General features: G+C 38.1%; 1 protein-coding gene across 1 annotated transcript; it reads left to right on the top strand.

Annotated features, from left to right (window-relative positions):
- Positions 1–79577: 79577 nt before the first annotated feature.
- Positions 79578–277259, top strand: pcdh9 (protocadherin 9; the record flags this gene model as incomplete). Its single annotated transcript, XM_083940113.1, has 4 exons — positions 79578–82613; positions 132926–133027; positions 214626–214827; positions 276889–277259. 4 exons carry the CDS (start codon positions 79578–79580, stop codon positions 277257–277259), a joined length of 3711 nt encoding a protein of 1236 aa, XP_083796239.1.
- Between the last annotated feature and the right edge of the window lie 11099 nt (positions 277260–288358).

The raw sequence follows: 288358 nt of genomic DNA, 5'->3' as shown, positions 1-288358 counted from the left end.
AGCTACTGGTGCACTCCTCTGCTAAGGAGACTTCCTTCTGTGTTTATACTATATTCCTTCAGGTCAGGAAAGATTTCAGGTGTATATAAAACAACATACACATACATATTTTGTCAGTTCAATGTTGATATTGATTTATGGTGTTGAACATGAGTGGTAGAAAGATTACGGGATAGATCTGCTGTAAGTAAAATCATGCAACGTTTTTCCTCACGCTGAGAACCTCTAGGTTGCATGTACCTCATCAGGAATCAAAAGTTAACACATACACAATTGCTCACTGATTACAATGAGATGTTTTTCCCATTCGCCTGCACAGGTACCAAATAGAATTTAGGATCGCCTATTCTCTTGCTCCCTCAATACCGTCTTTGCCATCTTTCTTTGGGTAGAAAGTGTTCAAAGTGCTCATTGATTGGTTGTATCAAAGGGAATTCCTCACATCAGGGAACATAAATAATGGAACGGTGTGCAACAAATGGCTGAAAGGAATGTGAACTTTCCTTGTGTCCAATTAATGTTTGAGCTGACTTCAGCTGAGCAGGTTCACACTATCAAGATAACAAGGGGCTCAACTGAAAACGAGGAAGGCTGCGTCACCCAGAGGGAAGCCATCACATAAACAATAAGCAAAATTGACATTTGGATTTGGGATGTAAAATTATTAGATTTTGATATCACAATTATTGTCAGAGGCAGAGGTTATTGTCAAGTTTTCACGATTATTATTGAGGGAATTTATTATTCAACGCTTTGGAAAGAAAAATTCGCACAAGCATTCTTACGGTCCAGATAACTAAATACTCATCCCCGTAAGATTTAGAGAGTTGTTATGACTACAGTCCTTTTTTAGCCAATGTGCTGTGTGTGACCTGTGTTTTTTTTTTTCTGCTTCCAATCATATATGCAAATAGGTGTGTGGCATAGCCGTGCCTTGAATGGTGGATTTAAACAGTAACATTTGAACTACTCCTGGCAGAGTTAACTGTTTTGTTCCAACTTATTAACGTTATATTCGCTAGATAAGGTTATTTACCTTGACTTGGGCATAAACCAGTGATGATAAGCTTGAAGATGTGAGAACATATTGAAAGTGTTGGGCCCCTTTGCAGTCACTTTTTGACAGAATGCTTTGCAAATTGAATATCAATCTTCTATATATAACAACTCCCTGATTATTTTGCAGATATCCACAAGGCTGTCAATTTAAGGTGTTTTTTTGGGCCGATAAAGGGTTGGAATGTCAGTTCACTGGGACATTTTTACAGCTCTTCTTCTCAAGGCTTCAGGTGAGAGGCGAGACGACTCTCTCACGCACAAAACAATCAGGCGTATACACACTTGTTACTTGATCCGCGAGAGTTGATTTCACCACACAAACTAGTTACATCACTTGCAGGAATCAGGACACCATAGATATCGTAGCTTCTACATTTCTTACAGATACCGTGACATTATGCACCAGCGTTTATGGCAAAATCAGTTAATCCCGACATTCGTCATTTAGATCTGCTTCAGTGTATGGCCATGGAGCTGAACAATCAATAAAATGATAGATTTCTATGAAAGAGCATGTATTCAACTCTATACAGTAAATTCTAAACAAGCTTTGAAAGCAATAATGTACAGATATTCTCTATATATATTAAGTCTATCAATCAAATATATAAAAAGGGTCATCAGATTATCAACTCAAATGAATAGAAATGTAACTAAGATTAGTTTCACCATTGTAGAAGACAGAATAGCCTACTATTACAACCATAGCTGCAGCATAACATGAACAATAAGGACAATTTGCATAAAGTACATCATTAACATAAGCCACTGCAGTAGCTGTTTACTTGAAGTCACAAATTGTGCAATCTGAACCTAACATACTTTTGCACCCTTACCAATAAGTATGGTGTGTTTTGTTTATTCCAAATTGCAGGCACATTAGAAAGGCTATGGCAACATAATACACCAGTGTCATTAAACAAACTCTAATTGGGCAGTGTACAACTTTCAGCAGTTAAGCTACTTTAGAGATTCATCATAAAAAAGAATAACGTACAAAATAGGGAAAGTAATAAACAAAACAGTCAAATCTGCATCTCTGAGTATATACTTTAAACACTGGTGTCTAGTGGCATACTTAAAAGAGTCTTGAAACTAAAGGGCCAAATTTCACTTCCTTCATACCACCTACCAGCCTTCTCTGTATTTCGTAATACAATTGCCTAACAGGAGTTTGATAATAACATAATGAAGATTAAATACTTCAAGAAAATGTTTTTTTTTTTTTTTCATATGCTATTTTCATACCTCTGGCCATTGTATCAATTGTAACACTGCAACCCTGTCTCCTAGACAGACAGACCCCATACAACTAAACTGCTATCTCAATTACCTTTCAAGGGAAATGTATTTTCCAGCGGTCAACGCACATTGTCACTGTTTTAAACAGGTGGTTAACATTGTGAATTAAAACAAATCTACACGGTTAGATTTAGGCAACAAAAATGATGATGATGGTTTCATTTTATAATAAGTATAAGTGTTACGTAATTTAAGTAACATACTAGAGCTATTTCAAAGTAAAACATTTTTTAACTGTTCTAAATGTATCGTAAAATATTTTTGGGGGATTTTTAATACTCTAAACAACATGAGAGGAGAATTATGCTTGCTTTATGCGAATGTATGTTTATTATTATTATTGAAACAATCCAAAACAATGACAAATACTGTCCGGAATATTCTTTGCATCGGCTGTATGCCTGGCCAGCAAGTGGTATTGAGACTCGAGGTACTCAGATGGGAACTCAACTCTTATGGACAGTAATTGCAGATAACTTCGGTCTTGTCGAGAGAACCATCTGGCAGGGCTTTGAAGCTGAAGTTGAAGCTGAAAAGAGTCTTTTATTCATTTCTGTTCAAGGAGGGTTTTTTTGATTGCCATCCACAATGTTATTGATGCTTCACTTCCTGATTTTCTACACAACTACATGGTGGGCTGAGGGTCATAATCACAGAACGTGCATGCATTATGTCCATGGTGTCAGGCTCTGAGCTGTGGTGGATGTTTACATCTGTACATGTATACAGGTTGGGTTGTAATGTAACATATTGTAGTATCCAGTGGTTGTGCCAAAACAATGTTATGGCACAACAATCTCCCTTTCTTGTCTTATATATATATATATATATATATATATATATATATATATACAAACAAATTTCGATGTATCGAAATTCAAATCCCATAAAAAATTTGTGGCTAGAAATTTGTGGGTTCGTTTAGTACAGATGTTGACTTTTTGTTTCATACAGATGTGTGTGTGTATGTGTGTGTGTGTGTGTGTGGAATCAAGAGGGAATTAATAGGAGATGGACCAGAAAATAGACAGGAGAATATGTTTCAATAAAGTTTACAAAAAAACCCTCAACAAACATAGTGACGGTGAACGTGACAAGATGGAGGCTCTGAAAGGACAGGCTCGCCGGCAGTTACAACTCACTGCCAAGGAGGTCGCTAGAAACAAGAGTATATATAAATATATATACATAGATATAGATAGATAGATATTAACATTCAAATCCCATAAAAAATGCATGTGACCATCCAGCGATTAAGGCGAGAGAGATGGACTCAATTAATTTCATGTTCAATTAAGTTTATTGCACTTTCTAATGGTTTTGGGCACTGCACTGCCTTTTTATCTCATCTCCTTACTAGACCACAAACCTACAATAACACTGACTTGATACAAGCACATGCACTCGTACACATGAAATGTTCTCATGTTCACTGGCCTGTATACTGTAGGTATATTACAACATCAAATCATAACTTTTGCATGGAAATAGCCATCTGGATTCTTATTTTTTATTTCTTTTTCACACACAAGCTTTATAAATTAGGTCTCATGAGACACCAACATTGATGTAGATGGGGAAAGACATACATGCACATGCAAATATACACATGCAAATGATTAATCATTCATGATACAATTTCAGTTTGTTTTTCCTCGCACATTTGTAAGGATCTGTGTTTTGACAAACTCATAACCTTCCTGAATCAATATGTAATTGCATGCTGCTGCTTACAGGAAAACCGCACTCAGGGCTCAGATGAATAGATGGAAGTTAATGTTGACACGTTCTGCTTGATTGTCATGATGTGTCTGTCACATATTCTCATGTGCCACACATGCACTTGCCCCCTTGGTTTGAGGATTAAACATTTGCAGAAAAAAACAAGTAAATGAGCTGAATTAATCAGTGCTCTGGAACACAACATCAAATTCCACATACTTTAAACAAAAGCAAAACGAAAGAAAAGGCAAAAGTAAAATTCCTTTGGTTTCAGCAGAAGAGATTCTGGTTCCAGCAGTCCCCACATTTGCTAAACTTTTACACTGTTGTCAAGGAAACCAAATTACTTTAGTTTATAATCCTCAAGCTAGTGTGCCTCAGTGGTTCAAACCATGTTACTCTGTAGCAGTATCCTGTATACGAGACAGAAGTGAGGTTAGCCTGCAGGAACAAGTAGTATGATCGCATAACTGTTGATGTTGGCCTGATTTATCGCAAGTATTCATCTTTAACAAGCAGGAATTGATTTATGGGGTGTCACAGAAACAAAAAAGATGACATTCACCTTTATTTCTTCCCTGCTGCCACCATGTCATACTACTGCCATGAAACACCAACAATAAAAAGAGGCAGGCAGTTATCATTTCTTGAAGCACGTCTATGTAACGAGACACAGATCAGCGTTCTCATCAAATGGGTGCTGCAATCTTATAAAAAGTTTTACTGCTTCTCCCTCCTTAGTCCCCCTGTGAGACACACACATGGGCATGCTGTCAACTCAACACTACTTGAGTGGTTGTATTTTTTACTGCTGGAAATGTCAGTCTGAGAATACCTCTAGATGCAGCGGTGGTTATCCTTCTGAGTGACAGAAATTATAGTTGTGGCTGTGATGACAAAGTAATTCCTTCCCTAAAAAATATCTCTTAGCTATCATCCTAGGTTTGAAGAGGTTTTTAATATTGTTGAAATGGTGCAACATCTGTGAAAATTGATTCTCTGTGAGTCGTGCTTCTCCATCTACAGTATCCAATTTCAGTGAAACACGTAAGAGGTGCTTAGCTTGGAAGTCAATGTGCGACACATTTATCACATGACAAAGTGAAAAGTGTGATAGACACAATCAGATTGTATGTCACTCACTAGTGCACCTTCATCATATTATATTCTTCAGGTGTTCTTCTGCATTTTATGGATATTGCCAGTGGATGGCCGACCAAATGTGCACTGCATCTAAAGCTGTGGTGCTTTACAATGCGACAATGAGAATTTATATTTGAATGTTCTGTAGGAGTGTAACAATTCTTTGCTTTTCCATGTGTGACAGCTTAAGGGGCACAATCATTATCCAAGACATTGCTTTTAACTGACAAAGAATCTGTAGCTGCCCTGCGTATAATAGAAATCGGTTCTAGGAAGGGGTATGGTGGTGGGGTGCTGCTTGATGGAAAATAAATAAATAAATCCCAAGTTCATCATGCAAATTCATCCTCCCAACCGTGGCACATTCTTCAAACAGACACCTCCTCTGGAGAGAGGGAGACACAGACTGATAAAGAGACAAATGAGCTAGTGATCTCCATACCAGCCTCTTTCCTTGTGTGCTGTGTTCTCCTATGTGTGTGTGTGTGTGTGTGTGTGTGTGTGTGTATGTGTGAGCGAGCAAGTGACAGAGGGATGGTGCTGGGATGGTAGGGTGGGGGCATCAATGACCTTTGCAATGATGACAAGCATGTCCAAGAACAAGACTGTGCACATGGGCTTTATTTATCCTAAGTGATTACTGATCTCTGCCGTATACCAAAGCAGGCTCATAAATAGTTCCTCAAGAAATGCAAGATCTTTGCCATGTTATTGCAGCAGGAACCATAATTATATCATTACACAATAATTATACATGATTATATGTTGGCATACTGCACATATACAGATTCTGTTACTGTGACACAAACTGTTCCTCTGCTGTTTGGAATCTGACAACAACAAGAGGTAATTTATCTATTAGGGCTGCAATATTGTTTTCATTGCTGTTTATTTTTCAGATTAATTGATGAGTCGGTAAATGTCATAGTACAGTGAAAAATTATAATCACAATTACCTTATCCTTCTTTTGTCCATCCAACTGTCTAAGACTCCCAAAACATTAACTGACATATAACAGTGAAAAGCCCTCACTTCAAAAGCTAGAATTAGCAAATGAATATCACAGAGGCTCTTCTAAGTCGTGGAGCTACAGTGCAGCAGTAGTGCCACAACCAATTGTGCAATAGCTCACCAAACTCCAACAATCCTATGTCTAACATGTTTTCCCCTCTCCTCTCTTCTCAGCAGATAATGTATTCAGATATTCCAACAAGGTGATAACAAAATTGCCTGACATTTCCAGATTTATTGCTGTATTTTCTTATTATCGGCAAAGAAACATACAGAGATTCTGTCCCATAAATCATAGTGAGAGAGCGATGCAGACACTATTGTGTTTAGCCCATTGCTACCATTTTTGGATTAGAAATAAATTGCTGGCTCATTTTCACAAATGGAAAGCGAAGAACCACTGCTGGGGCCACAGCGTGACTTTCTCAAGAAAGTGTTTATCAATGGATGGATTTCATGAGTGTTGGTGCTACATGGGGATCAATTCTGATTAGGTCTTACTGGTTTTGACAATGTACTTGGATGCTTCCGCATTTTGTAATATTTGTTTCCTCTCTTCTCGCTCCCTACATTTGCGTGAGTGCCTCACGCTAGGGTCAGATTAGAATACACACATTTCTTTTCAGAAAAATACACTTTAATGTAATATAAAAGAGGAGGATTTATGTATACATAGCATGACAACGGATGACATACATTTGTGATTTATGAGCCAGCCTTGCAATAAACATTTCCATTGCCATACAATCAATGCTCTGCAGGGACTCCCCTCTTTCTTTCCCTCCATTTTCCTACTATATATAATAATACATTATGCAAAATGCCCAACATGAATAGAATTTTGTATAAAACATTTTAAATAAATATTACTCCATATTTATGTCATCTTATTTTCAAATAATACTTTTGTTGTTTTCATGATGCAGTTGGTCGGCCTGGGAGTTATTTTGCACAGAAGCATGATAATAACATTGCTCAAGCAGAGACCTTACACACTATACACAAAGTGTCATTTTTGGTGTTAGATTAGGACTCAATTGGGCTGTGACCTTTCCCAGCACTGTTGAGGGCAAAGGATCCGACACAGATTTTTTTTCTTTTTTTTTTAATATTTATGGGCTTTTTGATGCCACACAAGGTCAAAAAAGATGTTCTTCCTACACTTCCTAGATAGTTATACCCTTTGAATCTGAGAAGATGTTTTTCTGTTTAGAAATCACTTTTTCATGCTCAAAGTCAGCACATCACTAGGAAGGGTACTGAATAGGATTTTAGGCAGTTTACTTTCATCTCAGGGACACGATAGTTGGAGAAAGTTTAAAATCTGCCTGCCTGGTGTCTCTTCTATCTACAGCTTACATTTTATATCACCATTTCTGCAAGGTTAAAAGCTTTCGTGCCCTTTAGACCAGACAGAGGGTTGGCGATAGACTGATGAACAGATCAGTTCAACATTTAAAATTCTCTGACTCTTTTGATTGACTATAAAACCTTTATCCTGTAGCTGTAGCTGCACATCAGATTAAAGAAATCCCATGTTTTTGTCACAGTTAATGCATATATTTTAAAGGGCACATTTTCATACTCTCATACTTATATTTTTGGTTTCTATTAGAACATGTTTACGTGCTTAAATGTTCAATGTTAAGTGTCAAAAAACATATTATTTGTTCTCATACTGTATTCACTCTGTCTGAAACGCTCCGCAACTGTGTTGATCTTCATTCAATCACCTGAAAATGAAACCAGTCTGCTACTCAGCACACAGATCTCTACACAAATACATACCCGGCTCAGTTATAGCGCAAATCTGACAGTCGGATGTTGCCATGTCTCCTCCGGGGCTGAGATGGACAGCACAGCGCTGCAGTGTTTCACTTGAGCTAATTGTCGGTAATTGCTCTGATCAGCGTGATGAATTTCAGTCTGCATGCACAACTTTTAAGCTTAACACTGTTGAAACAGATCAGCTAATGCTGGAGTAACAAGTTAGGGACTGACATGAAAATATAGAGCCTTAAAACAGTTAATCGATTGGAAAGTATATACTAAACCTATAATACACTCTCGTATCTTGTTATATTTACAACAGGCATTGCAGTTGTTGGAAGAGAGCTTTACAATCATTGTGACTGTCCAAGGGAGATGAGCCTAAAACGATGTATGAGAAACAGACGATGGCACACCCGTTCACACTGCCAGCATTCAGTATCCAAGGGTTTAACATTTAAAACCACCTCACACATTTTATGTGAAAAATAAAAATGTTGTTGCACACAGACTCACAGATGTATCCATTAAACCACTGCTCACAAAGCAACAGAGGTATATAGAGGCAACTATAAAGATGAATTCGGTCTCATCATCTGGAAAGCTGCAGCTGGACCAGGACCTCAGAGATTAGTATGTAGACACAACATTATTACATATAAATGAATACAATAAACATATATAGTAATGTAGCGTATAAAATAAACATTCCAGGCTGTCAAAAACAGGGCTTACTTATACAGCCACAGTACCTATTGAGCCAGATATTACCTGCAGAAGCACTTGAATGAGTCCCTCAGTACACATAAACCGGTAAATTTCATTTTCCTTCATTTCCTTAGCTTTACTTTTAAATATATTCTGTCAAATAATGCCATGGCTCAGGGAATGTAGTATGTCCTGCCTTTACTAAGTAGCATCATGGCAATATAGCCAAACATGAAGTGTTTTATTATTAAAAACATATTCAATATCATATCATTTATTTCTGATCCTTGTCCATTCCCCTATAGGGTAAAATTAGAGCATAGAAATGTGTCCTTCTTACTTAATTTCAAACGTTGTTGGCCAATTACACTTTTTTTCCATTCAGGCACATCCTCTGATTCCAGACTCGCAAATGCTTTTCTTTGTCATATATCATTGTTAAGGAAATAGTTTTGGGTATTTGGACTTTTGGTCCAACAAAACAAGACATTTTAAGAAGACGTAGGAAGTTCCGTTAGCCCTATTTTGCGGTGACATTTCATAGACTAAATGATTATGTCGTTAAAAATATTTAAAAAAAAATAGATAATGAAAATATGTAATTGGCAGCTGCAGCCCTGCTAAATTTAGCATGTCAAAGTATTAGGTATTGGTATAGAATAGAGGAATAAATGGCTACAAAACCACAGGCTGCAGAAACTTAAGTCCAATGTCAGATAACTGCTGCAAGTGCCTCATATAAACTTTACTTGGGAGGTGGAGCAGTAACTTTTCCCCCTGCAAATACCTCCCTCATTAAATTGAGTTCTCTTTTATCAAGCAAGCAGCTGAGTTATACCGGATCTGGCAAATAAACACAACCATTAAATACCCATCAATTCAATTAAGTGTACAGCAGGCAATTCACCTGTCCTCCTTTCTCTCACTTCACTCTGGTTTGGGCCTGATAAACCTCTATTTACCATATGGCTACAATGTTGAACCCTGCAGTGCACACACTATGGCCTAAACTAGAACGATCCTGTATAACTGGGTTTTTTTTAGTGAGCAAAATTGATCTTCTTAACTCTTTCCGTGAATTGTTTTCTACTCTGAAAACAAAACAAATCACCTTTGGTCTAATTTTTCAGTAGAAGATAAAATGGAGAAATTGTCCAAGTCTACCTTCCATCTGCAACAACTAAGGGGATTTAGTGTGGTAGGGCTCGTATCAGATTTTGAGAAAGTATAGTGGTTAAGGGTCGCTGCATAAAGGTGCCATGGCAAAAGTTTAAGATAAGATATGAATTCAAACCAGTAACAGTGGTTGTTGCAGTTTTAAAAGGTGGACTCTGTGACAGTATGCAAGTTACTCCAAATTTCCCCCTCATTTACCTTGAATATATCATAGTTTATCTACTAAACTGATAGATACAGTGGATATGGGATTGTTCTATGAAACGAGAAGTACAATACAATGAGCAAAACTATTTTAACCGTGTGCAAAAACTTAGTGGCAAGGATTTTATCTTTTAATATGATCATGTGGTACGATAACCTTAATTGTTAAAGGATGAACAAGCTGCAGAAAATCGTAAACATGGCCTCTAGGATCATTGGGAAGGCCCCAATGAACTGCCTTCAGGGAGACGTTATTGTGTGGCAAATAGAAATACCCAAACCAAAATGCTGTTAAGGCTATAAAATCTAGTAGTCTAGGATGTAAGGAGGTAGGCCTTCTCCTGGCTTTGCTGCAGTGTTGAATTTTACATTGTATTTTGTGTACTGTATGTTGAGTTGATGTATATTGTCTTTTATAGTATGTTTTATGTGGTGTTTTATATTTTTATAACATGGTGAAACGAAAGACAATTTACTTTCTCTCTGGGAGTTAGACGAGAAGATTGATGACACTCATGTCTGTACGTCAAATTATGAAGCTACTACGAGCAGCTGCTAGCTTAGCTTAGCATAAAGACTTGAGATGGGGAAAACAACTAGCTTGGCTGTGTCCAAATGTCCAAAAAATCTACCTACCAAGAGCTCTAAAGCTCAATAATGAACAAGTTATATCTCATTTGTCCATAGATAAATCTATCAAAACTATCTGAGTATGTCTGAGTATTACTTGTCTGGGAGCATAAAGATCTGTGTGAATTCAGTGAACTTAAGGTTCTCTAGAAGCAAAAACTTTAGTAATAACACTTCAGGTGATAGACAGGTGAAAATGGTATGCCCACATCATGCTGTTGTCTCATTATCCAATCCAGACGGAAGGGAATTATTCTATAATTGGTATTCCAACAACGTGGGCTGCATTACAGACTTCATGGTTCTTTCCTCTGCTCTTCTAAATCTATACTTTTATAGACTTGAAAATAAAGAACTGACTTGTGACTAAATAAACCTTTGTACAATATTTACATTTGGGTAACACAGGGATACAAGCAAAGAAGTATAACAAAAATGGAGAAAAAACTCAGGATGACAATTTCTTGGTTTTTTTTTAAGTAGGAAGCAAAATAATGAGTCGTGCATGGGACTGTATACCGTTTAATGTATACTGTTCCCCGTGAGGGTCGAGCATTCCTCTGAGAAAGCAGCCCTGTCTAGAGAGATAAAGTCTAATTATTTTTGATAAATACTGCTTTGCTTAGCACCAAACATACAAACTCTGTAGAAAAGAAACAATGACTCTGTTTAAATCATTGGGATGCTAAAATGTCTTTACATAGAGTAGAATATACTAGAGTGTTTACACCACAAAGAGAAAGAGAAAACTCCCAGACTGAATACAATGACTATCACAAATTGGTGCAATGAAATGGTGTTAAAGCATTCATGGTTGGATTCTTTTCTTTAAAAGACAAATTGCTCAACCGTTATTCAGATGATGGCTGACGTAACACAAGTTGAGAGGTATTTGTTTATATGTGGGAGAATTTTACCACACTGCTTGTTTATAAGACGTGACAGGCATTCGCAGGTCTTCTTTTCTGGATTTATGTGTTATTGAAACAAAACTTGTATCATCTGTCTCTCCATGCTATCCACTCTTTTGACTTTGTTTGTCTGACCCTGTGGTTCAAAACAATGGCATACTAGACTACATCCTCAGTTCAGAGAGAGGCACTTATCGTAAATTTACCTTTACCTTTACCCCCCCCCCCCTCTCTCTGTCTCTCTCTCTCTTCTCTGACAATTTCTCTTTCTCTGCTTCCAAAGTTTCTCTGACAATTTCTCTTCCTCGCTCTTTCTGTCTTTTAGACCAAATCTCAGCTTGTGTCTCTGCTGAAACCTCACCAGTAAGTGACACAATAACTGCAGGCATGATTTCTGTCTTCATTTAAACAATAACTGGGGGAAATAAATTATGTAGGCCATTAACAACAGTTAGTACTAGATTGCAGTGCAGATTACAACATTATTTTGCATGTAGAAAATGCATTAACCCCAGCTGCTTCTATATTCCTGTCCGTTTCACATTTCCCTGAGTGAATGTAGTGTTTAAAGTGAAGTGATTATGATTAGTGAATTTAGAATTTATAGGGAAGTTTATAATTATAGATATATATATTTTTTTCCATCATCTGGCACTCTGAGCGCTCAAGCATGCCAGGCAGGAATGTGAAAATTCAGCCATAAAGCTATTTGTTTACTCAGAAAATCAGATTGCCTCGTGATTATTCAATCAAGTCACTGTATAATTGAAAAAAAAAATCTGTCCACTCAAAAAACTTGGCCACACTACTGAAAGCCTGCTTCCTCGTTACTGGGCTAGTTGAAATGCAGTTGAATCAAGTTTTTGAGTGAAGTAATGATGTACATAATGTCTGGAGAACGATTGATTTTAGATCCTAGACATCCCAGAAGGAAAGCTCATGAGAAGCAGAAGTTCTCTATTCATACTTCAGTGGCTGAAATTGCCAGAGCTTTAATCATAGATGACAATTTATGTATGTTTCAAACACTGCAGTTCAGGAGTCAGCTCTGTTATTTCCTATTTATTTCCTATGGTTTGAGATGAATTAACTCCTTCCACTGCACTGAAAACGAAAAAAAATGATTGGTCATCAAATGTACCTGCATTGTGGAATGCCCAAGCTACGAGATTAGCAAAAACTGACATTACAGTAAACAATAATATGTGTTAGATATGAGGCAAACTGAAATAATGTAATCTGGCACTAACTGGGACTGTAGATAAATTCAACCAAATAATCACATTTGATTTCATTCATCACAGGGTCACACAGTGAGCGTTTAAAGCACACTTGGGGAATTCATACAGCGGCAGTGAATAAGAAATTGCTCATAAAGGCTACTTTTATTTTTGATACTGCTGTTTTAAATGTGTGCGTCCACTCTCAGTGTGCTCTCACTTTCACTGTTCCAATGAAAGCCAAATGCTATTCTTCAAATGCACTGGCTTGAACTGTATTTACAAAACTCTACTACCTTGGGTACTTTTTTGTTGTTATTTTCATCTCTTGAAAACTATTTAATACTCTTGTGCATGTCACAGTGTAAGATTTATCTGAAGCATTATGACTAATAGCTGGTTTGATCTAATAAGGAAGAAAAATGGAACCAAAAAAAACTAGTAATATTCATTAGTCCTTGGAGTACACTGTAAGTGCTTTAGAGATACATTAGGGGCAGCATTTTAGGGTCCTACTGATGAAGTCCGGAGCTGCATGAGACATAATTGAAAGGCTGAAATAGTGTTATTGTGTCTGTGTCTCTAAAATAACTTCATTTTCAACAACACATCCATTTCCATGATGTCAGACCACATTTAAATCAGTGCAAATGTAAACGTGAGCTAATCCATAATTCTTGAAGGCCACTGATAATTTTGTATATACTCATGTGGGAGAGCAACATGGTGACATGCATATGAGACATACAAGGCAATGTTTGAATCTTGAATGAGGTCTGAATTTGTCTTATTTTATATATATATATTCACTCTTTTTTGTGTGTGATTTAGATGGAGACATATATTTTAATATACTGTCCAAAAAAGAGGGTATCATTGAACATAGTCTATTGTAAATCTTTATAAGTTGTACAATAAAATACTTACAACAAGCTGAATTGCAACTGTCTTTCTGTGTGTGCAGAAAAAATAAAATCTATTAAGCACTGGCAACATCTCAACCAAGCAGACCAAGAGTCTATTAAATGCAAAGCTCTATTAAGTAGTGCCATGAACCTTGATATAGACCCACTTGAAGAACTTGCTGTGCAGTCCTCAACAATAATGGAAAGCGTGAATCATCCCACATTGATACAGTAAAGACCTCAAACACTGCAGTATAAATGAGAGGATGCATGCTTTGCACAGCAAAAAGACATACTCACATAAAGCCAAATAATCCAAATCCAAGCAAAATTAACTATCACGACTCAATAATGACAACCTAAAATTTGTGAGGAGAAATATTGTAAAACATCTTGGATACTTAGACAGATAAGAAGATGTGTGAAAGCTGTGAACTGCCTGGATCAGAAACTGAATTATTATAGTTACTTGTTTATTTGTTCGTGTTTGAATAGTAATATACTGTATGTGGCAAAAAGGGGACAGATGTTACTTATTTTAAAATATGTTTAATTAGTCCTCTCAGTGTCATGCAATCTCCAGTATTCTTTGATGAACGAAATATAGTGCTGCTTCACAACATGCTTCCCAAGCTTCAAGGTATAAATGTTTGTTTTTTTACCATATCATTTTTATTGTCAATTAAGAACAGCTACCAGCCACTGATTTTTTCAATCTGTACTTTTACAGACATTTTGTGTCTTTAATGCATTTCTTGTTCCTTGCATTATTACACAAGGTAATGGATGGACTGTGTGCTTTGAAAATATTAGTTCTCTAAATCATTAATGCCAATAAAGGTAAATTTTGTACGTGCATAACATCCTCCTCTCTTGCAACTGACACCATGTATTATAACTTTCAGATGTTTTTAATATGCATTTTGAACCTTTGAAGTGCTGACTATACTGTTATTTATCAATCCTCTATTTTAAACTTTTTTAATAATAGATTCATTGGTCTCAGTGATTTTTTGAAGGTCCTGTGTGTAACGTTTTACATGTAATAATTGTTTTTGGCTGGGTTGTAACATAACTTAAAAATTGAGACCTTCACTGACTTTCTCGGTTGCCTATAACAGCCTGTGGAATGACTTCTATGCAAAGGTCTGGTAAAGTTCGCATTCTGAGTTATACATTCTGAAGCGGCTGTCTGAAGAGGCACCTAAAATAGGTGGCTCTCCTGCGTAATGGCTACAACTAGTTTGACATGCGAGAAATACTGTTCTTTTAGCTGACTATTGTTAGCTAATGCTAGCTTGCTTGCTAATGTGGCTGAATTGCTGGTTAGCGTAAGTCCACAAACATGTTTACGTGATTACAAGAGCAGATTGCTGGCAGTAGCCATATTAGGATTTTTTTTTTGATTTGCTCTTAGTGAATCAGGAGTCCTCTTGTCTACTTCTAACTTTTCACAGATGTAGGATGAGCTTGTTTTAGCGCTAATGCTTTGTGAAATACTCTTGTACCAGAAGCATAACCCATTAAAACTGACATGCCCATTTTTTTTAAAGAGTTATGCTACTTTTAAATCAGCAAGTAAGGAGCTCCTTTTATGCATACGATTTTTTTCAGAATACGGCCCCTGGTACTCTTAAAATTATAATTTTACTACAGCTATGAACCCAGACTTTGTCATACTGTAGCGCTAACAATTTCTAAAATGTCCACTCAGCTCATTGTCAGCTTTAGGATTAAGAAATGACCTTTTCCATCCGTAAAAAATAAACAGAGGTAGCCAAAGACAGCTCACATTCACGTCAAGTGTGTAGTAAGTAAGGGGCCCTGATCAACAGCTTGTCACTTCTGTCTTGAGGTGTCTACAATCCTAATTTAACGTACAGATCTGTCACAAGGTGAAAATCGTTGCCATGGAGATTTTAATGTATATCCCCTGTGCTGATGATGAGCGCAATATCTACATGCAATGTGCACGGCATGGAGCTCTCCTCGGTGATGGCTACATGTGGAGCTAGAAAAGGAGGAAAGAGAGGAGAGTAAACGAAAAGGAAGTAAAGATCTAGCATGCTGGGCTATCGTGCATTGCATTATTAGATCCCTAATTCCTCCTTCTTTCCGTGTGGTAGGGCACTAAACTGCATTTCCAAGCAAGTCATGGTTGCTAGTCTTCGGGCAAATGGATGCATTAATAGAACCCCTGACCTGCATGGATTTCTATTTCTTAATGAAATATATTGTACACACAGTAGGGGATGCACTCAGAATAAAGTGCACCCTTTGGCCATAGTTTAACTACAGTGTTTTCAATTTTGAGAATAGTCATTCAACAGTGGCAATTCTGCAACAGTAAACATTTAATATTTTTTATTTTTTTCAGATGTTCAAGAAGCTTTTCATAGTGACTGTTACTGCCTCTGAATATTAGAAAGGATTAGAAAGTATATACAGTATGTTATGTAGCTAGAACGAAGATTCAAATTTTACATTTTTCAAATGTACTTGTTATGTAAAATTAACTTAATAAACAGCAACATGACAAGACAATACTGTTGCTATTCCTCACATTGACCTAGAATGCCTAGTGGGTAAGGTTTTGCTCTGCAAAATCCCATCACCACCTCAGTTACGTCTACTTCAAGTGTTTCAGTGTTTTGGGACTCACTGGCTTTTTTGTATTTCTTTTAACCATTCACAATCGTCCTGGGGTGTTACAAATCTCTGGATGCAGTGACAGTGCACTTGTGAAAGAGATAGCGGAGATAGCGAAGGGGAGGAGATGGCTTGCTAAAATAGGCAGCCAATTATCCCTACAGTCTACATCTGATGAGTCAGACAACTTTCATATAGGTCTGTTCTATATTTGCACATTGTAAAATAACTTGCTTCAATATGGAGTACAAAATTCAATTTAATAATTATGTAATAAATAAATGAAAAATAATAAACAATCAATACATAGATGTATTCTTGTTTATAAAGTTGACTGACACTAAACTCTGTATGGGCGCAGTAACTGACGTCCCAGACTCCCCCTTTATTGTCTGTCATCATGCCACACTAAATGGGATAAAAACACCCGATTATTATCCCAGATTCTCATTTTTGTTCCTTACACCCAAAGTCCATTACATTACTGCAATCATATCATGTATGCTGGAGGCCACACCAGTAAAATAGGAAGGTCACCTTGACTGACGTTTGGAGACAAAAATAAATAAATAAAAATGTGTGTTCCATGCTGTGTAAGATAATGGACTGCTACTGGGCTAATTTCATCCTTAAAAAATTCCAGTGGTACGTAAAACATGCTACACTATCCGGTCATTCAGTTTGAAATCGTGGTACATGAATATTACATTTTACTTTTCATTTCACATAGCCAGTGTGGTATGCAAATATATCCATGCCACTCTTCATGCCTTTAGGTGGTAACTACACAGGACAGAGAACGGATGTCATATCTAACATTTCTTTCTCATCAAGACAGATACCTAGCTATATAGAAAGCCTATAGATGAATAGATGTATATATATATACTGTATATATATATATATATATATATATATATATTTATCTATCTATCTATACATATATATATATCTATATATATATATATAGATAGATAGATAGATAGATAGATAGATAGACATGATAAAATGAGTGTCCCAGAGATTTGATGCTTGAAACTTGCAAGAATAAAGTGCACATTTCTCACAATGCTCCACAGAACCATAGCAATTATATGGCTTGGAAGTTGACTAGGTATGCCCCTGTGAAATGGTGCTTTAAGGTGATGCAATAAATGTCTTTTATTTCTTTCACATGTCTACAGCCCCCGAGGTAGTTGCAGAAACACAAAAGGACAGCTGCTCTCTCAATAAGCCGATCAATCATAATGAAATATTGCAACAGTCCTTTTTACCATGCAAAATACCAGCCAATGCAAGAGGGTCACAGGCGGGGTCGGTTAAATCTACCAACATTCCAAAAAAAATCATTATTAGACAGATAGACCTGAAACTAGAGAGCAGAAATGTCCTGAGCTGTGTCAAAAGATTGGTGAAGAAAAACCTACACATTCTTCGCTGTATCCTACTTTGTTTTGTCGTATGACAGCAAGGCTCTACATTGAGTTCAGACTAGGCTTGGGCAGTATCTATTTTTTTCACACCTTCATGCCATCCTAATTTGCAATTAGCCTATTAAACAAGTCTTGCTGGGTTTAAATACTTATAGCTCATAGAATAATGAAAAGATAAGAAATAAGAACCCTTCACCCATTGATTCTTGCTCGGTGTGTAGGTGTGGTAGCGCCACGGTGTCCATAGTAACTAAAACTGGAGCAAAGGAGGTTGATAGACCGCCTGGCAATATGCATGGATTAACCAAGCTCCTACGCTAATTAATATTAAGAAAGAGCAGGTACCATATTTTTCACATCAATAATTAAAGCTTATACTATAAATATTTTTTTGTATTTTAACCAAGTAGCTTGTGACAAATACGGTGTTAGATTTAGCCTATATACAGTTAATGTATTAGAAACATACTATGTAATTAGAGTATTGGATCAGACTGTAAACCCTAAATTACATCAGTCTTCATGATTCAAACTTTTTGCATGATACCACCTGGTGCAGGCCCTAAGGAAACATATTTGTGATTGAGTGATGATGCTTTGCTGAGCTTCTTATGGTTACAGGTTGATCACATTTGATTGTGTCCTTCATCCTGGTTATATATGGTGAGTTCAGTAATGTAAATGCAAAAGTCAGTTGCTGATTTTATGTCACAGATTTGAGAGCTACTTTAATTAACTACTTGCTTGACTACAAACTGACAGTTTTGTAAAATAATGGTAACCATTATATCTTTATATAGCCCCTCGTCTCTTGTGAATGACAACTGCAATTTTTATCAAATGTGGAGGAGGCTGTGAAACACAAATTCGTTACAGAAACAACAGCAGCATTTTTCTCTGGCTCTAACTAATTGCTCTGATACGTGTTATTCTATATAAAATAAAGGACAATGCTTGGCATGGTGATACGCTCCGCTCTGAAACTTACTCAGTAATGTTGTACAGAACTGAGTCAATATAGTCTCCATGACATCTTTGTAAAAATAGACCAAATGTTGCAGTAGCCAGTTTAGGTAAACCTAGCTAACACTAATGCACAACAGCTCTGTAATAAATCCATCTGCATGAAGGTGTTTCAACTATTTTGTAATGTCACTGACATGTTTGAGCTTCTAACCTAAAGTCGATACAGGATACAACAAACATATTACAGGATACAACAAACATATTACAGGCAGCACATTGAACAACACTGACTGACAGATTACATTAAAAACAATGCATGTCATACACAATTCTTCTATCCGTACAAATGCACTGCATGTTGTATGGCTTATCAAGTTGATAATTCAAATATCACTTTTTTAATTATGCACATTTCACAAATGCGAAAATTGGGGAAATTGAACTCAAAAAAGTCAAAGTCAAAAGCATGACAGGCGCTTGGTAAGCCTCACCAAAGGTACTGAGGGCCACACAATTACAAACTTCAGTAGCCAATACACAAACATCACACATCAACACCAGCAAAGTAACCGAACGTATATATAAACAGTCACAGCTGACCATTTACCTGTAAGGAAAGACACAGAGAAGAAGACAAAGAAGAGACGAGTGTGTTTGATTCACCTACCTGTGTTTGAAGAAGACAAAGTGTTAAACTGCCACGATAGACCTAACGTTTAAAGCCTAATTTCCCACTGGACTTGAGGTCTTGATATTTCAGCCTCTCTCCGGTCCACTCCTCCATCCTCTTTTTCTACTGGGTGCAGGTCCAGTAGTTTTCTTCCTGTTCTTTAAAGAAAGATAAATTGTTATTCATCTTTTTATTTTGCATTCTTCTTCATTTATCACAGTCTTCAAACCTAAAAATCAATGAGCTTACTGAAAACCGAAAGTAGACTACATAACTAATTAAAAATAGTTTAAAATAACTGACCATGTATCTTCTATATTTTTTTTTTTTTTTTAGAGTGATCGCGTCCGATAGGCAATAATAAATAGCTTCTTTGAGTACCAAGAAATGAGTTGTATAAATCTATTATTATCAATATTTGGAAAGAAAAACTTTAGATCATGCATAATGCTACTAAATATACTTCAGATAATAGGCAATTATCACTTTGAAAACCTTAAATTAAATGTAAACCTTTTATTGACGGGGCTCAGAGCTGCATGCTGGTGTCACAGGTGGGGTTTACAGTTTTTTGCTTGTGCTCAATTCTTGAAAGCAATGTTTTTGATGTCTGCTCAATGGACAAATTACCAAGTGACAGTAATGAACTCGGAATCAACCCCAAAGAAAATGAACCTTGAAGTGTTACATACTGTAAGAAGTTACATTTATTTGTTTTTTACCAAACTACTGCAGAATTTTCATTGACGCAGGGTTTTCTCTTTTTGGCATTGATGTCATAATGTTGCAAATTTCCTGTCCACTGCATATGATTTAATATTAAAGAACAAAGTTGAATTTTATGTTTACAGTACAGTAGAGAAGCAAAACTGTTAATGATTTCCCTCATTCCCTCAACAAAGGAGCTCGTAGTGGATCTGAGGAGGGTAAAAACACCTGTGACCGCTGTCTCCATCCAGGGGGTCCCTGTGTAAATGAGAATAAGTACCTGGGGGTGTACTTCAATAATAAGTTGAACTGGACTAGAAATGCAGAGGCTGTCTACAAAAAGGGCCAAAGTCAACTCTTCTTCCTGAGGAGGCTGAGGTCCATCATCAGACCAACATCAGTCTGACGATGCTGAGGCTATTTTATGAGTCTGTTGTGGCCAGTGCGATCTTCTTCACTGTCACATGCTGGGGCAGTGGGCTGAAGGTTGCAGACACCAACAGACTAAACAAAATGATCAGGAGGGCCATTGATGTCGTGGAGGAGGAGCTGGACATGCTGACGACCGTGACAGAGAGGAGGATGCTGTCCAGGCTCCGGTCTGTCCTGGACAATGTCTCCGACCCTCTCTATGACACACTGGCCCAACAGAGGAGCACCTTCAGCAGAAGAACCCTCGCACCCAGATGCACCACGGAGAGCCACAGGAAATCTTTCCTGCCTGTGGTCATTAAACTATACAATGCATCCCTAGGAGAGTCTGTCACCCCCTCTCTGTAATGTGGTATATATTACTATTCTATATTTGATATTTTATATATATATATATATATGTATATATATATATATATATATATATATATATATATGTATATATATATATATATATATATATATATATATATATATATATATATATATATTCTGTTTTTCCAAATATATAGTATATTGTATGTATATATTGATGTTAATATGTTGTTTGTATAGCTGGAGTTTGCAACAAAAATAATTTCCAGGTGTAACAAGCTTTGCATCATGCATCCAAAGTTGTTAATTAGGTGTACATTATTTTTTAGGGATTAAAATGTGATGGTAATATCTTAAAACTGACATTTATATTTAATTGAGTAATTTAATTCATTATGGGTCTTGTTTAACATGCAGCTTTTAATGAGGTGAGTGAATGTACCATTGCACAATGTTTTGTTATTAATCTTTTATATGAATGATTGTGTACTGTGCCAGTGATTTTTTTTATGTCTACTGTTATAATTAAACACTATAATTTGCTTGCTGTGTCTAAATGTGTTGTTATGGGAAAATAACAAAGATATTACCAATGAAAAATAATCATTAAAATTTTGTACGGTTAACTTTCCCCTTTGTTAACACACAGGTGACAAAACCCTGGTTTTCCCTTTCTTTCCGCAGGGCTGCGGCCAACACCTCATTGCTGAGTGTCCAGAGAAATGTCAGAATGCCGACAGGTTGTTATCATCAGTTCTCTTATCTTCCCTTTGCAGGTGCACCAGCACAGAAAAAAACAGACTGCACATCCCGCCAGTCAAGGTTTTACAGCCTACTGCAGCAGACATGTATCAGGTGATCAGCTTCCCACTTATAGAAGAGCAACATTTAGCATATTCCCCGCTAAATTAAAAATACTGAAAACATTCATTTTAAACCAGGGGGACATAGTGGTATGAATGTGGTTTAGAATTGGACAAAATTATATTGTGACTTTTTATGCAGTGACTGTTATTTTCTTGTGGGAGGGGGGCACAAATGTCTCCAAATTTGATGGCAATCCATTCAAAGGTTGTCACAACATTTAACTCAAAACTACAACCTCATGTTGCCATCAGAAGGAGTTAGAAGTTAGGGGGTCACTCAAGTCATGAGGATACAACATCAGGAATACATGGATGTCGGCACAACATCTTCAGTAGATGTTGGAATATTTTGCTAAATCAATACAAATAATAAATGAATAAACTAATAAATAAAACATTGACCTGTTGGTAGCACAAGAGTTACATTTAGGGGATCATCAAAGTAATTAGCATTCATGATTGGAGGACCATGAATGTTTCTTTAAAAGATATCGTGGCAATCCATCTAGTAGTTGCTGAGATATTTCAGTCTGCATCTTTGGATAATCCACAGATCTCACTGTGGACAGTTTTCACAGGAACTATTTCTTAATACGAAGTAATCACTGTAAAAACATTGTTTCAGGAGAGACATATTGCTGCCGTAGGCAGATGAATGTCTCAATCCTGGGAGAATAAAAGCAAAACTGTCTGCATAGTTACCCCCAGAGGTAAGTCAGAAAATGTTCTTTTGTAACTTTGGTGAACCAGTGCCACATTTTCACCTTTACTATTTGTAGTATTTCAAGATATTAGTATAAAGCAAGGACAGGCAAGTTAAAAAAAAAGAAAAAAGTAAAATTAAATGTAAAGAATTTCTAGTCAGCCAGCACTGGGCTGAGGGACTCGACTTACGTTTAAAGCATCCAAATCAAAGCATCATCATTTGTAAAAGAGATCAAGCAATGTTTCTGCATTAAAATTTAATTCAAACTTAATACAGGAAATGATGGGACCCTTTTTTCTTCTAAAGGTTTGTTTAATCTTCACACACATGCCAAAAAATCTCTTTGATCCTCTTCTCCCCTTTAATCAGGGTACATGCTCTCATGCCCCCCTCCCTTTTCTGTCTCTCATTCAGACTTGTTTCTCCTCAACCCGTCTGTCTCCTTGTACTGGTTTCATTTCTGTTGACAAAGCATTACAGAGCCCCCATGTCTTGTCTTGCCTAATTGGTCCATGTGGACTAATTTAGCATCTAATTACCAAGCTAGTTTTCATGCTTCTGTATTTTCAGGGTCGTGTTTTGCCTTTAGATAACTATCTTCCCTCTCAAGGCTATGTAGTTGCTCACATTTCAATGAGCCATATAAATAATTGTGTATGTATGTATAAAAAAAGTTAAAATTGAATAATGGCCATGACTTGGAAGCAAGACCTATAATACAAGTAACATGGGGGATTACAGGAAAACTGGGGCTTTCTTTCTTTTTTTTAAACACGTCAAAAGTGATGGATGGTCATTGAGTTGTGGCCACTAATGCAACCACATGTCCATTGAGAATTTAAATGGTCCAGAGATTAGATAGTTTTATAGCTGAATTAGTTACAGTATTGTCAGAAAATAAACTCAGACAATGTTACAGTAAGCCTACCCATTAATGCATATCGACAAATACATTTTGGTTTACACAGACAATTTGGATTAAGGATAAAACGTTTTATTTTCAAAGGAAATCAGGTGCAGTGGAAGGTGTTTTTATCTTAAGTCTTGAAAAAAAGAAAATCCCGCACACTGCTCTTGCCAGCATCACCATTTAATCGTCACACTAATGTTTTGGTCCCTCTGGATTTTTGTCAAGAGTGTTTACACTTTGTCAAGAGTGTTAACACTCCAGAGGCACCAAAACGTTAGTCTGATTATTCAATTGTGAAGCTGTCCGTGTGCGGAATATTCTTTTTTCAAGACTAGGAATGAGATAAACAAAATTAACAATTACTCCCATCATGGTTGATGAAGACTTTGTACAGACTTCAAAGATGTAGGCTGAGGTTTATAAGTCTAATCTCATTTTGCCTATGTTTAGTGGTTTGGTTGTTAAATAGCTTGAAATCTTTTTTAGTTACCATACATAAATCAAAAATAAAACACAAAAATGAAAAAAAAAAAAGTTTCTCTATACCTTAAGATTACTTCCAGGCTACGTTGCCCTATTTCCTCTCCCTCGCTTACCTTGCACAGCGGCAGAATTCTCAGGTAGCACGAGAGAATCAGGTTAATCCCTCCCTACCAGTGTTGTATATACTCATAACCCAAATAGTCTTCTGTAGGCCTATTTGTTATCTTAAGTAGCCTACTTTAGGCAGATGAAACTAGATTGCAAGGCCCTAAAAACCGAATAGGTATACGCAATATAAAAATAGGTCACATGCTAGGCCTTTAGTTTATTGCACCATCCCTCCAGCTAAGTGATCCAAATAAAACACACCCAACAGTTGCATGCTGTGTGCGGCTAACATGCTTCATGTTAAAATGCCCCTTCAGTGTAACTTCTGTGTTTGCTGAGGAACTATTTTACCTTCAGTGTGGTGTGTGTGAGGACTTCCTGCTGTTTGAATCATAACCTCTGTCACAGTGACAGCTCCACTTTGAGGTGCACAGTGTAACAGAGACACTGCGACTGCTGGTGGGACAGAGTGGGCTGGATATATTATGCTTTGAAAATGGAGGAGCAAAAGACACAACCTGTCACGTTCAGACAGGTGAGTACCTGTACATCAACAACGTAAGTTAGCGTTGTTTTCATGCGGGGTGTGTGTAAAAATGCTGCAAAACCTTGCAATGTGTGTTTGTGTTCGTGGCTGCAGCTGCAGTGGAGTTTTTAAGCTAGGCTACATGTCCATGTTGTCTGCCTTGTTGCTTTATTCTACTGTGAAAGCAGGTTAAGTGTCCTACATTTCTCAAGTACTCTACAATTTCGATGTAGGCTAGACTACTGATAGCCTACTTTACTTGTAGCCCATTGCATGTTATAGAATATTGTATTTTTACTCCACTACATCTATTTGACAACATTAGTTACTACAGTACGTTTGAAACTAAGTTGCTACTACATTAAAACTATCAATTAATAGAAAATCTCAATCAACTAATACATATCTATTATTATAGATAAAGCTTCCCTAGTAGGTTTACGAAATGAGCTCAACTCCAAGTGACATTAATGCCATCAATAATTAAGGGCTGGGTGATAATTCAATATGACAATTTATTGTTTTTTAATCAATATTATCGAGATAAAATCATACATTGAGGTATCTTGATATACAATTGATTACAAGCGCATACTAACCAAAAATCTCATATCATTGGAAGATTGTGGTTGTCCATAGTCAGTGTATTACCGCTCTATTATTTTACCTGAAACTGTTCATCAAGTTTTTGATAAAATGAGTACTTTTCAGGTATTTGACATAGGACTATACACAAATAGGGTTTACCATGTGGTTATCTCATATAGACTAATTAATTAACAGAAAACATAGGTTATATCGTGATATAGCCTATCATTATTCAATATATGAAATTACCTATATCAGGATAGAAGATACTTTGAAGTAACAGTGGGGAAATATTCTTTTACTCCTTCTATCCCTGATAGATGAGATATGTTTTACTCTTGACCCCTTTGTTTATCTTACATGCACAAAGTCACACGACTTTCTTTCTTTTTTTTTGACATGCTTTCAGATAATATTTTGTTTTTGACCTTTTTATACATTATTTGATTTTTATTATCTACAAAATATCTGAATGCCTTTTATTAAAACATACAAGGCAATAAAGAAAATGAAAAATTGCACAAAGAATTATATTATGTGACATTTTTTGAAAACCATTTATTGATATTTACCAACTTTGGTAAATAGACACAGCTTGTTAATTAGGAGTTATTTCTCTAGCTAAATCCCATTAATACACAACTTTTAATTAGAACAACTGCATATACAATAGTTGAAAATTGATGGGGAACTCTATAGAATGAACTTATTAACAACATATTTGGTGTTAAAATGTATAGATGAAGTCTTTACATGTCTGTGAATAGAACACACACTCTTTAGATTCATATCCTGCCTGTCCACTAGTGTGGCACAAATATAACACCATATCCATACGTACGCAGGTATTTTTTAAAACAGTGTGTTTCTCTGCACGGTTTGCCCTTTCATCCACATGTAACCACAGTTGTGGGCTCCTGAAACCGTAGTTTTTGTAATCGGAGTTCAGGGTGAACATTTTTTTAAAAAGTCTGGTTTTAGCAGTCATGTGTGGACAGGAAAACTGCAATTTCTTGTTGACATTGTTTGACGTCACACTGGACGACGATAAATGATAGGTTGCATTCATGGAGACCTGTGGAGCACTAAATATATTTTCCGGTATGAATTTCCAGCCTTGTGATTGGCTAAAATGGCCTTCCTGTTCGGAGTGCTATCGTCACCTACTGCTTTGGAATGTGCATGACATTGTTTGAGGTGGATTTTGCCGTTTTATTTTTCATGAATAGGCCTTAATCGAGCTTCCAGGGTGTTTTGACACATCTACACAGACAGATGTTTGACATTGACAGACCATCTGTACTTAAATCATGAAGTTGTTTCTCCTTATGGTTGGTTGGTTACCATATGTACTTTTGCTCTGTGACTGAATTTTAATGACATTACCTTTGCAGAGTCATATTGGTGCACAATCCACATAGTTATAGTAATTTGGGTTAGTGCAAGATAATGGTGAAAACTGATTTCAAATGGACATACTTAGAAGACACATACAGAGAGAAATAATCTACAAGGTGTGGACCTGGGAACACACACATGTGAGTCCATCAAATGATCTCTTGCTACCATAGGGTGAATTTATTTTCTCACTATAGTTTATTATGGACCATTATGTTATGCTGATCACATGAATGTGTCATCTTTAAATAAGAATTTACAGCAGTGCTCACTTTTGTGTTTGGCCTTTTAATGATGGTCATATCATTATACAGTCTAAAGCGAACATTTTATGTGGGTTTTAAGATTCTCCGCACCATAGTTACCTCACAATTACCTTAATTACCCCTACAGTATATTGGTCCTAGAGGGTGAAAAGATTATGGTGAAGTGAGTGAACGTGAGTGTTGGTGGCTGTGGTGTAGTGGCTATTTGGAGAAGAGGGGGCATCTAAGACTGACAACACCAGCATTTTCCCAGTTATGCACTCCGGGGAGCATTTTTCGAAAGGCAACAGCAGTGTGAAGTGAGTAAAAAAAACCTTGTGTGGACATGGCCTTAGGCTGGAGTGTATATTGCTAACTACAGCTAGAGCAAGAAAGCAATATCTACCGTTATTGGTTCTTGTCCTCATTACTTGTGGTCATGTTTTCGTGCTGTACCGAAGCTAAATGTCTTTCCTGAAAATGATGCAATACTGTACTAAACACTATGATAATGCCAGTCTTTGGTCTGTACTATATATTTTGTGAAGCTTGCAGTTCTATGGGAAGCCCCATGAGACGTGATATTTGAAAAGTGTATAATAGTGATGTATAATTTCAGTAAGCTGGCAGTGGAGGTAAAAACCCAATGTGTTTCTGTGGTAGAGTTTGAACTATCCAAAGTTATCTTTCAATCAAGGCTTTAGGAGCATTCCTTAAAGATAGCAATTGAGACTATCCGCGGTGGCTTCAAATATTCACTATGTCTTTAATGTTTACCACATTTTGTTATATGATAGAGTTATATAACAGAGTTATATTTCTAAATAACACCAACGCAAAACCTTAACCATTTCGCACACCTGCACTATAGTGGGGCAGCGTTTTCTGTTTGTCCTTGTCAATCTTCTCAAGCTCTGGAGGATTGGAGAGGGCGGGATCTGGTCTACAGATATTAAATTCAGAGAAACCTGGCACATGGGATGGTTGCATTAGACTACATCCTATGTCATGATAAATGGGCCGTTTCACAGTTGTAAACAAACAAACTTTATTTCATGTTGCAGTGCTATATGAAAGAAGGAACAGTTTAAAAAAAAATCTAAATGTGCTCATTAGTTACTTAGAAGTAAACAAGGGCCCATTGGTTCATATGATGTACAATTCACCAGACAATCTACAGTGTAATGTTATAAAATGTCTGAAATAGCAAGGTGTCCATTCACGTCTCACAACACACTTGTATATGGGACCAAGATTGACTCCCGAACTAGTTGTGATGTCACAAAACCATACGTGTAGGTACATGTCTCACACTCAGATTTGAAACTCTTCCTCATTTGTACCGTGTTGTTTTCAACAAGAAGGCAATTCAGAGTGGCAATTCAAAGTGCTTCATAAGAGACAGAAAGGCATTAAGAAAATATAAAAAAGAAACAAGGCAATATAAATAGACAAAATATTGGTCGGTCGAAGAAAGGAGACAAAGGAGACAAATTCATTCCATGACTAGGTGTATAAAACTTTTGGGGTTCCTGGTGCAGAAGGAAGGTTTGTCAGACAGAATTATTAAACAAAAGGCAACTTCACCTTCTTGCTCATGCACTCAAGCTTCGCTCATGAAACTGAAGTCGGGAGTTTTTTTTCAGTTAAAAACATTAAATCATTGTTGTGCCCGAAAATTAAATTACTAATTAAAAATGATTTGCTCGTCAAAGACGTGATGTTTAATAATGCAAACACTCTGAGTTGTGAACGGACTTAAACAAGGATTTGATATCAAATTTGATAGATTTGCAGAATTTAGTCATTCTACTACTTAACTAAAAAGGAATAGAAACGTGAAGTCCTGAAGAAGAGTCAGCTTCAGGGCGTTGGTTTGGTGATGGGGCTGATGAGTCAAACTTTTGGTGACCTTGCTGGCCTTATCATTCTCCTCTGCCTATGCAGGAGGGAGACGTTCTCTCTTTTGTCATCCTTGTTATCAGCAAGATTAGTTTTAAAGAATGTGGTGGGGGGAAGGGGATTCAATGCCAGTGTTAACCAGTGCTTCCATTTTATCAGCAAATTCCAAAAGGGATGAGACAGGGAAGTTAGGAGTGGGATCCATGAGCTGATTGTCAACACGCTGACATTGAGACTGTATTCTCTCCCACACAGCCTGTTCGAGGTGGGAATATTGTGCCGTTTTTCTACCTCACCGTTCCGTATAAAATGTACGTACACGGAATAGGGGCACAGAGACGGCCGGGATGGTAGGACTACCTTCCCATACCCTAGATGCAGACACTATGTTTACATATCACACCTCTTTTGCACCTGGAATTCTGGCACAATGGGGCAGCGCTATACCTGTGTTGTTTGGTTGAGTGTAAAAAAGCAATGCCAGCATAATGGTGGATATTCTTTACTGCACTGTTGCAAAAACTTGTTTTGTCTTTGTGGTGCAGAGGCTGCTGTGTGCCAGGATGCATCATCTTAGGCCTGGACAATGGGTGTCACATACTGAACCAAAGATGGTCTGTCAGTACTTTTAACTCTGGATTTGTTGGAAAGGCCACCCGCCTTGAAAATATGCCTGCATCCCCAGAAGAGATTAAAGTTCTCAATAGGGTTGATCCCTTTTAGACCGCAGGTTTTGCTGAGCCGTGTGTGCCATCCCTCTGTTGATAGCTGGCAGTTATCTACTAATAAAACACTGGGCTTTCAGTTTGTCTGGTCAATTAAACAGTTCAATTACATTCTTGTTTAGCACGTCTTATTGCTTTCTGCAAACATCATTGACCCCCCACATGTAGAGTAATGTGATACATTTTGAGGTGTCTACTCATCACTTGGCTCCCACAACAGTTACAGATTGAATTGTCTCTTTTTCCCCCCCATTCTCTCACTATGACACTTCTTCTTCTTTTTCTGTTGGCTAGCACTCTTCATAATACACCTATGTCCAAACGTATCCTTAGTCATCACCACTTTGGTCTCATTGAGATTTATTAATAGTTCAAAATTGTTTTCCAGGTGTAATGTCTGGGTTGATTATGGACTGTGTTTAAGTCCACAATCAATGTGGACTGAAGTAGGCTGAGCTGAATACATTTTGCCTTTTGTGGGTTTAGCACCTAGGTTATCACTGCTGGTAGAAACCCCATTCACCGTACATGACTTCACTGGTTTCATTCCAGTGGGTCTTAGGAAAGTTATGATGTCATTTATAAATGTCTGTCCATTCAAATCTTGTTGAGGTGAATTCTGATGAACTAGCTCATCGGCAAAGGACATTGACAGAGTGTCGTGAAGTTCAGAAGTCTTCTCCTATGCCTATATTCAATTTTTCTGTAACTATTTATGACAGTCTGTGCATTTTCACACACATCGATTCTGATGAACAGAGAGATGCAGGGCACATTTGGTCAGTAGTCCACTAAGTTACTGTTCGGGTCTGTTAATGTTGTGGATAGCAGAAGGCAGTCACATGTATATAATCGCAACACAGTGTTTTCAGTGATTTAGTTGCCATAGGGACCTCCATAAAAGTCTTGTAGTTTGATACCATAGAGACATTGGGTAAATGTGTATGTGTAGATGCATAAAACATGGCCGTAGTCTCTGTGACATCACCCATACGTTTCTGACAAGCCATTGTGAAGCTAAGTTTGGGCATTCCGACCGTCACTATCTTGGCAGTGCCTGAGTGTGCCTAGGCCTAACTCTTGGCTAATCCAAAAATGGGCGAAAAAGTGGAGCTAAGGCAGAATGAAGCCTTGTTGCTGAAACACACCACCTGTGACAGCACCCACCTGTAACTCAAAGCGGCCACTCTCTTAATTCCTGCTGTTAAGTTGGCATTTTAACATGGTGGTCTATGGGTATTGACTCTTTCCGAGCAGACCTAAAGTAGCCATTTGATGAACGGGCACTTTACTCTTTGGCTTAATTTTTCATCCCTGGGTGTTGCTGCTTGTTTGAGAGAAGTTAGTAAAAGTAGCAAAAATAACCACTAAGCACAGAACAAGTGAGAAGAACTTATACACTATAGCAACAGCAGCACAAACGTGACACTTGAAGGCTTAAAACGGCATTCTTGTGTGTCGACCTCTTCACATACACCATTCAACACAGTAAAGCTCAAACAGCCAAAGAAAAAGCAACTGTAAAGAAACTCATTCACGACTCGAAAACAGGACTGCAAGACAATCTAATGTAATAGAGGCGGTCATGTTAATACAGAGACACAAGTGAGCTCCTTTCTCAACATATTTGTATTTGTAATGGGCATGCCAGTGTATATATATATATGCTGATTTAACTAACTACCATTACCAAAAACATTTATTGTTTATAAATGTTCATAAAAAGATAAAGCATGGCAAAAAGACTTGGGCTCAAGTTGTTGGCATCCTCTATGCATCTCCTTGTCAGCCACATACAGTAGTTAATAGCTCCGCTAATGGTCATAGTGTTCCAGAGCCAGCAGGACTCTCACATCAGAAAACACCATGTGCTATTAATTACCTTCTCAGACAGAACTAACTTTACAAGTCGATGCCCTGAGTTCAGCTAAATTGTAATACATCCCTTGTGTATAATGTCAGCTTTTAAGTTCAATTGAAACTGATGAGAAATAGAACTACATCAATGTGTCAGTATTTTTCTTTAACAAAAGAGAAAAAAGACAAATTTCTTCTTAACTACAAAAAATGAATTTAAGAGATCTCAAACAATCCTTAACACATTTCGAAATATTTTGCAGTAAAAAGTCTGGTATCTTTAATCTGAGGTAAATTGTTAATAATTAATAATAACCTTAATTCAGTTGCACGGATCAAAGGGGCTTTGTGTTACACTCTAAATGGGAAAGTCAATTAAAAGTAAAATGGTAGCGGTCTAGAGTCAAGGTATAGAGGCATGATAATGTTTTCTAACATGATGAATCTGTGCAGTCTCTCTGCCTGAACCTAAAGGGTAATTTCACCTATGTATTTTTGTTTAATTGTCGAGTGGCAATAACTTTTGTCCAGTATTGAGTGTGAGTGCTGCGACTTCTGAACCATCCTACAGTGTAATCGGACAGGGCACCGACAAAATACGTCTGCTAAATGTATTTGTACTTGCCACTCAGAAATCGTGCAAAGAAGCTTATTAACCTTGAGATACTGTAGCTTGGACAATCTTAGTTTTAACAAAAGTTTTGATTTTCAAAACACAACCAACACTGCAATCAAAATGGTTAAAAATATATATAAAGATATTAATCGTCACATTGCTTATGTCTACAGCTCATCGGCCACACAAATAATTGATCTAAACTACACAATGTAAATCTGAAAACAGCTTGAAGATGCAATAAACATTTAATCTATATATTAAAATAATCATATAACCTTGTTGTGATTTTGAAAATGATTGTGACTTTATGTGTGCATATGTGGATACAGATTCATTGTAAATGGTCCACCTCCTTACCCAGGCATTATCTCCTTCATTGTAAATGTAACTGTACTGTAATTTCTTTTGAATGTTTGTTTTGACAGTGCTGCAGATTTTTTTAAATGGAAAAATGTCTTCAGTCAAGGAAGACTCTTGTTTTCTCCTCCATTTTCTCTTTTCTCTCCTGTATTTCCCAGCAGCCTCATCATTTAATTGTTTTGCCTGCATACTCCCTGGTGTTGACTAGCACTTTGACTGGCTGATGATATGATGTACAATATTACAGGCACTCGAAGGCTCAATGGAAATCTTTGGTGCAGCATGTTCACTGTCTTAGCCCATCTTCAAAACTTTTTTCTCTTTTATTCCACAGCATCAGACACAATTATGTCAAGGCATTATCTGCAAATATAAACATGTCTTACACTAGAAGCAGAATCTAACATGACATGTTTAACTTTTTGTCAATGCACCCACAGCATGGAGTGACTATATGGCCTTTATATGACAGAAAAACAAGCTATACTTATATTGTTCCTTGTTCTTGTCAAATGTGTGTTTTTACATAGTTTTACTTTATAAGGAGTACATTTTCATTTGTGAGATCATTATAATAACAGGCATATTTCCTTTAAATTTGTAGTGGTTGTGATAGCTGCTTAGCATATTATTTCCAATTAAATGACAACCACTGGTGCAAGTGATCCCAATATCTATGATACTGATAAAAACTGTTCAGTTGCTTTGTAGTTGAATGTAATAATTGTCAGAAATTAAATGATCAAGTGATTGAACTCCTTTTAAGTTGGACAGCTCACTGACTGCTGTGTATACTGTAGCATCTGAAATTTAATCAAATTTAAAAAAGGATCTACAAAGGGGAAAGGCCGAATTCTAATTCTAAAACAAGCCCACAACATAATGCTGCCACCACCATGCGTCACTGTAGATATGGTGTGTTTTGGCTGGTGTGCTGTGTTTGGTTTCTGCCAAACATGGCACTTGGAATTCAGCCCAAAAAGTTACATTTTTGTCTCATCTGACCATATAACCTTTTGCCACATGGCATCACAATCTTCAATATGTTTTTTTAACGAGACTCTGTGTGATATTTTTTCAGAAGAGGCTTCTTTCTTGCCACCCTGCCAAACATGTAGAACTTGTGAAATTATCATCACATGCACAGATCGACCAACCTCTGCCATTAAAACTTGTAACTCCTTCAAGGTCACTATGGGCCTCTTGGCCTTTATCCCAGAGCTCTTTTGAAAGCATCTTTCCAACCATGGTAAATTATTTGTGTTACCATGCACTGCTAGGAGTGGAATCATCAAGGAACAGCTTATTTTATTCTTAAGTTAAATCAAAAACACCACAATTGAAGTCAGGTGGAGGCGAATTAACTTGGTGTGTAATCTGGAAGGTGATTGTTTATACCTAATAATATTAATTCTAATACATCTCATATTTTGGACTGATGTTTAGTGGTAGGCCAGTCTTACAGCCAGACATTTTAGTCTATTTAGAGCTTAAAAATTAGCCACTAGCAGTTAGATCTAAGTCAAAGTCTATCTTTGTGAAACTGGCCCAAGATTCATACCTAAGTCTCATTCACACACCGATAGCATTGTCTATAGGAGCAATTTAGGCGTTAATATGCTGCCCAAGGACACTTTGATATGTGGACTGGAGAGGCGGGGGATCGACTGTTGATCTTTCAACTACATCCTGAGCCACAGTAAGTAAGGTTAGCTAAAATAATAGCATGCAGACCTTCCCACCGGACCCCCTTACAATCTTGGCAGTAATAATATTTCTGTCAAAATGTAACTGGAAATTCAATTATATATAAGTGTAATTTCTAGGAGAAAGAGTTTCAGGTTGACATATGTAAGTTCATTTTTATTTTCATTTTTCAAATCTGGCATCATAACCTACAGTGAACCCTTTTTGTGTTGGTCAACAGTTTCTTTTTAATATATAGCAATACTCAAATAATATAGTATATACCGTATTTGCATAGTTTAATTTGAACTACTAACAAACAATTAGGTTGATATTTGGAATATTTAGACAGCAGAATAAAACATCTGTAACGAGGTTTTTATTTCACATTTTAATTAAGTTAATATTAAAACGAATGCAAATTAAATACAGGAGTTGATGGAGAAAATGAGTTTGACTGAGGCAGTATACTATATAGCTACACATATACAAATACTTTAGTGCAAAACAGTCCATTTGATAAAAATCTAATTACGATTCTATACGATTTATTCAAATATGCTTCTGCATAATGATTTAAGATTAGATCAGGCACTGAGCAAACATATTCACAGCTTCCCAAGGGTACTACGTGATCTGTTCCAGAGCTGTACAATAATGATGAGGTGGGGGAAGAAAGAAAACACAAGGCTGCAGTATACATTTTAAAATACTGATGAATTACAGGTCAACAACCTTTCAGTGCTTGTATGGGTGGACACACAGAGGGTAGGACAGGGGAATGGGCAGGGGCAGTTGTGCTGTAGACCGTAATCTGTGCTTACCAGTGCAGCTCTCTGTGGCGGGGAGCAAATAAATCTGCCAAGCAGCAGCAGATTCATAAAATCCCTCAGGTGGCTGTGTTCATTTATCTACATTTGCCAGGGCTTCCAGCTGCCAAAAGCAGGTGGCACACTTTGGCTTCGGAATTGCCTGTTTTTAAGATGTAGAGCTCTTTAAAGGGGTGGGGGAGCAGATAGGGAGCGTCTGGTAGGGGTTTGAAGGATGCCAGTGGGGTATAGGTGACAAGGTCGTAAGGTGAAGGGTATCAATTGTGTGGGAGCTCCATATTGTAGCCTTGAAAGGCCCAACATCAAAATTGTCTCATTGGAAAGATAAATTAAAATGAAAATGCCCTCGTTTCTAATTCCCTCCCTTAAATTCAATTTCTAGATTGGTGGCCAACCTAGGGAGTCATATGCAGTGCTTGCGGGGTAGGTAGAAATTGAGGAGAGGCAGAAGGAACCCACACCACCAGATAAGAAATTATAGATGGAAATAATCTAGGGATCTATTTCCTATCCTCCCCTCCCTGGCTTGCTGCAAATATGATATGGTGAAGAGGGAAATTAAAAGTCACTATGATGCACCTCATTGCAGGTAGCACTTGTTTGGGACCGTGGTACTTCTTGGGATTGCACTCGGGGCTCCAACCAGCTGCTAGCCAGCACACACTGGCTGCTTGATTCATATTAATGCACTGCTAACCTGATACAGCACCCACACTTTACACTGCTCATTCCTGCTGCACCCAACCGCATAATTGGATTCAGTTTGTAGACACAATGAAGTAACAAATGCATAAAGCACTCTTATAAATGGTAAGCCATTACATTTTTATGTAAAGTTCTTATTTTGGACACCTAATAGTCAACTTATGGCCCAAACCTTGCTCTTCTGTTAGGACTAATTGTCTACAGGCACACTAGCATACCGTAAAAATGTTGAAATGGGGGGGCCGGGTCACTCAGCAGTAGAGCAGGTGTCCCGTATATAAAGGCTAAAAGTTTTCCCCGCAGTAGCCTGGGTATGACTCGGACCTGCGGCCCTTTGCTGCATGTCGCCCCCCCCCTCTCTCTCTCCACCATTTCCTGTCAATATTCAGCTGTACCATAAAGACAAAGAGCCCAAAATTAATCCTACCAAAAAGTTAAAATAGGTGTGATGATGAGAAAGAAAAAAGTGCAGGCACTCTGATCTGTTACCCTTTGCAAGAGCACCTGGGGTTTGAGGGACACCAGTAGTAGTCCTTTGATCCTTTTTTTGACATTTTCTGATATTATTTTATTTTTTAAAATAGTTAAATGAAAGTTTTTTTCATAGTTAAATGAAAGTTTTTTGAATGTAGCAAACTCTGCTCGAACATATCTGGCAGCTGAAACTACAGCGCCATGTCACACACATCTCCATTTTGCAGATTTGATATTTTACTAGATAAACCTGAACCTGCTGATGGCTTCAGATGGAAATCAGAGGTTATTCACCATATTTCATGCCAATCCTTCCATTCATAGTTGTTGAGATAATTAGGGGGGGACTGAAGTGGTGAACCCACCGACGGACCGACATTGCTGTCTCTACAGCTGCTGTGGTAGTGTGGCTAAGAATATACTGTGTTCATGGTATGGTGATCTGTCATAGAAATTATATTTCTTTGAAAGGAAAATAATTTCACACACCAGATCAGGAGCTTTTTTAATTCACTATTTTACTCCATTTAGGAATGATCCTGTGTGTATAGCAAGTTTTAGATCGCATTTGATATACTGAGGGGCGGCTGTGGCTCAGTGGCGGAGAGGGTCGACCTCTATTGGAAAGATCAACGGTTCAGCCCCCCCAGTCCGCATGTCGAAGTGTCCTTGGGCAAGACACTGAACCCTGAATTTCTCCCTGTACTGCGCATGGGTGTGTAAATGTGGTGTGAATGCTTAGAATTGATGGTATGTAGATGTCCACTGCCATCAGTGTGAATGAATGGGTGAATGTGACAAGTAGCCGTGAGTAGTCAGAAGACTAGAAAGGGGCTATATAATAGTCACTTCTACAGTGTAGTCCAATATGTTTGCAATGTCACAGACATAGTACTAATAGCCTTCTTTTTTGCAGTTTGCATCTCCATTTGAATTCAAGTGTTCCACTACTATGCTTTCAGCTGCTTTGAAATAGAATGGGCTATAGTGCGGAATTAAATCAGCATAAGCAAACATGGATATGGGTTTTCAAACAGCCTTTCTCACCATTTTTTTTCAAAAGAGCTTAAAGATTGACATGAATACCTTTCAATCACTGCTCTCATGAAAATTATGAAATACATACAGCACAGAAGGAGAAACATCAATCAAAGCCATTCAGATTTTCAACACATGGTATAGCATACACTTATCTAGAAATTAGGGAAATTCATGACCTTCTATTCCAAATCTGAATGTATTCAATGGTCTGTTTATTGAGGCATGATAATATGTCTTCTCTGGCTTTCTCTGTTAAGTGAAGTAGAGTATCACCATCTGCCTAAAATGTCCCTGGATATCAGTAGTGCTTGATGGTCTCTCCCAACATTGAAGGCATTATGCAGGAAACCACTGTGATTACACATCATTAGAGGCGATGCAGTGCTGCTGACTATATTTTTTTAGGAGCAGGTCAGGGGTAAGTAACAAGGAGAAAAGTGCAACAGTGGCAGATTTCTTCCTATGCATGTGGTCAAGTCTTGCAGCATCACATCATGCCCACTTTGACACTGCTGCATTTTTACAGAAAAATGCCTTCAAAGCAGTATCTTCACTTCAGAAGGGAGAAGAGAAAGTTTACAAAAACATTACAGTAACTAATATTTTATCAACTGTAACACATTTAATCTAGTTAATAATTGCAGTATTGGGTGTTAAACACTTATTTTAATTCCGAACAAGAGACCATCTTGCGATATGATCACACCAGCTAAAATGCCAAACCGGGCCAGGGGTGTAAAGTGCTGGGAAAATCGCTCCTTCCCTACTTTTTACCCCAGCCTTACACCCCTAATTCTGCCACACACCGATCTTTAAACTCAGCTTTCATTTTTATCTCCACTATATACCTGTAAGGTTTTGTGGCTGCATCCTGCATGATTATCAGGTCAAGGCGTAAAGTGGGGAGGGGGCATATAAACACCTAGCAAAATACTCAAAACCACCTGTTAGTTCCCTCCACATTAAGTGTCTCCAGGACCACATTTTGTCAACACACACACATGAGCTACTGCTCTGATTGTTTGGCTGTACGTTGGGATCCCTACCTGTTGTTAGCTCCAGTTGTTATTGTTAGTTGTTTTCCATATGCAGAGAGCCGTGCCATTGCTAATGATATGATAGATGGAGGGGACCCATTAGGTCAGATGTAAAATTAAAATAATAATTGCTGTCCAATTCAGAAAGTATGACCCAGTAAAAAAAAAAAATCATACCAGGATTTGTGTTGTCTCAGTCTTGATTCTTTAGAGTTGGAGGAGTAGTTCAACACTGAGAGTTAGATGAGATGATTGATACCACTCTCATGTCTGTTCAGTATGTGAAGCTACAGCCAGCACCAGCTAAGCTTAGCACAAAGACCGGAAATGGGGAAATGGCTAACCTAACTCAACCCAAAGGTAATGAAAAATCCACCTTCAAGAATTTCTTAGATTAATTAATAAAGCAATTCTCCTAAGTCTTTGTTCATCTTCCCAAAGTCTCAGCAGTGGTGAAAAGTTTGCAGGAAGTCACTGTGCTCAGGAAAGAAATAGTATGGCAGTCCCACTTCAGTATTAAAAATATGGTATAGTGTAATGTGTTAATTATGTCCTATGTCCAAAGCGTGTTTCTTTTTGAAGGACTTAAATCAGCTCCTTTCCAGTTTGTAGAATACAATGGCAAAGTAAGGCAGAACCAAGTTACTTAGCCTTACAGAAGGCTTTAGGGGTTTAGAGTATAGGAATCTCCAACCCGATCTGGCTACCTTTGGGCAGCTGCGCTACCCATTTCCCCCTGTTTCCTGACTTTATCCTAAGCTAAGCTAAATAATAATCTTCTCGTAATTCTTTGCAAGAAAGCAAATGAATACTGTTTTAAAATGTCATTTAATCAAATAGTTGACTTGATCTACTAACCCTACCTATACATATGATGACATATGACCTAGCGTTAACAAAGTCGCCTCTAGAAATCTTAATTATCCTGGTTTACTTTTATAAATCACAATCAACTCTAAATGTGGCGCAGCTTTTGTGGCTTCGTGTCACGCCCATACAGTAGATGCCTATAAATAGTCAATGAAATGCCCTGAATTAATATTCATTCATACTGACAGCATGCATAATGCAGAGAGGAAAACAAAAAAAATACAATAATTGATGTGAGGTTGACGTTCTTGTTGGAGGAGATGGAAAAAAGGAAAAACATGTTGTTTGGAAGCACCGTGTGGGCATTACTAATGACAAAATGGCCGTAGAGTGGCAATATGCTGGGACCAAGTTAATGCAGCGTCAGAAGGTTGGACTGTACATGGCATGTACAGTCGAAATGTACAGTACATGTACACCATGCTCTTACAGCCACATGAGTGCAGTCAACAGCGCCAATTACATTTGAGACATAAACAGGACATTTCTGCAACTTGCACCTTTTTATCTGCCTGTTCCCAAAGATTCAAATGAACCATGAGGACAGTGTGCAGCAGTCAGAACGGCTCAGAAGTCATTTGTCTGTCAGTAAATCAGCGCGTGTGTCATTACACATTGTGATGGCATGCCTTTTTGTATCTATCCGTTTTATTTGATTGATCTAAACAGCTACACGTGTGTAGGGATTAATCTAACAAAAAACAAACACATTGAAAACAAAAATAAATATAACTAAAGCCATAAAATATAGACTGTATTAAAAACTGTTATATATCATAACCACATTAAAACTGTGCTCCTATCTGCCAGACGGAAGCATTGATAACAGCATCAGTGTGTAAAATTTAAGTCCTGTTCACCATATTATTCATGAAAAATAAACTCCATAACATGCAAGTATTGTTTATTAACTACAGAACATATTTGACTTTTGAAGTTTTTTTCAAAAGACATTTTCATTTGAATATACAATCCTACATTTTTGATCCATCAAACAGTTGTTTGTGTATTAATTGTAAGAATGGCTTTTGTGAATTCTTCATATGATTAATGAGAGAATATTTCAATTTATTTTACACAATGGTCTCAGTTTCACAGAGTCTCTTGGGTCATCCCATTGCCGTTCTCATTTCTCACATTTGTTTGCGTACGCCTGGGTCAGAGTGTGTGGAGGACCGCGTATTCTCCCGTCAAGTTTGCTTTTTATAAATCCCAAAGTTTGCTTAGAAAGTGGATGCGTCCTCTTCTGTGCGTAAGCCACCTTTTATAAATGAGGCCCCAGAACGGGAGCTGGTGTTACTTAGGTGAATAGTGTTTCCTCTGAATCATCCTGCAAATTGCTGTAAAGACATGGATGCAAAACTGTTATAGTGCGAAAATGATCAGTAGCATTGAAGCTCTTGTCGGTATGTGCTTGTACATGTGTTAAAACTATTTTAGGCATCAGCTGGGACATAATTTATCAAGCATAGCAGCATGGTGAGAGATTGTTGAGCTACTATTGGACTGTGTGCGCCTGCACCTTTTTGGCCTACTTGTCTTTTGTTAGAACTGCTGAGCCGACAACCTCCAGATTGTTTTCTTTGGGACCAACCAAAATAGACACTAATAAAGAGCCAACTGCCTATCGTTCTCCTAATGGTCAAGTAGTGTGTTGAAGTCACAGATTGAAACTGACAAACCCCCCCCAATTGCCAGCGAGTGAAACCTACTTTGTTGAATCTGCTATGTTCAGTCGATTCAGAAAGTTGTTAACCCGTATTACTCGATGAGATCTTTACGATACACAGTGCTTGGGGATAACATTGCCTTTTTATGCTGCTTCAAGTTTGTGTTCTACATAATGTACAAACCATGTTTTGCTTCTTTTGTAACCATGGCTACAGCCAGATCTTTCTGTTTGACATTTCATCAGTCAATTACTGTGCCCACAGTGAGGGGCTGGTCAGCAGTCTTGCAGGAAAATTCAAGTTTGAGTCGCATCTTTTAGTTCAGATTTTCATTGTAGCATAACATTGTTTATGTCAGTTCTTTTTCAAAACATGTTGGATTAAAAAAAAAAAGTATGTAGGTTTTGTGATGGAATATAGAATTGTTTATCAGAAATGGCTGATTTTTTTTTAGCTCATTTCACTATGGCCTGTTCTTTTTTGGGGGTTAAAGTCCTTTTGAATCCATATTTGCATACTGCCTCTTGTTGCTGTCCATTGCTCTGATCATGACATACTGCCAGACACGGGGAAGACTTGCTCGGGGCATCCGAGCCCACCAAGGCACTAAACCCTGTGTTGCAATCTGGGAATTACATATCATCTAGAAATTAAACCATGTCAATGTTAATGACCCCGTGGCTACATGGCGGAAGAGAGAAATTAATTCCCCTTCTATTTTTAGAGTCCTGTCCTCAGGTCCTTTGTCCATAAGTTGAAATGATTAAAGTTTGATCCCTGACTTTATGGAGTCTGAATAGAATTTATTTTTTGTCTCCTACATAATTTTTTATGTATCTACCATCTTTGTGGTTTTTTTTCTTCATGTTTTGCTACTTATTTTAAGATTTTGTACAGTTAGTAGGGTATGAACTGTCATTACTAGTATTATAATAATAACAAAAGTAATTATGATTATTTATGCTTTAGGGGTCTGATTTTAAAACCAATTTTTTAATGGGTTTTTAAAACCCATTTTTTAAAATCCATTTTTCCCAAAACCCATTTGCTGCCCCGTTCCCAATAGTGCCAACAGTGTAGAGAAATAGCTCCATGCAGCCTGCCAGAATTTCCACGGGAAACCGATTAAGCTAAATGAGTGCCTGGATGTCCAATTATATTTTGAACTCTGCAATCTTAGAGGGGAATTTGCAATATCATGCCTAGCTGTTACAATATCTTCAACTGAGTTATGAAAATGTGCTCTGACCTGCAGATTATTGCATGGCATCCTGTGAGGAAAATAAAATCGACATCCATGGAAGTCATCTGTTGAACACTCAATCTGCATCTTTAAACATGCCTCCCAGGATATGAGTGGATGTAATTATAGAGTGTATAGTGCACACTTTCCAGTTAGGCTGGGCTGGTTTTCCATGTATATATGATCGTATTATCATTTTTATAGAAAAATGTGGGGAAAAGAATCTGCGATAAATATTCAAGGAAGATACCTGCCATTTTGGTATGAAGCATTTTTCTAGCAAAAAATATTAAAGCTCTTCTAAGAAAGAAATATACATAATGTTTGGTGGCTACAGACGATTACCATGGTTACTAATTTTCCAATTAATTTTCTCCCCACATGCACAAATGTTCCGATCTGTCATCATCAATCATAATGAGTTTTATAGTGTCCCCCATTGACCCCGTCATCTGGTCTACCTGCTGCCACCCTTTCATAATCTTTTCATCTCATTAATTTAACAAATTTCAATTGTGTATATTTTTGACAGGTTTCATTTTCTATCTCAAATTTGAAATGTTTTTTATCAGTGTAGAATTAAGGACTGAGAGCTCATGCATATATGTAAGGCTGAGTAAACAATGCAAGGTTAATAACACTCATTCAGACATCACCCTCACTCCCTCCCTTTCTCGCTCACACACAGATGTGTCGGCACACCTTCACACACATTCACACCCATCAGCAAAGACGAGGGTATTTAAAGAGGAATTAAAAAGAAGAATAATGGAATGAAAAGGAAAGTGACATACAATTGCGTTTGACTTTGTTGCTGGCAAGGCAAACATAGAAAGCCACAGAGGTTTTGAACTATACAAAGACAGATTAGTCACTTCAATAAGAGCATTACAATATGCCGGCAATCAATCAAGCCATGAAATTACCAACTGTGACAGCAATCTATTCTCCTGTTTAGCCCCTTTTGTATATATTAATTCTTGCGGTCAAACCACCTCCACTTCAATCTGCTCCACCGCAGGAATCCATTTGAGCTTTAAAATGCCCTCTGGCAGATATCCTTTTACTGAAATGCCTTTTGAACATCCTTTGTTTATAACTTAACTTTCAGTAGCAACAAACACAGGCCGTCATCACTGAATGCACTGAAGAATCAAAAAACGTTGAATATACATTGTCCAACACATCCTCCAAGCTATATGCCAAAAAACATTGTTTGTCATCACCTTCCAAAATAATCCATATGCAATTAAAAGCTTTAGCTGAATAAAAAGCGACTGTGGGGTGAATAAATGGGTGAACAAAAAAGCAGACTTTAACATTTGAGACTACTGTACTTTTGCCGCTTCCAACCTATGGTCAACATTTTTAACAAAAGCATGACCATGATCTTCCCCCAAACCTAGCAAAATCATTATTGAGCATAAACGAAAAACAACAGTGTTGGCTAAGGATGGGCACGAGTAGTTAATTCCAAGAATGAGGGATCGCATCAATTTCTCGACGGAAAATCGAGTACTCGTTTTTTTCAAATCTAATTTAAGAATGCAACATTTCTTACTGCAGGAATTATGATGCACAGCCATTATTCTCAATCCAAACTGTCAGAGTTACACTCTAAGGATTTATTGTTCACAATCGAAACTTCAAAACTCTGTTTCTTTACAAAAACGTAATTAAGTCTGTGTTCGCATTCTGTTAATGATCAGTCCCGCTATGGAGAACAGGCGCTCCGCTGGCACAGAGGTGGCAAGTATCGTCAGGTGCTGCTTTGCCAGAACACTCAGTTTTTTTTACCGGTGCCTGTTGGACTTCCACCACTTCAGTGGTTTTTGCTGAGGACCAAGGCATGGCTCACTGAAACAAGCTTACAACTCGTAGAGCCTGAAGAGGGTGTCCAGTGCCTCTGTGCTTGTAACGTGCACGCACACACATGCTCACGCGCACACACAAAAAAAACTGTGCCGTTGTTTACCAATCAAGTTTCATTTAAACGAGGACTACTGGAGGAATCGATAACTCACGCCCATCCCTAGTGTTTGCACATACGAAAACTGATTTATGGTACATACCAACAGTGATTTGTTACGCTTTTGAAAGACACAGACAAATTATGGAGGGCATGGACAAACAATGCACAGAATTTTGACATTTAATTTCAAGGACTTTTATTGGAGCACAGTCAAGCAGTTTTTGAGTTTGTTGTCATCTAAAAAATGGACGATAACATGCCAAAGATTTGGTTTAGAAATTACAAAGGATTGTATCACAGTAGCTTTCTGTGGCACAAGTAATCATTTTGCTTTCTAATGTCATAAGGAGGATTTTAGACTGATTAAAAAAAACAAAAAAAAAACACAAGAGACCATCTTGCGATGAGATCACACCAGCTGTAACGCCAGATTGTGCCAGGGGCTTAAAGTGGGGATCATTTTGCCATAATTACACAGACTCACAAGGTGAATACAATACCAGTGTGGCTGTCGCAGCTGGTAATTAATCCATTCTTCTAAAGTAACCTCTTAATCTATTTTAAATGGCATTAAATTTAGTAAAGACAGGATACTGTAAAAAAGTGTTTTGGATTTCACTCACACTGCAAAGCCGCACTTGTGACTTCCAAAACAATCACTTTGTCGCACCTGTAGTGGCGATAACAGAGAAGAGTATGCTGTATTTGATAATAAAGACAAACTTGAACACCAACTCTTGAAAGTATAATATTACTCAGAAGTTGCTCCATGTTGTTTGTTTTTTATAATTACAGTCTCAACCCTCATTCATTGCAAATATAAAAGAGAAAACGCAAGCAGCCCAAGTTGAAAAAACTCAGTTATTCTCCACAGCCCTTTATATGCAGTTATATTTTAGAGGAGGTGCATGTCTTCTGGGGCCTGAGCAACAGTCTGACGCAAGTACAGAAGTTACAGTACAGTGTCATGGGGAGCTTTTTACACAGATGGAATGAAAAAGCCTCTTCTTCTTTCGTTATTTGACACAATTGGAGGATTAATATTAAGAATATACAGGATAGCAACATGGTTTCAGATGTAGTTTAAATAATGTATGATTCTTTTCTCCTGTATATCTCAGATGGAAAATATCAAAAAAGAGAATTTCTGATGGACGCAAATAGCACATTTCTCTTATTCACAAGTAAACAAGTCGTATCCATTGATTTTCAAAGCAAGCTGCTTGATTATGTCTTCATTTTTTAAGCATGGTTGATTTTTAAATGAGGTGAGGGAATTTGAAATACAACGGGGAGTCTTAGGCTTGTCAAGGTTGCTTGCATGTACACATAGATTTGCAGGCTGTGCTTAATGTGGCAAATGGCTTTTGATGCACATTTTGATTTACATAACTTCGGAGGAGGGAAGCGGTAAAGGATTCCCTCAACACCAAAGGACATTGAAGATATTGCGGTGTATTAATGACTGCCTCTTCTCCCCAGCGAAGAGAATCAAACAGAAATTTCAAGCAGGACACACAGAGAGTGCGGCCGGGCAGGGAGATCTGACAGATTCCAGCATCACACGTAGTCTGCCATATTCTATTACTGAATGTGGATATGTAATACCATGACCTTCTTTTCTTCAGATATGCTCTCTTGTTCTCCACATTCCAAAAAGTCCACATATGGGGACAAACCTACAAATACATCATGGCTTGTTTTTGTCAATAGAACAATTCTGTTGTGTTTGAGAAACTGTTCCTGAGAAAGCCTGAACATACTGTACAGCGGGTCTTGGTTTGGACTAGGATCGTTTCTGTCATTATACGGTCATGTATGCAGACGCCCGCCTCAGAGCCACTCAGAGAATCAATGAGGAATGTTTGCGTATTAACTCTCCCAGGCTCTAGCAGCATAAAGCCCCATCATTTACCCAGACAGCATTAGCAGCAAGATAAAGGGCTATGTGTTTTCTTGCTTAGCCATTGGAAACACAGGGGAATGTATTTATATTGCCCCCATTAATATCAAACATAACTAATGAGGTGTGATTATCTTGTGTGCTTATCGTGATAATGATGCAGATCACACAATAATAAAGAGCCAGCTCTCTGAGCGAGGAAGTCTTAGCTTGCTTTTTGGCTATAGTGCCATTCTTAACTTGATTCTATGTCGATACCTGTGTGCATTTGTTACTTCATTAAAGCAGAAATAAGCTGTAGTAAAAATCTAACAACAAAATGGCTCCCACTGGGGAAAGTGCAGCAATGCTTAATGATAATGATGAGACTTATCTATCCACCTAACTTAAACATGACACAATACTCCATTATCAGTTATAAGAATTATACAGTCCAAGTGGCTGCATGGTAATGTAATTAATGTCTAATCATTTTTGATGGCACCTTTTCACATGCAAGTACATATTAAACTTTTTTTTTTTTTAAATGTTACCCCTCCTGTCTGTTTGTCCATCTCTCTTTCATCATATACATGTATATGCAGATATTCAGATCATAGCCAGGGGCCAGGGCCCATATTTAGTTTTGAATGGCTCACTATATGTTATCTGATCTGGCTTTGCCACCCTGCTCTGGTTTTAACGTGGGTCTAATTCTGTTTGGCTTTGATGTTTCTATAATTAAAATACTAATATTAACAATAATAGGACTATAGTGTGACTGACCAAAGAATAACTTGTTTTATTGTTGCTAGTATAAGCGACTGTGGATCAGTTGATAGAGTGAGTTGGCCAATGTCCGAAGGGTCAGTGGTTTGATCCCCACCCTGCCCTACTTGTGCCATGGTTGTTGTGTCCAATCACGCTGTATAGGTGGTCGGAGAGACCGTAGGCGCTGATTAGCAGCCCTGCTTCAGTCAGTCTGCCCCAGGGCAGCTGTCGTAGTTTACCACCACCATGTACTGTACGTGAATGAATGGAACCTGGACTCTGTAAAGCGCCTTGAGTACTGAGAAAGGCACTATATAAGTCCAATCCATTATAAATAGTGGTAGAAGAAGTGCTCAGATCTTTTACTTAAATAGACATCTGAAACAATATTGTCTTATTACGAAAATTTCTACCGTTGTTTGGAGAGTGTGTGTCCCGCCATGGTCTGTACCGATGCCTTCTGAAGTAACATTAGTCAATGCCGAGCCGAGAGACAACATCTACTAGTCTTTTGACATTAGTAAACACCAGTTAATTTCAAAAACTGTTTGTCCGACACAACCTGTCCTCTGTTATGTGCAATGCCACAGACTGTCCGTGCTCCGTATTTCTGCATTTCCGAGTTACACCTTTTTTGTTTCGTAAACAATACCTTATCACTTATCAATTTGAAAATCGATTTTTTTACATTTGGGAATCTATTTAGAATCTTCCATGTCCGCATCCCAATGCATCTTAGAAACGTTTTTTTCTCCCACCCCTACCACTCTCCCTAACGTCAATCAATTCATTTTTTCTAACCCATAACAGAACTGTTTTATTTTCCTTAATTTAGATTGCTATTCTGTAACATACGTATTTGTATTACAAATGCTTTTGGCTCTTTTTTTGGTCTTTGTGTAATTTCATCTCTTTTCTTCCTCTTGCCCCTACTGTTCTGTGGCTGTGTATAAAACTAGTCTTTATTTCACTGTAATCATCCACAGCCATGGCCATTTTCTGTTCCTCTCTGCCACAGTCAGGTGATTTGATGCTTTATTCAGCATTTTGGCCTGCTATTTCTTTTGTGACCGATGAGGCCTTGACACCGGTCACAGCTCTGTAACCAGCCTTTCTGCACTCCACTGTCAATTTCAAGCTTTTTCGACCTTTTCACTTTTTTGTTTGCCTTCTTTTCCTGGCTTTTGTGGCAAAGCTAATTTCATAGTGCTTCATTTTTTGTGTAATGTTACTAATGGCAAGATGTCTAAATTAACATTTTAAAGATTTTAATTATTAACACGTCTTTCATTGTTTTTACAGTGATGGTGTGAGACTAAGTGCCATGCAGTCACACTGGGTTGTCTCACATTTATCATCGTTGTTATTGTGACCTTAATAATATCTCTTTGATTGTGCAATGTGAGCAGTGATTAATAGCATGCGATTATCTGTTCAGTGAGTGTTTATCTCGGCATTGAAAAGATTTAAGGTAGTGGTTGAAATGTGACTCATTCTAGATATTCAAACACATTCTATACAAGATGAAAAGAACAACTGCATAAGCTAAATTAAAATTTAAAAGTGGAATATTTTTGTATCTCAAAGATGTCTTGTATTCCTTCACTATACACTTGTTTTTCAGCAGCCATCGGTGGTCATTAATAGATCCTGTTGATGATATTTAGATGACAATGAAGCCTGAATACTTTGCAGTGCTTAATAAATGGTTTTGCACTTGGTTACAAACTCACCTATTTTGACCCTGCCAACAATCTTTTCCTAACCCTAACCGAGTGGTTTTGTTGCCTAAATCTAACCACGTAGTTAACCACAAGTTCCCTGTGTTTAAAACAGTGACTGTAATGGAATGTTATGTATTTGGCGCGCAAGGCTACCCAGAACATTGACAAGTGACGCCAAAAGGTTCTGACATAACAGCAGTATGCGACGAGTAGGGATGCTCTGACCATCTCTCGTTTTTTAGAAACACTTTGGTCTATAGCACTTTTTAATATTCTCTTTGCATGTCAAATAAACAATGGGGGATTTTGAAAGGATGTGAATTACTTCAATTAATGATGTTTCTAACAAGATCAACCACTTTCTCTCCTTATCTTGTCAATCAATAGAGCTCTGCGGTGCCTTGCTTCCTCATGATGCCATTTCATTGACTTGTTTTTTTTCTCTGTGTACTTCTGTCAGCTAAATGGTATTGTGGCATGAGCAATCGCTCATGAAGAGGCTTACCGAACATCAGGCACAGAGCGCATGCTGGAAAAAATCGTTCTATTAATTAATGGTGTAATTAAGGTTTTGTCATTGACATGCCACTAGCTGACAGGGATGGATGGGGTACTTGGTCCTGCACCAGGCAGTCGCACATTCGATAATGAATGGCAGCTATTACCAGCACGTTTGGATAGTGATGGGGCCACCTGCAAAGGCTCGGCTTCCCCACCTTCCTTTGCTCTCTTGCCTCCCCAAGCCCTTTATCTGTTCCCAACACTTCGGTTTCCCATTTCTGACCTTATCCTTCATTAAGCATCCTCCTAATTTAACACAATATGCCTCCTTGTTGCACTCGCACAGACTCGACCCTGCTGCTCTCACTGCCTAAAATTTATGTCAGGTAATTTAACCAGAGATGATCCCTTTATGCCCCTCATATTTTTGATGACAATTATTGTCACCTGTTCTCCTTCTTTCACTTAATTCAAGCTAGGAAGAAAATAATCATGTTGTATCGAAGATATAATATGACACAATTTCACATTAAAATGTCTAAAAATGACTTGCCAATATTATATATATTTTGTTTAAATGTTTCCACTGACATGAAAAAAATTGTGATTTTGTGGTTTTAGCTGGCAAATGTTAGCTTCCTTGCTAACGCAGACAAAGCCTAGCTCACTAGCATAGCAAAATACTGTCTTGAGTAGAAAATGTCAAACTAATTCATCAAGACTCCCGGGGCTGATCTGGCTGGTAAATCGGTCAATGTCAATTCGGCATTAGCAAATTACTTTATCAGTTAATGTTATTTAGCAACCAGCAATGGTAGTTAACAATACAGAAAACAACTCCCATGAACCCATGCTACGCAACATAATGAAAAAGTCCATCTTTCGACATTATTTTGAAAGTGAGATCCTAGCAACAGAAAACTGCATATTGTACATTTAATGCACAGCACAGTAGGCCAGTAGGCCATTTTTAGCTTAAAGTTCTACACTCAGATTTCAACGCTTTGGTCTATGGTTTCCTGTAGAGTTAAAGTGGGCCCATTATGCTTGTTTTTCTCACATATATACTTGCATATACAGTATATTGTTATATGTTCGCTGTGCATGCTAAACATGAGCAAAGATTGAAAGAATGAGGTAAATGTGTGAATAGGTAACCAGTCATGAGCAGATATGCACAGGATACAGACTGCTGTCAACACCTCCTTTCAGACAGTTTTTTCTACTTTTTCAGCGGTCTGAGATCAAGCCTTCACAGATTTTTAAATAAGGTCATCTGCTCCAGGAAAAGCACGCCGGGCATGCTCTCGAAGTACAGCTACGCAAAGCTGTGGTAGAACATGCTGCTGTTTACTACATTTACTACATGTAGCTACATGCTAACGGCAGACAAATCCCACTACATACTCCGTTGCCATCAGTCCTCTGCAGTAGTACTGAGATGGATCGGGGGAGGGTGGCTTGAAAGAGACAGGTGCTGCAGCAGAACATCTTTACATGTTCTAGTAGAAACACAAAGTACATGAATGAACCAAAAAAAAAGTATAATAGGCCCCCTTTAAACAACAATTAGTGGTAATTTAAGCCCTGGATATGTAATTTAAACTTTGATTTCACTGGTTACTTAGAATTACCACTGCAGCCACTAGGAACAGTAGTACAAGGCACTAAGTTGAGTAATTTAGACAAAGGCAAGTACTTTTCACTCTTTTGGAAAGTATACATGAATAGCTTTATTCTGTACACTGGTAACTCAGGATGCTCAGTGCTGAAGTGTGTCTTTGCTGAAATCACATTTAAAGTAATGAAAAAGTTGTGCTTTTTTCATGCAGCTGTTTTCCCTTATAAGCCAGCTGAAAGCTTCTAATCAACATCAATGGTTCAGTCTTTAATTATTAAAACCAAAAGGATGGCATGTAATATTAAAACATCTTCAGGCACTCTGAAGTTACGGGGAAGGAGGATGATGGTGGTGGTGGTGGTGGTGGTGATGGGGTAGTGAATCTAATTCTTAGATAAGGTGATATTTTCATTTCCTATTAAGGGGTAAGATTGGATGGGTTTGGAGCTATACATGTGAGGTCAATGTCAAAAACGTTGGTGTGATTTATGAAAATGGCAAGTTTATTCTACGAGTCTCTCTAAAATCACCCAAAAATGCTTGGATTAGTCCACACACATTTTCACATTATTAGTTAATACAAATGTACACATTCACTCTCCCAGTTAAAACTTGTGAGATTTTTTTAACTTAACTGGAGCAGCATGTTTGTGCAGTGTGAAAACCAGAGCACTTGCAGGAGCCGCGCACAAACATGGGGAGAAGATGCAAATGCTGCTCAGTAAATACAAGGGCTGGAATCTAAACTTGTCTTGTGAGGGGACTGTGTGCTGGAGGCAGGAAATACTGAACCGCCATGTTGTCAAATATGGCATCAAGTGCAAAAAAGAAAATGGTAAAGAAAATGAAGGCAGCTTTGTCTTAAAATATGAAGAAGTGTGTGGAGTGCAGTGCTTCCTGATGAAGGCTGACCCTGCTGCAATAACCTTTCAATGACGTATTCAATAGAGGTTTTAAAGACTTTCTGAAGACATCTTGAATTGCTTTTTTCTCCAAATTGTAGAAGCAGTATGCATTTCATTAGAGATTCACACGCAACCAGTTTTAATCAGTTTTTTTTCTAGACAAAAGAAAATCCCCCCTTGTGTGATTAATAGCATGTACATGTATGGACATGATCATTTTGAAATTGTGATAATGCATTTGGTTACTGTATGCCATAGATTAAACAAATGAGATATAAGGTATTAGTTATTGAGCTCTAGAGGTGATGGTGGAAATATTTTGTTCCCTTTGGACTCAGCCAGCCGTAAACTAGCTGCTGGCAGAATCTTTATATTTACCGTACAGATGTGGGAGTGGTATCAGCTTTTTCCTCAAAATAAAGCAACCATATTCCACCAAAAATGTCAAACTATTCGTTTCATTGAATGGAATGTTTTACACATTAAAACATTTCAAATTTATCATCTAAAAGTTGCTGTAATTGTAATGATGTGGTGGTTAGCACTGTCGCCTCACAGCAAGAGGGTTGCTGGTTCGAATCCGGATTAGGGCCCATCTGTGTGGAGTTTACATGTTCTCCCTGGGTTCTCCGGCTTCCTCCTACAGTCCAAAGACATGCACGTGTTAGGTTAATTGATGACTCTAAATTGCCCATAGGTGTGAACGTGAATGTGAATGGTTGTCTGTCTCTGTGTGCCCTGTCTCAGACTGGCGACCTGTCCAGGGTGTACCCCGCCTCACACCCGGTGTCAGCTAGGATCCCCAATAGGAACAGGCGGTTGAAGATAGATGGATGGATGGATATAAACTAATGCATCCAATTGTTAGCTTGCTATCTGTAAAGAGAACACTTTCAGCTTGGGTGGACAAATCAAAACCCCTCAGTTCAGCTTATTGGGTATTTAAGGAGTTCAATCTCTTTCTGAAATATCTCATAAGTGTTTTTGTTTTCTTCATATTTTTTGGTGTTTGTGTCAATATCCATTTTGCTGCCTTTATCATGATGTTATTGTACCCACATTATTTTAAAATGACCTGAAAACCTGTCACGGCTCAATACAAATAATGTATGGAGATAGACAGTAAACTGCTTTTCCGAAACTAATCCTGTAGTAATTTAAGCTGCCATTGCCTGGCTTTGATAAAGGTTTATCAGTCATAGAAATTATTCATTAAATCTTTGTGCCATCAGCAGTATAACAGTTATTGAGCTGTATAAATGAGCTCAGTCAGATGCATTGCACCTGTTTTATTTTACTTGTCGGTCAGGTGGGCTTTTGCATCAGATATTGCCGGCTTGTCAACATATATCCTTATTTTTTATGATCATTCAGTCAAGGTTACCCCCTTGCTTTGGATTCCTGACAAGTTAACCTGCCACTGTGACCTTTCCCCGCATCTTATTTTCCTCAAGTACCCAATTATCTCCGATGTGATATCAACTAGATGATACCAGCTGCACAAAGGAAATTAGTAATTTCAGGAAATCAATCATCCTCATATAAATTCCTTTATCAAGTTGACCTGTTTCAAGATGAAATATTATAGAGAAGAGATCAGACTTTTGATTCCCTGCTCAAGGGCTTAGCTATTCCATTTTTTGAATGAATGTGTTATTTGGTTGGTTAGTTTGTTCAGCATATTACAAAATACATTGAATTTGTTGGGATATTCTGAGCAGCTTAAACATGCACTAAATGTTGGGATGTAAACCTTACAGTTATAGTGTTACCCTAAAAGTAACACTATAACTTTATGAAAGATATTTGAGTTCTGCAAGTACAAAAATAACAGAAAAAATAAAAGTATGATTGTGTCAAAAAATGAGTAAATCACAGCGCTGAATCTGTTCAAATTTCAATTACCCTGTGGGATGTAAGAGAAGGATCGGAAAGAATGATGAAGAGGAATGAAAAAATAGAAGGGGTGATGTGGTGGGGTGTCACTGAAACGGGAGAGAAGCTATATCAGTCTGATCAGTCATCCGTCCTCCTCCAATCTCCTGATAAAGCAGGTACTGCAGGAGGTGAAACGATGTGTATCAAAACCTCATGAAGATCGATGGCATCCTTCTGCCAGCTATGAGAGAGACAAAAGAGAATGAATGCAAGAAATAAAGAAGAAAAGAAGGCTATCTAAATTGGTCACCACAAAAGTGACAACAACAGGGCGACAGGCAATTGTGCACTATTAAAAAAAGTAGGAGGAAGAAGGTTTCATTTCTCTACAGGCTGTTAACACAATGTCAGGAGATGTGGTAAATAAGTCCCAGAGAAATGATAGGGGCTGTAATCAGAATTCAGTCTGATCTTGAGCCAGGTGTGTTTATGTACACAGCGCTTAGGCAAACAGCAGAGCGACAGGTGATATCCGCTTTAAGAGCTTAACAGGCCTACAGATGTAGAGGTCATGTCTTGGTTTCACAAGCACACTTGGGCTATAAGACAGCCACGATTCCCATTTCCATCCCTTCCTCTTGCCATGATAACAGAATTTACTCAGGCATCCTTCTATTAGACTCATAATAGCATAAACACCAGAGGACGGTTTGCAGAGCTGCTGCTGTTGTGTGAATGCAAGCTGACCAAAACCTGTTAAAACTGTTCATGTCACCTCTAATATAATACAAAAGTAGTTATTTTAATCCATCAGAGGATTAATTAAATTACAAAATGCTTTAATAAAAACAAGAAAGAAAAACATGCAAATTATGTCCCAGGAAATCTTTTTCAATATATGCAAATTAATGTATTTTTAGTCAACAGTGACTCTTATTCCACTGTACTGTTATCACGAGTAAGAGCAAAGAAAACATGCTTCTTCCAACACGTTAGACCAATATGTTTTTCACATGTGTATTATGCTGTTAATAGATTGCAGCTGACTTTCTTCGTACAATATGTCTTTCATTGCCATCATATAGTTTCAAATAATTTATTGTATATGAAGACACAGTGGGTATTTCTGTGCCTGTAAGAGTTAACAATAGCCTAATTGTTCCACAGGGAAAAATAAGAACTTATCACATGCAGTGTCAAAACAAATGCTGTTTTGTAAGTATAATGCAGAGATTGATGCACTGCAAGGTGAAAACATATGGAAACTGAGAAACAACAATCAAACACAAGAAAAAGTAAATACTTTTACTACTACTATATATATATATATATATATACTTAATCTTTGTTCACGTTAAGATGCTTTGACACCAGTAACAGCAGTGGTTTTACTGCTATAAAAAGTCGGCTGTGAAAAAGTTGTATTTTATCTCATTTGCACAGAATAGCTCTAAAATGTATCTAGACACTCGCTTCAGTGTCTTTGGTGAGCTTTACAGTACCTGTGCTCAGCCGAACATTTTGTATCTGGTCAGACCAAAGAATTATTTGGAATGTTACATGCGTTTGGTGTGTGAATACTCACAAAGGGAACAAGGAAGGTTATAAAAATCGTAAGTGATAAGTTAATTCACTCAACACTTCCTATGGAACAACTGAAAGAAACACTGAGATTTTTGGTAAGAATCTATTAATTCAGGCAATGCTCTTTCCCAATCAAATTTCACCTTGTTTTCCAGTAAACATTTGAGATGTTGGTTTTAATATATCCCATTACTAGCAGTGTCAATATATCTCACAGTCCCTGTTGAATTCACTGAAGTTTATGACTAAAGTCAATTCTTTTTTTTAACAGTCAATGTTTTGTGTGCGCGACTGGTTGGACTTTTTTAAAAAGCCTTATAGACTTATAAATATAAAATATATATATTATAACTATATAAATAATTCCAAGTACTCTTCATGAGGTGGAGGTTGTAGAAAATGTAAACTTAGGGCGCACTCACAATGTCCATCCGTACTGTGCCCAAACAGGTTTTACGTGTAAAGCCTAGTTTGTTTGACCAGTGTGAGTGCAACCGCACCGCGCCTAGCTGCGGCCCGCTTGCCGGCCACGGACCGTTTGGAAGAGGTGGGCTTTTGTAAAGCGCGTTTCAAACACGAAACATGAAAATGAACATGTTATTCCGGTGGTCAAAGACAGCTCCAGACTTGATGACATCTCAAGTTTAAGACATCTCTGGTTTCTGGCTGTCAGGCCCAGGCAGGAATGAGGACTCAGATGCAGAGGTTCGCGGATCAAAACTGAATTTATTACTTTGACGACAGGAACGTGGCACAGAGCAAAAGCCACAAACAAAAAATCACTCAGCACAGGAGAACAAAACGAAAGTCGCCAGTAATAAAGCAAAGTACAAAATAAAGTCGCTCCGTCCAGGGGGAAAAACAAAAGGCAAAGTTAACAAATAAATCTTTAAACTAAGTCGCTCCGTATGGGAGAAATAACAAAAAACAAAGTGAACAAAATAAGTAATTAAACAAGGATGCTCCAACCAGGAGGGAAAAACAAAGGATACACGAGAATTCAAAGATACTAAACTTACTTTGACAAAACAAGGAATACTATCATCTGAACGTGGAAACAATGAACTCGATGGCATGAACAAGACGGTGGAAAAAATGCTGGATACATTTGACACAAGGTACAAAATAATCTGGCACGGAACAGGGGGGGAAGACACAGACTTTACACACATGAGGGTAGGGGAACCACAGGTGGAAACAATCGTGAATCAGGGAATGACATCAGACCGGTGACACAAGAGGAAGGGCAAGTGACCTGGAATGAGAGGAGAGTTACTTTTCAAAATAAAACAGGAAATTCAAAAGAGAACCCAAAGAGATGACAGAGCTCACCTTGGCGTGACACTGGCTTTGAGAGAAAGTGGCTCAGGTTCACAAATATTGATTGCACTTTCCTAGGCCACAGATATTAATTGAGGTGGTTTTCCTCTTTAATACTAGGACAACATTATGGGCCCTTTTCACAACTGAATGTCCAAATGTTATGTTTTTTTAACATTGTATTTGTTCCGGATAGTTTTTGACCTTTTACGTGACATACCTACATCCTGTCGACATCACTTGTATGGGCTGCTTCTCCCTATTCTTGACATTGATCGGTTTGTAGACAGACTTCCTTGTCCTCTTTTATACTCACTTTAGTGTTTGGATGTTTTCCAACTGAGTACCACTTAACAACTTAACTGCTAATTTCCTATATGCCCCGACTGCTGACACCTGTCTGCTCTAAATACATCCACCGTAAACAAAGCTTCACTCACTGTCTTGCTCAACAACACACTACATACACACCAAGCATAAGCTATTCATTATAGGAGCTTCCCTACTTCCCTTATAACATGACAATTCCCTGCCAGAACTTCCTGTAATTTGTCAGAAAGTCCGAACCATCCTAAAATCTTTTCACACTAGAAATGGACAGTCGACCATGGTTCAGTTTGACGAAGACCACCTCTGACCGTTGGACAAAGGTTCAGCTGTTCGGTTTTGACTGTAGTCTGGGGGAGTTTTAGCACTTGTAATGTTGGGTCCGGACCAGATGAGATAGTTGTGAAAGGGCCTTTCTATAATTTCGTTATCGAGTTAAATGCTTCAACACGGCATGCACCTGCTCCCTTGTTGAGACTGAGTGATGATCAGAGGTGGGAGGGGCAGCAGCTGGAGGGGAGGGGCTTGTTAACAGCCCATGAATCATACACTGTGAGCTGGGTACAAAGGGACAGAAAACCAAACTGTGAACAAAGAGCTTTAAGTCTGAAGCACAATCTGTAAGCTTTTACTAGAGTAGTTGTAGCGGCTGAAAACAAAAATTTGTGTGAAACCCATTTGCAAACTTGTGAAAACATTTGCGGACACATTTTAAAGGAAGGCCGAACAGTTGTTAATTATTTTGATAAATGACTGAAAACACTCCCTCCCACAGAATAAGTTTGGAAATGTTTGTGTATTCTAACTACAACGGCCTTTTGTTGTCTCAGTGACAACTGGAGGGCCACCAAAACTGGGCCTGCCCACTCTTCACGTAGCCAGCCAAAAGCGATATGTGCATTGTTATTTTGCTCATTTCCCTTAAGCTTCAGTATAACTACATTCATAGTTCCTGGCTTAAGTTGCTGACTCTTTTCACCGTGAATACTGTGAGCGAATGAACAGAATGTTGATTGTCTCCGCTCCAATTCTGCAGGCATAACTGATTGCAGACCACAAAAATGAACACAGAGGTGATGGTTAGCCACAGCATGAGCTGTGCTTCAGAGGTTTATCAGGTTGAATTATCAGTATCCCTGTTCAATAGCCAAGTCCTTCCCTGCTGATTTAGAGTAGACATATTTACGACTGTAGAAACAATCACAGGATTTTAAGTGATTGTATGTCATAGTACTGTTGAACAAAATCACACAATCTAAATCAAGGCACCAAACTACTATTGCCACCATATCTGGTAACCATGATTTGTTGACATGCAGGCTAGTTTCTCTCTGTAATTTGTTCTCTAAACATAGTCATTTCACAGTACTCAGCTTCTGTTACATTCAACTCTCCTGTAAAACAATGGCAGGTAGGGACTAAAATGACTGAGCCAAGAGGGCATAGCAACTTTAATATTACCCATGTAAATATAAAAATAATATCAATAGTTAAAGTAATTATTGGAGAAATAATGATGGCTGAAAATAATATTGTGGAATTATTTCTACTTAAACATTATTAACAATAGTGTATTACACTGATATAATGCATACAGTGACTAAGATTTGCGGTAAAAAAAAATCACAGGCATCTCAACAGCATCAAGCTGAAGGAAGCATTTGCAAGTCCTCAGTGAAGTGCACTGCACAGCGTGTGATTTCTCATTAGACCAAGGAATCAGCCTTGGCATGTACAGTAATGTTATTTGTTTATGCAGATGCACATTTGTAAAATTCACTTTAAATTCCAACGTTTAACAAACATTAATTATTGTTGAAGGGATGCGACTTACATGTGCATTGAATGCAGTGCATAGGTCTGCACACAGGAAGCTTTTGCTGACATCTGCTACAGAATTTAAATAATAATGGCATGTTTCCTAGTTATGACATGAAAGGAGCTCATAATGAAATGACTCTGACATATAGATATAGGCTCCAAATATGTACTAATGATTTAATAGATGAGACTTTAATATATCATGGTCCCAGCTGACATCGGGCGTGCCTCAGATCATTTTTTGGAAGTTTTCAAGCCATTTATTAGATAGGACAAACAGGAAAAGGAGTGAGAGAGACGGCGAGACATGCAGCAAAGGGCCGCGGGTCGGAGTCGAACCCACGGCTGCTGCCAGTGAATGCCCTTACCACTCAGCCACCATTGTATTGTCTTAGGTCCTGAGCAATAAAATGGACTATAGCTGTTGTGATTACCTTAGACCTCAGCGAGTTGTGGCTGGAAAAGGTTTTTAAGATTCACGTCTTTGTCTTCAGTGTTATTGCTTGTGCTAGCTGTATTGTTACTAGCATTCACATAATCCTTGTCACCCATGTACAGTAGCTTTACCCATGTCTTCTCACAAGGTGAGTTTTTAGATCTATAGTGCTGTGGCATCGTGCTGCCACATCATGCTGCCGCCGCATCATGCTGCGGCATCCCCCCCCCCCCCCCCCCCAAGATCATAACAGTCTGCTTTAAAGGAATAAGAGACCGTAAAAATGGCATGATTGACCAATGTAATGTTTATATTCAACAAAGCTGTGTAGTAATTCATAATAATGTATATTAAAATATTGGATTCATGAAATAAATGTTGTGTTGGAGTAAAAAGTAAAATTTTTGCCTCTGAATCGTTCTGGAGTGGAAATATAAAGTAGCAGTACCAATTAAGTACAAGCACATCAAAATTGTACTTGCGTAAACAATCTCATTTACTTTCCACCACTGGTATTATGTGATGTAGATTAGACTTTTAATTGAAAAGAATCTTCCTGGGTAGCAACACGTTTGCCTGGGCTGGTTGCCCAGGTAAGGCCTATGTATTGGAAACAGTGATCTGGCATACACAAGCTGGTTGGGCAGTTTCCAAGGCACTTCGCAAACTTGCTCTTCATGCCTTCCCTCTGCTGCTGTGAAAGCCTCATGTGGAACAACTGATTGGGCCTTTGTTGGTCTTTCCACAAAAACTGCCTAGGTATACCTATTAAGTAAATAGGTTAACCCATTTCTGAGGCTACATTACTCACATTTGTAAAGTAACATTAACAACAAATGGCAATCCAAGTAACATGATTACTTACTGTTAATATTCCATAATACACAACTGACATTTGACAAATCCCTATTAATACACACAACACACAGGGGGGGGGGGGGGGGGGGGGGTGCCGATAGAGCAGTTTAGGTTGTTCACTACCTTGTGCACATACTGCCCGTACTTGGTCAATATGTGGACTTGAACTGGCGAGCCTCCTAATCCCCACAGGCTGAGCTTCTGCCGTTCCGTATCATCATATAACCATTTCTCCTAAAAGTGTGTTTATATACTACAAATTTGCAATGGCAAGTATGTTTTAAAAATACATCTTTTTTCAAAACAATTATTAATTGTTAATATTATTAATATTATTATTAATAATTTTCATTAAGTATTTTCCATACTTGGAAAATGCACATACTAAACATCGTCTTTCCCTACTTTAAGAACACATACAGCCAGGCACAGAGCAATTTACACCGCAATGCCAGTCCATTACCATTCAATATACATAATGCTTTTTTTACCACATGTTTCTGGCTGGCTGGCCTTCATCAGTTTGCTCTCTGTTTGGGGTAGTTGTCAGTGTAACTAATGGGTTAGGATTAATGTATTTGATAGAGCTGTGGCTCAGAGGTAGAACGGGTCAACCTCCATTTGTTAGATCGGCGGTTTGCTTCTCTGGTCCTTCTTTGGAATGAGATGAGATTAGGTTAGATCTTGGGCAGGAAGCCTCTGCTATCAGTATGAATGTCTGTGTAAATGTGACATAAACTGCTGAAGTAGTCAGAGTGTAGTGTCAATTGCCTTGAGTAGTCAGCAGTCTAGAAATGTGCCATTTAAGTGCACTAACTGTTTAGAGAAGGTTCCAATATTGTGTTTTTATGGTGATCCTTTTTTTGTAGAGGTTTGTAGTTTGTACTTGAGTAAATATGGTATTTTGTAGAGTATATATATATAGTTTTTTTTTTAAAAAGGATAATAATATTGTTTGGTATTGTATCTATGGTGATCCAGGTCATATGACTGATCAATTGACTGTGTATAAGGGAACCAGGAACAGCGGCACCCTGATAAAGGTAAGATAGTTGGAAATGGTAGTTAAACATGGTGTATTGAGAATAGTTGTGCAACATATGGCATGGTCATGTTTTCAATGCAATTTTAGTGGACAGGATTGGTAAGAATTTGTTTTCCTCCTTCCTCATAAAAGGCCTATTATGGTTTTGATTCAAAACAACTTTGTTTTTTATTTGTATGTTTATGATGAATATTCTGAAAATTATACTTAGATTTCCTCTCTTCATTCAGCCTCCACAAATAAACCAAAATCTACCACTGTAAGCCTGGATATCATTGCAGTCTTAAACCCCAGCTGTGGACCGAGGAGATGAGAGGGGGGGGGGGGGGGGGGGGGCTGTTTGTCTGCTCAATATTGCAGCAGTCCAGTCAGCCACAACATGGATCTGAGTGCAAACACTTCTGTAATAGGAAATTTGTATCTAAGTATACCTCTGCCTTAAGTTTAATTTCATGGTGCTATGTGTTTATTCTCTCAAGATGTTATAGCCCTTATGGAACAATTCAAATTTAATTTGTGGCAGAAAGATCCTAAACACAACAGACACAGAGTTACAGAATTAAGCCTTCCATACATGGAAAATCGCTGTGGGGGCACATGGGTGTGATTTGTTGGAAAAGCAGTTTATTTATAAGGGGATTTGTGCTGATCTGCACATAAACACAATGGAGAGGCTATTATCATATCACAAACCATAGTACAATAATATGTTTTTAATTACAGTATTTGCTCCCCCAGTTGTATACACTATTTAATGGAAATTCTCCATGAAGAACAACTAGGCTTTATAGTAGTGGAACATGTGTTGCGGTTGATCATTTTCCACTCTTGCATATTCCACAATGAGGCATTAACACTAGATTAAAATTAGAGTAGTAACAGTTCATACAGAGTTGCAGGAGGCATCTGTTTTTTCCAGAAGTTTCATATATGGGCTGAGGTATGTCTGGCTATTAAAGTTGCACGTGGACCATGAAACATGCAATGCCCCTTTGGCTATCACTTTAATTCTGTTAGGATTTGTTTGTATAATCCATTATCATGCTGGATTATAGTGATGCAACATATCATCATCCGTGGGTTTGTATCATATTTTAAATAAGGTAAAGTTCTGCATGAAAATGCGTATGAAATCATACAAAATACAACATTCTATTTCAAGCTGTGGAATGGCGACCAATAAGTGACTTAACAGAATGGAAGTTTAGTCAACAAAAGGTGGCGTTTACTTTTAGGCACCAAAAAAAACCTGTTACGTGACCAGTTAAGTTTAGGCACCAAAGACGTGGTTAAGATTAGAAAAAAAAAAGTTTGTGGTTGGGCTTAGAACTTCCACGACACAACCACTGTGAAAGTCCTGTGTTTTGGGACCCATCCATCACCCAAAGCTTCTCCTTGAAATACGTCACCTGATTTCCTTCTTTGCTCCAGACATAATTTCTACAGTAATCAATACATGAATTACATGGGAATGACACTGCGCTACTTTTCGTAGTTACTTTTTGGGCCAGCAATAACTTTGGCCAGGGGCATTATCAGGTTGTCCATCAGTCCGACCGTTCGTCCCATTATTGTTAGTGCGATATTTCAGGAACCGCTGGAGGGAACGTCTTCAAATTTTGCACAAATTTCCACTTTGGACTCTGGAATAAACTGATTAGATCTTGGAGTTCAAAGGTCAGGGTCACTGTGACATCACTAAACATATGACCATAACTCAAGAATGCCTACCCTATTTATGACAACATTTCAAACAGATGTCTAATATGATAAAAAATGATGAAGTGATGAAATGTTATATGCAATAGATCAAAGGTAAACTTCACTGTGACATAATCATTATTCAGGCAATAACTCAGGAACAGACATTTGGTGGGTCCTGAATTGGTGAAACTAATCTTGAAGTCTTATATAAGTCTAATATATGTCTTCACTCCATATACAGTACTATGTAAGTCTGGATAGACATGGATGTAAACTGCATTTTGACTGGCTGATGGAGCCATACAACCGCAGGCGGTTAATTCTTTTTTTTACATATTTCAAGTACAGCACTTTTAAGGAAAACAAACACTGGTGCACACCACATGCCATCTTCTCAGACACACTGATGTCCTACTTTCTGGTCAAGCCTCTAGAAAATCTCTAATTTTGTCACATTTATTTTTTCAGATAAAATTATGAATCAAAAGACAATTAATCTGCAACTTTTTAAATATTGTATTGTTGTGGAAAAAAGTGCCAAACATTCTCTAGTTTCAGCTTCTTAAATGTGAGGGTTGCTGCTTTTCTTTGTCATATATCACTGTAGACTATATTTAGGTTTAGGAATGACAAAACAATTCTTCATCACTATTAAAATTATTATTAGGGGTCCAGGCCCGAGGGGGCTGTGGGCAGCGTGGCTCCCAGTACCAGCGGTGCTTGGAACCCTACTGTATTCACAAAGATTTTCATTTTATTTTTTCCATCGGTAGAACTCATACTGTAGCCTACACCATTTAAGTTATGCAGGTGAAACTTTGAACTTTGGTTCAGGCCCCCGTATGTACGGCAGACACCCAAAATGACACATGTTCCCCAGCAGGTGGCGCTATAATCAAGTTGCATGTGATTTTGCCTGTAACTCCCTCATCGTACCATGCACATTCAAAATTCTTACATCCACGCGTTCCCTGAACCCACGTGAATCTCGGGATATAGGTCATGTCCTTTTCGGCCCTTTTTCCGCAGGTAATGTTTGGATGGTTCAGAGCAAAAGTTATCAAAAGAATTGTGATAATCTTATGAATGCAGAAGTTATAAAGGAACAGTTTCCTGTAGTCAAAACAGGAAGGAAAAGTAATTTCCCGTGCTCCACTGAGAGTCTGTGCAAAATCTGACGTCAAGCCACAAGCTTGGGCTGTTATGCAAAATTGATTAATGCATGCATTATGTGAACTGAAAAACCTACTTTTTTAAATACTAGCACTTCCCTTTTCAAACTACTATCCGTGCTGCGCTCAAGCTGCGACTTGGGTTGTGCCTGTGGACCTGCAGATCTGAATTGCATCACCTCTGTCCAGTCACCGGGCCCAAGTTGCCTGAGGGCTTGGACCCTGTTGATACCTGCTTGCAGGTTTATTAATTATTATTCTTATACTGTAGTTGCATTCTCACTGTAATAGTAAAGCTCCTGCAACAAAATTAAAGTGTCACTGGACAAACATGCATCATGAGCCACTGCATGAGAATATTTTTAGCTGTCATATCTGTCTTCTGATCTTAAGTAGGAAATGGCTGGATATAATTTGCGTAAATGGGACTGACAAAACATGTAGATTATGTTTACCGATTGTTCACTATTTCTACCAAGCACATTACAGCATTCATATCCCACACATACTCAAGCTTATAATGCCATATATAGAGCACAGGGCTAAGGGCTCATAGTGTGTAATGGTAGATACTCAGAAACTTTAAAAAAACAAGACATACCCACCCAGAGCTACTCTGAATCGAGGATTCATGCATTGTTTACAACATTTGATTATCTGATAAGTCACACTGCAAGACAGCTGAACAGGCCACAGTAATCAGTTTCTTTTTGAGGTGAGGTACTGTCAGGGACACTCATGTGTGTGACAAAGTTGGCAGCAATGACATGAACAGGAAGTGAGCCATATCAATGCTGTAATGCCCCAATCATGATCAGAATTGTTCACTAGACAAGTAGACAGGTATTCATTGTACAGTTTACAATGCACTCTGCTTGATGGGCTTACGTCTGGTCCCTGAAATTGCAGCTTGCATCAATATCTCTTGTTTAATGTGTCTAACAGACTGGGGATTTTCAGGTCAATTGAAGCAGACTTGAAACTACTGTGTCTGGCTATCACTTTGATATTTTGCTTGGGGGTTGTTACTGCAAAAGAGAATAAAACAGGTTGTATCCAACACTACAATGTCAAATCCACTGTATAAATCCACTGGCCTACAACAACAAGTTTTCTGAGGGGTTTCCCTAACATTTTTCTGCACTTAAGTGTATTCGATGTTAGCTACAACTTAAAACAAAGTGAACTAAGTCGTGTTTCAAGGCTATAACGAACTTGTTTGTGAGGAGCAGCTGTGGAATGTGTTCCAGACCAGTTAGAAATTGATCCCTTTCCTAATGTTATGGCATTATATGTAAGGGGCATGCATTGCATAGTGCGCAGCTTGGCAGAATTAACCACATGTCCTAACTTAGTGTGGTTAAGTCCCTACACTCTCGAGAAATCTGGGCAAACTGACATAACTACTGATTAAACCTACAGAACACTGTAATTAACAATACAATTATGTTAAGTATCTTTAAAGGGGGGGGGGGGACAAACGCCCTCTGAGACATTTATTCACACTGAGTAGGGAAAAGGGAGGCGTGCACACCCACCAACTCTTTCCTCCATCCGTGCTTTGCTTCCTCACTTTTAATTGACAGTGTATATTTTTCTGGTACAAGATTTCATTACAGTGTTACTATTATAGCCTTATTACATCGAATGCAACACTCATTTGTACTTAGCAAGAAATACTCTCCTTTATCTCTTTGGGCCAACTGCAATGTGAACATATTGATTCCCTATGCCACAATGTGCCTATGGATCAGATGTACTGTACACATCTTTACCAGCTTTGAAAATTGCATAGCTGGGTTTTTGATTATGGCACAATGGGGTAGAGCTTTCTAAAGTTATCTGATGGCTATACAACACATTTATTTAAACTAACTGCATAGAGCATGACAAGTGGTCATACACTGTTGGGAGACTTGTGAATAAGCTTGTCATGCAATATATACAGTAAAATGGGGGGACTACGATGTCCAGAATTTCAATTTTCAACTGAATCCCCTGCGATAACTGATAATTACATTTTTCTTGGAAAAATTTCTGCATGCGGTTTGAGTTTTTACTGTAATGTGAAGTGTACATTTTGCATAAAGAATATCTTGCGGTTTACTGTCCTTCTTCAGCTTTGCAAATTAAAATAAATAAAGTGGTGCATATAACCACAGAGAGATGTGCGGTTTGCATTAATTTAGTGGTTGTTATACTGTACATCACTAGTGTTTATCGGAGTTTCAAAGTATTAAAAAAATACCATTAAAGGTAATGTTTCATGTTGTGGTGTTATTACCTGTTTAACATTTAACCATTAATGTATACATCATTAGCTATTAATCCTAAATCAACACACACTATGTGTCTAAATATTTACATGTAAATACCATGTTGTATGTTGTGTGTCTTTCTAAGGTCAAAGTAGAAATTCTACAATTAATTACAAGGAATTCAGTCGGTGACACACTTGTGATAGAAGCAATATAAACAATGTGAGTTCTGAAAACACAAGCATGGCTTTAACATTATGAAAGGGCAAACATACTGCATAGAACTATTCAGAGTAATTTTATCCATGACCGTCAAGAAACATACTGGAGAGCCTACACACAACTCTGACAAGACAAGACACTTTGGTATGAAGCAAAACACTAGGCTCAATTTTCTGTCACAATGCAATACCTGCTACTTGGTGGAAACCCTAGCTGCGTTTCATTAGTTGTTCAACATGCCCTCCTTCACTTCCCCTCAGCCCATGGCATTATGGAGCAGCACACGTCGCATGGAGGCCACTTAGAGAGCTGCGGGAAATTGGGTGGGGGGGGGGGGCGGGGGATGAAATGGAACACACCTGCCATCGTTCACTTCAGCCAAAACTATTGTGACTCCACCAACAGTTGTAGGTTTAGCGCTGTACTGCTTCTTACAAATAATCAGAAATAGCTTTAGACTCATTTTAATGAGATGAATGTGTTTTTTTTTCGGATGATTGCAATTTGACTTAATATTTACTGCAGCTAGTATTTTACTATTTTTCAGTAAAATATTAAGCTCTCAATGATATTTTCTTCAGAAACAATCTGCTATACAGGCGAACAGACTTATAATAAGATATTATTGATAGTAAACTGAAACATGTCAGATAGTGAAGTTTTTTAATGATGATAAAAAAAAGTTGCTCAATTTATGCATATTGTTCTTTTGGGTGAGTAATCGCAGAATTTTAAGTCCATTACTGCCACCTACCCATGGATGTATTTTCTTCCACCAAATGCATAACTGCAACGTATTGTGGATGATATCCACCCCTGGAGTGACCATCATTTTTCACTCGTTCACTCAGCCCTCTGAGGGCCGATCTCACCAAGTTAATTTCAGTTTTTCAGACTACTGGAACAACCTTATTGGGCGTTCACTCCAAACGCGAATGATGCGGATATAATCGCTTCAGGAGTTGCTTGCTCACATTTTTGACCATCGCTTCATTTGTGTCTATCGCATGTAGCAGCCGAGGCAGGTAGCTAACTGAAGTAAACCCCCGGCTCAGCCTACTCTGCTGTTGTGCTAAATGGAAAGACAGGGATCTGAATGCTTTTAAAAGAACAGAAATGGGCTCCCAGATGAAGAGCCGTTTAGTCTTTAAAGAGCTGTTGTACTGTAGTGAGATCAGGCCGTCTGTGATTTAACCTGCGAAGCCGTACAGGGTGCTGCCTGCCAGGTCTCTTACTCAGCTTCACTCTGCACTGAAGGCTTTCTTCTTCTTCTTCTTCTTCTTCTTCTTCTTGATTTTCGGCAGAATAGATGTCTAAATGCATGTCGCTGCCATCCACAGTTCATAGTAATATCCATTATATTTAGGGCTGAGACTTTAACACGTTAATTCCGATTAATTAATTACAGAAAAAATGATGCGACAAAAACAATAAAGCAATGAATCTAAATTAATTTTTTCACAGTACACAGAACGTTGCTCACTACACAAGTTCCCGCCCGGCCTGTAATACTGACGCACAGGACGCAACACGAGAGAAATGAAATCGATGAGAAGCAAGATGAGTTGCTGGGTTCAGAGGATGGACATTTGAGTTCTAAGAAACGACTGAGTGGAAACGTGGACAAGGGCACGGCTGTGTAAAAATTGAGAAAGAAAGAATTGACCTCCGACTGGAGCTCTTAAGCCTCCGCTCCCACCCCAATGCAACATGGTGCAGCTAAAGTCCAATTCAGACCAAAGAATCGCAACACAACTTTTTTCGCATGTCACAGGTGAAAGTTGCAGCGGTGTGAACTGACCCGTCTCGTTGTGAATCTAGCTGGCTGATGTCGTCGCCAGCGATTCAGCTTGTCAAATCGCAGACAGCTGGTTTTAGAACGTATCACATGTCACCTGTTACAACAGCCAATCAAGTCTTAGCAAAGTCCGCTGGTCAAGTCACTGAGAAACTGTCAACTGGTTGAAAAGGCTCAACGAGTGTGTGTGTGTGTGTGTGTGTGTGTGTGTGTGTGTGTGTGTGTGTGTGTGTGCAAAGCAGTAAATCAGGTAAATAAAACGGTGTTTTCTCTGTTTCATCACAACTACCAATGTGGCTGTAGCGAGTATCTCACTATCTCTGTCCTCATTTATATATAATAATCCTACAAATTTTATCCAGCTACGAAAAAAGCCTGAAAAGTCGGAGATCAGAACAGAAGTGCAGAGACGCGTTGCTACGGAGATGATATACCATCTCGTCTCGTTGCATTGGTCTGAACGTTCAGGTTTTAGAACGTTGCAGACCTGCAAGTAGTTGCAAGTTTCAACTCGTTGCAATGTGAATCTTTGGTCTGAACTGTGCTTAACGTTAGCACGAACATTGTTCCTAGGAGCGACTTTCATAAGTCGATGGAACATTTTTGTTTTTGTGTTTTTGAAAACATGCGAGAAAAAGCACTCTATGTTTAACTGTTTATTTTATGCCAAGGATATTATTCTAATTATTTTTGCAATGTTAGGCTTTCACTTTTCTTGAATACACCGTACTAAGCACTGTTTTTATTTTTTATAAACCAAAACAAATGTGTTTCAGATGTAAAGGTTTACAAAAAGTTAGTGCTCATTGATAAAAATAAACACATTTTTTTAAATTCATTGTTGTGTGTATTCATTAATTAAGTCATATACCAAATCCAATTAATTAGATTCATTTTTTTAATCGTGTACCACCACTTATTATATTATATCCACAGGAACAGACTGGTTTCCCCAGTGCAGATAGCGGCTTTGGTGAGTCCCTGGATGTTTCACAGAGAATTTTGAAGATGCTTACTGCAATCTCAACCCTGATTGGCTGTCGCGGCACGATGTCCCCTGAAGAGTTCAATAGTTTTAGCTTTATAAGCTTCACTAGCGCCACCTCCGTCTGAATCGCGTGTCATCGCGCCATTTCAGTGATTTTCAATGTGGAGTTGACGCTTAATTCATGTCATTCCCGTTTGGTGTGAATACCCCATAAGGATGGCGGTGAATGAGGGCATGTTGAACCACTATTGGAACGCAGCGCAAGATATTGTAAAATACAGAACCCAGAAGATGCTGTTTATGGATTATAAACCCACCGTGACAAACACACAGGTGACAGCAATAAGCTGAAGCCCATTAAGTTAAGAAAAAGCCAAGGCTATTTCATGACCTGGGGAGAAATGTTTCCAGCTCATTTTTATACGTGTTCTATGATAACATGTTCATTTGAGATTTATCATTTTTTTAAGATACTTGTTTTCTTTTTTAAAGTTGCAAGTACTCCTTAGCAATTCTTCTCGTTGAAAACCACAATAAGGACAGAAACAAACTAATTATTTAGCTGTGTTGTTCTGTTGAGCTACAGAAGTGTTATCTATGATGTTTAAGGGAATATTGGACAGCCAGACAATCCTCTTTTCTTATGTTTTTTTATTTATTCTTGCATGCCTAGAAATATACATAACTCATAAAGAAATGCAGGTTGGATAAACACTGCTGCAGACTGGCAGAAAATCAGCAGTCTGATATTCAGCAAAAGGAACAGGTCACGTAATTCACTGCATTAGAGTTTCTTATGGATGTTTTATGGAAAGAACACAATTCATTAGTCAACAGTTGTGGTTACATTTTGCTGATCTTGGTTTGTGTAAAACATAGATTGGAATAAACAATGTGACCCTCAATTAGTGGAGAGAGGAAACTCATTAGGAAACAATTACAGTCACACATTCCTGTGAATCCCCACAGAGCAGTCTCACTGGTTGTCCCAGGCAGCAGAATGAAAACCTGGAAGGGAAGAAAGTGAAATGCATCCTCCCTACACCTGTGGTTCCTCTTTTAGATGTCCACCAGCTGTTGCCCCTAAAAGGCCGGATGTAATGGTTAAATATAAGTATCTATTATGACTAAAATAGCAAATGGTTTTTAGTGAATGGTACCTTGTTTAGTCTGTTGCTACCTTGACCCTGGTATGAATGAGAAGCGGATAATGGATGGATGGATGGTTGGTTGGATAGATGGATTGATAGGATATTCAGTGTTCTTTTCTGAAAACATAGAAGGGTCGTGTTCAAACCTACTGGGGTCACTAGAATAGTATGCATGTTGCCACTTGCCTTGAAACATGTTTTTCTATCTAAGCTATTGGAGACGTTTACACAAAACATGTAAGTGAAAAAGGTAAACTAGTAGATAAAATAGAAACAAAAATAGTCCTAAAAGACTCCTTATTAAGGTTTGGCACCACTTACCCTCAATACAAATCAGTCAGAGAACTTAATTTCAGGGTTGTTAACAGTAAAACATGCCTGTCTCACATGACCTTTTAATGCAGAATGTCGGTCCTTACAACTGAATATTGTTTACAGTTAAATGAGGCCTTCTAATTCACTACGTGTGTGTGTGCCCGTAAATGGGCGGAAGAGGATGAATTTGCTTCGAGTGCCCTTGAAGTGGTAGTTCATGTTGCGCTGTTTGCTGTATTCACCATGCAAACATGATTATTGGCAGTCCCTGCGTCAGACATAACACCATACAAAATGAATGACAACAACACATGACACTATTTTCTCTGCTGAATCTGTGCTTTTGGAAATGTAGCCAAGGGGAGAGTTGACATTTTCTATTCTGCGTCTCATTTGCTACAAAAATATATTGTATGTTGTCATCTGACAATACCTTATCTTTCTGGACATTGATTTGAATGCTAAAAGCCTGTGTTGGCTGTAAAATGATGTGTATAGAGTCACCGTGGCATTTCATGACAAAAAAAGAAGTAAATTACTGGTATGCATTAGCATAAAGCAAAGCACAGAGAAAACAACAATTTTGTGCAAACTGAATTATCCAACAAGGTGAATACATTTCTGTTCATATACATTTTAAAAAAAATATAATTTGTTATATATAACATACTACTGTACACAAATAAAATAATAGAATAGACACAGCACATCCTCATACCTAAACTTAAAAAAAGTTATTGTTGACTTTTGGGTTCACATGACAGCGATGCCAAATGATGCCTATTTTTTTGAGGCACCGGAAGCACTGAGGAACCGTAACTTTAGGTCCTGTGACTCTTCCAGAACTAATGGGGGCAGTATCAGTATAAAGAAAGATCAGATTTGTTACGTTATGTTTAGCATTGTAATAGAAAACTAAAGAAGGAGGAATTCACGAGGACAACTAAGGTACAGCTAATAAGGTGATTTTTGATTTATATATACAAACAACATCCAAACGTGTTAATGTGTTAAGGAGTTAATGTTTTCGAGGCAACTGTGGGTCAGTGGCAGAGTGGATTGTCCTCCACTCGAGAGATTGGCGGTTCGATCAACACTTCCCCCGGTCCACATGTCGAAGTGTCCTTGGGCAAGACACTGAACCCCGAATTGCTCCCTGTGCTGCGCATGGGTGTGTAAATGTGGTGTGAATGGTTACATTAGATGAGATGGTATGTAGATGTCCACTGCCATCTGGGTGAATGTGACAAACACTGTGAAAGTGCCTTGAGTAGTCAGAAGACTAGAAAGGTGCTATATAAGTACAAGTCCATTTACAATTTGTGAAATACACGTCGCATGATGTTTTGGGATGTCTCGCGGGCTCATCTGTTGCAATGCTTTATCTTATGTAGCATACAGTACGTGCTGTAGGTTTAACGCTAGAATGTACCTCGTAATAATGCAACCGCAGCTAATCAGTTAGCACACCTCTTATCAACTAAATATTTTTGTAAATGTTTAAAAACATTTTTATGTTAATGTTTTAACGTTGAGTAACTGCCACCACCAACTCTGTAAACATGACTGCATCTTAGTAATTAGGTGTACGTGTCTACTTGCGTGCTGGTGCCACTGTGTGCATTCTCTGTAAAGTATGAATCTCAAGTTGTTTCACTATGACGTTATGTTATAATCTGTATGTCTGTTATAGAAATTGCATTTTAATATTTAGCAAATCTGCTAACAAAGGAGTTCATATTTAAGTAAACAGGATCTTAGAAAATCCCTTTTTTTTACCGTGGTATCTAATTGGCACAGAGAATCGTGTGATTTCACTGGTATTAGCACTGGCTACTGAATTTTTGGTATTGTGACATCTCTATTACTATGGTCACCAGAGGACGCCATCTAATGACAAATGTAAACATGGGGCAGAAATTACATGCTTGTACAATCGACCTACTGATTTATCAGTGCATTCAGAAAAAAACTAAATAACCTGTCGTAATTTCCACTTTTATTTTAAGATTAGAAACTAGTAAAAAACTGCAGTATTGCCGACATGAGGAGACTCAGGGGCAGGGCTGTTATTCAGGAGTCTTGTGCACTTAAGTTCGTTCATTTTCATTTCTTTCTTTCTTTTGTCTTCCAAACCCAACATCAGAACTTTTTGTAACCATAGGTCATATCTATGTCACCTCGTTCTTTCTATTGTTGACCAATAATTAAAACTTATAAGGGGGTGTATTTTACATAAAAGTGTAGCTGCAACAAAGATTGTACACCTACAGAGTGATCCTATTATTTTGACAGTGCAATACAACAGCGGGGGTCTTTGTTTTCTTTCTCTTTCCATCTTTTTTGCTTTTGAAGTGATTAAACACATTTGGTAGGAGACTCAATTGATTCCGCTATTTTGATGTCACCCAGACTACACAAAGGCTTGAGCTCTTTATTGTAGCCTGTGGTCTGAGTATCTTTCCTGTTTATTAATACAGATTCTCTAACAATGTCAGTACCCAGCAATTATGTATTTTTTGTTTTGATGTATCCAAACATAACGCCACAATTGAGATCAAGGATGCACAGGATGATTAAGTCCTCAAGCTATACATTAATCAAAGTATAATATTTAAAGTGATTATTATTAGAAATGGTAAAGTGCATTTCCCATAGCTGCTATGTATATGTACATGCTGCTTTAACTCTGAAAAGGAACACTTTACATGCTGTTTCTAAAGAGTCACGCAAAGCATAAAATACTGAAATAATACATTTTCTAATTTGGATTTGGAGGCTCAGTAGATGGTGACAGCACTGCACAAGGATTTCCGCGTGGAAGCCTGAATATGAATAATATCTAAGCAGCGTTTGAACAAAAACATTTTTTTTGTGTTTAAAAAGGTATATGATCACACAATTACAAAAAATAGAAAGACTTGTGGAATTAACTGACTTATATCTGAATCTCTGTTACATTTTCATGGAGCAGAGAATGCATTGAACAACTGTGAAAATGACTAATTAGCCACATCCTATTAGTAAATGTGAAGCTGCTTGGCTAAGGCATGACAAAAACTGCCATGTAGAAGTTTGACCTTTTTAGGATGGCACATTAGAGTCTCAGTATATATGTAGGCAGTGTCTTGCCATCTTCCCTCTTGTCACACACTGTCTTCACTGCTAGAGTCATAATTACTACTACAGTAAATTAGTTAAATGTGTGTAGCATTCACAGGTTGATCCAGACATTAAACAATGATATTGTCACTATATGATCATAGTAGCACTGTATGGATTTATTACACATGTCACACTTGACTGGAACCTGTTTTAGAAATGTCACAGCTTGATTAAAGGTTATGTGACAACACATCACTGAGGAAATGGTGTCTAATTAAAATAGTAATCATATGGCATTGAGCAGTACAAAACAAACGCTTTAAACCTGGGACTTGTGGGGTCTTGCATTCTAGCATATATATATCTCCACCAGTTACTCTTCACATACCCAGAACAGACAGAGAAGGCCAAGAGGAGAGAGATACTGTACAAAGAAATAGCAATTAAATCAATTGCAATTAACCGTGACATACATATATCTAAAAGTTTGTGCTGGGCTGTTAAGATGACCTTTAAGTACATTTATTCTTTGTCAAAAATGTACAACTCAGTTTGACAGGGTCTGAAAATATATTGGTGTAGTAGTGCATGTCAAGTATCTTATAACTTGCTATCACTTCATTCATACTGCACAAGGTCAAATCAGCCTGTGCACTGAGCAGAAAAGGATCTTGCTCAACTTTCTCTCCCTGGTTCGCAGCAATCTTTGACCAGGATCCATTTCAGACACTACTGTACAGGCAGGCTACTAGCTTTCACATCAGTAAGAAAAGAAAATGGGAAGAAATGTTTGACCTTTTTCGGTGCACTAGCTGGAAAGTGATATGTGATTCAATTGTGTCAGGGAGAAGGAAAAAGGGAGGAGAGATGGAATGCAAAGGGAAAGAGCAAATTAAAGTCGGCGGGAGGGTACGAAGACAGAAGCATTTCTGATAAGGGATACCTTGCACTTTCAGCATCTTGAAACTTTAATCCACCCAGGATATCTTCTTTGATTAAAAACAAACAAACAAACCAAAAAATGTGTCAATGATCAAAGGATTATTGTGAATGGAATTAAACTTCTCAAATGCCAACCATATGGCAGTAAAAGATGTGCTTGTTGCATAAACATGTTTTTAAAATGGTTTAACAATAATTAGAAAAGCTCGGCAGCATCCATGGGATGTCTACAGTATGCGGTTGCCATATGGTGAATCAAAACATTACCTCAAGCAAGTATTTACATCTGAACTCAAAAGCCCACAGCTGTAAAGCCCTGTCCTTGAATATTTCAAAAATATCTTGTTACTACCTTGTTAAGTAATATAACATCAGTCCCTAAAGAAAATCACTTTCAAAGAAAATGAAAAACACATAATTTCCAAATTTTCCCTCCATGTTTCTAAACTTTTAAGTTGGAGATGCCTGATTAGAAGCTCTGATTAGTATTCAGGGTCCACAGCATGTGTGATGCCAATTATCTACTGGGTCATTACCACTCTTGAGAGAAGTCACACTGGAAAAAGGCTGAAATATGAATCAGCAGTTGCAGTGGCTCTCTGGTGATATTAACTAGAAACCAATGAAACTGACACGCTCACTCGTATACAATAAAGCGTGAGTTAAGCTATAGATATATAAAATATACACATTGCCAAACATTATAGGAATGTGTTTGGAAAAAAAGACAGTCTCTCTGTTAGCACATCTTAACAGTTTCCGGAGGAGAGCTTTGGTCACGAGTAAGACGACTCAAAAGATTTTATTATTGTCCAATTTTAAGTTCTCACACTTGGTAGTAGTATCACAAGTAACAGTATTCAACTCATGTGATAATAGACCCACTGATGTTTGCTCAGCTGATTATGGGAACTGAAGTAGGAAGTAAAAATAAGCATCCAATACACAGACTGTTTCTTTTGAGAGGACGTACAGTATGTTACTTAATATTTTTTCAAGATTAACAAAGGATTTGGATAATTAGAGCTCCTCTGGCTGAATTACTTTGCATTATTTTGCACATACTGTACACCAGGGAAAGAGACGGCACTGAAATTCAAACAGCTCTAGCACTCTAAAATGGTCTGTTCTTTGTGAATGTTTCTTACATAGATGTGTTGCACTTGTGAAGGCCATCCCAGAGAGTAACCCCAATTATGTGAAAGCATAACTTGTACATTGCTCAACACAAACTTTTTAAACTAGAATGTTTTGGAACTTGTTCTTCTCCTGACCAAAATTTGTCATATTAAAGAACTACATTACAGCTGTAACAATATTAGCAGTGAGAACATCCTCACAGTGAGGACAATTTTCTCATTGGTGATGTTGTTATTAAACCATTCTCTCTGTGATGTTCTTGGAAGGTGAAATAACTTCTTTCCATAGAAGTAAAACACTTTCAAATCAGTATTAGGTGTTGTTTATTAAGAGAACAATGACACAAAGACAAACTGCATCTGTAGGCTCTTCCACATCGGCTTTTGCTTTCAGCTATGCTTGCTGTTTCTTGGGTGCCTATACAGTAAATACTAAGGTTGTGGCACAAACTCTTTAAGTTTTTCAGAAACATCTCCTAAGACCTTGTTTAAGTTAGAAAATACATAAATTACCTTTTTGACCTTGTACTTTAATGGACAGGGAAGATAAACATATCTGTTCCTTGTATTATTCATGAAGCCAATTCAACAGCATGAACAAGTCAATAAGTCAGTGTGAGAATCACACCAAGGTGAATACTGTGATTGACTGCACCTGGTATATATAGGGAATCATAAGGCTTTAGGTCCGACCCCTTCCCTTAGGCTCTATCTTCCATTTGAGTCTGTAGGAGGTACACCAGACCTAGAGCATATATTAGCATACTACATTATTCATCACCTGTCATTAACTTGACTGGCAGAAACATTAGCTGCAGCCAGTTCAAAACAGCCTAAATAAAGAGATACCAACCCTGAGAGACAGGATACATTTGGAATTGGGAGCTGTGCCGTCGTGGCATTTGCTGAGTTGAGCCCCTTCTGGTGTCTGAGTGAAGATCATGTGACACTTAATCACACTAGTTGCTAATAAAGTTCAACTTATCTTTATTGTGCCATAAATAATATTTTACTGAACCCTGACACAAAATGACCATAATGCATCTGTGGATGTTTGAAAGATATAGTAATCTATACCAGTGTCATAAAAATTACTGCTCAAAATGTGGGGGTTTCTGGCTTTCAAAGTCTACTCTCTGTCCAATCATATTCACTGTGCAATCGCCCCTGTGCTTACACACACACAAGAACACCTCAGAGACCTGGCAATGTAGAAATCCTTATTAAATTAAAACACAATTCTGTTTTTGACGCAACACACACACACACACACACACACACACACACACACACACACACACACACACACACACACACACATCGCTCCCAGTGAGAAAGTAAAGGGCATTGATGAGTTCTTAACAACTCCAGCTGGCCAGCAGAGCAAGAAAATGTTTCACCACTGTAGACAGTTATGTTGTCACTTTTCTCCTCACATCGGAGTGTGAGACTTTAACCTGAAGTGACAGATCACTCCTTTAGCTGCTCTCTCTCAGCAAAAGACACTGACGGCTGCATCCAGAGGCAGAAAGGTCAGGCCGTCCGGTTGGTTGTGCTAATGGACTGCTGACCAGGCAATAAGCCACCCTCTCATGAGACATTGGCAGCCTAGTTCTCACCTCAACAGTGTTCGGTCCCATGTCTTTTGTATCACTCCCATCACCGTTTGCCAAACAAGGGCTTACTCTCACTTTTGTTGTCTTTTCATTCACACTATGATTCTTACTTAGTCACTCATTGGGTTGTTTTTGGTGTTGTCACCTCTCATGGTTGTACCTACATGTCATCTTGGGTCATAAATGTGTAGTTAGTTGCTTTCTGAAGCTATAACTCTCCCATCACAGTTCTGTCATTTGTGTATAAGCACCTCAAGATGGCACTGTTCACCATGGCAGGCTACTCACCCTCTGAGCTAAAGAGCTTGACTTTCTCAGCAGCAGCACCGGCGGAGAGCGTGGATGGGAATTAAGTAATGATTGGAGTGTGTATTAAATGATGTCTGGACCTGTATGGCTGATTCTGATTTCCATTTGATTACATCCAGTGTTTTCTAGTTGCCTTGTGCCACTTCTGACATGTCATTTTGGGGGATAGTGGCTCAGTTACACAGTCCAGCCTCCTCTTGTTGCTTTGAAACTTGTCAAGTAAGATCATCTACGGTTAAGGGCAATTCCAAAGTCACATCACAGCCTCCTCAGATCGTCGCAGCTCTAGTATACTTGAAAAGAAATGCAATTCACCCATTGCAAAGAGCTTGCACCACATGCTGCCTTATAGCTTTGATGACTGGGATAACTGTCAAGGTTATTTCTTACAGACAAATGCTGATGACTGGCTGCAGGGTGCTGAGTGTGGCGGACAGCGCGTGAATATGCACCCCGTGCAGACAACGGCTTCTCTGTCTGGTGTGCAATTATAAGTGACTCTTACACAAGGCTTGTATTGTATATGCCTGTGTTTATTCTTGGCAAGGGGAAACCGTTGCACTTCATCTTTTGAATGTGCTTCAGTCTTGTGGCTTCTTGTGTCCACCCCAATTATTGCACCCTACCTGACAACAGCCTAACAGGTTGGCTTATGCGTTTGATGCGTCCCTTTTTAGATCCGATGACTGCTATCTGCCTTTATATAATCATCAACAGTGTAAAATCTGGAGGACAGCCACACTATTTTTTTTCTACATTATCATCAGCAGCAATAGCAGCTTCATCATCCTCATCGTCGTCGTCATCATCATCCCCCTCCAGCCTCGGGGTTTTTCGGTTAAGCGTCTCTGCAGCCTGCAGCATCTTCACGGAGCATCTCACCGCGGACAACACTCCGGTCTGCATGAAGTGACGTGACTTCGAGCCAATCCTGTTGCTGCTCGGGTTGTCGACGCCACTGAAAGAGAGAGGTGGTGTCCAATGACGAGGGTCGGCGGGGTGGGTGGGGGGGAGGGGGCGTCGGTGTGGTGTACTTCACCACCCCTCCTGTGGGTTTACACAGAGTTAGTGCAAGATATTCTGCTCCGGGAGTGAGAGTGCAAGGATAAACGGCACATACGCTCTGCGCATCGGTGTCACACTGAACAGCCTTTATATTTATGTTGACATGTTCAAGTGGGAACGACTCTGAGATTTCTCTCTTTTTTTGTTGCTTAATTCATGATCTCTTTTTAACCTTGTGCATTTGTCGGCTGGTTATTGATGGAGCTCCATGAACTTGAAATATGACGGGACAGCAGTGTCTCCTTCTGCGTTCACCTCGTCGGCGCTTTCACCTTAACAGGTAGCCAGGAGGGAGGGAAAAAAAACGCCGGGTTTCTCGGGACGTACAGCCTACGGTAGATGAGCATTGATTTTTGGGACCGGTTCTAATGGAAGAAACCACAATCAACTGACCACCTGGCTGTGTATGCTGGAAAGCGACGCTGATCACCGCAATCACTGCAGGTCGCACAATTAGGTCCTGTCCATTCCTGAAGTTACATGGGGGAAACGGAACTGCGACATATGCAGCCTCTAATTTACCCCAGTTTGTGCGACCAGCTGCTTTTACCCAAAACCTGTTATTGAGTCTGATTACTCCTGCGAGGCGATTTTCCCCCCCTCTTTCCTGGACCCAAAGATTGATCTGACTGAGAGGGATATCTTTACCACAATAAGCTCGCAGCCACACTGGAAGAGAAGACTATGAGCTGACACACTCCAGTGTTTTTTACTGCGCTGTAACGGATTTGGGTATGTACGATAAGAATATGGTCTCAGTTGCACATTAAAAATTGAAAATCTGTCCGAGCTCATTTTGTAGGATTCATAAATGCGTATTAATTGTTTTAAAAGCCCGCACACAGCTAAAGCTCCTTTTAATTTGGCAATTTAAGTGTAACATTAATAAGAGTGTGTACTGTGTTGAGAAGTTTTGTGGCCATAGGGGGTTTGAGGCGATGAAAATTCTGACTGACCATAAAATGTGGAGGATTTAGAAAGGGAGCAATAGACATGAATGGCTTCCTAAATGGTTGCTGCAGTGTTTTGTTGATTTTTTTCTTCTTATGAATTGCAAATAAGACCGTTGGACCAGATTTAATTGTGAATCATTTTTAAAAAAAATGAAAGTGGACAAAACAGCTGATTGTCTATGTGTGTGTGTGTGTGTGTGTGTGTGTGTGTGTGTGTGGGGGGGGGGTGTTAGTCCAATTTAATTAGTGTGCATGGCAAAGTTATTTAACTGAAGAGAAACTCTGTCATGTATTTGTAGGTTTGGCCGTGGAAGATTTCTGCCATCAAATGCAAGGAGTCGCTGCCTGTAACAACGTTGAATAGAAAGAAACCTTTTGAGTTGTGAAGACTGGAAACAGATTTACGCTGTCATGGATCTAAAAGACTATTACCTGTTGGGCACCCTACTTGCCTGCATTTGGCTTGATCCTTCAATAGCCCAAGAGCTAATCTACCCCATCAGAGAGGAGTTGCAAGAAAATGTCCTCATTGGAAACATACCAAAGGACCTAAACATTTCCCATACAAATGCTGCCACTGGAGCAAGTGCTAATCTTGTGTACCGGCTTGTCTCTAAAGCGGGAGATAACCCACTGGTCCGCGTTCTGAGCAGCACAGGCGAGATATTCACAACATCAAACCGGATCGACCGGGAGAAGTTGTGCCCCGGCCCCTCGTTTGAGGACAGTGAATGCTCCTTTGAAATTGAAGTGGTCATCCTCCCTAATGACTATTTCAGGCTGATTAAGATCAAAATAATTGTGAAAGACACAAACGATAATGCCCCCATGTTCCCGTCCCCTGTGATCAACATCTCCATCCCTGAGAACACGCTCATTAACAGCCGATTTGCTATTCCTTCTGCTACTGACCCAGACACTGGCCCCAACAGTGTCCACAAATATGAGCTGATCAACGGGCAAAGTAGCTTCGGCTTAGACATAGTTGAAACGCCTGAGGGGGAGAAGTGGCCCCAGCTCATTGTGCAGCAGAATCTGGACAGAGAGCAGAAGGATACTTATGTGATGAAGATCAAAGTGGAGGATGGTGGCAGCCCTCAGAAATCAAGCACTGCCATCCTTCAAGTCACAGTAACGGATGTCAATGATAACAGACCAGTGTTTAAAGAGAGTCAAATAGAAGTGCACATACCAGAGAACTCCGCTATTGGCACGTCTGTTGTGCAGCTTCAGGCCACAGATGCAGACATAGGGGCAAATGCAGAGATACGTTATGTCTTTGGCACTCAGGTGTCTCCCGCTACAAAAAGACTCTTTGCATTAAATACAACATCTGGCGTAATTACAGTGCAGAGGCTTCTGGACAGAGAGGAGACTGCTATTCATAAGCTCTCTGTCTTAGCCAGTGATGGAAGCTCTAGTCCTGCCAGAGCTACTGTTACCATAAATGTGACTGATGTGAATGACAATCCACCTAATATAGACCTGAGATACATAATCAGCCCCATTAATGGCACTGTTTTCCTCTCAGAGAAGGATCCCATCAATACCAAGATAGCGCTCATCACTGTGTCAGACAAAGACACTGACATCAACGGCAAGGTCATATGTTTCATAGAGAAGGATGTGCCCTTTCATCTCAAGGCTGTGTACGACAACCAGTATCTGTTAGAGACATCTGCGTTGCTCGACTATGAAGGGACAAAGGAATACAACTTTAAAATTGTAGCATCTGACTCCGGAAAACCAAGCTTGAATCAGACTGCCTTGGTAAGAGTGAGGCTGGAGGATGAAAATGACAACCCGCCTATTTTTACTCAGCCAGTTATTGAGCTGGCTGTTATGGAAAACAACAAACGTGACCTGTTCCTCACTACTCTCAGCGCCACAGACGAGGACAATGGGAAAAATGCGGAGATAGTTTATCAGCTGGGACCAAATGCATCGTTCTTCGATCTTGACCGCAAAACGGGGGTCCTGACTGCATCCAGGGTTTTTGACCGGGAGGATCAGGATAGGTTTCTCTTCACTGTAACAGCAAGGGATAATGGCACACCCCCTCTGCAAACGCAGGCAGCTGTTATTGTCACTGTGCTGGATGAAAATGATAACAACCCTAAGTTCACACACAACCACTTTCAGTTCTTTGTGTCTGAGAATCTTCCTAAATACAGCACAGTAGGTGTAATAACTGTGACAGATTCAGATGCTGGAGAAAATGCTGCTGTTTCTCTTTCCATACTGAATGACAATGAAAACTTTATACTGGATCCTTACTCTGGGGTTATAAAATCTAATGTGTCATTTGATAGGGAGCAACAGAGCTCCTACACTTTTGATGTCAAGGCTGTGGACAGTGGCAGGCCTCCTTGCTCCTCAGCTGCCAAGGTGACCATCAATGTCATCGATGTGAACGACAACACCCCCATTGTCATTTACCCCCCCTCCAACACATCTTTCAAGCTCGTTCCACTCTCCTCTATCCCAGGATCTGTGGTAGCAGAGGTGTTCGCTGTAGATGGTGATACAGGGATGAACGCAGAACTCAAATACACTATTGTGAGTGGGAACAACAAAGGTCTGTTCAGAATTGACCCTGTCACTGGGAATATTACTCTGGAGGAAAAACCAGCAATGACTGACATAGGCTTACACAGATTAGTGGTTAATATCAGTGACCTGGGATATCCCAAATCCCTCCATACGCTGGTGCTGGTATTTCTGTATGTCAATGACACTGTGGGCAACTCAACACTCATCTATGACCTCATCCGACGCACCATGGAGACCCCAATTGACCGAAACATTGGTGAAAGCAGTGAAACTTATCAAAGTGGTGACTATTTAACCATAATGATAGCCTTTGTTACCGGCGCCTTAGTGGTTATAATTGTCATCTTTGTCACTGTGCTTCTGCGCTGCCGCCACGCCTCGAGGTTCAAAGCTGCACAGAGGAAAAAACAGGGGGCTGAGTGGATGTCACCCAACACAGAGAACAAGCAGAACAAAAAGAAAAAGCGCAAGAAAAGGAAATCCCCCAAAAGCTCCCTGCTTAATTTTGTCACCATTGAGGGGAACAAACCTGACGATCCTGCCCACGAGCCAATCAACGGAACCATCAGCCTACCCACTGAGCTGGAGGAGCAAGGGATTGGACGTTTTGATTGGAATGCCACACCTACCACAACCTTCAAACCCAGCAGCCCAGACCTTGCCCGGCACTACAAATCCGCCTCGCCACAATCGGCCTTCCATCTCAAGGCCGACACACCGGTCTCCGTGAAGAAACATCACGTGATTCAGGAGCTCCCATTGGATAACACATTTGTTGGGGGCTGCGACACCCTTTCCAAGAGGTCATCTACGAGCTCCGACCACTTCAGTGCCTCAGAGTGCAGCTCCCAAGGAGGGTTCAAGACGAAGGGGCCCATGCACACCAGACAGCAGGTAAAAGAGCACTTTTACTGGTCTATAAGTACTGCCTATAACTGCCCTGTTCCACAGTGCTAAAGTGCCAGTCTAGATTAGAGACTCACTCTAAGCTACTGTGAAGCAAAAGAAAAGAGTGCAGGAGACTGCTTCAGCAAGTTCCACTATTTCTCAAACTTAAAGAAAAAAAGAGAAAAAGTAACTCAAACAACTGCTAATTAATGGAGTTTATTATGGACACAACAATCACATGCATAATTTTGGGGGAATGATAATAGACTGATGTTTTGTCCATTAATATATATTTAATTCTTATATAACAAAATGCAAGAGGGTGAGTGATTGCCTTGCCTTATTTTGTCTATTCAGCACCCAGGTTAGATCACTGGTAAAATGTACCAACATAGCATTAATTGTGACTCAATATTCTCTGTGAAAGAAACATTTTTTTCTTGCCTATCTACTCAGATTACTGTATTCATCATAGATAAATGCTGCACACATTTTCGCACACACAAAGTAGCTGACTTTTCACCTCTCTCCTCATAAAACTCTTGATTGTATTCATGTTTTGTTTTTTTTGTTTGTTTTGTTTTCGGTGTGTATTGTTACATCACAAAAGACTTTGTAACCTTCTCAACACCTGCAGCATTAACGACAGTCAATAATTAGTCTGCTGTGCTGGTATTGTGAATGTCACTGTAGGCTTTGCCACATCATCTAAGCTCGAATTAAATGCTTCCTCTCAAAGCACACTAGCGAACTGAGTGAGGCTTGTCTGGAACTTGATACACATCCAATTCAAAAAGGATTAGCCAATAATGAGCCTCAAATTTCAACGTAATCCATGCTGCTTTTTTATCAAAGCCTTATTAATTTTTCTGCTAATAAAGCGCCACTACACAACACACAGTTGGAACACACATGGACAAATGCAGGGTGCAGCAGAGAAGAGGGAAGAGAGAGTGTGCGGAGGGAGAAAAGGGAGGCAGAGTGAGAGTGTTGTCAGTGGATCAGGCATGACGGGTGGTGGTACTGAACCTTTAGGTGGCAGTGTTGCGCTGCATGGCACAGCCTGGAACTACGCCAACCTGCAGTGGACTTATAAATGCAAGGGAGGAGAAGAAAGGAGTGAAACCTATGTTGGTGTTCTTAGTGAAATACTCTTGCCTAATGATGTAGGGGCTGCACAGGGAAGATTGATAATGGCAGTTAGAGATGTGAGTGATAAGATCTATCCGGAAGAGAGAGAGAGAGAGAGAAAGAGAGAGTGGAATTACAGGGGTGACACTGTGTGACTGCTATCGATGCGTACCTCCGGGTCACTGCATCTGGGGTTGCATTTAATGCGTGTCTGTGTGAGAGGTAGCAGTCAAAAGAGGCATTCAGTTGGTGTCATTTGCCAGGCACTGTGTGTGTGTGTGTGTGTGTGTGTGTGTGTGTGTGTGTGTGTGTGTGTGTGTGTGTGTGTGTGTGTGTGTGTGTGTGTGTGTGTGTGTGTGTGAGAGATGAGACAAGGTGATGAAATGGGTGACGTGGAGGAGGACACATGAGATATGACACTATACTGTAAGCACAACTTCATTGATTCGCTCAGTCATCCCACAATGCCACACAAGATTTATTGAAATCAATAATTCTGACAAATGATTCAAAGAAGCACCCAAACAGAGCCAGCGTGTTCTATATAGTACCATTGATATTATAAATGATTTACTGTTGTAGATACTTTTGCTCACACACTCTGAAATTCTCTACAATTTGATTAATATTTCTCTGTTTACTTGTGTAGAGCATAAATGTAATCCTTTCAGAAGCCGAGGGTTGGAATTGACCTCAAGTTGTGCCTCGGGTCTAAAGCTCCTTTATTTTTACTTCTTAATGACACAAAGCGGTTCAGTTGAATCTTGCCAATCTAACCATTTTTATTCCATCATTTATTTATTTCATTAACACAGGACAGAATCTCATCTTATAATCATGTCATGTCATTCACAAATTCATTATCAAATCTGTATTTATTTATTCAACTATATTATTTCAATCTGAGTTACTCAAATGAATATGCCCTAATGCACTGTATTTGACTGCACACAAAGACAAGCTTTCTTATCTCCAGTTTATTCTTATTAGAAGGGAAAAGTAATTTTCTACCTTTCCACAATTTGCTAATATCTTTCTTTGGAGATTTGTAATGAAGACTATCTGGTTGGTTCTCAGTCATAATTGTTCTGAAACATCTCACCGATAAGGATGCCACTTCAGATATGAAGTTAAATGGCAGTTATTGATTGTGGTAAAATGATTGCGCTGACTTCACTGACACGTCCTACTGGAGAAAGCAGGATATAATATCAATGCCATTGTTACATCTGTATTTGATTGTTTTGCCCCATGTCACTTCTATTTGGTATTGATAAGCAGACACTCATCTAGAATTTCCAATTTCTTTTTTATTTCTGCTGGCACATTGGATAAAAACAGAGAGATTAGCTGTAATAATAATAATAATAATATATATATATATATATATAGTAAAAGCCTAAAAATTCCAATTAACTTTTGAGTGAATCCTTAAACAGACAGTACATCCAAAATGTAATATCATAAGATTATCATATCATATTCCCCCCCAGAGTTGGAGCGTAAAAGATAAGAACTGCATTATTAAAAGATTTCTTATACCTACATAGATGATTAAACTATGTCAATATCATCTAAAGTTATTTCTAGTTATTTCTCAGTTTTATGTGGGTATTAAATGTGGGTTGACTGCATTCGAAATTAATTTGGTAAGGTACTGAATTGTAACATTAAATAAAGCATCACAAAGTTATACGAAAGAATGAGTTTAGCATTTACTTTGTTGCCTTATGAGTAACAAACAATCATCAATCACCCATTGTTGCCTGAAGTTGACATAAAATTAAAAATTAAATGAAAGAGGATGTTCCAGAGAAGAAACGCATAAAGCTGAAGGGAATAGCTTTTAAAACTGACCTTCTGTCCCTTCTCTCTCAGCACCAATCACTCAATATATAAATAAAGAAACTGAAAGGAAATTGATTAACAAAAGTGATTGGGAGAACGATGGTGGAGAACAACAGTACAGCAAGTAAGCAGGTTTCAGCGGCGTCTGCCTCTCAGAGAATACAGAACATAGGGAATAGAAATAGCAGACATCTACAACAGTGTCATCATAGACGAATGCCAAGTGGAATCATCTTTATAGAGACCCCAGACTTAGCTGATAGCAATAGAAGAAATCCTTGCCTTTCCTTTCTTTTTTTTCCTCCACACTTATTATTTACCCTCCAGGGACCTGCATTAGTGTAAACAACACAGGAAAAAAGCATAAAAACACTGTCCTAGTTTCACAAGGCAACACAAGCATCTAAGAAACCAAGTATAATCATAGCCGCTTCCCTATCTTCTTTTCTTTCTTTCAGTTGTCTTACTCTTAGGGGCAGACAGACTGTAGATGTGGTTCACTAACATAACACGTGCCCAGTGGCTATGCATTTACCATGTACTGTGCTTGAGATCCTAAGGCTCATGTTAAGGACATATTAACATGGTTTTAGTGAGAGTGCAGGTTTTGAAAGTAGTCACCGACATGGTGGATTAAACATGCTAAATTGCTTAAAATCCATATTTAAAGTTCTCACTCTTCACCATTAAGCTTAAATGAATCCAATGGCGACTGTGAATTCAAGGCTGTTTACTGTGTGTTGAGTTAGCAAGCATATATAGATTCATATTTATATTGTTGCAGATACACAAGATGTGTCCTCTTTCCCGTCGCTTTGTTATGGTAATATACATTATATGCTAGAATGCACAATTATGAGCCTTATATATGGCTTTCAGTTGTGCAACATGGCCTGAACACCTCATGTGCAAAAAGGCTTAATTGCTGTGGGTTATTAGTGTTTTTCTTGCATGGCAGAAAAGATGCAAGCACTGAAAAGCCTTATGTGCCTACAGTTCAGTCAGCCCACAGTGCTTTTATGTGCTCTTCTGCAGCACAAACCTTGCCTTAGCTCAGCAGGGACAAAGCTCCCTTTTGTACAGCTTCAATATGGTTACATCAACAACTGGCAACATGTGCATATTAGGTGATCAAAAATAATTCTGGAGACTTTTGTTGACATTGTGTTCAATTATTCTGTCTGCATCCAACTTGCATATCATTCTCCTTCTTGTTGTGACCACTCCAGTGAAAATAGACTTGTATCACATTATCAGGCAACAGAAAATGAGCAGGCAGTTATGCAGTCGATGTAGTATTCAGTTTAAAGTGCAGACTGAGAGAAAGACCTGTGAGGAAGAACAGGGGATCTTTCTCGGGGTATTCCTGAAGTTGTCTTGTCAGTACATTTAATGAATGGACATTCTGTGCAAACAGGAGTTTGTACAGACCATTGTAATTATGGCGCCTTCGGGGAGTCGTCCTTCTTGTGCAGGTTCATTTGCCACATTAATAAGGGGATTAGTAGTACGTACGGGGGCTGATGGCAGCAGGAGAAGTTTGAGAAGATTAATGAACTATGACAATGTTGCACCTGAGGGGAAAAGTCTGTTGCAATATCTTCTGGGTTGTGCTGACACAGAGTTTGGCGGTATGAAAGAGGAAGATGGAGAGAGGCCAGTGATTGTTGCAGACTGTGATCATACATCCTTCTCCTCAGCTATCCTGTCACTTCTCCGGGACGCTGTGGTTGTGATCACACTGTACATGTCCATGATACTTTTATCTGAAGATGTTCCTGTGGATTAAAAATTTAAGGCCACTGACTTATAAAATCTCACCATTTCTGTGCATCTGAATAAATGCTTACACTGGATAAATAACTCGAAAGACGTAGTTCACTAAATCTTTGAGCAAATTCTGTGTTGTCTGCTGCCAAGATCACTTTAATAATCAATCAAACTACCGGTAGATGCAAAAAGAATAATCCATACTGCATTTTCTTATTGAGTAAAATGTAGCAAATCCTCAAAACAACTGTAGCTACAAGTAGATCGTAAGCCAATGAGTATGTAAGTGAAGTTTCTATCAAAGCTTTAAATCATCAGTGGAGGATTTTCAAGGCTCTTTACTGCAGAGAACATTGTATTTCTTTAAAAAAAACTTGTCATGTCTTTTAGGTCTAGGTGGGTAAAAGGAAATGAAATGGATTGCGGGCTATACTAAGGTAGTGGGTGTGAGTGCTACCAGAGTAGATTATTGCCCCAAGGGGGATCCAGTTTTGTCTGCACAAAACAACAAAATAAATCAAAGCTCCCTGTTGGTACACTGGCTGAACCATGGAGTTCATTTATGTGTTTTTATTTTCCTCTGTTGAGAAAAATGAAGTGCTACTGATATTTAATATATTTATATATTTATTTATTTATCTATAGCCTTTTGTTTGTTTTTTTCAGGGACAATATTGCCAAGACACATATACTGGCAAATTACCAGGAATTACAATCTTTTGTCAACATTTTTATTCATTTTCCTTTCTGTCTTAACCATTTTTTATACATGCGTTGAGATACCTTTCCTCATCATTACACTGTTATATTCTTTGAAACTTATCAAATATACTATTTTTGATGATGACAAATATTGTCATATATCAAAAGACCTTATGTGTGCGTGCATATGTGATTTTCTTTTTTTCTTACTCGGTTTGTTGTTTGTCCATCACATTTGGCTGGCAACCCATTTATCTCAAATTCATCGTCCATTGCAATTTCTCAAAGCAACTGATTGATGATCAATCTTTAGGGGGTTTGCTTTGTGAAATTAATGTTGTGCATGCACAAAAACCAAACTCATTGTGGCTTTTGTGGGACTGTCATTACTTCATTCATCTCTATGTTTTCACTAATCCACAAAACACATTTCCCATTTTTCTAAGGCAATCAATCAAGTTGACATACTAGCTTCATATTTTTTTCTAACACTGCATGACAAGAAAAAGACAAACTGCAGCTTATAACACTTACAGTATCAACACCTCATCGGAATTCTCTCAAATTTACCTTCAGTATAAGAGTAGAGGGTGGAAGAAAATGTTTCTTGACTACTTGCTTGTCTACAAAAAAATGATATAAAAAGATGAAGTTATGATGCTACTTCATTGTTTGAAGCCCCCCCCAACAACCCATTTCTCCTTTCCACTCCTCACTTGGCCCCTCCACCCACTCCTTATCTTCCCTGTCTCCAGACCACACCTTTCACCCATGTTTTATTGGGGTCAATGCAGTTACATGCAATGTTAAATCACCAAGGGTGTGTACACCTTTTGTGTTCTGATCATTGGTGACAGATGAGGGTTCTTTGTGTTCAGCACGTAGCCCCACTTTCCTCCTGTTACTATCCTCTCTCCCTTTATCATTAGAGAGAAGGGTGTGTGTGTAAAAGATGGGCAAAATGGTGCTGTATGTCCTGACACGACAAACCCAAAGGGAGACGTGTCCTTGTCATTGGTTTGATGTGTCAGGTGAAACACAGGCCGCTGCTCTGTCACTAGCGTGTGCCAGTGTCTAGACTAATAGTTGTGATAATGGCATTGCCAGCCAAAACCGCCCCTCAAGCAATGAGCCACACTTGACTTGAAATGTGACTGCCATTGACTGCTTTGCCACTGGGCCCCATAACTCACAAAGACTCTGTAACCCTCATTGATGTAAATCTTTCTTGTATATATGAGATGTTTCATGTAAATTGAACTCCTGGTAATCTTGCCTAATGTGCTGTGTTGAACAATAATGGACTTGTTTTTTTTTCCTTTCTTTTGTTTTATTTATTTGCCCTGCTTTCTCCTTTTCCTTTTTTTCATTGCTGGGTATACATTAATTACATCTGAAATAAACTCTGCCAGTTATTCAGTACACTGCAACTCCATTTCTGTTTAAAAAAAGCTTTATTTGAACAGTGCTATTCTACCTTTATAATTTCATAATAAATGTTTCAAAGAGACCATTTCTTTCTTGTTTTTAATTCGTCCATTTGTTCTCCTTCTGTGATGTTGTGATAAGACATTATGCATAAACTGGGATATGTTTCAGTCAAGCTACTACTTGTGAACCAGTTCTAATCAGCATTTTCCCGTAAACAAGTGCTTGGTCTGATTAAAATGCCAACTTGTGTATTTTAAGAAGCAAACAGATTTTCCAGTTTGACTGAATCCAGTATTTGAAATGAGGCACACAAAGCCACTGACACATAGCCAATCCAATAATTCACTTACAATGGAATTTTAATTCAAAGTTTATCTAAAGAAGCAGTTTGGTTTGGTGGAATTTTCCCTCTTTAACAAGTCACAAGCACACCGATATCCTTATGTATGTGTGCAGAGAAGGCATGCAGAATGTTGCGTATAGCCTTGCTGACCTAAATACATGGATGTCAATGAGATCAAGTGAGCAGCTGCTCTGAAACAGCTGATGCTCATATTTTAACGCTTTGCATTGTTTAGCATATAACACTAAAGGATAGCTTCAGATTTTATTCAAGATGGTCTTAAAACTCACATACTGGTGTGTTCTTTTACAGGCATATTGGTCACTAATGATTCCTGCTGTTGGCTGTGAAGGGATCACTTTTGAACACAACTTCAGCGGTGGCCAGAATCCAAAGTCCTTGCTTCATGAAAAAAATTCCCGTTCAGTGGAAGCCTACAGTAGAAGAGGTTTCTGAAGTTAAGACATTGATGTCAGTGTCTTCTAAAGTTACAGTCCTTTTAGATCTAAATGCCCTCTTTGTCTTCTATCTCCGACAGTGAAGTTGTACTAAGGAGTGATGTCTTCACAATGAGTATAAACAGGAAAAATCATAACAACACCAACAACCAGAAACTCCTCTTATCTACATACGAGAATGGGATTATTGTCACATTATTAACAAATCGAAACAATGTGAACCTATAGCAATTTGTTTTTGTTAATGGGGTTTTCCATAATAAATCACAAAATACTTCTAAGGCATTCATTTGGAACTATTTCTGAAGTGTGTGCATATGTGTACACTCTTCTGTAATGGCTGTGAGCTAAATGAGGATAACTTCAAAGAACATGGAGAAGTCTTTCAACAGTTAGTCTAACTCTGAGTAAGAATGATAAACAGAAAAATGATCCACAAAATTCTCTCTGTTAGTCCCAAAGCAGTCCTTCTATGCACGTTTCATTGTGTCTTCACTCTTGCACACTTTAATCCAATTAAGATTAAATTATAATTGGTGGTGCAAAAGCGGCAGCTGTAACTGAAGGTGTGCAAAACATACATGCAAATACAGGCATCATAACATTTGAATGGCAGTTTCTAGTGTCTAGTCATATCAACAGTAAAATAAGCAACTGGAATTTCCTAACTCACACCATCATCATCTATCATCATCACCACCACCAACATCTCCACCACATCATGGTAACACTCAAAATATATTGCATATTGTGGGTATCGATGACATTTTAAGGAAAAGAAACACAGTAAAAATGTTACTTGTTTTTTCTTGCAAGAGCAGGTGTTCTATAGTGAAGCTTTCATTAGGCAATCTCCGGCTAACTTCCGGTTTCAGAAGTAAAGATGTGTCACCTCGTAACTGTTTTTTCAGAAAGAGAGAGAGAAAGAGAGTGTAGGGCCACACCAAAACATATATGTAGAGTAGGCCTAACTCAGCTTAATCTGTCCACTCCGTTTGAAAGCCAGAAGCAAAGCTTAGTCCTTATTTGACTGAGGCCGAGGGCGGGGGGAAAAGGAGAAATAAATAAATATAGGCTTTAAAGTTTGACCTCATCTATACGGTCACTCTCAAAAAGCTGTATGCACTTACTGACTGGAATGTGAAACCTGACTTCTGACCTAAAGCATTATCATATTGCCTACCCTTTCCAAAGAAGGGGCAAGAATAGCAGAATAGCATCTCTGAACATTTTATTAGAATTTGTTGTCAGTGTCTCCCAATCTCATGTGACCAGATTTACAAATTTTGTGGAATTTATGTGGTATGGTAAGACTGTAGATAACATAGACCTTTTAGAAAATGCTAGGCTATTATTAAATTTGCTGATTTTACTGTGGTAGTTTTTTTCCTGTTCTAGCACTGACTATATTTGCAGGCAGACATCGTTAGAGATGGACTCAGATGTGACCTCTATATGCAGTCTTCTCAGTGAAAGAATATGAATAGTCAGTACTTTTTCTCTATGAAGCATTTGTCCGATTAACATGCCTCTGGCGGAGTACAGTATAACATAAGTTTTGCCAATGAACAGGCAAATAATAGATAGCACACTAGACAAAAGTCTCACAGAAGATTAAAACTGAACCGCTCCAGCGACCAAATGTATTCACTTCTGTGTAGATGTTTCACAGAGAGCCGTTGTATGCACACAGCGATATGCATACATTCTTTTCAGCACATTTAGAAAAACCCTGTGTTCACATTGTTCTGTTATACAACTTTGTCATCCTGAAATTGAGTGCACATGACAGAGCATCACATCCACTCCAACAATTATCCACACAGTGGTGATGTCACATGCCTTTTTAACCTTGTTTGGACAGCAACAAGATTGATTCTGCCCTTCGTCTTCCAACAGCAATGTCCTCAAAGTGAGTCCTTGTTTCATTATGCATAGCCATTACGCATTGGTATATATATATAGTAAGCCAATAAAGGTGATTGATTAATGACCTACAGATGGTCAAATATATGACTGGTGGAGGAAGTATTTAGATCCTTAAAGGGGAACTATGCCCATTGTCAAAATACATTCATGGTATTATGGTCTAGGATAATCGCAAAAATATAAGTAAACATGAACAACTCTCTCCCAAATCCAAAAACTAGAGTAAAAAACTCTGATTTCTGGTGCCATCAAGTATAGAGTGGTACTGCTCTCTAGAGAATGAACTCGGAGACCATGAAAGCACCCAGGGGAGAGTATAGGGGTACAGTTTCTATTTCAGAACTGAGAACACTACAATGGTATAAAAAAGGAGCAGTTCCTTTAAAGGTAACGTAGAATTAAAACAAGGTTTTTATTAATTAAATAAAAGCACAGTATGTTTTTAACTAAAGTCTACTAACATATCAAAAGTAGTTATAACCCTTCTGAGATCATTATGATCTTTATGATTACATGTTACATTATGTGACTATTATTACAGATGCATTGACATGTAGATAATGTTGCGCTGTTGAGTAAAATATTTGGGTTTTTAATGCAGTATAAAGTAGCATAATATTGAAGTACAAGTACCTCAAAATTGTACTGAAGTACACTAGTTGAGTACATGCACTAGGTTGCATTTACTTCTCTTCACTTGAAAGTCTGCCTAGGTTACATTACAATTTTTGGGGACATTATGTAGGCTGCAACAGTTAATTTGCATTAGAGTCAACGGTAACTGCACACATTTATAAATATTATTGAACTCTGCTGAGACACCATCGAGACCTCTAATCTGCTGAAAAGATTAAGGCTCCAAATGAAAAAAGTCCCTCTGAGATGTTCCTCTTTTCTTTGCCACATTTTAGTATCACACTCTTTTCAGTCATAAAGATTAATGTTTATAGAGTAAGGATAGCATTTATATACATAAGTATATGTTTGTTTGCAGCTTTTATGTCCTCATTAGGACTGCAGTCAAATGGTATAGGAGCAATGCTAATTATTAGGGTTATTAAAGTGATGATGTACATTGTTTAAAGCAATACTTTATATGATGAAATAATTTACTATAAAGGAAATATAACAAGTATGGATTTTACTGTAGATATCATACGGTCAGAGATGCTATTTGAGGTGAGAAAAAGAATGGAAAAATATATATAAACAAAAAGTCATGATAAAGCATACATCAAACCTTTGCTTTAAGAATATGAAAAAAGAGCAATGGTTGAAAAACAGCTGAGAGATACATGCAGGGATAAGCAGTCTCTAATGTGACATTCCTGTTGAAGCACGCTGAAAAGCTGACTTGAGTTTTTGGCAAAGATATTTTGACTCCACTGAATGTGCTTACATATGCTACATTCTCATATCTTTCTGTGAATTGACAGATGCTTTTTGAACATAGAGAACTGGCTAGGAGCTTCACTAAATTAGTTATATGTGTGGCGTCATTGCACTGAATTAAAATCAGGATCAGTCAGAAACTTGAAGAGGGCCCAAGAGTTTGAGCCTTGTATTTTCTTTTTTTTTCATTTCTGATGCTGATGTACATGCTGTCATATTTCCCTCTAGTGACAGTGTGGTCTAGTCCCACTGACATTTTTCTCTGGTGTAAAATCTCCTTAACCAGCGTGTAGTCACTCGTATTTTCTCTATGGGGGGGGGGGGGGGGGGGGGGGGATAAAGGTGGGTGTATTTCTCAGATTGAATCCCCACATGTATACGAGTCTAGACAGAGAGGAAATGTTTTATTTTCTGTCTAATTTTCACCCGCAACAGCCCAGAATCCTTCAGGACAGCAGTGATTAACTGTATGCAGTGGTGCTGCAGGGAGGGGAAAGCATGTATAATATCTTTACTGAAGTAAGGTGCAGTGGTCACACCACTGGGAGCCCCTGACAAATTTTATTTTTCACTTTCCCTTTTGTTTCCAAAGACATAATGACATATTCATAAAACCACACTTACAAGAAGAAAGAGAAAGTTGCCTAAAGGTCGCAGAATTAAACTTTTTGACTGGAGGGTCGATCCTTGGACAGGCAGGATAAATTAGACTGGGAAAGAGAAACCACCACTTAACCCTGACTTGCTAAAAATATACAACATCCCATAAGAGCATGGGTATAATAGTGTTTTTAGTTTTAAGAAATGATTTAAAAGAGTTCACTTATTCTTCAAGCCTTATCTCTTCATGTAGGTCATTCAAAGGTTGAGGGCTATAGTGCCTCCACTGTATACCTTGGTGTCAGACCCAGAGGAGCTTTAAAAGTGATCAGTAAAACCAGTGAAAAGCCTAGCTACTGCATTCTGGACTAGTTTGAAGTGGGAGAGTGATTTTTGGTTGATGCCAGTAAGGAGGGAGTTAACATGATAAAGATAAACACAATATTTACATACTTTCATCTACTTGGTAGTTGGCTCCCAATGAATTCATACAGGAAGCACATTAGACTAAGAATAAAAGTATGAATATGATTTTATGGGGACTATGAATGATTTCCATTTTAGCACATAAAGAATAATGTGGAAATAAAAAGAGACATTTCAACATTCATCACTGTTGTGTTTATGAGCATGAACAGCTTGCTTCAAAAATATATTCTTGAATCATAAACTAAGGTTTGTGACCCTATATGATATCATGCGATGGCACTTCCCGGATGTGTTCCATGGCCAATAAACTGGAGGCTGACTGTGTGCTCATAAACCTCAAAATAAACCAGTTCTGGACAGAAACTGTTGGGCAAACGTTTACTGTTAACAAAGCAACTCCAGGAGGTATCCTCTTCTAGATGAGAGCTTTAGCTGCCTGGGTTTTATAATAGGTTTGATCTTTCTGATTGAACTGTAGCAGATCATAGAATTAAGGATAAACTATTTCCCATGGTGAACTGGATGAAGAGAATTGATTAATTGCTGTTAAGACTAATTATATATTTCCTTAAATCTGTACTACATCATTAATATATTCCCTTCATCACACAACAAAGGGCAACAACACTTTCTCTGGCTATAGTACAATGAAAGATATGAGTGAATTAGTAGCCATATATTGCTCTTCAGGGAGCTAATTAGATAAGAAGTTGTGATGTATGGCTGCAGGAGGGATATGTGTCAACCCACTCCTGTTCAATGTATAGACTGCAGATTTGTATTGATTGTATGCTTTGTCTTGTGCCTCAGGCATCAGCACGCTACAGTGTAAGCTGTGAGCCTTGCCTTTGTCTGGTGAGTTGAGCAGATAAGGGTTGTGATAAATCTGCCTGAGAATAAGCTGTCATAGAGGTGCCGCACATGGGAATATTTAACGCAAACATAAAATATGGCTTGTCTGTTGTTTTATCGTCAAGGGTATAAGAAATGGCAGGGTTTTAAAATACTCTCACCTCCTTATTTTTGCACTTTTCTATCTCTGCAGCCCTGACATGCACAGAAGCTTACAGTCCTGCTCATCTTTGTTAGGGCCATGGAGCAGCAGACAAAAAAAGGAAAAGAGATGCTTTGCACGGAATGGTGAACCAGCACCTTATCTCCACTCAGTAATATGCAGAGGTGTAAAACATTTGACTAGCTTATTTAGATTTGAATGATTTAGTTCTGGTTGTGCAGAGTTAGCGAGGGCTGAATCAAGTAGTGTGTTGGGGATGAGGAGAGGGGAGGTGAAAATTGGTTTCCCCTATCTTACAGCGCACATAGAGACCCAGCCTGGATTCCTCTCTCTGCACAGACTCCCCTCTGACGATAACGTGCCTTGATAATGGATATATGCACCAAGATTTATTTTCTATTTCCTGCCACAACTGCTTTTCCAGGAAACTTTTTTTTTTAGATGTACAAGCTTTATTGCTGCTTTCAGCTGTGACATTTAGAGAGCAGAGCTCCAGTACCAGAGCAAGGAAAGGGACATTTGCCATGCAAAAAATAGAGGAGGATGCTCTTTTGAGGGCTGCAACCTTTACTGTTACATATACACCAAGGCTCTAATGCAAGCTCAGCTATGAAAAAGGAAAACTTTTTCCATTCTGTTGATTTGTCTGCCCACTGAGGTTTTATTATGTTTAGGAAACTTTCAAGGAAACTCATCTAGAACTCAATAGTTTCTCTGTTGTTGAAGTCCCAAAAAATCATAAGAAGTCTGAGGGTTTTTTCAGACAATGAAAATTTTGGCTTGCTCTGATACTGTTGTGATTTTGAACACAAATAAATAGTATTTTCTGTATTCAGCACAAGTTCAGCTATAATGATATCAAAGTAGTAGGAATTTCATTAATGTACTTTTTTAACAAAATAACTTATAAATGAACATTTGGTAAAAAGTCATTTTAGAACTGTGCTGGCATTTGTGAAAAAAACATGACCAGGCTGGATTTTTTGAGGTACTTATCCAAAGTTGGTGTACTACCTAAAGTTGATGACTGTTATCTTGTTGCCAGTTTGGAGAAGCAGACAGGGATAATAATAATAATATTATTAATATACAATAATAAGTTTATGCTGTATTTAATATGAATTCACTTTTTTAACCTTTAGCTTGCCATCAGAGAGCGCTTTCCTTTGGCACTACATTTTCTAAATGTATTCCTACGCATAAGCGCAACTGTGCCGTGGACTGTACCACGCCATAGATCAGCTATCAGGATTAGACATACCACTGTTTATGAAATGAACAAATACAAAATAAAGACAAGAAAATTATAAATAAAAATAAAAGTGAGTGATTATAACAGCATCGACAAAATGCCTTCCACTGTGGAGACAAGAGGACACCTTAATGAGCCAGAGTATACAGAAGAGGAACTTTTGCAGAGGGAGACTGTACAGTGAAAGGAGAGAAAGGGGGAACTTCTATGGAAAGTGGAGGAAAGTGCTTTCTGAAGACAAGGTAATGCTGTGAAAATATTTTAAATATAGATTTTTTTTAGGTTTGTCTTTTTTAGGTGGCTAAAATACAAGTAGTTGCTGCCCTCATCCACAGCAGTACATTGCTTAGCATCGTGTCAGTACTATTGCCTGCTTCTCCAAACAGGTGGTGTGCCGACTGCTATCTACTGTAGGTATAATGGATAACTACCTTATACAACCCTATTTCAAAAATGACAAACTATCCCTTTAAGGTTGTTGTGGAATGAAAATTTGTCATTCATTTATACCTCAAAACTTGAAATGAAGTCTGCGGAAGCATGAAATTGTACAGTGCTCATAGACATGACTGGATGTACAGTAACAGGGAAGCCTCTCTTTTGCCCCCATTTCCCCCTCTAATCTTTAAAAGGCTGTGGCTCTGTCTATCATGATACATGTGACCCCGCTACATACTTGGTAGGGTGATTCAGTGTCCCAGAAACCAGCCCAGCCTCTGTCCGGGGAACAATGAGGTTCCTTCAGCGCCACAGACACTGGACTGTGGTTGCTCCAGGCCATACATCACATGGAATCCCTCATGAATGGTCCACGTGTTTTTGTGTCTCTGCATATGTGTGTGTTGGTGTGGTGTTGATGGGACTGTAAATTCCCTCAACACTTATTCAACACTGCTCTAAGCTGATCACCCATAGAGATCAGTTGCTGCCTTGTTCTGGTCCATATCTTTTCTGTGTGTGTGTGTGTGTGTGTGTGTGTGTGTGTGATTATGTGAGTTATTGTGTGTGTGTTCACTTATTAATAGCTCAGCCTCTGGGATGATATTCATAACCAGAGCAGGACAGAGGGGATTTAAAGCAACACACTGGGCAGATTGAACCGATTAATATCTTAGAGGACCATGTTCTTTGATCTTGTGTTTACTTTGTGATTACGAACACAGTATGGAGCCATGTCTGTCCTATAGACAAAGAAGGACATTATTGATTAGTCATGGTCATGTGGTTTGTAATGCATCTATTATTTTGACATGACGCTCGCTATATTTCAGTAGGACAACACTCTATGAACTATATATATATATATATATATATATATATATATACAGTATTTTTTTAAACAGGCCAAATCACCGAATGGCTTTCACGTATAAAAATCGACTTTAGAATCTCTAGACTCTAGAATAAAGATGAATTCTCTTGCTGGCATTGCAACAATCTGCTCCTCGTGTCTGTTGTTTGAGGATAGGGACAAAAATATCTATCCATGAAACAAAAGGTAACTGAACAGGGAGGTAACTGACCATATTGGCAAAATGTTTTTCTTTTGACGGCTCAGCATGAGACCAAACGAGTTGTTAAGACAGGTGTCTTTTGCAGTGCAAGCGAGGGTCAGTTTGTCCCTTGCTGTTTAATGCATGAACACACACTCACACACACACACACACACACACACACACACACACACACACACACACACACACACACACACACACACACACACACACACACACACACAAACACACACACACATCATTCTATTATTAATGTATCTTTTCTACAGTCTTAACCAGGCCTCCACCTATTTTCAAACAGGCTCTTATACTCTTGTCAACTTATTCTATATGTGCCAGTTGCCTATTAGCTGTATTTACAAAGGCAAGCCATGTAAGCCTAAATTGACCTGATTTCTAATCAAAAGACCACCATATCTATAGTCTGCCATTCATTCTATTGTGCTTAAAACTATGACCTTATACTGACACATTATGATCACTTCACTGTACATCAACTTTTAGCATAAGACTGTCCCAAATAAGTCTCATCAACGTGTTACCAGTATTTCCTATATAACATAGTTGATTTGTATGGAAAATACATATGATCCAACCACACAAATGTAGCCACATGGACATGTCAAATGTAAATCCCCCAATGTTTCATCTAGCACCACCACCAGGTCAAAATTAGAATTCTTCCATACTTTTATGATCATATACCTGCTAAACTGCCATCAGCCTCAGCTGTTTTTATTGCTAATTACCAAGTGTTAGCATGCTGATGCTGAATGAATATGGAACTGTAATAGCCCAATCAAGGACAAGAGTTGAAAATGAGCTATTGCTATAAACTCTCTATGCAGCACATCAGTCTCCCTCTATTTGAACTTGCATCGTCCCTTATCAAATAAAATAATATTCGATTTAACATACTTCATGCAAGTGAAACATAAGCATGTTAGCATTGTCATTTTGAGCATGTTAGCATGCTGATGTTAGCATTTAGCATTAACCTCAAAGCAATTTCAGTCAAAAGCAACTGGACTGGTTTTTGTCTAGGAAGACGTTAGCTTTAAGCACCACTCGCTGTGGAAGAATCATTATTCAATTTGATGTAAGACTGTGTAACCATATTGTTACTGAGGGTCACAAATGACTTCTTTACCAATTCCCTTTCAAAACTATGTTTAGAATCCTAATGAACTGTTGAATGGTTTTCCTAATAATTAATATTTGAATGTTTTAGACTCACTTTAAAAGGAACAATATAAAGCATCATTTGATATCAGAGGTTTCTATTCGCACCTGGGAGCCTGCACCAGGGCTTCACAAGAAGGAATCCTTTCTTCTGTGTGTGTGTGTGTGTGTGTGTGTGTGTGTGTGTGTGTGTGTGTGTGTGTGTGTGTGTGTGTGTGTGTGTGGTGTGTGTGTGTGTGTGTGGAGGTCACTGCCTTAATTGAATAATTGACTGGAAGAATTCTACCTTGGCGAAACTAAAGACATAAAAAATGGAAGTTACTGATTTGGAAAACCAGCTAAATTGTCAGTGAACCCTTAAGCTAAAAAGAAATGCCAACAAGTATTTGGTAATTAGATGAAGGCTTCCTCCATCATTCTTCATTGTGCATATGATAACAACACACAAGTTTGTATTTAATTTTTCAATTCCTTAGCCTTTACCAAATGCCATCTCTAATTTTTGACGAGGATCTGGCCTTGAAGGCCCCCCTAATATCAAGCACAAACAATCAATCCCGGCCAATCTCTTGAGGCCTTAATGGACTTGGAAAGAATATTAAGAGGTTTCGTCTGCAGAGAAGCTTTCTGCCACAGCAGTCGTCCCTCAGCTAATTTGTGTTTGTGTGCCAAGGGAGGCCACACACTGGGACTGCTGTAACAGGCTCTCAGTCCCACTTTCTGAGAAGCTGCTGCCAGGCCAACAAGCACACAGGCACATACAAATATGTGCTCCCACATAGACATAGAAAGACTAAACAGGCTTCTTTCTGAAGTCAATCAGTCAGTTTTCACTTGAAACATACATTTCAACAATATATTTTTACTTGTGTTGGCAAAAAGGATTTAATTTGTCTGGGTTTTTGTAATGTTGGCTTTCAGTAGCAAATACAAGCTTGCACATAATGCTTATTATCTTCTGTGTAAGGTTGCAAGAGGGAGAGTGAAAATGAGAGGGTGGCATTTTGGGATGCCTGGCTGAATGTCGGGTAACCATGAGAATATGGGACCAGTGCCAAATCCCTGTGTGACGGTCCAGTTGTTAATCCAGTCTGTCGTTACCACACATTACTAATAGAACTAAACCCCAACCTAGAAGTGTCACCACGTCTTAGCCTTACCTCACTGTTAAGAATATTAAAAATCAGCACTGAGAAATCTAATTAAAATGGGCTATTGTGGAACCCCTCTCCTAGTTATTAGGTTTTCTGTAGAGTGCCTGTTTGTGTGGTGTAAGATGAGAGGGTTGGTTTAAGAACTGACTTAATGCTAGCCTGACATTTGTTTTTGTTTTCCCCCTTCTTCTGTTCTTCTCTGTCTGTCAGTATTCATTTTCCCTCTCAGCTTGAGTACAGGGATGAGACCACAGGATACGTCAGACACTGCAAGCTCTTCTCTGCATACATGTATTTTTCTTTTTTCCACCTCATGTAGAATAAGCCATTTGGCCATTGCTTTATTTCAAAATCGGCTCCTTTCCATTGTATCTGGTCTGTCTCTTCCTGTTTCTCTTTTTTGATTTCCCATTTTTCATGGCTGCATTTTCCTCTCTGTCCTTTCCCTACTGCTTCACTCATTTCATTCTCCTTCTGCGTTTCTCGATCTTATTTATTTTACGTGTGCATTTCACTTCGTCATATGTCTTTCTCATTTTGTTTTCTAATTTATTTCTCAATTTTCATCATTCACCATCTGCCTGTCAATTCGCTTTTACCTCACCCCTCTCTCCATCCCTTTGTTGGAAAGCAACATTTCAGCATTTCAATTAAGCATCATTCCACATTTTATTCTCTTCGTGTTTTCAGTATGCACTCACCCAAAGTGTATAACACGGTATATAACTATTTGATTTTACCCACCTGAACCTTCCTGTCTAAGTGGCTGCTTAGCTGACTGCCAATTTAGAGTTTAACCTCAGGAGAGGAGGGCTTTTGCCAGAGAGGCAGATGGTCGGAGGCGAGGGCAAAAGATGCTGGGAAATTCATCCTTTAACCTCTATTGCCTACTCTGTCATTCAGAGAGAGAGAGAGAGAGAGAGAGAGAGAATATGTGGGTGTGTTTGCAGGGTGGCAGCAGCAGCCAGTGAGCTCACAACCTACTTCACAACCTACCTGCATATTTCAAAGCTCTCATGCAATATTGCTTCTTAGTCTTCTGCTGTTGTCTGTTACAGCTCTTACCAATTTTCTGCCTCATTGTCATTCATGTGCAATCTGTTTGTTTGGCCAACCTCCTCATATTCAAACCATCTCAGCTGAGCAACTCCATGTCCATGTGTCACTGAGTATATTTCGTGCTATGTTTTGTATAATCCGCATCGCCTTGGTGATTCACTCCTCTATCAGAAATGCTGCAGGACTTCTTTACAAGCTCAAGGCTTTGACGGTTCCTTGAGTTGTAAGACTGCACAATACTGGAACAATATAACCTTCCAAGAGGTCTAACAATTGCACAATTGCTTTCTGTGCCCCAGTTGGAGGGTCCCTTTATAAAAGTGTTTTTAATTTGGTGCAGATAACCTGCAGTCTTTCTTCACAGAAAGATTTAGTGAGTTGACCCCCTATACCTTTGTACTGATTAAAGAAATGATTAATATCAGCTCTTTCGATTGCACATGACCCAGCAGGAGACTTATATTTTGTGCACCAAACGCCAGTGCCATACTCGAATCTCTTCTCTCTTAATCTCAAATTCTTATTGTTTTTAATTAGCACAATATGAATTTATCACTTTAAGCTTACTACACTACTTTGGTGCTTTAACATCAGCAGGCATTTTAAAGTAGTGCATTTGAACCCTTTCAAAGTTTCAGTTAAAAAAGTGTGACGTAAGACATTACATTGGCACTGAACAAAAGCTATAATAGCTAAGCTAATGTAAAGTATATCACAAAGAACAGTTTGGGTTGAATACGGTTCCTGATATTCTTTATGTGCCTGGTGTGTGGAAGTGCTACACTTTCATCATGAAAAACATGCACTGTGTGAACTCAGGAAAACATATTTTTCTTATATAGTTAAAATCATGAATATACATTATTTATTTAAAAAAAAAAATAAGTGTCTTGTGGTTTGCCATTCCTATTTTCAAATAAAGATGAGACAAATTATCACCATTTTGGTCAGTATATAGTAATCTTAGAACTAGACTTATGTTTTGCCTTATTATGAATGCTACAGTAGTTCTGCTGTGCTTTGCTGCTCATGTCAAAGCTTGTATGGTTTCCAATGGTAACTGGGCAGGATAAGAGGATGAAAGGCTCATTATAACCCCACTGAGTGGAAATTAGCCTCTCTGATAGTGCACTAGCCTCTTCTTTACTGGACACTCCTACATATCTGTTGTCTTGATAATAGACCTCTTCTCTGTGAGTGGAGAGGCCATTTTCAGCTGTTTCATGCTGAGAATACTCAGAGAGTGTGAGCATGTGTTTTCTTCATCATTGTATATGTGCATCTCTCTGGGCGAATAACTGCTTCTTTAATGATTCTTATGATATCTTATGAAATATAACATTTTATTTCACGCTGTGGAAGGGCAACCGTTACCGGATAGTGATGGTTGAGTTTAGGCAACAAAAAGTGTCCTTTACATTTAGGCACCAACACATCTTGGTTAAGATTAAACTACTACTTCTGGGACACAAATCCTGTGTTTTGGGATCCACCACCCCATCCGCCTCTTATACACTCATATACTATACTTGATTTCCTTATTTGCTACTGACATAATTTCAACACTAATCAATAAATGGAATATATACTGTATGGATTACAGTGCATTACTTTTTGTAGTTATATGTACTGAACAACAGTGAATGGCCTGGACATTGACTTTTATATAATTAAAATGCAGAGCTTACTGTGACTGGGGAATTGTGGGATGATCCCTCATGACCTCCTGTTGGTATGCTAAACATCAGCTTTTTGCATCCTGACCTTGACCTTCTCAAACAGAAAATCTTTTGTGATTGGCTGGATCTGTGTGATCAGGCTGTATTGGATTCAGCTATAGAGTGGGTGTTAAACCAAGGAAAATGAAATATATTGTATGGTGTATACTGTGGCTAAAAAAACATGTCAGAGGCAGCCTTTCCTTCTACGGTAGGGTTGGAACATCCTAATCAATCATAACATGTCACTATCATGTGATGATCATAAAAGGGTTATTTCATTGGCAGGGGCAACATGGTTAAGCATGGGTTAAATAAATACAATTCAATATATACAGTATAAATACATTGTATCTATTTAAAATACTCATAATGTTGAAATGTTAAATAGCCTCCCAGTCACACTTACTCTAAATCACTCTCATTACTATGAATAATTATTGTGTGAACCCTGAATAATTTAAGAACAGACTGTTGCTCAGTACTTAGTGTTTAATTATTTTCATTATCAGAATGCTAGAATCCTGCAAAATAATGCTATGCAAATCCGACAAAATAAGCCTCTGCAAAATAATACCTTATACTTACAATTTATGGTTTTCAAATTTAAATGAAAGGATTTTGGCCTGCTCATGACTGAGAGTCATTCATAGGCCATGGCCTGGAATGGAAGAAAAAGTTCATTTTCAGACTGACTGGAGGCAAGTTATGTTCCTTATCATTCAGGCTGGAAGTCAGAAAACTCCCTTTAAAGATCTCACAGTTTAATTTTGTCTTGCTATGGGCAAACATTTTTTACTTTTTAAAAATACTGTCCACATTCTTAATTGTAGAATGTCAGTTTTTGCAAGAAACTTCCAAAAGTTTTAACTATCATTCACTGCTTGTTTCTCGCTTTCCTTGTACAAAGGTTATTCTATGCTTATTATTTTAGTCTGTCAATTTGTCCTGGCATGCTGGCTGTTGTTTTTCACTCTAACTTTTTCAGTTGGGAATGTAGTGAACTGTACCCAACAACAGCACCTGTATAGTTTGCTCCATATTGAACCAAGTAGCTGCATCAGACTGTACAACTATGGTGACTTGTCCCCTGTAAAGTTGAATCTGTATTATTACATTGACTTTATTTTGACTAGTGCTAGTTACTCACATTTAACTGTTTCACATGTCACATTTTTTGAAAAACTAGCTCACATGATAAAATAAGTTGACCCTGCAGTGATTTATGAATTATTAGTCTGTAGAAAATGCCCAAATGTTCCAAAATAGCAGAAACACAGATATTCTAGTAAATGATCCATGAACACAGAGTACAGGGAATACACACTTGAATGAGCATCAGTCATTTTAAGAAATAGATGTTCAAAAAACTAAACCTAGGCACTGCAGACTCATTTTCGTTTTTGTTTTTTAGAAGAAGAATACTAACCCATTTAAATAATCATGAATTTGGAATTACAACAAAATATTACAATCTTGCTCTGAAATGTTTTAGCTTTTGAAGAAAATCACCATGAAAAAAGTCTTACTTGTATTTCTTATCTTTAATTGCCCTTTGGAGATAAGAAGTAACATTAAAAAAGAAAGCATTAAACATCACCTTGCTGTCGCCATTTCAGTAAATAAACAAACATTCCAGCAATTATGGTTGTTTGAGTTACTTTATAGCATATATGCAATCTCCAATCTCAAAGCCATCTTTCATTTCATTGTGTCCAGTGCTGTGTCTCTGTAATTTGAATGGTGCAGTCACTGAGACCAGTGCAAAGTGTAAGGTCCAGAGCTCAGGTCAAGGAGGCTGGTTATTTTTGCTCAATTAGGCACAGCGCACAACATGGTGGGGTTGTGGAGTGTAAGTTGGACGGGTGTGGTGATTAATCATTGTCCTCACCCATTTACCTGACATGCACTGTTGCTGTTATACTTGTAGAGGTGGGAAAGTGCAACAAAAATAATTTTTTTTTAGTGTTACATCAGTGAGACACTTTTCACCAAAACGCTCACAATGGGCACTAAACTGCCAAATAGTCCGAAAGTGTTCAAGGTCATGAACACAACATGTACCAACTTAATGCAGCTTTCACTTATCTTTACACTGTCCCAAAAATAGAAACCAAATCCTGAGAACCTCCATTGGTATGGTCAGGGGCATGGTAAATTAAGAGACTTGGATTTGCAAACAAATAATACATTCATTGTTAAAAAAAATAAAAATGATTGTAATAAACACATAAAAAAGTACATCAATAGACCATGAGATAACAATTCAAGCATCAAGTATTCTCAAGAAACACTGTCAAACATCATTTACCATTCTACTGTCTAAATTATAGTAACTCAAAGAACATTCTGGGCACTTAAAGACTGAAGACTTTTCTTTAAATTGTTGTTTACCTTGTTTTTTTTTTGTTTTAACTGGCTGCGACAGAAACAGTGCTCTATCTGAGCTCTTATTTTTAAGCCATTTAAAGTTTACAGCTTGTTTGCGAGGAATATATTCATATTATAGTCAGTCCAAATGAATTGACTTCAGAAAATCCCACCGCAATTATACTTAATTCATAATTAATGTGGAGCAGACTGGGGACCTAATTTACACTTGCACATTGTCAGTTTCCCTGCATGTGCTTGTCATTCTGCATAAGAGTAAACATGGCTTGCTTTGGAAAGAGGGTGGCATCTCTCCGCCATTACCTAGGCTCTGGGGAGCTGTGCACTGTGGCACACAATTGTGCCATTAGTTGATAAAAACAAAGGAAATGATCTGACTCTCCAGTTGCTGCAAACAAGAGCAGGTGTGTGCAGCTGTGTTAACAACATGGAGTAACCTCTTATTGTGTTGTCGGCAACACTGTTTATTGTTGAACACCCTCAGAAATATGACTGACGCATTCTCTTTGAGTTGATGGAAGAGAAAACTAAGACTTTGTTCTTTTGCAAGTCAGATCGTTAGAGCTTGTGATTATAATGAGACCTGAATACATCCATACATGTGTATGCATCTATGTGAGATTGTGTTTATGAGCATATTTTTTCATGCGTGAGTTGAATCTGACTGTGTGTGTGTTTTGAGAGAGAGAGAATGGGCGTCTTCGACAGTCTTTAGGAGTGTCATACTGAGATAGTATGGCTCTTGATCTTTGTTGTTTGTGCTGTATTGTGCTGAGCTGTGCTTTGCTGTATAGAGTGGTATTTCTGATAGGGTTTGACGTGCCGCAGCCGATGTGCACAGACAGAGGCTGCTTTGGAAAACCACAGAGTATTAGTCCAATCACAGCACTGGCAGTCAGGCTGACATCCTGAATTTGTTGTTCTCCTTTATTCAAGCTCGAACATTCACTCATATCCTGTCTATAAAACACCTCTGTTGGATCACACTGATCTGTGTGCACCCTGTCACAGGGCCAGTTTCAATTATGTACAGTGTGTTTGCTCCATAACTCTGGTGGTAGATGGAGTAGAATTAGGATTGAAGAACGAGTTTCCAATTTGAACTAGTTTGAGATGATAAAATTGGGGATTCATAAAAAAAAAAGCTTTTTAATTTCAGTTATTTTCACAAGCAGAATTCTGACCTATTCTGCTTCCATTCACATTGCAGATTATGCATAAGTCAATACAGATGCAGTGTTTGCAATGTAGCATGGAACTAGCACTTACAAGATTGACTAAACTTCACAAAATGCACTCACTATGGGAAAATAATTTCATGGTTTGAAATCTAACATCTAAGAAAAATATGAAATGAAAAGGCATATACTGGAGCATACTGTAGTCATGAACACTAGGAGAGAGAAGTTTTATATTGTTTTCTTCATTTATTATTATAAGCAAAAATAATCACAATACACACCATCATTTATGACAATCTATTGCTTACAAGAGCTCTGATCTACTCAAAGTCAAGGCAATTTTCTATTTCAGCACACTTTAGCTTTTATTCAAATTATGCTAATATATAGCACTAATTTACAAGAGTAAATAGGTGTGACAGAAATAATCAACGTTCATACAGCATATGTATAGAATATACGGTATACTATATAGGAAGTCTTTCGGTGACAACATATTTCATTTGATTTTACATAATCTGTTCTTACTATACAATATCCACCTGTAGCAAATAAACTGTGATATCAAATATATCACAGTTTATATATATATATATATATATATATATATATATATATATATATATATATATATATATATATATTTGGACACATAGGCATTCACCCCACCCAGCCAAAACCCACACACTTGAACTAAAATGGTTTTTCACGTGGGAAGTTTTAAATTGCTAATTTGTCTGTTTGGGTCTAATCAGAGGGTAGAGGCACAGACGTTTTAATTTCATTACCACTGTGGTGGTTATTTTTAGCTAAGAACAGTTGTGATCCGTCTTGTGTATTGTAAGAGTTTGACAAGTCCTATTATTCACACAGCCCCTCATCCTCTGAGCCTGTACTTTTCAAAGCACAATTTTCTGCTACTCATCACTCAAATTTTAAAAAGCTGCATATAAAGGTATCTGGTTGTTGTGATTGTACAAGCCCTTCCATCTGCTGTGATTTTATGGAGGATGATCTCAAATAAAAAAATGAAATCTATAATAAAGCAGGACATTGGGTATATTCTTTTTTAAGCTACTGCTACTAGATTGGGGCATAATTCTAAGCAAATGAAAATAACCTCAACATTTTCTTGGTTTTAAATTCATGGCTTATTATAGTTGGACAAGAGACTGTGTCTGTCCTGGAATGAGTTTACCACATAAGCCCTTGTTGTTCAATTTTATATGGATTGGATTGGATAGACAAACGGGATATGATGTGTTAATTAGTGAGCAGATGGACTATTTAAAAAAAAAAAAAGTTTTTTACGTTTGAACAGTCATGGGTAGCTTTTTCCCCTTGTGTCTGGTCTTTGTGGTACATTAATATTTACCATACAGTTACAAGAATGGAATCGGTCTTCTCATGTAACTATCTGATTACTTATGGCTTAATTATACATATATTTTTTTAATGTGAATTAAATGATCCTCCATACTAGTATTTGATCAATAATGCTTTGAAATAACTTAGTTCTTAATATTTGTATACCAATATCTATATAGACAATATTATCAATGTATCATTTTTTTAAAGCTAGCTATTGTATATTGATATTGAGTACCAAAGAAAATTCTCACTGTGTCTTTCAAAATTACAGAAGTCTTGCCAAAGCGTCTCTGTGGAAATGTTGGTGTAGAACATGTGAGAACAAGAGAACATCCACACTAATATGAGAGCTTTGTAAACATTCAAATATGTCCTGAGCGACTTCAGTTGATATAGCAACGTTACAAGCACTAATATAAACATGAAAACCCAGGGGGCTTTCAAATATATTAGATTCCCAAGCAAACAATAATTGACTCTCTTTGGTATGTATGTGTCTCTCTATGTGACTCAGTGTTTGCGCGTTTGTTAATTAATTTTGTCTCCGTACATGCACAGCCAAGTACAGACTTTAGCAAGTCACAAGTTGGAGCACACATGCAAAGAGAACCCACGTTAGCAGAAGAGATCAGTGAGAAGGAGGGGGAGCTGAGACAAGAGGTGACTAGGGTGTCATCGATTGCTGCAGGGATGGAGAGATGTGTCCCTTGCTGTGAGGCGAGTCAAGACGAGGCAAAGCTGCGTGCCGCAGGCCCTTTTTGTGCCTGATGACTCGCAGCTGATGTCTTATCTTGGCCAGTCAACACTGAGGATTGAGTGTGTGCACAGGGAAGAAAGAGGGTGGGGAGATGGAGGGGTGACAAAATGTTGTTTTTGAAAATCGGTTATGTGGCTTGTGATACAACAGATGCTACAGATTTGGAGCAGAGTTACAAGATTTTGCCTTGTTAAACATTTAAGTTTAAATTGACAAAGGGAAAGCTGCTTTGAATGTAGCAAATAACTTAAATAATTAGAATTTTCAGCATTTGTATTTGGTTAGTTAAAAGAATATGGATCGTGTTTAATATTTTGTAAAGCAGCTGATAGGACTGTATTTTGCTTTTTTAAATTGTTTTAAATAGAAGTAACATGTTCCGCTTGCTGATTTTGCATTGCTGAGAGCCTTGCATTTCCCCGCACTATGGGCCTGGCAGTTTTTGTAGGAGAGACCAAGTACAAGTGCAAGTAAAAGTGTACAGTTCATAGTTTGTGTTAAGCTAATGTTAGCTCACTTTACATGCCACCCTAGGCAGGCTGCAAACTATACAGTGTCTACAGAAAGTTATGATAGTAGACACTATTATGAAGTAGTCACTTTCTTTTGTTTTGCAGCCTGAAATGAAAGTACAATTAAAAGAAAATCCCAGCTTGTTTTACACATTTTGCCTGACAACATTTAAGTGAATTTGTTCTTTTAAAATTTCTGAAAATTAATAAATTATAGAAAACTAGAAAAAGCAGTTTTGGAAAAGGGATGAGTGCCTTTAGAATAACCATTATAAACATTCTCGGGTACAACCAATCACCTTCCAAATTACATACCAAGTAAATTGGCCTCCACCTGACATAAATTGTGGTGGCTTTGATTTTACTTCATAAAATAAAATCAGCTGTTGCTTGAGTATTCCGCTCCTAGTAGTGCATGGTAACAAAAATAATTCACCATGGTTGAAAAGATGCTTTCAAAGAGCTCAGGGATAAAATTGTGAATAGGCACAAGTAAGGAGAAGGATATACAAATATTTCATAGGCTTCAACCATCCCTCTCAGTACCATATTGTCCAGAAGTGGAATGCATATGGCACCAGCCAGACCTTGCCTAGATCAGGCCGCCCCTCCAAACTGGATGACCGAGACAGGAAAAGGTAGATCAGTGAAGCTACCAAGAGGCCCATGGTGACCTTTAGTAATAGGAAACACTGTGTAGTACACAACAATACAACTTCAACTTACTCAAAAGTGCAATATGGTGTGCCACAGGTGTGCTGGGCCCACTACTATTTTATATTTATTTGCTGCCTCTTGGTGCTATCATTCGTAGGTTTGATAATAGTTTCCATTGTTATGCGGTTGACACACAATTATATATTCCAATTCTTCCGAATGAGCAATCTTAGATATCAAATTTGGAAGAATGTCTATGCGCTATTAAGGTCTGGATGTCCTCAAACTTCCCGCTCTTTAATGTGGATAAAACTGAGTTGCTGATCATTGGGGCACCCAACAAAAGCTGCTTGTTTAAGGACACATCCCTTAAACTTAACTTGTAATTTCTCATAGCCCCTCCATCAAAAACCTTGGTGTCACTTTCGATTCCTCCCTTGCATTCAACTTACATATAAAAGAGATTACCAGAAAAGCCTTCTTTCATCTCTCTGGCCTACCTAAGTCTAGTGTAAGAAACCTCCAACTTGTTAAGAATGCGCCTGCTAGAAACCTCACCAAAACAAAAAAATCTGACCACATCACACCCATTCTGTCCTCCCTACATTGCTTTCCTATACAGGCTAGATCTGATTTTAAAGTACTATTGCTTACGTACAAAGCATTGCATGGACAAGCACCATCATATTTATCTGCATTATCACACCCTATTTACCTGCATGTGCCCTTCATTCTCAAAATTCTGGCCTACTAAAACCACCTTGGGTCAATAAGCAGTCTGCAGACAGCAGAGCCTTCTCTCACCATGTTCCACTTTTATTGAACAAACTACCAGCTATGGTTAGGAAGCTAGTTATGTCAAGATTTTTAAATCCAGGCTTCAAACCCATTTTTTCTTTGTTACCTATGATCAACCATAAACTGTTTTATTTGTTATTATGCATTTGCGTCTGTGTTTTTATTGTTTAGGCCTGTGAATTGTCTTCATTTATTGGTATCCATTCAATACAATGTTTTTAATTGTTTTTAAAGCACCTTTTCTGGCTTGATAGTTGTTGCCCGCTTCAAACCTTAAATGATCGTTTGTGAAACCCATTGTGGCATGCAATGCGATTTTGGGCTATATAAATAAACTTGACTGACTGACTTGAAGGAGTTACAAGTTTAAATGGCAGAGGTTGGTTGATCTTTGCATGTGACAACCATTTCACAAGTTCTACATGTATGGCAGGGTGGAAAGAAAGAAGCCTTTTCTGAGCAAATGTCACACTGAGTCTTGTAAAAGAACATATTAAAGATGCTGATGCCATGTGGCAAAAGGTTATATCGTCACAACCAAAATTGAACTTTTTTGGCTGAACTTCAAGCGCTATGTTTGGTGGAAACCAAACATATGTTATACATCTTTGTTTAAACATTAAAGTTTTATTGAAGTTTCAAATTCCAATAAAAAAATCTACCTATCTAGTAAAGGCCTCCATCCTTATCGCAGCTACTGTTTCCACTTTCCTACCCGCAAGTTTGTTGATGGTTGAAAGGTCAGTAGATGGTCAGTTCCCATTGCAGTGCTTTACAGGGCTTATAATATTTATACTCTGTCATTAATGTCTTTAACACCAAAATGGGGTACATTTATCCAAACATGCATGACATTTTTGGCTGATTCCAACTTCTGAAACACATAAGAACATAAAAAAGGTCCTTAATTACCATAATTGTAGTTCATTATTTCGTACCTTGCATAAAAGCTGTTGGGAGTATAGTCCCACATCACCAGTCAAAAGTAACAGCCATTGGCAGTAACTGCCCTGACACTTATTAACAAGTGACAGTAAAACGTTGCCTCAGGAGCTCAATAATGAGTGAACAGTCATTTCCATGCTAACCTTTGCCTGCTAAGCTATCATGGCGATTGTTTTTCTTGCACATTGTCAGAGTAAGGTTTTTGCATTATCTTTAATGTCATTGGTTTTAATGTCAACGCCTCATTCTGATGAATGTACTATGTAATGTGTCTGGAATTTAAGACATCAGACTGTGATTCATTGATGCTTTCTTAATACTTTGTAATTAACCTAAAACAGGAATTAGAATTTTTTTAATATATAAATTTGCTTAAGAAATATATATTGTTTTAAACCAAACATTTTCTTAAAAAAAAAAAAAAAAAAAGGAGCCAGTTGAGGTGGTTCGGGCATCTAGTAAGGATGCCCCCTGGGCGCCTCCCTAGGGAGGTGTTCCAGGCACGTCCAGCTGGGAGGAGGCCTCGGGGAAGACCCAGGACTAGGTGGAGAGATTATATCTCCACACTGGCCTGGGAACGCCTCGGGATCCCCCAGTTAGAGCTGGTTAATGTGGCCCGGGAAAGGGAAGTTTGGGGTCCCCTGCTAAAGCTGCTGCCCCCGCGACCCGACCCCGGATAAGCGGATGAAGATGAGATGAGATGAGATGAGATTTTCTTAAAAGTAGATGTAATGTCTTTTATGTTCTTGTTGGGAGAATCGTAGTGTCTAAGAGTGAATGTGGGAAACCATATGGCTTAAGAAGTAGCTTTTATCTTGGTAAAATGTCAACCTTTGAGATCGATATGAGCCAATCACTGTCTCCACTTACAGTGTATTGTGGTAGAAGAAGATAATGGATGAGGAAACACAGCAGTCCTCAAAGTTAAAATCTTCTCTTGAAAAAAGACCTGCATTGTGGACGATGGATGATGACCAGATTACCCCAACAATTGAGCAATTGTCATTTAGTTCTTGTGTCATTGTTTAGTCTCTGAGTTTTGTTTTAACAAAATGAGATAGCTCCTCTCTGGTGGTGTCTCTGAGTATTACACTAACACTTACTGGGGTCCTTTTAAAGTCTTGTAATTATGTAAATTGGGTATGACTTGAAAGCTGAGACGTATGCAGTTGTGATGATGTTAGTCAAGTGGTTGAATTTAGCACCAAATGTGTGTATCAAATGGTATCAACCCAAAAAGTGCTGCAGCAATTTATGAGACACAATATAGCACAGGCATGGCATTATACACTTCCATCATAAGGTTCTAAGTCCTTATACACCCTAAACCTTCAACATTTTAAAAGGTTTCTAACCAATACACAATATTTATTACAGATTTATGTCTGGAACAACTTACAGAGAATGCTGCGCTGCATCTCAAATTGATCGCCAGGTCTCCAACTTTCAGATGATGTATACCACTTCTATGCGGCAAATACTGCTAGACTTTTATCTGCACCCTGAACTTCACAAAATCTCATTACTAAGCCGGCATATGCCAACGTCAAGTACTATGTGTAAATGCAAGGCATGATCAGATTGGTCATTGTCTGTATAGCATATCCACATGCACATTGCACTTTTATAGTCGGTGTGAATATAGTCCTGGTCCATCCAGCCCCTCAGTCAGCTCAGTCAGCGCTAGTGCATGCTGAGCAAAAGCATGAGTGCTGGAGCAAACAATGCCAGGAACACATGGATAATTTTTGTTTTGTCATCGTAACGGTAGGTTGACCAACAAGCTAATCTCCCCAATACTCAGTGTAGTCCATTAAGCAAAGCCTTTTATCCATGACTAGCAAGACTCACTAAATAAAAAAACAAACAAAAAAAAAAAAACATGCATACACAGATAGCGATAGTTTGTTTTTATTGTTCTGGTTTCAGTTGAGACATGTACATGTATACAAAGAAGGATAAAAAGAAGCAGAAACAAAATACAGTGGGGTATATAAAGAATAATACTGATAGAAATAATTGAGATTGCATTCACCGAACTTACCTCATTCATATAACCATGTCCACTGTCATACATTGCGCTACTGTCATTTGTAAGTGACAGGGACTGTATGTCTTCCCATTGAATATAAGAATGACAACCATGATGCACAGTCAATTGTTACAAACTAGTTTGGTGTAGGGGTTTTGGATAATTCCTTCAAAACATTAGTACAAGTGTCCATGGGCTGGAACCATGTGAAGCTGTGTGGTGGTCTGAGTAGCTTCTTTAAAAAAATAGTAATTCATCTCTATGGGCGTTTACTTCTGCCTGTCGCTCTGACTGGGGACCTAATTCCTTTTACAATAAAGAGCAAATATACTATAGATAGGTAGATATGAGACAAATTGTACTTTGAGGGGGATGATATCAATGGATATAAAGATTCAAACTAACAACAACTCATAAGGAATGCGTGCATGAATGGATCCAATATAATATAGCATACCATTATTAATTCACTAAGACTAAAAACTTTCAAGTTTTCTATGTGCATTTGACTTGTTTGTGTTTTTGCATAATTTGTATGTATGACAAGTTGACAAGAAATCATTGACTAAGGAATGAAGACATCCACTGATCTAATCTAAGGACCCGAGGTAGTTTCCATCTAGGTATGGCATATTTCATTGCAGCTGTCAGACCAGAAAGAAAATAGACTTTGATAGCTTTGCAGTTTAAAAGAAAGGCAGTCATTCATTAGTATAACATAGTATGTGGTGGTCATCATAACTGATAGGGCTGGTATTTAGCCAGACACCATACTTATGAATTTAGGAAAAACATATGAGTAAAGGTAACGCATGATTTTTGTAATCATGTCAGAGATGGATGGAATGCATTTGTAATGTGTAAGGGGAAAAAAAGAAAAATGTAAAAGCTGGTGACTGACTCTTTTACCTTTTTAAAATAATTTTTCTCAGTTCTGTATAAAACCTAAATCTGGTCATTGTATTATTTCTTTCATCAAATGCCTTTGAATAGGTTGACTACATGGTGCTTTGCACCTGTGCATAGCAGCATATTAAAAAAGGATGACCCAGGCAAATTAGAATAATCTTTTAAATCTTAGAGAGTCTTCAGTCCTTTGTCATTCATATCCGAGAGGGTCTGAATTCTTTGATTTTGCTACTAAAGAATGTAAATTGATTTCCCCCCATTTTAAGGAGATTATTTTTGAACAATGGGGCATCTTAATTCCAGTCCATTTGCCTTTTACATACATCATCTACATGCTTGCAGATATAATGTGGATAGAATGTGTAGTGATTGGACCAATCCAAAAAATGATACACTTGTAAGTGAAAAATCTTAGACTGTTGCTTGCCTGGACCTGTTTCTTAAGGGCAGAGCATGAAGACATTATGTCCAAAACAAATAACGATGGAAAAAAAATGAAATTAAGCAAGCAGAAACAATGTTGTGCATGAGTGAGCGTGCATGGGAGTAGAATTTTAACAGACTCACAGACACAGGCAGTGTGTTTTACGGCATTAAATATGACACTAAACAACCACTGATATTCAGTTTTACACAAAATTATCCTTGACCATGTATTTTTTCCCCCCAAAACAAATCCATTTTCATCGTGTCTCTTACCTAGCTTTACTTCATGCACATCATTAAGAATTGATTTAATAAGTAATGCATGAAAATATCATATGTAAAACGGGAAAATATAAATAATTACAAATTGGAATGCATTTTTCATATGTAACAATGAATCCTGGGTAAAATGTCAGTCCAGTGATTATTCATGAAATATAAGCCAATATTAGACAGCAGAAACTGGTAGGATCAGTTATTTGGGATGTAGGTTGCAATACTGACAAAGAAATTACATCTGTGGCTCCTTTTGGCAGGGTCACCTGTATAACAGCTCTCTGGCTTGCACAGTGTGGTATTTCAATTTGATTGACAGGTGTGTCATAGCCAGAGACGCACTGGGCAGACCCCCAACTAGTGTTGCCTCTCCTGTCAGTGTGGTTGGTTTGAAGCTGTCGGCATGGATTGTCTGGCCAACATGGAGAACATGGTGAATTAGAGTAGTTGACATGGTAAATCAGTGGAGTTGGCTCTGCAGTGCACAGCTGTGAGCCATGCTTTGTATCACCATGGAGGCTGGGTTTCGGCTATGAGTCGTGCTTATCAAGCAGCTTATGCCAGTGAAGGTATTTGTATATGTGCAGTCTTGTGTGTTTACTATTTTAAGTTTCCTGTTTAGTGTTCTCAAAGATCAAAAGCTAGTATTGGGCAAAATATTATGAATCAATAGCCAAAACAAAGCTAGTTCCAACTGCAGTCATTCTAAATTTATGTTTAATGCTATGGCATTTTTATAGCGTGTACACTGAATTTTGGGAGACTAAACATGGAGTTTTATTTAGTCGTTTTACTTTTTACTAAGTTTTTTTTCATCTTTTCACATTTTTAGGTAATATCTTGACACATATTAGCAATATATGTACATCTCCAAACACTGTCAATGCTGCATTGTACAGTTGTGGAAGAAGAATAGTACAATTTCGCAAAAAAATATGTACAACAAGTAGATCCGACCACACAATCTGATTGGTCAACTTGTCATTTAGAGCATGCTCAAACGACAGGAAATTGTTTCGAACCTTACTCTACCATGGCGCTTCAGCATTTCTTTATTTCAAAGGTAACCTAGACAATAGCCTAAAAAGCTGAAAAGCAAAAAGCCACCTGCAAATAATTGGTTGTTTGAATACCAGAAAATGATTTAATAACTCTCATGAAAATATGCATTTCTATGGGAACAGAGATAATTTGAGAAAAAAGTGTTTTATTTTTAGAGCCAATTAGACAATATGAATATATTTAGATTAAATATTTTATTTTATTTGTAACTTGTGTGTATAATCGTAATATTACACTTGAAAGTGTGCTTTACCATGATTGTTGGCACTTCGGTGATGCTTACGGCATTAAAGTATATAATCAAAGTAAAGCACACTCTGGTGTAATAATACTTAATTACATAAATAGAAGTAAAAGTCCTGCTTTCAAAATGTCACTTAGGTACACAAATATTAGCAGAAAAATATATATCACGTATCAGAAGTACTCTATCACCTTACTCTTGCTGGTGACCATATGCAGCCATGTCACTCCAAAACCAAAGGGAGACACAGGCAGCAAGGCAGGAGACACTGAACTGGCTAACCACAAAGAGGCTATGCTATTTTTTACGTTTTAATATTTATAGGATATTATATTTTTACACATACTAACAAGGTGAATCTCCACAGGCATTGTTGCATTGTACAGTTGTGGAAAAAGTATAGTATAATTTTCATCAAATAAAAGTACTCTGCTACAGGTAAACGTCCTGCTTTCAAAATTTCACTTAGGTATAGAAATATTAGTAATTATATCAAGTATCAAAAGTTAAGCATTAGGCATATACTGTATTCAGAATTATATGTTGTAGATGATTATTAATATACATTGAGTAGATAATTGGGACATATATATTTTGGCTTGGTAGTTAAATATATAACAAAGCATCACATGTTATGGACAGTTGGGTAAAAAATACATTATTTGCCTCTGAAATTTGTTTGCGTATAAGACAGAATAACACTGAAAGTAGTAGGATAAGTACAAGTAAAGTACCTCAAAATTGTACCAAAGTAGCCTACTTAAGTAAATGCACATAGTTACATGACACTCCTGGCTGTAAAATGATGTTTAGAAACTCTTCTGGCTACAATTATAATATAAATTGAGGTCCCGTTTAGCTGCTGTCAATCTGATCCCTCGAGGGTATGACAGACATAGACCGCCATAGGATATGCACATCATGAAAAAGATGAAAAGAAATGAAATTGATGAAAATTTCACCTCAATAAAATTAAAATTAATTTTTAAAACATTGTAAAACTAGCACATGTATGGTTGAATTAAAAGAAGATATGTGGGTCTTCTTTTCTTGTCATTCATATCATAGAAGGCAGACATGAGTGAGCGTAATTTTAAATTGCTTCAGTCACCTGTAGTTCAGTCCCCTCGAGATACGTTTGGAGAACCATGGATACTGCGTACATTGCCATAATGTTATTAGTTTCCAGACCAATAGCATTATGTTAGAAAAGGGAAAAGAGATATACAATGCTATAGGGTCTGTATTATTTGTGTGTGTGTGTGTGTGTGTGTGCATGAGCAGATGATGAGAAAGATACTAACGGAAATTCTTAGAAAGAGATAGCAAGGTGCAGTGACACAGCAGACAGAGTTATCAAGGGAGAGAGAAAACTGCTGCGTTTTGATTAAGCTCATCTTGCAGGGCTCAGAAAACGCAGACTACAGACATCCATGCTTGGCTGTCTGTCAGTGGTCAGAGTCGCTCACTCCCTCCCTGACCTCCTTATAGCCGGGAGCTCTAATCACTGTAAAACCGATTCATTAAAATCCTCTGTTAGTGAGAGGACACACACGCGGGTGAGCAAATGGACCACAGCCAATTATGTGATTCCCTGACAGTTAGAAAGAGATTTAGGCTTTAAGTATCTCTGAGGAGGGAGACAGTGATCACTACAGCAGATCTGCACATTATTATAGGGTTTAGTGTGTGTGCGTGTGTTAGTGTGTGTGTGTGTGTCCTCACTGTGCAAGTACGTGCATTATGTGAGAGAACGGTGAAGGTTGTTTCTCTATAACTTGCACACACTCAGCTAGAATGATAAAACCTGAACACAAAAACTGCCACAGAATTCATTCAAAACTGAAAATCAAGTATAGCAAATAATAATTTCAACAGCATAAAAGGCTCTATGTTTAAATAGATGTGAGCACAAAGTTTACAGAGACCTTATACATAGTAAGTGGGAATATGTTTAGATAACTCTAAAGAAGAGAGGAACAAACAGTAATCACACCTGACATGTTATCTTGAAATTATAAATGTAGTTTGAGACAAGTGGTTTCTTTTTGTATTTCTGCTCAAGTAATAAATATCCCCATGGAAATGCTTTCTATATGCTGTGTTTGGTTCTTCATTTGATAAGACAGGCAAAGTACTAAATAAGAAGCCTGTGGGCAGATCTAAACCCCTGTAGAAACCAAGGAGCAAATAAAATCAGAACGTCTACCCCTGAGTACCAGGATGGGCTCAACATAAATTATTGGAGGTTTCAGACCCAAGAACAGTTTGATAACTCGAGAGGCACATTTTTCAAGAAGTTTGCAATGAACTGTTTTTACGGATGAAATTAATTTCTGTTGTGTAATGTCCTCTGTGGCAGGGAGAGTCTAATCAAAGAGGACTAAAGTCAGCATACCTCCATCTCTGTAAAATAGACCACAGGGTCCAAAATATATATAAATGGAGTCTCCTTAAATAGAAGTTGTGTTTGCATTGAATGTTGCTTATCAAAACATATTGGCCCTCATTTATCAATCTTGCGTGAAAACAGGCGCAGATCTGAGTGCAGAATTGGTCGTACGACAGGACGACTTTCGTATCTGACCAATCTCAGCGTACGAATGAGTGGGCCTTGATAAATGCGGCGGCTGAACTCGATCGTCATTAACATGTTACGCCCTTAAATATTCCTGGTTCGGAGGCCTCGCCCACTGAGGTCAAACATGTAGAGAAGAAACACTGGTAAGAAAAGAAACTTTTCCGACACAAAGATCCGCATCCTGACATCCGAGATTGAGCAAAATAAAGATGTGTTTTTTGGCAGTCTTAAGAGTGGAATAAAAGGGGCCCGTAAAAACGCTGTATGGAAAAGAATAATGGAGGCAGTCAACCTGAAGCAGCGCTCCACTGTGACCCGTGTGCGTGTGTGCGCACTGTTGAACCTGCGCTCCTGCTCTGTAGCGGGGTTTGCCAGCGGGGTTATTAGGTATTCTGTTAGAAGATAACCTTTGTCACCTAGAAGAACCATACCAAAATGGTAATCATCTGATACCTTGTTTGATTTAAAGCAATTTATCAAGGGTAGCCACTAACCGAGGAGATGACTTTGGCTCTGCAGTGTGCCTTCCTGCAGCCGCGCGCCAACACATTCATTCATTCATTCATCTTCAACCGCTTGTCCCTGTCGGGGTCGCGGGGGGCTGGAGCTGAGCTGTTTTGAAATATAAAAGAATTGTGTGTGTCCTCCTGGCCACCTGGCAAACCACGTTTAAAAGCGATAGCTTGGTATCACAAATCACCTGTACATTTATCGAGTGGTAGTTTTTGCCATTTATGAATGCGTAATCATTCATGGATGGTGCCTTCAGACGCACATGAGTACAATCAATTGCTCCAACCACAATTTTTATTTTTTTTATTCGTTTTAAAAATCCGTTTTGCTCTGTTTTTAATATGTGACTGCTTATGCTTAATGACAGCTGAGGTTTGTTCATTATTTCCAGCCAGATTTTGCTGTGCTGCACCGCAAATGCACAGGCTGAAATTTGCGTACACGATCTCAGACCAGACATGAGATTTGATCGTAGCTCCCGCTCACATCCAAATTGCTAAATGCCGAAGTTTGCCTGGAAATGGTCGTACGCACGTTTTTCTGCCGTACGTTCGTTTGATAAATGAGGGCCATAGTGTGTATCCTTCTTGTCAATCAAATGTGTAGGTTTGTGTCTTCCCTGTCTTTGTTGACACATTGCAGCGTTTCTTGGTGTTGCCACCACCTGTAGATGAGGAACGAGCATGACACCATTGGTAGGACTGTGTACAGCGTTGCACATGCATGTGACAGATAAAGTAGGTACCCATTCATAGAAAAATAACTCCATATCAATCGTACAAGTTACCCAGGGAACCTTTAATAAAGGTGCAATGTGCAATTGTTGAATTGTAGCTGAGTGTTGATTCAGCATTTTAGTGATTACTTTTATGTAAAGTTTTGTTGCCACAAGGCACATATGCCCTGAATTTGCCAGCTACAGTGAATTTCATGATAGGCTCTTTTATGAAACATTTTGCTCTCTTTTCTCTACACTGTTGTCATGCACTGACAAACTGAGACTGGAGACAAATCTTTTCTCTCTCCTGAAGTGAGTTACAATTGGTGTTTTAAGCATATCTTAAGAGCCAATTACTGTAATTCATTGTAAATAAGGGTCTGGTTGTTTTGGGTGGTGTCCATTAAAGTATTACCCTGTTGTTGGTTTTATTGTGCAAGTATAACAAGGGTTAGGTTAAGAAAAGTTTTGATTAGGTTGGGTACAATTATTATTATTATTTGTTTTGTTAAAATCGGTTCCGTCTTGGTTCTGTATCGTATCTATTCTTTTCTTCTGCACTACTATCTGAAATAATTTAAAAATATAAAATTCACATTTGAGTGTTTAAAGGTGTTTGTGTTCACTTCACATTACCAACATGTTACAAAGAATTATGAGATAGTAGTTCAGTTAAAAGATTGGCCTCGACAGCTTTGTATGCTGCATTTCATCCGCGCACTCCAGGGTTGGATGTCATGGATAATGTGCTAGATCACACAAGAAAACTGCTTTATGACCAATCTGGATTAACTGATTTAATCATGGTATAGAACAAAAGGAGATTCAAAGACCTGCAACTTTTAGAATTTATTGCACAAGCAGATTGTGTTGCAAGTGAAGGGTTGATGGCAGAATTGCATCCATCCTTCCATCTTACAGCCCCTTAAAGTCCAACTGAAGTTAATTTCTTCCAAAAGGCTATCTATGATTTCTTTCCCTTTTATTTTCTCTTGTTACCTTTAGGGCATAAGAAATTTATCTAAAGTGTGAAGCAGAATCAATACTGCAATATAAAGTGAACCTCTGTTAAACATCAAACTGTACTTTCCCAGACCAGCAATTCTGGGTGTTCATTGTGTGAAGCTGAAAAGAGATCAACCTATTGAAATATGCTGTGGATCACATTTAAACTTGAACCATTGCAAAAAATTAGCAAGTTATAATGCACAAAGTTTGTTACTTAGGTACTGGTTTTACCAATGGTTGAAATTAGTAGCACTTTTATATCTCCCAAAACTGACTTACAGTTCTCACTTAATCAAAAACATATTTGCATCCTTCTTTTCACCGTGAATCAAACATTTACATTCACAAGTATTATACTGTGCTCAAATCACTGTTGGCCTACAAAATCCTTTCTCTCACTTCAATCTCTCCCTGTATTACCCTAGATCCTCAAACCTTGGTGATACTGTCAGGAACCACTGAGTTAGCTGAACAAACTTCATCAGCCTGGAGATAATCTATATGGACCATTAGCTTTGCTGCCACACTTGACTTCATCTAATTCCCCGACATTAGAGATTGACCAGAGCAGATAACATCTGATTTCTTTGTGTTATTAATTGTGGATTATCTTATGTGACACTACTGTTGACTCATTCGAATCCGCTTTAATATTATTTCTTATCACTTTGGGATTTATTACTGGCTGGTTTTGGCCCTCGGCTTCAGGTTGCTTTTTTTTTCAGGTTCACTGTTGATTAACATATTCATGAAGAGAAGGTTCACTGCAATCCACAGATGAAGCTGGCAGATGCTCCTTTGATACAAGAAAGTGTTTTAATTACAGTAAATTAGGCATTTTTGACATTCAAACCTTGGAGGATGGTGAACAAGATACTTATCTGTGGTATGTATATAAAATCCTTCAACATCTTAAAGTAGATTCAAAGGTTAGAACCTCACTTTCCCCTTACTTCATCTTCTGCTTAGTCATCGCTTAATTTCCGCTACAATATTTCTGTTATGATTATTTGTGTATGCTACTGTACTCTATTCTGCATAAAGATAAGAAATAGTGGAGACAGAGTTAAATACAATTACATAGGGCTGTTATATGGCAATGTGTTAGGCTCATGCACCTGCAATAGTCTGATATATTTATTTAGCATAAATCAACAAATACAAAGAAAACAGGGGTGTCCAACCCTGCTCCTGGAGAGCTACTGCCCTGTATGTTTTAGATCTCTCCCCTGCTCTGACACACCTGAGTCTATGTTTTTCAAGCCTGCAACAAGCTTAAGCTGCTCGGATATGTAGGAGCAGAGAGAAACCTAAAACATGCAGGGCAGTAGCTCTCCCGAGGTAGGGTTGGGCACCCCTAATATACAGTGACCGTAATTATTAGCCTATGTATTATCTTAATCTGAAATTCTTTATTAGATAAACATTGTGATACAATACAATTAATAGACCCAAACATTTCTTATCACAGAATATCAGACAACCACGGATAAAAAAAAACAACATTTTAAGATGATGCAGGTTGGATCTAATTAGATCTCAACCCACTGAATAAAGTAACATGGCTATCAAATGATGCATGCAAACAGGGTTACTGGGTGAAATAATGTCACTTCAGCGTAACTAATAAGTATTGTTTGCATGCAATTGTGTCCGCTGTCTGGCTAGCTGTACCTGTTTCTTTTGCAAACACTGGATTTACTATATTTGACTTGCACAATATTCAGAGACAGAACAACTTTGTGGAAGGGAATGCAACTTTAACCAGTCTTTGGACAAAAATACATTTAGAATATTGATAAGCACAACACTGATCAAATGTGACGTCTAATTTAGCCACAGAGATAGAAAAAAATATCAGGTGGGTTAAGTAAAAATCATATCATAACCTTAAGCTACAGTAATGTTTGCATGCCCTAGTTATTACAGTGTATATCTGCACACAAAGCATCTTTCAAACGGATTTTAAGGGTCTTTCACAATGTGCATTCTACATTAAAGGTGCAACAAAAATTGTATAGAGGTTTACCCACCAACTTGAGATGCAGTGGATGTTGACACAGCTAAAGAAAAGAGAAAGTTTTCCTCTCATACTGTAACTATAATAACTTATGTACAGATACAGGTGCAGTCTTTAGAGAGACGGTTACATCAGCGAGGATAATGAACCCCTTAGTGTCTCGTTTGAATGCACAACCGCAAGCACACAGTCCATCTCAAATTCTAACCATGTTTTTCCATATATATAGAAGTTTGCTGTATTCAAAACACCTTGGGAAGACCATTAAGAGCAAATCGGTTCAGTCTGCAATTCAAAATTGCAGCTTTGAAAGGAAGCATACATCAACTCCACATTCCTCTAATTTTACCGTGATGTCAATGCATAAAACATATTGCAAATCCAAAATGACAGTGTTCTCAAGCTGGATTGCTTTACTTTTGCTAAACTTTCTCAAGGCATCCGACTTAACTCCTCACCGGTAAACATGGAAAGTAATAAGACAGTCGGCTTATGGGTAGATTATTCAGAAATCACAGACGATATATTTTATGAAGAGGAACACACAGAAATAAAGCTATAACATAACCATTCATCAACAAGACTAAAATGATCAGTGTTTATATAACTACCATAGGGATTCTGCTTTTTGAGACAACAAAAAGACATACAACCTCATATGTGGCCATCATAACTTCTAGGTTGCTCTGTTGTAAAATCCACTGATAAAATTGCTGCATCATAAAGAAAATAAGTCTTACATCTCCAAAACTCAACATACAAGTCCCATGATTCTTAAAAAGTTCTGACAGATATGGGTATTTTATCACTCCGTCAGTTTTAACACTCACAAACATTCTCAATCAGCATTCAACATGCACATCAGGCACACATTCCTGAGTCTTTTCAACCAATTGATGACATTTTAATCGACTATCAGTGTCTTATCATAGGGCTTTTGTTTGAACCATGTGGGTACCCGCCTTATATGCGGCACCCAACTGTGACTATAAGTGTCTGATAAGAAAAACCACAGAACAAAACAACTGCTTCCTGTAGCAAATTTCACAGTGATATTATTACCAATTCATGATTTGATACAGTTATTCTTTGAGAGAAAAAAAGAGGAGAGCATAATCAGTGACAGTGAGTTTTGACAGAAAGTCAGGTGGTAGCACACATGGCTCAGAGGTTTCACCTTTGTCCACCAGACAATAAGTGGACATTCGGCAGAGTACAGGAACTGCAATAATGGCTGTATTAAAGCTGGAGGACTGGGAAGGACATGTGGAACATTTTTTACATCCACTAATGCACACATTAGATATTGTCACTGGGAACATCTCAGGCACATCTGGCCACTAGTAAGTGCACAGACGTATGCTACTTTTTTCAGGCTTCAGCTGTTAATTCGAACATTACCTGCAGAACATTGTGGAACATTATGGTTCCTTGGCAGATTAAAGTCTGTTTTTTTTCCATCAGTGTTTTTAAGAAGCTCCCTTACGCCAGCTATTATAATATCGGTGATGAGTAAGTAGAGGCAATATTACGTAAAAAGACATTTTCAAGGAGTTGCTTGCAGTTAACAATGGAGTCTATGTTTTATCAGTTTAGTAAGCTCATCTCTTTAGCACTAAGTTTCAAAGCCTGTCAGCTGCACATACAGTAAAGGCTGTGCTGTTCCTTACTGTGCTTACCAACCGCATTAAAGTGGTTTGAACCAACCATGCCATCCTTGGAGCCCTGCACTCTTACTAGATTGTTGCTAAAAATGTTCATAGTTGGCACAGAACCATTCAGTTTACATGTACACTGTGTCCTACCTGAAGGCTGTACAGGATTCAATCTTGTGAGTCAGTATTTTCCCAGAATGTAGGCATCCCTATTAGGAAGAAAGTAATGCAATTCACACAGTGTAGGAGGTTAGGGAATGATGCCTCTCATTCTATATGACTCATACCGTACGGAAGGGAACAGCCTTTTCTTTGTACCCCATACTCACAAATTGGATACCATAGATTTAGGCTACTTTAAATTCTTACAACTACCCCACCCTTAATTGTCCAGTGTTAGATCTATTAGGGCGGGGTAGAGTGGGACTGAAGGTGGGCATATGCCTTGTAAATTGGTCTCAAATGGATGAAAGCATTGCTCGGCCTCAAGGGGCTATGCTCAGTTGACTTAAACGCAGCACTTTAACTGCAACAGTTTCTTCAATTCACTGAGTTCTTTTGAAGCAGAGAAGCAGATCCAGAATGAACAAAGAACTTTTGGCTAGATGGAGAAACAAAGACAGACACAGACGGATAGAGATGTATAGGAGACAGACAGAAAATGCCTGTGTTGTGTAAGGACAGTCGTAGAACTGTATAAAATAGCTGTCACTTGCTTCTCTGATAATTAAACACAGTTCTATGAATCCCTTTACATGGATTTTATAATCTCCCCTTTTTGTTTACATCAAACTTTAACAATCTAAATCTACTGTAAACAGTGATATAATCTTCATCGCCAGAGACCCAGTTCATAAAGATACCTTTAAGATAATGTACAGGACATGGTGGATTCAAAATTTTTTGCACTCAAAACTTGCCTTATCCTGTGGTATAAAATACCAGTCAAATGAGCATAGGGGTCATTTAAAGAAGCGTGGGCCAAACAAGGTTAAAGACCAGTTTAAACGGCACCTAGAGAGTTTATCTATCATAAAAGTTACTGTTCTCTCAAATGCAGGGAGCAGGAACTACTGTCCGCAAAAAAAAAAAATGGAGGTCAGACAGGTACACAACTGCCTGACCACTTGAAACCAGACCGATCTCAGGGAAAAGTTGTACTCTGCAACAACTTTCTTTTCCTTTTGTACATGGTTCCTTCTTGAGAACTCCCTGGGTAACACTATTCTGAGGCCGGGAGGACAGAATAGACCCCTAGTGAGATGAAGTCCTGCACTTGAGAGATGAAAGGCAGTCTTACAGAATAGATGAATTGCAAAAGAGAAAAATAAAGAAAAAAGAAAAAAAAATGTCCTCACTGAACTTGAATGTCACCTATTAGTTTTTGGTTGTTAATAATAGGTAGGAAACAGCTTTTTAACCAGATGCAATGTTTGTTCAGTCAGGCTTCAATTATTACTATTGCAACCTGTTTCATCAGAAAAAAACTGACATCTCTATAACCTTGATCTCTTTTTCAGCTTCTTAGAACAGAAGTAGTTTCAACTGTGCCGTAATGGCAGATAATTGTTCTGTTAATGCATTCATCGTGTTCTCTGGACGACCTGCAGTCTTCTGCCTTTTTGTCCCTGCACTCCTAATATATGAAATCAGCTTATTAGAATTCTGCCACAAGTCCGGCTAAATTCCTTGAAGCCATTAGTGGTTGTAGAGAATGGTTTGGGCTGGCCTCAGCATCGACTGTAATGACGAGGACAGGGTGCCAGGGAGAATCAATGCGTCTCTGTTGCTCAAGAATGAAACAGTAACAGCAAGATTGCTCCCATTGAGTCCTGGTCACCCGCCTTTTTCAACCACTTAATTGATCAAGGTTTTATTTATCTTGTCACAAGACTTTAACCTAATTTGTTTTCCATTCGCTCACAAGGCACCTTCATTGAATAACCATGTTAACAATCCACAGCATTGCGTTTATTTTTTCCCTTCTTTGAACACATGTTGTGCCTGCTTTAATTTAGAGGTAGCAAGGGCACTTTTAAACTTGTGTAATTAATTATCATGTCAAACATTATTTCTGTTTCAATTTCAGTGGGCACACACACATACACAGAGTAGGCTTTTCATTAGAGAATATTCTCTCTGTATGTGTTTTAATGCAGCAGAGGGAGTGGAGGGGCGGAGATGGATTCCTCTCCCTTTGTACTTTCTGAACAAGGCAGAGGTGCATCATGCATACCCTCTTAACTCTGCAACTATGCAAAGATGTCCTTGTAATTGTATGATATTTTTACTGCAATGCCTGCTGCATGCATTTCCATTACATTTCTGTCATAAAATACCCTCCTCACTGCCATCAACTTAAATGGAATGTCAATACTTAGTGTGTGGAATGGGTAGCGTGAAAATGGGCTTAACACTGCGACCCATAAACATTACGTTTAATACCGCCACCAAAGGAAGGGCCAATCACAGCATAGCTTTGCAAATCAAAGAATAATAATCACAGATTTCCTCTCCCAGCCATCTAAACAGCTTAATATAAATAAGTTAGTAGCACCCTCTTGTGCGCTCTCATTTTCTAATCATCACCAATTTACTTCCATCCATTTCATTTTTCTTTGCATTGCACATTTTGCCTTTCCTTGCATCCAAACTGCACAATCCTCCACCCCCAACCCTGCTGTGCTTTCCTTTCAATTGTCTTAATGCCAAAATGTAAAAGAAAACCCAACAAAACAATACAAAACTGAACAGGAATATCTAATTATTTGGTATTATGTAGATATTTTTCTGATGTCTGGAGGAAGATTTCCCACACAGGACCACTTAATGGTCTGATTTTGTATTACAAAAGCTCCGACTGTAAGTCAGCAGGCTGATAGGAATGAGACGGCCGTGCCAGCACAGGGCAATTATTGCCATAATATGTTAACCCAATCTGGGCCATTTCCAGAGACAATTCAGGTGATGCTGTGATTGATTTGACTTTGTTGTTAACTATTAACACTTCTATAAGTGGAATATGGTCATTGTTGTAAACTGTCTGCACAGAAAATTGTTCTCAGTTTGCGCTGTGTTCTCCATGGCCAACCTCAGATCCATTTCATGAAAAAAACAACCTTTTTTTTGTTTTTGTAAAATTAAATAAACTTGCTAATCCGTGATGCAATTTGTTGATAAATGAATGAATAAATTAATTAATTACTAAATGCAAAAGTTAATAAATGATGATCGAAGAGCTGAGATGAGTCATGCACATCACAAGCCTAGTATTGTTTTCCCCTCTGGAGTCTTACCACTAGTCACAAGATAAACATTGTGTTCTTTTCTTAGCAGCGCATATGTACACACACACACACACACACACACACACACACACACACACACACACACACACACACACACACACACACACACACACACACACACACACACACTTGTTGAGAAACAAATGATCTTCTGTTATGGAGGAGGAGTGCATACAGTGGTATCTCTAAGGTAATTAAACAGAACTAAAGGTCTACTGTGACTGGGAGGGCTTGGCAGGGGTTGACTAATGGTAAAGCTGATTAAAGTTTGTTTTATCACCCTAATGGAACTCATCTTCTCAGCCCACAGTATACAGACAAGTTCAACAGAGTAACTTCACAGAGACTTTCATCAGTATAATGTTATTCTTACCTTTCCATTTTGGTAATAAAACTTTTTCTTCAGGGTTACCAATGTGACCCAAATCAACACTAATTGTATGTGATACAGATTAAGTTTTTTTACCTGTACAGCTGCTGCGGTGCTGTAAGACCTATAACTTAACTTTACATTATACTTTAATTTGCAAGATACTTTGGACCAAAGCAACCTACAACAACTGTATTAGTACTCCATACTAAGAACAGCTAGATCTTATACAAATTGTTATGTGCACGTCCAGTTCTACAGTACAAATGTGTGGAAAACACTTTTGGACACAAAGGTAATAGAGCTAGACTCAATTTGGCTGGAAAAAAACACCCATGGCTTTAATTTTATGATGACACATGGCTGAGTGCTCACAGAGCCACATGGTTGTTAAGTGTTTGCCCATTTGGTATTTTGGTGACTCACTACTGTATAAACTTGACTGTGTTCAATTTCAAAGGTAGGTACAGTACATAGGATGGTGGCTCAGTTGTTAGAACTGTCAGTTCACAAAGGGGGTCATGGGTTTGAATCAATGTGCATTTCATGTGTCTACGGATGCGTACTAGCTAATGCTAATATTTCCAGTGTGTACCCAATGTATGTTGGAATAGGCCCTAAACCACCTCTGACCGTGCACAGGTTGAGCAGGTACAAACATTAAGGTGTGAAGATTTTCTGGGGGATTTGAGCTAACAATGCTCAACTAATCGCTCTTATACTTGTAGCAGATCTTATCTAAAAAAATGTGATTGTCTTTTTGTATGTATTCATGTATAAATGTGTTTGTTGCATGAATGATTTTCATGCAGCAAAGACTGTGCATCAGGATGTGTGAAATGAGAACTGTGGAAGTGTCAGCACCCTCTGAAGATGTCAGGAAATGGAGGGCAGAGGCCTCCTCCTATCCCTGCAATACCCAACCGTCTCTGTGTGGCTCTCTAATATAATTTCACCTGTTCTTGAATTGAGCAATCTTTTCTCTGTGATATGAATAACACAGTATTTAATGTTTTAATGTATATCCTCCCACACAAATATGAGGTGTCAAATATCACTTGTCAGAAATCTTCATCTCCAACAGAAGAAAATCTATTTTTTATTTTGTCTGGACTGTTGTAACTGGTCATTAGAGGTGCCAATCCTACCCACATGGCTGAAAAAATATATTCCTCAACCTCTGTTCCACTGCAGCGTAGATGTGCAACATGCCTCCAGCCAAAAAATGACCAATAATTCAGTTGCCACAGGCTTTTGAGACTGCATTATGAGGCGTCGCTGGTTTAATCTTGGTCTTATTTTGATCTCCTTTTATAATTCAACTGTCCCCTAAATAGCTCTGTGAATTTCTGGACTACTTTCAATGTGGGACTCGCCCCAGCAGTCCCTTAAGCCTCTCTATTTCTTCAGTTTATTTAGAAACCAAATCAGTTTCACCGCCAAAAACCCAATTCACCTACACCACTATTTACCATTTAGCAGTTTGTCTTGGGCAGAACTTTACATTTTATTTGTTAAACATGGCAATTTACTCCAAATATTAATTTTAATTTTAAATTTCACGTAAAGGATGAGGTAACATATGCTAAACAGAGAGCAGAGCATATCAAAAGTAGCCTTCTCATCTCTTTTCAGATCACTTTAATTATCTGTTTATCGTTCGCTGCAGCCTTCCGATTCAAAATATTCTATTTATGCCATTTCAGCTAATGGAAAGTGCACTAAAACCTCATGTCCCTACCAGCACTCAATCCATCTCAATAACCTGTTTTATTCAGGCACCTTATTTTTGTTGTCAGCGTTGACAGTATCACACACTGCAACCAAGATTTACCAGGATCATTCTGACATTGTGGACTGAAAAATGATCAATTATAATGTTGCCAACTCTCACTTCCCTTCTCTCTGTCACTTATCCCGCTGGTGATAAATTACTAGGTACTAATAAATAATCTAACATTCTAAGCGGTTTGTGGAGAAGGACTGCCATTAATTAGAGTGACAGACAGGTGGAATATATTAAGAAGATGCATAATGAGATACAAGTTCTGATTGCTCTACCCCTCTTTCACCAATTTCCTTCAGCTTCTGCTAATAATTGGAAAAATGTTAGTGAGACTGTTGTGAGAGATGTTGTCTTACATATTAGAAATAGAATGCTAGAATTGTAACACTCACAGTTAAAGTAACACCAGCAATAAGTCAACACAATTTAAACCTTTCCAAATAAGATTAACAGCAACCTGAATTAGAACAGCCCACAGTGGGGGGGGGGGGGGGGGGGGGGGGCTGTTTAGATTTCCAGTCTACTCAAACATCTTAACAAAAATGTTGTACAGTAGAGTAGATGGCAGAAGTTTTTCTTGCCATGGTGCATATAACCACTTTACTATTCAGTCTTAGCCGTTGCCACAGTGAAAAAACAAAATCCTTCTAGATGTTGGGGCAGTCAAGTACGGAACAACTTTTCTCATTATCTATTAATCATTTTTGTTAAGACAACTGATGATGCTTTTGTTTCTAGTTGTATAGTATGTTATCATCCACCCAATCCTGTTTATGGTGTCCTGTTGGTAACTGTTAAGTGAGCCTGTATTCACATAGAACAATGCCTACCAAATGTTTTCCTTAATTCAAAAAATGCGTCCTATGATGGGGATGGTAGCTGTTTTTTGTTTATGTTTTTGTGTGTGTGTGTGTGTGTCTGCGTGTGTGTGTGTGTGCGTGCGTGGGTGCGTGCGTGCGTGCGTGCGTGCGTGCGTGTGTGTGTGTGTGTCAGACGATAGAAACAGTTTCATGCCAATGACATCAGACAGCCTGACACACTGACTGGCACGCTGCCATTCAATATAGCTGAGGATGTGTAACACAACATCGACAGAAAGTCTCCAGCTCTGTTGCATAGCTAAATAAAGCTATGAAACGTTAATATATTGGTAGCCTAGCAGCAAACAGATAACTGAAAATAAGTGAAAACAAGTGAGTTGACTATTTTTAGGAGACAGAAAACCATCTTAGGTAAGCAAGTTTGGCAAACAATATGGCCTTTGCTGATAACAAGCACAAGTTGGATGCTATATAGTGGTACTGCCCAGATAACCCACTCCTTTTTCTCAGTTTCTGCTCCTTGTTGGTGTTGGTCATCTGGAAGTGAGTTGAAGACAGTGATTTATGCCTGGGGCTTCATGCAGCATAGCCTCATTACACACGGCCATTTTGAGAATCAGCAGATAATTACAGTATACATCATAGACCTCATGGGGCCCAGCAGATTCAGTCTAGACCACTGGCTTGTCATTTAGGCCATAGGGCCTCAGGAATGGCAAACTGGATTCAGCAGTTCTCATTGGAAATTTACCGTGCAATGTTGAATTGGCATGTTTTAATTGCTCTACTGTGAATAGCCATTATAGATAATGATTTTTCCCCTAATGGTATATCTTTATAATGTAAAGACCGTACATAGTCAAGCTCATTTGAGCCAGTTAAATTTGTTTTAAAAAATTGATTGAAAGCATTTTATATTGCGATATGTTTACTTTTCTTTGCACAGGAGTGAAATATATTGGGTTTTCTCCCACAACTAGTTGTATGAATGACACAAAATAAAGCTAAACAAGCAATTCTAACAGACTGTTTTTTCAATCTTCTATGAAGGGAACATTAACTCGTGCCAGAACTGAACTGAACCCTGAATATCTGGACCTCCGTCCGCGAGCCGAGCTGAACCCTGAATATTGGACCCCTTGCACCCCTTTAGTGAGTACTTATGGTCCATTTCTCACTAAGCAATCACTATAGATTCACTTAACACAAGTCATTACTTTTAATAAAATCAAATTATGCCATACAGCAATTTTACTACACCATCCCACGCAATGGCATGCTAAGCTCGGTTATGATTTATTAGATCCAGCATAATTTTCTCATCCATGACTCCATCTATGCTTATGCATGCTTCTGCGCTTAAACAGGCGCTGCTTTCTTCATATCTTCTCCTTTTTCCCTATACAATGTTTCAGTATATTTTGCCTCTTAGTTACTGTGAAATAAGGTACTTACAACATCATTAAATTTAGGGCCTAATGCGATGCTAACATTCATGCCATTTTTTCTTGACTAATACGTATTTGTCTCATTACCTTCATGCTTAGAAAACACAGTGCTTGATAGTCATCTGGGGTTTGGAGGAGATTTGCTTGTGTTGCTATGCTTGCGCACTGGTGAATCTTAATGATGTCAGTTTTTCTTGCTCTCTGTTATCAACTACAGTAAATCAACATGGGGAGTGTTTCTTGTAAACTAGCAACCATATCATGCCTCCATCGTAAAAAAAACAGCAATGCCAAGTGTATTTATTTTTGCCCTTTCATGATGCAGAAATTATTTGCTGTCTACACAGTGATGGTTGGAGATTGTTCCGTAGAAGCGGCACTATCTACTGCATGTTTTTTTCTTTCTAGTTTATCTGTATTCTTCATGATCTCTTCATTGTGTATGTGGAATATTTCACTGGAAAAGTTGAGCCCCGATGTTTCTCTGTCTGAGTTCAATATCTTTGCTCAGGCATTAGTTAACACAAAGAGAGTTACTGATTTGAGTAAGTAATTATTGATAGAGCCCTTCTAAGTCAACCATGCGTCTCCATATTTATATATATGCATACTATATTGCTGATGCCCTTATGTAATTCTAGCTTAAATATTTCTATTTAATAATGTTTTTTTTAGAAAGACCAAAGGAGGCAACAATGTTTTATAACTGTGTTTTACAAATGGCTGTCTTTCTTGTAGTTACACTCTCATTAGCTGTTGTCTCAGATTTCCCTATATTAAAAATTCATCACCTGTTGTGCTCCCTTGGGTCCACCATCAGCAAATGGGGGAAAGCTAACAAGACAGAGCTGTAGACAATGTAAACACAGGGTGAGAGAAGTCTCTCCTACCCAAACTCCCTTGGGCTGGGATCAACAGAATTGGAGAAAGTCTTGAATGTGCATGCATTTTGGGCAAGCTGAAACTTCGTACTGTGTACGTGCTTGGTGAGCAGCTTTCCTTGAAATAAATGGACTGCCATGCTTGAATACTTCATCCCTTGTTTAATACATCCATGGCTGCAAGCACAAGATGCCTTTTGACCTCTGCATGCCATCTTCTCTTGCCTTTGCACACAATCACACAAACTCTCCTCAGGCCATGTTTAACTATGTTAAACTTACAACATACTGGGCACAAAGTGAAAGCAAGCACTACACCATCATACAGTAATATGCCACTGCCAGTCTGATCAGAATTAGGGTGTTGAGAAACTGACGTCCTAAGACTCTCTTTTTGTTTTCTGCTCTTCTTGCTTCTTTTTCTATCTTCCGAGTTTTATACATTACATCAGAATATTTATGAAATAACTAAAGATGTACTAACTCAACATATACATATCTCAGATGGTACCCCCTTTAATGACCTTGAAGCTTCTTGTAGACATCGTTTCTGAATCTGTGTGATTTCATCAAATGGAAACCCCACAGGTTATTTAAGAAAACAGGTTAAATGTCACTATGTTTAAAGTTAATTCGTACAAATACCAGTCCAGGGGTTACACAGCACCTTGTGCAAATACAGTACATCATAGTAGCTTCTCCCAGTAGATCAGAATTCATGTTAAGATCCATTACCCAGTATGACTTTTATCTTTCTTATGGGACATCCTTTCTTTCATAAATCAGAGATATATTCCCCAGACATATAAATGGTTGAGGGACCTGTATATAGGACAGTCAATGCTTTGTGTCTCCCTAAAGCTTATAAAGTCAATATGTGGACTTTAGCCTGATTTAATGAACAGAATTTCTCAGACATCTCTCCAAAGCTATATTAAACGGGAGATCTCTGTGGCTTCGTTAAAGCACTGTGCTGTTTGCTTATTGGGCCTCACCGGACTGGAGGAGCTCAAAGACAAACACATGCATGCTCGCACACACACATATACACACATGCTCACGCACCATCACCACAGAGGAGGCCCCTTTCTTCAACCCCAAGAGGGAATGATGACTCTCATTATCGCCTCAAAGTAAGATGGCCACAGTGCCCCTACTCAGCAGCCCTATTAAGTTACCAGACAGCTTCATTGTATTGGTGTTCGATAATTTCCTTTCCTCTGTCATTCGGAGTACATCAGGGGAGTTGTTGTATGGTGAGGGAGGGGTTGGGGAAATGGTATGAGCTAACATGAAAAGGCACAGCTGGCTGAAATTATTCCCTCAATTTCTGGGCGGAGTGTCGAGCAGTCCTTGGACACACATACACCTTCCTCTCATTAATAGTTTAACCTTATGCAAAAATCATGTGATTGGAATCTACGCTTGTTGAGTTTATCATATAAACTAGTCACAACACACACACAAATTGCATCCTCTGAGATGAAATTTTACGATCGCATCCTCAGAGTAGTCGTTTGACGGCAGGATAAATACATTAACAAAAGTCACCTTGTAGACAATATGACCAACTGATTTACTGGAAGTGTTTCACTCTGTGGTCCCCAGACTCACAGAGATCAATATATGTACTACCACGTATATTTATTACAGGTGTCTCCAAATGTATTACAATATTGGCGTGCAGGGAATTCAAAACAATCAAAGCTTTACGCTTTCGAGGATATTTTGTATGCCACTAAAATGATCTGTGATACATGACATCCTTATTTTCAAATTCATAATACTAAATTATATAAAATGACAATTTATAAATAAATACATTTAGCTTGAGTTACTTTTAACATTGAAGTCAGACATGTCATGAGTAATTAGTGAGAATCTTTTGGTTACAGAAGGCCAGGTGCACCCTCAGTGTGTTGTATTCTAGCTTTATGGCATCTGGTATGTCATTTAGGCATGCACATTCTTGTTTTTGGCAAAGCTGCTGTTTAATCAACATTGTGTTATGCTTGAAATTAAGTCTAACAACAATTATTAAAGTTCCCACACTGTAAAAAGTGATATTTCCATATATGTTTGATTACAAAGCAGGTTTAGGTGCTGGTAAGTGTGAAAACACTCAATTCACGGAGTAATACACAGAGCCTGTATTCAGAAACTGTGTCTTTAAACAAGCCTACAGGATTTCTCTACGGTTGTGATGTCACTTTACTATATTTAAGTAGAAAGTGCAGCTAAAGTGACGTTACAGTTATTCCCCGGCCGCAGTGATGGTGCAGAGATGCTGAGAGCGCAGATGTGCAAGACCCAATAACGCTGACCAATAATTGTAGACTGGACATTTTTTAGGTAATTCAGGGTCCGTAATAGTCATTTTCATATCAGTCATATCATTCCACAATCACTTCCAGTATTCATAGTTACATTTAAGTTTTCCAAGCTTCTACCATACCAAGGTGATATTAGACCTGTTGTCAAAAACAATTACAGGTGTCATAGGGAGGCTGATGATGAGACAATGACAAATACAGTTGTGTGGTTTACTTGATGACCAAATTGTGAAAACACATTAGCTTGCCTAAAATGCTAGACACTTGCAGCTATTAATGTTGACAGAATTTGGAGATTTGAAAGAGACTGTGATGGAAGGCTAAATCATATTTGGGTATGAGCTGACACAAAGCAGATGTTAAGGGGTTTGGAAATACAATTGACCTAATACTACTTCCTGTAATACAATTTGAGGACTACACAGCAATGAATGACCTACAAATGTTTATATCCTCCTTCTAGGATCAATTTTCAGATTAAGATTAAGTCATAACTCTTCCACTGCTGTTCTGTTTTTGACACATATTAACAACACAAAGAACTTTGACTATGATTCAGTGTTTCAAAAGTTTGAAGTACATTACCATGTACTGAAATCTGTGACACCAGTATGATAGTGCCAGTTTGAAACAAGAGCATCTTATTAAACTGTTGTGTTTTAACATAATTAAAGGTCAAAGTTTCAAAATGCCAAAACACCATATTTACTGCTTCACACATCAAATGGATGATGCATTTTGCTACTGATTGGTTTATGGGATGTCTGTATACGTCATAAAGTTGGTTTTGATATGTTTTATTGCTAGCAAGATGGTGATTCGATTCCCCAGCTCCCCCGGTCCTCATGTCAAAGTGTCCTTGGGCAAGACACTGAACCCCGAATTGCTCCCCGTGCTGTGCATGGGTGTGTGAATGTCTGTGTGAATGGGTGGATGGGACAAGTAGTGTAAAAGACTAAAAATGCGCTATATAAGTACAAGTCCATTTACCATTCACTCTTGCGCAACAAGAAGTAATTGCAGTGTTTTGTTTTTCTTCTACTTTCTCTTCAGAGGTCATCTGTTCTTTCACAATAACTATTATTTAGAAAAACAAAGAGCGTGATGAAACCGTTTAGAAGTTTGAAAATACTCCAACTTCAAAATAAATTAAACTAAACAGATCATCACATGCTATTTCTGCATCAATATTAGTGGATCTTTCAGGAAATGTTTCTTTGTTTATTATTATATTTTAATCAATCTCAAGAATTCTCCTTGAGTCCTTACACCGAATAGTGCTTTGCAGCACAGCATGCAACAAACCTATGCTAATATTTTTAAAAAGGCTTCTGTGAATCAAATAAAAGAAATCGCCATTCCAGACCACGGTAGTCTTTGAGCAGGAATGTTATTTTCTGCAACAAAGTTTTTTTGTTCAGATTTGGAAACAGTTGCATGTTTTTCAGGGTCTGTTGACAGGGAAACTTCAAGGTGAGACACAACAGAATTCCTAAGAGAAGTGCAGTTGTCATTGCGTGTGTTTTCCTGATGTCTCAATCAGCTACAACAGATAAATGTCCCGTGGGCTGCAGAGTGGAAAAATGTGATAAAGAAGAAGAGAGGCTGGGGGTTATATTACTTTATATGAAACTGGTTCTGCTCCATTCTAAATTATATTGACTCTATACATTTACTATGCTTTAGTTAGCCTTGCTGGTTCATGAGCACTGATGCTTTATTCATAATGAGAAACACTATCGTAATTTCTTGTTAAGGTAAGGCCCAAGCTTGCTAAAAGAATTGATATGATGCCAAGAAATTTTGCCTTGGGAAAGCTGAAACATGTTTACATTCAGGAATTACTAAATAATACAGGCTGTCTCAATAGCAAGTAGTATTTTTGTTTTTCGTTTATTCTCTCCCAGCACTGCAAAGCACACGCAAAAACCACACAAACTTTTCTTTCCATTGCTTAGCCTTATGATACCCCTCCTATCCTAACCCTCATCATTTCTTTTGCTTCTTATATTACATGAATGATTCAAGTTGTCCAACACACACAAAGCAATCAATGACATCCATGAGTGTGGATTCATACTGTACACACTCTTGCATGCAACAGATTTATGGAGATGGATGCACAATGTTTAATCAATAAATGCTTGCACTGTGTGCGTTGGAAAAATCTGACAAGTTTTGATACCACTGCTTCATGGTATAAATGTGTATGGACTGTGGGACTTTGTACCTCTTCATGAAATGATATTTGACTAGGGGCCATCAAGAAAGATATTGTAGTGAATAAAATATAAAGGTTTATGTTGAGACTGACAAGTCTATGCAGTAGTCATTATTCAATTAATTGAATTGAATATTAATAACATTCATATGTTATATTTCTAATTAATTGAACAACTACAATTTTACATATTAAACACTTAAGTATATTTTTTCCTTCAAAAAAGTGGAAACCTAGCTACCTGCCTAAAATCATAAGGCAGTAGTGAAGTCAGGAATAATGGCAACGACCTGGATTAAGCCGCAGTGGATTTGTATGACACGCTACTTACTCTTCTTACTGTTCGTCTTTCTCTGAAGGTCAGTTTGGCCATTAGCTAGATCAGCCTAACACTGCGTGCCCCACCTCTCCACTCCAATTCTTCTCATCTCCCCTCTCCACAGTCTGAAGAGAGATGTGATAGGGCTAAATTTATCTTCACACAAACCAAAGCTGAGATGTTAAAAGAGAACTCCTGCCAGCTTGGTAACTGACCGCTGACGGTAATCAACTTCACCTTTGCGAGGTGTCCGTCAAAAAAATAAAAAAATAAAAAATGCACCCACTTCTCCTCTACCCTTCCCTCCATCCTTCTTTCTTTTTATCCTCCTCCTCAATTCGATCCTCCCATCCCCTGTTTTATTAACAACAGAGCTGGTGCCTTGTGATAACTGGTCACTCCTCCAGGCGTTGAAAGGCAAGGACACTCTATTATCCTAGCTAGATGGATGGGTTGAAATATTGCCTGCAAGTGGTAGAGCCTGCCAAATCCTCCAGTCCTAAAACCCTTTTGTCTCTGACAAGGAGAGACATTAGTGAGAGGGCCAGGTTCCTGGATAGGGATACACTTTTCTGAATACAACATGACTAGAGTAAGGCCGACACATAAGTGAGTATGTGCGAAAAGATATCCAGAAATTGCATGGTGTCTTTTGTTCGCTCTATATGTAAAAGAAATGTATGGAAACTTCCATTAGCGAGTAGTATAACTCTCTCTGGTGTGTGCATGTTTATGAAAAAGAGAGAGAAAATTAGAGAGATTGTATACATTAAAATGATTAACATGGTGCAGGTAGACAGCTGGTCAGCCAGACAGCAGGGTCACATATTAATTAGTGTCCTAATTATAAGTGACCTTTACTGCACAACAGTTGCAGACTTGTTTCACCCTCTGTGTCTCTGCCAATTAATTTGGGAATATGTTGCATACAGTATTTGCAACTGGCAAGTGTCAGTAGTTCATGCGTCTGAGATAAGCTGTTGTGTTTTTGTATATCTGCCTCTGTACATCATAATGATTTTCCAACGTGGTTGTTTCGTAATAGAGATAGTTATAGCTAGCTAAAATATTACCTTGTTAGCCTCAAAGCCCTTGAACTCCCTTTCAGCAAGTTTTCAAAAGACAGTAGTGTGACACATTTTTCAGAATCAAAATCCAGTCAGGAAAGCCTTAGACACAGTCCATTCCATTTTACTTTGTGCCATATGCTTTGTAGCTGACAATTCTGCTGAGTTACTACATTTAATCCATTATTTCCTGGATTTACACCACCATTGCTTTATTATAATTGAAAATTGAAAGTTGCACTCCTGGTCATTCGCTCTTCACAGCTTTTTGCCAGAAGGCTCTACACTTTTGCTTTGCAGCCTACACTCTTACTTTAATGCAGACAACAATTGGAAGATGATGTTTAGAAATCAATTGATTTCTAAAGAAAAGAATTGATTTCTTAGAAATCAATTGATTTCTAGAAATCAATTGATTTCTAAAAGGCAAAAAAACTTTTCACATAATGTTTGGAGACAGCATCTCCAAATATATCTTTGTGGGCTGTTATTCCGAAGAATAGACCATTGTCTTCACTTGGAAAAAAGCAGCATCGGCCAATTGTTCAAACAGCTTCAGAAAGCTTCCTTGTTTACGTTCAGTTCAAAGTAGCATGACAATCTTAAGAGAAGGTGACTGATTGTCCCACTGGGTAGACATGATTTCCTTAAACCTTCTTACAAGTTGAGACAATGTCACATGTGAAAAACTTTTTATAGTCTATATTGTATTTTTAAATTTTTAATGTAGGATTATACATTTTAGGACGGACCAAGCCAACAAAGACTCTTGGATACACATTTGCTAAATGTTTTCTACATAAACAGTTATACACAGCTACAATATGTGTGCTAATGCATTATTTACAATAGACCTGTGGAAGTAAGAATTTACTGAAATGAGACTGTACTGGTTCTGAATCAGTCTACCCTTTAAGCCCAAGATTCACATAACACATCCATCTGGGATCTGTTTTGCTATGAGGTTTATCACTGCCTCAAGGACTTCTTTTTACACGGCATGCTCATCGTCCATGCTTTTTTTAATTGAATTAAGGAGCACTCAGTGTGGCATCTCGGTTATTGTTATCTTGTAGGTGTACAGGGTTATTAAAGAGGGAAGCATGTTAAGTCATTTGTTCTCCCTGGCATTCTAATAAACATGTTAGCTTTGGGCAAGGCCTGTAGGTTGTCTGTGCAGTTCAGATTGATACTACTGCCATATCTAGAGCTATACACCTCATTATCCTAAGAGGATGCTTAAGAGGAGATGAATCTGGGAGAATGCATTTCAGACCATGTGTGTGCACAGAAGAGCCAGTGTTAACATATATAAAACATACACTGACTGAAATTACACAAAGTAATGGTCAAGGGAATAAATAACCCTATAACAGTGACATTTAAATTCATTGCCCCAATTATCCTGACAGAGATCCATGTTTATTTAGCTAACTTTTTTTCAGCCCAAGCCCTGGTTCTTGACACATATAACCCCATGGGTTTTGTGTCAGGGAAGTCTTGATTTTACTAATTGGTACCAACGCTGTTAATTGGAGCTGCGGAAACAAGAAATAGAGAATTAGAGGGTACTCTCTTGGGAAATATGTGCTCAACCTCATTTTCCACCTTTAAACATTGTTTTCTTAACAATCTAACTGCAGGGAAGACATCAGTGTGTTGTCACAACAAAATACCCACTGCGTAATGTGTTTTAGATATAAAGGCCTTAGCGGCATATTTTTATACTGTGCTGCAATAATTGTCATGATGGTTATGTCCCAGTTCCTTTTAGATTAGTTTGTACTGTAACAGAGATGTACTGATTCCAAATGTCCCGACCTTCAGTGTCATACTACTGATTCGATAACCTGACTATTTGGAATTGATAAAGATTTTACAGGTAACACTTGTAATAAAAATAAAAATGTATTTCATCCATACAAAATTCAAGAATGACCTACAAAAAGTTCAAACCAACTGTTGCTGGTTGTGCTATCAAGTGAGATCTCCTGCTATTGGTATTACATTGAATGTCCCATGAAGGACAGCACTGTAACACACATTTTAAGATGATTATAGTTAAGATTGACAGATGGGTAGGTGGGCTGATAGATGGATAGATAGATAGAGACACACATAAGCACAGAGATGTAACATGCTTATCAAACAGCAAAACACAATATCTATAGTCAATGTTTTCTCTAACTGTGTTCACTTAATCTCTTCCAGCCACATTACCTCTTCTCATGGGCCAAACATTTATCCTCGCAAATGCTTTCAAATAATTTTATATTGTCAGCCACATTAGCAGCTTTAAACTCCCTGTCACTCTGCAACAGTCTCATGCTGTGCACCTTGGGAAATACAGTAAGCACAATTTATCATGGAAAATCATCATCAAAAACAAACAGAGTAAGCATAAAAAGTCCCAACTGTGAAATAACAGAATTGGAGGAACCGCCCTTTATTGTTATTTTTTTGGTGTTTGAGATGCTTGCTCCAACCCAATATGTTGTGACACTGACAACCAAACAACATTTATATGTATCCATCTATTGATTTTGTGATGTGAATTGATTGTGGGACGTACTGTACACATACTGTATCACACTTAAACCACACATCTTCAAAACATCAACTCAGGTATTAAGATTAAAAAAACAATCTTGGTCACAATGTACTTTTGAGATATTCCATCTGATTTTGAAAGTGCTTCATGAGCCTAAGAGGTTGAATTTAGAATCTAATCTTATTTTCTAAACCCTTAAAGAACAATATGATCCCTCGATGTATCTGAAAATTTAAAAAAGTGTCATCACTTAACCATTTATTAAAAGCCCGTAGCCATGTGCAAGAGTGTGCAAGTTGATGTACTACCGTCAGTGTAGGATAAAGTTACAAATCTAGATCATCTTTACATTAATAAATAATAACAATACTATTGTAATATTGATTCATTACAAACAAAGCATATTATGGAATAAAACATAGCACAAACATGGATTAAATTCAACCATAGACTGTCATTGTAGTGGAGCTTTTTCACAAAAAATAACTTTGCTGTATACTACATTGTAGGCCATTATTATTTGGGCATTTGTGAGTCATCTTACCTGTATCAATAGGGTCCATGTGACCTAGTGTCATCATTATAAACTTTACAGTGACATTCAGCCTTATGCAGACTCAAATTCAGCCCTTCAGGCAGCAGATGCTGTTTGATGTGTTGCCCAGTACTGAGAACCCATGCAGTTCAAGACTGGGTACTAACAACATTTCTTGATATGTAGTACAACATACCCAGATGAAGCTAGCAGTGCAGTCAACATGTTGGAGTTTGTCCAGAGTGCGTTGGAGGATTTCAGATGTTTGACATGTATAAACTGGACCAGGACCTTTGTGAGATATCAAAACCTCTATCTGAAATGGAACACCAATTGCACTTTCAGAATACATTTTTGATATTGTTGAGGGTGGAATGGAGCAGCTTTCCTGCTGAGTTCATAATTAAACCTTATAGCATATACTGTATGTTTCTTTAGTATTTAATCCTCATGTTCATGGATTACTTTCATTTTTCTCAGTGTTCCTTTTTTTAAGTTTACACTGACAGTGTTCATGGCTTATTTAAAAAGCACAAATGACTAATGGCCATTATGAAGTGATCAGGTGCAATCAGCAAATGTAAACTTGACTTCTATTTGGAAAAAACAACTACTCTGTACCTTATATATCATCAGTATATTCCATAATAATGGATGGGTTGTATGTGGGTAAAATGGCTCAAATAGTTTGATATTCTGTACAGATAGTGTTTCTAGAAGCTGACAAAGTATTACAATGCAACACATTAGCTTAGTACAGCACTTTATAGTACACACATCTATAAAGCTATGAGTTGTAAAACTCTATCTGCCAGAGGGGCGGTTATTGCCAAGCCCTTTTATTCTGTCACATTCCTCAGCTTGAGATAAACCATTTTGAGGAGTGAAAAGCATCAAATGAGTAAAATAATTTTCAGTGAAATTCAGCCTTGTATTGCAGCTATCGGCTATTAAGCAGAACAATCAGGCTGCAATATGAGACTTGTGCTTGACTACATGTATGCTCCGATCTGCTGAGTATATACGTTATTCATTTGAATAATGGATAGAAATGATGGTTCATTATTAGCTTTTCTGTTGTTGTCTTTTATGATAAAGGAAGACATGGCAGTTATTATGAGCCTGTGGATACAGTAGTCAGTTCACCAACTTCACATTAGGGCCTGGTGTAGTTGCAGTTCCTCTTTGCTAAGTGCATATTTAAGCCAATGTCAGCTGAACTGCATTCTTACACATAAAAATATAGTCAAACATGTAATGAGTTGGTACAAGGATACTGATTAACATAAGATGTGTGTGTAATACTATGATACTAATGTAGTGCTTTTGAATCTTGTTTAATGCTGCTTCCAAGTGTATTTAAAATGATTGGATAGATTTGAATCGGTGGGATTTCACACCATTTAGAATTTTATGCACATATATTTTCTCTGTTTCTTGCTCGAAGACAATCTAATCTCATCTAAATTGTGCATACTGTAGCATCATAATCTGGGAAAGCTAATGTAGTCAATGATTTACACTGTGGCTTAGGAGCAAGTTTTCCTTAAATCACAAGGATGATGGTTCGAGCCCAGGCTGTACAGGATACGTCATTGCGCAAGACGCTGAAATGAAAGGCAAATTGTAAAGCCCTTTGTCCAGTAAGGTAGAAACGCGCTGTATAAATGTACTCCATGTACCATTAAATTATTGCGCTAGAAGCATATTTGGTGGTACACCGTATCAGCTTTGTTCCATATAATTCTTATTCTATTAATACAGAATAGTAAATGCACCACTATTTATACAAATGAGTAAGATGATGGTGACATTTGACAAACCAAAAATCAAACAAATATGTCAAGAATTAAATCTTCATAAATTGACTTCCACTCAATGGTATGTCGGGTTAGCCTTTTTTTTGTACCAAGCAAAATGTATTGTGTTTTTGTGTTTTTTTATGCAGAATGCCATTTCAACACCTAATGGCATTTATTAAATCTGGACACTTTCCAATATACACGTTTAGATTAATACATGCATCCATTCCATACATATAAATAAGCTCGCAACTGTCAGTAACCCTTGGCTGATATCAGAGGCCCCTAAGACCTGCCAAACAAAATCAACTCACAATTTGAACTTGAGTTCTGTGATGAATATCATATAAAAAGGGTAAAGAATTAAACTCAGGTGCAGGAGGTTAAATTAATAAATAAATGGGCTCATATATATTTATAAATATAGAAATAAAAAATGGAATCTCCTGTGGTCAGCCTCCATAGACCTAGTGGTCTTTGAAGGCATCATTAGCTGGTTTTATCAGCGCATTGACCCTAAAACTAGTACCTGAGGGGCTTGACTGTAGTGGTGCAGGCGTGAGCATATGAGTCTTGGATGGATGAAATAAGACTTTGAAGTGGATTTTCTATTTGAAGGATTATACATCAGGGATTTTGATTCATGCCCATTTTTTTTGTCCTCAAGGCTATGTACTTGTGTGGGTGTAAAGAGTTATGGTTCAAAATTGTTAATGTATTTTCTTCGACTAAAACAATGATATTTGGTTAATGAGTGAACAGTTAGTGCATTTGAAGTGGTTTCTCCTGTAATGATGACTGTTTAAAAAAAGGGAATTTCTGAGATTAAATACTCATAAGACTAATGTTCATGATATTGATTTCATTATTATTTCACATAAACCAAATATTTCAGGTCATAAGATAGCAAGGATGCCTGAAGCACTGGAAAATATAGCTTTATTGTAGTCTCCAAAGGCTGTACAACTAACCAATTGTCTTTTACTTTAAGTTGTTTTCCTTGTTTTTGATTGTGCAGAAAATTGGAAGTATAAATACTTTACAATAAAGATGATTATTTCAATACAGATGAAAATCTCACAACATAATCATTTCATATGAATTTTCCTAATCCTAGTGTATGTTGTCATGACCTAGTTTAGTATGAAATTTACTGAATACCCTGTACTTGGTAATCCTAGTGGCACCCTTTCAGCTTCAATGGCCTATTTCAAAAAATGTTTTGTTTTCAAACAGTCCTCTAGGCCATGCCATCAGGACTAAGAAGTATGCTTAAGAGAATCCACTGTGATTTTAAAGATTTATTATAGAACAGAAATTGCAGTGTGCAGCACCCCAACATTAAGACAAAATGCAGAATCAAATATATTGACAGACTGTGTGAAGCCCCCCATGCTTGAGGGGGAGATAGGCTTTCTCATACAGCAACACCTTAATTTCCCTGAATAATTTCCATGACAATGGGGTCTTTGTGTGTGGTTGTGCATTGTTTTGGTTTACTCAAATAGTGGAGGGGTTATTGTTTCCAATATGTTAATGCTGTTTTTTCCTGCAGGAATACTGTCTTTGAAGTAATCTCTTTGAGTGTGTTTGGTTCAAATACCATTCTCAGGGGAGAAGGTTGAACTTCTAAAATGTAATTTTCATCTTACCACTCTTGAATAGTCTTAGTCTGTCGTTTCTAACCTTGAGCCGTCAAAATGGATAAATCCTCACAGATTGTATTCTGATTAGATTATCTGCTTAATCTGTAACACATGCATGGAACTGCAAGCAGTAGAAATGCCACTTGCTAGGCAGAGTAAATGCAATAATAGCTAGATCTTAATACTTGCTGGCAGATAGCGATGATACCAGGGGCAAACAATATTAATGGAGCAAGGATACAGCAGCTAACAATAAACCAATTTATTACAGAGAAAGAAGACTTCCCTCCATGAGTTCTATAATGGCCCTTTTCACTGTAGCAATCTTTCCAGGAACACAGGAACCTTTACACTCTGAATTTTGGTGGGGACATACACTACTGTATACTAAGCATCTCTGATTGGTCAAAGACTTGTACAATGTTAATTAGACTGCAAACAACACAGGTAATTGCTAATATTCACATAACAACATGGGATAGGAATTCCATTTAGTGTTGCAGTTAGTAAGCCAGGGTCTCTACAAAAAAAAATAAAAATAAAATAAGGACATATAAGGAAGTGGGACACAGTAAGGGAGAATTGTTTCATTAAATAATAGCAGAAAAAGATCAATCTGGATTTTTTTGTTACTTTGGAGCAATATTGCCTTCCTGATGTTTTCAGTCCCTTTCAAACACCTCTCCTTTTAAAAATGCATGTAAACTCTACAGGTGTGCCGTAATTCATAAAATATAACTACTACTACTACTACTAATTATAATAGTTTAGCTGTCCATGGACAAACCTCTATGGGAACCTGGTATGTTCCCATAGATTATTGTTTGGGTGAAGTTGAGTATGATCATAGTGCTTGTGTGTGTGTGTGTGTGTGTGTGTGTGTGTGTGTGTGTGTGTGTGTGTGTGTTTGCGTGCAAACGTGCGTGTGTGTGTGTGTGTTTGGTAAGTTGGTAATTTTGCATGTGTGTTGTCAATGACTGATGTGATTCCGTTACCGTTCTGCAGGCTCCAGCAGACAATCCTTGCTCTTCTCCTTTGATTAAAGTTCTCGGCAGTATAATTTTGACACTTTCTGCACCAGTCAGTGCTCAAAAGTTCAATAAAATAAGTTTTTTGATCCTAGATATGGCAGCTATTAGGGCTAGAAATCCTTGTTTCTGGCAGTAATTCATAGCGTTGCTTTTGATGGATTTAAAAAGTAAAGGATTTGATTTGTTATATTTAGATATTTCCAAAATGTCTTTTTGAATGCAACAGAATATATCCTATGGTTTCTTGTCATTATCCATCCAGCCATCTTTACCGCTTGTCCCAGGGTCGCAGGGGGGCGGGAGCCGATTCCAGCTGAAATTGGGCGTGAGGCAGGGTACACCCTTGATAGGACGCCAGTCTATCGCAGGGCACACAGAGACAAACAAAGACAGACAACCATCCACACTCACACTCACACCTTAACCTTACAAGTGCATGTCTTTGGACTGTAGGAGGAAGCCGGAGAACCCGGAGTAAACCCACACAGACACCGGGAGAACATGCAACCTCCACACAGAAGGGCTGTGGGATCCTTCTCATTATTTCAGTGCAAAATACCAGTTTACCATAGTTTGATAGTAGTAGAATGATTGTATTATATCAACAAAATTGGATGGGGTCTGATACATATGCTTGATGAATTGACGGGGTAGATATGAAGGATAGCAATCCAACTATAATCCGGTTTGAGTGGATTAAGGAACAACCAATTGTAAGACCAATGTAACTTCAAAGTATCGCAAAGATTGTCCAGTCAATGCTATTCAAAACACTGAAATGCAATTACATTGCCATTTCATTTCATCATCCATCAGCCATTGTCTTGACAGCCCAAAAGGAAAATATGTAAAAAACACTACATATCCATATCACTGTTGGAATCACAAAGAGGGGTACATATCAGAATTCTACTGTTTTCCCAGGGCTGTCCTGTGCTGTAAAGTGTCCAAATGTAGCTTATTCCATCTTTCATCCAAGGCAAAATTTTGTTGTCCAACTTAACAGAGATTTTCCTCTATTGAGTGCTTTTGTGTGAAGCTGTGTGTCTAACTGAAATCCATCAAGCGAAGATGACCCATGATTCAAAACTTCCTATTCCATGGAGAAAGCAAGCAGAATCTTGTGCTCTTCTTACCATAACGTAGGAGAAGGGAAGACATTTGACCCCTCAGGTAGTATCTCATGCCCTGGGATGAGGAACTGAGTCGCCCTAAATGACTATAAATGACTATAGGGGACACTGGTAAGAGAGCAGGATCTCTCGACTAGTCGATCAGCATTCAGCACAGTGTTGAACAGACAGTTTGCTTATTGTTATTGCATGCTCTTTATCTCTTCATGTAACAAGATTAAAGGATTTCCCAATGACCTGCGGTAAGGCAACCGAACATAAAAAAATAAATACATATATAAATTAATTAAATAACTTAACTCACACTTAATTCATTTTCACAAATAGGATGATGCAAAGCTTGCAGTGTTAAAGTAATTCTATATTTTTAAATCATTCATCATCAGTCATAAAACTATTTCCATTAATGTAATCACTATAAACCTAAGCCAATCACAAGAACTTGATGTTGTATGATTACTATGTGTTCACATAAAAAGTCACATTCTTTATTAAAACAAAATGCTTTATGATTAATTGGGTTAATACATGTATAATACTATTTCACTCCTTGATTTAGACATGCTTGAGCACAGCTTCAATCATGCGAATGATGATTGCTGCAGAACTTACCTATTGTTTTCGGCATGAACTGTATTTGGCATTACACTGCACACATTGTATAGGGTACAGTATGCTGCAAATTTAAAATGCATTTCATATATACCTCTATAGCCTGTATTCTACACATTTCTGTACCATAATGTGATTTAATATAATTTCTTGCCTACATTATTCAATTAAAGTGTTTTTATTTATTTTTTTAAGATTATGTTTTTGGCATGTTTGCATTATTTGGCAGCACACCTCATGATTGACAGGAAAGGGGGGAGAGCAAGAGGCGAAGACACACAGCAAAGGGCTGTCCAACCTGGGCGGCTGCGATGAGGACTCAGCCTTTATTCATGCACACATTACCAGTTGAGCTAGGCAGCATCCCTTAATTATAGTTTTAATACAGTAACAGGTGTTTTGTTTTACACATTAAGTGTGTAAAGCATGTAATACATTTTTTTATCTGCAATATGAAAAAAACTACAATGTCACGTCTGCAATAAATTGTAGGTAATTAAATCAGTTAACTCTGGTAAAATCTGCACCCCGAGCAGACTGTCTGGAATTATGCAGAAAGTTAGCATGAGGCCCCTTATGGACTGGATGAATTGTGAATTCGAACAGCCCTCAGCACTAACAGACTTCCAAAGTCCACGAGTCTGTATGTGCAATGAAGTCTGGACATTTGGATTCAGCCAGATATGGAGAGTGGTGGCAGAGAATTGTATGTAAAGGTCTGCTGCTTATTTTAATCAGATAATGTGCTTACCTCTATGCTAAACACCATAGCTGCGGATACACATAATTGAATTCTGACCCACGAGGTATGAGATGATGAAAATGATGAATATAATGGCAAAATAATTATATGTGTTGGCTTGAATGTATTCTGTATAGAATGAGCCAGATGAACTTGCCCTGGCAAGGGCTGTAGCACAAAAGCAGAACATTCTTTAACATTCCTCTATGCACCATGGTTTGACCTATGTTTTATGATATTTTAAATTTATAAAGAAAGCAAGGTTATTGACTGAACATGATGAATGTAATGTTAATCAATTTGAACCATTCTGCCCTTGTTTAGTTAACATTTTTAATTAACCAATCCTGACAAGTGCACTATGGGCTCTTTCAAAAGCACACATCTGTATTCTCCTTACGAACAAAAGCATTCCTTTCTGCAAAACAAGCTTGAGTATATTCAGCCTGTTGCTACTTTGCTCAATCATTTGCGTGTATGCACTGAGATAGGGCAACACCACAAATCATTGCTTCTGTGACAGTGACAGTGGCTGCTTCTAAAAAGTTTCAGAAACTGCACAGAGGTACTGTTCAGCATCTCACCAAGTCGTTCATTCAGTGATATTCTTGTGTACACAGGGAGAACATCTTTCCATAGTCTGTGGGAAGTCTCAGTGGAACAAAACCATAGTAAAAAAAATATCTTGAGTATCTACAAGAAAATTGAAGGACTTTTTCCATTCATAGATTCTCTCTCTCCCTCTCTCTCTCTCTCTCTACCTATCTGCATTATGAGACAACTGGTGTGCAAGTTATTCTGTTCTTCTGCTTATGCTTATGCTGGGCTCCCATCTTAACTTTGTTTTCATGTTATTGTGTATAGAAGGAATATAGTATTACGATGATCTGATGAGTTATAGTGAAGGAGAATGCATTTTTACTGAATTCATCAATTATAATCTTCAAAGGCAATTATTATATATATTTTTTATTTTTCTCTTTTGTAAACTTTATTGAAACACATTAACCTGTCTACTTCCAGTCCGTCCCCTATATGTTACCCTCTTAAACCCATACACACACATATGTCCTATTACACTTCTGCCCTTACTACAAGACTGAATCGGAAGTTGGAAGTTCCCGATTTCCAATTACGTGAATGCAGCATAACTATTTGTGATGGGTTCGGCCGTCAGACCAAGCAGCATCACTAACATAGCGGCCTATTTACATCTAGCGAGGGAATGCCGCCACAGACACACATATTGTAATACTCGGCAAAAAGGCAAGTAGAAGCACATTTATTAGTGGTCATATAAATAACCACCATTATTTTAACTCACTCTTTGGTAGGTAGCAACTTAACAGACAATTAACTAGATGAAAATCTTAGAGATTACAACTTTAATTCCAGTGATCAGTTGTACATTTTGATTGCAGATATGGAAGGATTTACAGGACTATAATTAACCAAAAATAGTAAGCTACTTTGATGACCCCCATCTACTAATCCAAAATACCAAATACTATATTATAACTTTTCCATAATAACATTTTAAAACAATTGTAACTCTCATTTATCTCAAACGTATGACATCGCTACTTTTAATTTCTTACTAGCTGCATCAGTTAGATTCTAACATCTGTCTCACGGACGGAGCACTTTAGCTCTTCATTCATTCAGGCGTATTGTTAGTTAGATATGTGTAGTTATGTGTGGATTTTGTATTGTGCCAGTCTTTCTATGAGACTGCAGGCATTATTAATTGTCAGTGTTTCAATTATTTTAGTTAAATAGGGCACAGTTTGGATTAAAGATACAGGCCATACACAAAAAGTGTTTCTGCTTTAACATAATGTACTCTCTCCAATTCCATCTCAATAACCAAATATGACTGTTGTGACAGCTTGTGATTTTCCAACACAAACAATAAGACAAAAGAGAGACGGCAAGGGCGGTATGTGTGCGGCACATAGTATGTGTGTATGAATATATACAGTACATATACTGTATATATGTATACACACATACTTTAAATTATGTCATCAGTGTCCTGAATATTGTCTTCACAATGACTTTTAACTGTACACAACTATCAAGCAGAGAAAAATTGCTGGCCCAGCAAACAATAATTTAAAAGATACTAAAACGCTCTGTATAGCTGATATAGAGTAGTTTAGCTCTAAGGGGCCTGGATTGCGTTTTTTTGTAAGCTATGTTTTGATGAACGGGTCCCTATAGTGCATCACATGTTTTACCAGTTTGTACATGCACACGTATACACATCCAAGCCTCCAGGGGGATGTGATACACATTTCCATTTGGCAGTAGATTGGTGGCAGTAATGTTCCATAACAGACAGCGGTGCACGAGAGAAAAAACTGAAAAGTATAAGATCAAAAATGGTTGTAAACAAAACCTAAAGGGTTCAAGGAACAAATAGTGAACTGAAGTAGTTAACAATGTAAATTCAGTAAGTATTTATCTTAAATCAGCTATCTGATATAAGTCTATAAGTATTTTTTCCCCTTTCAGTATAAGTTAGTGTTACATCGACTGTTCACATAGGGAACAACTTTGACATGCACAATGAGATCACCTCTGCTATGGTATCCTGGTTGGCTTATAAAAGATTGTATTGATCACCTTTGAAACATGTTTTTGATACATTCTTATAACTCCCAGAGGCCCAGTGCATGGCTTCAGAACCTAAGGCTGGGTCCTTGCTATTCAAAAAACGAGGCTGTGAAAGTAAAGGCAATATTTTTTTTAACCCCACTGATAAGCCCCCAGACTCCCACTTCTCCTACTATTGCCAACAATAACACATCATGTTGTATGCAGTCTGAATCATAATGTTCATTGCAACAGCCATAGTTGTCCAACTTCCCATTATGGTGACCGAATGGGGTTTCTTCAGGATTCACGATTAAGATATTCATTCACACAATCTGCTCCAGCCGGTAAATAACTACAAATGGCGCTTAAGTTGTTAGGTGTGAAATAGTTGTTACAGAGCTTAAGAGGAGCCTATACAAAACCACTGCTTGCAATTACCATCCAGAAGACAGGGATTCCGTCATGTAATTTAAAGATTAGTTTAATACAGCAGTGTGTCAATGCCCTCTGTGGTTCTTTTTCTGTTTCACCTGTGACAACAAGGTGCGGTTTTTACGTGATATATTTGAGCCTGTAACCACACCCAATGGTGTACTGAAACATCCTGTAGTACACATCTACATCAGTTTAGCAAGGTAAGAAAAATGATCACAGAAATGAAGAAGATACAGCCCAGTATTCATGTCTGGCTAATAGACATCTCACTGTAATTATTGTTGCATATTTGCAGTCTTAAGCCAATTATATGGCTCAGTTTAAATGATCTCTGTGCCCTGATGTATTTTAGCTGTGAGAAAATGTATGCACTAGAATATGTTCTACTCCTGTAGAGCCATACACTGCACTGTGTTTTTGTACCTTTGGATAGATTCAGGCCTACTCTGCCCGTCAAATGTAGTTCACCTTTATATTATTCTTTTGCAAACATGATTGTTTTGATAATGATATTAGATCTACCAACCGTTTCCAGTTCTAATGAGCATTTTGTGTAATTTGCCAACTCTTGGCAACTTCTCAAATCATTAGAGGCTTTAAGTCCAGAGTACTTATTGCCTCAAGCTACCATTTTTTCCCCAGGAAAGACATAATAATTTGAGATGTTACGCATTGTGTACTCCTTATATACCGATGATATTCATTCAGCATGAAATGGATGGAGAGGAGAGATTTAACAGAAAAGCAGTCATGCTAATTGAGAAACCTTTGCTGTATGCCAACCAAAAAAGTGGCCACTATATTATGTTTTAAGAGAGTATTGTGATTTACAAGGCGTTTAAACTCCTACAAACGTATTTCTTGAGTATTTAGAAAATTGGGAAATGGGTTTTTATTACTTTGATCATCAATAATTATGTGAAGGAGGTCTTGATCTCTGTGTAATCAAAATTAAAACCAACTTACATCGACTGATTCATCTTTTCATCCTTTGAGAAATTGGATTCCGGTAGAGGGGCAAAAAAGTAAAAAAGAAAGCCAAATAATAGTACTTATATCACATAACTTTTTAAAGTACTGGAAGATTGCTTTTTCTTTCATGCAAAGTAATTCTCATTACATACCACCAGTGGCGTAGAAATCAATTTGTGAAGCTTAAACACAAAAGCATTTATTTTGTGGTCATGATTTAATAAATAAATAAATAAATATAAGAATTATAAATAATCTAAATCACTGTATGTGTCATGTGGGTAATGAATCAATCTGTGCTTTGTCTTCAGTGATTACTAAATAATATTATCTTAAAACTCCTTCTGCTTCTTTTCTCACCCATTTTTATATTATCCCCTCAATGCCATGTATTTTAGCCTCCAAGTTATACAAGCATTTTTCCCCTATACCAGAATATTAAGCTGTGCAACCAGACACTTAAAACACTGACGGTGGTGTGGAGATGATTTTTATATACAAAGTGCAGAGTTGAACATGTAGTAACTACTCAAAAGTCTTGTTTACACATAAAATAAAAAAATAAAAAATGGTACCAATACTTACTTTCTGCGGTGTGAGCGCAGAGCGTATGCTTCCTTACCTCCTTTGTGTGACACACACACACACACACACACACACACACACACACACACACACACACACACACACACACACACACACACACACACACACACACACACACACACACACACTACTGTGAAGGCAAGCCTCTGCTATTTACTTTCTTGACTTTTTCCGACTTTTACAGTGTTAGTTAACTAGCATTAAAGCATTAGAGTGGATATGCTGCACAGTTTTTGTGACTGGAGCTGGTCAGTATACACTGCACTGTGTGGAAAAATCTCTACTTTTGTGTCACAATGTTAAAATTGTCTGAGGGAAATGCATCAGTATAGGGAACAATGGTAAGCAACACCAACAAATCTGTCATTGCAGAGTAAGTGAACTGTAGCAAATGACTAGACTAGGCTAAAAAGGTAATTATAATGGGTTGATGCAAGAAGATATGCATCAGATAAGAAGCAATTAATAATGCAGTTGTGTTGTGGCATTTTGGCCAAAAAACATTCTATAAATGCAGCACGTTAGTCAATATTGCTTCTCTACAATCTCGCATTGCAAAACACAAGAAGGCCATCAGAAATACCACACCTCCTGTAAAAATGTGCTTATGAAGCCTAGTTGTTCCTCTTTTTGCAATTATTTTGATAAAACCAAAGTTTAAAAAAAGAAGTGGTGCCTAAGGACACCTTCCTACGAGAGATGTCCACTGGATCTCCTATTCAAATACGCACATCTCTCAACCTCCATCTTTGAAATTCAATGCCTTTGCTCTTGGTCTTACTGATGATAGTAAGTGACAAGGTCAATATGTTTATGTCTTAGTCTGTTATTTACGTATATCTAAAGGGCCTCTTTTTCTTTTTATTATATTGGTTTATTTCGGTTAAATTTGACATTTTTCATTGTGCCACGAATACATTCGCTGGAAATCATAATATCATGATAGCATGATTTTATATATACGCAACTGTAAAAATCCCAGATTAAATTATTAAACATTGTAAGAATATACATTTTCAAGAATCAGGTTACTTGTGGGGTGGTTTATTTGCATACGTTTTTATGTAGTTTTGCATGACTTGAAAAAGATGTTCTTAAAGCTGTGTATCCTTGGGCATGTATGCATAAGGGTGTTGTATTGTCAAGATTATGTTGTGTTATGATGTGTTATGATGTTATGAGAATTTCATGGTAACTCATTTGATAATAATTTCTATGGGAGAAGCTTGACAAAAGACATTATCTGTGTGTGTGTGTGTGTGTGTGTGTGTGCGTGCATGCGTGTGTGCGTGCGTGCCTGCGTGCATGCGTGCGTGCATGTGTGTGTCGAGGTCAAGTCCATTGTGCAAAATTAAATGCCTTGTGTATGTTTGCATTTATGCTTTATATTTCCTTAGACAATGTTTTTTGCATCATTCAATGAAAACTGAATATGTATTATCTGAAATTAAATTGCATCTTGTGAGATTGTATTGCTTGGATGCTAAACGTACAGATGTACCTGAATCCAAACAGTTTGTCTGTGATTCACTATAACTCCCACAAACCTACCTGAATATTGCAATTCAAACTTCAGCACTTACTTAAAACATCTCTCCTTCATATTCCTTCATCTCTGCATCCCAGTCACATTCCATCCCTCTTGTCTTCTCTGTTTATTGTCTCCATCTCTCTTATGTTCCCTTACTAGCCCCAACCCCCATTTCCTTCTCTCTCTTTGCCTTTGTTCCTCTCTGCCTCGTGCTGTCTACTTAACTCATTCACACTGACGGCTGCGTCTCTAATAACTATTGAAGGATGGTCGGAGGTTTCTCTTTTCTTCTTGACTCATATCTACCTCTGGGAGCTGGTTAGGCCCAACACATGAGAGATGAATGGAGCATCAAATGCAATAAAGTATTCTCAGATTCTGTATTTCCCAACATTTTCAGACGAGAGGAGCAGGTTTGTAGGGAAAAAGTCATTTAGAATTATCATTGTATTGCTTGAGGATGCCAGAGACAGACCGCCATGTGCATGGATTTTAAAGAAGCATTTAAATGAGGAGGAAGTATCAGTTAGTTAAGTCATTGGTATACATTATATTGTTGTTTGTTTAACACTGGCTATTTGAGAATATAAACTGTAGATGACCCCCCCCCCCCCCCTCTGACATACAACTTCACTTGCACATCTGTGTGAATTATCAACAGGCACAACACTGCCTGTGGTTTTACAAGCTTAACATTCATCGACTTGTGTGTTTTCCTATAATATTTATGGAAAATATTTGTTTGTCTGTGGGGGCTGATCTGTAGGTCAACCATCAAAATAACTGCGAGTGGGAGAATGCCAAGCATACAGCACACATACAGTTGTATCAGTGAGCCGTTGAATATGTTGAAGTTCCAATAATGGCATGTCCTGAGTTTATATCACATGGATATACAAGGCACCATACAGGACGTGTATGATTAAAGTGTCTCACTGTGTAAGGCTTAATGCTTGTTCTAAATGCTCTAAAAAGTCAGGTACGTTGCATATTTATTTCACAGTTTTAGAGGGTTGGGTTATTTGAAGTTGTAAATGGCATATTGTGCTAAAGAGATTAAGAACAGTTTAACACATGTAATCTTGCTCACCTTCTAGGCTATCACCATTAGTAATTATTACATATATACATGCTATGTCTCATGTATTAACTTATTTTGCAACAACAGATCCACAGGAAAGGCCAATCCAGTTTTACTTACTCTAAGTCTGGGGTTAAGGTCTATGTTAAGTTTTTATTTCTTCTTCACAGCTTTTATTTAACCTTATTTGAAAATCTGAGTATGACAAAATGTTATTGTCTTCCATTGTCTGTATATATCCTGCAGGTAGAGTTATTAAAATTTTAGTTGTGTTGTATTGCAATGAAATAGATTATTAAGCATTTTATCAGTGTGCAGCCCTCATCTGTTTCTACCAGCCTAGTCAGAAGGACCGCTAGTTTTTGTTCTATAATTCTTGCATTTCTATGAATAATGGAGGAGACTTTCAGAGTGTAGGTGCATCCTGCACTCCTGAAGCCCAAGGTTCCCAATTAGAAGCATGGATTGGTGCCAGAGCACATGTTTCTCCACTGTATTTGTTGGCACTTTTGAGATATACCCTCCTGAAGAATTAATGAAACCAGCAAACAAAGCAACGCTTGCCACAGATATTTCATGCTGCCTTCACAAATTTGCCACTGTGCAGCAAGCGAATGTCACATAGCAGGCCCATGTGCTTCTGCCTTTCTAAATGGCTGAGGGAGCACAAATACATAGTCTGTGTAACTGTTTTGCTGAGTGATAAGTGAGTAACTTCACATTGTATGCCATCAACGGACACAATTATGTACTGTAAGTCACAGGGTAAAGGTCAGTCACTGCAGTTGAGTTTTATCAAAGCAAAAGTCAGCAAATCATATCATCCTTTTTCAAAGAAACTAAAACTGCTTTTTGTTTTAATTCCAGCCATAGGTCTAGACAAAATGTGTTTGGTATTTTATTTTATTTTTTGGAAGGCAATTCATCCTTTCGTTTTCTTAGCTTCACACTGTGTATAGCCTCGGCCCAGCAAAATATAGCTGCTACCCCTCAGAAATGTACTGCAGATTTAAACTGCATGAGAGTTCAGCAAGGTCTTGTTCATTTTATATTGATAAAGAAAACATGGCATGTTCCTTACAGAAATAAAGCATGACTTCTTTGGCTTGCTAGTGAGTATGTCAGTTTTCTTGTTTTCCGAGAATATATAGTCTCCCATTGAGCACAGCAGCCACCTCTAAGACACGCTGTGACAAAACTTTGGAGAAGAAATTGGGTATTGGGCAAGATTTTGAGGTACCACCTGCCAGAAAGTACCCTTTGTTTTGCGGTTGACATCATTATGGCACTATTTGAAGTTTTTACTCTACATTGCATTTTCAGTTATTTTGTTTTTGCATATTACATGATGCCTCCTGTTGTTTGGCTCAGTAAAACAACATCACCATTAAAAGCATTTGTGTGTTTATATTCCTGAAGGAGATTAATTATTAAACTATCCCTATCATTCATTAACATTTAAAAAAGAAAACAAGTTACAAAACAATGTTGTTGCTGCAAATATTGTCAGTAAACAATTAATGCCATTTAATGCTTTTTAATTTGAGAAGTGTGAGGTAATTTTGTAATTTTGTAGTATTTCCAGCAGAGTGGTTCCAGAACCTTCGTGTCTTTTGGTTATACGCAGATGTGGAAAGAGTAATATTGTACTTAAATAAAAAATAATGTTACTTCACAGTAAATTCCATTTATATAGAAACCACTTTTAAGCTTGTGGCTAAAACTAATTGTCAATAACCACATTCCTCATTGTGGCCTCACTAAAATTAACCAGTAAAGAGACACAACCCAGAAAATTAAACAAAGTAATGCAATTTGTTACCCCACCCCACCCGATCCATTATTGGTAAATACAACTATCTTCAGTAAATTAGGTTTAAAACAGGCAACTATTTTACAATATTTCATATAACATTATTTTCTCACAATAATCTTGCATTGTAACTTAAATATGGTTATGGCCAGGCTGCTGAAACCACTAGATTAAATTTGGAAAGGATTCTGTTCATAGTTAGAAAATAGAGACAATTAAGTGCTGACAGCTATAATGAGATGGGTCATTAAACCAGTACACGTGTTCAAGGCAAATACTTGTCTCTGACCATCCACTATCCCAACACACCATCATGATCTACATTTTTGCCAGAATTAGAAATTAAAAATTAAAAATATATAATTGAACTACTTACTGCATTGAAACTTAAATATGCTAGTTAAAGCTCTCGATGATTGCAAAAGTACTTAATATACTGTAAAAACTTCTGACTTAATAATTGCTCATCCAGAAACAGTCGTATTAGTAATTGGTAAGAGCCTGGGAATGTCAGGCTTGTAGTCACACCCATAAACACATAAATGCACATACACTCACACAGTCTCCACAAAGTCAATAAGACAATTAATATGCCCTTTGAGACACATAAATGGGCAGGGTGAGAAAATGCTGACACACAATGTCCTATACAATGCTCTTCCAATCAAATTATACTATAAGAAGTTGTTGGGCACATTGTAAAATTGTTTTGCCGGTGGTTTACTCTAGTAAAAAGTGTTATGTAATCAGTCTCAAGATAGCCATCGACATCTGCTTCACAATCAGTTGTCATTGTTTCAATGACACTGGTGATTGCATTAAAGGTGATTGGGAAAACTGCTGGTAATCAAATAATTCCCTCTGAATTGTTATTGATATGCATGTTTGTTTTGATATGATACATTTTGTGCACTATAGTAGCAACATCCAAACAGTGATTTTGGCTTACAAATGATATTGAGTGCCACTAAGCTATAAAGCCAGCAAGCTTGGCTGTTCAATGTGTTGTGTGTGAATGTTTGTTGCTTTGTTTTTGTGTTCAATATGCCTCCATTCATGTGAAGGCTGCCCAATGCCCTTGGACCTCAATCAAAGGTCAGCTACTATATCACAGGTCTCTCTCTTCCTCTGATCCCTCCCTCATCACCTCTCTCTCTCTCTCTCTCTCTCTCTCTCTCTCTCTCTCTCTCTCTCTCTCTCTCTCTCTCCCTCTCTCTCTCTCTCTCTCCCCCTCTCTCTCAGGCTGCCTTATTCAAAGGCTTGCGCTCACCCTGCAACCATGGCAAATAACTGCCGTCGCCTTTGTAGGTCGGGCGAATTACACAACGTGTCATGTTGGTCGTGTAGCAGGTAGCAGGGCCCATGGGAGATTTAGTGGCTTTAATTACATTTCTCTTGCTGGCCGTTGAGGAGAAAGGAATTAAATGGGACTGTTTTCTTAATCAGCTCTCGCTCGGTGGGTAACCACCCTAGCTTTCCAAATGAAAAAGTGCACTGAAGTGTAAACTCTATGCTGCATCCAGTCATGCTTATGTGGTAAACAATGGCATGTGTGTGTATGCGTGTTTTGAGTTCTGAGGATGGACGTTTATTGCCATTTCCATGGTCTGTTCAGTGTAGGCCGTACTCTATCTGTAGAGTTGGATGAAAATATGTTTCTATTGATTGCTGTTCTTGGAAAGTGAACAGATGCTGGCGGTGGTTTGAAATAGTCTCAGCATGAGGAATATGAACCTTTTGTGTGAGCAGATAGATCTCATACTGGAGGGCTAGAATGGCTTTAGGAAATGGAATACATGATTCATTGGATGTATAAAGCTTATTACAGAAATACAATAGATAATTGTAACAGTGAAAAAGCCAAGCCAATAAAGAACTTTTCATTCTAGCGGTTTCCCTTCATTTTTTCCCTCAGATGTTTACTTTGTGTTTTTAAGTAGGCCTATCTTATATTCCGCAGCTGATCACAAGCTCACCTTCTGCATTCCATGCTTTCCGCTATAATGCTTTCCGCTTTTTACATAGCTTTTTCCCATTTGATTCCTTTTTTTTTCCATTTCCACTTTCCCTTTTACACTTTCCTTGGCTTCAGCATCCATTTTTTCTTCTGGATGCACTCGGAGATGGTTGAGCTGCAGCTGTGAATTTACTGCCCCATCAGGTGCTTCTAATGTATAAAGTAGAGCATATAATGGTTATTGAACAGGAGAGAGTTATGGTGCGTGGTATTTATATCCTTGGCCCCAGAGTCCGATAACATGATATTGAGATTGAGCTACCCGCCAAGTACAAGGTGATTCGAGGAATACAGGACACTCAGACCACACACACAGTGAAGAACAGAACGGTGTGGGTCCTATAAATGAAATAGTGCCAGTTCAGTATATGATAAGAAGGTCCAGAGGTAAGGTAAGGCATTAATCCTGATGTACTATGACATGGTTATATCAGAGGTCGAGAAAGATGTGACGGGAGAAGTCGTGACCTTTAATCTGAGGCTGGTGCTGAGGTTAAATTTCATGATGCTCGACCTTGATCCCTAGAGAAGAGAAGGAAAAGAAACTAATGAAAGTTAAACCTCTTGTGGGACTAAGAGATGTGCGTGTCTGTGTGCCCGTGTACACATTGTGTGTGTGTGTGTGTGTGCGTGTGTGTATGTGTGCGTGTGTGTGTGTGTGTGCGTGTGTGTGTGTGTGTGTGTGTGTGTGTGTGTGTGTGTGTGTGCATCTCCAATAGCAGCGGAGGTGTGTTTGTAAACACGAGAGAAACTTGAGAGGCTGATGATCCCATGTTCAGCGCTGACACTAAGAGAGGAGTGCCACAGCCTAGATCAATAGCACAAAGTGTTGTGTAAGATACACAAACAGAGAGCAATATATAAAGAGCAACAAAGGGCAAGAAGTTAAAAACAGCTGTATGTATGATGAAAGATTGCAGAAGGTGATCGGGGCTCAAAGAAAAACGACACAAACTGACTTTAGGAAATAACTGCACCTGCACAACTGTCCTGCCAAGTGCTGCCATTTGTATCAAAGCTGTTGCTAATACAGCAAATGCAAACAGCAGGGACAGAGTTTGACCTTGCTTGGAAAGAAATGAATTGCACATGTCACTGGACTTGTAGCACGATATCATTGTTAGAGCATGAAAAAGGCCCAAATGTGTCACCTTGAGGGTTATGGAGATTTTTTTTTTTCTACAAGAAGTGAATTACTCTTCAAATAATGCAACATGTAAAACAAAACTTGACAAATGAAAAGGTTATATTGTTAGTTGAGGGAGAAACCTCAGTAAAACACTGGAACACTGGCAAAGCTGAAGGTTGACTTGATTCTGGGCTGGAATTCTTGGAAGACTCACAAACAAATCATCTTTAGATCGCCAAGCTCACAGAGCGATGTGTCAGTAATGTTTATCAGTGGACAGAGGATTATTTGCCACACAATATCTTTAGAAAAATAAATCATGACAGTCACTCTTCCAGAAGAAACACATGTCTGCAGAAGATGCCATGTTTTATTGATTATGCTGAAATAAATAATACAACTATAATGTTAGCTTGTACCCAAACAGTGATGTATAGGGATGGTGTATGTGAGTCACAAGTGGACCAAAGACAGGAAAATAAAGATTCAGTAGGTATTATTTTGATACACAGTCTGTCTCTGCCTTTCTTTTATCATTGTTAATCTTTTTATATGCATGTGATGTGTGGGCATTTGCGTGATTGGATGGTAGTGATTTCGTCAAGTTGAGTTCACCCAATCAGCCAAGCATGAATATCATTAAATATGTGTCTGGTATTTTCTAACACTAGCAAACCATCTGTGGGAATACCTTTATCTACAGTTTCCAATGTTATGTTTCTGTTTGCCTTTTTTTTTTTTTTTTTTGCAAACACTGATACCTTCCACCATGCTGATGTGCATCTACTTTACTGCATACATATGTACTTTGGCTCTCATTGACATTCATTACCTGTACATGAAGCCATTTGCTTTTGCTCTGTAATCTAACTCATTTTCCTCATTTTAACTCATTTTAAAGTGTGAATATTAAGACACTACTTTATAACATTGTCAACTTAATGCAAAGATCAAATATCTGCATCTAGTAGCTATTAAAAAAAGTATATGTAGGTCACAGATGGCCCAGGTGCTCTTCTGTTATACTGCCATTGTTATTTCAATGTAATGGATTTGTATGACACTATTATTGCCATTGTATTGGATCCTCCTCACTTACTTCTTCGGCGAGCTGGCAAGCATTAAGTTCTGAGTCCAATTTGTATAACAACTCCTATTAGTCAGAAATACAGTTTGAGTGAAAAATGATGATGTCTGTTATCACTAGATGGAAGATTTACCTAAATACTAAATTGTCTGCAAAGTACGATTAGTTTGGAGTGCATAAATTCATATGCCCCTGATCATGACTACTATAATACTATTTTGCATCTCTACTCAAAGCACTTGTTAAAAAGTTTTACTGCTTTGCATAATATGCTCATGTTCTCCACTTTCTCATACACTTGTGTTCTGTCCCACTTCTCCCATCCTAGAGCATACAGTATGTATTCCTAAATAAGGAACTGAAGAGCTAGGTTGACCGCGGAGGCCATTTTCGAGATGTGAGGCAGTGGACAATTATCACCACTTTTGAAACAACAAACAACTTCAGCTTGTCAGCCTCCTGACCTTTGTGTGTCTGGGATGTAGCATCCCAACATTACGAGAAAAGATCCTCCTACGGCTTCTCTGCTCAGTCTGCCCTAAATATCATACTTTTGCTTAACAATGAGATACTTTCCATCACCATTCTCTCTATGGAGAAGTGTGTACGTGCCGGCCCACCTGAGCTAAGGTGGGAGGCATCAGGTGATTTTGAGGTTAGCCTGTATTGGCAGCAGATTTGCACTGAGATTTGAGGGTATATTCTTTGTGCTGTCACAACCTGCTGTGAAGCCTCAAGAAGACAAGCTTATCCTGGTTCCCCTAAGCCCCCTTAGACAGAAATCAATATGCTGTCTTCCTTCACAATGCTGACCCAAATTAAATAGAAAATCCATACAGATGTAAAACAGAGGAAAACAAAAACAACCGAATGAAGGAATTGATTCCGGAGTATATACGGCTGGACATATGATGGCACAAACATCATTATTGCCATCTATGTATAAACAAGTTCAATCACTCTGAGGTCAGGTCAATTGTTATTGACAAAAATAATTATGATTTGTGGTCATAATATTGAGTAGTGAAAGCAGCAAAGTTACAGAGAATCAAAACAACTGCAAGTTCTAAACTAAAAATGTATGACAACCCTACACATAAAAAGGTTTGCTAGTTTGCTATTTTGTTTTATTTGATGTAGAAGGCAGAGAACAAAAGCACTTGAGTCTGACAGGTTTTTCCAGTCTCTGTTCCGGACCAAAGGTCATAGTGTGTACAAGTGGGACACGTTAACAGTGTATCTGTCTCTGTTTTCTGTCCACCAAAGCATTGGTTATTCTGTAAGTTGTTGGAAGACCACAGTAACAATTTGACAAAGACCAACAGGAGCTATAATTACTTACTTACTGTATAACACTGTAAGAGCAGAAAAGGTTCTGTAAAACATTTCACAGCGGGCCGTCTTATTCAAGTCTTGTTAGACTCAGTTCCCCTTTCCTTTTGTACGAGTTGGATGAGGGCTTACTTGTAAGAACATGGAAGATCTGTGGCAATTTTCCTTTGTGGATATCATCAGTGAGGCTCTATTGCTTTAACCATCATAAGCCAATAGTCCTGAACTAACCTGGCTGATTTAATGTTTTAAGGTCAAGGAAACAAATTTCAGTGCAGTAGTTTATGTTTACCAGATCTACTAAATGATGATCCTCTTGTGGCATAACCAGCTTGTGCTAATATCTATCCAACCACCCATGATCCACGGTTTATAGCTGTAGCCACTGTACATAATGTTTTTGCCTCAAAATCCCATACGTAAGCACAAAATAGGTCATGCATTTTGAAACGACCCATATGAGCATTTTATAAATAACTTGTGTTATTTCTGATTTGTGGTTGGATGGTTAGCTGAAAGAAAGAAATCCTTATATGCAAGTAAGAGACAAGGGGTGAATACCAGTCTTTTGCCCTTCTGTCTATTTGATATCATGGTAGTTCTACTCATGCAGACACATTTATAGTTATTATGACCTTCATGGATGATCTGTCAGTTACATTGCTGAACAACTGGGATATTTTGTGCACTTTGTTTAATGATCAATTGAAAAAAAATTAATAAAGAATAAAAAACGTTATTTCCAGTTTGGGATATTAAAAACATCTTACCATGTAAATCAGTCTATCTAACAAGACTTCCTTGTCCAGAAATGTGTAAATGCCATAGAAAAACCAGTGAGTCCAGGTTTTTAAAGGAAACTCCCTGAATTACCATGAGATCAGACTCTTAATTAATATGCTGATGTAGGTAAGATTTACATCTTCTCCATCTTGAGGGAACTACAGATACAGGCCACTCCTGAGCCACATGCTTTGGAACCCATTTTGCCTTTTTCCCCTGGTTACCATGGTAGAGAAGATTGCTAGAAGGGACTGGAAGTCTGAGAACACAAGTCATTCTCAGAGGTTTACTCCTGTCGTACCTTTCTTGTGTTAAAAACATATCAGTTTCAAGAGTGTTTAAGACTGAGACTTGAGTCTAGGCTGCACATCATCGAGGAGGACACACTTGTTTGAAGTATAGCACACACAGTTTTTAAAGAAAAACCAATGCAGTAAAGATATAGACTGCTTTTGATGTCAGAAAAGAACCATTAAGTTGCCAACACACGAGATAAGAAATAAATTGGTGGTTTAGGCAGGGATACATGGCTCAACTCATTCCCAGCACATCATAAAAACCAGACATCTTCACGAGACACTTGAAATTATCCTTGAATCGCTGACAGAATTAGGACCCAGTATAAATAATTAGCACAGCTTTCAACATGTTTGTCATTAGAAGTGGAGAAAGCCTGGCATACAGGACTACAGCTTAGTAGACATAAAGATGATTCCACTTGAAATAATGGAGTGAACTGGAGCAGACATGACAGTGCTTCAGAGAGAAAACTGTCGGATATAAAAGAAATTCACTCTCTCCACAGCTGTGTGTCACTCTGGATCTCTGAGTGGCACTGGCACATTATCGGGATGTCAGAACAGAAATCCGTCCTCCGCCTTTCTCTCCCTCTCAAACTAGCACAGGTCCCTTGGGTGCATAAGGAAGATGGCTTCAAATTGATAATCACCAGTATTCATTATCGCGGTTCCTGGATTTACTCTTGAGTTCATTTCCTAATTACTTGATTATGTATCGAAAATTATTCATTAATGTTTTCCACTTGCAACAGTTTGCACAAGTCATTAATTACTTTAAGTGTCTCTCGATAAGTAATGATTGGTTCCCTCTCTGATATACCCCCCACTGTGGATTCCATGTCACATACAGGCACATTGTTGCACATCAAATGTTGAAGTATTTTCCATTATATTGATGCAGTAAATGAATTTGATACAATGAAAAACCACATCAAAATCACTCACACAGTTTGACATGTGACACGCTTCAGCAAAATGTTTTCTCACAGCAGGCCCTTTTCCCTCTGTCATTTCTTCTTTTTTGTATCAGTCAGATTTAAAGTTTTGTCACATAAGTTCCTTTTAATGTATCATCTTAGAGCTACTTTCCATTCAATGTTAAAAGAAGGCAAAAAATGTCACATAGCTCTGTGCTATCACGCTGTCGGACAAATAAAATGTTGATAATTTCCGGGAAGAAATTCACTCAAGAAATCATTACCAGTGATCACATTCTAGGCTGAACACACATTTCCTTTCACAAAAAACTATAAACATAATATCTGGGAGACATGATTAAAAACTATCTTTAGCAAATAACATTACTATATTATTATGATGTTACCAGGATGGTTTTTGATAATGTGTTCACAGACTATTACCTTCAGCTGGATGTTACGAGCCAGCAAATGTAAAAAGAACCAGTTCAAGCTTCCTTTCCTCCAAATGTCTAAAACATGACTCAACAAGAAAACAGGTTGATTCTTAATTATGTGGTTCATAAGTAAAACAAGGCACTGTTTGATTTATTTGTATGCGTTCTGTACTGGTTTTTGTGGGTTATTTTTTTTAAATGCCTATGTATTTATATATTTTATCTCTCAAGGAAGTTTTGCTTTAAGACGATTGCAGCTGTTTCTAGCATTATTGCCCAAGCAAAATTTCCCCTGCAAGAAAATAGGCTGTCTAATCGTATCTTATCTTATCTTAATAGTTAAAAAGGTATAGCTTCAGGTTTGTTGTAAAGACACTTAACACAACAGGCTGTTTTAATCATTAATTGTTTCAAAGGCTAAATTATATATCATATCACATTATATATTAATATTTTCTACCTATTTTAAGCTCACAGCATGAGACTGAACTCCTGTGAAAGTATACAGTCTAACTGAACATGAAAGAACACATTTTTGACACAAAACTATTGAATTAACTGGAATTGATTAACCTTGGAAACTTTGACCTATAAGAATGCATGCATGTATGAATATCAAACTCCTCTGCCAGGCAGTATGGACTATGTTATGAAAAAATAATAATCACACATGATACCACAGTGCAACTCAATTACAAAATCCTGGCCACAACACTGAAACTAGCATCTAAAACTGTTCGACAGCATGTTGATCAATTTGGATGGAAACAGAACTAAAGACATAGACGCAGAGAAAATTGGCTTGTTTACTCACTAATGTAAAATCAAGTGTGCAGATTCCACCAGGTAATTATCTGTGATTAGGATGAAGTCACAGTTTTGTCCACATTGAATGTCAAATGATAAATGGATGTGGAATGGATTATGCCGTACAATTTTAATTTGTTTTAAAGGAACTGCTCAATCTTGACATAATCTTTGTCTTTTCTCCAGCTCTTCTACCCACAGTAATATGCCATCAGACATAAAGGATTCATTGGTTTTGAGTAATAACATAATCACTATTTTCTTTCTTATAAAATTAGAAGCTTTTAAGCTGTAGTAATAAAATACATGAATGTACTAGGGTTATAATAATAGTAGTGATTTCTCTACCTTTAAGATCTACAGTATAGTTAAATCTTTGCGAATATGTGATCATGTACTTTAAATTAAAGCATTATCATGTAGGATTCTGAATGCATCAATAATACATTAGTCATTTTCAACTCTATATAGACTCTCTTTTATCCTTTTTTCCAGTCAAAAAAACAAAGCTGCAGTGTCATTAGGATGCTCTTTGATTGATATTGAATTGCCTTACTTCCTCTTTAAGTGCATTTTGAAGTATGGCAGGCATCCTTTGGGAAAACACAGATGGACTATTTACCATCCCTGTGTCATCTCACATTTTCCTCATTTCATATGTTTAGTTTTGAATCCTCTCAGTTGGACATCTCTTCCCCCTTTTCCTTTTTTCATTATTTAAAAACGATTCACCTCAGACATACTGCATGTGACACTTTAGGGCAGTGACTAAGAGACACATCCAGGCCTTGCATGAAATGTTGACAGTTCTTTAAAAGCTTTTATTCAAGCTTGAAAAAGAAATTGACGTTGCATTTGGACAACTTGTAGTATTTTTAGTTATGATGATCAAATAAATCATCAAAACTGTTTATGGTGCTGATAACATAAGACATGTTTTTCTCTTGTGGCTTAATTATTTCATGTTTATTTGGTATTAGTTTGAAATGCAAATACTATGGAATTATGTGAAGCAGACAGCATATATCCAAGCAAACCTTCTAAATAGGTACTTTAAGCATGAAGGTGCAGGATGCTGATACAGTACTGGATCAAAGTGTATTGCATTTTTAACATATTCAGAGCACTGGTGCGAGAGTTTGTGGGTTTATTTGGTGTTCACATTGAGAGTTGATTATTTTCGTGATTTATCAATAAGTTGTTTTGGCTATAAAACGTCAGGTGAAAGAAGTCGATCAGTGTTTTCTAAAGCCCAAAATGACATCCACAAATGTTTTGTTTTGTCTACAACTCAATGATATTCAGTTTATTGTCATAAAAGAGTAAAGCAACCAAAAATATTCACATTTAAGAAGCTGAAATCAGAGAATGTGACTCTTTTCTTTAAAATTACTCAAACCGATTAATCCATTATCAAAATATGTTGCCATTAATCTAAAGTAATCAATTATTCTTTGCAGGTCTACCTTCTAAGAAAATAAATGTTTTGCCTGTTTGACATACCCAAGCTTATAACAGAAGAACTGTAACGCCAAACGCCTGTATGACACCTCATTTAAAGGTTTCATCTTATAGTGTCTGAAAATGTGGCATTTTTAGTCCTTGTCTCTAATTAGTCATATTTAAATGACAAAAACTTGGACATGCCAGAACAATGCATATCCCCACACATACCTTCTACATCTTATTAACAACAAAATTCCGGGCCTCTAGGCCTAACTTATGGGAACTAGGGGTTTTCTTGTTTGTGTTGTTACTGGTGTTCCCTCACCATGTGTGTGGCTTGTAAAACATTTTTTTTTTTTAAAAAGAGAGAAATGGGGAAACTACTGTATATTTGTTGAAAAAAAAACCTTTAAAATGGGTATAGAAATAAAAGAAAAGAAATGCTTGCATGTGGGTTTAAGGAGGTTAAGGGACACGACTTGATGAAAAAGGTTAGAACAGCAGGTTGATACAGTTTTACTTTAAGTATAGTACCAGCGTGTGTGTGTGTGTGTGTGTGTGTGTGTGTGTGTGTGTGTGTGTGTGTGTGTGTGTGTGTTTGTATGTGTGCCTGAGTTGGTGTGTGTGTACTTCTACTAAAATATTTATAATTATCTGCATGTGTGCTTGGACGTGCCAGGGTTGTCTATGTGGCCTTGTGTCTCTCAGGGCATATGCAGTCGTTTGTGTACTTACGGTATGTGGATGAATTTTTGCACGGCTACCACTTTTTCGAGTTAAGCAGCTTGAGAAAAACTGAGGGAAGCAGAGAGAAAGAGAGATAGTCGAGGGAGGATGGGGAGGGGAGGTGGGTCCTTGGTGCATCTTGAGCAGATTTAAACAGGCACAGAACAAAAGGCCTTTGGAAGTCAAACTATAACTGTGACTCATCTTTCACCTATTTTCTGTTAAAGATGCATACATCAGTATTTTGCTGTTCTTGTAAGTTGGTGCTTCCACCCCTCCAGAAGTCAAGGGAGATCACTGTAAAAGTAATTTTGAATAATTTGTAATGCAGGCCCAGAACAGTGTAGCCAATGCTTAGACTGTAAGACAGCAAACGGGGGAATTTTGCTTCCCTGAAAGTTAGAGTACATTACACATATTAGTACTGCACCATTTGGCCTAGCTTTTAGGCGTGCACACACACAGATGTACTGAGTAAACATGTATGTCTGATGCTTGAGTCGTTACTAGTTTGGACAGTGGTGTGCCCTTAAATGACAGTATCAAATAATAACTTAAGTTCTATCAGCTAAATCTCTCAAAATACATTTTGATTAATAAAATTGCTGAATCTTTGTAATGCTTATCTTCTCATCAAATGTATAAACTGAAGTTCAGCACTGGTTAGTGGTGCTTTAACTCTAGCTCCATCCCATACTTACTTACCGCAAATGACTCGGTCAGAGGAGAGCACAGAGAGGAGGGACAGCTGGGGTGATGCGAGCTGGGAGCAGAGGGATCCAGGCTTGTTTAAGAGGGGCCCAACATAAACCTGCTATATGCAGTGTTTTTCTCACACACAAGCTGAATGACATGAGACCGCAACCACCGCACGGTTAGATGCCTATTGTGGTAACAACAGAGAAAGCATCCCAGATTTAGCCATAGAGGCTGCATCATCTACAGCCAACTGCGTTGAACGAATAATCTTCGCCACAATGCAACACAATACATTAATGTCTTTGAGATGACATCATCTACACACTCTGTTGTTCATATTTTAAATCTTTTCAGTAGGGCTATCAAAATAAAGCGTTCATTTTGATCAATTAATTTCAGACAAAATAACAGGTCAAAAATAAAATGCAGATTAATCAAACTCTATAGTTTTCCTTTAACCCAGTCATCACAGAACAAACAACTATACACAGGAGCTTTGTAAACATGATGGGACCTGAGGTCCGTTTCAGGAAGCAGGTTCAACAAACTCTGAGTCTAACCCTGAACTCTGAGTTGATCTACTCTGAGATAGGAAACTGGGTTTTCAGTTCCAGAACAGCCGATTTGCGTTAGTTTTATCAACTCGGAGTAGTTTGACCTGGAGTTAAGCGCGTGCGCCACAAGTATAAAAAGACAGCATCAACGGAGCCCTGATTCGACGAGTCACCATGGCAACGGGGAAGAGGAGGGCTACGCTACCACTGGAATTGGAAATATTAATGCGCTCATACGGTGAGTTTGAGCATGTTTTTCGCTGAAAGTATAACACCGCTGCAGCAGCAAAAGAGAGGGAGACGGCGCGGGAGAAAATTGCTGCTCGGGTCAGTGCGTACGTTTAAATGTAGTCCTTTGCAATCACAATAATATCACAGGGGAAACTGCTTGGGTGGGAGCCTATTCAATTATGTCATAAAGGTGCATTCCTGTGGGGCCGAAGCGCACTTGGCAGCAGCTTAAGATGAAACATAAAAAAATAGTTTAAACAGGTAAAACCTCTGTACATCTAATGGTGATACCTCATTTTGAGCATGTTTTACATTGTAAAGTAAATATTATCGTAAGTGGCTGTTTTATACGTTGTATAAAAAACTCCCTTTTGCAAAAAAACGCAGCGCAACACACAATATCTGCTGGGATATGAGAGCATGACTTTGGTTGTTAATGTTGGAAATGTAAGGACGGATGAGGTTGTGTATGTAAATGATGGACTGTGACGTGAAACTGTACCGCTCAAAAAGATAATTGCCTGGAAATGCAAGCACATCTATAATCAATAGTCTGATAATCATCTCCCGACGGATATTTAATTCTCTGCACAGTAATGCTGCACCTTCATCCACGGGATCATTATCAAAAGGACATGCCATGGTAGTGGAAATAGTCGCCACCTAATATAACTTATAATGACTGATTTTTGCAATGATTTTCTGAAAAAACATACGACATAACTATACCGCGCCAAAACTTGCCTGCTGACTGAATGAATGAGGAAATCAAATACTCTGTGTGGCTGAAAGAGGGCGGAGACAGAGAGAAACTCAAGGTTTGTTAAGAAAAACCTGGTCCCAACCAGATTAGGTTCAGAGAGCATGTTACCATGGTAACTGACCGAGAGTTACCTCTCTCTGTGAAACAGGGTAGAGTTACCCCTCTCTCTCTGGTTTGAGTTACCTCCCTTTGTGAAACGGAAAAGTCAGAGTTTCCCTCATTTCAGGGTTAACAGACTCAGAGTTTTCACTAAACCTGCTTTGTGAAACGGACCCCAGATGACAAAACATTGCTTGGCGCAGTGAATGAAGCCGCACATAGTAGTCTCACGTAGCCAGACAGCATGACCTGGGAGGTACTCACCAGCCAGTGCCTCAACAGAGGTTAGTGGCATGACTGCTCGGTTTTCTTGACATTTCTCCATCGTCAGCTGAGATGGATGATATAGCGCAGCAATCTTTCAGTGTTTACACTTCATAAATTAGCAGGCGGATTTCACATTTTAATCCAGAGAGAATACTAGATGAATTTCAGCCTAACTTTGTTAAAATGGAGTAGGTAAGAGCAACAAGTATGCAGACTTCTGTGCACTGTGTGTGATCAAAGATCAACAGAGGAGAGAAGCGTAGAAGTAAATGACACTGAAACACAATAAAGACTGTCAGACTGAGCTTGGGGTCCAGTCCTAATAATGTCTATTCATTGATTCACTCATCTATCAAAATCTGTTTTAATATCTTGTCCCTCACAGCACATATTGATATATGCAATTAGACTAATTCATCACGAAGCCTGCAATTAATTTGATGGTTTTTACAGCCATAGTTTTATAAAAAAAAAAAGCTGGCCATACTGTACATTACACATAGCACTTTTTAAGTGGGATGTCATACGTCTTGGTATTGACAAACTAGGGATGATCTATTAAAGTAGTCTTAAGATATTACAAGTTAAATTTGACGACATCTCTGACCCCTTCAGCCCTATAGTAGTATTTTTATATCGTGATCAGAAGATGGCTGGCCAAAAAGAAGACAAATGTCTGTTCAGAGGAGCAGAATGGGGGAACTGCAATGATACAATTTGATTGATATAGACCTAGAATAAAAAAACACTTCTTCAAGAGTTTTTTTTTTTCCATATCACAATATGTATTCATCAGGAGCCAAATTCAGGTCAGCAGTCTGTTCTGTCACCTTGTATTTAGTCAGTTGAAATGCTGGTGTTTGTGTACATACTGTAACACACAACTATAAAGCTAGCAAAGCTCCATGTCAGCCTTCTCCAGAACAACTGAAGAGGATGGCAGGTGGTATTAGAAGTTAAAGAAGGGCAAAACATGAAAACAGAGTTATTATTTATAGCTACATTACCAAATATTTTTACAAAGGTAATTTAATTCAATTCAATTCAATTTTATTTATAGTGCCAAATCATAACAAAAGTTAGCTCAGGACACTTTACAGAGTAGGTATAGACCACACTCTATGACTTATTCATGATTTACATAGACCCAACCGTTCCTCCATAGAGTACGGTAGCAATGAAAACCTTGCCTATAACAGGCAGGAACATCGGACAGACCCAGCTCTATGGAGGACGGACATCTGTCTTGACAAAATCATCTTAAAAATAACAACATAGCTAAGGGCTCGTAAGCCCTAGCTGTAAGCTTTATCAAAGAGGAAAGTTTTGAGTTTACTCTTAAATATGGGGACAATGTCTGCCTCCCGAATAACACTTCAGAGTCATTTCCACAGGAGAGGAGCTTGGTAGCTGAAGGCTCTGCCTCCCATTCTGCTTTTGGAGACTCTAGGAACGACAAGTAGCCCTGCATTCTCAGAGCGCAGAGATCTAGCCAGGTAATACGGTACTATGAGCTCTTTAAGATAAGATGGAGCCTGACCAATAAGAACTTTGTAGGTAAGAAGAAGGATTTTAAATTCTATTAGGACCATATCTGCAGCAATATGTTACATTTGTTTTGTTCACCAACGTGATGAGCACACAAGTACATGTTAATATGTGTAATTTAAGAACTTTTGTTTAATCTTATGCAAATAATTGGCTATCAGCACACTGGATCCTGCTCCTGGGGCAATGTTTATACAAGTCTACCCAAAATACGTTTCTATCTTAATAGATTGTATGTTACATATACCATGAGTAAGATTCTCCACTTGCCCATTGGAAATCATTGACATGCAGGGCATGCGTCAGTGAGAGAAATGTTGTTTTCTACAAGACTCTGTGTGCACCTGAGTCACTCGTCGAGCAGTTCCTTTATCAGAGCAGAGCAGCAGGATGGAAGAGCACATCTTGGGCTGATAGTGGGGCTGCCACTCCCGACTAATCCTGCTCACCGTCAGAAAAATAAATAAATAAATAAATAACGGAGGACTTGAGAATGGAAGGGAGGGAAAAATGTAGATGTATGGAGAGTGGTTCAAAGGCTTTCAGTCATATAGAGGAGATCCCCACTTCTGATATATATATAAAGAAGAGACTGTAGAGACAGTATATTGGCTTGGAAAGACAGAACCAGATAGTGGAAAGTTGTGTGTGCGTGTGTGTGTGTGTGTGTGTGTGTGTGTGAGTGAGAGAGAGAGAGAGAGTGAGAGAAAGAGAGAGAGAGAGAGAGAGAGAGAGAGAGAGAGAGAGAACAATCACATAGTACAGTTTAAAACACCGCATTGATTTTCACAAATCAAGTTTTCAGTTTGACACTGTAAGTACATTAAATATGAGGAGGCTTCATGTGTATTAAAAGAAGTACATTCATTTGTAATGGCTTCTACACAACCTTCTTGTGTACTTTTTATGGTGTCTGAGTTCAAAATCTTATTGCATTTCACCCGAGACACATTAGTGTGAGAGATGGAGGAGAAGAAGAAGCAAAGCACAGAGTTCAATACAATTTTCTTTTTAAGCAGGAGACAGGCAGACATGTTTTTTGTTCAAGATGTCTAATTTTGTGGAATTGGCTTCATATTTGGTCTTACAATATGCAAATGAGTACACATTTGCACCTGCAGTATGTTAGACCATGTTTTGTCCTATCTGTGCTGGTGAATTGTTGAACAGGACGAGGCAAAAAAGGGAAACAAGTCTTACTTTGCTGGAATATAAGTATGGCAACAAATGTATAGCATAAATAATATTTTCATGTAGAATTCCAACAAACACAAACTACAGGTACCGACATAATATAAAAATGAAATACACTGTCAGTGTTTAATATTACATTTTCATGAGGTGAAACCCTTTGAGTCTCTGTAGATGATGTGAAGTGGGCTATGGCTCCAATCATGTCAGCCACAAAGAAAACCTGGATTCAAAGTCATTAAAATGGTTCATTGCTCTATTTTCTAATTTACTGAGATTAATAATAGGTGATGAAAAACATATACTCCAAGGAGTTCCTTAATTTGCAGGAGTTTACAATATATTCCACAAGAACACTCCCCGGTTAGTGAATAAAGCAAAGAAGAAAGATGAACAGAACAAAACAGAAATTAAAGCTGACAATTAACAAAAAAGGACCTACTGTAATAAAAGGATTCTTTAAAACAGAAATCAGTCAATCCCTAACCTTCCTCACAAATAGAAATAAAAGCATTTCAGAGCAAAGCACTGTGATTTATCTGCCAAAGGCACACCAATGGGCAACATATACAATCACAGTAGAGTGACTGGAGCTTTGGGAAGTATTGTACTTCTTTGTAGTGTATTTTCTCCACAATGTGTGTTTTTCAGTACTAAATACATAATGTGGCCATCTAGAGCTGTCTAGAGCCACATTTGAGTACCTCAACCCCCAGCCCGAGCAGCACGTTCTGAAAAAGGCTTCTGCCCGGAGGCAAACTGTGGCAATAAAAAGCCTTTCAGGCGGACAGGTTGTCAGCACATGGTTCAGTTACTGATGGTGGGATTGCTGCTCGTTCCGGATTCTTTGACAATGATGGGTGCATCTACGACGTCCAGACACCATCTGTCTCAAAAGCTTTGCAGTAACCATATTTGCTTCATACTGTACCAAACCTGAAAGTACCAAGAGGTTTTTGTGGTCAGGAATGAAATAACTCTTGCCAGCAGTTAATCACATCCCATCTTGTTTAGACTAACAGAAGTATTTACAAAGTTAAAAGGTCAAACTACTATTATGGTTCGCTGAAAGGAAGTGACTTGCTTTGACATAATGAAGAATACCGTGGAATGTATGAACTGAAGAGCAATTGAAAGTAAGAGTGCAATCAACTGAATATCTATCTTCACCTGTCATGCCGCTTGAAAGAAAACCTCAAAAGTGACATGTTGAATTAACACCCAGCTCAGCATTCTTATCATGCAGATTGAAATAGAAGTCATGCATCTTCCTCTGGACTTTAGAAAAGCTCAGTGAAAGACATGGTACATGCACCCATTCCCCCTTGCTATCCACTTCCTTTGAAAGGATGACAGCTACATCACAGTGAGTCAAAAATTTGAAGCCAATACTTGGCAGCCCAGTAGTGTTTTTTTTTTTTTTTCACTGAGTAGCGGAAATCAGGGATCCTACAGACATCACAGAATTCACTTTATTTCCCTTGCTGCCTGTGCTTCCTCTGTTGTTATCCTCTGAAGGCTCAGTATGACCCCCAAACACACCAGACACACTTTGTTGTTATTTTCAATATAAAATATCCATTCAGGGATTACTTGATGCTTCTCAGTGTTTATTCTATTCTCCGCCTACACGGTTCTCACTAAATGCAAGACAAATTGAGCATTTTCGGGACTGGCACTTCAGTAGAAGTATTTGTCAGTATCATGCCCCCATGTGAAAGCATTTCAAAGTTAATACAGCAACTCTGCGTGACCATTGTGATTGGTTTCGGGCATATTTTAGGAAGAGAATTAACACTTTCTTGTCCTTATGGTTGTTAACCACTCGATCAATATTCAGTAGCCAGAGAAGAAGAAATGAAGAAAAGAGGGACATAGGGAAGACAAAAAGGAGAGACTTGAAATGGATGAAGTGTAAGAATGATGGTCTTGGCTGCCCTGTTATTCTACGAGATGCAACTACATGCCTCTATGTTGTGTTATGCATCACTGATTTCCTGCAGACTCACCCACTAAGCTGTGGTTATGCCCACCATCTTCCCACATTCCTCACCAGCTCTACCGATGGCTTTAGTCCCATGTGCTTCCTGGAAGCCAATCCAGTAAAAACCCAACCCCAAACCAACCCCTTTACACAGACTCACCGGATATCACTTGTATAATTTCCACATAAAATACATGTTTTTACGGTGCCATATAATTCGTGTTGATAGCAATGAATGAGTAAAATCTTTTGACACAAAGGATAGCTGTGTAAAAAAACATGATCTCATCGGTTGTGTGTTTTTGTGGCACCACTGTGAACCAGCATTGCTGTTTATAATCAGACAGAATGCTTTACAGGACACTCGCAAGGGTAAGGCCAGGGTTCTCAGAGGTGAGCGCTGCTCCAGTGTTAGCCATTTATCACCACCGCAGTGGGGATGGAAGAAACATGCTGTGAATGCAGAGTGGTATGGAATCCTGGTCTCTTGATGTTGCCAGTGATAAACATTATGCTTAAGGCCAAGCGTGTCTTCCGCCATTATTTAGAGGACTTCAAATTGGAATTCCTTCCCTGAAGCTGAGCAGGATTACTTAGTAAATGGGATGTTTACAAACAAGCTTTCATGTTTTTCTAGGACAGATAAAACAGGATATGATGAATGGTGTTTCCTTTAACCTGCAGTAAGCAATTTGTACTGTTCGGTTAATTCTAAAAATGTGTAAAATAAATTAAATTAGCAAGACATTGTATTATGTTGTTTATATTGGTTTATTTAAGTGAAAGACAAATGTTGTTGCACAATATTGTATTAATAGCATACATCCATAACTCATTATATTACTTGCATAGCATTTGAATGTGACAGTGTTTCTTAAAGTCAGATTTTTATTCTCGATCCATTATTCTACTAAAAAATACTAAGACGAGCTGAACATACATGAAACACAGCTCTTATTTCTAGAAATACAAAAACAAACAAACAAACACACTTGTCAACCATTAAGGTCTAATTCAACCTCTCCCCATTCCATCCAATCTTATACGGCCATTTCTTTTAGCTCCACTATGGTCACTGTTTAAACATGACAAACATTGTGAATTCAAACAGAGAGGGGTTTACAAATGAAAGCCCAGTGCCAGCGGTACAGAAATGACAGAGGCCGTGACAAGACGATGGTATTTTACGCCCTGGGAAGGAGAACGGGCGGTCTGGTTTTAATGAATTCATTATAAACCTTTTCAAAATATAGTTTTGTTGTTCACAGTTTCTTCCGTTGGAGTCACATTGTTTGAGCAATTTGTGTTTTGCGTTGACAAAACAGATGTATTAGAACACATACATATTACAAAAAGACAGGGCCAAAACAAAGAGGGACACACTGTTCACATGCATACCATTGCAGATTGCAATGAGTTTCAAAGAGGATCTGTTGCCATGCTCTGAAGATGGAGAGCGTACAGCAGTGAATGAGAGCTGTTATGGCAAATGCGTCCTCTTTAGAGAATATATTCCACATTCTTTTATCTGTTAGTGTCCCACAAATCAACAAACATGACAACAAAAGGTCTGACGACCAAGAAAATCTGAAATAACCACAAAATATGCTCAGAGCAGATCTAGTTTATGTATATAGAATATATGTAGTTACTGGCATTCATTCATTCATTTTCAACCGCTTATCCCGGGGTCGGCTGGAGCCGATCCAAGCTGACATCGGGCGGACAGGACGCCAGTCTATCACAGGGAACATAGGGACGAACAGAGACAGACAACCATTCACACCTACGGGCAATTCTTCGAGTAATCAATTCACCTAACACGTACATGTCTTTGGATTGTGGGGGGAAACCAGAGTACCTAGAGAAAACCTACGCAGACACGGGGAGAACATGCAAACTCCACACAGAAAGGCCCAGGCCGAGATGCGAACCTTGAACCTTCTTGCTGTGAGGCGACAGTGCTAACCACTACACCACCATGTAGCCCTAGTTACTGGCAGTTACAGCTTAATCAAGATGATGAATGAGAACTTGTGAGGATTAATTAGGGATTCCTTTTTTAACTTAAACAAGTATAAATGCTGTTGGTTGTAGATTATTGCAAACCTTTTGGTCTCGCTCTTTAGCTCTTTGTCACTTATATCAAAAGGACATATATGACTGGCTTGCAAACACCCCATTTCAAAGTGTCATTCCTGTTTTGAGTGGTAGGGTAAAGCAGAAACAATATATCCTTCAAATTCTGACAGTCTGTTTTAAAAAATGGGCAAAAGAAAAAAGGGGGGCAGTTTCATGATCATCCCTTACAAAATGTCATGCTTTCATCCCTACCATATCCTCCCTTGGTATGTCTCTGTATCTATCCTAGCTTTCTTTTGCCCTCCTTTTTTGCTTTTGGCAGGAAAAGACAGGAGACATGAAACATTTCCCCATTTTTGTATCTGTGACAAGGCTTGTGAAGACAAGTTGGAGAGAGGAGGTGTGCATTTTTCTCCAACAGCCAACCAACAAAATGTAACAGCTTCTCTGAACTGGAAAAATCACCTTTCCCTCAAAGGCCCAAAAAGCAGCAGCACCTTCTTTGAGACTCCTGAAATTAATGTTATGAAGGGACATCAAGAGAATATACTGCATACTCAAGCTGCTGCATCCTACAGTCAGCATCTTATTTTCTGTTTCTCTTGTACAAATGTTCCCCATTTTCTTTTTATCTCTTGTAGTTATTATATGTTTAGCTGTTATGGGAGTGTGACTGAAATTCTATTGTGATTTAGCTTATTTCCATAAAGAGATTTTGATAACATCAAGCAGCTGCCTTCCCACTTACCCCCTTCCTGCTCACACTCCCAAGTAATAGGCTCGTCTCAGACACAAAAGGCGGAATTTGACATGTACCTTGTGATGTCAGTGGTGGTTTGGCAGGTTGATGGACAGCCAAGAATGGCAGGGTTGCCCCCTCTCTAGTTAATTAGTTCATAGAAGGAAATGAATGCAATTGCAGCAAGGCTAACACAAAATTTCAATCCCCCCATAAACATGATGATAGGCTTTTTACTCTAGCCAGGACTATTATAAAGAGTTGGAGCTGTTTGAATGGGCACAATAAACACAGATGATATCAAAAGGTCAGGCTACTTGAGCTAAAAGATGTATGAGGTAATGGAATGCTAGATATTTTTTTTTTCTTTGGGGGGGGGGGGGATTAATATTACAAATGCCCAAGCTTGGAAAAGCTTGATGTAAGTGTGCAACATGTCCAATGGAAAGATTAAAAGGGCAAAAAAAATGGGTTTCATGGGACCAACATTTATCAGCTCAGCTTCCCACAGAATTGGGAGCCAGACGACCCTGAAAAAGCTGCCAGCGTAGCACAGGGCAGAGCCGAGTCTGTTTTGTAATGGATGGAGGATTTTTTTCTTTATATATTCAGTACACATAAACACATCAGAGCACACCTCGCTTGGGGGAGGCGACAGGGGCTGCAGAGAGAGTGTGTAGTGGCATAGAATTACCATGAATAATTAAAAGACTGGTGTGAGCATTCTGGTAGCTCTTTGATTGACTCTGAAAGCCCCAGGAAGAAATTGGCAGATGAGAGCAAACTGCAAAATAGCCATCTCTTTGCTCTTAGCTTTCTGCCCAAGATTTGCTCGGCTACAACCTTGAATCAGCAGTTTGCTGGGAGGCCCTTTTTGTGTCTCCCTGGCCCACAGTTAGATCCAGATTCTGCTCATCAAAAAATGATAAAAGCAAATGAACATAAGTTGGCATGTGGGCACTGTGAGGTGACACACTTGTTCTTTTACGTTTCCTGTTTGTTCTCCTACTCATCAGTGAAATTGAATGGCTGGCAAACTGTTGAAGATGTTTTTACAGTACGGATTCCAGGCAGCCACTTTTTTCATTTTTGTCTGAAATTCATAGCATGCAGTCACGTAACAGACTTACAAAAGTACAAAAATGGCTGACATATGTCACTGCCGGGGAGAGTGTCCCATGGGGTGTCATCGGCAAATTTGCTGAGTGTACAGGAAGGGGAGGTCAACAGGGACTGGGGCTTGGCAGCAGCCCCTCACCTTCCCAGAGTGTCCGGATGTGGGCGGCATCCCATTACTCATCCATATAATTTTGCCAAGCCAGCACCAATGTCCTTAGATATGTGACATGAAGGCCATTCAGCTAAATGAAATCTGCAGGTGACTCATGTTGTGTTTTAGGCCAGTGACTATCACCAAGATGCTTAAGTAAAAACAGCTGGGTAATGGCTCAATGTTTTTGAGCCCCATCAAAGTGCTGTTGTATGTTTGGACGTTACAGTTTGGCTGATACTGACATGCAACAGGTTGGGTTAGCTTAGGAAGGAGTCTCCCTCAATTTACCTCAGCTTCTCCAGGTCCTTGGGATGTTTTCTCTGTTATCATCAGTCATGCGTATTTCATTTAATCGACCCTAGGTCATGACTTCTTGGAGATTTCTCCAATGTCAAGAAAAGGACTGTGCAATAAGATTCACTGTCAGCATGTTGCCATGGTTAGTGTTTAGGACCAAAGCAGTTCTGTATGCATTTTGTATGCATAACATTAAGGATAATTAAGTTGGGGGGAGGAACACTGGATGGCCACGCCTGAAAAGATTTATTTTTTCTTTGTGGCCATGGTGTAAATATCCAATAACCACTTTCAGGATTATCTGGTACATGTATTACACATCTAGCCACAAGTATTATTGAATCACAGAGAATTAGAGTAAAATAAAATAAAATGATAGTTAACCTGTTAATTTTATTCTGGAATGCAGTGATTTAACAGCCTTGGGTTTTGTTTCAACAAGACTGTGAAAGTATGACCAAATAATGGAATGTGTTAATAATATTTCCTAAAGTTAGGAAACGATGACTCCTGCCCTATCAAATATGCATATAACTCAATATCCTCAGTGATATCCTTGACCATAATGCTGGGAAAGATTTATTTAACAACTCTGAAATATTTTCAACTAAATTTGCACCCAGCGAGCTTAAGCAACAGCTACCAGCAGACATAACACATATCACCAAAACATGCCACTCAACACAAAAGGTCTATTCATTGACAATCACCTTTAATGAATTGTCAGATGGCTGCCTGACAGCCTGACCTGAATTTGCTGTTTGATGCCCCTTTGTGCACTGTGAGAAAAATAGCTTGTTACAGGGGAATATTTTTCCTGAAAAGGTGATAAAGCAAGACACATTTTAGACTTCTGAAGCATAGCTTGACTTGTTCTTATTTGAGTGTTCATTACTAGTTTTAGCGCGCATCCGAGATGGACCTTCGCCAACTTGTATAGACCACCCTTTCTCCCCCTCAAAAAAGTTTGTGCTGGAGAGAAGTTTGTTAAGCTCTCTGTACTTCTTCTGACTGAATCGCTGTGGTCTGAAGTTTAGTTTTTCTCCTGCATCTATGTTTGTTCTTTCAGAAATCTGCTTTATTTCACATCTACAGTTTCATGATCACGTTTAGCTGTATAGAAGTCATGTTAAGTTAATGCTAAAGAAACCCAAAACTTTCCCGATTTTGTTGCTTCACAATGGATGCTTTTAAACAACAATATACTGGGGGACTTTCATTGTAAATGATTTATAGGAATTGAAATGTAAAAATCCGGCATTTCGCAGCAGCTCTTTGACCACTCACTCACTGACTTCTGAATCAGAACATCAGATATTGTGACATAAGAATTGCTGTAGTATCCTATATATTTGTGAATTCAGGTACATTTTCTGAAATTAAAAACATAAAATACAAAGACGGCCAAACTACTCAGAGTTACTATAGAGCCATAGCCCCGAAAAGCCACGCCACTGAAGACACACCTTCAAACAGGGAGCCGCGTTGTGATGGAAATGCAATCCTTTCCGTGCTGGACTGACGATTCAAATCGAGCTGAGTCAAGCCAGCCCATGTATATGGACAACAGCAATAGTTTAGCAAATTTTTACCAAGGCTCCATCTCAATAGGCCTCGTTTAGTTTAGTGGTGTACAATTTATTTGGGGACCTTGTGGCAGACAAGTCCATTCTTCAGTTTTCCTTTTTGAATTTTATTTTGAATGTTACATTTTCTTTGGATGTGCAGTGGTACAGTATGTGCATGGTTTCAATGTTTTCAGTTGTTGGTAAAGAATATGCACATATCCTACTAAATAAGTTGCCACTGTTACTTTGTTCACTTCCCCTGTTGAGCCTTCATCAAGCATTCATATGTACAATACAGCTTCTGCTAAAATTATGCCAAAGCAGTTTTTGTCCTAAGTTAATGTGTAAACAATGGCGTTTGTTGGGACACCAACAAGACATCTAAAACCCCAAACTAGTATAGTATTTTCTTATCCATTCCATCTATGTTAAAGGTATAATTAAGTTAGGTATTTATCAGTAATGCATTAACATAAGTGGTTTATAAAATACAGTAATGTAGTAGTATAAGTGCAATGTGTTTTACTTTATTGTCATCCATTAAACCAGCCTCCCCTTTGTTGACCAATACATACATAAGCACACATCTTGAGATTCAAAGCTAAGTCTAACCCGTTTTAAAATGTAAAAGTTTAAGTTTAAAAATTGATGTAAACCAACATTGAATGTTTGTTGGAAAATAGGCGTGAATCATATTCTTCACTATAACCACATCACAATATTTTCTGCTCTTGTGCTGAATGTCCTCTATAGCTGTCATGATGACTGAACAATTGATGCACAATACATTTAACAGAAAGGGTCAATCCTGGACATTGCCCCTATGGGTAACCAATTTCATTTACAGAGAGATGTATTGAAGTTTTTGGGCCATTGTTCGGCTATGTTTATCAGTCTGGTCAGAGCTTTCTATTACTACTAATCTTTCTACTGAGGTGTAGAAGGTTTGACAGAACAATAAAGAGAGGTGTTGTACACCGTTACAATGGGTGATATGTGAATACCTATATGCCACTGTCAGTCATATGTTATTATTCAACCTGTAGTATCTGATTGTTTGCATTGACGCTATAGAAGACCCGCAATTTTCTACTCCCTCCCATATTGCCCATGACAACAAAAAAGGCCTGAGGCAAAATATACCTTAAAAGTAGCTTTGGAGAGAGTGTGTTTGTGTGTGTGTTTGAGAGAGAGGAAGGGGTGATGGGAAAAGAAGGAGACGAAAGAGAGAGAGCACTGTAGGTAGGCAGTGAAAGTAATGGTGCTGTTTATGGATTGGGGCTATTTTGTACATCAAAGTACACAGAAAAGGAGAGAGAGACAGTGAGGGAAAGAGGGAGGGGGAAGTCTGCTGCAGGCCATTTGATTGTCATTGTTTCTCCTAGGTCATGTGGGAGTGCATGCGCCTTGTTTTTAGTCTTTTTGTTTTCCCTCTTCTGTTCTTCCTTTTTCCCCAGTAATATCAAGCAACACTGTTGAAAATGCTATTGACATAAGACTATAACAAGCACAGCTAGCTCTTCTTTGTTGTTTCCATGGATCAAAAACTCCAGATTGCTCTGTGTCCTGCCTCTCTTGGTGTCTCTCTAATATGCTGTGTGCGACCTACCCTTCTAAGCCTTTCATAATCATTTTAAAGTAGTCAGTCTTAATCGCTTCATCCCTCTCCTTAATCTCATCATACGTATTCTTTAATCTCCTCAGAGAAATACTCTGTCTGCATACACAGTTATTCTCAATGTAATCATTATAGCTATATGGTCTAAATGCACACATTTCATTTTTCTTTTGGGCCTGAGATTTGATTTCATTATTGCTCACTAATCTGGCTAACCACCAAACATCTGTGCTGGTATCCACAGTCACACACACACACACACACACACACACACACACACACACACACACACACACACACACACACACACACACACACACACACACACACACACATACACACAAATGTCTAACTGATATCTCAAAACTGATGGTGTGCACAGCTAACTGTCCATTCCACATAAAAGGTTCATTTATGTTTCAGAAATGATAGTTTCCAAGTGCCAAGTGCAAAAAGTCAATGGGAATCAACCAGAGAAGGCCCATCATGCTTTGACGTACATTTATACCCGTGTTAATCATGAAGTTGCAAAATGGAGCCTCTTCCTTTTTCTTGACACTCTGCAGAGTGTCCTTCAGGTCTCCTTCCAGCGTCATGTGTGAGAGCCTGTCCAAAGAGATTTGACAAGGGCCCTGCAAGGAGAAGGAAATAAAACCCAGAGAGATGAGGCAAACATATTAATCTTGTTAAGTTAAACGCCGACCCCCACCTCCTCTTTCCGTGCTCCTCTGCTCTACTCCTCTCCCCATTCCACAGCTAGATAATGTGCAGTGCTCACAGTGAAAAATCAGCTAATTTCAGACCACGATTCAGTCTGGCTTATAGAGGCTCTTAGGGTGGTGCTGAGATCTGTGCTACTCCTCCATTAATCCCCCCCCCCCCCCCCCGCCCCCCCACCGCTGTCTCTGCCTTTGTCTTTGTCGCTTTTTCTGTGTCTGACTGTGCCTCTATCCAACACACAGGCACACACATTCAATCTTCAGTCTCTGTCTCCATGCGCACACTTACAGGAAAACACTCATGCACATTTATCTCGGCCCTTCATCCTCGGTCCATCCGTGACCTTGAGATGTATGATGGATGTGGGTCTTTGGTGTAAGTGAGTTTTAAGTTTTAGATTGACAGGGATGGAACATATTGATTATGTTACTGAGAGAGAGAGAGAAAGAGTGGGGGGAAAGACATAAAATATCACAAATTACAAGGGGAAAAGAAATGCTTCTGTAGAGTGTGTGGAGTTGACGGACAATGTTTCCCCCTTGTGGTGCTGGCAAGCAGGTAGGAGGTATTCGTAGTGAATCTTTAAAACCCAAGTGGAGCATCTGAGGAAATTGGGCCTGGGGTTTGCTGAGTGCAATGATTGTGTTCCCCCTGGGGAATAAAAAGGGCATGGAAATTAAGCCATGTGTTAAATTCCAATCTCTCCGTCTGTTTGTTTCCCTGACCAAACTGTTCTTATTTTCTCTCTTTCCATCTCTATCCTCATTCCTCCTCATGCAAAACTCCAAACATCTCTTATTAGCACAAAAAAACAGGTGTTACAGGTGTGAGTTTCACCAGCCAGCCAGGAGCTTTCTACCGGAGTAAGCCTTATCCCAGGCTTGAACACACAGCTCTCTATCTCACAGCTGCAGCCCTGATTGAATAATTTCAAAGGTTCTAAAAGGCCAGTGCATGTTAGGTTAAAAAAAAACTTAATTTAAATATATTAGATACAGAAGATATAGAATTGGTCCATTTTACAAAAATAATGTAAAACATACATTAAACAGTTAAAACCTAAAAGTATATTGCTTTTATTGTCACTAGCAAGAAACTAAATGTATCTGCCGGATATTTAATGTTTTCTTATCTGTCAGAGCAAATTTGGAAATCTTATCAATCATCGCTGGCAGATGTTGTACAGCAAAGGAGGAAATGGCTTTTTGATTTTCACTTGAATGACTATCTCTGCCATTCTGTGCTTTCTAGTGGTCCAGTATGTTGTCTCCACTGACTAATGAGATTATTCTTTAGCTTAAGTGACCAGTGAAAAGCCCACATCTCTGTCATATCCGGACAGATTTCCTTTTTGCATCCACTGGATCTTCTTACTTTTGCAGGACAATGGAGGTCAGCCCACTAATGCTGACCAGTGCTTTTCAGAAGGCACAGAAACAAAAGAGAGACAGACAGACAGAGTGATGAAGAGAGACAGAAAGAAGCCACTGCAGGAGATGGTAGAGCACTGAGTGTAGAACCATTGCATCTGTGGTGCAGCACTATGCCATTAAAAGTATACATATGATTGACTAGGATTTCTATATGCAGAGCTAAAATGCATGTAAAAAAATCACATCTATTGTGTCAGAAAAATGTTAGGTTGCATCTATAATAATATTTTAAATGGCAGCCTGTCTATCTGGCTTCAAGGATTATGTTGGGAATGCATCCGAACTGACTAACAGACGGAAAAAGACACGTCGGAGCTGAACCTTGTGTCACTTGGCTGTTAACAGTTGCTGGTGCAGTGTGTGTCTGTGTGTGTGCGTGTGTGCATGCATGCGTCTTCACCAAATGTACAAGCATATGGTCACCCTGTGACTGTAGAGATGCCATTAATGCTGCACGGCCCTGAGAGCTTATACTTTGTGTGGCTTTCATTCTGTGATGCCTTGATGCCACTGCCTGTCTCCACCATTACGCTACTGGTTTTAAGCTCTTGATGACTCTCTACCATGAAAGATGAAGATTATTCCTCAAATGTGCAACAGAGATGGGGCAGATTATCTCTGCGCAGATATCTCTACACTGCTGTAACTTAGTACCGATGCTCTCAGTTTCCCTGGCAGCCTAATGTTCAACTGCATGCAGCTGAAAGCTTTAGTTTATTCATGATATCAGAATGTGGCACTTTTCTGCAAGCTTTCTAAAAGGAGTTGCATAACAAAACAACTGCAGTGCTAATGCTGCTAACAGATACACACACAGTATTCAGTTAGACATTAAATATACAGTCTATAGTCCTTGAATATATGCTTTTCATTCACCTCAAATGAGGATGAACTCTATTTTAGGTTGGAGAAAAATCTGCTTATTATAGATGGCAAAAATGTATCAGTCCTCTTGGGTAAACTACAGTAAAATCAAGCTGAGGCTTACCACTAAAACCACTGACAGAGAATTATGGCTGTGAAATAGGTCTGTTTGTTTGTGTGTTTATAGTGTTGGTAATGGGCATGGCATTTGTCTGAGTAGAATCACAATCCTGTTTATTGCCAAGTAGGTTTTCACATACAAGGAATTTTATGGTTGGTGCATGAACAAGAAACACAAATTTATTTTAAATAAATTGATTATTTTAAATATTTAAAAACATGTGTACAATGTTTTAACAACCTTTTCTTGATCCAAATCATTACATACAGACACTTTGTCAGGAAGTCTTTGCATCATTTGTCAATGCACTGGATAGCACTGCATGTGAAACTGCAAAACTCTGCTACAATCGCAAAACCACTTGGTTTGGATTAGGAAAAGATCCTGTGTGGGGTTAAAAAAAAGAATGTTTGTAAAAAAACTAAAGTGACGCACAAGAAAAATGAAACTCCAACGGGGCACAAACCTTGGTCTCCTGGGTGAAAGTCCTATTTGTGAACCATCCACCCCCACTACCTCCCACCGAACGCCCACTTTGTTGCTCTTACTTTTGGATCACTTACTCTGAATATTGCCACAGTTGGGTTTACAGTTGGTAGCTTGTGTGTTTCATACAGATGCTCATGGGTGCTTTGTGCCTTGGTATGAAACACTGATGCCGGGACAAAGTGGCAGCATTTTTAACACCCTAGGAATGAGAACGGACTGGTTCAATATGAAAGCTAGGCACAAATGTGTAAAAAACATATAGAGAATGTGCAAATATTCAAAGCATTCAGAATAAAAAGAATATTCAATATTCAGGAATATAAAGCCTTTATGTAATATATAGACAGGTGAAGATTTTACTGTAAAACATAGTGTCTATGGGAGGGGATAATACAGATGATAAACTGAAAGGCTGGAAACCCCAAGCTTCATTAATTTATAAAACACATTTTCTTTTTATTATTGATTTATTTCTCCTAATCAAGTCCAGTTCATTGGTGATAAAACATAATACTAATTACTAATACATTAAGAGTCAAAACACTGGATCTTATACTACTGGTTGGCTCTCTAATTATTCAATAGTGGCTTAATGATAACTGATAAGGGCTCGCACATTTCGACTACTCCATGCTTGAATCAATTTTAGGCCATATAACATTGAAATGTGCATTTCAAAATAGAAGAGTTTGAAGAGGTGAATAGTGGAAGGCCTCTGAGAGTCCAGCAGAAATCACAAGGACCATGGCATTCTTTAGCTAAGAGACAGGCAAGAACCCTTTCAAGAACAAGTACAGGAGAATAATTGGACTACAAGTGCTAGACTCGCATTACTGGATCATGAGGGTAAGTGCTTGGGAGTTTTGTGTCTGGTGTGTGTGTGTGTGTGTGTGTGTGTGTGTGTGTGTGTGTGTGTGTGTGTGTGTGTGTGTGTGTGTGTGTGTGTGTGTGTGTGTGTGTGTGATAGAGAGAGAGAAAGAGAGGGCAGGAATAGAGACAGACAGGGAGACAGACATGAAGATGGAGACACAAACACAGAGGTAGATAACCCTAAATGTTGGTGGATACCTTGGGAGGTCAAAGCAAAGGCAGTAACTTGACCTGAAACCAATTTTTCACTGCCGTTGAGAGCAAGAGAGAGGAAACAAAACCTCATGAGATGTGTCTGGGGTTAACAGCCAGCTAAATGCCCAGTGTGAGTGTCATTGAGACCATTTACCCTCTTGTGCCTTCCAGAGATGAATGGAAATGTTTTTGTTGTGCCACTCATTGTGTTGGTAATGGTAGTGCCCATCCATATATAGCTTTCTCTAACAGACATATGTATTCTTCTCTGAGAGGTAACATGTTTGCTTGAATTAAAATGGCTTTGAAAGTATTGAGGAAGTATATATTCTATATGTGTGTGTGTGTGTGTGTGTGTGTGTGTGTGTGTGTGTGTGTGTGTGTGTGTGTGTGTGTGTGTGTGTGTGTGTGTGTGTGTGTCTGTGTGTGTGTCTGTGTGTATATATTTATATTTTCATTTTCATTCAGCTCATATATTGTAAAAGGAGAGTTTGTGGATTTCGGGGACATGACATTTATTCTCTGGTAACATTGAGAGTTTTGGTTGTTGATTAAAGAGCAAAAGAAAACATGAGAGCAGGAAATTGAACAACTACAAAATGAAGGGAAACAGTCTTTTCACAGATATGTTTTCATAAAAAATATAGCACATATAAATTGAATTAAACACAGAGTTACAAGACATGAGAGACATCCACTGTAGATAAACATCAAAGCTTATATAATTTATCTGCTTGTGGAGTTTACTAAGAAATTAACATATTTGACTGGATGTTTTTATAACAATAAATTTACTTGATCAAAAAATGTTCATGAACCTAGGATTGTCAATATGAATATCCAATGACAGGAAAACAGATGGCATAGGACAAAAATTATATTTGGTGAACAAGTTTTCAGGATCATGTATAATACTGAAACACTGACTCCTTGAATATTATGTTAATGCTGTATACAAGTTATTTGCATCAGCAAATACATTTTTATAGGAGGCAGTGTGTATGGTATACTGACATTATAATAGTTATATCATATTCCACTACATTTTTTCTACACTTATTTTGATAAAATTCTCAGTACTTAAGGTTTTTGAAAAAGTCATCAATCACTCAACGAGAGATGGATGATGTGTCTTTGTCAATATTTTACCAAAACCAGAGGATTTACCCAACCTTCATTCAGTATTTAAGCCTGCAATAACCTTGTGTCCACCGGATGAATAGAAGTTCAATATTCACTGTGTTTAGCTCGGTCTCTATACCGAATCTTGAGGGAAATATCTTTAACGGCTAAATGCTCCAGTATATATTAGCAAGTTGCTCACTGTGTCTTTTTGATGTTGAACAGGTAGTGTCCAGTGGGGTATTTTCAGAGCTTTTCAGCTACAGCTACCAACTACAGGCGAAAACATGCGATAAGCATTCAGAGTGAGAAAAGGACAACTAAACAATGAACTGAAACTCTTTAAAACTGAGGGTAGCCCAGATGTGTGTGATCATTCTCAGTAGGTGCATCAGTAAAAGTGACCCCTTCCACATTGTCAAGTTGTTTTTACATTTACATTTCATCCATTATTGTTTTTAAATATATACACCCATTATAGCTGCTATACATCCATTTACTGTAATTGAGGCAGAAATTACATTTCCTTAAAGAAATGTACTGTTCACCTTAACAAACTAACAGTATATAATCATATTTAGTCAGAGATAGGGTTGAATGTTGGCATGTATTGGGAGGATTTTGATGTAAAGGAAACTTTTTATAGCCAAGAACATTCACCACATGCGCATCCAGCAGAGCCCAGCCTTTATTTACATTACAAACCTGAGTCCTCTGAATTAACGGAAATGGTCAAGTTTCTGTTCACATCAAACACTACTAACAAGGATGCTAATTTGTTGTAAAAGGCCACAAGGCTTGTTGAGAGTGTGAGTAAGGGAGACAGAGTGGGAGAGACAAAGAGAGAAGGACTTGCCATTGCGATGATGAAATACATTACTGACCAAGAAATAAATTCTACTCCATTTACCATTGAAATCAGACACATTTAATTCTCGTAAAGTTTGTTCCAAAATTGCACAGAATACAGGAGAAAATGTTAAGAATATCAAGTCTTGCAATCATCACTGTCTCTATAATTATACTGTATTGTTACTGACTTGAATTATACTAGATTAATTGATTTATGTACTACTATGCATTCATATGATATGACTGATATTGACAGTATATGTTTAATTATTTATTTAGTATCCATCATTTACAAATGTCTTGTTCCATTAGGTGTCCTGATTCTTTGTATGCTCCTTGGTGGTATACAGCTGACCCTTTTCCTGTCATGCCAATGGAGCAGAATGAAACTGAACTGAATTGAGAGAGACAGAGATAGAAAGAGACAGAAAAAAGAGACAGGAAAATATTGATAGAGTGAGTCTCTCTCTCTCTCTGTCTCTCTGTGTGTGTCTCTCTCTCTCTCTCTCTGTCTCTCTCTCTCTTTATCTGTCTGTCTCTCTGTCTGTCTCTCTCTCTCTCTCTCTGTCTGTCTCTCTGTCTGTCTCTGTCTCTCTGTCTCTCTCTCTCTCTCTCTCTCTCTCTCTCTCTCTCTCTCTCTCTCTCTCTGCTTGCTGAACTTCATCAGCAGTCAGTGAAGGGTTATTGGGACAGTCAAGCACTCCGCATCCTGGAAAACAAAGGATTTTACTCTTATACGGCTTACCTGTCTCAATACACACTCTCAAGACACATGTGGAATCTCTCTGTCTCTCTCTCTCTCTCTCTCTCTCTCTCTCCTCCCTTGCACTACTTACTGCCCCCTTTCTTTTCCTTTCCATCCTTGAAAAAGCATCTTTGTTTGCTTAATTCTCTAAGTGATTAAACCATTGGATATTGAGTACGGGAACGGAGCCCATCAAGAGCACTATTCACAGCTGTACTGTTTGAAATAAGTACAACATTATTTCCCAAGACAAATGATTAAAAATTAAGTATTTTCTTGGTGTACTTGAGACAAATAGCATTTTAGGAGCCTCACTATTTTACTCCCTCAGTGGTTTGATAAAAGAGAGTGCATACTTGAGATGATTAAAGACCGAGACCTCTCTGGATTCGCATTAATTAGCTGTATCAATTTCTGCCTCTGAATGTGATCACCTTGGGTAAGGCTTCAGTCTGCTCTTGTCATGTTAAAGTGCAATGTAAATCCATTTGTATCTTCAGTTGTAATGCAGTTTGAAACAGCCTAGCCTTGAAGACAGCTTTTCTAAAAATCTGTTTGATGTGTTTGTACTAGATATTATGATTAGCAAGACTTTTTCGGAGGCTGGAGTGCTTGGGATGATTGATACTCAGAAAGTGACCCTTAAGATGAAAGCCACTGATGAGTAAAAGATAAAGGTCTTCTCAGCTGCCCTCAACACGGCAAAGAAATATCTTTGTCCTCAGCTCCAAAAATGATTTTGTTGGAGATTAATCATGAATCTTTGATTGTTGATTTCAATGCCAAAATGCTAGATTGTCTTGTCAGTCATTGGCTCTACATGAAGCAATAACATGTAAGATCTCTATTGATAGGTGGAATTTTTAAAATCTTTTTGAACTGTGGACTTATCTTTGTAATTCCTACATTTCTATTTCATAGCACATGCAACGTTAACCCCCTGGGCCTGTACACATTGCAAAGATTCAAACATAAACAACAGCATAAAACTACACCATTATAGATAATACTTGGCTTGCTGATCAAAATAGATGAGTTGATTTTCAGTGAAATTGTCAAACTCTAGATATATTTTAAAAATATATTTTTTTATTATTTGAGCCATCACACGAAAATAATCCATTCAATTATCAATCAGTCAGTTATCACTGTATATGACTTTAAATGTAAGCTCAAGAAACAAGAAAGAGGTGCATTTAATGTAACACATTGTAAATTTATCGCATATCCATTTTCTGTGTGCAACAGTGCTCCCAGTAAACATTTACCTACTGTTGAGCTCTAAAACAATCAGTGTGATAATATTGAGGTATACAAAATCCACATTCATTATCTAGTGCAGTTAGCAGTCATTGTCTTCGTATATAAGAAGCATCCATGATTGACAACCATGGTGAAAAAAGGTTTTCACGAGTACATCTCACACAATGACAAAACAACTTTTCATTTTAGTGGCATTGGCCAATTTCCTGACACAATAACTGGGATTTGAAGCATAAATGTAATGTTTTGGTTGAGTTATCACCCTTTTTGCAGACACAAGTTGTGATGTTGCAACAATTGTACTTACAGTTTAGAGAAAGTTCAGACTGTTTCGAAATGAGCCGACATAATTGATGAATTACAACGATTGAATTTGAGTCGAAGCGGAGTTCTTAGTCTATTATTCCAGATCTTTGCAGCTTTCCAGTGAAACAACCTTTGAAGAAGATGACAATCCCTCCATGGCCAGGAGTGCGGCAGTGACACTGATGATGCTCGGCTGACAGGGAGAAATGATTAGCACCACGGGAAAGAAGGTTTTACAAGATTCAAGGCTGATGGGTATTCATGTGCACATAGATAGATAGATAGATAGATAGATGGATAGATAGACAGACAGACAGACAAATAGAATGTTCATTCAGATGTTATCTATTTGCCCAAGTGAAATTAAAATCAGACTTGTCCTCTTGAACCATTGTTAACCTGTCTTTTAATCACAGTTTGTGGAATCAAAAATAAGATTCCATTGTGAGATTGAGATAGGCATGAGACTCATGGACGTATGTTCGAATATTAAGCCTGTTTGAGGATGTGGCTACTTGTCAGATCAGGTCAATTTAATTGATTTATCTGCTTGGCACAGCTGTGTGCGCACTACAATCTATCTTGTTTTAGAATGCAATTTGACTGGCTGCGTTACAACAGCTCCACGACAGAAAATCAATGTACAGCATATATATCTGTGCATACACAGGTAGCTAGGTACATAGATGTTTGTATGTATGAATGGGTAGATATATGTCTTTACCTTGACTTATTTGGTGATTATAAACAGTCAATCTCACATCGTGTAACCAGTCCTTTTGGAGGGCATCTTTCCTTTTACTTTAACCTGCTCATGCTGACCCTTTTTGCCTATTGCTTTTCAAGGTCAGACCATCTTTCTGAAGCAAACTAGCCCCCTTCTGCTACCATGCACTTTTACTTTTTATTTTACTTTACCTCAGTCGTTTCTATCTTCCACTGTATCAGCCAGGGTGAGGAGTGTTAAACACATCACTACCCTTCAAATAGAGACAGGAGCAGGAAACCTTCTTGGTGGTAAAGAGAGACAGCCTTCTGTCTATTATGTCTCCAGTGAAAGTCATCTGAATTTATCTGAACATGGATCTCTCTTTTTTTTAATCTTTTCATACAGTGACTTCTATCCCAGTCACTGGTTTTCAAAAGTGTCTGTTGAAATACCTACTGTGCTTTAGAGATCTGCCAATCATTGTTAGCTTCCTATCAGCTATGGTTATTTCTACAGATAAATGATTCCAAAACAACAGTTCACTAGCTGGCATGCTTGATAAACTGGTCTTGAAACTCTTTTACACACACGACACCTCACAAATATAACAAAATGCTGGGTTTAAGTAACATTACTACTTGGCAAAGGTAAGAATAAGATCTTGCTTTGGCTTAAAATTAGTACATTTTTTGACACAAGTATGTGACGTAGCTTCTTCTGTGATGCAGTTACGTCCTTTGTTCTGGGACCGACCCACCACCCCGAACCTCCTACAGTACCTACTGTACACAGATGTCGGTGCTCTATACTGTTTTACTTGCTTTAGGTTTTTACGACATCTTCAGTGTTACTAAAAAATATTATAGTGAATTCTATGGAAAGGGAAATTGCAGTCATAGTACAAACAGGGTGCATGTTATAACATAGCCTTTAATGTGGTTAAGTACAGCTGTAAAGACACTAGCCAAAGTAGCATAGCTCAATGAAATTTTACTTTATATCTAATAAGTATCCATAAATCTGCCAAGAATAAAACCAAAGTTTTATTTATTATGTATTTGATAATGCTGGATTGGTAAGATATTTTCATGTAGAACATCTTTCCATTTTAATAATTAAAAAAAAGGAAATGATAAGAAAATCTTTACTACAAGCTATTATTATTAATTTACGAGGTGCTACATGTACTATTTTTAACGTCATGGTTATTAGGTTGATGTGATTGATGTGATGTGATAAATGCAGCAGCTTTTAAGTCAGACCGTATAGATTCATACATAGTATCAATTCTTCTGGCTATTATAGGTGCATTTTACTACATGCTGCACTCAGCAACCTTTACCTTTACATCCTCTTGAACAGCAGCACAATTAAAGTCAGACTTTAAGAATTATATTTTCAAAAGTTTTTCTAAAAAGGTGATAATTAAGCTTTATTAGTGAACGGGGAAATTATACTTATCCCCTACATAATATCAGGGTTATAGAAAGAGAAAGTCCTCTGGCTGATGATGTGATCGATAAGATGATGGAAATTATAATTTCACCATGTGGAACAGATGGATTTTGAGAAGCAGAAGATTCTTCTATATTTCAGTACAATTTCTTAGCATGTATCTTTGTAATTTCCCTGGAGCTTAGTAGAGCCGTCAGTGTCCAGCTTGCTCTCCCCCTTCATTGCACTCACAGGGTGCTTTCTTCGTTGCTCCCCCATACACAATGGATAAGCTTCTGGCTTTGTCCCTCTGGGGCTTTTTGATTCACTTGAAGAGAGCCAGAACAGACACTGCAAGCGATGGCAGGGCATACTATGTCTGTGCCGACTAAACACACTCTCTGCAGAAGTCATCTTTGCTTTAACTGATCAAACAGCTCAGAGGATGTAAGGCTGCTTATGAATAGAACATAAATTCAATATATGGATCAGTTGTGTCCAGCCGAAGAATACAATGATAAGTGTTTTTAAAGGCAGTCATTTTATTGATGTTACTTGTGTACTTAAGATATTTTTTCAGATATTTTGAAAATGAATTCTGATTTGATAGAACACTAGTGCTACACTTGAGTTTAAGAGCTACTTTATGGGCTCTACAGGAAGTATGCAATCAATGTATTTTTGTGAAGCAATATCATTTTTAACTGTGCTCTCTTTGAAATAAAAAGAAAATGAAAGAAGGGAAACAACAGCTACAACATTAAAAACAGCTTTAAGAAATCTGTCTTAGTATAGCAATAAATTGCAGAGGCTCACAAAGCTAAAGAAAAAAAAAAAAAGGCAACATAGATTTGAAATTCCCCAGCTTGTTTGTCTGGCTGAGCGGCCTTAATTTGGTTGTATCGCATTTATGCCTCATGGTTGATACTGAGGGAGATGAATCATTGTAAAATATGAGCCAGATCAGGCGCTTGTTTCCTGGAGCTAAAAGCTTGTAAGACCGCTGGTAAATACACCCAGAAGAGAGCATATCCTCTGAGACAAAGAGGAATAAAAGCAAGAGAGCATTATACAGAGGTTAGAGTAGGAGCATGTTGCATGCATGTTTCTATCAGCTTTTTTTTTATTATTCCTGATGGGATAGTATGTTGATTTTGATAGAATTATAAGGATTTAAATTGCTTTTATTCGAGGGTGAAAGGAAGGTAATATCAGTTTAAATAATTAAAGCGATTTAACATTTTAGGATCATTTCTTGTTACAGTGGACAGTATGTGATTAGCTATCTCTAGGACCTCACATTTGCCAGCTTTAATCTCCTGCCTGTCATGTAGATCATCTAAAAGTGCTGAGAGGCTGACCCCTCATCCACAGTGTCTGAAATCAGAGCAAGATCTTTGCAGTTGTAGCACATTTCCAAGGCCAGCTAATACCCTCAGTACAATCTGCGGATTTCTGATAATGGCTTGTAAAATCTTTCATCTTGACTTAAGCTGGCATATGCTGAGTGGATCCACATGTTTATCTTAAGGCAACAAAAGCAAGGCCAAAACATGTAAGGTAATCACTTCAAAGACCTTTATGCTTGACTCCAGCATTAGATCCTGTTTTCTTTCTAATCAGCCGTTGACCGTGTGGGCATTACGTGCATCTAAAATTAGTTTACAAGATGTTGCTACAGTATGGTGGGGGAAGCAAACTGGGTCTTTGCTCCTGAGAAATGTTGTTGATGAAAATAAGCTTTGTAAAGTCACCCTAAATGAGTCCAACTTATGATGACCTTCCCTTGAATAGCCAGCTGAATACTGAGGGGAGCAATGACGCAGAGATGTAATATATGTCCAAAGACATTTTTTTAAAACACCACACACAAATGAAGGCAGGCGGCATGTTTGTGTGGACATAGTTTATGGATTATGGTTTTGCTTTCATCTTTGTATATTCTAAAATAAAATGAAAAAAACGGACCCACCTGCATTTTTTATCTAGATTATAAAAGAGAATCAAGCTAACCCTCTTTTATAAAAAAAAAAGGTGGCTAACCAATGAATTGGATGTCGCCAGGCAAAACATTCAAAATACTATTCCAGGAAATGCTAAATAAACCAAAACAAATGTTTCTTTCCAGTAGCTCTTGGTAAGGTTCACATCAACGGAGTGGGGGACAAAAAACAGACAAATGTGACAGGGCATGAACCTCCCCTGTTGAGTAATGAAATTAAATGACAGCTCTTGAGCGAGGAAGGGATGCTGAGAGAGCGAGAGCAAGAGAGAGGAGTGGGGGGATTTTGTCCAGCCAGGAAATTGAAGCCATCACAAGCAAATTGAGTTCAGGTCCTTTTGGTGGGCAAGAGCAGACCAATCAATTTGGCCTACTACTCAGTGCCTGTCAGCCTCACAGAAGGACACCTTGGCATCCAATAATAAGAGCACAGTAAACAACTGAAGCCCTGGCTCAGTTAGTCTCAGCTAACAGCTAGCTATCCATAGTAATTTCTCCTCAGGGGAAACAAATATATGACAGTAGTAGTGTGCTCTGTTCTCATATTAGCTGATGAAATTGTAGCATTGCTGTGTATTTTTGTGGACAATGGTTAATGGCTGCCAATGTATAAGCTGGACCGATTCTTTTAAATGTAGTGTCTGTCTGTGGCAGGATTAAAGAAAATAATGCTCCTAAAATCTTTCATTTTTGTATTCCTAGGTGAATAAGGTAAAGAAAACACAATCTCTGTCAGTAAATAAATCTCATCAAGTCTCTCTAGGTTGGAACCACATTTTAATGAGCCTTGTTTGGCCTTTCCCTTTTGCTAATCTTTGGACAGTGACACAACATTCTTGCTAATTATCTCGATTACACAGCAGGAACGCACTGTATCACAGTTCTGAGGCAACAGTCGACGAGGGGTGGAATCATACAACCCCAAAGGCCTAATTATCTCTGTTGGTTCCCAATTAATCCATTAAGTTGTTTTGGCTGTGCTGCAAGACCTGAGGCACCATTTTATATAGTACCAATACATTGCAACATCACACAGCCATGTTACGTGCGCTTTTGTTTTGTAGCAATTCACAGTTAAGGATAAATTCTGCCCTTTCTTTTACCTTCAAAGTGTCTTAACAAACATGTCCAGGAGTCCATGCTGAGTTCAATACATGCTCTGTCTACTTTTCTTTGTCAGTCAAATAATTAACATTTACAGTATATAAGCCACTTTCAAATTGAAATAATCCATGTTTCTGTTGAAAATGGCGCTCCTGACTCTTTCATTGTCACTGCAGAACCTGGTGTAGTTCCCCAGCATCTCAGCTTCCGGCCTGTACTGGCTTACTATGATGAAGCTATTGGGCTTACCATATGCAAAACTGCACTGATGGTATTGATGGCTCGCAAAGTAGTCGATAATCGTTTATGTTATAAGCCACTGGACTTGTGGGGGAAGCTGAGAAAAGGCTTCAGGGCCAAGACGGGTTATGAGATTCATGGTGATAGAGGCTGCAGACATTAAGTTTGTTTACACGCTGCCACTGAGCCATAGGAGTCGGCGCTTGTGAATGATTGTGTGAATATTGCTGCCGTCTCTTTAAACTAATATTGTGACTTTCATCTTGCCTTTTTTTCCTGTCTTGATCCTGTCTGTCATCCTCATTTTCCTCACACCAATATTGTCTTTTTCCCCTTGTTGCGCTGTCATAAATTGGTAACAAGGGATAGTGAAGGAAAAAAACAACAATTTTTTATATGATGACAGTGCTGTGTCCCAGTAGCAATATTATTTGGCAGGTTGTAAGAGAGTCCCAAGTGAGCACATGTAAATTTACAAACACTTATATACCAGTGGTTCTGAGTCTGTGCCATTTAGTTTTCTTTAATACTGATGGGGAACGGAGGTACCCAAAACAAAAACAGCTGAGCTTGTGTTACAGCTTATGTAACTGGCAGACATCCTTGTTTTTCTCTCTCTAGGGATTTTATTACTAGATGCGTAATAAGTTATTGCTCCAGGATATTCTTCAACAGCAAACATTATTTTGAGTGTATGTCCATGACTTGGAAAGCACATATTTGTGCCAAACTGAAAATGTTACTGAGAAAGAATGACACACCTTCATATTATGGGGGTGTGTTACAAGCCTGCAACCTTGCCCACAATTTCAGAATCTGACTTACTCTGATTGTGTGATTTCTTATTATCAAAATATGTTTTTAAGTGGGTCATTTTACTTTGTAATGCAGTTAAATGTAAAAATATCTGAGGTCTGTTCAAACTGTCACATTAAAAATTACTTTTTTTCTGTCATGCTAGCAAACAAAACAACACAATTTTTGACTTTAACAGAGGGATAGGTGCCCAAAGATGGCTTTTCTTTGATGGACTGTTATTCCTGTTTGCATTACATCTTCTGAAATTTTGGAGTTTGAATTGCATTTGTTAGCTATTTCAGTAACAATCGATACAATCATGCTATTTTATACCGGTGAGGTCCACAATTTGGATACAATACCAGTATGCACTTTTTAGAAGAATGAATGAATGAGCACTTTCTGTACTATATATGTGAAATTCTCAGAATTGCAGTATGCCATTCAGCTTCTATATCATTTGAATTCTACAATTTGCACTATACGATTCATAGCAATGGTGTAATTACATTCATGTGACAATCCAGTATGTAGCAGCACATAGTTGATATTTTGAACACTGTCCAAACAGAGAAAGAAATGCCCAGACATAGACTAAATGAATGCTATGAAAACCTGACCAAACTATGATATTATATACTAATATTAAATAATATTTAGATAAGCACAGAGCTTTCTCTGTGTTGACTATTAAGTAATTATTTTGAAGCTTGAAAGTGTCATTGCTGCAGTAATTTATGATTTGTCCCACAAATAATATAAATATATATTTGTTATTATTTAAATAGAAGTGTACATTGTAGAACAATTTCTTAAAATTGTTTCTTGATTTTTTTTTTTAAAACAAGGGCAGGAATCAAAAACATATACTTTGTAAGTATACTCTTATAATTTGGGGTGTTTTGACATGAATTAATTTATTTATTATATGTAATGTATGATATTAAGAGACAGACAGTCAAGTATTTGCCTGTTCAGCTGACATGTTGACCATTTGGCAAAAACTTCCCGTAGGCTGATGGGTTGATGGGGAGGAAGGCTGCACACCAATGATCTGTCATCCTCATTCACAAAGCTTGATTGACACTGCATATTACTGCAGTTCTGCATTTGTCCCTGCTGGCTTGTCTCACCCTTACTGTTCTATGTTACTGTCAGATATGACTTCACCCATAAAAGCTGCAATTAAGCGAGCCTCCTTCCTTAACTCGATTAAAACATTTTTAATTAAATCATTCAGAGGTAATTCCTAACTGGAGTTAACGTATTAGAAAAGACTGTCAAGATTACTGTACACCAATGGGGCAGCCTGGTCGGCAGAAAAAATGTTGCACAGTACGTTTCTGCAAACTACAGAAACATTGATATGAATAGTTTTTGGCAATCTTTTCAGTCTTTCTGCAACATACCGGGCTTTTCACTGAAAAATGTAATGTAAAACCATCAATGTCAATACTATACAGGTTCAAAGCAAGTGCTCCAGACATCAGGTGATGTAGTATAACAAACCTAGAACTCTGCTTAGGGAGTGAGCTGGGGTGGATGCTGAGCTCACACACATATTGGACTTTCACCCTGGAGACTGGAGTTTTTGTCACCACTTCTGTGTCCATACATGTGAAATTGAAACTTAATTAAATAACAGACATACATATTTTAACCCAAACTGCAATCTTTGTTGGTATGTGAAGAGCAGGGAATATGAATGGGCAACAGCAGTCCAGAAACATTTCTCAGCATACAAACAATGCCAATATTATATTCTGGCGACTAAAGAAGATCGGCAGTTGTGTACATCGGTCCATCTGAACAACCCTTCAAAGCAAGGCAGACACAAGTAAGCCTTTCTCCTGCTGTGGGAAATCAGGGCATCCTGCCTCGGGCTGTTGGTGTAAGTACTTAGACTACAAGCTGTGGCTGAGTAGGTCACAAAAGAAGTGCATAAAAAAGTGACCTAAGGAAAAAATGTAATAAAATGGAAAGATGGAAAATGGGCTGGAAGATCAAAGAGTTTGATGCTGAGTTAAAATGCAGCGCATGTTTCATACAGTCATGACTGATACTGGGCAACAGCAGTGTCAAGGGCAATGTTGTGCAAAGGAAAGATAACACTGACATTAATTTAATGATGTTACTGAGACACTTAAGTTATAGATCTGTTTTATTCAGGCTTTTTATGAATTGTCCATATTTTACTGGAACATAAGAAGAAATCAACATTGCTGCCACTGTAACAATATACATAGTGGTTATCTACAGGATATCTTAATAAAGCCTTACTTATTTCTTTAAATTTTATACATATATTGTATATATATATATATATATATACCGTATATATATATATATAGCAAAATTTTATATATTTTAAGCCAACTGTCCAACAAGGGAACAGCTTTATGGTTTATGTTTGAGAGGCCTGTCTAGCTGAAACGATGAAGAACCAAGGATGTATAAAGAGAAAAATGTGTCAATGTTGGATATATCTCTCATTTGAATTTTTCGACATGACCAATTTGGAGGTGAATGCAGCCTCTGGTCTCTCATCAAGGATTACTTGGAAATCAGGCGTTAAAATGAGAAAACTGATGGACTACTGTACTAGCTTAACATTTGCTAGATTTGTTTCTGAGGTGGACATGGATAAGACCAGGAACAGCCCCTGTGTGTGGCAGGCATTTCAGCATAGGCCAAAATTGTCACTGTGGGTCAGCTGATGCTCATGGGCCCAGAGAGTTGTTCCAAAAAACAGCTGAACAAAATATACTAATATGTATGTATAAAGGTCATAGGGACTATAAATATTTGCACCCTTATTTATGCCACAAATGGGCTACCATACTTGGGTATCCCATGTTTTTATACAGCCATGGTGAACAATTATATTACAGTCCATGAGTGTTCCTGATTTTTCTCCTACTTCTCCATTTATCTACACCCAGTGTGTTACTGTTTGAATTGTATAACTTACACTTCATATTATTGAAAAAAAAGAAAAAAGGATCTTCACACCAGCATGTGTGGCACTGATTTGAAATATATACAAAAATAAGGACAGAAATTTACTGCAACCTTTCAGTGAATATTTTAAGTTGAATAAATTACATGCATGTATTTCTCTAAGTTGAATAAATGCTTAACGGAATGGATTTCTCTGTGCATTTTAACTTGGATAACTAAAGGATACCTAAAGTTCTTGATGGAAGGCATCAACCAAGAAAAACAGATGATGCATGGACTCCACCCTAGTGTAAAATGCCTTCTGGCCCATTAATAATTATTCATTTTTAATCTCAATGTCTGTCATGTTATCATGTTTTCTCCTTCTGTTGATCATCTGCAAATATAGTCTCTATCCTGCTGAATGTTCACAATATTGGTCAAAATAAAAGACATCTATAAATTCAGCGATGCTGAAAACGGCCCCTCTGCTACTGTACATAAACATATAATGCTGCTTTGGTCTACATTTTGGCTGAATGGTTTTCCATTAGTGAGAAAAAAAAATGAAAGCACACAGAGAGCGAAGTGTTCCTTTCTGTCACAGTCTCCGAAAATGCAAACAGGCATACGCTCACATACAAACAAAAACAAATTATGCACTGCGACACACTATCCTCCACTATGCATTACACTGGTGTCTTGCTTTCACTAGAAAACGTCAGAGGGAAATTGCTGGCTGCTTGGCAACAAAACAAATGGAAAAAGGTCTGGGTGATTCTTATTTTCCAGATGATTAGTTACATCAGAAATAATTGTTGGTAAGATCATTGAGCATAAAAATAATTACTAAGGCTTAAGCATTCTCTCATTGTGACTGTCCTCTCAGAAAAAAAGTTGGTTTCTAATTTCCTGGTGGGTGAAATGGCAAAACAGCAGGTGTGTGTACTGGATGTTTTTACAAATCCATGGTAGTGTGCTATAATGAGTATTAGTATGAAGTAGCTTTGATTGATAATAATAGATGCCTTAGTAGAAAAGATTTCTGTGCCACAGTATAGGCCATGGATTGATATAACACATTTATTTTTATATATATATTTTTAACCGGTATGTGTTATGCAGATATTGTTAAACACATGTTTATAAATAATAATGTTATATTTTATCCATGTACAAGCACAGACATTTTATGGTAAAGTCATTCAATAGAAAATGCTAAATGCTTTTTACTCATCGTGCCCAGTTTTCTCACCTGTTTATACCACATCATTGGGAATGTTATGTCCTTGCACACATTGAACACTCAATGTACAAAGTGTACTCACCTCTCAATGCCCATTAGTCTACCCTAACTCTGAATGCTATTATGTGAGGGAATGTTTGGATTCTCTAGCTTCCTATTGTCCAGGAGTTGGATGGACCTACAACCAATCAGAACAACGATACATCATCTACTACCAATGACAGCAACAATATGAAGTGGTGCTGAGTGACACGTGCAAGTTGAGGCAAGGTCCGCTTCAACCATTCTGAGGCAGGAAAAACATTACATCTAAAAAGTTCACTAAAATGTGTTTCTGGAAACATTTTATAATAGGCAAGACAGTAACAGAATCTGCCCAGTTTGACAGTTTCATCTAAGTTTTGTGAGCTTGGTAAGCTGCATTGGACTGAGACTGTTACATAAGTAACTAACTAACTAACTAAGTAACTTCCTTTGTCAGACATTGTCTTAAACCTACCCACATGAGATACACAGTTGAGATTGGCTCCCGCAGTTCAGCAGATGTGTCGGATTTTCTGGCTATAGTATGTACACATACAACACATCAAACCCCTGTGAAATATACAAATATGATTATTTTCAGGGATTTTACGACAGCAGACATTTTACATCTTAGTATAAACAGACATTATGCCTGTTGTACATGCCCATATATCACCATGACAGCTGGCACATATGCCGGGTGTCGATAGTGATATTTGGCGGCACTGTCAACACCTTGCCATGGTGCTTTAGCATCAGACATCACTTCTGTTATCACATTTTTCCCATCATCAAGTGGCATCAACATTTGCTGCTTTTGGGAGAAGTAACTTTATAAGTTGCATTGTCAAGTGATTTAGCACAAGAAAAGATTTCAAACATTAGATTATGTTAGATAGTGGAATGTGCTTATTAGTGTGCATCTACAGTTCAACAAAGCCTTTCAATTAATTTCAGGCCATAACTTCAAAATGCTGGAGAGTAGTGAGATATATTGCTGTACACTGCTTTTCATTGTGTCATTGTCTTTAAACAGAAGCTACTATGCATACAGTTCTCTTTAAGCTGATCGGACTAATAAGTTGTTGCCCATGTCATTAGGTTTCGGCATTTTATAGAACTTCGCTAATTTTCCAGTCAGTTGGATTCAGCTTTTAACAAGAGATTGTGATAATGTAGAAGCCTGTGAATTTGATATGAGGATTAGTTGCATAATTCCAACTTAAATGTATTAGATCAACACCCTTATAATACCTAATTTCCATTAACCAACGGATGAATATAAATCAAATTCATTGTTATCAGGGATAAGCAAAGAGAAAGGAAAGTGCTATGAAATAAAATAAAAAGAAACTACTTTTAGTGAAGTATTTACAGTACAACAGTACAGCTATTGATGCAAATTGATTGGTCAAATTTTGGCTGAGCTGATTCACCGCTAACTTTGCTTTGTGTCTACACTATTTGACAATGCAGGAACAAACAATGAATACATGTTTTATGCTGGTATGTATTTATTGAATGCAAATAATTAATGGTATTGGATAAAGTAATTTAAGTTACTTCTACAGATCATTGTTCTGTCAAGCCCCTCAAAAACAGAGGTGTAATACTGTATTTGGTGAAAATTATACATAAAAACTATACTTTACTAAATATATTCACATTATATCCATATTTTATCACCAAATTTATGTTATCTTTCCTTCGGAGAGCCGTAATCATTGGTTATCAGCCTTGTAGATACGAGTTAGAAGGGGCCTGCTACACTTACTATTAGGTTTAGAAGACCATTATAATCTATTCACATGGTAATATTGGACATCAGCTTGGTCGGGATGTCTTGGAATCACTTTTAAACGGTCCTGGTGTCCTTTTGTGAATTCAGACAAAACAAACGTCACTTGGTAAAGGTTTAGGAAAAGATCCGGGTTTGGGTCAAAATACTACATTAGTCACATTAGTTAAGAACATTAAGAAAGGTGCATTAGGTTAGAGCGTTGAAGAAAGAGAGTCACGTAGCCTATGCGATTTATAAGAAAGTTAACATTGACTTTGGGTTTCACACAGTACACAAGCACCAGTCACCCGGGAGAAACTCTTCTTTTTGCTACTCCCTACCATAGTCCACATGATCTTACAGCGTAGCGGTCGACCTGTTGCTATGAATGTCCAGTATTGATGCATATGGGTGGTCCAGGTTTCTAATAGATGATAAGGTCCCAGTGAGTCAACTAGGACTTAGAATAGGGCCAAACCGCCTCATCTATGGTAGTGATACACAACAGATAACAACCATTCAATCGACTGATTACATTTGGGTGACTATATTCAGACAGGACATGCTGAATTGATACTGTTCACAGGGTATAAGAACTACGTTATCCAGCTGTTATCAATAATAATGTCAACAAAAAAAATCAGTTTGTTTGCTGTTCTGGAAAAACAAACAAAAGCACTTACACAATCCTTGTATTTTTCAGTGAATTATATATATATATATATATATATATATATATATATATATATATATATATAAAATCAAGACATGTAGATCGGCAGTTGCCAAATTAAACCACACCTCCCTGCTGCATAGATTTACATTTGATCTCTCAAAGCTGAATAATCATGGCTGTGTAAATAGCCATTATTTCCACAGGATAAACAGGGATCAATCTCAACAAATGTGTGCTTCTGTACCTGTTTGGTGTAATGGAATCACAAAAAGGATTTAATGACAGCTAATAGCGGTTGTAGGTTATATTAAATCAAAGAGAACACTGTGATTATGCTTTGGTTTCAGGTGAGTAAATATAAATGTGAAGCTTTTAATGCAGCAGTAATGTATTATATGTCACATACTTTTTAATAGTGACATGACGTAAAGGGGTATTTCACAAGCATTTTTAGTGAGTAAATAAAAAGCCAACACCCTCCATAGTTCCACAGAACTGTGACTTCAGTGTACACTGTCTACAGCTGAGTGCAGCACCAAGATCACATGGACTGTAACTCATAAACACATCAAGCATCCCCATTCAGTGCTCAGGGCCTCGCCTGCCCTGCTCTGTAGTTAACTGTCTCTGAGTGTCAAATCCTTCATCCTGATGCAGGAGACACACATAGAGAAGCATTTCTGTGTCTCATTTTATGGCTGTGGATGTCGGCAAAGGGTAGAACCGATGAGTGAGTCAGTAGTGGTTAAATTTGTAGCTAATGCTCTGTGCCAGTTGCAAAGGTTTCTTCAGCTCTGCTAAAGGCAAAAAGGGAATCTGGTTGAACTACTCAGGTTATTTAACAGCACACCAAGTTACAATGGGCGGGGGGGGGGGGGGGGGGGGGTCCATCAGAGAAGGTAAGAGGTCACTGCAGGGTGGGGAGGAAAAGCAGTAGATGAGCTTCAGATATCCAGATGTAGCTCCAGGCGGCATTACATGACATAAATTATAAATGTAATTCCATTCCTCTGAAGAAGTCTTTTCAGGGAAATTCTGTTTGGTTTAGCGATTTTAGCTTTTGTTTTCATAGACTAAAATATAACATCTAAGATCTTACATGCCCGCCATTAAAGTAAACTGGCCATAGGGAGCTGAAAATATTTGCACATCTGTAGGTTAGTTTGATATAAATACTGTATATAAGAGTTAGACTTGCATATCTAAGGAAATATATGAATTTTATGTTTCCAGCTGTAGGCAGCCTGCAGTGTCAGACTAGCTTAGCTCAACCATCACTGTGCCTGTTAGCTGCTGTTTAAGCCTAACTTCAGATATGTAAAGAGCTATTCTGGTAGTCAACAGAGATAATGCTAGATGGTTTCTTCCTTAAGCTTTGTAGCTAATGAAGTAGAAAGTGGATTTGCACTAGATACAGTAGTTTAAATCCACTAGGTGTATACTTTTTGATTGCAGCATTTAACCTTGTAACATGTTTAAATTCCAGCAACCTAGTTAGTTAGCTTAGAACACATTGTTTAACAATTTTGTAACTTTGAAGTTATAATCTGTAAGATTTTAATCAACCCTGTTTTTGATACTATAAATGGTTGGTATTTTCGGCAATGGCCACAGGAAACAATTTAAAAGCATTCAATCCCAAGTTAAGCCTCTATTCTTCTTTTATAAAAACAACGTGACAACATGAGTCATCTGAGACACCCACAGTGTGGTTGGGTGTGCTGTTAGCAGATACACAAGTTCGTCTTTTTCTGTTGCATTGTTTGTTTTGTTTTTAACAGTGTACAGTTGCTACTCAAGGCATTTTTTTTGCCCCCTCTTTGCCCTCTATTTAACAAGCAGAAAGCAGTGGGTAGGGATGTTTATGCTCACGTATGAAAGTAGAATGAGATGGAGTTAATTAGTGAGATGTAGGCAGATGAAAAGAAAACAAATTGGATTTTGAGGACATTAGTGAGAGGAAAACTGTCACAGCACGTGTCACTTCCTGTCATATGTGGAAGATGACAGGTGAGCAAACTGAGTCGTTCTGATGATAAATATACTGTACAGTACTACACATGTTTTTTATGGGAATAAATGTCTATGTGTCCACTATGCTATGTTGGTTGACAATAAATGGTTGGAGGATAAATAAATAAACACACAAGCTGTATACTGAATCTATAAATCTGCACAACATAATTTAGCCCAGAAAGAGTCAAAATGATGGACTGTGTTGATAATCACATGCTAAGCAAGTGTTGTAAAAAGGACTACCACAAGGCACACTGCTGTTAACTACACAGATACACAGACGCACACACACACACACACGCACACGCACACACACACACACACACACACACACACACACACACACACACACACACACACACACACACACACACACACACACACACACACACATACACACACACACACTCACACTAGTCCACTGTTCCAAGCTTGCAATTTGGGAAATGGGTCAGATTTGACTTAGATTTATGTATCTTTGTGTTTGTCTTTGTGTGTGTAGATTGTATGCATCTCTGTGTTTGTCACTGTGTATTAGTGTGTGTGTTTTTGTGATAAACCAGAGAGCTAGAGAGTGACTGATTGTGCTCCATTGTGGCCGTGGCAGAATGCAGATGTTCCTCAGAACTGCATCGCTATGATTTAATGATGAAAAGCAGAAGGCAGCAGACTTAGACTCTGGAGAGGCAGCAGGAGCAAACTACGTCAATATTAGAGTCAGAATCAAGGAAGGAGGAGATTGTGATTCATTTGTCACTTTTTATTTGAGTGTTGCTTACAGAAACAAGTTTTGGAACTCTATTTATCTCTTCGTCTTTCATCTTTTTAAGCAGTTTGAAAACCTTGTTTTTGACTGTGTTTATGTCATGAAAATAGGGCCCTGCCTGACTGAGAGTGTGATGCTTTTTTTCCCAAGGGAAATCCAAATGTTTTTTTGACAGGAGGCAATGTCTATCATCTGCTAATGTTGTACCTGATTTAATGTTTATGGAATGTCACAGCTTGTCAGGGCCGTGGATGAACACTGCAGGGGAATAGAGTGTGACACTGAAATGTACTTTCTTAAAAACATGATAAAAGATCAAGAAAAGGACATATATTTTTGTATTTAAGGGTTAATAGCATCAAATAAGACTCAGCTTTACCCTTTTGTTCTTTCAGCAATTGTTCAAGTACTGCAACGGCAGTGCAAAGGTGTCAGACAGAGGGGGGAAGACAAAGAAAGAAAAAATCAATCGGCATGACCAGTGGAACAAAAAAGGCAATCACATTTATGGCTTTTTATTGAAAAAAAAATGTATTTTCCAAGGTGACCAGCAGATGGCATAGCACCTTTGGACTCTATTGGAAAATGATAGAAAGAGAGAGTGCAAAAGAAAAAAAAGAGAAAGAAAGGGAGAGAGATAGAGAGAGGAGGGAAGAGAGAAAGAGATATTGTTATGAGTTTTGTTTTCCTGGTTGACTGATCTCCCTCAGTGGTCTGATTGTGAGAACGGACTCGTGGGAAGTGTTCTCTCACCGCAGGTGTCAGACTGCTGTTAGATAAGATTATTTGTGGGGGTGAGGGGGTTGCATTATTTTTCCTGTGTGTGCCTGTGTGCATGCTCCTCTGCTCAGTGTGTGCTTCTTCTCATTAAATGTCTGCCTGATAGAAATTTAGTGTTGTATTGAGTTCATGCGGCAAACAATGCAATACAGAAGTTGTTTTTGACTTGCAGACTGTGCTCCGTATGGCCACACTCAGGAGGAGCTCTGAGTCATAAGCCCTATCCCTATTTGTTTTTTGTCACATAAAATCAAAGTTGTATCAGTTTTGTGTTCTGTGGGATTGAGTCTTTACTGCACAGATTCTGTATATGTAACCAATTTTCAATAGATGTGTTGACATGAAGCGCTGCACAGATCATTGTGGAATAAAGTCAAAACACTCAATAAACAGGCACTTTTTCTATAATTTTATTGGTGACTAACCACTTACTGTTACTTTTGCCATATATTATTTATGTGATGGGGCCATGTTCAATTTCATCTATTGTTTAGATTATTTGTTCATTTTGTTGTTGGCATGCAAAAATAACATTATTTTTCATCAAGAATTACATATAACACTTGATATACAGGTAATTATTTTGAGGGTTAAGTATTTGTTTTAAAACTCAGCACTCTATACATTTGAATCGGGTATTTGTTACACAATTTAGATTAGTATAACTAATGAAAATTGTATTAATTTATAGTACAGCTACAATTTGCCTTTCCACCAACTAATAGAGATAATAAAGACATTTGCCATTTATGTTTTGCTTGATATTGTATACTCCCTATGATGAAATGGACACTACATGCTTGATCATTTGCAGGCTTGCTGGAATTTAAACATCCCAGTGGCAAAGTGCTGCTATTTGCTTTGTGTTTGTTAAAGTGAGTGTGTTTGGTCAGGCAAATTATAAACACAAGCGGATAATAAGGGTTAGCAGGCGCGATAAGCCATAATATCTTGTAAACTGGCAGCAGGGATAGTTTAAGCCGGTGTTATGCTAATGTTACGACAAGTGACTGTCAGCGACAGAGAAATATAAATATCTACAAACATGCTTAAACCCTCAGATACACATGTGCAAACACAAACAGAAAACACTCACAACACACTGGGATGAAGACAGAGCATGTCATTTAAAACTGGACCTTTTTATTTAGTTATGTTGTGAAATTATAAATGGTGAATTATAAATCATTTAGCCTGGAACAATTCAGGTTAGTTTTATCACAGGAGTCTAAATCATTTTACCATTTTTCCTTGCATGCATACTGTATATTTTTACATTAAACCTATTCTGTTCACTTCGAATAGACCCTGGAATAAAATCTGACAGGGCGCTGAGCAAGATTTCATTTTAAAGTCCCACCAGTCCAGCAGTGTTTGACAGCACACATTGAAACCATTAACCCAATCAATAATAAGTCAATTTTGTTTTCTGCTAGAAGTCAAAATCAAAGGAAATTACAAAAATACAGTTATTATTGCGCCAATTGTTCCCTTTACTTGTCATGTTTATCAGAAGACCATTTTGTAATCTCACATTTGCCACGTCATATATTATGATTAATTGAGAATTAAAGTGATGCTCTTTTCCCTTGGCCTCAAGAACCTCTTCTCGTGTACTCTTGATAATGTTATGTACTGATCCTGAGCCTTTTTAGAAAACCTTTATAAAAGCTCTAGTGAATTACACATGCACTCCCAATCCTATACTTTATTCCGTTTAATGGATTAACACCATGTTTATAATATTTTTGACCAGCTACAGTTTGAGCACATTTCCTTAATTAATCAATGCATTTATCCAGGTTTGTTAATATACAAGATATACACTTTGAATAATTACATGTAAAAATATACAGTTGCCTCATTAACTATGGGAAGAGGAGGGAGAAAAGCTGCCAGTATCAGTACTGCTAGCTTGACACTTTCAGGTTAGCCAACAAATACAGTAAATGGCTACCTTGCCTAAGGCCAACGTCTTTGGCATCAGCAAGAAGAAAAACATATGTAGTGACTGTGAATTATCTACAGATACACTAAACAACTAAACCCTTTAAGGCTTGCCTCATCCATGTTTCCCTGGGTTCATTTTCTCAATAAGATATTTTGAAACTTCAGACACATACAGTAACATGCCTCACTTTATGTAAAACTGATGTATTGCCTAATTAGTATACTTTAGCTGTCCCCTGCAAATGGGAATCATTGTTCATTTCCTGATTTTGAATTTTGGCAATATACTGTATACTGGATTTTGGATATTATTTCTGATAATCCACAAAATGTCACATATTGGGTAACTTTCAAAGCTGTCCTATCCAACTATCAAATAAGACAGATAGGTACAATATTTATCTATAAATCCTATTTCAACTGTTGATTATAACTTATCTCAGTTTTACTTTAATATAACAAAGAAAACAAATTGAAAAGGGCTCAAGAAGTTAAGTACACAACTTGATGCTGTCAGTACAATAAACACGTAAGTATGGAGCCTTGAATTTCATAGAATATTCTTTATTGTCATTTCAATGTATTCCTTTCTCTTGGCGGCTGAGTAGCTGAGTATTATCAGTGACATTGAAACATCACTGGGCAATAGAGGGTTGACATCTTACTTCAAGGTTGTTATAGCTGACAGCTGTTGTAGATCTATCTATCTATCTATCTATCTATCTATCTATCTATCTATCTATCTATCTATCTATCTATCTATCTATCTATCCATTTATTTATCAATATGTCTGTCCGTCTGTCTCCATCCACCCATCCATCATGAAAATTAAACACCATGCATCTAAATCCCCCTGCCCCTACCACACCTCTTCAAAACAGTCTCCTAGGTCCCCAACCCCCACCTCCCTCACTACTCCATTTTCTTTAGTCCCTTTTTTTGGTTAATTGAATGTTGCATTTTTGGAGCAGTTCTAAAATATATAATGAGGTCATTTGCATTAGATTGCGGATTGGGTGACCTTTGCTTTTGCCAATAATTACTGTAAAACCCGTCTCTGTCTGTCATCACGAAGGATGTGGCAGGGACCTCTCTGTGCTCACGAAAGGTTAGCTGCAGGCTTGTGTCTGGGCTTATGAAAAAGCCTGAGGAAAATGTCATTAGAGCAAGGGGGAAAGACACTTGGAATTAACAATTGGAAATTCAATCAGGATGGCTTTAAGGATGGTGTGTGTGTGTGTGTGTGTGCGTGTGTGTGTTTGTGTGTGTGTGTGTGTGTGTGTGTGTATGTGTGTGTGTGTGTGTGTGTGTTTGCATATCTCGGACAAAAGGGCTATATGACTTGTCCCAAGAACACTTGTGGGTTAAGAAATTCCTTTCGTCATTGAGAGTTCAGAATATGGGAATAAGGACACCCTGGGGGCGATTTCTGTTAACTCTGCAGGCCACTTTGACTTTGCCAGTATGCAGTCAAACTGACAACACAAACTAAATAATCAGGCTTTAAATGTCCCTGCATCAGGCCTCACAAACATGATAATATGCTGTCGCCAATATCTAGAAATTTCATGGCCTTGATTTATTACGCCTGACATTAATTACACTATGTATTTATGAAAGGCTCACAAATTTTGCACTTTTCACCTTGCTGAATTTTTGTAAGAGTGCATGCTGTTTAATTTGCTTGCTGTTATTGGTTGTCATTGTGCAGTGAAACGTGACTGTATTTACCATGTATTAGCTCCCCTTCCCATCAATAATGCGGCCCAGTCAAAATATACTTTTTTATCCTATAATCAATCTCAGTCTTCTGGAACTGGAAATGAGCCCTTCTATTCATCAGTGCCTTCCCTACTTGTAAATTAATTTTACATCATTCAGACAATCTCTTAAGGCTGCTTATTTCACACTGCAGTACCGATCAGTGTGTCAAGAAGCATGCATGAGCCTGCTCAACTCAGTGTAAAACAATAGTGTGAAAAGGATAAATTTTTGAGGGGGCAGAGCAGAGCACTAACATCAGAGGCTCTGTCTTGTGCTCTTGGTTCTAGTCGCAGCGGCGCGTCACGTTTCACCTGCCGGATGGCTCTCAGGAGAGCTGCAGTGACAGCGGTCTGGGGGACCACGAGCCTGTAGGCAGTGGCTCCCTCCTCACACAACCTCTCCCTCTGGTGCAGGCGCAGGACGACTTCTACGAGCAGGCCTCCCCTGATAAGAGGACTGAAGCTGATGGCAACTCTGATCCCAACTCTGGTGAGTTGTAATATATCTCATGGCAGACTTCTATTCCTCCTAATAGGTATGGTGGGTTTCTTTAGATTTCTCTCTGTCTCTCTGATTCTTTCTTTTACAAACTTTAAAGCACCATTGTAGGCATTTTAGACAGCTGCAAAATGCTCACTAAATGGACACTGGGTGCATTTTTCTTTCAAATACAATATGACTTGTTCAATTTTCTGCTCATTGTATGGAATACAGCGAAAACTGAACACACTGTATCTTGAAGTGCGGGTTAAAGCAAATTAATGTTGTTTTAAAGTTTTGCTTTGGGGAATGACTCAAATTCTTTGAGCAGAGACGATGAATAGTCATGAAAAACAACATCAGTCTCTGTAAAGAAGTACCAGATATCATTTAATTTAGTCATTTGAATTCCTCAAATAGGTTTCTAGTGGATACATGAGCAGGTCATTCATTTCTCAGTTAATCATCCAGACTTGTTCATTCCTCCCAGGAGCAAACCTGGGCCTCCCATAGGCTCCTCACCTATTTGTGAAACTCATTTGATTTATTTAGAGATGATTTCCCAGTTGGAAGTCTTGGTGCTCAGCTGAAGATGTTAACTTCCCACTATTTCTGGTGGGATTGTACATCTACGACCCAGTTTTCTCATTTTATCATTAAGAGGTGAAGCGTGCGCGAAGATCAAGCACATCGCCCCAAGGTCGATGCCAGCTTGCCTGCTGAGGATGAAGCAGCCAGCACCACATAAATACAAGTGCTGTGAGTAAACTCTGTGTGCGTATAATTTCATACAGACTCTAACTTAACAGATGTACTCACAGTTGGCAGATGTACTCTGTGTAGGCCTTCTGACTCACTGTCTTCACAAATGAGTGAAGCTGCACGTGGCCCAACCACGTGCAGTTGTAATAGAGCTAACTGACAAGCATTGCTGCAAGTAAAAATTCATCTTAAATTTGGTTCATTTTAAAAGCCTGGGCAATAATAAGTAGCCTGCCTCATTTATCTGTGATGAGTGAGGCATATAGCTTTTTAATTAAACACCTGTATGAGATCAGTACTCTGTATGGGCACAATATCCAAATTCCAGCTATCGATTTCAGGACTGAAAGAGCAATAACTATCATAACACACCCGAAACTCTGGTGTCTTGTACGTAATATAGGTGCCAGGTTTTGACAAGGATCAAGACAGCTTGCAATGAAGAAGCCATGCTGTCTTAGAAGGGCAATCTCAAAAACTAACAATAAAACCCAATTAATTCTTTATGTTCCAGTTAGATAAATTGAGAAATTAATGAAACAATTCCCAATTAATGTTTTGCAGGTACTATTCAATAGTATTATTATATTAATTATTATTATAATGAACTATTAATATAAGGGTTTTAAATTGACATTGAACATAGATGTATATACAAAGATATAATCAATATAATCAACATAATCATTATTAGGTTACAAAATGGAATTAATTCCCGTTGGAATCAGCCAAAAGAAATTGCATGTAAACATCATTTTCAGGAGATAGTTCATAATTTCAGTGCATTTTCAAGAGTACAGACAGGTGATTGAAGCCAAGAAATAATAATGTTACAATATATGGAAGCTGCAATTAATCAAAAAAATAGAAAAAGTACCCTTGATGTGCACACTGTATTTCATGGCATGTCAGACAAATTAATGAAATATGTTTAATTGACATATACAAATTAGCTACACATGTCAGAAACGAGGTACACTGTAAATGTGATGAGTGAAACATTGCATGAACAAATGTATAAGAGCCACTACAACTGTCAAATAAGAGCAATATAAGGCTTAAATTACTAACAGTATATATATATATATTGTATATTGTACTTGTGGAATCATATGTTAGTGAACAAAAACAAAACAAAAAAACAACAACACAGTGAACAGATTTTTAAAAAACTTGCCAAAGGTCACACTATTGTCATGTTGCATCTTCACATGATTCAACAAGGTGACATCTGATTTCCCCTACATAAAATATTCATGAAACATGAGATGCACACATGATCTAAATTTCTTCTCTGAATATGCTCTATGAATGCAGAATCCATCTAGATATGTTTACCTATACATTTATTGGGTACCGAGAGATACAGAAGGTTAGAGAAAGTCTTGGTTGGTCCACTGAAGATGCATCAACAAAATTAAACTGCAAGTCGCATAATTCAAAGTAAATCTAAGAAAAACACCATACTTCACAAGCCCTCATGCATGTAGCATGATTGGAAACATTGCCTCTGTTTCTAACATAAGGCATCACTTTTGTCCTGGCAATAGCATTCTGTTTTGTTTGTGTTATTTGCCTGTCAGCAAACTATTAACAGTGACAACAGTGGTATTTGATCATTGACCTGCTGCTTGACAGAATAATGATTTTATGTCTGGTATATGAGCGATATGTTACCTGCTGGTGGTAGTGCTCTCAAATATGTGAACTCAGTGGTCCCAGGTTAACTAGTTCTAAGTACTGTAAGTCTCTGTCAGACTTAAAAAAGCCCCCCAACTGTGCGGTATGACTCAGTCTGTTGACAAAGGCAAAACGTACCTGGAAGATTTTTGACACTATTGTGTTCTAAGTTGAGGTGTAAAGTATCTTCTAACACATTTTATTTTCCTTTTTTCAAACACATTAAGACTGTTCAAAATACCCTCTTAAAGAAATTCAAAATTTAAAAGATTTAATAAATGAGTATAGTCTGCAATTCTCATCTGTCTTTCTTCCTGGGTTGCAAGCAGCAGTGTTATTCATATTAGAGATGAGTTCAAAATTGCCTTCAGATGAGAGTGATCAGTATGAAGTCCTGATAATTAAGATAATTGATGTTATGATACCTACATAGTCAGCATTTTGGTGCATCTGAACAGGATTTCTATTCTGTTATAAATATTTAGCTTTTTAGACATAACACTCTTTATACAAATGGAGCTACATTCCGTAAGTGATGCTAATGAAGACTGTATTAAGCTATATCAATGTGTGCATGGGACAAATTGAGTCAAACGCATGGCAAATTTCATTTTCTGTACAGCGACTGCAAAGCATACCTGATTAAATCATAAACTAAAACACTGACTTGCCAAACAGTCCCCTGTGGTTTTCATAACAGACTGCATGTGTCACAGTTTAATCTGATAAAGTGAATGAGAGTAAAATTGACAAAATAACCTTTGGGTCTTAACCCTCCTATCTGTTTTACATTGAACAAACACCAACAACATACTAAATATACTTCATGTAATACAGGAAAGTGGTTAGACCCAAGCGTAGGTTGTGGCTTTTATCTAAACTAAGGAAACATACACAGTGTGGGAGTTGTGAAAGTCTGATGTCTAACAGTATTTTTTATATAATGGAGCTGAGTACCAAGAGTTGTTTTATATTTCTTTATGACTAGAATATATCCCTAAAACTTTACCATAATGAAAAAAAATAAGTTTGTAAGCAAATCAAGAAAACAATCAATTTAACATATCAGTAGGGGAAATATCACTAACAGATGGATGTTAATGGGAGGCACAGCAGTTTCATTCAACATTATCTTTTTAGCGAGGAAATGTGACAGCAATGTATCAGCATGTACTATGTGAGGAAATGTGTTTTCTGAGAAGTGCCCTGTTTCCAAATGATTGATTCCAAAGGTTAAGAGTGCTTTCCAAGAGCATTTTTACAAAAGCTCTTAATTTTTACGCACAATTCCCAAAACAGCACATACAAGCAAGAGCACATGCAGCACTGATAAGAGTGTCTTAACATTCGTTGTCCATAGTTACTGAAGAGAAGGAGGAATTGATTTGAAGTATTTCTGTATTACATTATCCATAAACCATGTTAAATTTGAAAAAATTCATACAATACAGAGCAAAAATGAGACAAATGACACAGTATATAGCATCGTACATCATGTAAAATACAGGACAATTTAAAGTCTTTAATTTACACTTCAATTATTTGTCCCATGGGGCGAAACATTTTTTATGCTAAGCAACCAGTCACATGCATATTAATTTGAAAGTAATTTAGGTTATCATTTTAATGAATTGTTGTACAGGATGAATTTCCTGTTATTTATATTTTGATGTTTGCTTGTTAGTGTGATAGTGACAATGTAATGGTCTTGCATGCAAATGAATGATGATACCTGCCTAGGGACTGCAAAAATGAATTAACTCAAATCTGGCATAAATCATCTTTTGTCATTTTGAGATTTATGTTTTTTAGTGCTTGGTCCTTGTTTGATAACGACTGATAACAGTAAATGGTTTTACGTTGATTGATTAAGCTGCTGCTCAACATTGCCCTTTTTCACAAATTAAGCCATTATGTCGAATCAACATTTTTGTATTTGCCTTAAATTGTCAACTCAGTGAGAAAAAATAGCCGACATAACACGAGAATGAGATCAATAAAAAGATGAATAAATAGAAAAAGTGGCATGATGTATTGAGAGTACTCCTTCTGGAGAAACTGACTTACACCCTTTATGACATTGCCAAGGGATTTATTGACTTAAAGCAACTTGTCTTGGACGTGGTGCACCCTTCTGAACTTGCATGGAGATTTATGTAATTTGAATGTACTTATTTCCATATGGTGATATGTGTTTTTTTATTGTATTTTTCCTTTTTTTTTGTATTTTTTTCTTTTGTTCTTGTCTCTTGCTGTTTTTGTGTTTAGCAAACCAAGTTAAAACATTGTAACTGTCAATAGAAAAAGAAAAAACAAAAAAAAAGGGTCATCAGATCCAGATTAATATAATGTTAGAAGTAGTAATTCTGAATCCTAACAAATACCAATTTAACATATACATGCCAAAATCGACACCTCCGATGTGCAAATGATCACAGATGTGTCTGTGGCTATTTTCAAGAGTCTGGTGTTTGTACAAAAAGTAACCAGCGTATAGGTTTTGCTTGATTGTTGCTTGACAGTGCACCATCACTCTAATTAGACAGCAAATTAAACTGATAGTTGCTGCCTTCAGGCGGCTGTACGGACAGTCACTGAATCAAAGGCAGTCAGTATGGGCTACTAACGGTTTGTGGATTACAGAGCTATACCAGTAACTCACAATTTGTTTCCCCCTATCTGGCTGACATTAATGTCATTTAGGAATAAAACTGTTTTCTGTGTAATCACATTAGTTTAAAAAGAGGAATGAAAGTTTAAATGAGCAAAACATTAATACAATAGTTTGTGTTATTTCATCGAGGTTTATATGTGTATGCCTTTATGAAATAGAGTGACCAAAGTAGTATGGAACACAAATGCAGTGAACTGCACTGGGCTGAGTTGTTGACCTGCTCTGACCAGGTGTACCGCACAAGATGTAGTCATTTTAGGCACTAAGATTGCTGTGCGCCACTGGATTGGCATCACCACACCTACCGCACTTCCACTCCCACTGTAGTACATGGCGAGACCGTTCAAAACGTTGCATAGCAGTTGTTGGTCCACTAACAGTAAGTGAGTTGTGAGTGTCTTTACTTGCAATCATTTTTTAGAATAACACAAAAAAGATATAGTTATTTGCAAGATAGGTGTGGGATCAATTTAGCTGTAAAATGCTTTCAAGTTACAGACCCCAGGAGATTTTTCAATATTCTTGCCTTATTATAATTTACTTGTACATACACAAAAATATCGACTTGAAATTGAAGCTTCTATCTTTATTTAGTCACACTATTAAAAAGACAAATCAAATAAACGGTAATGAACAAAGAAAAAGTTATATGCTGGATTTCTTTTAGGACTGCCAGATGTCCCTCTGCAACTAGAGTGAAGTTATTCCTGTTTATGCAGAAATTACTCATAATCCATGACATAAACAACCAAGTCACATTTTCACCCAATAATTGCATATTTTGGATGAAACATAATTCTATCATCAGTTACATTGCTGAAAACAAATGTTAGAATTGATTACTGGGCTGTTGAGGTCTGTCAGCCTGGCTGTGCATGGATGAGAGTCCCTAGACTACAAAGAAGCTAAAATAATACATGACAGGAGAGTGCCCAGAATAAACAGAGCAGAGTGGCTGAGATAGGGAAGTCATGTTTATTTATAAAACATTTAAAATAACCATTATTGACTAAAGTGCTATATGAAGGATTTTAAAAAACATTGCAAGTAAGAAACACAGGGCATTAAGACGAAAGATCACTTGCACAATCATGCATATGCAAATACACAACACAGAAAGGCGAATTGAATAGAAAGACTTTGAGATGAAATTTGAATGTGTTGTTTGAATGTGTTCTGATGGAAGTGATGTAATGAAAAAGATTGTTCTTCGCGTCTTGAAGCAACCCTCAAGCTTCAAATCTGGATTATAAAACAGCCTAGAGCCCACTGCGTGATGACCTGAGAGTTCTACAGGTCAAATAGGATCAAAACAAACAAAAAATAATAAATCAGCCTTTTAAACAACAACAAAATTGCCAAATCATTTCTGAATTGTCCTAGGAGACGTGTAACCAACAAAACCAGGGGAAAGGTTACGATGTGATGTCAACTGGGCTACATTTACCTGAGTTTCACTTCTGAATATATCCCTAAAACAAAACTTTTACATCCTTACATACAGTACAAGTGAGCCAAAAATGTTCCGCTGTTTACACTGCAAAGCTTGTAAATGTAAACAAATACATTTTAGACAAGCCAACCAAAAAGAAAAGAAGGAAAAATAGATGAAAGTAACTACCTCAACATTTCTAGTTTTCCGAAGCGTACAATGCCGATATTATTTTTTTTCTGGTGAGTGGGTTAGTTTTGCACAGTAACTAGTAGAAATTAAATACTAATATAATATCTGTAAAAATGGTAATCCAGGTGCTGAAGACGTTGGACAGTGATGTTCACCAGTGATCGTAAAAGTAAGGACAGTAATAAACTCAAAGCCATTACGGTGGTGGACATTTTAAGCATGACTGCCATCTGATAATTTGCTTTCTCCAGAATGTTTGAGCTGTTTTAATCGTTATAGGAAAGTGTTGTTTGACCATTTTTTAATGCATTTTATTTATGTATTATAGACAGTTTTCTTGGATATATGCGCTCCAGCCTAAAAAATACTATCATTATTTTCATGGCAACATATGCGGCAGGCTCAGCTTGTAGATACTGAATTTAAAATTATGAAAATATTTTCTTTTAAATCTGAACATATACAAGTCCAAGTAAATAAGTTCCTTACTTTTAAACTATAGAGTATAACATCCTAAATAGTGTGTTCAGTTCTTAAATTTCAATTCATTTAAGTAATTTGGTGAATGACACATTTGTTTTAGAAGGCTGTTTATTGACCCTCTGCCTATTTATGCTATTCACACTGAAAGTTTGACTAATGCCCTCTAATTCAATTGACTTTTAAGCCATGTGGTGGCATTTTACATTCTAATTGTATCAATGTAAACATAGACTCTGTGTACTGTGTGTCTAAGGATAGATCACCATTATTGAAAATATAAATGAAGGGGAGGAGAACTTTATTTTAAAAACCCTTTGAAACTATCCCAAAAAAATGTTAAAACGTTAGGAAATGGGCAATAGGCCGGATTTGTGTTTCAAAAGCTATACAAGTGTTGTTTTTTGACACTGGTATGAAGTAGCAACTGTATATAAAAACAAGCAATAAAGCTGTGCAATATATGGAACTTGGAATTAATCTAGTTCATATAAATTACCAGCCAACAACATGTTTACAAAAAACAACTTTCAGAGTTGTGTGCCAGGCTGTAATCCCAGGAATGGTCTCTGTGCAGGTGGAAAAAGGGGACAGGATGGAACTGGAAGAAATAAATTGTGATTGAAGTGGGTGGTAAAAGCATGCAGACAGTGCTGTCCTGTTGCTGTACTTGTTTACCCTGTAACGCGTTTTTGTAGAAATATTTGCTAGAATGCAGGTATCCAAATGAACCCTAATGTAGCTGTTTTTAGTCGTAAACAGCCTACTTGGATTATACTAATAACTGGGCCTGAGCTAGAAATAGCCCCAGAGGGAAAAAGCTACTAAATCGTAGTATGCATGTGAATGTAGGAGAGCATAGAAATTTAACTTTAATGGATCCAACAGAAATGCAAGAGAGGATTTGCTTGATATTTTAAGAGTTATGGGTAAAGTCTACCACGGGAAAGAGCAGGCAAGGAGTGGTTGAGTGACATAACAAAGCATGCCAATGGTACAAGGGTTAAAGCAAAATAAAAATAAAGAAAATATATAAACAATTATGTAATTAATCAAATCCATTCACCCATCTCCAAGCACTTCTCAAAATAACCTCACAGTTGCACTACTCATCACTGCCACAGCAATATATGACATATTCAAGTATTATCAGTTTCTGTATTCACTACTCTGGTTTGTTTAGTTATTCACTGTCTTATTGATCCACACTACAATTTACAAAGCATTTTACAAGGTTGCTGCCAGCGTTGAAAATTTCTCTGTGTCGTCGTCAATCCCTGCTCCCCCCTCAATTGTCCTCCAGCTCTTCACATGATGCTGATTGTCTTGTGATTTTTGCATGATCTCATTATCCAACCAAACAAAGTATGTACAGTAAAATTACAAAATAAAAAAATAACACATGCCAAGAATAAAGCCCTAAATATTTAAATAAGAAAACATATTTCCGCAGATTGTTATAGTCACACAACCTCTGACATTCCTCACTTAACGGAGCAGTTTATAAACACTTTGTTTTATTTATGTCAAACTGAAATAACAAATGTCAAATATAAATATGGAGAACATTTTGTAGTCAGATAAAAATATCAAAGCCCCCTTGGGTCATGAATAGCTACAATGTAATATAATTTGATAATGTTTCATATGAAGTGGTGTGGTGATCCAACGCATTTACAATCTATTTATTGTGCATGCCATAGGAGACTATTAAATATCTTACATGATAAACTCTAGGAAGCTGGAAAAACCAGTGTCAGCAATTATTGTATGTATATGTAACTATGGAGATTACAGCAAACAAGTATTGTGATGTGTTTTATCTACTGGGGAAAATAATCCTCCTACTCATTCATAATTAAATCACATTTAAGGTAAATCAGAGGTAAGTCAGCACACTGCATCTCTACACCTCACTTCGTTTAGACATATACAAAAATCATGTTAAAATTGCTATTATCATGATTTTTTATTTTTTTTCTGTTTGTAATCTATTTTTTTCTCCTTATTTTCCGGTCTACAGGGTAGCATGAACTCTCAATGCACCTACAGTCCATCTTTGCCATGTGCCCCAAGGAAACACATAAAAGAAAAAGAGATTCAATTGAATTTAATGTCACCTGTGTTTTTTAGTCTTTAGATATGTGTTTTAAGATTTGCAAAAATGCTTCATGATGGGTCTCAGGCTTGAACAGTTGGTTCAAAGATTTAGAATCTTTGTAATTTTTGTACAAAATTGCATTCACTTCAGAATGACTTTTTCTTTTTGCACTTTCAATTTTTCTCTCAAGTATTTCCATCCCTTTCTCTGCTTCAGGGGTCTGGGCAGGTAGTCAAGCACTAGTTGAACTGTATCTATTTGAAGATGAGTAATGTTAACAGGAACACGGTTCACCAAAATGGTTGGTTGCACTATTTATACTTAGGAACAAAACTAGCTGACAGGAACAGTGGAGTAAGCACATGGCAGAAATCTTGAGTGGACGAGGTCCTTGTTGAAATAGCACAATGTGACTGGGCGAGATAGCTGTTAAGGGTCTTGGAGGAAGGGGAGAAAATGCTCTGATGCAGGATTGTGATGTTCTCTACCATGAAAATTGAACCACTTTGGCCATTAATCATTGATAGACAGGAGATGATGGATAACTCCCTTGTTGAGGTATATTCTACTCAATTCCATTTTGCAGTGTTTTACCTGAAACATCCAAGCATCTTTCAAATCCCAACCCTGCAAACTATTTATATAAAAAAAAAATACTCTAAATTTGACTCTTAAATGGCCAACAATTATCCAAAATATCACAATTACACTGGTGTTTATCACTTATGGTACGTATCCACAGAGACCATGCAATGCATTGTGGTAATGTGGCGGTAAGTTTCAAGAAACTTGGTATCGATTTGCCTGCTACTCATTTGCATATAGCTATTTTATTTAAATAAAGGGTGTCTCAAATCAAGAGTGGCTGACCCCTTGTGTCCAAAAACGCCACTGTGGATACGTACCACAGCATGTCATAGGGGCTAGATAACATAATGCTTTCAGGATTTTCTCTCCATATTTTATCAGAAGGTTGGCTATTTATTTCTATCCCAATATTGCAAAAATATGCTTGCAGGCAAGCAAGATGGGTCTGAGTGCCATATTTGTATGATTGTTAATGCCAAATTCCTGGTGCTATATTTCCCAGGCGTCACAATTGTCTCTCTGTGGCAGAAAAGATGGCAGCTTCTTTACTATATTTACCTTTGTGCCAACAGGCTTCCTGTCATGGGAGATACTGGATTATTGTGCCACAAGAAGCAGGAACTGACGTACTGGATACTTTGCATCTTTACATAGCAGTTCCACTATTTAGTGAAGAAAAGGTATGCACTAGCAGAGTAGAGTGGAGTAGTTTTTGTGACAAGACAAGCATTGAGCTTCAATTTTAGAGGTACTGAACATGTTATGGCAGATGTACACCACTTGTTCTCATTAAAATACATGCTTCTATAACTTTAAGTTGCAAAGCATCCACTGCATTCATACCAGTAGGAAATTGCTTAGGAATGTTCAGCAACAATGAATGGGCATGGTAGGATTTGATGAAGATGCTTTTTGAAGCACTCACACAGCAGGAGGATTGATTCATTGAAAGCAAAACATACTTCTGCAGACTCAGTATGTACCAAATTAAGAATGAATAGTCTAAAATATGAAGCTGTTTTTCCATACTACCACATATGTATTATATTATTAAATTGAAATATATTTTTTGAGAGCTCCGCAATAAATGTCAGAAGAGACTGATTGAGATTTTTTCCTGGGTCCCTAAGATATCATGATGAGGTTCCTTCAAAGCTCAAGACAAACAAAAAATGCCCTGGACAATTATGTGTTGATTGTGTTGTTGTCTTGCAATTGTTATATGCCCCAAATTCACACTCATAAGTTCAGACAGGCCACATGACAAAATCCCTCATCTCTTATAAGACTCAGGACAGGAATTTGTTGTTATGATGGAGCTGACCATTTTAGTCAGAAGACTAAGTAGACTTGACTACAACTACAAATGGCACATTTAAGATGGTACTCCACATAAATTGTCTACTCAATAGGCTCCTATTATACACTGTATACTTGCCTTTTTGCTGAGTATTCCAATATCTGTGGCGACATTCCCAGGCTGGATGTAAATAAGCCGGCATGTTAGTGACACTGCTGACAGCAGTTGGTCTGTCGGCCCAGATCGTCACTAACAGTAATGCTGCGTTCACTTGTAATCGGAAATCAGGAACATCAACTTTCTATATCAGGCTTGTAGTAAGGGCAGAAGTGTAATAGGAATATGTTTGGGTGTGTATGGATTTAATAGGGTAACATACGGATTGGAAGTAGCGAGGTGAACGTGTTTCAGAAAAGTTTACAAAAAAGCTAAAAATAAAAATAAATAGTCTGCAAACATAGTGACCATGAACGTAACAAGATAGAGGCTCTGAGAGACAGGCTCACCTGCAATTACATCTTACTGCCAAAGAGGCCGCTAGAAACAACATATCTTAATTCTTATGGCGTTCAACTTTAAGTTTGCACAGTGGGCTGCCTTATTGTATTTACCTGTTTATATAGTCATTACTTGGCACAAAAGATGGCAAAATACAGACATAGGTTTTCTTTAACCTGAGAAAAGAATAGGCAATCTGTTTTCACTGCAGTCAGACAAATGTTCTAATTTTGGGTAACAAGAAGAAGGATTTAAAAAATGTTGCTGATATGAACACTTTGCCATAGAGAAAAGAGAATAAAAAGTGCCGAGCACAGGCTGCTGAGTGGGCTTGGAATAGGCTGTGTGTTGAAGGTGTGTACATTCACTCCTGGGCACACATCAGTCAAGTTCTTTACTACAAGCTTTTATACAGTAGTTGTTGGAATGTAGGCAGTGACTTAGGACACATAGGCACTCAGCTGCAGGGGAAGAAGACCTCACTTAAGTGCCACAGCCAAAAGCATGTTCCAGTAATCCAGACATGAGGTTTTGTCGATGATGTTATCCTCCTGAAGCAAAGTTGAGGGTATGTTTTTGGATGCATTTAGCTAGTTTAAGTGATTATCCACCTCTGGGAAGTAGTAAGAAGCAAATTGGAGATATGTATAGCCTATTACTGTTGCTAGTGTTTAAAAATCAACAGATTGGCATTAATGATTGTACACCGCCTTGAACTGACATCTTCATTATATCTATATGCATAGATTCAATATTTACAGTAGTAAAAATATTAACAAATGTGGAGAAGCAAAAGGCATACGAGAAAGATTCAAATCTAGATTATTACATGACTACAATTTCTCGAAATGTGAATCTTGGATCAGTAATATATGCAAACTGACAAACACTTTGAATACAGTGTTTCTCAAACTGAAAAGAAAGAGATATCTTGCTCCAATTACACTAATAGCAGATGATAAGAAGGGAATGTGAAAAAATACACCAACAAAAACCTGCCATTGTTAAGCAGCTAATTAGGGGGCGGGCAGTCAATTAAGCGTGTACATTTCACATGCACTTCTATTTAAGTATAGCTGTGCTGGGAAAATTATATGGGGCAGTAAGACAATAGCAGTCTTGTTATCAGTAGATGTTTAATTCAGTGTTATGAAATGAAAAAAAAATAAGTAAAGAAGTCCTAAGAAAAACACACAAGCATTTACACAATGTATTCAGTACAGTGCCACAGGTTGTGCTTCTGCTGAGACCCTCCGCACAGACACATCTTTAAATATCCTTAGGCTGCCATGCATGTGTTTTGATTGCAACCATAAAACATGTGTTGCAAAGATGTTGCCAGCACTATAACTGTCTGTTTTTATTGTTGTGTATTTATCCACAGAAGTACATGACATGATGCCTTTTATGTATACTTTATTGACAAAATTAGGACAATTTAAAAGCATTATCTCTATTCAATAAGAGTAACAGACACATCCACTGAAACGCTGAACTCTGTGCCAGCAGCTTTGTTGTTTCTGTAGTACAGATGCCCAGCAATTGACTATTCAGGATAAACAAATACGAGGCTGTCACTCAGTCTGGCAGCCATCCGACCACCACAGTCACAGACAGCCAGTGATGCCAGTGAAATGGTGGGATGCCAAAACAGTAGATGGATGTCACAGATCTTTTGACTATACTTATATGGTGCATTGACAGACCTTGAGTACCTTTGCATATGCTTTAACTGTATATCAAAGTCATAAATCAGTGTGGAGTTTCTTAGACTATACATTGTCAAGTTTGTTTCTGTCAAGGAAATATCTTCTATCATAAAGTTTAGTTTTGATTTATTTTCACTTGCCAACAGTAGTATGAGATAGCTTGTTTAACGCTTGCCAATTCTGTGTAAACTTTGAGGGATGATCTATGCATATTCATTCTAAGTTTAAACTCCCCTTAAACCCAGTTCTGTTGTATGTGAGGAAGTGTGTGTTTGTGTTTGTAAGGTCCTTCTGATACCTAAATCCCATTGTGTGAAGAGGAAGTAGCCGGGTAGAGTAGCTAGGGCCCCTGACCAAGCCTGTGGGTGGGTGGCATGGATTCATAAATCAGAGAGCAGTGTTAATCTCTCTCAGGTATTGGAAAGCCAGCCCTCAGTAAATATGTTGCCCCAGGATAGAATGGGGTTTAAAGGATTTCTGTCTCCAAAGAGAAATTAGGCAGGAGCTTCAGAAGTGAGCTAAATGGAAATGCTTGCTGGAGCATACAGAGAGAGCAGGGTGCTGCTGTCAGCTAGTAAACATCGTCTCAGACTAACCTCAGTCATTATCATGGCAGTTGGTGCCAAAAGCCAGGGTGAGCAGACGGGTGGGCTGATGAAGAGCAACTTCTATGCTGATGATTAGTCACAATAGGGAGGAGACAAATCTGAGGACTGTTGGATTACACTGTTGGGAATGAGAATTGTTTGTGCTTTAACGTAATTGGCTAATTAAGTAAAATCCTAACCAAATTTCTATCATACTGGAGACATTGTTTAAGGAATCTCTAGTCAGTGTCAGATGTATTAAAATGTCAGTATATTGTATTGTAGCCAATGTACTAATCACAGCTTATTTTACAGCTTTGAGTTAGACAATCAAACAAAGCACAAAATGGGTAAAACAATTCTCCAAATGTTTAGGGAATATAAAACCAACCAGATTGTTTTAACAATTTGTTTTGTTTTTAGCATAACAAGGACATACTGCAATTATCTGCAAAGTATAACAGATAATTAAAATACAGGGGTATTTCATTTTTCCCTACAACATTTGTACCTGTCAACTAAAGCATTGTAAGTGTTTTTGTGGTTATTTTTTTGCAAGTCAAAGCACTTGGTCAAGGCCAGGGAAACATTGTGAAGCATAAGACAGAAGCGCTTTGACTTCTGATCTCTCATGTTAATGAGTGAATGTATCCATTTTATCCAGCTTCTATACCTCCTGGTCTCTATTGGGGATCATGGGCTTAACCCATAATCTCAGCTACATTGGGTAAGAAGCAGGTTACTAGGCTATCGCAGGGTGACATTAAAAAAATAACAATAAATACAACAAATAAAAAACATTCACAGCAGTGACACAATTTTAAGTTTACAATTTGCTTAACCTGCATGTGTATGGGCTATGGGAGGAGATAAGAAATCATACATCGTACGTTGCATCATATAAACAGCAATATAATATGAGTTTTTTTCCCCAAACAATCGATCCAGTCAGTTATATTGAGGATCTTTCACTATACTGTTTGTTGTATTTTAGACCAGTGGAGAATTTTCTGGTAAATTCCCTCGTGGAAGATACTTGCTGATCTGCAGAGGGCGTGCCATCATCGATTTGAGCATCTGCAGCTTTTAATTTCCTTTTTTTCTTGGAATTATTCAGTGACACAGCATATATACCGAAATGGAGATATCACCTTATCTCTGATCTAAGGAATTATATAGGCTGTCATATAATCATACATTCTGTTTGTATTGGTAGGTTCAGAGGAAAAAAAGGATTGTTGAGTTACCATATGAAAAGTTTGAATGCTTGATGGTAATTACGTATTTTTCATGTTATATGATCATTAATGTTCCTTATACTGTGTTATTTTTCAGTTTTTACTTGTTCAATTACAAAAGAAAAGTAAAATTATATTTTTTCAGTAATGTAACCTATTCATATTTTGTGCTATAATTTGCTATGGTACTGCTGTGAAAAAGGGATAATAGAAAATAACAATCTAAATATACAATCGTATAGCTTCTGACTGTGATGGAGGCACCTTGGTTACCTTTAATGTCTTTATTCTATAAAAAAAAACTGTCTGACTTTCATTAAGTAATTCAAAGCCTCACAAATAACCCTAGAAGCCAGTAAAGGGATGCCTTAGTTTGGGGCAACATGGTAACTCGTCTCCGTTCCTGTCAATCAATTTTAGTTCTAATATTTTATAGCGGTCTAAGACAAGCATACAGGGAGCTAATAGTCCGAAGATCTTTTGATGATACACTCAATTTAGGCAAATATTGGTGTGGTTTTGAGTATGAAAGGAATACTACACCATTTTGTGAAAATGGTTCATTTGTTGTCTTACAGAGAGTTAGATATTTTATCACTTTTCATGTGTACACAGAGATAAGTCTTGTGTATGGCATATTAATCTTCAGTAGGCTAAAAGAAGCAGGTAAAGATTTAACATATGGACCCAATAAAGAATATCAAGACTCATTCTCTCTTCTCACTTGGGAAACTTGGAAACTAATTTACAACTGGATGTCCTTTATGATGATATGTTCTGAACTGGAGGCTGCATCAATATAACTGTTTTTACCAAAGTGGAAAAGAGTGGATGGTTGGCATCTTCAGAGATAAAAGGCATGTTATACAGGGATGTCATACAGATCATTATTTGGCATAATGCAAGAAAATTCATGAATTCATTCTTCTAGTAAACCATGCACATCCAACAAAGTGGTCATCCTTAATCCCATCTAAGCTATGATTAATGATTCTGTCACTTATGATGTCAGTCTAGCATCAAATGTTAAACCAACATTTTGTAGCCAACGTCAGTAATATTTGTTGTCATGGAAAACACCATCAATTGTCAGAGAAATAGGAACATAATCTATTCCACTTTATACTCTTTGAGTACCCACTGCCTAAAAGAAAATCTTTTTCTATCCAGAATGGGAAAGACACATTTTAACAGAAGACAATGTTGCTGATGGGTAGGACAAGCAGCCCGTGCAAGATAAAGATGCATGGCACAGATGCAATTTCTTTTTCAATCTTATGGAGAAAAAATCCTTGCCAAACCTTCATTCTTAGCACAGAATACAGACAAAGTTTGGAAAAAAAGACATAAAGTTCTATCCTTCAGACAGACATCCCTGTGTCTAGGAGGTCAATTTGTCATTCGCTAACGTCAGCAAAAGGAAACATTTCACTTGGCAACATGGACGCAGAGTTAAAAAAAAATGTGTTTTAAGCTTTATGATTGAGTCACTAAATATATAATCTTGTCAACAGGCAAACTGCCTCTCCCTGCCATCACTTCATGTCAAGATAGGCAAACCTTTTCTCCACTCCAGATCTGTATCTGATGCACAGACATGATTGGTGTCCATGTTTCCATATCACTCTGAGAAACAAAGCAAATGGGCATACTGCCAAAATATGCAACTATTCCTTATAAAAAAAATGTATAGTATATGTATGAATTATTGCATTTGTGGATTATCATTCATCTTCAATTAATTTGTTTCTTCACCCTTGTCATTAGCTATTAGCTATTGACAAACATTGTAATTCTCTGTTGCAGTGTAACACAGTAACACAAACCTGCAGGCCTTGACACTCAAAGGGGCAGCAAGAGAGGGAGACAAAGAGTGTGCAAGAGAGGGAGTATTTATACTGAGACAGCAACTTAAATGGGTTATCATAGCATTAACGTTCCACTCTGACTGGGCTCCTTTAACATGTCACTGTGAGAGTTCTCACAAAGAAAACGGTATCTCCAGAGAAAGCTGCACCTTAACCCTGGTGAACTGATCTGGGGGTAGTGAGCGCTGTGATAGGGACTAATCCCCTGCTGTGTGCTTTCAGCGGGACTCAGAGCAATACACCAGAGGAAACCAAGGAGAAGTGAGGAACAAGCGCTGAGAAAGATACTTCTGACAAACGGAAAAATATGTTGAAGTGGTGCTGTCACCATGATGAATCCTTTCAGCCATCGTGTCAAAATGGGATGGAATCTTAATGCACATGTGTGCACAAGTGTAAAAGGAGATTGTGTGTGTGTGTGTGTGTGTGTGTGTGTGCGTGTGTGTGTGTGTGTGTGTGTGTGTGTGTGTGTGATGTATGTGTGTGTGTGTGTGTGTGTGTGTGTGTGTGTGTGTGTGTGTGTGTGTGTGTGTGTGTGTGTGTGTGTGTGTGTGTGTGTGTGTGTGTGTGTGTGTGTGTGTGTGTGTGTGCATTTGAGTGTATAGTAAAATTCTGAGTGAAACATATGGTGCGTTTAGCTCATGGAAAAATCCACCAGGAACCAAGCTGATGCCTTCTGGTTAATTGCAGAAATTTACCAATTTAGAACTCAGAGTGTGACACTGAGAACTCCAGCAGGTGTTTGAAAGGTCTCGGTTAAATTCAAAATTAGTACTTTCTGGTTGCACATGAGGCTACAGAGTGTTTCCATGAATCACACAGAGGTTTGATTGGCCAACATGTAGACTGACAGACATTCTGGTTAGTTGATGGTTGGTATTGAAACATTTCTTTAACTGGCATACATTGTATTTTATAGACATATGAGCAAAGCATTTTAATTGTGTTTCCTGGTGGCTGAATGAAATAGTATCACATATTTGTCACTATTAGGTCTGGGCGATATAGCCAAAATCTTATATGACAATATAGGTCATTCTATATCAAAATAACCATTGACAGTATCACAATATAGCTGTTTTCTGGTAGTAACGTAAATAAATAGTCTATGAAATAACAACAATATAAAGCCTATTTTTTATACCCAACAATACTTGACAAATTCAAATTGGTCACAGTTAACATGCTCTGACACTATATATGATAACTCAGCAAATACACCCATACCTCCCTACTGATGAGCCAATGCAGTTTCACTCAAGAAAAAACAAAGCCCTACATTATTTGTTTGCTCATTAATGTGTTATGTACAATATCTCAGAAACTGTTTATCTTGGAGAAAGTTCTGTTTGTTTTACCCTAGGTTGGACGGTTGAGTCAAACACACATGTAGGACCTTCACTCGTCCCATGTGGAAGTGAAACTTGATGCATAGCACAATACATATTGTTTCCTAAACTGAACCCTGTGTGTCTGTATGTGAAGGGCAGGGAATTAGGATGGGTTGCGGGGGTTCAGAAACCTTGAGATTCAACCTATCTGTGTTTTGCAGAAAAGTACAATGTCAATGTTTTATTTTGGTGACTATTATGACGATTATGTGGGATATATATATGAATTATATGGGTGCATTACTGTATAAGTGCGAACAGTGAATGAGAAAAGCCTGTGTGTGTGTGTGTGCGTGTGTGTGTGTGTGACAGAGAGGGAGACAGGAAGATAGGTACTCAAAGGAGACTTCAGATGGGCACAACTAATAGGAGGTGAGAAAGAAAATATCGCATTGAAAATAGATGGAGGGATGACAGGTGAAGTCAAGGTGAGCTGACAGGGTGAGAAGTAATCTCTCCGAGAGTAGAATGCAAACTGATCCTGCAAGTGATAGAAGAGAAAAGGTCACAGACGAAATACAGCAAGTTTGAGAAGGAAAATGGTGGCAAACATCCATAGCTTCTCTATGAGGACAGTAGTGAAAATAGAAGGACAGAAGTTCCCACAGGCTGACAGTTCGATGGTAGTTGTTCGTGGAGTGAGAGTAAGGTCTGCTGATTTCAATATATCATGGCCTGTTGAGGATTATGGATTAATTGCTTGTCTTAACCTACAAAGAAGGCAAATCCAGTGGTAGATAGAGAGCTTTGACATACAGTAAGGTCATAGAAAAACCTGCAGGTTTTTTTATGAGTGGGTTTGGCTTTACTGCACCATAATAAGATAGCATTTTATTGTATGAAATTTCTATCCGTGCACTTGACTGCAGGGTTTCTAATGAAAAAGGAAAGGATACAAAAATATGCAGCAGTGTATCGTTTAGACATACAGTTATGTTGATATTCAGAGGAACACAGTAACCTTAAGGTAACCACACCGAAAATGCATGTCATTTTATGTAACCTCTGAAAGAAAGTTTAGCTCAACCTTTCTTTAAGTAGCTTCATTGATGTTTATACAACACTTTAAATGCATTGCACTTGTAGGATTGTAAAAGGATGTTTTACTGGGTGGAGGTAGATCAGGTAATAAACTTGAATCAAGTAGAATAACAACATTTTTGTTAGAAATGTCGCAGAGCTAAATATCTGTGGGGATCAAGGTTGTTAAATACAGTAGATTCGAATATGACAACCTTTAATTACAGAGACACAGACAGATATGCAAAGCTCTTACAAATTAGAGGTTGGAAAAGGAATTTCTAATTCACAAGCTAAACATTTGAATATCATTCATCATCATTCAGTTCCATTAGAACGGAAGTTGATTGACAGTAGTCTGACTCAGCTGGTGTCACGGCTATAATGCCAATGTTTCAATCTGAAGCTTTCTGTAAATGAACTACAACATCCTCCCTATAGGTCTTCTTCTCTTTTCAATCCACACATCCAATGATTCCTTTCATTTTCTCATGCTACTTCTCTTCACTCGATCCCACTTACTTGCACTCCTCTCTGCGTCATATAACCTACCAGTGCTCTCCATGCATCACCCCTCAGACCACATCTCCATCAGCAGCTGTTGGCTTTTTCTCCCCACTAATTTCTATGCTGTATCTGAACTTGTCGGTTCGCATCGTTTTCATTTTTCTTCCTCTCTCCCTTCATTCTGCTGAACTTGAGGCAAGATATCAAAATCAGAAAGATGAGTTATATTCCAATCAAATGCAAGTCGGATCTTGATTAAAGGCTTAAGAAATTAAAATTGAAGGCGAAATGCAAAGTCACATCTGCATTCATGCTCTAAGTGTATAAGAAATAAAAAAGAGAGGCAGGTCCTGGCAGAAATAGATAGTATACACACATACAAGGCAATGAGTTACTGTCTAAATATAAAGACAGAATATAGACAAATTGTTTGAGATTGCAAGCTCATCTGAAGGACATCCCCATCTGTTAAATTTTTTTTGCATCTGGCAGGGGCTTGTCAGCCAAGCGGACTGTATACCAGGTTCAATAGATGTGTGTGCATGTGTAAAGAGGTTGCTCTCTTTTAAAACCTACCTTTTACAAAAGTGCAGTACTTTTCTGTTTTGATTATTGGACTAATTGCTTAAATGTATGTTTTTCCCAGCTGCTACTTTGAAAATGGGTGTGGTCTGAGCAAGGATGCGGAAAGTAGCGGGTTAGAAAGTAGGAATGGAGTCATTATCCCACCGCTTTACACCTCTGGCCCAAGTTGGTGTTGTGGCTGGTGTGATCCCATCACATGATGACTTTTTAATAGTATTCTCTATTTTGCTTAGTGCAAGTAAGTAAGTATGGCTGCTATAAAAATAAATGAAATACATTATGTGTGTGTGTGTGTGTGTGTGTGTGTGTGTGTGTGTGTGTGTGTGTGTGTGTGTGTGTGTGTGTGTGTGTGCGTGTGTGTGTGTGTGTGTGTGTGTGAGAGAGGGTATTATGATACTCAACTGTCCCTCCTACTGGGTCCTGCCTCAACTCTAACATCATGAGCTAATCCCTCGAAATGTCACCCAGTGCTTGGCAAGCCATTTGTTGCTTACTGGTGTGGAATTTGCCACTAGGTGAGAGTGATTCCATTTAATCTGTCCCCCATTACAAGCTGCAATTTTGCATGGTAGACAGTATTACCCAGATAAAGTGTTTAATAGAGTTACACTATGATTTACAGAGGGCAATCCTTAAGGGGCTGAAGTCAAACTTTTTACTTATTTGTAAAAAAGCCAGCTTTTTACTTGAAAATGGAACAAATACTGTACAGTCACATGTTTGCTTATTTTTAAGCACTGTCAGGTTTTGTAACTTCTTAAGAAAAAGTTTGAAGTATTGTTCTTCGTTATATAGAAGATATGTTATTAGCTGAGTTCTAATTTTGTATCATGTAGTCACTTTTTCAGGCTAATGTGCCTAAATATGGAATACTCAATTGTAAATTATAATTTAACATTATTCCTTGTCCATTATCCATAGCAGTACATGAAATGAAAAACTCATTCAATTTCCTTTCAAACAACAAGAACTCCATTTCAAAGCTATCCCTAAACAAATAATATCCACTTTAACAAAATATTGCAGAAAGAAAACATTAATCTTCTTATTTTTTTATTGAACAGACACAACACAGATAAACATCAGTGCAACAGTAATAGTGTCTAGCTAGCTAATAAAGCTGAAATGAAATGATATTGAACTTAATTTGTCACACAATTGCACATTTATTGTCAGTGTAGACTATCTGTATCGTGGCTGCCCTGGATAATGGACATTCACCACACCTCTTCTCTTTCTTCATATTGTTTATTATTACTTGGAAATAAATCATCAATATTTACCATCTTCAACAACGCCACTGGTATTGTTTTCACCTTGTGAGTCTGTTATGAGTGTGTTGTGTCATCATGGCATAACGAGGTCACGCTGAAACCCACTGTAGTGGGAACTAGCACAGAAGCCGTTTTGAAGTGTTTATTTTTCTGCGTGTCTGTGTCCAGATTTTTCTCACAATGATAGTGTCACGACCGTGCAAGATGCAGCCACAAAACGTTACAGGTGTGTAATTGAGATCAAGATGAAGGCCATGTAGAAAAAATGGGTTAGCTGAGCAAGGGGTGTCACTTTATGCCCCTGTTCCTGGCAAGATGCAGACGCAAAGCTTTACATGTGTGTAGCTGTAAAAGATGGGTGGGGACCAAGCAAGGGAGTAGGGTTGAGGTACTAATGATTTGTGCCAACCTGTAGCCATAACTTTCATCGTATGAGACATATCTTAAAAATCATGAACCTTCTTCTCACTCTGTGCCAAACTGTGATGGTGTAGAGCAAGTCAGTATAGACAGCTGGCAAGAAAACTCGTACCCATCTGTCTTCCCTCTACCTAGCACTTCAGCCCTCTCCTTACCAGAGATCAGAGAGCTTCCTGTTTGTGTGTGTGTGTGTGTGTGTGTGTGTGTGTGTGTGTGTGTGACTTTCAAATTCTCACGTGAAAGAGCTAAGCTGAACATGTACACTGGTATACCTGTTAGGTGCTGGCTCAATCACTGGAGTAATGTAATGTATGTCTAAGCCTTTCCGCTGACAACACTATATCCTGTTGTAATATGGGATCGAAACTTTGATCCCCCTGAGTAGTTAAATTGGGGCTTACAGTATTATGTTGCATACAGTGTGTGTGTACGTGACACTAATATGTGTGCATGTGTAACAACACAGCAAGACATTCAAGTTCTATGAATTACAAAGTTGATAATAACTGTGCCATGCCAGGTAGACTGTGTTCAGTTAGCATGTGAAAATTGCAACAAATCCCAGTTTGTGTTTTTCTGTCTTGATCTGCACATCACTGAAAGTTTCAATTTTTAAATAAATTACTCATACTAAATATTATATCACATACTATGCTACTTTGCAGTTATACTTACTCTGACAGCTTTGAAAGCAATAACACTGTGGGAGTGACAGTTGCTTAGTTGGCTAGTACATGCTGTTATCGAGGTAAAAGGAAATGGGCAATGTTAAGACTTACCCCACCTCCTTCACCATACCTGTCACACACTACCCACTCTTTCATTTATACTTTGGAATCAGACAGTGTGGGAGTGCAGACCTCCAAGGGGTCCTCAAACCTGTCACACAGGCACATTATCGATAACTCAGTGCCCTGTCACTGAGAGTCTTTAGAAAGAATAATTCTGTTGTTTGGCTGAGGAAAGAAGGGTAGATCTGGTGATTAGATAACGTTATGCCCTTAACATTTCAATTGATAATCTCTAAATGGCTGCATGATTCTGTTTGCATTGATCTACTGTTTTAATTAGAGATCTGAGACTTTGACAAGTAACCCTATTCAGATATAATAGAATTTAATTTGTCTGGGAATTACCTTTATTTATGAAGTTGCCAATGACTTGTACCATATGTGGTACGTCAGAAAATGTATTACTGTCTCAAAGGGAACCATCAGATTTTAAGTTTGGTGCACTAGCAGCAAGTTACATTAATTTTCAACTTAAACCCTCAATATCAGTGAGAAGATGTTAACTTTAGAAGTTAATGTTTGAAGTTCTAATGCATATTCTAAACCGCATTAAAAATCGGACCAGAGTTTCCTTTAATATGGCAGCAGCCAATAGACAGAGAAGTTTTCACACATCACTTTGGTCCCTAGTGTGTTAATTAATATTTATATTTGTCCACTGCCTCAAACTCTGCCTTCAGGCATTTATTAAATTATCATGAGTTTGGGCAGAGGCATAACTCTGTGTGCTACTGAGAGCTCTATAATGCTGTGTTAGAGTGTGTCTCATTTCTGGTGACACAGCCGTTCCCTGATCCACCAATCGAAACATTCCACACAAATTAAAAAGAAGAGCATTAATGACAACCTGTACAAACAATATCAACAGCAGCGGTTAATTGGGGGATGGGCATTAAACACTTGTTTGTTTACCCATTTATTTACATAAGCCAGTGAAGCGGAGAGTTGCCTTTGGCAGCCTGAACTTAAACACCCATAGCTTTACAACCTCCACAATTAGAGACAGTCCTGTGAGGTATCTGACAGCGTGACCAGGAGGTGCACGCTACCTCGTGCTGAAAACAGTACTACTAAATGCAAGGCAGCCATGATAATTAGTGTTTCTAGCCAGGAGCTCCTCACTGGCGCCTCACCCCCGCACTGACCCAGGGAGATTGGAAAGAGGCCCAGTGGCTCCCAAGAGACTGAGCCTGTCAGGTCCCTCACTTCTCCCACGACATAGGAGTGAGCGGAGGTGTTTTAAATGCCAAACAGGACACACTTGCCAGGCCTACCGGCTCTGCCTGAATACAAGGCCTGTCTGTCTGTCTGTTGTCCCTACTCTGTAGACCCTGAAGAAAAGCTGAGGCTCATTGTCTGGGGACAGTTAACCTGCTGGGAGGGTGGGAACAAACCCAAGAAAGATGAATTGAAAGTGTTGCTGGTTGGTATGTTGCATAGTACTCCCTCAAATGTACTGCTGAATCACCCAGAAATATATTAGTCCATAGCTACATTTTTAGCTGTGTATGCGTATCTTCTTTCTTCTTTTTTGTAGTGTAATGTGAGCAGGATGTCAGATCTTTTTGCTGCACATTTTTTTCTTTGTTTGCGCTTATTTGTATGGCTTTTCAAAATCGTAGTATGTCAGGAAAAGCAACAGTGAGGGGATAACATCGCACAGGCATGGAGCCTGACTTGAGATCACAATAGAGGCAGTGAATGTGTGCTTAGCTGCATAATGATATTTGTCTGCACTGTTTGTTCTCACTCAGAGCTCAAAGTGATTACATGCAAATGTCATGGTTCTACGAATGAGGGTGCCCGTACTTCAGGTTTCTCTCAATTGAATAAACAGTAAAGGTGAACATGCTAAACAAAGAAAAGATTTTAAGCGCATATAACTAACCGGCTGTACACACCTCATAGTAATGAGGTGATGATTTTAACTGTCATTAAAATAACAGAAAAACAACTTTATGGCTTCATACGTTCACACTAAAACCTTTCTCAAATACTTGTGGAGTCCATCAAGTCCATCGTGTTTTGTTAATATTTCCATTTTATTGAGAGATAGAGATTGGCTTCAGTGTAGAAGTAGTGACTACAGTAAATACATACAAATGTGTAAATGAATGTATTGAACATAAAAACAACTGCAAATTAGTATCCACAGTTCAGTGTATCAGATGTATTTGCCGTGCACTGCAGTCCACCTGCCAGCGTGATTGGAGAGAGGTTATACTGCTCCAGTTAAGGTCATGACCCCATGTTTGTCATATCATATGCAGCTGTTTTACTATGAGGAGAGATGATACCTTAAGTGGTGACTCATCTTAAGGCACGGATGGTGTCATAAAGATATTTACCAACTAGTATTTTTTTCTATCAGGATTTACGATAGTGTATGTTGTTATTTGAACGTGTTGCAGTAAGACATGTTTATGAGAATTATATTATATTATCCCCAAAGCAATTTCAGTCAAAAGCAACTGTGCTTGGTTATTTGTCTAGGAAGACGTTTGACTGAAATTGCTTTGGGGATAACGATGAACTGGACAAATGAGAACATTCACAGGCTTATATTATATTATATAACAAAAGGCATTAGAAACCGGGCTTTGACTCTCATCTTTGTTACAGAAAGTATACAGTTTTAATTCAAGTTAATGCATATTTACATTGTGTCCCACATCCTGAAAACCTATATTTCTGAAGAAAGATGTTGGTGATCACTAGGAAAATAGCTGTATATATGCTGTATAGATAAGAAAGGTAAAATACCTGGATCTCCACACCAGATAGTTGGACCAGTCCCAGCCTGGTCAGATGCGTACATGAACTGATGAAGCTTCTTAGATGAGAGGTGAAACGTCTTCCTAGACAAATGACCAAGTCCAGTCGCTTTTGACTGAAATATCTTTGGGGATAACGATGACCTGGACAAATGAGAACATTCACAGGCGTGTATAGATATTTTTTTTCCTCAAACTAAAAAAGCAAGGCTCAATCCTATTTCACCCCTTGCCCCTACACTTTAGCCCTACCCCTCGATTTTGCGTATTCACATATAGGCTTAACTGAAGTACTTTGTAACATTGTTCTGTAATTGAGTGCTATACAGTAGATATTATATATATATATATATATATATATATATATATATATATATATATATATATATATTTATCATTATTATTATTCACTGGAATAATTGGTAAATCTATCTATACACCTCTCTGTCTTTCTTAATGCAATCATTGTTTAAACTGGATGGCATTTTAAAAAAAGTAAGCATGGTGTATCTATGAAAAACAGTGCTGTACAACATATTATAATTATTAAATATATACAGATTTTATTAAATTATTTTTACATGGTTATGTACTATTTAACTAGTATCAAGACCAAAAACTGTATGAATCCACAGTGTCACACTGACAACCCAACTCACAGAACAAAACAACACTGGACAAAAGAAATCACAAACCAATCAAAAACTTAAAGAAATGACTCCTTGCATCATCAGGGGTCTCTCTCATGTGTGAATGAGTTGGAGGATGTGCTGTGGGAACTTAAAAGAAACCATATAACCAAACCAAATAAACACCGGAAGCCTTTAGAGAGGGAGAACGACTAACTGTAACTAGCTCATTGGTGCAATCAGAATTGGCCTGGTACGAGTCAATGCTATAATTCTTTTAAATTAGCTGGACATTGGAAAGCCTCTGGATCTTGCAGGTCGAAGTTCAATCAAATTGAATTTGGTTTTGATCAATATGTGACCAGGAGGCTAACACAGTTAGTCTTGTGTCCTTCCTACCTGAAATGAATGGGGAGTGAATTTTGGTTTGATCGCACCTTTAGTAGTGGAGCAAAAAAACTCTGTCCTGCTAAGAGGAAGACAAATGTACACACATGACCAAACACATGATACCCTCCAGACTCTTAGGCCTAGTGGATGGTGTAGATAATACCGAAGTAACAAGCCTTTCAGCAATTTAGTTCAAAAATTAGATTACTAGGTACTGCCAAAAAAATAGTGCTATTTCCAAAAGGTGCTAAAATTGAGCGTTTCATCCAGAGGGTGTTTAGGTATGTTATAAAATATATATATATATATATTATTTTGAACATTAAAGCATGTTAACATGTTCTCGTAGAAACCGGAAAATCAAGAATGAACCTGAAAATTAGCATAATATGGATTCTTTAATTGGATATACTCCAGCTGTTATCATAAGGACACAGGTTTTCAGATTAAATTTAAAAAAAACACAACATAATCCCTTTAAATAATTTGAGACTATAAGCTCATTTATGGTAAAATGCTCACCTCAAAACCTAATAGTCCTAAGAAAGCAAATGCAGAATACAGAGAGGACACAACTGTGAAGCCATGAAACAACAGCAAAGCACTCAGTGTTTACTCTGAACAACTTCCTATGCCACTCACTCACTGGTGTACACCCACACATCCATACAAAGTAAAAGGCTTATTGGGATAGTCCTTAATCACAGCTAAGGGCTACACAAACATACTGGGCTCAAAGGGCTTCACAATGCCTCCATTATAAAAACAATTGATGCATCACAACATTTAAAATGAAATATTAATAACAGAATTGAAAATAAACAGAATGGGAGGGCTTGGGGGAAACACTGAGACCAGTTTCAGGGCTTCAAGGCCACCCTGGTCATTATCATCACCGTCACTCTACAAATGCATGCACGAGGGTGTCCACATCTGCCATATTTAATAACATCCGGATTTTAGCAGGGTTGTTAATGAGTGGCACAGCAGTCAAATCAGCATGCAGGCTTTTGTTCAACCTTTACCAAAATGAGCCTCTCATGCATCATATGGCCTTCCTTAGCATTACCAGTCAAATAGTATAGAGATATGTAAATTATTTCATCACACATTTTACAGTTTTTTTTTTTCACACTGCTTGGTCATTCACTGCATAGAAATAAAGGTGTCAGCTACAGACGTGTAAGTAGATTGGATAGAAATATCGACGTCCAATTGGTATTTGAGGTTTTTTCAGCTGTATGAATCCTGATCCATTTTCGATCCTTTGTTTATTTGCTCTGGGGTCCTGCAGATGTCAGAAACCTTCGATTGAGCTCGCTTAAAACACTGGAGAACCTCCTAACACGCAGCATTGAGCACGAATGAAATGCAGAGCACACAGCAACCAGCAGTTTCAGTTAATGATATGTCTGCAAGCGATGCAAGTGAAGAACAAAGACTGGTTAGTTTGTCTGTATTTTATGCCTCTAAAGGCTGCTGCTGTTGGTTGGCAATTTGATCTTGTATTTTTTTCTCTTCTCTCTCTCTATAATACAATATGCATGAGAGAATATAGGACACTACCTTTATTATACAAACTTTATTTATGTATTTATCTTTGTAAGATAATCATCTGTCACACATATTTACATTGCTTTAAAATTTGAATGTGGACCCGATAAAGGCAAGTTTGCAGTTTTCAATGTTCACTTTTTTCACATTACAGAGTGAGAGTGGCAAGCACTAATGGCCATTGCTAGTTGTGATGGCGTCAGAGATGTGGTTACTAATTTGCATATTTTAATTTTGAGACTAATTTGGAAGTAATGTAGTGTCACACAATATGCAAATACCATATAATGAATGGAAGCACATGATCTCTCCCGTTTGATGCCTGCCATTATTTGCTGCAGTGGATAATGTATAGTATGCTATAAAAATAAATCTGTGGTGACATCTGATGTTTGTTTCAAATCTTTACAAATAAGCACATATACAGAACTATTCATGTTTAATTAGTATTCATTTATTTGGAAATTGAATAATAAATATAGTTTACACATAGTCATAGTAAACTGTACCACTAAATGTAGAGTAGACTGTTAGGTGCTAATTAATAACTCAATATCTTGGGAATTTTAGTTCAATTGCCCAATGTGCCATAACCATTCTTTGCTAAAACATTCTTGTCTTTATTATCTAGAATGTTGAAAATGTTGAAAATGAAGCCTAAGTGTACAGACAGAAATTATGTAACAACAACAGCAGCAGATGGGTTTACAGAAGAGACAAAGAGTAACCCTACCCTATCAGGGGGCCATATGTGCCTTGGATAGCATCCCAACTCTTGGTGCGTAAATGTGGCAGATGTTTGCCACACTTTAAAACAGCAAGAGAAACTATATAGTGGAAGAAGTAATAGTATGGTGCAAAGCAGATAACATATTGTATTGATAAAAGTTTTGATTTGACCAATAAGGATGCAATTCTCACATTTTATCTTAAAATCAGTTTGAGAGTGGGGCTAAACACGTTTAATTGGCACTTCAGGTGAATTCTTTAAGTAATTGATTTGACTATGCTTTTTACTGTCCTGAGACCACCATGTTCTAATTGAAACTGATTGAGCATTAGAGGCCTGGCTATCACATGAAGACATTTTGTTGATCCAGGCTAAGAAGACAGAGATAGGACAGGCTTGAAATTGACAGAGTAAATGACAGGCACTCAGTAATGTTGACAACTGCCAGTTACTGCCTGGGGTGTCACATGATCAGTGATGATGGACCCTGATCTGACTCACTCGGAGCAGAGGCCCTTAAAAATGGGACACTGTGACCTTTCCCTTGGGTACAAGAGCTGTCTGGTAGAGAAACGCTGATGCAGCTGTTTGTACTGTACTACTTTTGCCATTTGCTCAACATCTTCAGAAACCATAACCTTTTCTGCCAAAAGCTCTATTATTCACAGTCTTCATGATCAGGACTGATAGGCTAAGCACGGTAGACATTTAGGTCCAAATAATCTCTAGTACCAACATTTCCACTTTGAGAATTTCGCCCCAAATGCATTGTGTACAATTTTGTTTGTGTGGGATATAAAAAGTTCACAATTCAGTTTATTAGTTTACGCAAATGGGGTCTAGATGGTGTTAAACTGATGTCGCATCCTACAGTGGCTTGTAAATTATTCACAGTCTTCAAAGACCCCCTCACACCCTATGTGTGTGTGTACGTGTAGTGAATTATTTCCACATCACTCAGCGGGCTGATGCTACTTAATGCATATGATTAATTCTCTGCATCCTGACCATAACACATATAGTGTGTGTGTGTGTGTGTGTGTGTGTGTGTGTGTGTGTGTGTGTGTGTGTGTGTGTGTGTGTGTGTGTGTGTGTGTGTGTGTGTGTGTGTGTGTGTGTGTGTGTGTGTCTGTGTTTGTGTGTGTGTGTGTAAGAGAGAATGAGAAAAAGATACAGAGGTATTTTAAATCTGATACCTGTGTCACTTCCACTTGCCCTAGAATGGAAATTATATTGATATTTCACACTGTGGATGTAGATATATGTAAGATTACCCTTTAGGGACTTTTGCTCTCCTTTGAATTAGGACTCGGAATAATCAAATACTATGAATTTTTATTCTTCTTAATCATGAAAAGGCTATGTGGAAACAGCGGAGCCAGAGTTGATTAAAGTGCAGCTGAGATTCATTGAATCTGGCTCAGAGCTCGAAGGAGTGTTTTAAATAGGAGTCCATTTAACAAAATGTTATGTTCTTAATGGGAAGGTAATAAGATGGTCTTTATCTTTTATTCCCAGCATGATGTATGCTTTCAAAGTGAAGTACTTGAGCTAAGGAGGTAGAGAAGAGAGCCAGAAATATCATGAAAGGAAGTGACTTTTGATCATGCGTTTAGTGTATGATGTATGACTAATTCAAAGCTGTGGTTACCTCCAGGGTTGGAGCGTTAGAGGCAGAAGGAAGAACCATAAATTACATTGCGGTATCTAAGAAGTATTATTTCATGCAGGTTCAGCCCAAAAGCTAAAGGGTTTATATGACAAGTCAAGTTAATTCTCATCGCACAGATGTTGCTCCTTAATACAGAACCCCAATAGGTTATGGTGGGGGTGGGGGGGGGGATAAAAAATTTGCATCTCAATATGTTTGGAATTGAACGGCTGAGCTGGACTACTATGTCGTAGTATGTATTTTGAAGGAGACCGCCGCTAGTTGTGACCCTAGTGCGTGTGGGCCCACCCAGGAAAAGTCTGTACCATTGCAGCTAGTTAACTGGGTTGGCAGTATGAATCAAGAATGAGGCAGCCAGTGCCACGCCAGAGCACATTGGCATTACGTGTGGCCTTTCGCTGTCTTTATCTCACCTAAAAACAACACCAGGCTGCTACGGTACAAACATGCAGACTTCTACACACTTCAGATTGCCCGGTTATAACTTGAGTACTCGACATTTCTCCACCCTGAGATGGGTGTCACAGGCACCAGTATTTTAGTGTTTACACCTAGCGTACTTCCTCTGCTCAGCCCACCACGGTGAATTTCAGCCTGCATACACAGTTTTTAAGCATTACATGTAACAATTCTTGTAACAGTACAGCTAATATTGGTTGCGAGGGCAGAAAGTTAGTCGGACTACCGAGTTGCACTCTGCTGTCACCAGCCCCAGAGTGAGGAGAGGGGAGAAACGCGAATGTAAATGACAGCAAAATGCAGTAAAGCCTCCCAGATTAAGCTAAATTGGAAACTAAAATTTAAATGAAAGGCATTGTTTATTTAGGAAGAACAAATACCCGACCCAGAATTAGCACAGAATATTTGGGTCCAGCCGTTGTGCTATAGTTCTTATGGTTATGGCTGACACATTTGTTTATAATGGGCGTAACCCTAACTGTGTGTGTGTGTGTGTGTGTGTGTGTGTGTGTGTGTGTGTGTGTGTGTGTGTGTGTGTTGTGTGTGTGTGTGTGTGTGTGTGTGTGTGTGTGTGTGTGTGTGTGTGTGTGTGTGTGTGTGTGTGTGTGTGTGTGTGTGTGTGTGTGTGTGTGTGTGTGTGTGGGCGTGTGTGTAGTTGAGATGGCTGTGCTGGCAGAGCATTGTTTTGATCACCTGTGTTATATTGATAATACTTAAAAACTGCAGGTTCAAATCAAATTAGCAATTTGGCTAATGTTAACTGGCGCAGAGAAGAGCAGTCACAGTAAAGCAATCATAGCCATATCCATAGCATCTTGATATCCACAATCACAGCTTCAACCACTGTGAGGCAGGCAGAGCAGCAGCTGTTTGCACAGCCAGTGGCTGTATACTGTTGCAGCTCTGCTTTTAAAAAGGAGTAATGAGCTTTAAATACATAATGTAAAGTGACATCATCTTTCCTTTTTGTAGTACCTGTAGAGTGTTTCCCTGAACTGTCAGTTTATTACTGTACCTAGGCTGGACGAACACACTATTCCTATGGATAAAGGGAGATGTAAAACAACGACAAAAAAAATAATAACTGGGAATGCATAACTTAATGCAAAGTAACAAAAGTAGTTACAGGTCTCTTGTACTTAAAACAAGAACCAGCCAACTCCCACAACATTTTAGTGCAGTTAATGCTACTACATTATAATAAAAAGTGTATACCAGCTGAGATACAAATTCTCCCTCAGAGCTAATATGGTAAAAGGGCTGTTTTAATTGGAAGAAATTATGCTAATTATTACATTAAGATAATTTGTCATCCTGCCAAAATTATGGAGAAGTTAATTAAATGTATCTCACAATTTGGACATGTCATGGGTTCCAGTGAAATATTCTGAGTATTTCTTGGGAAGTTAAGCATCAGTCAAAGATAGTGAGAGTCATATTTAAAACAATGCTTTGTGTAATTTATTTACATTCGATCTCAGAAAATATAATAGATTTAAAGAGTGATATTATACATAACTATTGGTTGCTAATAGGGATGAGCGAGTACAGCATTATCTTTATCTGTATCTGTATCTGTAAACCATATTCAATTCAATTCAATTTTATTTATAGTGCCAAATCATAACAAACGTTATCTCCGGACACTTTACAGAGTAGGTATAGACCACACTCTAGTACTTATTTATGATTTACATAGAACCAACAATTCCCCATTGAGTAGGCTGGCAACGAAAACCTTCCCTATAAAATGCAGGAACGTCGGACAGACCCAGCTCTATGGAGGACGGCCATCTGTCTTGACCGGTTGGGGAGGAAGAAAAGGAGAGAGAAAAGACGGACAGATGTACAGATGTACATTCTCAGATTCTCAATTATCTGTACCCGTGTCCGTACTCAGAATGGGTGGGGCATAACTTGGAAGTCGGTCGGGTTGTCTTGAAATGGGCGGGGCTTTAACTTGTTTTTTTATTCTAAGCATTCAATTGATATGGGTTCATCAGAAACTGTATTTTTTGCTGATTGGAGAACTATTTACAGGACAGCATCAGCATTGAGCTTCAGATCAATAGTTTTGATCACGATTGCAAACAATTGGTTCTTTTTTTTGTTTTATTTCCACATTATGTGTGTGTGTGTGTGTGTGTGTGTGTTTTGTATGTGAGTAAGCAAGGCAGAGGGCCGCTGTGACAATCCTATCACAGAACGCAGACACAGTCAGCTACCCAATGAGAATTTTCATTCAATCAGAGCACAGTTATTGACTCCTATTAGGCCTAGTCCACACAAACACGGGTATCATTGAAATGGAACTTTTATGGCCCCTAGTTAAAAAGAAAATTCCCGTCCACACCACCGGTGTGATAAAAAAATATCTCTGTCCACATGAAACTGCAAAATCCGGCTCAAACAAGGTCATGCACATTCCAAAGCAGTAGGTGGTGATAGCACTCCTCACAGGAAGGCCATTTAGCCAATCACAAGGCTGGATAAATTCATATTGAAAAAACAATGATGGCGAACCGAGGCCAGGGAGATTCCTTCGTGTTGACTGACAGCAAAGTTGACTTACTTCTCATGCATGAATTCAAAAACAGCAAAATTCAGGAAAATGTGAGACACACACAATGTGCCGATAAGTTGCTTAATAGAACCAGTATTTTGGCTAGGTCTTCCATAACAACAACTCTGTCAGCTGGTCACGTCTAGAGTGTTCCACACGCCTCCATAGATACACTTACTGTTTACTTTCCCACTGTGTGCCGTCAAACAATGTCAACAAAAAATTGCGGTTTTCCTCTGTTTTCCTTTCCACATGACACTTCCAAAACTGGACTTTTCCCAAAAAGTTCACCCTGGACTCCGGCTACAAAAAACTGCAGTTTCAGAGGCCCACAACGGCGGTTACGTGTAGATGAAAGGTCAAACACACGGTTTCAAAAATACCTGTGTTCGTGTGGACGGCCCCTCACTCGTATAATATTCATACTCAGAAAAAGTGCTTTATCCGTATCGGATACTCGTTTCAGTCGAGTATTCGGCTCATCTTTAGTTGCTAATTAACCCACCCTCATCAACTTATAACATCCAGAATCTAAGCAATGTTTTATCTGAAAATCAACTTGAATAACTTTTGCTAGGAGTGCTGTAAATGTGGTGGAATAAGTAATAAAATGTATTTGCTCTCTGTGCGATGTTCTATCCCTGAACATTTAAGTCTCCCTATTCAGAAAGCAAATAGTTTAAAACAATCACATTTTTCCACAACACTGGTATTATTTTGAAATTGAAAACGCAGTCGAAATATCAAAGCAGGATATTGCATGGTGGCAACAAACCATGTCCAATTTCTTGGAGTTGAGTAAAAGGGCTAAAATGGTAGCAGCATTTGGAAGCACATCCCTTTATATGAAGAAAGATTCTTGGGTCAAAACAGAATGAAGAAAAAAGATGGAGAGAAAAAAGGCAACAAATTCACCTCGTGCACACATCTTATATGTTGTGTCTGAACTTTGAACAATGTGAAGAATAGGCTGTGGTTTGTTTTCTGATTGAGGAAAATAACTTAACTGCACAATACAGTAATCTGTCAAATCACTGTGTGACAAAGTCATTTAGAATAATGCAGCCAAGCATATAGCGGTAAATCATAAAACACGTGTTTCAAATGTTAGCATTCAGTAGTTATCGGCCCCAAAGATATAGGTGAGAAAGGGCCTGCTACAAATTCAGAAGGCAGTTTTATCTATTCACACGGTAATGATAGCTTTAGGCTTGGTCAGAAGCCCTTGGTGTCACTTTTTATCGCTCTGGGAGTCCCGTTGTGAATTCAAACAAAACCAAAGCTATCAGCTCCCACTACAAGTCTTTTAAAGTCATCAGATCACTGTACTATTCACATTACACAACTTGCCATCTCGTTGGCTTGTTTTAACATTACCTGACAGACGGGGACAGGGAGTCACACACCTCTAGATCAGAGCCTGATGTGACAGCATATAGGAAAGCACATTGATATCACCAGATGGCGTAGTTGCCTTGTTCAGCCTGCAATCTGAGCTCTGGCAGGATTCGCAGAGCTGCGCACCCTGCAGCAATGACTTCTCCTCCGACCAGGCTCGGGATATTGTTTCGCTGCTCCACGGGTCCCTGCTGATGGCTGCCCTTTGTACAGCAGGGTCCACATGCATCTGCACATACAGCAAAGTTCAAATTGTAACATGTGCCCCCTCGTCGTTTTCTGAAGCCTGTGTCATGTCCTCTCATTGACTCTTGGACACCTGAACAGCTCCAAATATTTTGCCAGCTAGATATCTGGTGTGTCTCTAAGAAACACCACCAAGCCACTTGGTTTGCTCCAACAACTGTAGGCAAATGGGTTAAGATACGTGCAATCATGGCATTTGTTAAGAATGTTACATAAGGAACGTATAGACTACGTGATTTAAAAACAAAGTCAGCATTGACTTTTTGTTTCACACAGGTCAGAACACCGGTCCAGTCCTGTGTTTGTTTGACACTCTTTGTAATACTCCCTACTATTGTAGCACTTCTTGCTATGACATCTTACAGAACAGCAGTAGTGCTCTGACTGTCTAATATTGATGCGGATGGGTGATCCAGCTCACCAACAGCCTAGTGAGCCAAATAGTAGGTAGAGTATTCATGTACTGTATATAGTACTGATTACCAGCTGATGATGCTCATTCAGCTAACTAATAGCATTTGAATCAGATGCATAAAACCAAGTCCTGAGTTCATGAATCATGAAACTGCAACAGGGGAAGGATACTACATGAATAAGCGTTAATAAATGAATTAATCACCTTAATAATCTTATTAATTACTAATTAGGCTAGTTAATTTTTTCCTTGTTAAAAAGGGCACCACGCCAGGGTTTTATTAAACTTCGGTGAGGGTTTAATACCTGTTAAAGTATGAGACGCTAGTCATTTTAACAGAATACTTTTCTATCAATTTATCTTATCAATTTATCTTATCAATCTCTTATCAATCAAACTGAAAACACTTGTTCACAAACCAAACTGAAAACACATTTAATGCTATTTCGATAATCATACTTTTATTGAAAGGAAAAGTTTGATATCAAATGGCCATAGTCACCAGATCTGCATCATCAGAGATACCATACAATGTCACCTCACCAAGCACTCAACTATTGAAAAGAGAATCGAGGAGGAAGGAGGGTCGTATCTCACAGCTCCAGAACAGCTCCATGCAGATGACCAAAACAATGGGTCTCTCCCGGGATGCAGGTGGCAGAACCAGCTCGTAGAAGATTTGTCAGAGGCCAAACTGCCAACTTGTCCAACAGGGTAGCACTCGACAGTTTGTCCATAAGGGACACCGATACAGTTACCTTGGCAACAGGTTCAGCTCCCAGAGTTTAATGGTTATTCTGGATCACCAAGTCTTCAGCTTTTAGACACTTAAAGAGTCTTTCTGGATTACACAGCAGGGACAGCTTTTTGAGTTAGGCAGATATAAACATTAATTAAACACACATTTCATTAACATGACTCATTTCTTTTTACCAAAACCTGTGAAAGTTGTTGTTAGTGACACACTTAACATCAACACATTGATATGGTCAAAATAATTTTCAGTGGTGGTAACTTAATTTGTATTCGATAGTGAAAACTACTTTTGTATGATAATATATGAGCATAGACAATCCAAAATAATAGAATTCAAAATACAATCATTATTTAATTTTACCTTTCTTTACATGGTGTGATACTTAAATATACCATACTCATCTTGCTGGAAAAGTACGATATTAAACATTCCTTTAACTTGTCGACCATTTGTCTCAGAAAGATCAGGGGCACCGGCTATTGCCAGACCAAGTTCAAGCATTGATTGCATGTTAGTCTGGGAAGGCTGCTGTTATTTTCTTCTGCACAAGAGGCAGGGTATAGTTCAAATGGCTGCACCCAACTGGACAGCCCTTAAACCAATCAGACCAACGATTCGGATGACGTACTCTATTCGTTTGGCCACCAGTAGGGCTAACTGGTTTTAAACCAGTCTGCAGTAAAGCAAATACATCCTTTCTTTGGAGGAATTGAGCTAGGGCAATGTAGATTGTAAACATAAAATTGCTTGCAATTCTTCTCTGTCGTCATTGGGTTTAATAAACCAATAGTGTGCCAGGTGCCACAACCTGATGGTCATTTTCTTCACTCCTTAATTAGTTTCAGTTCCTCTCAAAGGTCAAAGGATCAGGACTATTTAGAAGGGAAGGGGCCAGAGCAAAGCTGGGCCAAGGACAGAGCGGGCCAAAGCAAATGTCCAGTTTTCTGTTGGCATGAGTTTCTGATACAGACATTAGACATGCATGAGGGCAAGTTACTACAAAGCTTGGGGGACAGGACCTTTTAAGGTCAGTTATAATACCCTCAAGATAAAATCTAAAAAAATAATTGATGAAATGAATGTATCAAGCAGTGCAGTAATTCAAAAATGTGATTTGGGGCTCTCTTCTTTAATACCTCCTCACATAATCTGCATAGACACAAGATACTCTTGATCTGATGTCAGCTCTTAATCCTACTTAACATTTTAGTCACTGATTTTAAGAGTTGGATATGTTTACATTTCCTTCAGTCCACTACATTATTTCAAAATATATTTGCATTAACTCAAGCAACAAAGCTCTGGGCTTATGCCTACAGGACCCAGTAGTTTACATCAAGTCCATGTCATGTAGGCCTTTGTCTTGTAATGTTACCAGACTTATGGGAATATAGGGTATCAAGCTTTCCTGATGTTGATAGAGGCTAATGATCCTGCTCTAAATGTGTATTCTCCTGCTTTAATAGAATCTGTCCTTTTGTGTATTGATGACCCCATTGGCTGAAATGATGATACATGCAGCTTAATCTAGCAGGCCTTGTTGTGGTGGCATGAGATGAAGGGGGGGGGATTTAGACAGGGTTCTCCTGATGCCCCATTGTGTGTGCTAATTATCTGGTACAGATTGTTCCCCTCACCCCACTGCCTTCTCACACACAACAGTCCAAGCCAGCCCCTACACCTCTTGCAAACGTACAAAACCTTATGTTCTTCACAAACTCTTGACATCCATTGTTGGTTATTCAGCCTGCCTGACCTTGTAATGAATTTTCTTGGGACCGTGAGGTCAAGTCTTTGAATAAAGGCAATTATAAGTGTCAAAGGCCTTGACACAACCTCATGTTATATAATTTACTCTTAATAACTCCTGCTTTTAGCCAGTACAATCTAAACAAGACACTTTTTAATCTGAATCAAGCTGTTCTAGCTTTGACCCATTGACCACAATAGCTAAAAGCATATCAATAGTTGAGAGACAAAAAAATATATATTTCCTGTCTTTACATTTTTTTTTACTCCTAAATCAAACACCATCAATCAGCTCACAGGTCAGCACCATAATGCCCCAACAATACTTTGAATCATGTTATTCATGTGCCCCTGAAGTGCTTATGTATAAGAATAAAATGATGTTTTTTTTCTTTTTGCTGCAAGGTTTTCAGAGCACCTGTAGGCCTGTAAGTTGAGGAGGAGAATATCACACAGTCATGTGTCATTCAAGAGGAAAAAGAGGGGTGTGAAGTATCTTTTGAACAGATAAGTTTCTGCTCTTGATGAGTAACTCTGCTGTCCTGACATGAGTGGGAAGTTCATTTCACTTGAGAGGCAGAAGAGAGAAGAATCAAGAACAGGTGATGAAGTAATGACAAGCTTACCACCAAAGATGGAGAGTGGTTGGTAGAAGCAGCTTTTGTGTGTTATTCTTTTGATTATTATATTAATGTGCAAGATTCAGGATCCTTTTGCAGGGCATGCATGCAAAATGAGCAGTCAATGCACCTACAATTATTTGCCCCTGTGCTGTTTTTAAAGAAGAGTACTCCCCCCCCTCTCCACACACACACACACACACACACACACACACACACACACACACACACACACACACACACACACACACACACACACACACACACACACACACACACACACACACACACACACACATCCTTCCCTTCCATGTGTATCTGTGAAAGATGAAGTCTTTAAGACCTACACTAATCCTGTAATTATGCTGTCGTCTTCATTGGCATATGTTATCTTCTCACTTTCTTGGTTATCCTGTGGACTAAAGCAATTATTGCGCTGCATTTGAAACATCATGTAATTAATTCATTTTCCGTGTTGAGCATACTTGGTTTGATGCCATGCTTCAAATGTGAGATGAGCGCGTTTATGGGTCAGCTCTTGTGAAGGGTAAGAAAAGCAGTCAGGATTTTCTGCATCTCTTGGCACATGGGACTCCCACCCAAGGCCATGAAGTATATAACATGCAGAGTAATGTCATTTAGACCTTGGCAAGCTTCTTGTGGCGCACTCAGGAGAATATCTCGCCTCCACAGTCATATCTCTCTCATCCTCTATATTCCCTCTATGTCTCCTCTGCCCTTTCTTTTCATCTGCTCCATTGCTGCACGCCATATTGTTGTATTCTCTTTATTCACTCTCCTTCCTATTCTCCATTTCCCTCTCTCTTCTCATCACTCTTCATGCTCCCCTTCCATTCATCCTAATCTCTAACCGCTGTCTCTCTACATCCTCTGCCTCCTGGTGCATGCCCATCATCTGCGACCAGCCTGCCACATAACGCTGCAACACACTGCAGTGTCGTGATCCAGAAACCCCACATTAACACTGGGATTTCACCCAGAGATTATTTAAGTGTGGCATGCCTGCCAGGCAGGGTTCTTCTCTGTAATCTCCATAGCCCCATGAATATAGTGGGACTGGGAAAGAGGGGATTTGAAAGAGTTTGAGGGCTGATTGGGTTCTAGAATGGGTACAGTATGGGCTTTTAGGCATTCTCAATATTTCAGTTCCATATGGAGTTGGATTTAGGAGGTGGGGGTGACAGCTCAGTGTGTCACAGATAAACTGAGGTTAAATCCCTGACAGAATGATCCTCTTCTTCTCAGTTAGCTATGTATCCTTCTGAGGTTTGCAAAGTAATTTAATTTGAGGTAATTGTAGCGAGGATCCATAATTAAAAGGATTAAAATGTATGCCATTTATAGATGGGCTAAAGGAAATGAAATGATGAGGCCGCTGGCACCATTTCTGCTCATGCCCCATACAAGTCTCTCCTTTCATATCCACCCCTTTGTCAGTAAACTGCATTATTTAATGTGTCACAGGATTCAAATGTAGGACAAAAATAACAAGCGCAGACGGACACAACAATGACACTACATGTCTGGCTGCTAGCTACAGTTAATATAACTATACTTTGTACATTTCATTTAATTTATTAATTTGACGTTAGCTCATACTGTTTCACTTGTGTCTCAGGAAATGTGTCTGTACGTCTGTGTAATGACAGAGCGTGTCCTCGACTCAACATGGTCACCCTCTCACAGCGGCAGAGGTCTTTGACCCCATCAGAGAGTCAGAGTGCCTGCTGATTTTTTGACATTGAGAGGGGAACAGACAAAGCTACTCATCAAACGTCCAATGACTGAGAGGACTGCAGGAGGAATAGGTTTTGACAGAGTGCCATTTACAATTTACTAGCTATTCCTCGCTACTTCAATTGCTGAAGGCTTTCTCGCTGTCATTTATTTTTTCAAAACGTCAGTGTTTCATATTTTTGTACACTTTTATAAGATACGCCTTAAACAATCAGTTTTTTCCTCTTTGTGAAAAAGATAAGGAAATAGAGAGGGAATGGAAGTAACAGAGCAGAGAAAAATAAAGGTAAGTACTTAAAATATTGTGAATATATTTACTTATTCTTATTCCCAACAATGTATTACCAGTTTATTCAGTTTCTCCATGTTTTTGAGGCTTCGAGATATAACCCTAGCCCCTAGTATGCAATGCTATTTGTATCTATAGGAGCAAATAATGTCCGCTCAATGCAAGATAGAAACAACATTTAACAGGCTAATTTTTGTGTCTGAACAATTACAATGCAGAAATGCAATATACTATTACATGACAACAACAAAATAATAATTAAAATAATATTATTAATAATATGAATAATATAAATAATAATACTTATATTTTATATACATGACTCCCCATAATAACAATTATTATATACAAATGGGAAAGCCTGCTCTGGAAAATGGGTGCTGCTTTGCAACAGTAGTAACATCTGCCAGTATCCAGTCACAGTCACAGATTGCCACTGAAAAACTAGAACATCATTATAATATTTATAATTTTAGGACATTGGAGGGGGAACAATGTATGTGAAAAAAATAACAACAACAACGAAACAACGTATGTGAATTAATATGGTATATGGGCAAAAACATACTTTCTATCATTGTCTTATTGTTAAGAACATATAACTAAGCATTGTGTGAGAAGTTACCCTACAGGATGATGTGTGGTTTTTTTTTGACATATAGAAGCACATGTATCATAATTATCCATCCAATAATGTGAATAGTCATGACACCTGCTTTATATTGTGATTATTATTTGTTTGGTAGAAAACCATTATACAAAATTAAGCAAAGTAAATGTATTTCTGCAATTAAATGCAAAATGCCCCCATATGTTTTAGATAACAGTAAAAGGGACCAGCTTTCTAAATGTATGTCAGTATAACAACACAGACTCCCTAGCCTGTCAATATACATATTTATTTTAACCCCTCTCATCTCAGTATTAGGGTGTTCACTACTAATGAAATACCATGTTCACCTGCCTTGTACTTTCATGTTTTGCTGACATATGGTGGGGCTGAGACATGAGAGCCGAATGCACCTGAGTGGTGTGCAACCCTGCTTTCATCCTCATGTTCCATGTTCTGCAGTTGCATGCTAGAACGAGCCATTACAACAGGAGTGGCAGGGGAGAGTCATGGTGGTAGGCACAGATGTTAGGCTTTATGAGCACCTTGATTCTTAGCATCTACACAAGGCAGCATAGTAAAAATATTCCCTTATCATTACTCTCTCAGAGAGCCAAAGAGCCAAATAGGGAACATAATCATAGAGATTAGGTTGATTGATTTGTTTCTTCCAAACAGGATTCAAAATAGCAAGGCTGGTATGATCTTCTTTATCAAAACAAGTGAAATGGAAAAGGGAGAATACACTGAAAGCACAATGAATGATATGGTTATTATGCAAGATGCTTAATAACATAAATTACAGAAATGAAAAGGCTTACACTTTTAAATGGGCCTAAACTTTCCATATTTACCAAAGGTACAGAAATATGAGGAACAATGAGTTTCTTCCTAAAAACCAATGTGTAGACTCATACAAAGAAGTCTGGCTGCGTCTGTGCTGCAGAGAGCCTGCCCTCTGCCTGTATTTTCTTATTTTGCTGGGTTCAAGACATCGTTAGCGACCAGGTGTGTATATTAAGCAGACATCCAAGAGTAAGCTACAAAAAAGTCAGTCACAGCCCAGAAAATAACATAGTGAGGTGAAATACCAAGCAGATATGGCTTCTTCCACAACAAGAGAGAATTTGGGTTTGGCTTTTATACGCCTGTGAGCTTTTACACACTGGTAGGACCCATAACCTTTGTTGAGCTTCAGAGGAGGGGCCAACTTTGGATGTTGTGTTCACAAACCACTACAGCCAAATCCTACCAGTTCTGCCTTTAAAGTGGAATATGACAATGAGAATGAATTACCAAAAAAGTACTGTAATTTAGCACAGTTTAACATCAAACATTTAAAATGGCAAAATTGCATTTAACCTTCTGTTTGTGTTTGTGACAGGATTCTTGTTTGTTAAAGTTTAACACAAATAAATGCATCATTTGGTGTAAGGAGCATTAAAATCAAACTGCTGAGAAATGGGGAAAAAAACATTGATATATGGGAGGTATAATGAATATTTCATCTTTACTTTTTCTAGATGGTTCTATTTTAAATGCAAACTGCCACATGCATTTATTTTGTGGGTGATTTTGAAGAAAAACAGTTATACCATTTTTTTTTTAATTTTGGCTGCGCTTACTAAAGTCAAATCACTGTTATTTATACAGAAAATGAATTAAGCACTGGTATACTATCTCCCGGCAATTATTTAAGGGATTGCAACTTTTACAGCACCTCTAACATCTATGCCCTTGTGCTGTACTGCTTTTTACGTATTTGATATTCATATATTGTTAGATATTTTCATTATTTTGTCCATCCCCGCATATATGCTCTATCACTCTGAAAGAGAGTGATTTGCCAAGGGGAGAGGGATGACTGCAGAGGAGCCTTCCAATGTAGGTAACAGTAAATGTCCTTGACAAGTGCACAGTTTGCAAAGGAGCAAATTTAATTTCCATGGTTTGAAATTTCAAAGGTATCACCTGCTGTAATTGCTTGACGGGGGAATCCATAAATCATTGTTCAGTAAGGTCATCTCGTAATTTCTTCCCTAATGCTGGCATTTATTTTCCTAGCATCCACTCTTTCTTCTCATTTAATCTTGCCAGGTCATTTGAAAGATTAATTGCTGCCATCTTCAAAAACAACAAATTAGTTTCACACATGTTCGGACATTAAGACTGAGTAACCACACGTTTCAACACCAACCCAGTCAAAAAAGAGGTTTTACTACATTGCAGCTGGATGTCACATGATTTTGTCACTGTCATCTGCTACAAAGCAGTCATGACAAACATGGTTTAAGACAAAAATGAGATATGCTTTCCATGCAGTAAAAAGAAAATGTTACAGCCTACATCTACAGTTTTATGTTTGAATAGTAATAGATCACCTGTTACTTTTGACATTTTGCATTCAAGGACCCTATCGAAGGTCAGAAAACATATCTACCATATACATGTTTATAATTATTACACTTAATGATTGTTTTTGATTCCTACCACACATGTGACAATGTGAAGGTGGCTCTCCTACCTCTTAGTTGTTTTTTCAAATTTGTCATTTTTTTAAATTTTATGTCAAAACTAGGACTGTCAATCGATTAATTATCTGTTCTAATTTTACATTAAGAGGATTTTTTCAACATGGGAGTGGACAAGTATGCCTGCTTTATGCAAATAAAACGTTTATTATCATTGCAACAATGAAAAACGATGGTACTGCATGCTCAAAAATATGCTGAAAGGGCATATTGACCCGAATGTAACATTACTTAGTAATACTACCACAGTGTAGTGCAAACTGTTCAGCGTGGCCTGCCTTTGGCAAGGGGGAGGAGGGCTCTCTGCATTGGCTGTATGGCCAGCGACTGGTATTGGCTGGTATAGACTCTCAACGTACTCTGATGGGAACTTAACTCACACGGACAGTAAATGCAGATAACTTTGGTCTTGTCGAGAAAAACCATCTGGCAAGTCTTTGAAGCTGAACTTACTATTCAAAAGTATCTCTTTATTCATTTCTTCTCAAGGAGGTGCATTTCTGCTTGCCATCCACAATGTTCCTGCTGCATCGCTTCCGGATTTGCTAAACTACAGGGTGGTCCGAGTGTCATAATCACAGAACGTGCATGTGTTAATTGCGCGTCAAAACAATAAGTAGCGTTAAGAGGAATTTGCATTAACTCGTTATCATCATGTTAACTTACACAGCCTTAGTTAAAACTTAAGCATAGGTAAATATTTTTATTTGAAAGAGCTTTGCTGGACTCAGAGTGTCTTGTCAAAGTAAAAAAAGACAGACATGGCTTTTAGGCTATCATTTATCTAAGAAAACAGTGTTGTGAACTGTATAATTATGAATTAATTACAGTTTGAAGCCTAAGGACAGCAAGTGATGTTTGTAACTTACAGCTTAGGCAAATCAGACCGCTGTTTGTCCTCCTGCTTGCCTTGATTTTTATGATGACAGTAACATTTGTTATGTTTCATATATTTCTAATGTTTTCTCTATAATATTTCAATCATTCACCTGACAATTCTAAATTCCTAAATAAGAGAACACACTTGCATGATATGTTCCATGTGTTTTACCATTTTTTCATGTGATGATATATAGATACACTGGTCATATGTAGGGACATATTGTAGCCCCAGTCCTCCTCACAGATGGAGATTGGAGGAGGCTTTTGGGTTGCACAGCCCTCCTGCAAGGATGTGATGGACACTTAATTACTTGGCTGACAGAAGTTATTTGCCACCTGCACCCAACAGGGGTCTCTGCCAGGCCCTGACCTCCAGTGCATTCGCCATCTCACAAAACATATTTATGCATATGGCTATCACTCATATTTCATTTTATCTGATTCTTAGTGTGTCCGTATTTTGTCACTTTTTCAAAGCCAACACATGCACTGAAAGACAACTATGTGACTGACACATTTTTTGAGTTATGTAGGGAATCTGTAAAATATATTATTACTCATTGATAGCTCTCATTAAATATGTATCAATCAAATCAGTGGAGATTTGGAATATCCCCATATCTGTGGTATGTGATCCCCACAGTGATTTGTCTACTATACCTTGCATCTGTACTTATTCTGTACACCGTTTTCTCACCAATGAATGTGTTCCAGTGGCCTTATGTACACTTCTTTTTCTTAACACCACCAACAGAGCAAAGGTAGACTGTTCCTGGTGTTTTCACTACACTTGCAAATTTCGACACAAATTCTTAAATAACAGGAAGGAGTAGTTGTGAACTACATGACTCAATGAAGCTGTGCTATTGGCTTATGTTCAGCTGTGAGATACAACCCCCCCCCCCCCCCAAAAAAAAAAAAACTTGCCTAAACCAGCAACTCTACAAGAATAAATCTTCCACATCCTGTTTTCATCATTACTATTAATTGTTTCTGATTGTTATTTTTTTAATTCTGTATCTTGTGTCTCTATCTTTTGTATCACATTTCTGGTTATTACTCATAATTCAATTCAACATAAACATAACTCACTTTACATGTTGTGTTTTACTAGCGAATCATTGTACTGAACTGGTCTTAATGGCGTAATGTCGGTATGTTGTAAAACTGTCCAATTGTCCTATGTCTGCTTGTAATGTATTTGTATATGCGTTTTTGTAATGCTATATTGCAGAAATAAGAACGTTTCTTGAACTGCAGTTATAGATAACTTACACTTTCTCTGAACAATTATGGAATAATATTGTATAATATAATTCATATATCATATTCATGACCTTGAAACACAGAAAATGAAAAGCTGCAATTTTTCTACCAAATCAGTAGTCACTGGCCTTAATTTTTCAAGCTTACCTTATATCAATTTATTTCAGCACAGTTTTTATAGACAGTACGTCCTTTCCCTCAGGTAATTATGAATAAATGTATATGTGGGCAGAGCGTGCTCTGAAATTACAATTATTAAGAGAGAGGAGATGTACCTCAACATTGCAATTACAGAGCTCTCAGGGGATTAACAAGGTTCTGTTTTATTATCAAATTCCTTCAGGCTCAAGGTAATGATCAACACAGAGAAGTGCATGTCCCTGTGTCACTACTTCACTGTAAAACTGATCAGTCTCTCAGTTGTTCCACATTTTTTTCCCTCTCTCTTTTTACCTATCACACTGGCTGCACCTCTGCAAGTAAGCAGTTACTACCTGCTGTGTCCCCTTCCCTTTTTACGCTATTGCGTCATGCTTACTCTGTGTGTGTATGTGTGTGTGTGTGTGTGTGTGTGTGTGTTTTGCCTTGGACGGGCTGCTGTTGATCCTGTAGGTGGTGTGTGTGTGTGTGTGTGTGTGTGTGTGTGTGTGGGGGGGGGGGGGGAATTTCAAAAAATGTAATATCATCTCAAATTCATGCATGTCATTTTTTTTAACAAACTGCAAATAGCATTGTATAAGGGGTAATGATAATTGGGAGGAATTACTGGTTATTTGCTTACAATTGATACATACAAATGTCTTTTAAAATATTGGTTGTTTATACAGGAATAGAGAAAAGTTATTGTAGAGTAATCACAGATTATATGTAGGGTACCATTACGCCACGACATCTTTACATACCAAATATCCATTTGCTTCTTTATATTATTGCTCTGCATGTTAAATACAGCTCCTTTCAGTAGATATTCTTAGAACGGGTTTTTATAATAAAATCAACTTAATGTAGTTTCTAAAAAAGATTTTGGTTGTTTTTATGTGTATGTTTAGGTAAATATATACATATACTGCTATGTTACACTTAATATGTAAATGTTAGTTTATTAAGTAAAGTCTGGTCGTTTTTGCCTTATAAAACTCAAGAACATATATAATAAATTAATACACTTCCATAGCAAAGCACCAATATTCTGAATTTCTTATCTTCCCATCCCTTCCAGATTAAAATCAATACTCACTACATAACACAAATAACCTATCACAAATAAAAACACAAAGACACAGTGTAATACGGCACACCGTTAAGTACTTTGACTACCCCAATGAGCATCACTGAATCTCTCACATTTAGATGGTTGGATTTCCTGGTGCCTTGAAAATATAGGGCAAAGTGAATTGCGGTCATGGTGCAGTGTTACTGTATTATGAGGTCAACATGATCATTATCTGAATCTGTTAAATTATTTTCCCCATCAGAGCAAGCTCACAATGATTAAAAAGATTATACCCTTGTATTGAATTTGAAATCTATTCCTCATTTCTCAAATGTCAACATAGTGACTGTTGTCTGGCTGTGTATGTCTGTGTGAGTGTTCAAGGCAAGGGCTTGTAGCCTTCTCATTCATTTATTTTTGAGTCACATGTGCAGCATGGCCTGTCAACGCAGCAAGTTGGCCAGGTCATAACATGAAACGTTGTAGATATCCATAGTTCAAAGAGGATGAACTAAAGCTAACGGCTGATTCTACTTGTCCAGCATGTTGACATAGCTACCCCACCAACTGCTATTTATATGTTGTTTGTACTGCCTGCCGTTGTGGTCTAGTTGATGTGTTGCTATATCCTGTTTGTTAAAGCAGCCTATTCTCATTCCCATTCAAATAAAACCATTTTGTCAGGGCCCTCATCATCTGGCTCACAAGACACCCTTGTGCGTCTGTGCCAAACAAAAGTGTCACGGCAGTTATGTTTAACACTTCCTTTTTTTAACCCCACTCTAACCAGGTGGTTTGGTTAACAATGTAAACCATATTCCCCATGTTTAATTCAGGAGCATCATTCTATTGACCCACAGGGGTGTACCCATTGCGGCGACTGAGAACGTAATGCATTTTACTCTCACATCAGCATCAAGCATGTTGACCAACTGGGCAACCTAGGGCAATTTGAGGTGAGACCAATGGGGCATGACAAAGTGTCAGTATGTGACAAGTTTGGATGAAGACGGGTTTCTTAAAGGGCCAAAACAGAAATAAGCATTCAGGCTTTATTGTGTTTTTATCGTCAGTGATTTTAATGTAGGCCTATGTAATTATTGTAGTGCAGTGTGGCATTTATTTTTGAATCATCAAATAAAATCAATCAGCCAATGGAGTGTAAGCAAAAACAATACATTATATAAATCACATTTTTTTGTTATTAGTATTAGAAGTAGTAGTATTATAAATGACAAAAATAAATATATAACAGGCAAGTGTTAAAGTGTAGTTATCGTCAGTACTACTAAAGGTATCTGACCAGAAATGTATTCGATCCACTGTTGAGATAAGCAGGCATACTCGCTGACTTAGAAAATAAATTAGATTACAAGGTCAGAGGCTGAGTCTAATGCAGTGAAAGATGAGATGAGTGAGAAGAAATCATTTTTACATGGCTATTGTTGTCATGGGGACTGAGCACTTGCACTGAGCTGTGTAAAACAACTGGTGCTGCCATCTCTATTTTGCCATCTAAAAACATAAAAGATGACAGGAACTAACGGAAATAAAATGTATTTATCTTTTTTTAAGTATCATGTAGTCATTTATATGATTTGATTATACTATATTTGATATTTTGTTTTAATTTACAATTTTGTGTCACTGACTGGCATGGATTCAACTCAAGGAATCAAAAATAATGGGGTTACAGTATGGATATGGTTATGTCAATATCAAGCATATAAAGAATATTTCTTTTCAGACATGGAATCTGTAACACTGCTGGCTTAATTTATCCGCTTTTTTAATGATTTGGCCTTTCACACATAGATCTCAGAAATGTTCAATAATGAGTCTGTTTGATACTCATACACAGCTGCAGTGCTCGCACAATATTTGGTATCTGCCTTCCTTAGTCATCCAATGCATAATGAATATACAAACTGCACTAATTGTTCACACTTTAGCTGTCATGTGAGTTATGTAGCTTTATTTAAGGAATGACTCATTTGTGTAATTTACAGATGGTTAAATGGATGGACAGTAACAATGGATAGATGGATGGATGAATTGTGGAAATATGATCATAGCAGCACAGATAGCTGTCAAACTGAATGTCAGATATGTTACTTGTATCAGAGATGACAGCGCTGTCAAAACAGTCTTTCAGACAAGTCTACTAAGATCCTTCTCTTTGTTGTTTTATATTCAAAATAGAGATGTTAGTATTTTGTTACATTTTATAACAATAACTTTGTACATCTAAGTTAAATTACATGGTATATCTACAAACTGCCATATACATTTTTTCTTTTGAAGAAACCTTATGAAAACTTGACTAGACAACAATATACCATATTAAATGTATTTGATTTGTATTCCTAGCTGGACTATACAAATACAAGGGCAAAGTTACCATAGAAAAATAGCATTTTGCAAAAATACATGTGCATTACGTTCAAAATACAGTGAATATGCAGAATTATGCAGAAAAATGTGTGGAAGAAAACATTACAGCAAAAAGCTGAAAAGCCTTGGATTCTGGTGCATACAAATGTAGCGAGCAGTCCATGGTGACTTGTTTAGTTTTTATGTTCAGTTCAGATGCCCTGCCTTCCTTCTCTCTTAGTTGGGTTAGATTTGAGTTGCTTGGTCACAGAGCATTGTACGGTCTTATTACTGTAGGCAAAAATTTGGATGCCGAGGCAAAGAGTGGATATGTTCTGTGCTGTAGTTTCATCTCACTTGAGAGGTGGTGGAAGGTGTTTACTACAATGAAGTTTAGTTTAGTCCTCATCATCCCCTTTGCTGGTGCCTTCAGGTCATAAAACACTTTTTGTCTCTTAATCAAGCTTTCTGCACCTTTACTTGTAGCATGCCGCCACAAAGAACTGTTCTGGTCTGCCCAATTTGATATATAATATCTCATCTGTTACACCAGAGTCCCATGACAACAGTATTATCAGCCTTTATTTATCCATGTTTTCTGTGGTGTACAGTTTGTCCTTAATATGAAAATCCAGGTATGTTAGGAACTGTTGTTTCACCCCATTTTCAGTGTGCTTGCTGACACTAGATAAGGTGCTTGTTGCTTTCTCAGAATTGCTTTTTTTTTTTTCAATCCATCATTAGAAGGTAGGTCGGTAGCTGATATCTGGGATTGATCCAATCATTTTTGACGGAATGGTATGGGCGAAGGAGACGCCCGATCTATTTTGGATCCTTTGTTTGCTCTAGCTGTCAAAATCCGCCCATTGAGCCCAATTAAAACTCCTGACCATTTCTTAATGCACATCATTTTGAGTTCTGTGGTATGTCAGCGTGTGTCAGCGCTACATTTCAGCAACTCTCGTTAGGTGCACTGCACTTCTAAAGTGCTGCTGTTGGTTAAATTAAACTTGAACTCTAGTACTTTACTTTGTTCATGAATCTGTCCAAATTGTTTACAACCTTTCTGCTATAGAATACCACTCATCTCTCATGGACATCTCAAGGACATTTCTCACAACATTAAATGTATTGTTACCCAGCATAAATGCAATTTTATTCTCAATTTTAGTCTCTCAATGCATACTAGGACTGGACAGTATGGCCTTAAATTTATATCACGGTATTATTTGAAGCACTGACGGTAATCGTATCTATCACGGTATAGTTGTTTTTCTTAAATTACATATGGAAACTGCAGTGCAGCTATTATTGTACTCAACTGTAAGTGTATAACGAGGACATATTCCACATATTACAGAGTAGGGTTTTTTAAATACCGTAGAATAACAGAATCCTTAAAAATAATAGCTTTAACTAAACCATCTTTACTGCGTTATGCTGTCTTTTACTATTGTGTTTCTTTCCTCTACTTTTCACACACACACACTGGGCAATTTCATGAAAAACAATGTAATGCGCGTAATGCAACTGCACTCTTACAGGATTGACTGGAGCCCTTCCCATCTCTATCTGGCTCTACTGGTCTGCAAAAATTCATACCGTAGGACAAAATAGTGTACTTTCCTATACCCTTCATACCATCCACCCGTAATGTGTATTGTCATGTAGAAATCATACATATATATATATATATATATATATATATATATATATATATATATATATATATATATATATATATAGTATGAATTGGGGGCAATACAAAATTGATTTGTACCTCTCTCATTACAAGCTTTTTTATATTAAGCTGATGGTTCTACAAAACTCTCCACTGGTCTCATCCACTCCTCCTTACTGCTGCACTCTAACAGGCAGGAGTCACCTAAGAACTTCTGCAGGTGGCATGACCCAGAGCTGCAAATTAAATTTGCGGTGCACAGTGGAAGATGAGCAGGAAATGTCAGAGTCCATTGGCACACCCCTGTGCTGATACTCTGCACAAGTCTGTGTCCACAATATCTGATCCAGGACAACAATCTTTTTTCCAAAGCATGAGAACTCAAAGTATATTATTCATATCATATTTACTTGAATCTTTGTTGAAATTGTGTTTAGAAGTCTAGAATAGAATATGCATTTCACAATGCTTTTGAGAATATAGTCATTGATATATATCTTGGAGCAACAACACTATAAATGAATGATCATTACTAGTCCATATAGAGGAAACATCAAGTTAACTTTTAAATAACGTTAGAAATAAATATATTGAATCCAAAAACAACTGCTTAATTTTTAATGTTACTTTACTAAAATTTAACAACTTTGATAGAATATTCCACTTATAGTGGATGTGAAGTTAAACCCTGGAGTAGTGCAGTGGAATGTTGGGAGAAACGATGAGTGAAAAGAGCAATGGGGGTAAAGGGAAAGAAAGCAATGGAAATATGTTTTACTTACTTACTTACTTGGGTTTTTATATTTGCACCCCGACTAAAAAAGGGAAATATTTATCAGAATAGCTATGTTTCCGTTTACATATTTCTATGCCCATTTTTAAGTATTGTATTAGAAAAGTTATATGGAAATGGAAAAATCTTACAAAACTTCCTCAGTTGCATAAAATAGTTTTTACGCTCACTTAAAGTGGTTTTTGCTTGTGTCGATAGAGTTGATGCACTTAACAAGATATGGAAAGCTGATTAAGTTCTGATGTAGTGAACCTTTAACTCACATGATTAAACAGCTGTTTCTGTTATTGGTGTCTTCCCAGATATCCCCATAACATGTCTTTGTCTCAAGACAGCATCAAACATGGCCAATAGTTGACATGAAACAACAATTGAAACTTGCTTACTTGAACCAAATTCCTGAAGACCTCCCTCCATTGTTCTATGGTACATGGGTTAGATAGCCAAGGTGACAGTGTAGCCTATAGTGGTGACTTCTGATGGAAGCCTGTAGTTTATTTGCTCCAAAACAGTTGATGGAAACACCTAATTCACATATATATCTTGTGACATACCAACAGTTTACTTGACATTAGCCTGGAGAAACAACGAATGGCTCCTTATTCTGACATAGTGGCTATGGATTTGGATCTCCAAATTAGACTCAAGGCTGTAATAGAGATGGGAGAGAATAAGGGAAGAAATAATTATGTCTCTAGCAAATAATATTAATAATAATAATAATAATAAGGATCTAATAATGTTTGATCAAAAGACTAAAATGTGATTGTCAATTGGCAGCCTGGGCTGTCAGACCATATGCAATTTGAAAGCGCTCTAGGGTGTTTCTACAATTTCCACTTTAGAAGGCTTGTCAAATCATACATAACCCATCAGGGCAGGGCAAATATTGACTGAATAAAAATAAATAAATAAACAAACTTTAGTATTTTGTATGTGCAATGCCCAGTGCACATTTTTAAAATAAATCAAGTTACTTTTTGATCAATGAAAAGAGTAGAAAATGCTAATTATAGTCCTTGATCGTCATTTCCACCACACCAACATCAGTAGCCCACTTATTCTCTCATGCACTAGCAATAGCAAAAAATATGTGGGTCCAATTCAAAGTAACCTTGGGTTGAACATTTGAAATAATAATTGATCTTAGAATAGTTTTAAGTGAGGTCTAAGCCAATACTGTTTATCTGTGATCATGGAAATTATGTAAATGATGGTCATTTTTTGACAAGCTTTGTGTTTTTTGTTTTTCTGACTGTTCCTCACCTCCACTGTTTTCTTCTCTCCTACATTGCTCGCTCCTCTTCTATCTATCTGACCACCCTTCTTTTCCATTCTCAAGCTTTGTCTTTTTTTTTCTATTTAGACTCCCTCCTGTTATTCATCTCTTCTCATGAGAAGCTGCTGTCTGGCCTCAAAGGGAGCACTAGAAAGGATCCATCAGCCAGACTAGTATTCTCTTGAGGATGCATTCAGCGTGTTGATCTGTTCTGCTTTGCTCACTATCATATCTACCCAACCCTAAATAGCCTTTACTGTAGATCATAGGACCTGTTTTCAAATATGCCACATAGCAATATGGAGCGGTAATTCTATGCTTTGTTGGACACCAACCACCACTAACATGTGTCCTAAAGCGATTTACAATATATATGCTCTTGGTTTGAGGTTTATCTTTATGAATACAGGCTATGTTAATAATACTGTATAACTTGATATGCCTAGGTGTATACAGTGATGTATTGGTCTTATATGACTGTATGCATGTATGTTTTGCAGTGGAAGATGAAAGGGTCACAGAGAAAACCTACGGCAGATTTAAAGCATAGAGAATTAATCTGCCAGACGTATCTTGTGGGTTTTTGAGCAGCAGCTGGAGACAGTGGTATGGCACTTTGAGGCTCTATGCTGGACCAAAACAAAGCTTCATTCATCCCTAAATAACAACATCTGGGCATGCTTAACAGCATGGATAAATAAACAAGCCCTATGGACACTAAATCCCCCGCACTCAATCATTCTCACTCCCTCTCAACCCGTCCCCCCTTGCCATTCTGAAAGCTGTAGGTTGTTGGTGTGGGACTGGCACGTCAGCACTGATAGTGTGCATCCAATTAATTAGCCAAACGTTATCTCATTAGTTATAGCCGGCAGACTAAAACAAGAATACCCCCTTATAGTTGCAAACAACCTCTGGCCAAAAAACAAGGATGATTCTCTCCTCCTCTGTAACCTATGTGATCTGTTGATGCTGAGTAGGAGGACTGAAAGAGAAGCATGTGAATACTGTTTGGTCAGATTGTCCATCGTTAAAGAGCAATTGCTCATGGCTCACATTTATTCAACAGCTTCTGCAGAATTAAACAGACCAGCCGCTAGCACATCCTAATGACTCTGTATCAGGCAATCTAATGGTTTCTTTGTCTTTAAGTTATCTGTCTTTGTGGACATCTGCAACATTTGCACAGAGCTGTAAGCGAAAGTAAGCACCATCTGACTGAATCCTGAATCTGAATCCCTTGCATTTCTCAACACCTGTGCCTCAGTGTTATTTAAAGCACTCAGGGGCTCTGCACCTAACATCAGCCACTGGCTATTTGCTGTGTGTGTTTGTGTGTGTGTGTGTGTGTGTGTGTGGGGGGGGGGGGTTGACTTTTTAAGCTCAGTAACCATGACCAATAAACAATGTGGATGCCATTGCATGTGAATGAAGGAAACTTGATATCAGATTTAGGACTAGCGCTTTATTTATTTAGAAAAGCTGTGACTTCACAAATTGAGCAGAATGAATATGAATATATATGTTGAACTGAGGCATGCAGATTTGTTGTCAGCTGACATCAATACAAATAAGGTTTCTCTGTTTCACCTTCACTTTAAAAGAATTCAAATTAAAGATATTTTTATTTTTGCTTTAATAATTTTTGCCGTTTATAACATCAGTACAGAGACACTCGCATATCAAAAACTGGACACATCATTTCGTTTGAGAAATGGGAGCAAATAGCTTTTTCAAGATCTGTAGTCCATAAATATTGCCTTTGCATGGATTTGCATTTAACTACAAAATTGCACTTTTCATGTTTATCATCAATTTATAAATTGGCAGACAGCACTCTTAATAACTTCATAAAAAGATTATAGTGAAAAACTAAATAAACAGACCTGCGTATATGCACAGCCGCTGCCTCGACGTATTTTTCTTAAACTTGTAACTTTTCTGAGGTTAGAAAGCAGACAAAATAAAATAAATAGGCTATATAAAAATGACATGAAAACATTAACTAACAAATAATTAGGCACAAAGGAAAGTAAAACGTATGCAAACGTTTATTAGCATACCAGACTCAGTCAGTTTTACCCTCCTGAGTCTTCTCATATTATCAAAATGAAACACAAGTTTGTCCACGTCATGCTGGAAACTAAGTGCTAGAGGTGAGCAACATAGCGGAGCAACTTGGTGAGGTAATGGCAGGATTTGAGGTTACTGCAGAGAAGAGGTTCGCTGTTGTATGCTGCAAATCTGACTCAAGACCCATCCAGAGGAAATAAGCGGGGAGTTTGTTGTGCCGGATACACTTTGCAGTTGTGCATAAACGTGGCTCTGAAACAAGATCCACTCTGTCAAGCCATTACTGCTGCCAGGCATCTTATGCGCCTCTTCCTGTGTCCATCCCAATTTCAACAAGGTCGAACCATATAGTATTTGATTTATTTTGACAAGGCGCAGTTCCTGATAAAGTTTGTCCTTTTTTTCCCCCAAGTGACCATTACACTTCGACCAATGTCCTTTCTGGTCGACTAACACTTGGTCGACTATATGGGGGCAGCCCTAGTAATCAGCCTACTGTAGCTGGCAGTTGAGTGGCTATTGCGACACTAAATATGCCAAAGATGGACCTCACATCAATTTGTAATTATGTTTGGCTGTTTCTTTACTTAAACACAAATATGTAATCTGTGGTGTTTCTGAAACACTCCACAATGTTTCCAGTTACTCTATGGCTAATGCAAAGATACCCCCTGTGGTACAGGTATTCCTGGTTGGGAATCACCAGTTTGTTTTATACTGGTATATATAACACTGCTGTATTTGTATGGAATTTTTCCAAACCCATTAGCTCTATGCCTCAAGTGGTCTCTCAATCAGCTTGTGTCTCTGCAATGTCTGAAACAGTAGCTATGCACAGATTAGAAGAGAAAATGGCTGATTTAAATTATCCTCTGCTGTCCACTGATTATACCAATCTACATGCAAATGGTCATGTTGTTACACCAGGGGAATAGAAAACACCCTTGTGCCCCTGATTAATCACTGAATCAGCTTTTGTTACAAAAAAAAAGAAATATGGACATCACAATCACCCAATTCTGCTGTAATAAATACACAAAGTGCAAAGTCCATGTACAGATATATCGTTTTTACAAATACAGTAAATCAGGGTTATCTCGATTTATACGCCATGACTAAAACATGGGAAGAAATTATATCATTGACATCTCCATTATCCTGCCTAATATAATAATTTGCCCAATAATAGAACAACAGCAAAATGTTGCATAAATGGCAGGTGTGTAAACCTCTGTTTCTCTGCCCAACACTGCATACCATCAACATGTGCACAGTCCCTTTCTTCCATCTCTCTTCTGTAACAGCTCCCCAGATGTCAACGCACTCGTCTACAATCTTATTTGAGGAATTCATCTTACTGTCTCCCTGGTACCATGTATTATTGCTCTCTGTGGTTCTTCTTGCAACTATGATAATGTGTGTCTTGGTTAGACTCCTCACATGCCAATTATGGGTGCCTGTTATTGTGATGGACTCCACATTCATGCAGAAGAGTGACTGACTCTCTCGTCGGGCCTCTGCTTTCTTTACATCATATAGCTGAATGTGCTGTCAAAAGCAGAAATCAGTGTTCAGACAGCACAGCTTAGTTGAATGTGAGGGAGGCACTGACTCACAAGTCAGATTTACAAACATACAGTAGGATGACTTCTTGCTTTGACTGAAAGTCCAGCTTTGAAAAATTTCTTAGTTTAGAAATCAAATCCTCCATTTTCAGGGCTAGAAATGACAGCTTGTCGCTAAGCTCTACAGCGTCACACAGCACACTTATTGGGCCTCATTTATCACCTCAAAAGGACCCACGTGTGATTTATGAAACATTCGTATCTGACCATTCTCAGCGTACGAATGAGCGGGCCTTGATAAATCCGGCGGCTGAATTCGATCGTCATTAACATGTTACGCCCTTAAATATTCCTGGTTCGGAGGCCTCGCCGACTGAGGTCAAACACGGAGAGACGAAACACTGGTAAGAAAAAAACTTTTCCGACACACAGATCAGCATCCTGACATCCGAGGTGGGGCAAAATAAAGATGTGCTTTTTGGCAGTCTTAAGAGTGGAATAAAAGGGGCCCATACAAACGCTGTATGGAAAAGAATAACGGAGGCAGTCAACCCGAAGCAGCGCTCCACTGTGACCCGTGTGCGCACTGTTGAACCGGTGTTGTGCCGTATTCAGCACCCCTGCCATGAAATGCACCCCCTCGCATTATAGGTGATATTCTGGATCAGAAGGCTGTTGTTTCCACCTATAGGAGTAGTTTATATACAGGTAACCCACAACGGTCAGAACATTGGTTACTTACAGTCTTTAAACTATTTTAAAGAGTTAAAATCACAAACTTGGATGATAGCCTACACAAAACAACACCTTTTTGTATGTTCTGTGGAAATATACTGCAGCCATAATTACAAAATGAATTAAATGGATCTTTTGAGCAAGTTGAATGTATTTTATGACTTAGCGTTTCCTAAATATAATCCCAGTTTTTCTTGCAATTCATAGGTTCAAAAGTGTGTGCTTTTAATTGATAACCTTTGTCACCTAGAAGAACCATATCAAGATGTTAATCATCTGATACCTTGTTTGATTTAATGCAATTTATCGAGGGTGGCCACTAACCGAGGAGATGACTTTGGCTTTGCAGTGCGTCTTGCTGCCTTCAGACGCACATGAGTACAATCAATTGCTCCAACCATTTTATTTGTTTTAAGAATCCGTTTCGATCTGTTCTTAATATGTGACTGCTTATGCTTAATGACAACTGAGGTTTGTTCATTATTTTCAGCCAGATTTTGCTGTGCTGCACCGCAGATACACAGGCTGAACACGATCTCAGACCAGACGTGAGATTTGATCGTAACTCCCGCTCACGTCCAAATTGATAAATGCCAAAGTTTTTCTGCCGTACGTTCGTTTGATAAATGAGGGCCACTGTGTTTACTTTTTGCACACTGGTTAGAGTTCACCGTGACCTGGCTGGTGGTAGGCTATCAGGCTGCTCACTAACGCCGCCTTCCTTGAGGCAGAGGTACTGCCTGCCTCAAGGCAAGCATTTTCCCTGTGGATTTATGTCATATCAATAAGATTTAAATATTACACACATACATAAAATACATTACTGAACACCATGGAAAAGAAGACGTATACTTTTATTACATAAAAGTGTCCTCAACCATCATATTGGAAACATACACAGAAATGGGAACTAGCACGCGCCATTTGCACGCGCTCAATCCAGTTTGTGAGTGATTGCGCAATCTGGAGGGAGGCTCGGCTGTCCATGCCTCACCTCTCGTCTCCGAAGGAGACTCCGTTTATTAAAGCAGGAAATACAGAATTTTCTGCGATTTTTTTACCCTTAAAAATGGTCAAAATACATTAAGAACCACACCAAAATCATATTCCAGAGGACAAATATTAATACTTGTGTTATTCTATTATTTTTATTCCTCTCATGATGACAGGGGAGGCACAGCCTCAGTCACTGTGTGATAACCATGAGGGAACAGGTTGAATCTCTAGGAGTCAACCATAAACAATGGCAAACCAAAACAATAACGATTTTTATTAGGTTTTAGACATAATATATGACTTAATATAAACCAATATAAGATTCCCCCGATACTCTCTGCACTTATGATAAGCTAACTCTTGTAGGCTCTAATTTGTCTGAGTAAGTTTAAACTAACGAGAAGAAAAACAGGCCTAGCTAGGAGTTAAATAACAGCATTTAAAATATTACAGAATTTACCCACCAGCCAATTAGCTGTTTGTGATGAAAAGGGACAAATGGTTATCATTTTCCCTTCACAAAAACAGATGAATTCATTACCCTTTGAAGTTTGATTTACAAACAGAAAAAATAGGTTGCTTCTTTTAAAAAGCAGAATAAAACCAACTCAAAGGAGAGGATTTTTTTCTATTTTCTAATAGCAGAGCTGCATTATACTGCATGCATTATGCATGGTTTTCAATCAAATGAGATTTAAACAAATAAAACCTGAAACACTGAGTTGTTTGATTTGTTCTGTCCAAATGGTGATGCATGTTCATCAGACGGATAGCCAGATGGTAGCAGTGAGTTAGAAATGAATGTCCCGCTGATGATTTGTTGTGAAGCAAATTGACCTTCACCATTTTTTTTCCTCTTTGGTTTTGGGGAAGTGGGTTAGGATCATTTCGACTGAGAAATGATTTCTACTGAAGAGAATAACATACTACTTTATAGAGCCATAGACTCTGGAAGAGCCTTCCTATTGACATTAGGACATTATGTCAATCATATATTACCATATTTTCATATATTGCCTGATAATCTATTAATACTGACAGGGCTCTCATTGCATTGTGTGATTTTACACAACAACTGCAGGAAATAGTGTCAAACATTCTCTTTTTTGACATTACATGCTATATTGGGAGAAAGATATGAAGAAACTGTTTTCGGCAGCCTCATTACTGAGTGAATATCAGCCAATACCACTGAAACGTACCATTTCTTATCTTGCCATCTCTCTCTTATTAGGCTGCAGTCTATTTACAGTGTTTTATGTTAGCACTGTAAATTAATCTATAGATTCAAATGACAGTGCTCAAAGAGAACTCATTCATCCTCCTCAAGATCTAGAGCCCCCTATGCTCTCCAGCTCTGGAAAGCTGGGCTCATACATTTTTCAGACTGTATGTGACCTGTTATGTTCTGTGACCTGTACCTCATACAGAGCTGGAGAGGCTCAGCGATCGTAGGAAACCAGATGATTTTTTGCTTGGACTTTTTTTTTAATGAAATCTCTAAAGGGGTTTGAAAAATTGCCAAATCTATAGTCAACAGTGTACAGTTCCTCTTTGAACCAACTGTAGTGCCTTCCAACCCTGTGTGCTAGACATTATATTTATATACTACTTATTTGTACCTTTTAAAGATAATTGTACTTTATATATTTGTGTTCACTGGCAAAGATCAGAGCTACAGATTTGTGTCAAAGAAAAGAATCAAAGTCAAACAACTGTTGTCGGTACATTCTTGCTACAAATCTCCCATTCCACCAAGTCTCAAAGGTGCTTAATTGGATTGAGATGAGTTTATTGGAGTACAGTAAACTCTTTGTCATGTTGGTAGAACCATGTTTTTAGATTATTTGAGCTTTGTGACATGGCGTGTTTTCCTACTGGAGGTAGCCATTAGAGAGATGAGTAAACTGTGGCTTCAAAGAGATTGACATGGTTAGCAACAATACTCAAAACGATGCTCAGAAATTGGTATTAAGGGACCTAATGTGACCCTAAAAAATCTTTTCCACACCATTACACCACTTTACAGAACCTTTGACACATGTCAGGATTGTTCCATGAACTCATGTGGCTTAAGCCAGATCCTGAGAAATCGAGATTCAGCAGACCTGGAGACGTGTTTAAATTCTTTCACTGTCCAGTTTTGGAGAGCCTGTGACCACTGTAGTCTTGTTTTCTTGTTCTTAGCCGACAGGAGTGGCATCTGGTGTGGTTTTCTGCTGCCGTGGCCCATCTACTTTAGGGTTCGATAGATTGTGTGTTCAGAGATGCTCCATCTGCATAGCACTGTTGTAAAGCCTGGTTATTTGAGTTACTGTTGCCTTCCTGTCAGCACGAAACAGTCTGGCCATTCTCCCCTGACCTCTCTTATTAATAAGGCGCTTTTGCCCACAGAACTGCCGCTCACAGGATGTTGTTTTTCCACACCATTCTCTGTAAACTCTAGGGACTGTTGTGCATGGAAATCCCAGTACCGCTGCAGTTTCTAGGATACACAAACCACCCCATCTGGGCCAAAAATTCCACAGTCAAAGTCCAATTTTCCCTATTCTGATGTTTGCTCTAGACAGCAACTGAACCTGTCTGCATGCCTTTATGCATTGAGTTGCTGTCACATTATTGGCTGATTATACATTTACATTAACAACAGGTGTATCTAATAAAGTGGCAACAATAAGTATCCTCCCTTGTGCAATTATTTTAAACAAGACCACAATCTTTCCCTATCATTAAGCGAGTGCTTTTAATGCTGAAACATAACATTAGTAATAGAAATTGTTAAAAATGTTACAAGGTCAGAAATTGAAGGGAAAACAAATGAAATATTATTGCTGTGTATATGTCAGTAAAATCAGCTTCAATCCTAGTCATTCCATGTGGTTATATGACTGTAACACACAGGTAATGATACAGTATTTTTCTGACTGATCAATATATTTTTATATTTTTTTCTTTTATTTTCCTCTCCTTTAGATGGCCCCCTGGGACCTCGTGGCCTAGTGGAAGCAACAGAGATGTGCACACAGGAATGTTTAGTCCTGGGACACTCAGATAACTGTTGGATGCCCCCGACATTGGGAACATACCAGCAGCCTAAGTCACCCGTGTCTAGCTTTGGGTCTCAGAGGGAGTGGGGTCCAAAGGAAAAACTTCTCAATGGACATACTCTGACCAGAACCTGGAAAAATGAGAGTGGGCGGTCAGAGCATTTTGGTGACAGGAAGCAGTTTGGGAGTGGAGAGGGACACTTCACCAGCAGTGGCATGGCTGATATCCCACTGGTGAGTCTGAAGTCCTGCCAGCCAGCCTCCTGCCCAGACAGCCCGAAGGACCAGCAGCTATAAGTTAGACTTTTCTTCTGTGCTGTGCAACGTCCGCCTGAGCTCCTCTGCTGTTTTATTGTTTTCTTTCTTGTTTCATTTCTTTCCACTTAAGGTGATGCTTCTGCAGTGTGATAGCCACATGTACTATGTAGGCCACAAAACTATAGTGCTTCTGCTGTGTTCTCTACAATTCAACTTTTACTATGGCTCTGGAGAAAACGTCTTTTTTTCATGAACCTCCATGGATATCTTCAGTGTAACATTTTCTGTCCACTTGATGTGTGATTTGGAAAAGTGGAGGAAGGACGTGGTTAATGGAAAAAATGAAAACAAATTACAAGAAAAAAAACTACCATGGCTGACCAGTATATACCAATATTTGTGGTGTGGTTGTTATTGAGTTGTTCCGGACTTATTGATAATCAAAGAAAATGGAATTACATTTCAGAAAGTGTTGTTCTAATAACACTGTTAGTGGACGCTTGTTTATTCTGTCATTGTCTGTGTGTTTGTAAATAAGACGTATTAACCACTATCATGTACCCGTAATAACCACAGTGAATAGGGCAGTTCTTTGCTGTTGTCATCATAATGGCTTGTCATCAGGATTTGGGATTTCAACTAGACAAAGATCTATAATGTACAACGAGAAAACATTTACCTTATTCTCTAAAAACCCTATAGTTGATTTTGAAACAGATTTCCATCCCGTAATATACTCAATGTTTACCATATTTCACTACAATTTTCTTCAAGTACTGCAAAACCACAGGCAAACCTTTTTTTTAAAAAAAAAAAAAACATTTTGTATGAAGGATGTCAGTGCTCAATATGTGCATTATAAAAATGAAAAGCTCTGAAAGCTCTCCTCTATAAACTGATTTTGAAAGTGTTCAGTACAATTAAATAGCAATATATTTGTAAATGGCTAAATGTTTTATCTAACGTTGATCTTATTACTGTATAGATTTTATTCAAATTGTGATTTAACTGAGTGCAATCCCTCAGTAGTACCTGCAATTTATTGACATATGTATATATATTATTTCCACACAAACTACTCTTTTCCATACTTAAGAAAACACAGGTTAAGATAATACTTAATCACTGTGCCTTCATGATGTTTCTTTAAACAATGAATTGTGATTATTTAAATGACTAAAATGTTATGTTGGCTACAAAGACTATCATGTCTGATAATCAAATGCCTTATGCATTGAATGTTTGCCAAATTTAGAGACATAATCACACAGGTATTAAAGTACAAAATCAAGTTGTTGGTACTTAAGAAAAACACAAAGGCATGCACCGATAATGGGTCAACCCTTAAAGTTCATCTGTCATTCCACTGTCTGAAAAAGTTTGTTTTATTCCACAGCATGGAAGGCAAATTACACAATGGAATAGCATGCTAAAAGATATAGCTTTTAAAAATTACCTTGGTTATTTTTGTGTCATTTTATTATGTTGGAATAGAGTTGATTTGTGCATTAATGAGACATTCGGTTTGTAAAGCACTTTCATATTTATATCACAATATAAGAAGTTAAGTGGGATGGAGTGATTTGCTTATCGCAGTATGTGTCAGTTGTGAGGGTGTTTGACATCACAGATACTGAAACAGTTAATCCTTGTTAATCTACAGGTATACAGCTACTGCAATAAATGTTTTAATTATGTGTATGGTTAATTTGTGTGCAGGGTGTTCACCTCGGGAGTTCTGTGTCTTTTTTGTGTAAACTTTTACCCACATGAACCAATTTCCCCAAATAATTTGGTGCAAAGTGTCAACACAAAACAAGCTAACAAGAGCATGGTGCACTCATGAGGTACATTGGATCTTTACCTCTTTTTTTCTTGAGAACAGCAAGATTGTTCCCATTGTCAGTCATTGAATTAGACGCACATCCTTCACCGTTTGCACAGGGACACGGCATTTTGCCTTGAAAATGAGGACTTGGCTATTCTATATGAACCAAAAAAAGACAGATGTGTGTAAAGAGGGGAATAAGTACTCTACACGAATATGCATTAAGAAATACATTAATCACTTCATTAATTATTAATTAGGCTAGTTCATTTTCCTCATTAAAGAAGGGCACCACGCCGATGTACACAATTTTATTAAACTTCAGTGAGGGTTTAATACCTGTTAAATTAAGAGACGCTAGTCTCTGTCATTTTAAAATAATACTTTTCTATATAGTCTCTTATCAATCTCATGAACTGAAAACACACTGAATGAAAGATCACACACACACAGCATGGTTTTTGGTAATTTTATTTCTAACTAAGATAATAGGCGATACACATATAAACAAATAATATAATATGAATAACATGAAATCAAACACTATGAATGGGCAAATTGCAAAAGCTACGGTATGAAAAGAAAGCAATTAAACACAACCCCAAAGCAATTTCAGTCAAAAGCAACTGGTCTTGGTTATTTGTCTAGGAAGACGTTCCACCTCTCATCCAAGAGGCTTCATCAGTTCATGTACACAGCTGACCAGGCTAGGACTGGTCTAAGGGCGCACTCACACTGTCCATCCGTACCGTGCGCAAACAGGTTTTATGGATAAAGCCTAGTTCGTTTGACCAGCCACGGACCGTTTGGGAGAGGTGGGCTTTTGTAAAGCACGTCTGCACATGTACGAGCAGGAGCATGCGCATGTGTACGAGCACAATCACGAAGCCTACGGCGGCTCTGACGTCATTTTATGTGCCCCTGTTCGGACATAGAAAAAAAAAAAAAAAAGACGGACCATGCGCAGACATTTAAAAAAATGGCGGTGAAAGGTTCACGTTGGTGTGATGCGAAGGTGGAGTGTTTACTGCAGATTTGGTCAGATGTAAATGTTCAAAAACAGTCAGACAAGACGCACAAAAACTCTGAGGTCTATGGAAAGATTTGTGAACAAAGCGACGCATCGTGATGACGTCAATCAATGTGTGTGACGTGTTACAGCATGATGACGTTTAGACAGGCAAGAAGCATTCGCGTGAGGCTCAGGCAGTGTGAGTACAAACGGGCCTGGCCCACAGGGGGAGAGGGAGGGGGGGGGGCAAGTACCCTAAAGCACGGGGCACGGTACGGACGGACATTGTGAGTGCGCCCTTAAAGTCCAGTTTCAAGGCATGGCCAATGGAGAGGAGATGCATTAATTTTCATGCTCAAAAATGGGAGAAGCTCCCTCCCCTCGTTCTGAGCATGAGGAGCTCAGATTTACAGTTTTTAAGGATTATGTTCCTGAAGAGGTATTACTTAATGTTTAAAATACAATATTGAAATATTTCTGTATTTTGCAGATAGTTTGTCTCAGATAAGTCAGAGTAGTGTCAAATTGCAAAATATTTTTCACAGATTAACAAAACTAATATTATCATCCAATTTACACTTAATTCAGTTGTTTTTTAAAACATACAAAAATGAGTATCTTCTATGTCCTTTTTTAATCTGATCAGGAGTTTCTTTAGAGTTGAGGGGCAATAAAAACCTCTCTATCTCAGGAGAAGGAGAATGGTTGATTTCACTTTTTGTCAGTGTCTGTTTATCCAAGAAGTAAATCTTACTCTTTGCGTAAGTCTCACAATCTGCCTTTTTTACAACCTGACCTTGTTTAAATCACATTTAACATAACCTGACTCTCACCAGATGAACAAAAAAAGGAGGCTGGGCCTTATCAAAAATCCTTGGATCCTTGGATTGGATAAACCACGTGTCCGTCATCTTTACTGACATGCTACTTCAACTACTCACATCGAAACCAACCCGTGAGGCTGATGAGAGCAATGCAGGGAAAAGCCAAACCGGTCAGGAGAAGGGCAAAAATCGTTTCCACCAACAAAAGCCTTCAGAGGGATTCTCTAGTGTTCTTTTAAAGAAGAAATATTCACTAGATTGGACAACACGGATGAAATAGCAGCATTAATGTAAACGCCTGTTTCCTCGATGCGAGCAGCCATTGTTGTCTAAATCACAACAGGTGCTTCTCAGCTACGTCACATCTATAAAACCCCCTCCCGGCAGTCCTGACTGGCTCGACTGCCTGAAATCCCTTTACTACGGAGCGATCCCAAATGGTCGAGTGGAGCTAGGCGGAGTCAAGGCGGAAGCAAGGCGGAACGAAATTCATGTGGCAGTAGTCAGGTTACATTTAACAGTCTTCTCCAGGGTTCCAAGAGTTCCTCTTGCCATTTATCGTGTAGAAAGTTGTTGAAGCACAACATTCCTTTTTAGTTCCATCTTAACGGTCAAAGGGTCAGAGAGAGTTAAGAGACAGGGAAGAGAGGGGGTCAGCCCAAAGATGGGCAAAGAGGGAGAGGCCCAGTTATTTTTGATAAGGCATCCTTAATTTTACCTGCAAAATTTTGGGCAGAAGTTTCTGATACAGACTGGCATTAGGGATGTCATCACAAATAGTGATGTGTCCCCTCTTTTATGATCAGACATAAGGGGAATTTTGTACATGTGATACGTATTTTACTGGCAATTACTCTAGTGTTCATATTGTGTCCTGACCAAAAGTATAAGCTCACTTATTTAGTTCACTGAATATTGTGCACTATAAAATAAGTAGGGATTTTGGACAAATTTAATGTAAGGTGCAAAAACATCTTCAAATATTATTCGTTTAGTATTCAAAAATCCACAAAACCCACTGTCTTTTCAGATTATGATTTGAACTCTGTTAAATCCTGGTACACAGAAGTATATCATGTTTTTTTTTTTCAAAGCAGTCTTCCTCAGAAAATGATATTAATTAAACAGAAATCTCTATTCTAACTTTGTTAGAAAATAGTTGGATCACATTACTCATAATAAGCAGCTAATCGAAAAAAAAAGAAATCTTTAAATAAATGTGTTTTTTTATCATCTCTCCTTGTTCACCAGGTGCGCACGTGTGTGCACGCGCATGTGTGTGTGTGTTTGAGAGTGGTGGGGGTCGGGTTACGTTACAGCTGTGCCTATTCTAGAAATAAAAATATGAATAAACGTAGAGAAATAGAAATAACTATGCAAGAATGTGTACACTAATATAGATATTTCTACTACAATACATAATAACAGTCTATAAAGCAATAATGCTGAAAAATGGGATGTCTTACTGTGTGTGTTAAAATGCAATAAAATAAATGAATAAGAATATGAGTTGAAATGACAGTCATGCTAATGAATTAACATCTTCATTCATCTGCAAAGTGCTCATAGATGTTTGGATAACACTGCAGTGCTGTGCTCATCAACATACAGGCAATCAGCAATACATTTGCGTGCTACCACTGGCCAGTAATGAAGGGCCAGCATCCCAGCATAACTGGTGAAGTAATTATATTTTCTGTGTTCTTTTAGGTTTCTCTTTCTCACTGTAACCTCATTTGATATATTTATCAGCTGCAGCCCAATGGACCTGCTTAAATTCGTATTTGCCATGCTAGCTATCGACTTGGGCAAGAATAGTTTCTCAGAAGCTTCAAAGCTAATTGCCTTGGAAGTGTGAGGGGAAGTAAATTAGTGTCACGCCACAACCAAGAAAAAAGGTTTCCAATCGCATTTCTTTTTATATGGCTTTGAGAATATTTTTCTCAGGGAAGCCTCCGTGCACAAAGTGGAACAGAGTGAATGTTCAGCAGGGAATCAGTCACAGAGAAGGCATGCACTTCAGACGGAAGAAGAGACAGCTCTCCACAAAGATACAGTTGACAGTAACACCACCATCTACAATTTTTGCAGGCCATATTTGAAGATAATAAGAGCACAAATTAATATTAGTCTGCTCCAAGACCTCAGTTAGTTTCATGCCATCTAATGAATGTGGGAGAATTCAGTCTGGATCTCAGCCAGTCTAACAGCCCTGTGGCTTGTAGGCCTAAATATTGGATCTTTAACCAGGAGGGATTCCTGTTGGGCTCAATAGAAGAGGAGCTCTGTTGGAGGCCAAGATCTAAAACCGGTTATAGTGGAATTTTAAAAAGACCAAGTTTCTCTGTAGACCGCATTCAAAAGAAGGTAAGAGTTGTGCAGCCTAAAGCTATATAACCCAAGTTCACTTTCTTGACCAGATACAGTTCTCTCCTTCACTCTCACAGACATCTGCACTACAGTATGACACATTTAAGTTAGGCATAGAATTTCGGAGGGTTTTAAAAGGATTCAAGGCAACTTACATAGACTCAGAAATATATTATTGTGCAGCAAGTGCTTTCACAAGAATAGCTATTCAGGACCTCAAACCTTGAGAATGTGCGTAAATTCATAACACTTTCATTGTAGATGTAATATTTTACAGCTTTTACAAACACTGATTTTACAAAAAGGTGTATCCAACATCCAAACCCATGCAGTTAAAAACATATTGGCTGGAAAAACAATCAAGGGGATGAGTTACAGGTACAGTATCTACACACTTGAATAGACATTAACAGTCGCACAGATTACAGCCCAAGTTTTGATGCCTAAAGTTATTTGGTTTTGTTTGAATTCACAACATTAACCACATGTTTAAAACCGAGCATCAAAAAGTTTCTGTATCTGAGGATTAGGGTAATAAAAAACAGTGTTGAGATCTAAGGTATCCGTGGTTTGCAGAAACGTACAATGTCACCATTTTTCCCGGCGTCTGAATTGGTTTAAAATTAGAAAAAGCGTGTTACAGAAATGTTCTTTAGGTATGGGTGCATTGTCTCGTAAAGAGTTGTCTAAGTACATACAAAGTAAGCCTCCCTGACACTGTCAAAGACAAAGCTGAGACCTATGTGTCTTCATCCAAAACTCTTGACCTAATGGTCTCCATTTAAATAAACAGCAGAACAATATATTAATATCACATTCCCTGAGGAAAAGGAGGCTGACCAAATGAAACATGAAGGTCAGCGCAGAAGACGATGAGAGAACATGAACTGTCATGCAATACCCACAGCAATAACTATGACTGATTAAAGAGTCTGTCAGGAGAACTTGTACCTTGGCCAGCTCCTCTTACTATGACCTTATATCACAAATCTGAATCATTTGAGTTATTACATTCCCAGAGGTTGCTGTGAAATACTGTAGGTTAAAACAGTCAAGTGAATACTAAGGGCTTTTTATGAAAAAGCTCCAAGAACCACTGTTTTGATCTATGTAAACAAGAGTCTACGGCCAAGCTAGCAGCTCTGTGAGGCTTTGGTAAGGTTTTCATTTTTAAATGTGAAATACATTAATGATGTGGCATAAATAAGATGTAATCATTGTGATCATGTTTGGTAGCTGATTTTAGCATTTAGCTTATATCGCTGTGTCCAAGTACAGTCACCAAGAGCCACTAGCATTGCTGTAGACTCTTAATCTTACTTAACTGTACGTTAATTGTACATGAAGGGAACTACATTTAAAAAAACATTCATACTTCCTGATATGTTTTAAAGTGCAAAACAGGCCTTAAGGCCTCCCAAAAGTTAATCTACTGCTACACTAGTTCTTAGCTTCGGCTGTAGGGTATAGTGGACTGGCAAGTCCTTCAAATTAAATGTTCAAAGTGTTGTTGTTAATGTGTTCTTTGGAATTGCTCACAAAAACAATATATTCCATATACACTTTTTTTCTGATCTGATGCCCCTAGTGGTAGTACAACATCATTTGTGTTTGCTCTCCAAAAACAGCAAGGTTACATTACTTTTTTTCTGATCTGGTACAGGTTTGGTTTTGTTTAGAGAAGATGGTAGAAAACCAAGCTCAGCCACACCAAGTAGTAAATGGCAAACAGAAGTAAGTTTCCCTTGTCAAAGTTCAAAGTTTTGTTCACCCACATCCTACCTCCCTGACCCTCTTTGTCTTTCAACTTGGATCCTACAGCCACTAGAGGGCTTTGTAACTTGAATGTAAGTACATGTTGTTTTGCACATTTAAACTACCAATGCTGTTCTTTTTGGGAGGACAGTCTCTCTTGTTGTGATTTCTGTGTAAAACAGTGTACTGTCATTTACCACTCAGTGCTGCCACATTTTAATAAATGTGAACCAATAGAATATCTATTTTCTCTCTAAAACATTAGAAAACTTCTCCCACCAAACAAAAGATGAGAAGACTGAGCTTACATTCATCTACCCTCTCGGTATCTCTCTCTCCCTAGCATGCAAACACCACACAGGCAACAGTTCTAACCACTGAGCCACTGTGGTGCCCTATATATACAGTATATCCCAATATGCCTGCACAAGTTTCCTCCTGTTTCCTCCCACATTCCAAACACATGGATATCATGTTAATTGGTGACATTAAACCGTATTAAATTATCATAACTAGTCTTACATCATGTGTGTTGTTTCCAATTAATTCATCCTCATTTAGCCTCTACAGTCTCCTATCTTTGTGTAAATTGCGTCCTTGAGATGGGACTCTTCTGTGTACGTGAAACAAAGCATACTGAATATTGGATTACTATTTGCATGTTAGGTGCTCGTCATAGTTTATTATTTGCTGTGGTGATTTGTGTGTATTTGCATGCTTTATATGATGTTTAGTATTTTCTTTATTTTCAGTTTGACATTTGTTCATGTGTTTTGTGTATGTATTTTGGTTGGGACATGAACTACAGTAATAAGATTTGTTGAGTAAACAGTGAAACAAAGCCAAGTCCCGCCAGACTGGAAGAGGTAATGAGTCAATTGGTCTTGCTGGGTGAGAGAACTTCTGTACCAGGAATGGAAGGTGACCAGCAAAGACCACCTGTACCTGTAATACATTTTGGTTAAATAAATGACTGATGATAAGGCCATTAGTTTGTGGATGGTAATGATTTGGTAGCTATTTTCATTCTGAAAACATTGGATAGTTGCTGGTTCAATCATGTTTTGTTTATTTTTTGTTTTGTTTTTAGAGGCATTGCCGAAATTAAGCCTGGCCTGTCATTTCAAGAAAAAAATATTCATGCAGTTGTATTGTCTAACCTGGACTACTGCAATTCCTTGCATAAAGGCCTCAACCAATTGTCCACGGCTCATTTTCTGTTTATTTGTAATGCTACTCATCTTTAAACATCAAATGTACATATCTACCACTGTAACATTGGCTTCTTCACACTGAAGTGAAATCAGTCATCACCTTTGTTATTTAAATTGATATCATCATGATCCTTATCATACTGTGCATCTGCATTAGTGTTACCATTAAATACTGTTCGGAATCTTGTGTCACAAACATTAAAAAAATCATTATTTTGGTAATTATACAGACCAGACTGAGGCTAAAGGGAAACTTTCAGTTCGTTATTATTGACTTTAAATTTCAGGATGTCATCTTTTTTTTTTCTAGCCTTTGACTGTATTTCTTGCGTTGGTCTTTGGTATTTATAATTTGAATATATTTCACTGCTCGTGGTGGTCATGTTTTTACATTTTAATGTTTTTATCAACTGGTACATGATGAATTTGTAGGACTAGGAGGGTGTGTTTTATTACTTTTTACTGCTCTTACATACTAAAGGAGCGTCAATAAATTCAGACTAAAAAATTCTCAATTTGCTTTTGTTGAGATATATGAATATTACTGTGCATTTCTATGTTATGTTCAAATGCAAAGTCATTAATTTATTTAATTAGTTAGCAGAGAGTTTAAATAACATTTTGGGATTTGTTGTGTATTGCACCTGCCATTGCTGTTAAGATTACTACTTCCATTGCTACATCAAGATAAATAAATGTATTAAAACCAGACAGTTCATGAAACCATTGATAGAAAGTCCTGGCTGTTTCATTAAGTCAATGCCTCGGTGAGGATCAATGACTGCTCTAGGATTTGGCAGAACCATTCCCTGGACCCAAAGGCCATTTAGAGAAAGATCTGACGGCTTCAGTCTGTCTTGGCCCTTCCAGAAATCAGATCCACATGGGCACAACAGACACATCTGTATGGATTGCTCACCCAAAGCCAATCAAGGGACAAATACTCTGCCAATATTCCCTCCAGATGAGGCCTGAGCTCTGAACAGAGCTCTGGTCTCCTCTGGAGAGATGAAAGAGAGAGAGCAGAGAGGGATTGTTGATTAACCTCTGTAGTCAGTAAATCTGTACACAAGAAAGGAGAAACCAAGGCGCCTGCACAGGTCTCATACCTGTCCACCAAGGCAATCTCAAAAGGATTCTTGTCAACACCAGCTGTCTTTAAATACAGTCTGTTGGAAGAGATTGTAGACCAGTTTGTTTCTCGCCTGTGATTGCCTTCTCTGTGGTACCTTGTAATAACCGAGACTCCACTCTCAGTACTTTAAAGTAGTATAGTACAATATGTTTCTGTTGTCTGCTGGTCTGATCAGTGTTCTGTCAGTGTGTCTTACAATAATATACAGAAGTACCTACAAAAGTATAATTATATTAACCGTGCCATAATTGTATGTGAAAGGTTTGACCCTTAAGGATACAATCATAACAATTTCCTTTACAGAAATGAACCTGGGACTGGGAAGTTTAAATTAACAATGTTATGACGTATGTTTTTTTTTTTTTTTAAGATTTGTGCACAGTCCTTGTACCTACATGTTGGGTATATTTCATATGTTATTATCATGTGTGTATTCATCATGTGTTATTTTAAATCACTAAATGTATTGTTAACAACTGATTCATTCTAACCATAAGTCAAATAAATATTACATTTGGTACAAAGTTACGAAACAGACAACATGAGTAACAATACAAATCACAGTTTCCTTATAAACATTTCTCTTGCTTTCTTTGTTACTAAATGGGTTATGAAAGTTGAAGTAATGAGCCACAGATAAATGATTTAATGGTGTCTGTGAGCTTGAGAGATACCTTCATAATACATTGATAAAGTTACATTGATTTGCATTTATTGTTTGCTCATCTAAAATCCAACCATCTCCAAGTGTTTTTTGGGGCGTGAGGTGGGGTACACCCTGGACAGGACGCCAGTCCATCGCAGGGCACATATGGTGCGTTTCCACTATGGTCGACTACCCTGAATGAGGCGGGTTTATCGCGCCAAAAACGCCCCCCCCCCCCCCTAATTTGCATGTGAGGCCCTTTGACTGAGTAGAAAGAAGTCCTATCGGAGAGCAGGACCTCTTCTGTCCCCTGTGATTTATCCGATTGCTGATTGGATGTAGCTCTCAGAGGGT

This window comes from Echiichthys vipera, assembly GCF_963691815.1.
Source record: "Echiichthys vipera genome assembly, chromosome: 1".
NCBI lineage: Eukaryota > Metazoa > Chordata > Actinopteri > Perciformes > Trachinidae > Echiichthys > Echiichthys vipera.
Note: the sequence above shows the minus strand (reverse complement) of the source record. Positions and strands in the feature narration are given on the sequence as shown.